At 43.4% G+C, this 288,358-nt stretch overlaps 1 long non-coding RNA gene across 1 annotated transcript; it reads right to left on the bottom strand.

The window, feature by feature from the left end:
- Positions 1-1,350: 1,350 nt before the first annotated feature.
- LOC146776272 (uncharacterized) lies at positions 1,351-209,244 on the bottom strand. Its single transcript, XR_014972164.1, has 4 exons — positions 209,041-209,244; positions 208,896-208,949; positions 152,431-152,513; positions 1,351-1,909 (listed from the first exon to the last, which is right to left on the bottom strand). It is a non-coding gene; the product is annotated as an uncharacterized LOC146776272 (long non-coding RNA).
- Between the last annotated feature and the right edge of the window lie 79,114 nt (positions 209,245-288,358).

Consider the following 288,358-nt stretch of genomic DNA (forward strand, 5'->3'; position numbering starts at 1 on the left):
AATGGGGTTAGAGACCCAGTATTTGTACTGCCTTTGATGTGGGGGTGACTTTAAAGCAGCTCTCTGAAATGTACAGGTTCCCCTTTCAGCCCAATCCTGTCTGCCAGGCTATCTATGGGGGGTAAATCAGCCCTTTATGTGGGGAAACAACACTACCTATGCAAGTGAAATGTTAGCCCTTCCCTTCCATCCTGTCCAGGCAAGGCCACCAGAATGCAGATGTATGTAGAGGGGTACTCAGACATACCTATCCCTCCTGTGTTATGGCTTTTTAGAGGGGATGCGTAATGTGTAGCTTTCACGCACCCCAGAAGTGTATTGGAGACAGGCTGTCAGGCACACAGAGCAGTAAGTGCTGAGAAATGTCCACTTTCTAATAGTGACATTTCTAAAACTGGAATCTTAAATCCAACTGCACCAGTAAGGAGGATTTATCATTATCAGTCGAAACCTCTGAAACATGAAAAAGCAACCACTCTCTGATCAGGAATTAGAGCTTAAAATTATATTTAAGGAATTCCCCATACTAACCTATGAGAGGAGCAGGCCACACAGTAGTGAAGAGCAAAATAGTCAGTCACTATCAGGACAAACAAAATATATAAGTATATGTCCTATCTTTTACTTACATAGCACCCTGCCCTTGGGGCAACCTAGGGCCTACCTTTTTTAATTTACAGGCCATGGGTTATGGTATACCACCTTACAAAGGACTTACAAGTACATTAAATATGTCAACATATATATGCCAATTACAAACGTCTAAGGAATAAGCACATGCACTTTAGGATGGATTACGAGTGGTAAGGTGCTCAGAGTCGGAAGACCAACAAAAATATTCTGCAAAACGGGAAGGCAAAAAGATTAGGTGAACACCACTGTAAGTCTGGAAGGTCTAACAACTATCTTCCAGAATGTCATTCTGTTTTTTGCAATTAAAGTGGATGTCTGAAGGTGCAGCATCATTGTGCAGTTAAATTTTCTTGATATTTGGAAGTGAGTGCTCCAAAGTGTATCAGGCCAGAATTTTTAAGATTGTCTGGGAACCCTGAAGAAGCTGCAACATGCCTCGAAACATCTTGGCTTCTCCTTAGATTTCTTTTTTCTATACAGTAATGTTTTTCCAGTTGAAGATCTATTTCGAATCTCCCTTGTCTACATAAAATCTTCATCCTTAAGAGTGGATTTTCAACCTTATCTGACACTTGAACTGTTTAAACCGGTTATACAACAAAGTGGACTGTAAGGACTGTTATACAGAACATCTGAAATATGAATGGTTATGGGATGTTACATTTTCATACAAGGACTGAAAGTTAAATCTTCATGAAAGAAATAGATACATATTTTATGCTCAAAGATGTTTTTAATGTGTTGCCTTGTTTCAATAGGAATACAATTTTTTTAGTAAATAACATTTGATATTAGGCAGCAATGATTTTCATGTTGCTTTCTCCAATTAGTGTATTAGGGACAGTGACCCATGTTAATGTTGTGGCCGTTCTAATTGAGACGATTCCCCCCACAATCCATTGGGAGTCACCTGCCATCTACATTTTAGATGATGCACCATCTAAGAAACTTAGTAACACTGCCGCGTCATAACCGTTAAATGTAACCGCCATCTTCTCTGCAGGGGATGTCCAGTTAATGATGATACGTAGAGCTGGCCAAGCTGCTGCTAGTCCAGGAAGCATAAAACACTGTTTTAATGAGGCTGTGACAGCAATGCGATAGCAATGTTTAATGTTAAACACACGCTGTTTCTTTTAAGGAAGTCAGAGGAAAATACATATGTCAGTCCAGTTCCATTGCAGTACTTGGACAATTTACAGGCCATGATGGGGTTTTCACCTTTCTTAGAAAAAATAAATATCGCCCATTTATTTACTTTCTGCTATTCTGGAACCTGGAGAAGGAAGAGGAAAAATAATTCTTGTAAAAATGCCAGAAATGTTTTGTTACATACAGTTATCTTTCCATTTGCTTTAATAATCACACTGAAACGATTTCGAAAACCCTCAAATACTTTTTACTTAATATATTTTACTTGATTTCTTTGTCTTTGCTGTTTATAGGTTTTTTTCAGACGGGAAAAACACCTATTTTACTGCTTTTCCTAATATTTCTTCCGACCTGAATTTATACATAGAGGCCAGGCATGTGATTACTTGAGGTGTGGCAGTTAGCTAAAGTCTTCTCTAACCACATTCATTCAACCAACTATATACTAAACATAACATTATGACTGTACACAATGTAAACCAGACCTCTTGACCCCTCCTGAACTATAGATCTGTTTAAGTAGGTCTCTCAGAGTTTAACAATGTAAAGGCTCTTCTTTTTTTTTATAACCTATTTTATTAAATGTTCAGTTTCCAACCCATCAATTATGGTATGTGACAGATACACAATATCATAGTACATCGCAATCATCGTACAGTATTTTGGCATTATCATGTACAGTGCGTGTATGACATATAGATACAACTATCCCAACCCCCATCTCCCTCCCCCCAACTTCATCTGGCAATGTAAAAGCTCTTCTTATGGTGTTATCATATATCATATAATGTATACCTGAGAGTCCACTATGTAAAAGCCCTTCCTGTTACACTTATTACAAGTTTACATATTGAAAACCAGCACTACTGTATTTGTCATGAGGTCTGTATATGCAATCTCTGTATTTCAAGCAATGGAGCTGCTTCCTAGAAGGGCTAACACAACTACTGCCTAATCAAAGCCATGAAGAAGAGGATCAAGCAAGAGGTGACATTAAATCCCTGCGGTGCTCTTCCTATTGGTCCCACATTGAGCACAAAGTCCACCCCTTTATGTACATAACAGTGTTCAAAAGGGATGTACAGGATAGTGAAGCAAAACAGTTCTAGGTTGACTCAGAAAGGTGAAGTGAGTTACAAACACAGTTCTCTCCAAATCACGAGAGCACTTGATAAATCGACCCCCCCACACGTGATTTCACTTTTAAAAAGAAAAATGCACTTTATTCTCACACAGCTAAATACTATGCAAATAATACCCAATGAAAACCTATCCTTCCTAGCATCTCATGAGCTTGAGATGTTTGAACGAAGGTCTCACACTCTTAGGGTGTTTATCATAGATGTCACAATGTAAAACCAGTTTCTCAATTAAATGCCTGCAACAAAGCAACAAAGCAACAGCTCTGCCCCACCTCATATTAAGACCCAAATTCCATACCAATTACACCTTTTTAGGACTCAACTCTCAGAATAGCAAAGTAGAGCAGTCACAAGCTTTTTCAGTAAGATGCCAGGGTTTAGAAATTCAGATCTCTGTAAAGCACAAACACTTAATAAACCTATGCCCAGTGCTTTCACTTTCAAACGAAACATTACTTTTCTTCACGTACAACTAAATACTAAAATACAATTCTTACTGTACTCAATGGAAATCAGACCTCTCCAGCCGCATTTAAACAAGAAATTTGTGTAAGACGTCCTCTCAATGTTTAAATTTAGTAAAGACTTTTACTAGGGCATTTGCCATAGATTTCACACGAAGTAAAATTCCTTCTGTTGGAGCAACAACCAGGTAAATTAAGTTTCTGGTTTGCAATAAATTTCCTATTAATCCCCACTTGCTCAGGCCAACAGACCTTAGCCGCTGTTGCAAGGGGAGAGGCTCTAATCATCAATCAATACAATAATTTATTAGAAATAATCAATATTAGGTGTAAGTCGATGCAGAGAGTCAATAGAGTTTTAAAGGGTTTTATTAAAGAAAATCCTTAGTAAGTTCTTGATATGGCAATTAATCATTTATATCAAATAAGATTAGTAATAATTATTTTAAGCATAAATTAATTTCAAGCATGTTCCATAAAACAAAGAGTCCCTATTCTAAAATAAATTAGCAAAGAGACTATCTGATAGAGACATCTAGCTGCAAATTCCGTACCTTTGTATGCTCTCCAGGCGCTAGACTGAATACAGTTTTTTTTTTTACAGCTGTTCTTCTGCGCATATGTAGAGGACATCGAGCGACTCTGTAGCGATTTCGTCCACAGGATGTGACATCTGCAGAGTCCATATAAGTCCTCCCCTGACGTTCTGATATCATTTTCTTTTTTTTCCCTCTTCCAATGCGGATCTGGAGAGCTGTTCCTCAAGCCATTTTTTGGCCTGTCTTGACATTTTTGTAGTCTAAAGAGTGTGCCTTTTTCTCACTTCATCAGAGTTTAAACTCTGTGGGTCGTGTGGATGGCAGATGTCGGCCACTGACCATCATCCTCAAATGGTAAGTTGAGACACAAGCGGTCTACGTCGTGGCATTCTCTGACTTCGCCACATAAGCTCTCAGTCTCTAACGCCCCTTCCCAACCTCTGGTTCAGGAGTCTGGGTAATAGTCTACCCCAATCCTCCATCCCTTCCGGCTGGGGTGACTCTGGACCAGATGCAGGAGTAGTATGTCACCCTAGATGCCATCTTTAGGTCTCCATATCCCTCTGGTGCGCTTTTCAGCCCCAAGGAGGTCAGGGGAGCCTTGACGGAATCCAGGCCAGTTGGACCACCCTCAGTTTCAGCTAGGTCCTCTGTATTTGGATGGATTTATGTTGGCTCTGGTGCACATCCCTTTGCGATTTCCACCTGCGTTGCCCGTGTTCAATCAGCCTACTCCAACTACGGTGGTGCCTATCCACGCTATGCCATCTCTCCTCTCCAACACTGATGTGTTGAGGGTGGTGCAGGAGGTGTAGTTTGCCTCGGACACCTTTACTTCTTCTTCCGTGGACCACCTTACTGATTTTCTTTTTTTTTTCTTTTTTTTTTTAATTTCAAAACCTTTATTGAAACATTTCAAAACCAACACGTTACATGCCATGTCAGAACAAACCAATTTACACAGTAAGGTCCAAATCATAACAGGAGATCAAAAGGGCAGATCCTCACCCGCCAAAGACAAATACTGTGGATGACAACTAGAACAACAGAGTTACCCGATCCGCCCCCCCCCTCAAAAAGGGTTATGATTTTGCTGCATCAACAAAGGGCAGCACAGCTCACTGAGGAGGCAAGGAGAGAGAGGAAAGTAATCACTGACCAACACCGGCGGCTGCCGCTTGCGGAACGCCGGCGGGGAGCACGGGAGAGGCAGCATCACCTGAGGGAGCTCGAGAGTGGAGGTATGTCACCACGGGACCCCATATATCTATAGGACGAGACCTTGCCGGCAGCAAATCCCAAAACTCCGATAGCAAAGACTGACATCTCGAGGCATCCTCCAGCCAATGCTCAAACCTAGGCGCCGGTCTGCGACCCCAGCACATGGCTACCCTACGCCTGGGAAGGACCAGCAGCATTGCAATTAAGCGACGGGAAGTATCTGGACAGAATTTTACAAAACCCAGGGTGGGGTCCGGCTGCACAGTCGCGGAGGTTATGTCTGAGATGGCAACACATACTGCCTGCCAGAATTCTGACACCTTGGGGCATAACCATGCCAGGTGAGCAAAGTCCACGGCAGGGGCAGAGCAGCGCATGCAACTGTCACTGGATCGGAGCCCAAGTCTGTGGAGCTGAACAGGAGTGCCGTATAGCCTGTGCAGATACTTGAAGTGTATTAAAAGAAGCCAGTAGTTGGTTGACAGCCTCTTCAGCTGATTGCAACAATAGAGTCAGTCAGCCTGCACAATATCCTAACCCAGGTCCGCCCCCCACGCCGCCCGCGCCCGATCTGTGGAGATGAATGTAGACGACAAAGTAATCGCATATAGTTTAGTGACAATTTTGTGTGGAGACAGGGATGTGTATATATAGTCGAGAACGGGCATCGTAGGCGGGGGCCGGGGGAATGTAGGATGCAGCACCCGGCAGATAGCACGCAACTGATAGAACAGGAGAGTGTCCATTGGGCCAGAAGAATCGGGAGGAGAATAAAACATGTTCCCCGGGTACAGGTCCACCATCGTCAGCAGGCCCAGGCGTGATGAGTGTTTCGACATGCCAGATGACTGAAAAGGGTGAAAAGCAGGATGACGCACAATCGGCATGGCATTAGCAGAGAGGAGCGAGAGATTATTTACGCAGGCCGGTCCAGGCCCAGCGCAGTGTCTCGACTGTGTCCACCACTGCATGCGGACGCCGCGCCGGAGCAAATAATGCTGTTGCCAACGGCCAGGGGGATGCGATGTCCGTCTCCACTGCCACATGAGGCTGGAAAGGAGAGGGATGGATCCAAAAATGCAGGAAGCTGGCCTGAGCGCATAAGGCGTAGAGCTGGAAATCAGGACCCCCCAGCCCCCCAACTGACATAGGGAGAGTGAGGACATCATACGTTACTCGCGGTTGTTTACCGGCCCAGGCGAGTGAGATGATTAGAGACCGTAATTATGAAAGAAGTGGGACGTGAGGGGGATAGGAACGTTCAAGAACAAATAAAGGAATTTCGGCAGGACCACCATCTTAGCAATAGCAATCCGGCCAGCAAGAGACAACGGAAGCTGACTCCAGCTAGGGATCTTGGATTTCAACTTATCCACAGCACGTCCAAAATTCGATCTCCAAAGTTCGTCTAGGTCCCTACTAAGCCAGATGCCTAGGTAGCGGGTGGGACCGGAAGCCCAAACGAAGGGATAGTCCGGCGTAAACTGCCTGGTGGAGTCGGTGAGAGGAAACAGCACGGACTTGCTCCAATTTACCTGTATGCCGGACAGGCCTCCAAATCGTATGATCTCACGTACCGGCAGGCTAAGATTGTCTTGGGGATGGCGAACATACAAGGTTATGTCGTGGGGAGGCTAGGGTTAATCTGATGCAAGACCGAGAAAATCGTTCGGAGGTTATGCGAGGTAGCCCTGCCTGGGATAAAGCCAGATTGGTCCGGAAGGGCAATGCGGGGCATAAGTAGTATAAGATGAGCGGAAAGTAATTCAGCAAATATTTTGTTGTCAGTATTAATAAGGGAGAGAGGGCGATAGGAATCGCGGCGGTCGACTGGCTTATCAGGTTTGAGTAACAGCGTTATCATTGCCTCCCGGAGGGACTGAGAGAAAAGGCCGTTATCAAAGGATCATTGTACATAGCTGCCAGATGAGGTTCTAAAAGCGTGGCGTATGTCTTGTAAAAAGAGGCTGGGAGACCGTCCAAGCCGGGTGTCCTGTCGTCAGACAAGCTACTAATGGCAGCAAGGATCTCCTCCTTAGTTAAAGCCACATCTAAGAATTCTCGATGATAGTCTTCCAGCCAGACCAGTGCGATAGTCTCGTAATACTGTTCGAAGGCCTCACGAGGGGGGGGGGGGAGGGGGCAGCGTAAAGCTGCAAATAAAACTCCATGAAACGAGTCTTAATTTCATCCGGTGAGGTGGTTCTGGTTGGACCCCCGTCACTGAGAGCCGTAATGAAAGACTCGGCGCGGGGTGGACGTAGGAGATTAGCCAAAGTCTTACCGGGCCGGTCCCCCTCACCAAAACGGCGAGCACGGCCCTCTCTGCCAAGAAAGGCGAGTTCTCTGTCAGCCTCTGTGGAAAAATCCATGTGCTTTTGGCGTAAAAGCGCAAGGGTCTCAGGCCCGGGGTGTGCAGCCAGGGCGGCGTCCAGAGTTTTAATTTCAGCCTCCAACTTCGACAGAGTGGTGCGGATGGAATGAAGAACCCCGGCTTGCTTAGAGATACACTCACCCCATATGACAGTTTTAAAGCCTTCCCAGAGGACAGAAGCAGAGTCCACAGAATCCACATTTAGTTCAAAGTAGTTGGTGATGGCAGTTTGGATCTCTGCATGGAAGACTGTGTCACGAACCGCGTTTGGAGGGAGCCGCCACGTGAATGCTCGTTGCGGGGAGTGAGGGAGGCGGAGACCTATCTGCACCGGCGCATGGTCTGAGAATGTACACGCCATGTGAGTTGCGTCAGTAAGCCAAGTAAGAACATCTTGGGAGGTGAGCCAGAAATCAATGCGCGACCAGCAGCCCCTGGCACCGGTGACACAAGTGCCCTCTCGGGCCTCAGGCCAGATATGGCGCCAGGAATTATAGAGCGACTTGTCAATAAGGATGGACTTAAGAGATGTAGTAGCGCGCGGGTGAGAAGAGCGCGGACCGGAACTGTCAAGTGCCGTCGAAAGGGTAACATTAAAATCCCCCCCCAGACAATAGCCACTGGGCCAAAAGAAGAAATAAGATGCCATACATGAGTAAAAAAGTCCGGATCGTCAGAGTTCGGGCCTGACACCGCAGAAATTGTCACAGGTAGAGAAAATAAGGAGCCCTGTAGAATTACGTACCTCCCGATAGGATCAGTAAGAACCCGATCGGTGTGCCAGGGAAGGCCCCTGCGAACCAATATGGAGACCCCCCTAGTTTATGAGGAGTAGACCGAGGAGTGATATTCTCCCCAGTAACGTGACTTGAGTCTAGAAAGGGACCCGGACACGAGGTGCGTCTCCTGCAAGAGACAAATGTCCACCCTATGGCGCTGCAGGTGGGAATGAATGAGCCTGGCCTTTCGATAGTCATTAAGACCACAGACATTCCAGTCCCAACAGAGGATGTCAGTCATGTGGTGGTGTATCGAAATGTGGTGCTGCGCTGCACCGGCGGAATACACCACAGGCAAACAGAGGTAGCATGCAGTGACATGGAAGTGCCAGACAGCGGAGATCCCTGGGGGACACCCCAGACAATAGCATGCCAACAAGGGAGTGAATCAAGTGGACAGGCGACCCCTGTAGGGGGGACCCACAATGAGTAGAAACTAATGACACTAAGTGGACCAGACAAGGGGGGGGACGGCCAATGTAATCGGCGCAAAGAAAAATGCCATTAACAAACCAGGCGTAGCGAAAAGCAAGGGGCACAGTGCACTGAGGCAGTCAGAATTAACCAAACCATGGCCAACCGAGCCCCCAATACAATGAGGAGTACAGAAAATCCACAGAACCCCAAACCCCACCCAGGCTCACCACCTGCAAAAAATACATTGGGACACAACAGTTCTGACAAAGCGAGGAATGGCAAATTGTAATCAAAAACCATACCCAAACCCCACAAGCCCACCCTGAACCTTTACAGACCAAGAGCAACAAAAAACACCCCCACCCCGCACCCACTCCAACCCCCCAATCAGGCTGAGCTACCAACCCACCCCACCCCGGAGACCCACAACTGGGAAAGGGGAACAGCACATTAGCATAGGGAATTATCCCGTGAGGGCATGGCAGGGCACGGCATACGCCCCTGCAGCGAAGCAGGGTGGCCAAGCTATAGTAAATAGATAGACATCCTACAGGAAAAAAGAGCCACATTAGTTCAGCACTTCAATCATTGTCACTAAGACTATCAACGGCGTCATGCCGGGATTTTGACGGCGAGGAGCGTGATGATTTCTCAAGCTTGCTGGCATACGCCATGGCTTCACTTGGGTCTGGAAAGACAAGTGTTTTTGCACCCTGTCGGACTCTCAGTTTCGCCGGGTATGCCAGGGAATAGGAAACAGCGTGTTTTTGTAGAATCCGCTTGGCAGGTAGAAATTCACGGCGGGCCGCCTGGACAGCCGAGGTGTAGTCCGGTTAAAAAGAAATAGAGTTGCCTTGATGGGTAATGGCACCCCTGTCGCGTGCCGCACTTAGAATGGCATCCCGGTCCCTGTAATTTAAGAGCTTAGCAATAATGGGCCTCGGGGGCAGTCCAGGACCAGGACGCGGGCCAAGAGAGCGATTGGCCCGCTCTACAACGAACACTGAGGAGAGGACATCGCCAAAGAGTTCCCTGACCAACTGCTCCACAAAGTCTTCCATACAGGAGATATTTGTGGACTCCGGAAGCCCCGTAATTCGGAGATTGCTCCGACGGGCGCGCGCCTCCAAGTCCTCGTTCTTCTCCCTGATCACAGCCAGGATTTATCCATCTGGAGCAGCTTCTGACGATCCTGTGTGGCGGCATCCTCAACGTCAGACACCCTAGACTCTACTTGAAGAACACGGCTGTCGTGAGAGTCAACACGAGCTTTGACAGAGTCCAGGCGGGCGGAGAGTTGATCTAACTGAGTCACGATCCCCGTCACCGTAGACTTGACATCCAGCATGATCGCTTTGAGGTCATCCTCACGCGTGGGGGCCAGTTTTTTCATGCAGATAATTTGTAATTGTATCTTATAAGGTACCATGTTGCTGGTAATTCAGCTCAGTCCTAATACATATGTCTACAATTTTGACTCTGGTGTGTCACTGCTTCGGTCTATGGTGATGTATGTATGTATATGTATATGGGTATATATATATATATATATATATATATATATATATATATATATATATATATATATATATATATATATATATATATATATATTCACTGAAAAAACCATAGGTTTCACACATGTTATAGTTAGCTGGGCATTTCACTCGTACAAAACCATTGAAATTCCCCCGTTATAGTTAGTTCAGCTAACTATAACTCGCGCGCCCGCAATCCACTGCTGATGACGTCACATATTACATCACTCATGACGTGGTCAGTGACATCACTCATGACATCACTGATGACATCTCAAATGACATCACTGATGACATCACTGATGACATCATCCAGTGAGTATGTCTTTCTGAAAAATAAATATTTTTTATATATGTGTATCTAAAGGTTAATGGAAGAAAAAATGTGTAAATAAGTGTCTAAATTAATGGGTTGTTTTTGTAAAATTAATTGTATAACTGACTTATTAACAGTATCTTAGTGAATACAAGTATTAGTGAGTAATGTTTAAATATTTAAATATCTGTATCAGTGTCTCACTTTGTGGAAAAGTGGCTGCATGGGTTGGTGAGTAGCTACATGAGTGTGTATATGGGTTATTAGTTTGTTTTTAGAGTATCATTATGAGTGTCTGTATGGTTCAGTAGGGGATGTTACTAAGCGTATGGACGCATGAATGAGTGACTCACTGTTTGTATGTATTTTGAAGACAGTATGTGAGCAGGACAGTATGGGTGGATGAGTGTGTGTATGGGTGAGTAAGAGAGTGAATGACTGTCTCAATAGTGTCTTTATGAGTAAGTCCATATGTTTTGAACTAGTATATGTGAGTACTGATGTATATAAGTGAGGATATATGAGAGTGAGAGATTGGAAGAGTTCCTGTATAAATAAGTATGTGTTTCTATAAGTGATTGTTTTAGAGAATAAGTATGTGTACGTTTCTGTAGAAGTAAGTGTACTGGTGTGTGTATAGCTGTACATGCAAGTAAATGGATGTTTATTTGCATGTATGAGTATGTGTGTGAGTAACTCTATGTATGAGTGTAGGTGTGTAACAGGATGTATAGGTGTATGTGTACATATGATGACTGAGTACATGTATGAGTGACTATATAGAAGTGTTGATAAATGAGTGGATGCGTATGTAGATTTTGGAATTACTGAATAGGTTGTTCTAACTGGTATTGGTATCTCTATAGTTTTCAAAACCTTAGTTTGTATTTTTCAATGTGAGTATCAAAGTTTATATTAGGATAAGAGGAGGTCTGCCACTCTTACACAAGGATGATGTCATCAGTGATGTCATCAGTGATGTCATTTGAGATGTCATCAGTGATGTCATGAGTGATGTCACTGACCATGTCATGAGTGATGTAATATGTGACGTCATCAGCAGTGGATTGCGGGCGCGCGAGTTATAGTTAGCTGAACTAACTATAACGGGGGAATTTCAATGGTTTTGTACGAGTGAAATGTTCAGCTAACTATAACATGTGTGAAACCTATGGTTTTTTCAGTGAATTTGCAAGGTTTTTTAAATGCTAATTCCTAACTATAACGTGTGTGAAACCTATGGTTTTTTCAGTGAATTTGCAAGGTTTTTTAAATGCTAATTCCTAACTATAACGTGTGTGAAACCTATGGTTTTTTTCAGTGAATTTCAAAGGTTTTTTAAATGCTAATTTATGAAAGTATTATTATATTTTTTAAATATTTATTTTACAATAAGCTACCTATGTATTTAGTTATAGATTGACTGTATCCTGTAATATGGAATGGCTCAGCTCTTCTTTTTTTTGAATTTGGATAAAGGTGAACAGCATAGTTAATATCTTCTATAAACTTCTAAACAGTTTAATTTTTTTTGTTTTTTTTTTAGGGTTTTTGACGGTGCGCGCACGGTGCGCGCACGGTGTGGGCATGCCTACATGCTCCGTGTGCGCATGTGTACGTCGTGCGTGCTCCGTGCGCGCGTGCTCCGTAAGTGCATGCGCATGTGCTCCGTGCGCGCGTGCTGTGTACGCGCATGCGCGCATGCTCCGTACGCGCATGCACGTGTGTCCGTGCATGCACGGCAAGTCATGTGATTACAAAACAACACTTTTCATTGGTTAATAGTAGTTTCAGTTCCAGAATCTTCCAACACCACTCCCACTCCCCTCATTATTTCTTCTGATTTCCTGGGAGAAGGAGCGGAGCAGCTTTTCTAGTACTCTAGTACTTGAAAATGGCAGAGCAGCAGTCATCTTCTGGGAGTGAGGAGGAGATCCTTGGGCCACCTAGGCAGAGGAAACAGAAGGACTCCTTTATATGGATTTTTTTTACTTTTCCAGAGGGCCAGAAGAAGGTGAATGCTCCTAAAGTTACCTGCAATGTTTGTGGAGTGGTCTTATCAAGAGGAGATCCTAAAAAAAATACTCTTTTAGTATTTTCTCAATGATAAGGCATGTTAAAGGTGTACATCCTGTGGCTTATGCTCGAGAGTTTGCTCGAGCTGCTAGAGACAACCCTCCAGCAGCTCAGCTGAGCACATCCGCAGCAGCTCAGCCGAGCACATCATTGGCAGCTCAGCCGAGCACTTCATCTGCTGCCGCAGCTTCACCTTCTTCTGGACCTCTGGATGTGCACCCTCTCTTCAAGAGGGTTCATATACGGTGCAATCTGTGCAATGCTCTTATCTCTTATGCTGACACCAGCATTAACCTGATAGAGAGGAAGATACAGCAGCATGCATGCTCCACCCCATGATTTTTTTCATTTTTTTGTTCCTCTGTTCCTCAATTAACACAACGGCTCTTTTTAGAGCCACCTAACATCCAAACACTTACACTTGATTTTTAATTCTATTTTTTTAATGATTTTTTTCTGCTGTGCGCGCTTTGAAAAAAAATAAAACATTTTTTTCACCCTTCGCGGTCCTTCAGGGACCCCCTGACAAAGGCTAGGGGGTCAGGAACTCTGTACCCTGCCCCCTTTTCACGTTCTCCACCTTTCTTTTAAATGGAAACACACATTTCTATTGGTTGCAAATTTCAACCCTTTCCAAATGATTCCTACCCCCAACATGACTTCTGCCTGCTAGCATAGCAACAGATCGTGGAACACTGGTGTGAGCAGAGAGGTCAGAAGTTCAGCACACAATGTTTCTAATCCAAACAGCAAGATTGCTTGACTTTTCAAACCTAACAGCAAATCCAAAGTAATGTTCTGTGGAAACACATTTTTCTGAACCAATACAAAACATGTTTTCAAAAATGTAAACATACAGCCTAGTTTTTAGTGTAAAATGGTTTTAAACAGCCAAGGAGTTCTTTTTATTTAAAAAAAGTATATAAGCCTCCATTTTACAACTATCTTTCATTTCATATTGTCATTCTACTGAAAGACACCTTCTGAGTGCATCCAGGTCTCCTCCTCACTCCCTGAAGAAGACTGCTGTTCTGCCATTTTCAAGTAAAATTGATAGCTGTTCAGCTCCTTGTCCCAGGAAATAAGAAGAAATAGTGAGGGGAGTGGCTGTGGTGTTTGAAGATTCTGGAAGAGAAACTACTATGAACCAATGCTTCTGAGTGCATCCAGATCTCCTCCTCACTCCCTGAAGTAGAGTACTGTTCTGCCATTCTCAACTGAAATTGATACCTGTTCTGCTCCTTGTCCCACGAAATAAGAAGAAATAGTGAGGGGATTGGCAAGGCATTTATAGAGTAGACGGTGTACATTTCACAGATGAAGGGAACAGAGTCTTCCTCTTGAACTTTAGACTCTGCATCGATACTTACTTATAGGTACCAAAAAGCACTCAATTAACACAATGGCTCTTTTTAGAGCCAACCAACATCCAAACACTTAACTTGATTTTTAATTCTATTATTTTTACGATTTTTTTGTCGCATCTCTATGCTTCCCCTGCGCTGGCGCACAAACTGCAGCCATGCGCCGGCACAGGCTCCCTTGCACCATGGTGCAAGGATGCCTGCGTGGTGGGGAGATTGTTTTTCTGCAGGAAGGTGTTCCTTCCTGCACAAGAACAATCACAAGAGGCTTTTTCCTCTTTCAATGCGTGCTGTAGAATGGAGCACGCACTAAAAGAGGAAAAAACTAGGAGAAATAAAAACATTTCTCCTCGTTGTGCCTCGCTACGCCACCTCTAGGGTGGCGTAGCATTCACACGCATCTCCAGAGTTACGATTTCTCGTAAATCTGGAGATGTGTCTAGTTCTATGGGTGTTGCGTGGGAACAATGAAAAGTGACGTAGTGATGGCGCAGGGGGCTTATAAATCTGCCCCAGAGATGTTAAGGAAATTAAGGGTAAGACAGACAAAGGGAGAGAGACAGAAACAGAGACAGAGAGCAATGAACTGAGAAGGAGTAAGGCAGTTAGAATGACTGAGACATATGGAGAAAGGGAGAGAAACATGGTTGAAAAAATAGTGATGGAGGCAGTAAACCTAGGGGAGTAGTAGAGAAAGAGTTACGAAAGAGCAGTAAAAGAAGAAGAGAGAGGGAAGGGGAATGAGAAAAGCAGAGTGAGGAGAAGTGAAGAAAAGGGAGCATGAAAGTGAAGGGGTGAGAAATACAGATATTTTAAACTTACCTGACCAACAAAATAACTTAATTAGAAATTAATGGGTTTTTTTAATTGCAAGAAAAATGGATTCAATTTCCTAAATTTTCTTTCTAGATCTGAAAAAAAAGAAAAAAAGTATTAATATTCAACAATACATTTTAGAAAACAGTACATATATTTTCATTTTTTACAAAGTAATTTTGCTGTTTTCAGAATATATTGAATTTCACTGAAAATAGTGATATCAATTGTATTCATCACTTAACAGCAGGCAAAAAAATAAACAATCTGAAAGATTATTTAAAAAAGCCCTGAATGTATCCTCAGTAAAACATACCTTGATAGAAATGTAACATATATATTAAAAATATATTCTAAGAACAATAACTATTTGCAATAAATAACGTCTGTAAATCTTGTTGCTTAAGCACATACACCAAAATAATATCTGTCAAACAAGTCCACAATAAAAATTTTTACCTTTCCATGAGGCCAAATGGTAATTTTTAAATCCTTTTTAAGTGAAATATCCAATGTTAATCCTATAACATTGAAATAATGGTTTCTTCAGATGCTGCAATTTGTATCTAAAATTTTGGTTTTAGAAAAATTAAGTAAAAATTGGGTAATTCTGCAGGCAAACGTTGCTTGAAAATCAATTTAGAATCATTACACAGTGTCCAGCCTTTTTCACATTTTAGATAAACTGTGTAATGACCAGAAATTATAGAAGGTCCATCATGGAAAATGATTGCAACTGCAACAAAAGTTTTTCCTGATATTGATATTTGATTTCCTACAAACTTCTTTATTAAAGTGTCCAATTTTGTTCCATCAGCTCTACAACGTTGTATCATTAAAATCACATACTGTCCATATTTCTTTAAAAATAACGTTGATAACATTTCTGATTTACATTGACAACATTCCATGTTGTGATTTGCATCTTTAACTAATTTACTAAAAGTCACTGATTTACTCTCTGGTAATGTTAAATGTATGAACCTTTCAGAATCAACATTAGTGCTGCATGTGTTCATACAGTTTTCACAACAATGTTCCTATTTATAAGAGAGACCAAATATATTTTCGTTTTCTACCCCTTCATCTTCCAGTACCATAAGCAGATACATTAGGAATTCCTGTGCATCTTGCTGGACATTTTGTGTAAACTGTGTACATCAGAACATACATCTAAAAGATTTCTAACATCAGAAGCACTTTCTATTTTAGTTTTATCATTACTTAGCTTCTCATAAAGGAAACTCAGCAGAGAACAGAATCTTTCTTCATGATTTAGTATTATCTTCTCTTGCAAACTTTCTAGATAAAATACAACATTCAGCACTACATTAGCGTAGCAGTTGACACCAGAGCTATTTTCAAAATGACAACCAACAACCTCTTCAACATTGTCCTTTTTCTTTTTGCTTGCAATCACATCACTCTGTTTTTGTTTTCTCTTCTGTACATCCTCATTACAGATATTCTCAATTCTCCTTTTCCGACAAACACGTTTTTCAAACACAGGATACTGACCTAAATGAGGAGCATAGCTTCTTCTTAATCTATTATACTCCTTTACACAATTTGCATCAGCACTAACTTTTGAGTCATCAAAGTCTATCATGAATAAACCAGATATTTTTTTCACTCGTGACAAAGCAACATATGCCATACCTTCTTTAAACACTCTAGATCCAATGTTTACAAAAGCACTATCTACAGTTAATCCTTGAGATTTGTGAATAGTTACAGCATATGCTAGAGAAAACGGAAACTGCTTCCTACGTACATATAAGTCTTTCACAAGCAAAAAACGAACTGAGCAACGACTAATGTCTTTAACCTCTTCAATCTGATCAAATTTTATTTTTAAAAATTCCCTTCCATCTTTTTTCTGGTAATTAACAAAACCCATAACTTTACCCATAGCTCCATTCACTACACCCTTTTCTACATTCAAATTACGTCTTAAAATTACTCGACAGTTCATACATACATAAAGATTTTTTTCTAAACCAGCTGTTTTCGATATGTTTTTCTCTAGAGAATCCAATTTAGTTGTCAATTTGCTTGTCAATATAATAGTTATTCCTTCATGCTGTATTTTATCCACAGCTTCCATTTTTATAATCTCTTCATTTTCCAATTTCAAAAGTTCTTCATTGAATATAGAGCATTCATGTAGTGTTGGCATTAAGCAGATTACAGTATTTTTTTCTGCTATTTTCTTGTATATTTTCTCTGGAGCTATTTGTTCTGTTGGAAACAAATTCCATAGCAATCGATTCTGTAAAGCTTTTCTGCCATGTTCTGTGAGTAGTCCAATTCTGATATCTTTGAGAATACTTGCATAATCATCATCATTTGCTTGCCGCATATTGGTAATGAGTTCTTTGTACTCAAAGTATGACCAAATATTCACATTACCTATACCTCCTAATGACTTTTTCGTGTCTTCATGTGCGAGAGTATTAAATACTGGTTGTCCTTTAACTGGAGTGAGCTGCAGTAGATCCCCAAAAACTATAACATGTTTTCCTCCAAATAACACGTCATAGTCTGTCTTTAGAATTTGCTGCATTCTTAAATGCACAAAGGCAAGCATTAAGTTTGATACCATGCTTACCTCATCAATAATGAGAACTTTCATTTTCTTCAATACTCTTGAAACTTCAAAACATGCTTCTCCTGTTAGCTTGTGGTATTGTATTTTGTTCTCATGCTCTACTGGTAACATCAGCAAACGATGTAAGGTAATTCCTTTTATGTTATATGCTGATAACCCAGTTGGAGCAGTAACAACACAAGACAAAGTTGAATCCGTTTTTTTCTGTGGGTAGCTTCTAATTACTTTAATTAAGAAACTTTTTCCAGTTCCAGCTTGTCCACTGACATACATTCTGATTGGTTCAAATGATGTGCATGAGCACTCTTTATTTTCATGTAGTAATCCATGATCAATTTGTTTTGAGACTTCCTCATAAATTTGTTGTTGTTCATTATTCAGTTGTTGTTCCAAATTTGGTAAGTTTATTAAATCTTCCTGAGCTTGATTCATAGCTGTTTCCACTTCAGTCATGGCTATTGCAGCTTCATTTTCAATGATTGGTTGTCCTAGAGGATCTTGACTGAGCGTCCCAGAACTTTGACTGTCTTGAGAACTGTCTCTAGCTACTTCAGCTGCAATTGTAGCTTCTTGCTCAATTTCTTCATTTAACATTTGTACATAAGTTGTGAAAGTACTGCATTCTATGCTACCTTTGCATGCATTAAAGGAATGTTCATAGCTCTGAGAATATTCAAGTAATTCATCCTCTGAACGCCATGGTTTAAACAACTGTAAAAGTGCTAAGTAGTAAAATTCCTTTTTGTCAGTAGTGTCACAACTCAGCTTTCTGTGATTAATCAAACTTCCTTTTGTTTGTTTCACCAAACATCCTTCCTCACCAATGACTTTATATTTTCCATTGTTGATGTCTTCTGTGGCATTCCGTTTAAAAATGTAGTTCTGCAGCACTTCATAGAGACACATGTTCTCAAGATGATGACTTCTGTTTGGGTAATATGTGTCCAACATGTTTGTTTTCAAAATGTCTGTACTTTCTGGTTCGTTCTCCGCTAAACATTCAATTTCTCGAATAGATTTCAGTACCCGATTTCGCATTCCTGCAAGGCCTAAACTTACCCAAATTATTCTTCTGGATTTGGAGTACAGACTTGCAGATGATAACCTATCTGAGCATTCATATGACCCAATTTCTCGATGCGATAACATCTTTAAACTGAAACTGTATAGCTTTTTACTGACAGTCTTCTTGTGAGAAATCTCTTCCCACATTTCTTTCAATTCTGTTTTCTCAGATTTAGTGATGTAAGATGTGACATACCGAGCAACAGCAATAGAATTGTCAGCTACATACTGAATATCCATGTTAGCATACCACATGGATAAAATGACTGGGTTGTAGTCATTTATATATTTTGACTCTTCTTTTCTTCTTAGGTTGTAGGTATTTTTCAGAGATTTTCTTGTAATAGTATGTCGCACAGCTGACATAAAACTGTTTACTCTTCCTTTTGAAAGAACAGGTCGTGGAAATCCAAATCGACATTTTGTGTAGATATTATCTTTACTCTTGTACTTTCGTCGACAGTATTTTCCACACCGATGACTTTGGAAACGTAAAACTTGCTCTTTTAAGTTTTTTTTTCTTCAGTGCTTTTAGGTATAGCACATGTTGCATATTCTTCAATGAAAGATAAAACTGCATCATCAGAATCTAATCCAAATTTTGGGGCATCCTTGATTCACAACAGCATATGAATATGAGGAGCACCTCTTGCTTGGTACTCTTTTCTCCAAAAGAAATCCACAACTTCTCCAAGAGGTGGATTTTTTTTTATTGCAAATGAAGGACATCATAGCCTCAAATCTATGATTGAAATATCTGCAAACATTAACCGGATCCAATGAGCACAATTATCCTGCTGTCTTGTATTGGATGTTTTCAATATTTGAATTCGCCTCTCGAAGAAAATCCAGTAAATCATCCCAAGCGTACTCAGTACAGCTTAGGGTAAGAGCCATGTAGGAGTTCCTAAATTCCGTAACATACATTTAAATTCTCCATGGCGTTGGTACCAATATTCATTAGTCCCACGCTGACAAGCCATCAGATTAATCAATTGAGATTCCAAATGATCATCTCGCTGTTGCACTTTGTTCATAAAATCCTTTGCAGACACATTATGTAGATGTACTCCAGTTTTTAAAATGTGATTTACTGCATAAGATAGTACAGACAAGTCACTTTCAAATAAAAGATGGAACAAATAAGGAATACTTTGATGAAATCTTGGATCTTCTGCATATAATCTTGTAGTCCGATACTCAGAAGCAGGAATCTGTACTGGACGTTCATCATATCGTCCACCTTTTCCTGTAGGAAACAGCTGGGGAAAACAACGAGCTTCCAAGCTCTCCTACCATACACTCACGGGAGTTCCTTTTGCTTTTTTAATCTGAAACAGATCAATAGTGTTTCCCATAACTTCTTTAGAATGAAGAGGATGTGTGCTGAAATGTTCATAAATTTCTTCTTCTTTTGACTTATCCACTTTTTCAATTTGCCCAGTTGGTATTCCTGTGTCTGCTAGTAAAACTTCTTCATCTTCATCCATATAAATGGCTTCATACCATTTATTATTTCTTTTCAAATATAAATTTGCTCTTTGTACTTTTCGTACATCTACTAGCTCCTGCCAAAGTTTCTTATTCTTTGTAGGTACACCATTAACCAGAATAACTAATGGTTCAGTTTCCAAACCATCTGCATCAATTGTTTCAATATTTTTTTTCAAATATAATGGCAAATAGACAACTCTTCCTTTTAAACCTCTTTGTAAATCTGAAGGAGGTAATTTACCTGTTTTGGGCTCCATACGAACTATAGTCTGAAACGGATGGACACATTGAATGAGTATAGACTCATACGTATTTAAATCAGAAAGTTCTGCAGGAATATCAACCAATTCTAAATTATTATGTACAGCTCTAGCTGGCATTTTATTTTCTTCTAACATGTTATAACAGTATTTACAAATACGCTGATCTTCACCCAAATCAAAACAATTTTCCAGAAATAAATATGTAGCAAAACCCTTCCACTCATAATTATTTTCTTTTTCACTTTTTTTAATAGAGATCAACATTCCTTGTTTGAGTTTTATAATGGCTTCTCCGGCAACAAATACAAGTAATATTTGGTCTTTCATTAGAGATGATAGTACATTTTGACATTTGATCTTCAAAATTTTTACTAACAGTGAGTTCTACATTCTCTTCCACATTTTCCTCAATAACTGTGTCAATTCCTGCACTTTCTTGTTCTGGACCAAAGTAACAAAACTGAATTTCATCAGTAACCTTCTCTACATCTGATACAGATCCACGGAACAGAGCATTATTCAACTCATTTAACTTTAGTGCTGGACTTTTAGCAAAATACAATCTTCTCACAAACTTTCTCATTTCAGTATGATGTACTGCCAGCATCCTAAAATGGTGAAAAACACTTTGACAAACTTTCCTAGAAAGACAAGCCAGAGAATGTCCTTGCAAACCAGTATTCTTTCTCACTCTGCATGGATCTAGTCTTTGAAGCACCTTAATTTTCTGTTTCACACTTTTTTTACTATATTCTCTTAGAAAGTCACGTAATTGATCAATAGATTCCTGTCGTACAGTACAAATACTACTATAATTCCAGGTGTACACTGGGGCTTTAGGACGTTTCCCCATAACCTCATCAGCTAACACTTCTTCCTCATTTCTTGGAACCATTTTCTCCTTTTCCATTACACAACCATCTTTAACTTCATAAGCTTGACCACTGGTGTCAACTGCATGCAGCAAACTATTACTTTGAAGATAACTCTCTTCATTAAAAAATGGTTCAGTACTTGAACTATGCTTCCATTCTCCTAAGAACACTTTACAAAAGTAATTTTTTTTCACTACTCTTTTCCTTTTTGACTTCATTACATTGACTAATTTATCTAATGTACGGGTCCTGTTCAAAATTAAAATGAATAGTTTTCTTTTTAATTCCAAAGCCTTTGCAACAATTTATTGAATATGTTTCTTTTTCTTATAAAATTTGGCTTTCTTCCTATATTTTTTCACATCCTTTAGCAAATTGAACATCACTCTTCTCTGAAACATTTTTCTACGAATGTTTTGAAAATCTGTTTTTCTTTTTAAGTCATTCTATCTTACTTCTGATTGTACATTAGCATTTAGTATTTTCTTTCTATTGTCTTGTTGTTTTCTACTTGAAACACTATTTGCAGTAGATATATTTTTTAAATTGTTTCTTTGAGAATATTTTTAAAAAAAATCCTTAGTCTACTTACCAGAAGACTTTTTCTTTTTTCCAACATGAGGTTCTTCAACTAATTTTTGTTGTCCAGTTGTCTTCAAATATAGATGTTTTTGCTGTTCTTTTCTCTTTCTTGATTTTATAGGCATGTTTAATTTATTTCAGTGTTGTTCAGCAATACCTGAAAGAAACTAAAAAAAAAAATACATTTATGTAATTTAAATATATTACTATATTTTTTTCGAGCTTTTCAAATCCTATCATATGAGCTGTCCCTTTCCTACGACTGCAAGTCTTACACAATAAAAGCTACACAAATTAAATCTCTGACAACAATTCCTGTGTGCAGACAGACTCATGGTGTGATTCTAGGCAGAAAACGATATTTCATTGGCAATTTCAAAACACATTTACTACTGTGGTAGAGCAAGTGATAATTACTGTAACAGCCTGACACATTTTCCTTATAGTTTAGAGAGGCAGAAAAGAGCACATGTCCTAACAGCTACTTGAGACCATGAGCATGTGGAACCTGGGTGAGTGATTACACTAGAGCAAAGGAAATGAGCCTTGGTGACATTGAATGTGTTAGCGTTACACACTGCTATCTGAAATACCACACAGTGCTGAATACTTAGCATGGGAGTGCAGGAGAAGCAACTGCCTGTGTGCTAAAAGTGTGTTTCTGGAGACTGTGTATTGTCAGGTGCAAGAGAGATCTGCATGGACGCTTCCACAACTGCATGAAGACTGCAGAGATGTATATAAGATACATGTGTGGTAAGGGTTAATTGGAGTTTTGAACATGTAGGAACTACCTCACCCATTGCAGGAGTGGAAGGAAAATCTACCATGTTGATTTCAAATGTGTTAGCATTTGCCTTTCATTTGTGAGATAGTGATTTGTGCTGAATGCTAACCATCACAGTTCAAGAAAACAAGCTGCCCCTTTCCTACGAGTGCAAGTCTTACAGAACAACAGCAACACAAATGAAATCTCTGACAACAATTCCTGTGTGCAGACAGACTCATGGTGTGATTCTAGGCAGAAAACGATATTTCATTGGCAATTTCAAAACACATTTACTACTGTGGTAGAGCAAGTGATAATTACTGTAACAGCCTGACACATTTTCCTTATAGTTTAGAGAGGCAGAAAAGAGCACATGTCCTAACAGCTACTTGAGACCATGAGCAGGTGGAACCTGGGTGAGTGATTACACTAGAGCAAAGGAAATGAGCCTTGGTGACATTGAATGTGTTAGCGTTACACACTGCTATCTGAAATACCACACAGTGCTGAATACTTAGCATGGGAGTGCAGGAGAAGCAACTGCCTGTGTGCTAAAAGTGTGTTTCTGGAGACTGTGTATTGTCAGGTGCAAGAGAGATCTGCATGGACGCTTCCACAACTGCATGAAGACTGCAGAGATGTATATAAGAGTACATGTGTGGTAAGGGTTAATTGGAGTTTTGAACATGTAGGAACTACCTCACCCATTGCAGGAGTGGAAGGAAAATCTACCATGTTGATTTCAAATGTGTTAGCATTTGCCTTTCATTTGTGAGATAGTGATTTGTGCTGAATGGTAACCATCACAGTTCAAGAAAACAAGCTGCCCCTTTCCTACGAGTGCAAGTCTTACAGAACAACAGCAACACAAATGAAATCTCTGACAACAATTCCTGTGTGCAGACAGACTCATGGTGTGATTCTAGGCAGAAAAAGATATTTCATTGGCAATTTCAAAGCACATTTACTACTGTGGTAGAGCAAGTGATAATTACTGTAACAGCCTGACACATTTTCCTTATAGTTTAGAGAGGCAGAAAAGAGCACATGTCCTAACAGCTACTTGAGACCATAAGCATGTGGAACCTGGGTTAGTGATTAGACTAGAGCAAAGGAAATGAGCCTTGGTGACATTGAATGTGTTAGCGTTACACACTGCTATCTGAAATGCCACACAGTGCTGAATACTTAGCATGGGAGTGCAGGAGAAGCAACTGCCTGTGTGCTAAAAGTGTCTTTCTGGACACTGTGGATTGTCAGGTGAAAGAGAGATCTGCATGGACTCTTCCACAACTGCATGAAGACTGCAGAGATGTATATAAGAGTACATGTGTGGTAAGGGTTAATTGGAGTTTTGAACATGTAGGAACTACCTCAACCATTGCAAGAGTGGAAGGAAAATCTACCATGTTGATTTCAAATGTGTTAGCATTTGCCTTTTGTTTGTGAGATAGGGATTTCTGCTGAATGCTAACCATCACAGTTCAAGAAAACAAGCTGCCCCTTTCCTACGAGTGCAAGTCTTACAGAACAAGAGCAACACAAATTAAATCTCTGACAACAATTCCTGTGTGCACCCAGACTCATGGTGTGATTCTAGGCACAAAACAGTATTCCTGGGTGATACCAGTACACCTTAACTGATGCTGAAGACATACTCCATAATATCTTACAAGTTCAAGGCAGTTAAATATCTTCCAAAACATAACATGTAAAACACAATTTTAAAAGAAGAAACAAATTTCTATAATTTATATTAAAATACACCACATACATCCCCTCTCAAATTCATAACTCACCTTTAAAAGTAGTTAGTTGAGAAAGAAATGTGGTACTCACACAGCAGATTATCAGAGCCAGAATCTCTGAGCTGTACACCTCTCACCAGAACCAGTAAATGGCAAACTTTCCCTCTCTTTTTTCACACAAATACATGTTAACTTCAAATCACATTGCTTCCCACATTTTTTTCAAATGGAAACACACATTTCTATTGGTTGCAAATTTCAAACCTTTTCCAAATCATTCCTACCCCCAACATGACTTCTGCCTGCTACCATAGCAACAGGTCATGGAACACTGGTGTGAGCAGAGAGGTCAGAAGTTCAGCACACAATGTTTCTAATCCAAAGAGCAGGAGTGCTTGACTTTTCAAACCTAACAGCAAATCCAAACTAATGTTCTATGGGAACACATTTTTCTGAACCAATACAAAACATGCTTATAAAAATTTAAACACACAGCCTAGTTTTTAGTGTTGAATGGTCTGAAACAGCCAATGAGCTCTTTTTATTAAAAGAAAAGTATGTAAGCCTCCATTTTACAGCTATCTTTATTTTTATATTGCCATTCTACTGAAAGACACCTTCTGAGTGCATCCAGATCTCCTTGAAAGATGTTCACAGTGTGGATTGTAGGTCATAGCTATGTCTTCTGGAGTGAAAAGTATGCAGAAAAAAGAGGTATTGTGAAAGACCTTGCTTTGCCAAATGTAGACATTAAATGGATTAGTCTGAGAGGGTTAAAGTGGCACCAATTAATGCCTTTGGTGAAATCCTTTCTAAATCTCCCACAGCCTAACCTTATAATTGTGCACTGTGGTGGAAATTACCTAGGCACTTTAACTGGGGTAGGTCTGGAAATGCTTGTTAAGGACACCTTTGTGCAATTGATATCACTTTTTCCACAAACTACCTTTGTATATTCTAATATATGCCAAAGGCAAAAGTGGAACTGGTCCAACCAATATTGTCCACAGATTGACAAAGCAAGAAAGCACGTCAATAAGTCTGTTTCTGCTTTTCTCAGAGACTATGGTATGGGTTCTATATACCACAACAACTTGCGTTACAACATCCAAGGCATTTATAGAGGAGACGGTGTACATTTCAATGATGAAGGGAACAAAGTTTTCCTCTTGAACTTTAGACTCTGCATCGGTACTTACTTGTAGGTACCAAAAAACACTCAATGAACACAACGGCTCTTTTTAGAGCCACCTAACATCCAAACACTTACACTTGATTTTCAATTCTATTTTTTTAATGATTTTTTTCTGCCGTGCATGCACCCCGCGATTTTTTGAAAAAAAAATAAAAATGTTTTTTTCACCTTTCGGGGTCCTTCAGGGACCCCCTGACAAAGGCTAGGGGGTCAGGAACTCTGTACCCTGCCCCCTTTTCACGTTCTCCACCTGTCTTTTTCACTGTCACACACCAAACACACAAAATGGCGGCCGACACTTCCTGATTTCGACCGATTCAAATGTTGCCTGACATGAAACCACCAATCGGAATTACGCTCGTGCACGTTAGGGTGCGCGCACGGTGCACGCATATAGATATATATGTACTTTTAACTGCAATTTTCTCAGGAACTACTGAACAGATTGACACCATATATGCAAAAGGCACATGCCTGACCTGAGGACTACCTCTTTACCAAATTTCAAGTAATTCTGTTCAGCCGTTCGGGCTGTACCTTCGACTAAAGGTCCTATGGGAAATTGTATGGGGAAAACGCGTTTTGGGACCCCCCTTTTTTCTCAGCACCCGCTTGACGAATCACCCCGAGACTTTCAGGGTAGGAGCTGAGCGGAGCGCCCCATTAGTTTTGAAAATTTTGCGAGGATTCGTCAACCGGTGCCAAAGTTATTCAAAATAGAATTTTCAGATTTCCTATGGAAACTCGGTCCTAACTATAACTATCTACTGGCGACCGCCAGTAGATTATATATATATATATATATATATATATATATATATATATATATATATATATATATATGTTTATATATATATATGTTTATATTTACAAGACATTGTTGTGCCGAGTTTCCTCAAAGAGCGTACATATCTGCTTATGTCACTGTGCCTTTCTTTGAGCTCCACTGGGACCTCTACGTTAGATGTAAAACCCCTTCCTACTGTATTAGTCAGAGAGTTACACTATGCAAAGTGCAATCTATATTTTACTCAACATAGGCTCTCTGTTAATAATGTGTCTATCAGTTCTGATCAATAAATATATTTTATTGATGGGCTCAATTCCCCTGAAGAAAACGTGCAACAGAGAGGCAGAGCCAGAGTCATGGACCACTTTAATATTTTACCCAAATGTGCACCAAAAACAGGCCTTAACACTTGAGTTCAAGATAGTGAGGGAGAACAGCCAAAGACTTACTCAGGGAGATGATGTGGGGTAGGAACTCTGATCCCTCCAAGCACACAATAGCACACCAAGACTCAATGTCTGCTAGAGCTTCCCTGCCATTTCTCATAGAGTTAAAAAATGCAAAAACCATCCTAAGAATTTTGTCATGGGGTTACACCATGCAAATCTCCTTCCTTCAGTATTTGTCATAGGATCTGCATTAAACATTACTCTTTTTGTTTAGCACAATGGAACTACTTAATAGGAGGAAGCACTAAAATGCTGACCAATAAAATGCATTTAAAAAAGATTAACACAGGGGAGGAGCAATAGCCCTTGTCTCAATACTGCTTTTAAAGCTATTTTTGGTAATTACTTGAGTTCTGGCCGAAAGAAACAGATAAATGAACTCTATCTAGAACTAAATACCATTTCCTCCTTTGTCTTGGATTCCTCAGGTCATTATTTTACTACTTCTACAAGTTCATGTAGTCCATTTGTCAGTATTTGGCCATATGAGCCAAGATACACTAACTAGCATTGATGTATACATTAGTAGGAGTGAGTTGTCTAGCTTTGAAAGAATGGATTACTTTGTGTAGAATATTTACAATGTTAGGCATTAGTTGTATTAATTTTTCAAGCTGCTCCTTTGCATATATGTTTAAAAGAAGATCAGACAAGACTGTTTAGATCATAACGACAACATTTTACTGCATCAGCTTGACATTTGATTCAAACCTTAACTGTCCCGATATATTTAAAGGGGAGCAATTTAGCTAAATACTGTCTAATAAGGTTTTACACGAGTATTTGCACATTTTTACTTTATTTTATCCCCAGTTATTCAGTTCAAAGCCTATAGTCAAGTTTGCACTGTGTATTTCAATATAAATAAAAATATGAAAGAGGTGGTGAATCTTGATCTTTGCCCCTTTGGAAACTGAGCAAAATGAATTAATAATCCAACTAATCTGCAATGGTCTTCAAGATTACCTCCATAAATATATTGGTTTACACATGTGTTATGATATTGACCATGCTCAATTGACGGTCTACTATTTTGCCTTTCTAATAGGGGTGATCATTTGTAGGCACTGTGCATTTTAAATGCAGAAATAACATTTTGTTAGGATCTTCACCCACCAATCTAGCAGGAATTTGGTGTTTAAATGTTTCAGCCCTGGTTGAGTGGGGGTTATTGCAGATGCCTCTTCCTCCCTTTCTATCTAGTTTCAAGGTTATTACAGTTTCTAATTCTAGAAGTCGTCCAATTCATAACATCACCTGATCAACCAGAACTTTTAGTTTTTTATATGAGTGTATATATATATATATTCACTGAAAAAACCATAGGTTTCATGCACATTATAGTTAGGAATTGGCATTTAAAAAACCTTAGAAATTCACTGAAAAAAACATAGGTTTCAGGGGTGTTATAGTTAGCTCGACATTTCCCTCGTACAAAACCCTAGAAAATCCCCCGTTATAGTTTGTTCAGCTAACTATAACTCGTGCGCCCGTTATGCACTGCTGATGACGTCACATATTACATCACTCATGACATGGTCAGTGACATCACTGATGACATCACTGATGACATCTCAAATGACATCACTGATGACGTCATCCATGTAATAAATTAGTGCATCTTCTCACACCCTAATATAACCTTTGATACCACATGGATAAAATAACTGGATTGTAGTCATTTATGTATTTTGATTCTTTGCTTCTTCTCAAGTTGTAGGTATTTTTCGGAGACTATCTTGTGATGGTATGTCGCATAGCTGACATAAAACTGTTCGCTCTTCCTGTGGATAATACAGGACGTGGAAATCCAAAATGACATTTGGTATAGAACTTGTCCTTTGACTTGTACTTTCGTCGACAGTATTTTCCACATCGATGGCTTTGGAATCGTACGACTTGTTCTTTAAGTTTTTATGTTCTCTGCTATTGGGTACAGCACATGTGGCATAATCTTCAATGAAAGACAAAACAGTTTCATCTGAATCTGTTCCAAATTTGGGGGCGTCCTTGATCCATAACAACATATGTATATGAGGAGCACCTCTTGCTTGATACTCCTTTCTCCAAAAGAAATCCACAACTTCTCAAAGAGGAGGATTCTTTTTGTTGCAGATGAAAGACATCATAGCTTCAAATCTATGATTGAAATATCTGCATACATTAACAGGATCCAAAGAGCACAATTCTCCAGGTGTCTTGTATTCAATATTTTTTATATTGGAATTTGCCTCTCGAAGAAATTCAAGTAAATCATCCCAAGCATACTCAGCACAGCTTAGTGCAACAAACCATGTAGGAGTTCCCAAGTTCCGTAGCATACATTTCAGTTCTCCATGACGACGGTACCAATATTCATTAGTTCCACGCTGACATGCCAACAGATTAATCAACTGAGATTCTAAATGATCATCTCTCTGATGCACTTTTCCATAAAATCCTTTGCAGTTACATTTTTCAGATGCATTCCAGTTTTTAAAATGTGATTTACTGCATATGAAAGTCCAGACAAGTCACTTTCAAACAGAAGATGAAACATATAAGGGATACATTGTCGAAATCTTGGATCTTCTGAATATAATCATGTTGTCCGATATTCAGATGCAGGAATCTGCACAGGATGTTCATCATATCGTCCACTTTTTCCTGTTGGAAACAACTGCGGGAAACAACGAGCTTCCAAGCTCTCTTCCCATACACTCATGGGACTTCCTGTTGCTTTTTTCATTTGGAACAACTCAATCGTATTCCCCATCACCTCTTTGGAATAAGTGGATGTACACTGTAATGTTCATAGATTTCTTCACATCTGGACATGTCCACTTTTTCTATTTGTCCACTTAATGTTTCAGTATCTTCTGCTAAATCTATTTCTTTTTCTCCTACAAACACATTTCTATTGTACTCATTATTTTTTAACAGATACAATGATGCCTTTTGCACTTTTCTAACATCCACTATCTCTTGCCAGATTTTCTTATTCTTAGTAGGAACACCATTAACTAGAATGACTAGTGGCTCATTTTATGCATGGTCTACACCAATAGTTTCAATATTTTTCCTTAAATCTAACGGTAAATACACAACTGTTCCTTTCAATCCTCTTTGCAACTCTGATGGAGGTAAGTTACCTGTTTTAGGCTCCATACGAACAATAGCCTGAAACGGGTGAACACATTGAATGAGAATAGACTCATACGTATTTAAATCTATCAGCTCTGGAGGAATAGCAACCAATTCTAGAATATTATGAACAGCTCTAGCAGGCATTTTATTCTCATCTAATTTGTTATAACAATATTTGCAAATACGCTGCTCAGATCCCAAATCAAAACAATCCTCTACCAACAAATAAGTTGCAAATTCCATCCACTTATCATTATCTTCTATTTCACTTTTTAAATACAGTTTGACACCCCTAGTCTGATTTTTATAGTGAGTTCGCCGACAACAAATACAAGAAACATTTGGTCTTTCACTTGAAATTACCTTAAACTTTGTGATTTCATCCTCAAACTTTTTGTAATTACGGGTTCTACATTGTCTTCAACATTTTGTTCTACTAATGTGTCAGTTTCTGCACTCTTGCTGAGGACCAAAGTAACAAAACTCAATATCATCATAAACCTTCTTCACATCTGATACTGAGCCACGCAAAAGAGCACTGTTCAACTCAATTAACTATAGTGCTGGACTTTTCGCATAATACAATCTTCTCACTAACTTCCACATTTGAGTATGATGTACTGCAAGCATCCTGAAATGGTGAAAAACACTTTGACAAACTTTCCTAGAAAGACAAGCCAGAGAATGACCTTGCAAACCAGTATTTTTTCTCACTCTGCAAGGGTCTAGTTTTTGCAACACCTTAATCTTTTATTTAACACTTTTTTTACTATATGCTCGTAAAAAACTACATAATTGATCAATCGATTCCTGTCGTACACTACAAATACTACTGCAATCCCAAGTGTACACAGGGTGTTTAGGACGTCTCCCTAGAACTTCATCAGCTATCACTTCTTCTGCATTTCTTTCAACCATTTTCTCTTTCTCAATTGGACATCCATCTCTAACCTCATAACCTCTACCACTGGTGTCAACTGCATACAGTAATTTTTTGCTTTGTAAATAACTCTCTTCATTAAAGAAAGGCTCTGAACTGGAACTGTGTTTCCATTCTCCCAAAAAAAATCACAATTTCTTTTCTATTAATTACTCTTTTCCTCCTACTTTTGGCCTACATTAAATGGATTGGTTTATCTAGTGATCGAATTCTGTTTAATACTAAAATGAATAGTTTCCTTTTTACTTCAAAAGCCTTTTCAACAATGTTTTCAATATGCTTCTTCTTTTTATAAAATAGAGCTCTCTTTTTCTATTTCTTCACATCTTTCAGCAAATTATGTACTACTCTCTTGTAAAATATTTTTTTGCGTAATTCCTTGTACTGATTTTGCCTTCCTTTAGCATACTTTGTCTCCTTTGACTGAACATTTGCTTTTTTGCTTTTCGTCTTATTTTGATTTTTTTTTCTAGTTGAAGCATTCTTAGTGGTTTCAGCATTCTCTACATTCTGTTTGCTCCTACAAACATTTTTAAAATAAATTGCTTTGTGCTCTTACCAGAAGATTTTTTCTTTTTAGCCACATTATCTTGTACATTCAATATTTGTGGTTCATGTTTCTTCAAGTAATTCTCCTGTCTCTGTTCTTGTTCCTTTTTTTTTCTGGCATGATTTCTCTATTTTAACGTTGAAAAACAGTATCTGTAAAAAAGAATCACAAATAAAAGTATATTAATAACTTTCAAATTTATACTATTCAATTACTGTAGAAACACATTTTATATAAAAATTATAGCCCTGAAGCACAAGTGTAACGATGGTTAAAACACTACATGCATAGTATCATAGTAATCATTACAGTACTATAACCAGACACACTGGGTGAGTGACAGGGTGTTTGCTAGAAGTGTATGAATACTGACATGGATATCGATGGTGTGAAAGACAAGTGCGTAGGTGATTAGAGACCTACATTCATAGTGGACACGTGTTTGAATCCATCCATATGATAAGGCCTGTCTCAGTCCAATAGTACTTGCATATTGACTGAATGTTTTGAGTATTGCAAGGACACTGCCAGGATGAATTTATAAGTATTTGTATTTTGGTTCAGTAAATACATTAGTACATGGTGCTGAATAAGTCACTGTAGAAGTATAAGGGGAGTGCCAGAGTGTTTGCGGGAACTGTATGAATACTGTCTGGGATATTGAAGGTGTGAAAGACAAGTGTGTAGGTGGCTTGAGACCTACATGCATACTGGATAGGCGTTTGAAACAGTCCATAGAGTAACACTTGGAGCACTGCAAAACTACCTGGAAGTGTATGAATACTGACTGGGGAATTGAAGGTGTGAAAGACAAGTGTGTAGGTGGTTAGAGGACTGCATACATAGCGGATAAGTGTTTGAAGATGTCCATGTGCTAAGGCCTTGCTCACTGCATGAGTACTTGGGTACAGACTGAATGATTAGAGTACTGCAAGGAGAGTGCCTGGGTAAATTTATAAGTGTTTGGGTTTTGGCACAGTGAATGGATTAGTCCATGATGCTGAATGGGTCACTAGAGGACTGCAAGGGGAGTGACAGGGTGTTTGCTAGAAGTGTATGAATACTGACTAGGGAATTGAAGGTGTGAAAGACAAGTGTGTAGGTGGTTGGAGGACTGCATGCATAGTGGGTAGGCATTTGAAGCAAATCATGTGCTAAGGCCTGGCTCACTGCATGAGTACTTGGGAACTGATTGAATGATTAGAATACTGCAAGGAGAGAGCCTGGGTGAATTTATAAGTGGTTGGATTTCAGCGCAGTGAATGCATTAGTACATGGTGCTGAGTGGGTCACTGGAGTAGTGCAAGGGGAGTGATAGGGTGTTTGCTGGAGTGTATGTATACTGACTGGGGAATTGAAGGTGTGAAAGACAAGTGTGTAGGTGGTTAGAGGACTGCATGGATACTGGATAGGCGTTTGAAGCAATTCATGTGCTGAGGGCTGGCTCACTGCATGAGTACTTGAGTACTGACTGAATGATTAGAGTACTGCAAGGAGAGTGCCTGGGTGAATTTATAAGTGCTTGGCTTTCGGCGCAGTGAATGGATTAGTACATGCTGCTGAATGGGTCACTGGAGAAGTATAAGGAGAGTGACAGAGTGTTTGCGGGAACTGTATGAACAATGTCTGAGATATTGAAGGTGTGAAAGACAAGTATGTAGGTGGCTAGAGACCTACATGCATAGTGAATAGACGTTTGAAACAGTCCATAGAGTAACACTTGGATCACTTTAAAACTACCTGAGTACTGACTGAATCATTAGAGTACTACAAAAAGAGTGACTCAGTGAATCCTTTGAAGATTTTGGATTCTAGTGCAGTGAATAGATTAGTACTTACTGCCAAATGAGTCAGTGGAGGTGTGCAATTAAAGTGACAGAGTGTTTATTGGCGTTTATAGATACTGACAGAGAAATTGAAGGTCTGAAAGGCAATTGTGTTGGTAGTTAGAGGCCTCCATGCATAGTGGAAACACATTTGAATCAATCCATGTGCTAAGGCCTGCCTCACTCCATTAGTACTTAGGTACTGACTGAATGATTAGACTATTGCAAAAAGCGTACCTGGGTGAATTTACAAGTGTTTCAGTTTTGGCGCAGTGAATGCATTACTACATGGTGCTGAATAAGTCACTGGAACACTGCAAGGGGAGTGACAGGATGTTTGCTGAAAGTACATGGATACTGACTGAGGAATTGAAGCTGTTAGAGACAAGTATATAGTATGTTAGAAGACTGCATGCATACTGCATAGACATTTGACGCACTCTATGTGGTAATGCATGGTTCACTACATGAGTACCTGGAAACTGACTGAATCATTAGACTACTGCTAGGAGAGTGCCTGGGTAAAACTTTTAAGTTTTTCAGTTTTGGCGCAGTGAAAAGATTAGTACATGGTACTGGATCAGTCACTGGATGATTGCAAGATGAGTGACAGGATGTTTATTGAAGTATATAGATACTGACTAGTTAATTAAAGAAGTGAAAGACAAGTGTGTAGGTGACTAGAGGCCTGTATGCATACTGGATAGGGGTTTGAAGCAGTCCATGTTGTAAGGCCTGGCTCGCTGCATGAGTACTTGGATGCTGACTGAATGATTAGAGTACTGCAAAGAGAGTGCCTGAGTGAATTTATAAGTGTTTGGGTTTTGGCGCAGTGAATGGTTTAGTATATGCTGCTGAATGGGTCACTAGAGGAGTACATGGAGAGTGACAGGGTGTTTGCTTGAAGTGTATGGATACTGACTGTGGAATTAAACGTGTGAAAGAGAACTGTGTAGATGGTTAGAGAACTGCATGTATAGTGGATAAGCATTTGAATCAATGCATGTGCTAAGGCCTGCCTCACTCCGTTACTACTTGAATATTAACTGAATGTTTACAGTTATTGCAAGGACAGTTCCTGGGTGAATACATAAGCAATGACTGCCTTCTAATTCTACCAAAACTTGAGAACAGGAAAGTTTTTAAGCAGTTATGCGTATTCAAAGATATGAAGTACCCAAATGCTTCTCTCACAGTGGTTCCCAAATGCACACAGACTCACAGTGTGATTCTAGACAAGCAACACTATCCCTAGGAGTTTACCAAAACTCATTCACTACTGTGGAAGGGGTAAGGGGACTGCACACAATCTACATATTTAAGTACTGCACTTTAGTATCAAAGCCTAACTCTTTTAATCTAAGCCTAAGTAAAGACTGGCTTCTAATGCTACTAAAACTTGACAACAAGACAGGTTTTAAAACAGTTATCTGTCAGCAAATACACGATGTTACCAAATGCTTCTCTCACAATCCTTACCCAAATGCACACAGACTCACAGTGTGATTCTAGACAAGCAACACTATCCCTAGGAGTTTACCAAAACTCATTCACTAGTCTGGAAGGGGTAAGGCTACTGCACACAATCTACATATTTCAGTACTGCACTTTAGTGTCAAAGCCTGACTCATTTTATCAATGCATAAGCAAAGACTGGCTTCTAATGCTACTAAAATTTGACATGACCGGTTTTAAAACAGTTATCTGTCAGCAAATACATGATGTTACCAAATGCTTCTCTCATAATCCTTACCCGAAAGAAACACAAACTCACAGTGTGATTTTAGATAAGCAACACTATCCTAGGAGTTTACCAAAACTCATTCACTAGTCTGGAAGGGGTAAAGGTACTGCACACAATCTACATATTTAGGTACTGCACTTTAGTGTCAAAGCCTGACTCATTTGATCAATGCATAAGCAAAGACTGGCTTCTAATGCTACTAAAACTTGACAACATGACAGGTTTTAAAACAATTGTCTGTCAGCAAATACATAATTTTACCAAATGCTTCTCTCACAATGCTTACCCAAATACACACAGACTCGCAGTGTGATTCTAGACAAGCAACACTATCACTAGGAGTTTACCAAAACTCATTCACTACTATGGAAGGGGTAAGGGGACTGCACACAATCTACATATTTAAGTACTGCACTTTAGTGTCAAAGCCTGACTCATTTTATCAATGCACAAGCAAAGACTGGCTTTTATTGCTACTAAAACTTGACAACATGACAGGTTTTAAAACAATTGTCTGTCAGCAAATACATAATTTTACCAAATGCTTCTCTCACAATGCTTACCCAAATACACACAGACTCACAGTGGGATTGTAGACAGACAACTATCCCTTGTACAAAACACATTTACTAGTCTACAAAATCTAAGGTGACTACACACATTGCAGAAAATCTACTACTACAGATTAGTACCAAAATGTTTCTCTCAAAATGATTCCTAAATGCACACAGACTCACTGTGTGATCCTAGACAACCAACACTATCCCTTGCACTATACCAAAACACATTTCTTAATCTATGAATACTACATTTTAGTGTAGAAACATGACTCATTTTGCAAATTTATAAACAATGACTGATTTCTAATTGTACCAAAATATAAAAACAGCACAGTTTTCTGTCTGCAAACACATGAAAAACACAAGTGCTTATCACAGAATGATTTCTACATGCACACACACTGTCAATAAGATTGTAGACAAAAAAAGTACTCCCTGCACTTTACCAGGAGAAATACATTAGTCTGATTAAAATCAAAATACACCACATACATCCCCTCACAATTAAATAACTCACCTTTCAAGTTGTTTTGTAGATTAAGAAGAATATCAGTCACACACCAGATTTTCTTATACAGAATCTCTGCACTGTGCACCTGTCAGCAAAACCAAAGAATGGCAAAGTTTCCCTCTCATTTTCCACACATATACATGTAAACATCAAATCACATTCCTTCCCACATAAATTCAAAAGCAAACATACATTTCTATTGGTTAAACATTTCAACCCTTTCCAAATGACATAAATTTTAACCCTACCCCCAATCTGCCTTCTGCCTGTTACCATAGAAACAGGTCATGGAACACTGAACTGAGCACACAGGTCACAAGTTCAGCACACAATGTTGCTAATCAAAACAGCAAGTGTGCTTGACTTTTCAACATATCAGCTTATTATATATAATGTTGCTTTCAATCAGTTTTTGTTAACCAATAAGAATCATGCGTTTGAGAAACAGAAACATGCACCCTACCTTTCAGTGTAGAAGGTAGTCAAACAACCAAGGATTTCTTGTCTTTTTTCAAAACTGCATCTTAGCCACCATTTTAGTAAAATCTTACTTTTCAAACTGCTATTACATTTACAGAGACCATCTGAGTGCATCCAGACCTCCCTTCAAGATGCTTAGAGTGTGGATTGTGGGACACAGCTATATTTTCTGGAGCCAAAGGTATGCAGAAAACAAAGGCATTCACAAAGACCTAGGTTTGCCAAATGTAGACATTAAATGGATTGGACAGAGAGGGTTAAAGTGGCACCAATTGATGCCATTGGTAAAATCCTTTATGCATATTCAACCCCCTGACCTCATAATAGTGCACTGTGATTGCAATGACCTAGGCACTTTGTCTGGGGTAGGTCTGGAAATGCTTATGAAGGACACCTTTGCAGGATTGATTTCACTTTTTCCCAAAACTGCCTTTGTGTATTCTAACACATGCCAAAGGCAGAAATTGAACTGATCCAAACATTTTTGTCCACAAATTGAGAAAGCTAGGAAACATGTGAATAAATCTGTTTCTGCTTTTCTCTGAGACTTTAGAATGGGGTCCATTTTCAATAACAATCTGCGCTTTCATATGCAAGAGATGTATAGGAGAGATGGAGTACACTTTACTGATGAAGGAAACAGAGTCTTCCTGAACAACTTTAGACTCTGTATAGGTACTTACTTATAAGTACCAAAAACTCTCAATGAACACAACGGCTCTTTTTAGAGCAACTCGATATCGAAACACATAAGCTTGGTGTTTATCTCCCAAAAATCTTAGTTTTTTTTCCTTGGATCCGCGCACCCAACGCGTTAGGAACCGTGCACCCTGCACGCATTTCGCCGTTTAAAAAAAAGAAAAAAAAAGGGGGCCCCAGGGGGTCCTTCTGGGACCCCCTAAGCAACACTAGAGGGTCAGAGTATTTCTACCCTGCCCCCTATATATGTTTTAAACACTTATTCCCCTTACTTCTTCAGCCTCGCTTCTACCGAGGCACAAAATGGCTGCCAACAGTTCCTGGTTTCGAATGTAGACTGACACTTGACAGCTAATTAGCATTCAGCGCGTGATCGGGAGGGTGCGCGCTCGGTTCGGGGAGGGTGCGCTTAGGGTGCGCTTAGGGTGCGTGGATCCTCCGAGGCCATAGATATATCTATCTGTTTTAGTCTCATTTTCTCAGGAACTACTGAACAGATTTACACCATTCATGCAAAAGGCACGAGTCTGAACTGAGGACTACCTCTTTGCAAAATTTGGTGTAATTCCGTTCAGCAGTTCGGGCTGTAGCTGCGCCAACAGGTCCTATGGGAAATTGCATGGGGAAAACATGTTTTGGGACCCCCCTTTTTTCTCGGCCCCCGCTTGATGAATCCCCACGAAACTTTCAGGATAGGAGCGAACCGGAGCTGGCCAAACGTTTGGAAAATTTCGCAAAGATTCGTCAACCAGCGCCAGACTTATTGGGAATAGAATGTTGCGGATTTCCTATGGAAAATAGGTCCTAACTATAACTACCTACTGGCGACCGCCAGTAGGTATTATATATGAGTATAGGTATGTATATATATATATATGCGTGTGTGTGTGTGTGTGTGTGTGTGTGTGTGTGTGTGTGTGTATATATATATATATATATGTATGTTTTCTCCCCTCACTCAGGGCATCATTCTTTCATTACTTTTTCCAGACACGAGTGGGTGGAGCAGTTCTTAGACACTACAGTCCTTGGTATGCATGCGTGGTTTCCATGCCTGATTTTTTTACCTCATGATTTCCTCTAGGATCCGGTAGCGATGGGTGGTTGAGACACATCATCGCAGGACGTGCCACATTCTCGGTTGCATACTTGCTTCTGTTGGTCACTTGACCACTATTTACCCCCCCCCAAATCGCTCCCTTCCTTTACCCTCTCACTTTTCTGAGACAAGGTTAGGTCAGGCTTTTACCACCGGCATGTATGCATAATGTGGTCACTTGACCTGTATCTAGGACTCACATGACTGTCTCTAGGGCACCTCATGAAATGTAGAATAACACATTTTGTTTTTCAGAGAAATTTCATTAAATTTTGTTAACACACCTTATGATGTATTTCAACAGTACACAATGTTTATTTTGACGTTTTGAGTCTTTTTTTCTTAGACTGAAAAGCATGCTTTACTTGTTTTTGCTAAAGTCTTTCTTCTGTGTTCATGTAATGCACCAGTGTCTCTCTAGCTCTCTAGAGTAGATAGGGCATACTGATACATTGTACTCTATGCTTTGACAAAGACCGTTTGGTTGAAACGCGTCAGCATAAATAATTTTTTTTTTATGTACCTGGAGTGCGGGCAAGCTCAGCACTGCGGCGGATATATATATATATATATATATATATATATATATGTATATATGTATATATATATATATATATATATATATATATATATATATATATATATATATATATATATATATATATATTCCTCTGCGCTTGCCCTCCGGATAAGAAGCACTCGAACACGAGCTCCAAGCATCATGCTTTATTCCCAGTATGCGCACATAACAAATGTCAATTGCAATACAGCTCTGCCGCGATGAGTGCCTGACGCGTTTCAAGGTGAGTTCCACCCCTTCCTCAGAGGCTCCGGCAGTTTCCTGGATGTGGTGGGACACTCCCTTATATTCAAATGCCTAATTGCACGTCCTGATTGGACTTCTCAGTCACTTCTTCACACTGAGAATTGTGGGTGTTGTAGTGTCACCATTTTTCCCCAGGGTTTTAAATTACGCTGGCAAAAATCTAAGCCCTCAATGGGCCTTGACAAGAGGATGTGCGCTCATCCCCCGCTCATGTTCCACTTAGCGAGACCCCATTGCATATCAGATCTCCGTGGCCCCCTGCTTCATGGGGTGGTGCTCCTCGGCGGCTGGGCGGCCGCCTGAACATAGTCCTCTGCGCTTGCCCTCCAAATAAGAAGCACTCGAACACGAGCTCCAAGCATCATGCTTTATTCCCAGTATGCGCACATAACAAATGTCAATTGCAATACAGCTCTGCCGCGATGAGTGCCTGACGCGTTTCAAGGTGAGTTCCACCCCTTCCTCAGAGGCTTCTTATCCGGAGGGCAAGCGCAGAGGACTATGTTCAGGCGGCCGCCCAGCCGCCGAGGAGCACCACCCCATGAAGCAGGGGGCCACGGAGATCTGATATGCAATGGGGTCTCGCTAAGTGGAACATGAGCGGGGGATGAGCGCACATCCTCTTTTCAAGGCCCATTGAGGGCTTAGATTTTTGCCAGCGTAATTTAAAAACCTGGGGAAAAATGGTGACACTACAACACCCACAATTCTCAGTGTGAAGAAGTAACTGAGAAGTCCAATCAGGATGTGCAATTAGGCATTTGAATATAAGGGAGTGTCACACCACATCCAGGAAACTGCCGGAGCCTCTGAGGAAGGGGTGGAACTCACCTTGAAACGCGTCAGGCACTCATCGCGGCAGAGCTGTATTGCAATTGACATTTGTTATGTGCGCATACTGGGAATAAAGCATGATGCTTGGAGCTCGTGTTCGAGTGCTTCTTATCCGGAGGGCAAGCGCAGAGGACTATGTTCAGGCGGCCGCCCAGCCGCCGAGGAGTACCACCCCATGAAGCAGGGGGCCACGGAGATCTGATATGCAATGGGGTCTCGCTAAGTGGAACATGAGCGGGGGATGAGCGCACATCCTCTTGTCAAGGCCCATTGAGGGCTTAGATTTTTGCCAGCGTAATTTAAAAACCTGGGGAAAAATGGTGACACTACAACACCCACAATTCTCAGTGTGAAGAAGTAACTGAGAAGTCCAATCAGGACGTGCAATTAGGCATTTGAATATAAGGGAGTGTCACACCACATCCAGGAAACTGCCGGAGCCTCTGAGGAAGGGGTGGAACTCACCTTGAAACGCGTCAGGCACTCATCGCGGCAGAGCTGTATTGCAATTGACATTTGTTATGTGCGCATACTGGGAATAAAGCATGATGCTTGGAGCTCGTGTTCGAGTGCTTCTTATCCGGAGGGCAAACGCAGAGGACTATGTTCAGGCGGCCGCCCAGCCGCCGAGGAGCACCACCCCATGAAGCAGGGGGCCACGGAGATCTGATATGCAATGGGGTCTCGCTAAGTGGAACATGAGCGGGGGATGAGCGCACATCCTCTTGTCAAGGCCCATTGAGGGCTTAGATTTTTGCCAGCGTAATGTAAAAACCTGGGGAAAAATGGTGACACTACAACACCCACAATTCTCAGTGTGAAGAAGTAACTGAGAAGTCCAATCAGGACGTGCAATTAGGCATTTGAATATAAGGGAGTGTCACACCACATCCAGGAAACTGCCGGAGCCTCTGAGGAAGGGGTGGAACTCACCTTGAAACGCGTCAGGCACTCATCGCGGCAGAGCTGTATTGCAATTGACATTTGTTATGTGCGTTTACTGGGAATAAAGCATGATGCTTGGAGCTCGTGTTCGAGTGCTTCTTATCCGGAGGGCAAGCGCAGAGGACTATGTTCAGGCGGCCGCCCAGCCGCCGAGGAGCACCACCCCATGAAGCAGGGGGCCACGGAGATCTGATATGCAATGGGGTCTCGCTAAGTGGAACATGAGCGGGGGATGAGCGCACATCCTCTTGTCAAGGCCCATTGAGGGCTTAGATTTTTGCCAGCGTAATTTAAAAACCTGGGGAAAAATGGTGACACTACAACACCCACAATTCTCAGTGTGAAGAAGTAACTGAGAAGTCCAATCAGGACGTGCAATTAGGCATTTGAATATAAGGGAGTGTCACACCACATCCAGGAAACTGCCGGAGCCTCTGAGGAAGGGGTGGAACTCACCTTGAAACGCGTCAGGCACTCATCGCGGCAGAGCTGTATTGCAATTGACATTTGTTATGTGCGCATACTGGGAATAAAGCATGATGCTTGGAGCTCGTGTTCGAGTGCTTCTTATCCGGAGGGCAAGCGCAGAGGACTATGTTCAGGCGGCCGCCCAGCCGCCCAGGAGCACCACCCCATGAAGCAGGGGGCCACGGAGATCTGATATGCAATGGGGTCTCGCTAAGTGGAACATGAGCGGGGGATGAGCGCACATCCTCTTGTCAAGGCCCATTGAGGGCTTAGATTTTTGCCAGCGTAATTTAAAAACCTGGGGAAAAATGGTGACACTACAACACCCACAATTCTCAGTGTGAAGAAGTAACTGAGAAGTCCAATCAGGACGTGCAATTAGGCATTTGAATATAAGGGAGTGTCACACCACATCCAGGAAACTGCCGGAGCCTCTGAGGAAGGGGTGGAACTCACCTTGAAACGCGTCAGGCACTCATCGCGGCAGAGCTGTATTGCAATTGACATATGTTATGTGCGCATACTGGGAATAAAGCATGATGCTTGGAGCTCGTGTTCGAGTGCTTCTTATCCGGAGGGCAAGCGCAGAGGACTATGTTCAGGCGGCCGCCCAGCCGCCGAGGAGCACCACCCCATGAAGCAGGGGGCCACGGAGATCTGATATGCAATGGGGTCTCGCTAAGTGGAACATGAGCGGGGGATGAGCGCACATCCTCTTGTCAAGGCCCATTGAGGGCTTAGATTTTTGCCAGCGTAATTTAAAAACCTGGGGAAAAATGGTGACACTACAACACCCACAATTCTCAGTGTGAAGAAGTAACTGAGAAGTCCAATCAGGACGTGCAATTAGGCATTTGAATATAAGGGAGTGTCACACCACATCCAGGAAACTGCCGGAGCCTCTGAGGAAGGGGTGGAACTCACCTTGAAACGCGTCAGGCACTCATCGCGGCAGAGCTGTATTGCAATTGACATTTGTTATGTGCGCATACTGGGAATAAAGCATGATGCTTGGAGCTCGTGTTCGAGTGCTTCTTATCCGGAGGGCAAGCGCAGAGGACTATGTTCAGGCGGCCGCCCAGCCGCCGAGGAGCACCACCCCATGAAGCAGGGGGCCACGGAGATCTGATATGCAATGGGGTCTCGCTAAGTGGAACATGAGCGGGGGATGAGCGCACATCCTCTTGTCAAGGCCCATTGAGGGCTTAGATTTTTGCCAGCGTAATTTAAAAACCTGGGGAAAAATGGTGACACTACAACACCCACAATTCTCAGTGTGAAGAAGTAACTGAGAAGTCCAATCAGGACGTGCAATTAGGCATTTGAATATAAGGGAGTGTCACACCACATCCAGGAAACTGCCGGAGCCTCTGAGGAAGGGGTGGAACTCACCTTGAAACGCGTCAGGCACTCATCGCGGCAGAGCTGTATTGCAATTGACATATGTTATGTGCGCATACTGGGAATAAAGCATGATGCTTGGAGCTCGTGTTCGAGTGCTTCTTATCCGGAGGGCAAGCGCAGAGGACTATGTTCAGGCGGCCGCCCAGCCGCCGAGGAGCACCACCCCATGAAGCAGGGGGCCACGGAGATCTGATATGCAATGGGGTCTCGCTAAGTGGAACATGAGCGGGGGATGAGCGCACATCCTCTTGTCAAGGCCCATTGAGGGCTTAGATTTTTGCCAGCGTAATTTAAAAACCTGGGGAAAAATGGTGACACTACAACACCCACAATTCTCAGTGTGAAGAAGTAACTGAGAAGTCCAATCAGGACGTGCAATTAGGCATTTGAATATAAGGGAGTGTCACACCACATCCAGGAAACTGCCGGAGCCTCTGAGGAAGGGGTGGAACTCACCTTGAAACGCGTCAGGCACTCATCGCGGCAGAGCTGTATTGCAATTGACATTTGTTATGTGCGCATACTGGGAATAAAGCATGATGCTTGGAGCTCGTGTTCGAGTGCTTCTTATCCGGAGGGCAAGCGCAGAGGACTATGTTCAGGCGGCCGCCCAGCCGCCGAGGAGCACCACCCCATGAAGCAGGGGGCCACGGAGATCTGATATGCAATGGGGTCTCGCTAAGTGGAACATGAGCGGGGGATGAGCGCACATCCTCTTGTCAAGGCCCATTGAGGGCTTAGATTTTTGCCAGCGTAATTTAAAAACCTGGGGAAAAATGGTGACACTACAACACACACAATTCTCAGTGTGAAGAAGTAACTGAGAAGTCCAATCAGGACGTGCAATTAGGCATTTGAATATAAGGGAGTGTCACACCACATCCAGGAAACTGCCGGAGCCTCTGAGGAAGGGGTGGAACTCACCTTGAAACGCGTCAGGCACTCATCGCGGCAGAGCTGTATTGCAATTGACATTTGTTATGTGCGCATACTGGGAATAAAGCATGATGCTTGGAGCTCGTGTTCGAGTGCTTCTTATCCGGAGGGCAAGCGCAGAGGACTATGTTCAGGCGGCCGCCCAGCCGCCGAGGAGCACCACCCCATGAAGCAGGGGGCCACGGAGATCTGATATGCAATGGGGTCTCGCTAAGTGGAACATGAGCGGGGGATGAGCGCACATCCTCTTGTCAAGGCCCATTGAGGGCTTAGATTTTTGCCAGCGTAATTTAAAAACCTGGGGAAAAATGGTGACACTACAACACCCACAATTCTCAGTGTGAAGAAGTAACTGAGAAGTCCAATCAGGACGTGCAATTAGGCATTTGAATATAAGGGAGTGTCACACCACATCCAGGAAACTGCCGGAGCCTCTGAGGAAGGGGTGGAACTCACCTTGAAACGCGTCAGGCACTCATCGCGGCAGAGCTGTATTGCAATTGACATATGTTATGTGCGCATACTGGGAATAAAGCATGATGCTTGGAGCTCGTGTTCGAGTGCTTCTTATCCGGAGGGCAAGCGCAGAGGACTATGTTCAGGCGGCCGCCCAGCCGCCGAGGAGCACCACCCCATGAAGCAGGGGGCCACGGAGATCTGATATGCAATGGGGTCTCGCTAAGTGGAACATGAGCGGGGGATGAGCGCACATCCTCTTGTCAAGGCCCATTGAGGGCTTAGATTTTTGCCAGCGTAATTTAAAAACCTGGGGAAAAATGGTGACACTACAACACCCACAATTCTCAGTGTGAAGAAGTAACTGAGAAGTCCAATCAGGACGTGCAATTAGGCATTTGAATATAAGGGAGTGTCACACCACATCCAGGAAACTGCCGGAGCCTCTGAGGAAGGGGTGGAACTCACCTTGAAACGCGTCAGGCACTCATCGCGGCAGAGCTGTATTGCAATTGACATATGTTATGTGCGCATACTGGGAATAAAGCATGATGCTTGGAGCTCGTGTTCGAGTGCTTCTTATCCGGAGGGCAAGCGCAGAGGACTATGTTCAGGCGGCCGCCCAGCCGCCGAGGAGCACCACCCCATGAAGCAGGGGGCCACGGAGATCTGATATGCAATGGGGTCTCGCTAAGTGGAACATGAGCGGGGGATGAGCGCACATCCTCTTGTCAAGGCCCATTGAGGGCTTAGATTTTTGCCAGCGTAATTTAAAAACCTGGGGAAAAATGGTGACACTACAACACCCACAATTCTCAGTGTGAAGAAGTAACTGAGAAGTCCAATCAGGACGTGCAATTAGGCATTTGAATATAAGGGAGTGTCACACCACATCCAGGAAACTGCCGGAGCCTCTGAGGAAGGGGTGGAACTCACCTTGAAACGCGTCAGGCACTCATCGCGGCAGAGCTGTATTGCAATTGACATTTGTTATGTGCGCATACTGGGAATAAAGCATGATGCTTGGAGCTCGTGTTCGAGTGCTTCTTATCCGGAGGGCAAGCGCAGAGGACTATGTTCAGGCGGCCGCCCAGCCGCCGAGGAGCACCACCCCATGAAGCAGGGGGCCACGGAGATCTGATATGCAATGGGGTCTCGCTAAGTGGAACATGAGCGGGGGATGAGCGCACATCCTCTTGTCAAGGCCCATTGAGGGCTTAGATTTTTGCCAGCGTAATTTAAAAACCTGGGGAAAAATGGTGACACTACAACACCCACAATTCTCAGTGTGAAGAAGTAACTGAGAAGTCCAATCAGGACGTGCAATTAGGCATTTGAATATAAGGGAGTGTCACACCACATCCAGGAAACTGCCGGAGCCTCTGAGGAAGGGGTGGAACTCACCTTGAAACGCGTCAGGCACTCATCGCGGCAGAGCTGTATTGCAATTGACATTTGTTATGTGCGCATACTGGGAATAAAGCATGATGCTTGGAGCTCGTGTTCGAGTGCTTCTTATCCGGAGGGCAAGCGCAGAGGACTATGTTCAGGCGGCCGCCCAGCCGCGGAGGAGCACCACCCCATGAAGCAGGGGGCCACGGAGATCTGATATGCAATGGGGTCTCGCTAAGTGGAACATGAGCGGGGGATGAGCGCACATCCTCTTGTCAAGGCCCATTGAGGGCTTAGATTTTTGCCAGCGTAATTTAAAAACCTGGGGAAAAATGGTGACACTACAACACCCACAATTCTCAGTGTGAAGAAGTAACTGAGAAGTCCAATCAGGACGTGCAATTAGGCATTTGAATATAAGGGAGTGTCACACCACATCCAGGAAACTGCCGGAGCTTCTGAGGAAGGGGTGGAACTCACCTTGAAACGCGTCAGGCACTCATCGCGGCAGAGCTGTATTGCAATTGACATTTGTTATGTGCGCATACTGGGAATAAAGCATGATGCTTGGAGCTCGTGTTCGAGTGCTTCTTATTAGGGGTGGGCGGAATTTGCGGAATTAACCTTCGCAAATTATCGCGAGAATGTTTAAAATTATCGCAAACAAGCAGAAATATCGCGAAGATGCGGAAGTTTTTTTCCGGCATGTTCGCGAGATTTTCTGCATGGTTGCGGGTCGCCAACTTACCCATGTGGTTGCTTGCGGGCGCGGCCATCTTGTTTTGAGTTGTTCTCGCGGTGCATGATCGCGAGAAGAAAGACGTGATCGCGCGACGCATGACGTCACTGCGGGCGCGAACTGTCGCGAGACAGCGCAAATGGCTAAAAACAATACAACATCTCATGGAGAACGCGACCGGATCAAGAAAACTTGTCGGCGAACGCAGGGATTCAGGTAAGGCGATCGCGCGCGCGCGAGAATGTATTATTTTACAGCGCGAGCAAGAAACAAATTATCGCCAAGCTGCGGAAACCGGAATTTTTGACATTTTCGCGCTCTCCGCGGAACGCAAAAATGTCAAATTATCGCAATTTCCGCGAACGGAACGAAATTTTTGCCCAGGCCTACTTCTTATCCGGAGGGCAAGCGCAGAGGACTATGTTCAGGCGGCCGCCCAGCCGCCGAGGAGCACCACCCCATGAAGCAGGGGGCCACGGAGATCTGATATGCAATGGGGTCTCGCTAAGTGGAACATGAGCGGGGGATGAGCGCACATCCTCTTGTCAAGGCCCATTGAGGGCTTAGATTTTTGCCAGCGTAATTTAAAAACCTGGGGAAAAATGGTGACACTACAACACCCACAATTCTCAGTGTGAAGAAGTAACTGAGAAGTCCAATCAGGACATGCAATTAGGCATTTGAATATAAGGGAGTGTCACACCACATCCAGGAAACTGCCGGAGCCTCTGAGGAAGGGGTGGAACTCACCTTGAAACACGTCAGGCACTCATCGCGGCAGAGCTGTATTGCAATTGACATTTGTTATGTGCGCATACTGGGAATAAAGCATGATGCTTGGAGCTCGTGTTCGAGTGCTTCTTATCCGGAGGGCAAGCGCAGAGGACTATGTTCAGGCGGCCGCCCAGCCGCCGAGGAGCACCACCCCATGAAGCAGGGGGCCACGGAGATCTGATATGCAATGGGGTCTCGCTAAGTGGAACATGAGCGGGGGATGAGCGCACATCCTCTTGTCAAGGCCCATTGAGGGCTTAGATTTTTGCCAGCGTAATTTAAAAACCTGGGGAAAAATGGTGACACTACAACACCCACAATTCTCAGTGTGAAGAAGTAACTGAGAAGTCCAATCAGGACGTGCAATTAGGCATTTGAATATAAGGGAGTGTCACACCACATCCAGGAAACTGCCGGAGCCTCTGAGGAAGGGGTGGAACTCACCTTGAAACGCGTCAGGCACTCATCGCGGCAGAGCTGTATTGCAATTGACATTTGTTATGTGCGCATACTGGGAATAAAGCATGATGCTTGGAGCTCGTGTTCGAGTGCCGGAGGGCAAGCGCAGAGGAATATATATATATATATATTCACAGAAAAAAACATAGGTTTCAGGCACGTTATAGTTAGGAATTAGCATTTAAAAAACCTCAGAAATTCACTGAAAAAACCATAGGTTTCAGGGGTGTTATAGTTAGCTGGACTTTTCACTTGTACAAAACCATTGAAATTCCCCCGTTATAGTTACTTCAGCTAACTATAACTCGCGCGCCCGCAATGCACTGCTGATGGCGTCACATATTACATCACTCATGACATGGTCAGTGACATCACTGATGACATCACTGATGACATCTCAAACTAAATCACTGATGACATCATCCAGTGAATGTGTGTTTTTCTGAAAATTAAATATGTTTTATATATGTATATCTCAAGGTCGATGGAAGAATAAATGGGTATATAAGTGTCTAAATGGATGATTTGTTTTTGAAAAATTGATTGTGTAACTGACTGATTAAGTGTATCATAGTGAATACATGGCTTAGTGAGTAATGTTTAAATATGTAAATATCTGTATCAGTCTCTCACTTTGTGTATAAGTGGCTGCATGGGTTGGTGAGTAGCTACATGGGTGTCTATATAGGTTATTAGTTGTTTTTTTGAGTATCAGTCTGAGTGTCTGCATGGTTCGGTGGGGGTATTACGTAGTGCATAGGTGCATGAATGAGTGACTCACTCTTTGTATGTGTTGAAGACAGCATGTGTGCAGGACTGTATGGGTGGATGAGTGTGTGTATGGGTGTGTTAGTGAGTGAATGACTGTCTCAATAGTGTCTTTATGAGTAACTACATATGTTTTAAACTAGTATATGTGACTATTGGTGTATATAAGTGAGTATATGTGAGAGTGAGAGATTGAAAGAGTTCCTGTATGAATAAGTATGTGTTTCTATAAGTGATTGTTTAAAAGACTAAGTATGTGTAAGTTTCTGTAGAAGTAAGTGTGGTGGTGTGTGTATAACTGTATATGCAAATAAATGTATGTTTGATTCTTTATTAGCATGAGTGACTGTGTGTGAGTAACTCTATGGATGAGTGGCATTGTGTAACAGGATGTGTAGGTGTATGAGTACATATGATGAGTGAATACATGTATGAGTGACTGTATAGGACTGTTGGTGAATGAGTGGATGTGTATGTGGATCTTAGAATTACTGAAGAGGTTGTTGTAACTGGTATTGGAATGTCCATTGTTTTGAAAAGTTTAGTCTCTATTTTTGAATGTGTGTATCAATGGTTATATTAGGGTGAGAGGAGGTCTGCCACTCTATCACAAGGATGATGTCATCAGTGATGTCATTTGAGATGTCATCAGTGATGTCATGAGTGATGTCACTGACCATGTCATGAGTGATATAATATATGACGTCATCAGCAGTGCATTGCGGGCGCGCGAGTTATAGTTAGCTGAACTAACTATAACGGGGGAATTTCAATGGTTTTGTACAAGTGAAAAGTCCAGCTAACTATAACACCCCTGAAACCTATGGTTTTTTCAGTGAATTTCTGAGGTTTTTTAAATGCTAATTCCTAACTATAACGTGCCTGAAACCTATGGTTTTTTCTGTGAATTTCAAAGGTTTTTTAAATGCTAATTTCTAACTATGCCTACAGCGATAGGACATGTGAAGAAAGAAGAAAAAATGCACAGAAAGAAAAAAAAGAAATGCAGAAAGAAGCAACAGAAGTCCTCAAAGACGAAGAAAAGTGCAGGAAGAAGGATAACGTGCAGAAAGAACAAAAAGAAGAGCAGAAAGAAGCCGTGTTGCAAAATCATCCTGTACCCTCAACTTTTTCAGACGGATACTGGTGGTAACTGAGTCTGACTAACCAGTCCTAGAGCCAGTGCTATGTTAAAAGACACTTAGAATACAGTGAAAACACCTACATACACTAGGGAACATTATGCGTTGGGGTCCCCCTGTGATTAGCATGACCTCCTCTGTAAGCCCCTAGTATATAATAGGGCAGGGGGATTAAAACTACCTCTTAAAACAGGCCACAGGGCGTTTTTGCACACGTTAACTCAGACCCCGTCCCCTCCCTTCACCACTGTGTAAACACGCCCTGTGTCCGTTTTTAGTTGGGAGATTAAGTTCATTTGAATCCTGAGGGTCCCTAGGGTCCAACTAGCCCACTAGGTACCTCCAGTAAGTGCCACAGAGCTGCGTTGCAGAGAGGTGTAAAAAGTGGCATAGCCTGGACCACCTCTCTGCAATGCAGCTCAGTGGCGCTTACTGGAAGCACTTGGTGGGCTAGTTAGCCCCCAGGGGCCCTCAGTATTGAAGGAAAATTATATCCCCAATTTAAAACGTGCCATAGTGCGTGTTTGCACACGTCACCTCAGGCCCCGTCCCCTCCCTTCACCACTGTGTAAACGCGCCCTGTGGCTGTTCTAAGTTGAGAGATTAAGTCCCCTTGAATCCTAAGGGTCCCTAGCGTCAAACTAGACCACTAGGTACCTCCAGTAAGCGCCACAGAGCTACGTTGCAGAGAGGTGTAAAAAGGGTCTTGGCCTCAGGACAACTGTCTGCAGCGCAGCTCCCTGGTGCATACTGGAGATGCCTGTTGGGCTAGTTGGCCCTCAGGGACCCTCAGTATTGAAGAGGAATTCATTCCCCAACTTACAACTCGCCAGGGGGCGCGTTTGCAGAGTGCTGCAAGGAGGGGGCGTGGCCTCCGGCACGATACCAGTCTTTTATTTATTTTAATTTTTTAAGAAGGGGGGCTGTGTGGTTACCCTTCTTATTCTAATTTATTGGCCCTGATGACCCCATCCCCCAGGGCCTGTCTCCTAATTATATTTTTTTGACCCCAATCCCCAGGGCCGGCCACTGTTTTTTATTATTTTTAAAAAATATATATTTAGAGACACACCTAGGACATGCTGGACAAACCGTACGTACCTATCACCATGACGATTTGCGTGATATTCATTAAAAGGCGACTATGCATACAATGAATCCACGTGGAATGTATTTACACCACTAGTGAAGCTCTGACATGTCTGATGCCCTACCGTGCCTAATCCCGGTAGACACCCTTGTCGTTTATTTATACAAACATGGGTAGCTATTGACGGGCACATTTAATACACATGCACACCAAGCCATTCAAAGGGGATTCGACAAAAATTCGACCAAAACTATGCAAGAAACGCCCCTCACGGTTAATAAAACACACATCCACTGCCGGATGTGTAATACTTTTTATTTTACTCTCTGGAAAGGGGACGAACATCACTTGAGAGTCACAGCGCGCTCCTGACAGAGCCCAATGCTGTGTTACACCCACCATTGCCTGCTGAGTGCCACACACCTCTGTGTTGTATTCCACTAGCTAGTGCACATGCTATGACACTCTCTAGCCCATGTGCACTGTAACACCACCCCGTGAATATGTCATGCCACACTTGTCTTCGCATGGGTTATATTGCCCCATCTAACGTGCCTTCCTCGATGCCTATGTTATAACGCACAGTGCTATGCCATACATATTACAATCTGGGATCCATATCTTTGTCACAGTGCATATGCAACGTTACACTCCCCAGCACATATTTTATATTACAACTTTAGAGACTAGTTAGGTTACACAACACTGTCCTGTGCATATTACACTCCAAGGCGCATATCGCATAGCACGCGCTAGCGCCTGTGCTATCTCGCGCTCTCCAATGAATCTGTCATTGCGCACAATGTATTGCATATTATATTTCATGCCCGGTTCATCTTATATCACACTTTTTGGTGCATAGTTTATACCATACACTATATCTAGTTTTCATTTTCAATCGTGCTCTCAGGACTATGTTCTATATAACACTGTGTTCACCTACCCTTTTCACGGGCATTACATTTTGCGATAGGGGGTGGAGGGTCAGGGGGTGTTTCTGCCCAGTGAGCCCGGAGTCACAGTCACAAATGTCCTCTTCTTCCTGAATAAAAGTGAGATTTTGCTGCATACTTGTTCATATTTTAAGTAGTTCGCACAGACACACGTTTTAAAAACAATAAAGTTCCTAATACCCGCCTTCTCTGAACAGTTAGCTTGCTGCCCCATCCCCCTCCTCCCTATCCTCTGTTGTGTGAATCCATGGACTAGCCTCCTCCCTCCTGCCATGCATGGTCTGATGTGCTGCCACTGCCCTCAATTTAGTATGATGTACCTTATCCGGAGGGCAAGCGCAGAGGACTATGTTCAGGCGGCCGCCCAGCCGCCGAGGAGCACCACCCCATGAAGCAGGGGGCCACGGAGATCTGATATGCAATGGGGTCTCGCTAAGTGGAACATGAGCGGGGGATGAGCGCACATCCTCTTGTCAAGGCCCATTGAGGGCTTAGATTTTTGCCAGCGTAATTTAAAAACCTGGGGAAAAATGGTGACACTACAACACCCACAATTCTCAGTGTGAAGAAGTAACTGAGAAGTCCAATCAGGACGTGCAATTAGGCATTTGAATATAAGGGAGTGTCACACCACATCCAGGAAACTGCCGGAGCCTCTGAGGAAGGGGTGGAACTCACCTTGAAACGCGTCAGGCACTCATCGCGGCAGAGCTGTATTGCAATTGACATTTGTTATGTGCGCATACTGGGAATAAAGCATGATGCTTGGAGCTCGTGTTCGAGTGCTTCTTATCCGGAGGGCAAGCGCAGAGGACTATGTTCAGGCGGCCGCCCAGCCGCCGAGGAGCACCACCCCATGAAGCAGGGGGCCACGGAGATCTGATATGCAATGGGGTCTCGCTAAGTGGAACATGAGCGGGGGATGAGCGCACATCCTCTTGTCAAGGCCCATTGAGGGCTTAGATTTTTGCCAGCGTAATTTAAAAACCTGGGGAAAAATGGTGACACTACAACACCCACAATTCTCAGTGTGAAGAAGTAACTGAGAAGTCCAATCAGGACGTGCAATTAGGCATTTGAATATAAGGGAGTGTCACACCACATCCAGGAAACTGCCGGAGCCTCTGAGGAAGGGGTGGAACTCACCTTGAAACGCGTCAGGCACTCATCGCGGCAGAGCTGTATTGCAATTGACATTTGTTATGTGCGCATACTGGGAATAAAGCATGATGCTTGGAGCTCGTGTTCGAGTGCCGGAGGGCAAGCGCAGAGGAATATATATATATATATATTCACAGAAAAAAACATAGGTTTCAGGCACGTTATAGTTAGGAATTAGCATTTAAAAAACCTCAGAAATTCACTGAAAAAACCATAGGTTTCAGGGGTGTTATAGTTAGCTGGACTTTTCACTTGTACAAAACCATTGAAATTCCCCCGTTATAGTTACTTCAGCTAACTATAACTCGCGCGCCCGCAATGCACTGCTGATGGCGTCACATATTACATCACTCATGACATGGTCAGTGACATCACTGATGACATCACTGATGACATCTCAAACTAAATCACTGATGACATCATCCAGTGAATGTGTGTTTTTCTGAAAATTAAATATGTTTTATATATGTATATCTCAAGGTCGATGGAAGAATAAATGGGTATATAAGTGTCTAAATGGATGATTTGTTTTTGAAAAATTGATTGTGTAACTGACTGATTAAGTGTATCATAGTGAATACATGGCTTAGTGAGTAATGTTTAAATATGTAAATATCTGTATCAGTCTCTCACTTTGTGTATAAGTGGCTGCATGGGTTGGTGAGTAGCTACATGGGTGTCTATATAGGTTATTAGTTGTTTTTTTGAGTATCAGTCTGAGTGTCTGCATGGTTCGGTGGGGGTATTACGTAGTGCATAGGTGCATGAATGAGTGACTCACTCTTTGTATGTGTTGAAGACAGCATGTGTGCAGGACTGTATGGGTGGATGAGTGTGTGTATGGGTGTGTTAGTGAGTGAATGACTGTCTCAATAGTGTCTTTATGAGTAACTACATATGTTTTAAACTAGTATATGTGACTATTGGTGTATATAAGTGAGTATATGTGAGAGTGAGAGATTGAAAGAGTTCCTGTATGAATAAGTATGTGTTTCTATAAGTGATTGTTTAAAAGACTAAGTATGTGTAAGTTTCTGTAGAAGTAAGTGTGGTGGTGTGTGTATAACTGTATATGCAAATAAATGTATGTTTGATTCTTTATTAGCATGAGTGACTGTGTGTGAGTAACTCTATGGATGAGTGGCATTGTGTAACAGGATGTGTAGGTGTATGAGTACATATGATGAGTGAATACATGTATGAGTGACTGTATAGGACTGTTGGTGAATGAGTGGATGTGTATGTGGATCTTAGAATTACTGAAGAGGTTGTTGTAACTGGTATTGGAATGTCCATTGTTTTGAAAAGTTTAGTCTCTATTTTTGAATGTGTGTATCAATGGTTATATTAGGGTGAGAGGAGGTCTGCCACTCTATCACAAGGATGATGTCATCAGTGATGTCATTTGAGATGTCATCAGTGATGTCATGAGTGATGTCACTGACCATGTCATGAGTGATATAATATATGACGTCATCAGCAGTGCATTGCGGGCGCGCGAGTTATAGTTAGCTGAACTAACTATAACGGGGGAATTTCAATGGTTTTGTACAAGTGAAAAGTCCAGCTAACTATAACACCCCTGAAACCTATGGTTTTTTCAGTGAATTTCTGAGGTTTTTTAAATGCTAATTCCTAACTATAACGTGCCTGAAACCTATGGTTTTTTCTGTGAATTTCAAAGGTTTTTTAAATGCTAATTTCTAACTATGCCTACAGCGATAGGACATGTGAAGAAAGAAGAAAAAATGCACAGAAAGAAAAAAAAGAAATGCAGAAAGAAGCAACAGAAGTCCTCAAAGACGAAGAAAAGTGCAGGAAGAAGGATAACGTGCAGAAAGAACAAAAAGAAGAGCAGAAAGAAGCCGTGTTGCAAAATCATCCTGTACCCTCAACTTTTTCAGACGGATACTGGTGGTAACTGAGTCTGACTAACCAGTCCTAGAGCCAGTGCTATGTTAAAAGACACTTAGAATACAGTGAAAACACCTACATACACTAGGGAACATTATGCGTTGGGGTCCCCCTGTGATTAGCATGACCTCCTCTGTAAGCCCCTAGTATATAATAGGGCAGGGGGATTAAAACTACCTCTTAAAACAGGCCACAGGGCGTTTTTGCACACGTTAACTCAGACCCCGTCCCCTCCCTTCACCACTGTGTAAACACGCCCTGTGTCCGTTTTTAGTTGGGAGATTAAGTTCATTTGAATCCTGAGGGTCCCTAGGGTCCAACTAGCCCACTAGGTACCTCCAGTAAGTGCCACAGAGCTGCGTTGCAGAGAGGTGTAAAAAGTGGCATAGCCTGGACCACCTCTCTGCAATGCAGCTCAGTGGCGCTTACTGGAAGCACTTGGTGGGCTAGTTAGCCCCCAGGGGCCCTCAGTATTGAAGGAAAATTATATCCCCAATTTAAAACGTGCCATAGTGCGTGTTTGCACACGTCACCTCAGGCCCCGTCCCCTCCCTTCACCACTGTGTAAACGCGCCCTGTGGCTGTTCTAAGTTGAGAGATTAAGTCCCCTTGAATCCTAAGGGTCCCTAGCGTCAAACTAGACCACTAGGTACCTCCAGTAAGCGCCACAGAGCTACGTTGCAGAGAGGTGTAAAAAGGGTCTTGGCCTCAGGACAACTGTCTGCAGCGCAGCTCCCTGGTGCATACTGGAGATGCCTGTTGGGCTAGTTGGCCCTCAGGGACCCTCAGTATTGAAGAGGAATTCATTCCCCAACTTACAACTCGCCAGGGGGCGCGTTTGCAGAGTGCTGCAAGGAGGGGGCGTGGCCTCCGGCACGATACCAGTCTTTTATTTATTTTAATTTTTTAAGAAGGGGGGCTGTGTGGTTACCCTTCTTATTCTAATTTATTGGCCCTGATGACCCCATCCCCCAGGGCCTGTCTCCTAATTATATTTTTTTGACCCCAATCCCCAGGGCCGGCCACTGTTTTTTATTATTTTTAAAAAATATATATTTAGAGACACACCTAGGACATGCTGGACAAACCGTACGTACCTATCACCATGACGATTTGCGTGATATTCATTAAAAGGCGACTATGCATACAATGAATCCACGTGGAATGTATTTACACCACTAGTGAAGCTCTGACATGTCTGATGCCCTACCGTGCCTAATCCCGGTAGACACCCTTGTCGTTTATTTATACAAACATGGGTAGCTATTGACGGGCACATTTAATACACATGCACACCAAGCCATTCAAAGGGGATTCGACAAAAATTCGACCAAAACTATGCAAGAAACGCCCCTCACGGTTAATAAAACACACATCCACTGCCGGATGTGTAATACTTTTTATTTTACTCTCTGGAAAGGGGACGAACATCACTTGAGAGTCACAGCGCGCTCCTGACAGAGCCCAATGCTGTGTTACACCCACCATTGCCTGCTGAGTGCCACACACCTCTGTGTTGTATTCCACTAGCTAGTGCACATGCTATGACACTCTCTAGCCCATGTGCACTGTAACACCACCCCGTGAATATGTCATGCCACACTTGTCTTCGCATGGGTTATATTGCCCCATCTAACGTGCCTTCCTCGATGCCTATGTTATAACGCACAGTGCTATGCCATACATATTACAATCTGGGATCCATATCTTTGTCACAGTGCATATGCAACGTTACACTCCCCAGCACATATTTTATATTACAACTTTAGAGACTAGTTAGGTTACACAACACTGTCCTGTGCATATTACACTCCAAGGCGCATATCGCATAGCACGCGCTAGCGCCTGTGCTATCTCGCGCTCTCCAATGAATCTGTCATTGCGCACAATGTATTGCATATTATATTTCATGCCCGGTTCATCTTATATCACACTTTTTGGTGCATAGTTTATACCATACACTATATCTAGTTTTCATTTTCAATCGTGCTCTCAGGACTATGTTCTATATAACACTGTGTTCACCTACCCTTTTCACGGGCATTACATTTTGCGATAGGGGGTGGAGGGTCAGGGGGTGTTTCTGCCCAGTGAGCCCGGAGTCACAGTCACAAATGTCCTCTTCTTCCTGAATAAAAGTGAGATTTTGCTGCATACTTGTTCATATTTTAAGTAGTTCGCACAGACACACGTTTTAAAAACAATAAAGTTCCTAATACCCGCCTTCTCTGAACAGTTAGCTTGCTGCCCCATCCCCCTCCTCCCTATCCTCTGTTGTGTGAATCCATGGACTAGCCTCCTCCCTCCTGCCATGCATGGTCTGATGTGCTGCCACTGCCCTCAATTTAGTATGATGTACCTTATCCGGAGGGCAAGCGCAGAGGACTATGTTCAGGCGGCCGCCCAGCCGCCGAGGAGCACCACCCCATGAAGCAGGGGGCCACGGAGATCTGATATGCAATGGGGTCTCGCTAAGTGGAACATGAGCGGGGGATGAGCGCACATCCTCTTGTCAAGGCCCATTGAGGGCTTAGATTTTTGCCAGCGTAATTTAAAAACCTGGGGAAAAATGGTGACACTACAACACCCACAATTCTCAGTGTGAAGAAGTAACTGAGAAGTCCAATCAGGACGTGCAATTAGGCATTTGAATATAAGGGAGTGTCACACCACATCCAGGAAACTGCCGGAGCCTCTGAGGAAGGGGTGGAACTCACCTTGAAACGCGTCAGGCACTCATCGCGGCAGAGCTGTATTGCAATTGACATTTGTTATGTGCGCATACTGGGAATAAAGCATGATGCTTGGAGCTCGTGTTCGAGTGCTTCTTATCCGGAGGGCAAGCGCAGAGGACTATGTTCAGGCGGCCGCCCAGCCGCCGAGGAGCACCACCCCATGAAGCAGGGGGCCACGGAGATCTGATATGCAATGGGGTCTCGCTAAGTGGAACATGAGCGGGGGATGAGCGCACATCCTCTTGTCAAGGCCCATTGAGGGCTTAGATTTTTGCCAGCGTAATTTAAAAACCTGGGGAAAAATGGTGACACTACAACACCCACAATTCTCAGTGTGAAGAAGTAACTGAGAAGTCCAATCAGGACGTGCAATTAGGCATTTGAATATAAGGGAGTGTCACACCACATCCAGGAAACTGCCGGAGCCTCTGAGGAAGGGGTGGAACTCACCTTGAAACGCGTCAGGCACTCATCGCGGCAGAGCTGTATTGCAATTGACATTTGTTATGTGCGCATACTGGGAATAAAGCATGATGCTTGGAGCTCGTGTTCGAGTGCTTCTTATCCGGAGGGCAAGCGCAGAGGACTATGTTCAGGCGGCCGCCCAGCCGCCGAGGAGCACCACCCCATGAAGCAGGGGGCCACGGAGATCTGATATGCAATGGGGTCTCGCTAAGTGGAACATGAGCGGGGGATGAGCGCACATCCTCTTGTCAAGGCCCATTGAGGGCTTAGATTTTTGCCAGCGTAATTTAAAAACCTGGGGAAAAATGGTGACACTACAACACCCACAATTCTCAGTGTGAAGAAGTAACTGAGAAGTCCAATCAGGACGTGCAATTAGGCATTTGAATATAAGGGAGTGTCACACCACATCCAGGAAACTGCCGGAGCCTCTGAGGAAGGGGTGGAACTCACCTTGAAACGCGTCAGGCACTCATCGCGGCAGAGCTGTATTGCAATTGACATTTGTTATGTGCGCATACTGGGAATAAAGCATGATGCTTGGAGCTCGTGTTCGAGTGCTTCTTATCTGGAGGGCAAGCGCAGAGGACTATGTTCAGGCGGCCGCCCAGCCGCCGAGGAGCACCACCCCATGAAGCAGGGGGCCACGGAGATCTGATATGCAATGGGGTCTCGCTAAGTGGAACATGAGCAGGGGATGAGCGCACATCCTCTTGTCAAGGCCCATTGAGGGCTTAGATTTTTGCCAGCGTAATTTAAAAACCTGGGGAAAAATGGTGACACTACAACACCCACAATTCTCAGTGTGAAGAAGTAACTGAGAAGTCCAATCAGGACGTGCAATTAGGCATTTGAATATAAGGGAGTGTCACACCACATCCAGGAAACTGCCGGAGCCTCTGAGGAAGGGGTGGAACTCACCTTGAAACGCGTCAGGCACTCATCGCGGCAGAGCTGTATTGCAATTGACATTTGTTATGTGCGCATACTGGGAATAAAGCATGATGCTTGGAGCTCGTGTTCGAGTGCATCTTATCCGGAGGGCAAGCGCAGAGGACTATGTTCAGGCGGCCGCCCAGCCGCCGAGGAGCACCACCCCATGAAGCAGGGGGCCACGGAGATCTGATATGCAATGGGGTCTCGCTAAGTGGAACATGAGCGGGGGATGAGCGCACATCCTCTTGTCAAGGCCCATTGAGGGCTTAGATTTTTGCCAGCGTAATTTAAAAACCTGGGGAAAAATGGTGACACTACAACACCCACAATTCTCAGTGTGAAGAAGTAACTGAGAAGTCCAATCAGGACGTGCAATTAGGCATTTGAATATAAGGGAGTGTCACACCACATCCAGGAAACTGCCGGAGCCTCTGAGGAAGGGGTGGAACTCACCTTGAAACGCGTCAGGCACTCATCGCGGCAGAGCTGTATTGCAATTGACATATGTTATGTGCGCATACTGGGAATAAAGCATGATGCTTGGAGCTCGTGTTCGAGTGCTTCTTATCCGGAGGGCAAGCGCAGAGGACTATGTTCAGGCGGCCGCCCAGCCGCCGAGGAGCACCACCCCATGAAGCAGGGGGCCACGGAGATCTGATATGCAATGGGGTCTCGCTAAGTGGAACATGAGCGGAGGATGAGCGCACATCCTCTTGTCAAGGCCCATTGAGGGCTTAGATTTTTGCCAGCGTAATTTAAAAACCTGGGGAAAAATGGTGACACTACAACACCCACAATTCTCAGTGTGAAGAAGTAACTGAGAAGTCCAATCAGGACGTGCAATTAGGCATTTGAATATAAGGGAGTGTCACACCACATCCAGGAAACTGCCGGAGCCTCTGAGGAAGGGGTGGAACTCACCTTGAAACGCGTCAGGCACTCATCGCGGCAGAGCTGTATTGCAATTGACATTTGTTATGTGCGCATACTGGGAATAAAGCATGATGCTTGGAGCTCGTGTTCGAGTGCTTCTTATCCGGAGGGCAAGCGCAGAGGACTATGTTCAGGCGGCCGCCCAGCCGCCGAGGAGCACCACCCCATGAAGCAGGGGGCCACGGAGATCTGATATGCAATGGGGTCTCGCTAAGTGGAACATGAGCGGGGGATGAGCGCACATCCTCTTGTCAAGGCCCATTGAGGGCTTAGATTTTTGCCAGCGTAATTTAAAAACCTGGGGAAAAATGGTGACACTACAACACCCACAATTCTCAGTGTGAAGAAGTAACTGAGAAGTCCAATCAGGACGTGCAATTAGGCATTTGAATATAAGGGAGTGTCACACCACATCCAGGAAACTGCCGGAGCCTCTGAGGAAGGGTTGGAACTCACCTTGAAACGCGTCAGGCACTCATCGCGGCAGAGCTGTATTGCAATTGACATTTGTTATGTGCGCATACTGGGAATAAAGCATGATGCTTGGAGCTCGTGTTCGAGTGCTTCTTATCCGGAGGGCAAGCGCAGAGGACTATGTTCAGGCGGCCGCCCAGCCGCCGAGGAGCACCACCCCATGAAGGAGGGGGCCACGGAGATCTGATTTGCAATGGGGTCTCGCTAAGTGGAACATGAGCGGGGGATGAGCGCACATCCTCTTGTCAAGGCCCATTGAGGGCTTAGATTTTTGCCAGCGTAATTTAAAAACCTGGGGAAAAATGGTGACACTACAACACCCACAATTCTCAGTGTGAAGAAGTAACTGAGAAGTCCAATCAGGACGTGCAATTAGGCATTTGAATATAAGGGAGTGTCACACCACATCCAGGAAACTGCCGGAGCCTCTGAGGAAGGGGTGGAACTCACCTTGAAACGCGTCAGGCACTCATCGCGGAAGAGCTGTATTGCAATTGACATTTGTTATGTGCGCATACTGGGAATAAAGCATGATGCTTGGAGCTCGTGTTCGAGTGCTTCTTATCCGGAGGGCAAGCGCAGAGGACTATGTTCAGGCGGCCGCCCAGCCGCCGAGGAGCACCACCCCATGAAGCAGGGGGCCACGGAGATCTGATATGCAATGGGGTCTCGCTAAGTGGAACATGAGCGGGGGATGAGCGCACATCCTCTTGTCAAGGCCCATTGAGGGCTTAGATTTTTGCCAGCGTAATTTAAAAACCTGGGGAAAAATGGTGACACTACAACACCCACAATTCTCAGTGTGAAGAAGTAACTGAGAAGTCCAATCAGGACGTGCAATTAGGCATTTGAATATAAGGGAGTGTCACACCACATCCAGGAAACTGCCGGAGCCTCTGAGGAAGGGGTGGAACTCACCTTGAAACGCGTCAGGCACTCATCGCGGCAGAGCTGTATTGCAATTGACATATGTTATGTGCGCATATTGGGAATAAAGCATGATGCTTGGAGCTCGTGTTCGAGTGCTTCTTATCCGGAGGAAAAGCGCAGAGGACTATGTTCAGGCGGCCGCCCAGCCACCGAGGAGCACCACCCCATGAAGCAGGGGGCCACGGAGATCTGATATGCAATGGGGTCTCGCTAAGTGGAACATGAGCGGGGGATGAGCGCACATCCTCTTGTCAAGGCCCATTGAGGGCTTAGATTTTTGCCAGCGTAATTTAAAAACCTGGGGAAAAATGGTGACACTACAACACCCACAATTCTCAGTGTGAAGAAGTAACTGAGAAGTCCAATCAGGACATGCAATTAGGCATTTGAATATAAGGGAGTGTCACACCACATCCAGGAAACTGCCGGAGCCTCTGAGGAAGGGGTGGAACTCACCTTGAAACACGTCAGGCACTCATCGCGGCAGAGCTGTATTGCAATTGACATTTGTTATGTGCGCATACTGGGAATAAAGCATGATGCTTGGAGCTCGTGTTCGAGTGCTTCTTATCCGGAGGGCAAGCGCAGAGGACTATGTTCAGGCGGCCGCCCAGCCGCCGAGGAGCACCACCCCATGAAGCAGGGGGCCACGGAGATCTGATATGCAATGGGGTCTCGCTAAGTGGAACATGAGCGGGGGATGAGCGCACATCCTCTTGTCAAGGCCCATTGAGGGCTTAGATTTTTGCCAGCGTAATTTAAAAACCTGGGGAAAAATGGTGACACTACAACACCCACAATTCTCAGTGTGAAGAAGTAACTGAGAAGTCCAATCAGGACGTGCAATTAGGCATTTGAATATAAGGGAGTGTCACACCACATCCAGGAAACTGCCGGAGCCTCTGAGGAAGGGGTGGAACTCACCTTGAAACGCGTCAGGCACTCATCGCGGCAGAGCTGTATTGCAATTGACATTTGTTATGTGCGCATACTGGGAATAAAGCATGATGCTTGGAGCTCGTGTTCGAGTGCTTCTTATCCGGAGGGCAAGCGCAGAGGAATATATATATATATATATACACAGAAAAAAACATAGGTTTCAGGCACGTTATAGTTAGGAATTAGCATTTAAAAAACCTCAGAAATTCACTGAAAAAACCATAGGTTTCAGGGGTGTTATAGTTAGCTGGACTTTTCACTTGTACAAAACCATTGAAATTCCCCCGTTATAGTTACTTCAGCTAACTATAACTCGCGCGCCCGCAATGCACTGCTGATGACGTCACATATTACATCACTCATGACATGGTCAGTGACATCACTGATGACATCACTGATGACATCTCAAACTAAATCACTGATGACATCATCCAGTGAATGTGTGTTTTTCTGAAAATTAAATATGTTTTATATATGTATATCTCAAGGTCGATGGAAGAATAAATGGGTATATAAGTGTCTAAATGGATGATTTGTTTTTGAAAAATTGATTGTGTAACTGACTGATTAAGTGTATCATAGTGAATACATGGCTTAGTGAGTAATGTTTAAATATGTAAATATCTGTATCAGTCTCTCACTTTGTGTATAAGTGGCTGCATGGGTTGGTGAGTAGCTACATGGGTGTCTATATAGGTTATTAGTTGTTTTTTTGAGTATCAGTCTGAGTGTCTGCATGGTTCGGTGGGGGTATTACGTAGTGCATAGGTGCATGAATGAGTGACTCACTCTTTGTATGTGTTGAAGACAGCATGTGTGCAGGACTGTATGGGTGGATGAGTGTGTGTATGGGTGTGTTAGTGAGTGAATGACTGTCTCAATAGTGTCTTTATGAGTAACTACATATGTTTTAAACTAGTATATGTGACTATTGGTGTATATAAGTGAGTATATGTGAGAGTGAGAGATTGAAAGAGTTCCTGTATGAATAAGTATGTGTTTCTATAAGTGATTGTTTAAAAGACTAAGTATGTGTAAGTTTCTGTAGAAGTAAGTGTGGTGGTGTGTGTATAACTGTATATGCAAATAAATGTATGTTTGATTCTTTATTAACATGAGTGACTGTGTGTGAGTAACTCTATGGATGAGTGGCATTGTGTAACAGGATGTGTAGGTGTATGAGTACATATGATGAGTGAATACATGTATGAGTGACTGTATAGGACTGTTGGTGAATGAGTGGATGTGTATGTGGATCTTAGAATTACTGAAGAGGTTGTTGTAACTGGTATTGGTATGTCCATTGTTTTGAAAAGTTTAGTCTCTATTTTTGAATGTGTGTATCAATGGTTATATTAGGGTGAGAGGAGGTCTGCCACTCTATCACAAGGATGATGTCATCAGTGATGTCATTTGAGATGTCATCAGTGATGTCATGAGTGATGTCACTGACCATGTCATGAGTGATATAATATATGACGTCATCAGCAGTGCATTGCGGGCGCGCGAGTTATAGTTAGCTGAACTAACTATAACGGGGGAATTTCAATGGTTTTGTACAAGTGAAAAGTCCAGCTAACTATAACACCCCTGAAACCTATGGTTTTTTCAGTGAATTTCTGAGGTTTTTTAAATGCTAATTTCTAACTATGCCTACAGAGATAGGACATGTGAAGAAAGAAGAAAAAATGCACAGAAAGAAAAAAAAGAAATGCAGAAAGAAGCAACAGAAGTCCTCAAAGACGAAGAAAAGTGCAGGAAGAAGGATAACGTGCAGAAAGAACAAAAAGAAGAGCAGAAAGAAGCCTTGTTGCAAAATCATCCTGTACCCTCAACTTTTTCAGACGGATACTGGTGGTAACTGAGTCTGACTAACCAGTCCTAGAGCCAGTGCTATGTTAAAAGACACTTAGAATACAGTGAAAACACCTACATACACTAGGGAACATTATGCGTTGGGGTCCCCCTGTGATTAGCATGACCTCCTCTGTAAGCCCCTAGTATATAATAGGGCAGGGGGATTAAAACTACCTCTTAAAACAGGCCACAGGGCGTTTTTGCACACGTTAACTCAGACCCCGTCCCCTCCCTTCACCACTGTGTAAACACGCCCTGTGTCCGTTTTTAGTTGGGAGATTAAGTTCATTTGAATCCTGAGGGTCCCTAGGGTCCAACTAGCCCACTAGGTACCTCCAGTAAGTGCCACAGAGCTGCGTTGCAGAGAGGTGTAAAAAGTGGCACAGCCTGGACCACCTCTCTGCAATGCAGCTCAGTGGCGCTTACTGGAAGCACTTGGTGGGCTAGTTAGCCCCCAGGGGCCCTCAGTATTGAAGGAAAATTATATCCCCAATTTAAAACGTGCCATAGTGCGTGTTTGCACACGTCACCTCAGGCCCCGTCCCCTCCCTTCACCACTGTGTAAACGCGCCCTGTGGCTGTTCTAAGTTGAGAGATTAAGTCCCCTTGAATCCTAAGGGTCCCTAGCGTCAAACTAGACCACTAGGTACCTCCAGTAAGCGCCACAGAGCTACGTTGCAGAGAGGTGTAAAAAGGGTCTTGGCCTCAGGACAACTGTCTGCAGCGCAGCTCCCTGGTGCATACTGGAGATGCCTGTTGGGCTAGTTGGCCCTCAGGGACCCTCAGTATTGAAGAGGAATTCATTCCCCAACTTACAACTCGCCAGGGGGCGCGTTTGCAGAGTGCTGCAAGGAGGGGGCGTGGCCTCCGGCACGATGCCAGTCTTTTATTTATTTTAATTTTTTAAGAAGGGGGGCTGTGTGGTTACCCTTCTTATTCTAATTTATTGGCCCTGATGACCCCATCCCCCAGGGCCTGTCTCCTAATTATATTTTTTTGACCCCAATCCCCAGGGCCGGCCACTGTTTTTTATTATTTTTAAAAAATATATATTTAGAGACACACCTAGGACATGCTGGACAAACCGTACGTACCTATCACCATGACGATTTGCGTGATATTCATTAAAAGGCGACTATGCATACAATGAATCCACGTGGAATGTATTTACACCACTAGTGAAGCTCTGACATGTCTGATGCCCTACCGTGCCTAATCCCGGTAGACACCCTTGTCGTTTATTTATACAAACATGGGTAGCTATTGACGGGCACATTTAATACACATGCACACCAAGCCATTCAAAGGGGATTCGACAAAAATTCGACCAAAACTATGCAAGAAACGCCCCTCACGGTTAATAAAACACACATCCACTGCCGGATGTGTAATACTTTTTATTTTACTCTCTGGAAAGGGGACGAACATCACTTGAGAGTCACAGCGCGCTCCTGACAGAGCCCAATGCTGTGTTACACCCACCATTGCCTGCTGAGTGCCACACACCTCTGTGTTGTATTCCACTAGCTAGTGCACATGCTATGACACTCTCTAGCCCATGTGCACTGTAACACCACCCCGTGAATATGTCATGCCACACTTGTCTTCGCACGGGTTATATTGCCCCATCTAACGTGCCTTCCTCGATGCCTATGTTATAACGCACAGTGCTATGCCATACATATTACAATCTGGGATCCATATCTTTGTCACAGTGCATATGCAACGTTACACTCCCCAGCACATATTTTATATTACAACTTTAGAGACTAGTTAGGTTACACAACACTGTCCTGTGCATATTACACTCCAAGGCGCATATCGCATATCACGCGCTAGCGCCTGTGCTATCTCGCGCTCTCCAATGAATCTGTCATTGCGCACAATGTATTGCATATTATATTTCATGCCCGGTTCATCTTATATCACACTTTTTGGTGCATAGTTTATACCATACACTATATCTAGTTTTCATTTTCAATCGTGCTCTCAGGACTATGTTCTATATAACACTGTGTTCACCTACCCTTTTCACGGGCATTACATTTTGCGATAGGGGGTGGAGGGTCAGGGGGTGTTTCTGCCCAGTGAGCCCGGAGTCACAGTCACAAATGTCCTCTTCTTCCTGAATAAAAGTGAGATTTTGCTGCATACTTGTTCATATTTTAAGTAGTTCGCACAGACACACGTTTTAAAAACAATAAAGTTCCTAATACCCGCCTTCTCTGAACAGTTAGCTTGCTGCCCCATCCCCCTCCTCCCTATCCTCTGTTGTGTGAATCCATGGACTAGCCTCCTCCCTCCTGCCATGCATGGTCTGATGTGCTGCCACTGCCCTCAATTTAGTATGATGTACCTTATCCGGAGGGCAAGCGCAGAGGACTATGTTCAGGCGGCCGCCCAGCCGCCGAGGAGCACCACCCCATGAAGCAGGGGGCCACGGAGATCTGATATGCAATGGGGTCTCGCTAAGTGGAACATGAGCGGGGGATGAGCGCACATCCTCTTGTCAAGGCCCATTGAGGGCTTAGATTTTTGCCAGCGTAATTTAAAAACCTGGGGAAAAATGGTGACACTACAACACCCACAATTCTCAGTGTGAAGAAGTAACTGAGAAGTCCAATCAGGACGTGCAATTAGGCATTTGAATGTAAGGGAGTGTCACACCACATCCAGGAAACTGCCGGAGCCTCTGAGGAAGGGGTGGAACTCACCTTGAAACGCGTCAGGCACTCATCGCGGCAGAGCTGTATTGCAATTGACATTTGTTATGTGCGCATACTGGGAATAAAGCATGATGCTTGGAGCTCGTGTTCGAGTGCTTCTTATCCGGAGGGCAAGCGCAGAGGACTATGTTCAGGCGGCCGCCCAGCCGCCGAGGAGCACCACCCCATGAAGCAGGGGGCCACAGAGATCTGATATGCAATGGGGTCTCGCTAAGTGGAACATGAGCGGGGGATGAGCGCACATCCTCTTGTCAAGGCCCATTGAGGGCTTAGATTTTTGCCAGCGTAATTTAAAAACCTGGGGAAAAATGGTGACACTACAACACCCACAATTCTCAGTGTGAAGAAGTAACTGAGAAGTCCAATCAAGACGTGCAATTAGGCATTTGAATATAAGGGAGTGTCACACCACATCCAGGAAACTGCCGGAGCCTCTGAGGAAGGGGTGGAACTCACCTTGAAACGCGTCAGGCACTCATCGCGGCAGAGCTGTATTGCAATTGACATTTGTTATGTGCGCATACTGGGAATAAAGCATGATGCTTGGAGCTCGTGTTCGAGTGCTTCTTATCCGGAGGGCAAGCGCAGAGGACTATGTTCGGGCGGCCGCCCAGCCGCCGAGGAGCACCACCCCATGAAGCAGGGGGCCACGGAGATCTGATATGCAATGGGGTCTCGCTAAGTGGAACATGAGCGGGGGATGAGCGCACATCCTTGTAACGCCCTGAACGTCTCAGGATCGTTTAACAGACACGATAATGAGAACGCAACCACTTGTGAAGGTTTAGTTATTTTAATGAAGGCAAAAATAATACAAGGAATAAACAAAGGTTATAGTCACTGGAATCCTCCAGGCTAAGTACGTTACCAGCCCACAGCACGGATGGTCCTAACCGTCCTCTGCATATACGCCGATCCCGGCGTATGCCAACAGAGGGCAGAAATGAAATGGCCGACAATGCCAATCGGTAGGCTGTGAGGGGCACGAAGAGTGTTGGGGAGAATCGAGGAGTCAGGGAAACACCCAGCCGGGGTCTCTACCTGAAGGGAGCAGCCGCTCAACCTCTTCCTCAGACTGCACCGGGACGCGGAGTCACCTCCTGGTGATGCGTCACCGATACCCCAATCACAAGCAAAGAAGACTGAACCGAGAGCAGCCGCTCGATCGATCCGGTGGACTTCCGAGTCTGTAACGCGGCAAACACCTCCTGGTGTGCGTTACAGCTGGCAGTCCCTGTATCTCTGGTCGGGCTGGGAGTTACGACTCCAACCAGCAAAAGCGCCACTGCGCTTTGACTCAGCCGAGTCAAAAAGCGAAGCTCAATGGTTATCCGGTAGAGCTTCCGGGTCCTTCACAGGTGACGATGGGGCAAGACACGGCCCAGGGAGTAACGACTCGACCTACCTCCGTTCTTGCCTTACTGGAGCACCACTCCGGAACACTGCTCTTCACTAAGCAGGTACGTCGATGTAAACACAATATCCGACAGCGTTGTACCTCCCGGTTCCTCCCTTTATAGGGCGTGTTTTCCTTGAGTTATGTAACAGCTCTCCTGTTTACATAAGGGCGTGTTTTCCTTGAGTTATGTAACAGCTCTCCTGTTTACATAAGGGCGTGTTTTCCTTGAGTTATGTAATAGCTCTCCTGTTTACATAACCTCTCAACCGCTAAGCATCCTGGGAGATGTAGTCCATTTTCGCTGGTTACCGTTTTCCTCCCCTCGCATGACAGGAATTCTTGACAGTACATCCTCCCTCTCAGCGGCTCCCCACGGGTCCAGCGCTGGCAGGAAAACGCCGATGGAACAAGGAGACCAAGCGCGGAGCATGAACCCCTTCAGCCGGTTCCCATGACTGCTCCTCCGGGCCATAGCCTTTCCACGCAACCAGGTACCACAGCTTCCCCCTGCGCCATTTTGACGCCCGTATGCCCGACACTTCATACTCCACCTCCGACTCCACGCATACCGGCCTAGGTGTCCCAGACGGCTTGGAGGGTGCTGGTTTGAGCAATGATACATATAAGACAGGGTGTATCCGCAATGACTGGGGCAAGCACACCTTCACGTTCACGGGACCCATACACTTGGTAATTCGATAGGGCCCATGAACTTGGGATGGAACACACTGTTCTTTCGAAACCTCATGTTTCTTGTGGATATCCAGACGTAGTCTCCAGTGCGGTACAGTGGCCCGGGCCTTCTCTTCCTGTCTGCCGCAGCCTTGTATCTGCTCTTGGCCTCTATTAGGACAGCCCTTGAGCGCATCAACGTGTCTTTTATGTGTGCCACCCTGTCCGCTGTGGCGGGAATCCTGTCCTCTCTGAACGGATGTAGAAATGGCAAGAACCTGGGATGTTGGCCATAGTTGCTATAGAACGGAGATGACTGTGTGGAGCTGTGAGTGGCGTTGTTATAGGCTATCTCTGCAACCCATAGCAAGTCGACCCATTCTTCCCTGCCCTGGTCCACAAAACATCGCAGATACAGTTTGAGTGTTTGGTTCAGGCGCTCGGTTTGGCCGTCCGTTTGAGGGTGGTAGCTGGTGGACAGGGCGGTCTTAACATGCAGCGCAGTGCACCAAGTCTTCCAGAATTGCTCAGTAAACTGCGACCCCCGGTCCGACACGATCACCCCAGGTAATCCATGCAGTCGTACCACATTCTTTAGGAGTAGTGACGCCAATTCCCCGGCCGTAGGGACTCTCTTGCAGGGGATGAAGTGCCCCATTTTCGTCAAGTAATCCACCACCACCAGTATTGCCGTCATCCCCTGGTCTACCGGTAGGCCCACCATGAAGTCCAGTGATATGCTATCCCATGGTCTATCCGGGGTCGGAAGTGGATGTAAGAGCCCTTGGGTTCGGCCATGGTCGGCCTTCATGGTAGCACACGTAGGACACTCCTGTCCCCACCTCCTGACATCCACTCTCATGGTTGGCCACCAGAAATGCCGTCCCATGCTAGCCACCGTTTTTTCAAAGCCCAAATGACCTGCGCATGGAGAGTCATGGCACCAGATGAATGCTTGTTTCCGTAGCCTAGGCGTGGGTATCAATAGGCACCTGCCTTTCAGGGGTATCCCGTCCTTCAGCTGCCATTCTCTGTGACTGAGGAGCCACCTCCGCCATGCGAATGACCTGATCCCTCTCTTTATTCCCCTCAGGAAAGTATCCGGTTGGATAACCCCCAATACCATCCTCGGGGAAATGATGGAATGCTCGGTCGCAGGCAATGGTTCCTTAACTGCAGATTGACGGGACAGGGCGTCCGCCTTCCGGTTTTCCGTCCCCGGCCGATATGTGATGCGGAAGTTGAACCCCGCAAAGAAGATCATCCACCGCAGCTGTCTGGGAGAAAGGTGTCTTGTGGCCGTCATGAACTGTAGGTTCCGATGGTCCGTGTATACCGATACCACATGTCTTGCCCCCATCAACCAATGCCTCCATTCGGTGAAGGCGTCCTTGATTGCGAGAAGCTCCTTCTCCGCAATATGGTAGTTGCATTCGGCGTCGTTGAGTTTGCGGGACATGTACGCAACGGGATGAAGCACCCCTGTGTTGTGGTTGCGTTGGGACAAGATAGCCCCCAGCGCCACATCCGATGCGTCCGCTTCCACCACATAGGGGAGATCCGGATCGGGGTGAGCCAACACCGGCGCCTTACCAAAGGCGCTTTTCAGGGCCTCAAAGGCTTTGTTCGCTTCAGGGGACCAGACAAACTCCTTGGACTTCCTCAGTAGCTGTGTGATTGGGGCCACCAATCCTGAAAATCCATCTATAAACCGCCTGTAAAAGTTGGCGAAGCCAATGAAACTTTGGACGTCCTTCACGCTTTGGGGCACCGGCCATTCTTTCACCGCCTTGATCTTTCGTTGTGCCATCTCCTGTCCCTCTGGACTCAGCATCACTCTGAGGAATTCCACGGATGTGACGTGGAAGTCACACTTGCTGGGTTTACAAAACAGCAGGTTTTCCCTCAGCTTTTGGAGCACAGCTTTGACGTGGTGTACGTGCTCCTCCACACTGGACGAATAGATGAGGATGTCATCGATATATACGACCACGTAGATATCCAACTCTTCTCTGAATACCTCATTCAAAAAGTACTGAAAGGCTGCCGGGGCATTGCACAGACCGAACGGCATGACGAGGTACTCAAAAAGGCCGAACCTGGTCTTAAAGGCGGTCTTCCACTCGTCTCCGTCCCTCATGCGCACCAGATGGTATGCCCCTTTCAAATCCAACTTGGTGTAGATACGAGCTTTCTTGACCTGTTCCAGAAGTACACTGATGAGAGGCAAGGGGTACCGATTCTTTACGGTTATCGCATTCAATGCCCTAAAGTCCACACAGGCTCTCAGCTCCCCATTAGCCTTCGGGATGAAGAAGAGTGGCGAGGCGGCCGGAGACTTGGACGGGCGGATGAATCCTAGCTTGAGGAGTTTATCCAGGTACCCCCGCAGATACACGTTTTCAGGCTCCGTCAGGGCATACAGCCTGCCGCTGGGAACGCTGGCCCCTGGCACCAGGTCGATCTGGCAGTCAAACTGTCTATGTGGTGGTAGCACTTCCGCCTTCACCTCATCAAATACATCCTCAAAACTGTGATAAGCCTGGGGGAGAGCCACATCTTTTTCTGCCGCTGTAGCCACCGTCTGACTCCCGCTCTCATCTGCGTCAAGGGATTCCGTTCTTATTCCACAATGCAGGATGCAATACGGTGACGTCAGTTCGATGCGATGTGTTGGCCAATCCACAGAGGGGTTGTGTTTCTGTAGCCACGGCAATCCCAATATGACACCATATTGGGGCGCTCGGATGATGTTAAAATCGATTTGTTCCAAATGGTTCCTCCCACATCTCATCGGAAGGACCCCCGTGTGCTGCCCGATGGGCCCCGTCACCAATCGCCTTCCGTCTACAGCATAGACGTCTTCGGGTACAGCTTTGGGAAGAAGCACTAGCCCTAGCCTGCATGCCTCGTTGTGGTCCATAAACATGCCAGTGGCCCCTGAATCCACCATGGCCACAACGGGTATCCACTGGTCATGCACTCCCACGTGCACCGTGAGAAACAGGTGTCGTTGTCCCTTAGTGACCGAGTTGGAAAGTGAAGGGATGGATGAGTGACTCCGAGATGCCCCTTCTTTGGTCTGGGAGTCCTCTAGTTTTCCGCCGGTACGTCCACCACGGCTGTTACCGACCGGTTGGCCCGATAACGTGACGTCTTCGGTTTGGCAGGGCATTCACGTACGTAGTGGCCTTTTTTGCCACAATATAGGCACAATCCTTGTTTACGGCGTGACTCTTTCTCCGTGGCTGTGAGGCTCGCTCGTATTGCGCCGATGTCCATGGGTTCTCCCTTGGATGCGGTGGAAGTTTCAGGACTTCCCACTGTCACATAGGATGGAAGGGAGTTTCCTTTTCTCCCATGATCCCCCTTTCTTTCACTTAGCCTATGTTCCAGCCGTAATACCAGGTTGATAAGGCCCTCACATGTCTTGGGTTGTGGGTCAATATGAGCCACGGCGTCCTTGAGCTCATCGCACAGCCCGTGATGGAAGAGCGCCGTCTGTTTAGCAACAGGCCACTTGGTTTCCGCAACCAGCCTTCGGAACGCGTTGAGATACTGCACCAGGTCGTTGGATCCCTGTCTCAACTCAAGCATTTCACGGTCCGCCGTGTACGAGTCAGCCCTTCTGTCGAAGACTTTCAGGAATTCCTCGCGAAAAGCACCCCAATCACATAAGATGGGGTCGTCCCTGCTCACCAGAGGTACGGCCCATTGTGCCGCGTTTCCAGCCAAATAGGATATAAGGAAAGCCACACGAGCCTGACTCGTGGGGAACGCCCTTGGTTTGCACGATAAATGTAGCGCCACTTGTGTGAGGAATACCTGCACTGTGTTAGGATCCCCACTGTACCTCTCTGGTGTTGCCAAGGGGACGGCTACCGGCATTTCCACTACTACCGCAGGGGTCTGGTTCGTGAGGGAGGTGCTGGGCGTGAGCGGGTCCAATTGGATAGCATCCAGTCTGGCTTTTACATCGGCTGTTTCTTGCCTGGAGGCAGCCAATTCAATTTGCACGGTCGCTAAAGCAGCCAGCACATCATCAAGTGTTGCCATGTCTGTTATCGACCGGGAGACAGTTAGTGTTATTAAGGTCGGATATTTTGTAACGCCCTGAACGTCTCAGGATCGTTTAACAGACACGATAATGAGAACGCAACCACTTGTGAAGGTTTAGTTATTTTAATGAAGGCAAAAATAATACAAGGAATAAACAAAGGTTATAGTCACTGGAATCCTCCAGGCTAAGTACGTTACCAGCCCACAGCACGGATGGTCCTAACCGTCCTCTGCATATACGCCGATCCCGGCGTATGCCAACAGAGGGCAGAAATGAAATGGCCGACAATGCCAATCGGTAGGCTGTGAGGGGCACGAAGAGTGTTGGGGAGAATCGAGGAGTCAGGGAAACACCCAGCCGGGGTCTCTACCTGAAGGGAGCAGCCGCTCAACCTCTTCCTCAGACTGCACCGGGACGCGGAGTCACCTCCTGGTGATGCGTCACCGATACCCCAATCACAAGCAAAGAAGACTGAACCGAGAGCAGCCGCTCGATCGATCCGGTGGACTTCCGAGTCTGTAACGCGGCAAACACCTCCTGGTGTGCGTTACAGCTGGCAGTCCCTGTATCTCTGGTCGGGCTGGGAGTTACGACTCCAACCAGCAAAAGCGCCACTGCGCTTTGACTCAGCCGAGTCAAAAAGCGAAGCTCAATGGTTATCCGGTAGAGCTTCCAGGTCCTTCACAGGTGACGATGGGGCAAGACACGGCCCAGGGAGTAACGACTCGACCTACCTCCGTTCTTGCCTTACTGGAGCACCACTCCGGAACACTGCTCTTCACTAAGCAGGTACGTCGGTGTAAACACAATATCCGACAGCGTTGTACCTCCCGGTTCCTCCCTTTATAGGGCGTGTTTTCCTTGAGTTATGTAACAGCTCTCCTGTTTACATAAGGGCGTGTTTTCCTTGAGTTATGTAACAGCTCTCCTGTTTACATAAGGGTGTGTTTTCCTTGAGTTATGTAACAGCTCTCCTGTTTACATAACCTCTCAACCGCTAAGCATCCTGGGAGATGTAGTCCGTTTTCGCTGGTTACCGTTTTCCTCCCCTCGCATGACAGGAATTCTTGACAATCCTCTTGTCAAGGCCCATTGAGGGCTTAGATTTTTGCCAGCGTAATTTAAAAACCTGGGGAAAAATGGTGACACTACAACACCCACAATTCTCAGTGTGAAGAAGTAACTGAGAAGTCCAATCAGGACGTGCAATTAGGCATTTGAATATAAGGGAGTGTCACACCACATCCAGGAAACTGCCGGAGCCTCTGAGGAAGGGGTGGAACTCACCTTGAAACGCATCAGGCACTCATCGCGGCAGAGCTGTATTGCAATTGACATTTGTTATGTGCGCATACTGGGAATAAAGCATGATGCTTGGAGCTCGTGTGCGAGTGCTTCTTATCCGGAGGGCAAGCGCAGAGGACTATGTTCAGGCGGCCGCCCAGCCGCCGAGGAGCACCACCCCATGAAGCAGGGGGCCACGGAGATCTGATATGCAATGGGGTCTCGCTAAGTGGAACATGAGCGGGGGATGAGCGCACATCCTCTTGTCAAGGCCCATTGAGGGCTTAGATTTTTGCCAGCGTAATTTAAAAACCTGGGGAAAAATGGTGACACTACAACACCCACAATTCTCAGTGTGAAGAAGTAACTGAGAAGTCCAATCAGGACATGCAATTAGGCATTTGAATATAAGGGAGTGTCACACCACATCCAGGAAACTGCCGGAGCCTCTGAGGAAGGGGTGGAACTCACCTTGAAACACGTCAGGCACTCATCGCGGCAGAGCTGTATTGCAATTGACATTTGTTATGTGCGCATACTGGGAATAAAGCATGATGCTTGGAGCTCGTGTTCGAGTGCTTCTTATCCGGAGGGCAAGCGCAGAGGACTATGTTCAGGCGGCCGCCCAGCCGCCGAGGAGCACCACCCCATGAAGCAGGGGGCCACGGAGATCTGATATGCAATGGGGTCTCGCTAAGTGGAACATGAGCGGGGGATGAGCGCACATCCTCTTGTCAAGGCCCATTGAGGGCTTAGATTTTTGCCAGCGTAATTTAAAAACCTGGGGAAAAATGGTGACACTACAACACCCACAATTCTCAGTGTGAAGAAGTAACTGAGAAGTCCAATCAGGACGTGCAATTAGGCATTTGAATATAAGGGAGTGTCACACCACATCCAGGAAACTGCCGGAGCCTCTTAGGAAGGGGTGGAACTCACCTTGAAACGCGTCAGGCACTCATCGCGGCAGAGCTGTATTGCAATTGACATTTGTTATGTGCGCATACTGGGAATAAAGCATGATGCTTGGAGCTCGTGTTCGAGTGCTTCTTATCCGGAGGGCAAGCGCAGAGGAATATATATATATATATATATATATATATATATTCACAGAAAAAAACATAGGTTTCAGGCACGTTATAGTTAGGAATTAGCATTTAAAAAACCTCAGAAATTCACTGAAAAAACCATAGGTTTCAGGGGTGTTATAGTTAGCTGGACTTTTCACTTGTACAAAACCATTGAAATTCCCCCGTTATAGTTACTTCAGCTAACTATAACTTGCGCGCCCGCAATGCACTGCTGATGACGTCACATATTACATCACTCATGACATGGTCAGTGACATCACTGATGACATCACTGATGACATCTCAAACGAAATCACTGATGACATCATCCAGTGAATGTGTGTTTTTCTGAAAATTAAATATGTTTTATATATGTATATCTCAAGGTCGATGGAAGAATAAATGGGTATATAAGTGTCTAAATGGATGATTTGTTTTTGAAAAATTGATTGTGTAACTGACTGATTAAGTGTATCATAGTGAATACATGGCTTAGTGAGTAATGTTTAAATATGTAAATATCTGTATCAGTCTCTCACTTTGTATATAAGTGGCTGCATGGGTTGGTGAGTAGCTACATGGGTGTCTATATAGGTTATTAGTTGGTTTTTTGAGTATCAGTCTGAGTGTCTGCATGGTTCGGTGGGGGGTATTACGTAGTGCATAAGTGCATGAATGAGTGACTCACTCTTTGTATGTGTTGAAGACAGCATGTGTGCAGGACTGTATGGGTGGATGAGTGTGTGTATGGGTGTGTTAGTGAGTGAATGACTGTCTCAATAGTGTCTTTATGAGTAACTACATATGTTTTAAACTAGTATATGTGACTATTGGTGTATATAAGTGAGTATATGTGAGAGTGAGAGATTGAAAGAGTTCCTGTATGAATAAGTATGTGTTTCTATAAGTGATTGTTTAAAAGACTAAGTATGTGTAAGTTTCTGTAGAAGTAAGTGTGGTGGTGTGTGTATAACTGTATATGCAAATAAATGTATGTTTGATTCTTTATTAGCATGAGTGACTGTGTGTGAGTAACTCTATGGATGAGTGGCATTGTGTAACAGGATGTGTAGGTGTATGAGTACATATGATGAGTGAATACATGTATGAGTGACTGTATAGGACTCTTGGTGAATGAGTGGATGTGTATGTGGATCTTAGAATTACTGAAGAGGTTGTTGTAACTGGTATTGGTATGTCCATTGTTTTGAAAAGTTTAGTCTCTATTTTTGAATGTGTGTATCAATGGTTATATTAGGGTGAGAGGAGGTCTGCCACTCTATCACAAGGATGATGTCATTAGTGATGTCATTTGAGATGTCATCAGTGATGTCATGAGTGATGTCACTGACCATGTCATGAGTGATATAATATATGACGTCATCAGCAGTGCATTGCGGGCGCGCGAGTTATAGTTAGCTGAACTAACTATAACGGGGGAATTTCAATGGTTTTGTACAAGTGAAAAGTCCAGCTAACAATAACACCCCTGAAACCTATGGTTTTTTCAGTGAATTTCTGAGGTTTTTTAAATGCTAATTCTTAACTATAACGTGCCTGAAACCTATGGTTTTTTCTGTGAATTTCAAAGGTTTTTTAAATGCTAATTTCTAACTATGCCTACAGAGATAGGACATGTGAAGAAAGAAGAAAAACTGCACAGAAAGAAAAAAAAGAAGTGCAGAAAGAAGCAACAGAAGTCCTCAAAGACGAAGAAAAGTGCAGGAAGAAGGATAACGTGCAGAAAGAACAAAAAGAAGAGCAGAAAGAAGCCTTGTTGCAAAATCATCCTGTACCCTCAACTTTTTCAGACGGATACTGGTGGTAACTGAGTCTGACTAACCAGTCCTAGAGCCAGTGCTATGTTAAAAGACACTTAGAATACAGTGAAAACACCTACATACACTAGGGAACATTATGCGTTGGGGTCCCCCTGTGATTAGCATGACCTCCTCTGTAAGCCCCTAGTATATAATAGGGCAGGGGGATTAAAACTACCTCTTAAAACAGGCCACAGGGCGTTTTTGCACACGTTAACTCAGACCCCGTCCCCTCCCTTCACCACTGTGTAAACACGCCCTGTGTCCGTTTTTAGTTGGGAGATTAAGTTCATTTGAATCCTGAGGGTCCCTAGGGTCCAACTAGCCCACTAGGTACCTCCAGTAAGTGCCACAGAGCTGCGTTGCAGAGAGGTGTAAAAAGTGGCACAGCCTGGACCACCTCTCTGCAATGCAGCTCAGTGGCGCTTACTGGAAGCACTTGGTGGGCTAGTTAGCCCCCAGGGGCCCTCAGTATTGAAGGAAAATTATATCCCCAATTTAAAACGTGCCATAGTGCGTGTTTGCACACGTCACCTCAGGCCCCGTCCCCTCCCTTCACCACTGTGTAAACGCGCCCTGTGGCTGTTCTAAGTTGAGAGATTAAGTCCCCTTGAATCCTAAGGGTCCCTAGCGTCAAACTAGACCACTAGGTACCTCCAGTAAGCGCCACAGAGCTACGTTGCAGAGAGGTGTAAAAAGGGTCTTGGCCTCAGAACAACTGTCTGCAGCGCAGCTCACTGGTGCATACTGGAGATGCCTGTTGGGCTAGTTGGCCCTCAGGGACCCTCAGTATTGAAGAGGAATTAATTCCCCAACTTACAACTCGCCAGGGGGCGCGTTTGCAGAGTGCTGCAAGGAGGGGGCGTGGCCTCCGGCACGATGCCAGTCTTTTATTTATTCTAATTTTTTAAGAAGGGGGGCTGTGTGGTTACCCTTCTTATTCTAATTTATTGGCCCCGATGACCCCATCCCCCAGGGCCTGTCTCCTAATTATATTTTTTTGACCCCAATCCCCAGGGCCGGCCACTGTTTTTTATTATTTTTAAAAAATATATATTTAGAGACACACCTAGGACATGCTGGACAAACCGTACATACCTATCACCATGACGATTTGCGTGATATTCATTAAAAGGCGACTATGCATACAATGAATCCACGTGGAATGTATTTACACCACTAGTGAAGCTCTGACATGTCTGATGCCCTACCGTGCCTAATCCCGGTAGACACCCTTGTCGTTTATTTATACAAACATGGGTAGCTATTGACGGGCACATTTAATACACATGCACACCAAGCCATTCAAAGGGGATTCGACAAAAATTCGACCAAAACTATGCAAGAAACGCCCCTCACGGTTAATAAAACACACATCCACTGCCGGATGTGTAATACTTTTTATTTTACTCTCTGGAAAGGGGACGAACATCACTTGAGAGTCACAGCGCGCTCCTGACAGAGCCCAATGCTGTGTTACACCCACCATTGCCTGCTGAGTGCCACACACCTCTGTGTTGTATTCCACTAGCTAGTGTACATGCTATGACACTCTCTAGCCCATGTGCACTGTAACACCACCCCGTGAATATGTCATGCCACACTTGTCTTCGCACGGGTTATATTGCCCCATCTAACGTGCCTTCCTCGATGCCTATGTTATAACGCACAGTGCTATGCCATACATATTACAATCTGGGATCCATATCTTTGTCACAGTGCATATGCAACGTTACACTCCCCAGCACATATTTTATATTACAACTTTAGAGACTAGTTAGGTTACACAACACTGTCCTGTGCATATTACACTCCAAGGCGCATATCGCATAGCACGCGCTAGTGCCTGTGCTATCTCGCGCTCTCCAATGAATCTGTCATTGCACACAATGTATTGCATATTATATTTCATGCCCGGTTCATCTTATATCACACTTTTTGGTGCATAGTTTATACCATACACTATATCTAGTTTTCATTTTCAATCGTGCTCTCAGGACTATGTTCTATATAACACTGTGTTCACCTACCCTTTTCACGGGCATTACATTTTGCGATAGGGGGTGGAGGGTCAGGGGGTGTTTCTGCCAAGTGAGCCCGGAGTCACAGTCACAAATGTCCTCTTCTTCCTGAATAAAAGTGAGATTATGCTGCATACTTGTTCATATTTTAAGTAGTTCGCACAGACACACGTTTTAAAAACAATAAAGTTCCTAATACCCGCCTTCTCTGAACAGTTAGCTTGCTGCCCCATCCCCCTCCTCCCTATCCTCTGTTGTGTGAATCCATGGACTAGCCTCCTCCCTCCTGCCATGCATGGTCTGATGTGCTGCCACTGCCCTCAATTTAGTATGATGTACCAGTCCACTCCTCCTGCCCTCCATTGCCCAATTCTATGCCCCATCACTGACCTCCTGCTTAAACTCTGTGCTTAGCTTGCTGCCCCTATTCTCCTTCCCCCTGCCCTCCGATGTCTTTGTGCATGCCCCTGCTCCATACTTTTTGCCCACCATGTTCCATGGACCTGCCACTCCTATCTACTCTGAGTGTTCTGTTGAGCTGCCACTCCTCTCCCACCTGCCTAGCATTGTCAGATGACTGTAACCTGTCCCTGCCATCTCCACCCTGCCTGTCCACATGCCATGCCCCTATCCTCTTCCTCCTGTCCTACATGGTCCATTGTACTGCCACACCCTTCTGCCCTCCCTGGTCTGTTGTGCTGCAACTGCTCCTCCTGCCTGCCCCGTGCGGTCTGTTGTGAGGCCCCTTCCCCTGAACTTTCTTGTCTGTGCACAGGTCCTGACCCTCCCTTCTATCCTCCATCGTCCTTTGTGCCTGCCCCTGCACCCTCCTTCTTGCCCATCATAGCCATTGTGCTACCACTAACCCTCCCACTTGCCATGCATGGTCTTCTGTGCTGCCATGACCCCTCCCACCTTCCCTGTGTGGTCATTTAGCTGCCCCTGAACCCCTCCCACCTTCCCTCCATGGTCTGTGTGTATGCCATCACAGTCTCACTGTTGCTCTTCATGGTGTGTCTTGCTTCTAGTGCCCATCCTGCCTGACCTCCATGGCTATCTTGCTGCTCCTGCCCTTCCCCCTTGCCCCCAGCCCTCTGTTTACATGTGCAGACCCCTACTCCCTCCCTCCTGGCTTGTCTGTTCCATTGTAATGCCCCTGATCCGTCCCTCCTGCCCTTTATGGTCTGTTATGCTGCAGCTTTCTCTCCTGTCTGTCCATTATGGTCCTGCCTCTTGCCCCTCTGTTCTCTGTTGTCCATGTGCATGGTCCTGTCCCCTCCCTCTTGCTTTCTATGGATTGTTGTGCTGCACTCCCGTCCCGCATGCCCTGTGTGGTGTATTGTGCTGCTGCAAACCCTGATGCCTGCCCTGCAGGGTCAGTTTGGTGCACCTCTCCATGTCCCTCCTGTCCTCTGTTATCCAAGTCCATGTCCCTACCCCATTTCCTTCCATGATCCAATGTACCATACTTGCGAACATTTTGAACTTGGTAAGAGGGAGATTTTGAAAAAAAACTGGGGTATTGATTTTCCCCTTTGAGTTACATTGAAAAAGAGGAGATTGTAGACAGGAGACAGATAATATAAAGCCCATTTGAGCTTAAAAACATTGGACGTTTCCTGGCTGAATTGGGTCTGTTGGCATGTATGGATGTACTACCATTGCCTCTTCCTTCTGCCCACAATGGTCTATTACATTGCCACAGCCTCTCTTGCAAGTCCTGTATTGTTGGTTTGTTGCCCCTGTCCCCCTTTCCACTGCCCTCCATAGTCTGTTGTGCTGCCACGGCCCTTCCTGCCTGCTCAGTGTGGTTAAATTGTTGCCTTTGCACCCTCCTACCTGCCTTCAATTTTCAGAGTCCGTACCCCTGGCCTCTGCCTCTCAACAGTATCCTAATGAACAACTAGATTGCTAACATTCTATATTTATTACAAAAGTGTGGAACGCCTGACGTCATCTTGATGTAATCAAAACGGTAATACCTAGAGCATTTCCTTTAGAAATTACATATATGAGAGCGTCTTATTGGCATCAAAATTATGGTTAGTGATCTAAAAGACTAAAATAAGGACATATTTTCTGAGTTTTCAAATAGCGAGAAAGCCCTTTTAAATTATTTGTTACCTTTATGTTTTTTTATCCAGTTGACCACTTGATTAAATGTTGCACTTAGGGGAGAGGATGTGGTGTTACTTCCAGAACTGCAGACTTTGCAACTGGGGAACCAGGTTGGAGTTTCTGCTTCAGCTCGACATTCTGTGATTCTGGTCAAATCACTTAGTCTCCCCATGTCTACAACCAAAATGAATTTGTTCTTGTGTGATGTAACCAATGCTCATGTAAAGCACTCCAATACCTGACAAGTCTGCACTATATAACACTGCAAAAACACACAATAATAAGTGTTTTGCACACTTCTGTCATTGGGCTATATTTGGGCTACATCTGGGTGATTTTGGGCTACATTTGGGCTCTTTTGTCTCCGGTGGCCACCTTGGGAGATTTATTTGTTATGAAGTTTCCTAATTTCCTCATGTACTGCAGTCTCCTCAGTAGGAAATGCTTTCAGTTTTTTTACTTTGATTCCATCATGAAGGTATTCAGATATGTCACACATTTGCCATAAATTCTGAATGTTAGCACTCTAGTTGCTCATTAGATCACTGTAGTAAAACTACTGTTCACCATGGAAGTCTGCTCCTGGTATTAAAAGTGCATGTTTCAGTCTGCATGTCAGAATTTTTAATGAAATAGAAGAGGATTTGAGAAGTCACTCAAAATGTGCCCTCATTTTCTTTCTTCAGCATTAATCATAATTTCTATGGCAAAATGAACCCCCTCATTTTGTTCCTTTTTAAATTAAATGTTTTAAGAGTTACCACTTTAATCCAAGCAAGATGGCTTCAGGTGTGCCATACGTTTATCATAAGTAGGACTGTTAGCGCTCTAGTTGTTCTTTGGAACACTCTGGGAAGCTGCAGTAGAACACAAAGGAATCAACTGACAGTCTCTGCCCTTGTTGGATGTACATGTTTTACTGAGAATGTCAAGACTTCATTCTCACATGACTGAGAAAGATAATGTGAATTTACAGAAAATAAGCTCTCAGTTTAGCTTATAGATCACCTTCCAAACCTCTGTGGGAAAAGCATAAGAAAATATTTTTCTCTCAATCATGATATCCCAGCAGACACCGTGGGAAATCCATCAAGAAAATATTTATTCACACCAAAGCCAAACGCGTTTCGACGGACTTGCCGCCTTGGTCACTGAACACAGGTGGGACATGATTACTGCGTTTAAATACACCCTTAGCTTGTTAACCTATGGCGGTTATTCATAAACATAGAAAGAGTCACGTTATATAACGAGTATTTTTTGAAAAAACAAGTGTTTGTACATAGAAATAATGATTTCATAAATGTTAACTTTTCATTGTTAAACGTAAAACATCATCATTGCATACATGTGCTTAAATGTTATCAAATTAACTCGCTAACAAAACAATTAAACCCAAGTGGGTAGTGACTGCATGTAACTCCAATGTGAGGGTTCAAAACGCCTAAAGGAAAAGCAAGCTAGTATTAATCTTGGCTGAACCAAAAGTCTAAACCTGTGCTTAAGAAGAGTGAGCAAAAAACACAAAAAGAAGTCTTTCAAATAAATGAATAAACACACAGTGCGTGTTGCTTCAATGCTACATGTACTGTGTTGCATTGTTTAGCTTTATTATTGCAGATGCACACTGAGGGCCTCATCCGCGTTAAGTCCATTCGGAATCCTGCTATTGAGTAACAATATGTATCTTGATTCGAGTTTGCGCAGAGATAGTAATCTGTTCCCTCCTCGAATGTTTTTGGGGACACTATCTATCACAAAATATGTGAGATCCTCACTTCTACCCCTGTGTATGGTGTTTATGTGACGTGCCACAGGGTAAGATGGATCATCACTATTTATTGCACGTAGGTGCTGCAGAATTCGTACGTGTACCTGATGGATGGTGCTACCCACATACAATTTATTACAGGTACACTTGAGAACATACACTGCAAATTCTGTTTTGCAAGTGAAATTACTGCGGATTTCAAAAGGAGTCTGTTTAAATGGCAAACTTAGGCTGCGGGTGTTAACCCCAAACTTGCACGCCTTGCATTTCGCACATTTATAAAATCCATTCCTTGCTTTGAGCCAATCTGTTTTAGTGTCTAGTCTGGGTGAATTGCAAACTAGCTCCTGCCTCATTGATTTTGCTCGTCTGAATGTGATTTGCGGTGGTTTGCTACATATCTCTCCTATTGTTGGATCACTTCTTACCGCTTGCCAATGTTTCGTCAGTATTCTGCGTATATTGTTGTGATAGATATTGTAGCCAGTGATGAGTCGTGGTGGTGTGCTAGCTGGAGGGTCGCATGGTGGTATGGAAATAGTTTTATCTCTTTTAAGTAGCTTCGATCTCTCCACTGTGGCACATTTGTTTTCTGCCTTATAGAGGATCTCTGGTTTGTATCCCCTATTGTTAAGCCTGTCAAAGAGTTCTTCTTTCGCTTGATTAAAACTGGTTGAAGAACTGCAGTTTCGTTTCATCCGCAGACATTCCCCATAGGGGATACTTTCAATCAGTTTACTGGGATGGAAACTGCTGGCATGTAGGATAGAATTCCCTGAGGTGCTCTTTCTATAGGATCTTGTTTCTATATTGCCATCTTGTATATACAGTTCTAAGTCTAAAAAATGAATTGACTCTTTGCTGGCAGTGCAGGTAAATTTTAAATTCAACTCGTTGTTATTTAGATCTTCAGAAAACTTTAAGGCAGTTTCTTCTGTGCCTTCCCACAAGATAAAGATATCGTCTATATATCTTGTGTACAATTTTACATTCTGTTGTATTTGTAATGAGTACTCGACCATGAGTACTTGCTCCTCCCACCAGCCCATATGCAAATTAGCATAGCTGGGGGCAAAGCAAGTACCCATGGCCGTACCTTGAATTTGTTGGTAGTGTAGCCTGTCATACAAAAAAACATTATTATGTAAACACCATTTCGCCATGTCTAGTAACATGGTTGTGTGTTGGTACAACTCCAATGGCCTTTTGTTAAGAAAGAATTTCATGGCATTTAGACCATCATCATGCTTAATGCTCGTATACAGACTCTGTACATCAAGTGTCAAAAATATAGAACTGTCATTCCATTGATGATTTACTATTTTTGTCAAAAAATCCCCAGTATCTCCAATGTAGGAAGGTAAGCTCCGAACGAAGGGTTGGAGAAAATAATCGATATATCTACTGGTATTTTCGAAGAGACCCCCTATAGCTGAAATAATAGGTCTTCCAGGGGGGCACACAGGGTTTTTATGAATCTTCGGAATAAGATATAATTGTGGTGTCACTGGATAATCATTTTTGAGAAAATCCATCATGATATCCCAGCAGAAGGCTTTTTCACATGGTGAAATCACCTTAGAACATACCACAATTCCTAAAATGGGTATGGTACCATCAACAAATGATTTATAATGTAACTAAAGTCTTAAAACCTTCTATTAACTGCAATGCTTTTTAATGAGGTGCTATCATGTATTTTGGTCCCAAGATGGTTGCCAACACTTCTTGGATGAAGTGCTGACAGCCAATCAGATCTCAGGATGAGATGTGTGGTTAGGCTCCGCCCACATATATATATGATTTTACTTTTGATTTTCTCAGGAACTACTGAACAGATTGACACCAGACCTGCAAAAGGCACATCCCTGACCTGAGGACTACCTCTCTGCCAAATTTCAAGTAATTCTGTTCAGCCGTTCGGGCTGTACCTTGGACTAAAGGTCCCTATGGAAAATTGCATGGGGAAAACGCATTTTGGGACCCCCCTTTTCTCTCAGCCCCCGCTTGACGAATCCCCCCGAGACTTTCAGGGTAGGAGCGGAGCAGAGCGCCCCACCTATTTTGAAAATTTCGCAAGGATTCGTCAACCGGCGCCAAAGTTATTCCAAATAGAATGTTGCGGATTTCCTATGGAAACACGGTCCTAACTATAACTATCTACTGGCGACCGCCAGTAGATAATATATATATATATATATATATATATATATATATATATATATATATATATATATATATATATATATAAAGTTTTCAGCTCCAGTAAGCAAAACACGCACTCAGAAAGGTACAGCTCGTTGGCGATTTATTCACAAGGTAACGCTACGCGTTTCAGCACAGAAGTGCCTTGATCACATGTTAAACCTTCTACCAATCAGAAACATCTTATGTACAAACACCAGGACTGGTCAATTGAAAACAACATAGTGGAAGGACACTCGCAAGAAAAATAATGATTCGGCCATATTGAAATGGTTCCTTTCCATTGAATCCCTATTGCATCATAGAGATATGTAATGCAAAACAATGAGTCCGATTAATTCAAGTGAAAGATCCGGACTACATCAATTATGAAAAATACAAAAATAACAAAATATGCGCATACTAAGTAATATCGCATATATGCATCAGAAACAACATTGTACTCAGTCTAGTGCCCGAAAAGGAATCAGTATCTGTAATTCAAAAATTGATCAAGCCCAATGGCGAGTAACTAACGTGTCCAATATCAATAAGGTGATCCCAATGGATGTGACTAGGGATGTTCCAACATGGTAATTAGAGTGCATCTAGATCCGAGGATCAAGAAAAATTCCAACAAAAAAAGGGGGGGAAAAAAGGGGGGGTAAAAATAACAAAAGTGACAAAGTGTATCTTAGCTTTATCGTGGTGAGGTGATAGTCTTCTATTCAGTTCAGAATGTGAAGATCAGTGCAGTGCTCAGGTTTTCTAAGGAGTGACGTGCCCCCGGCTGACTCCTAGAAAGAAGTGACAAAAACATTGATTAAAATGGATTAAAAACAATATCATCAGTTAATAATTAGCAAGAACAATCAGAAAACAATCAAGCATCAGGACATGAAGGTTTACCCTGGACTCATATGGACAATAACTGGATGAATTAATCAGTATGTAAATGGGTTGCAAGTTCCTCGTCCAAGTTATGCCCCCCAGGGAATTTGGTCTCTAATTCCAATATCCATTTAGATTCTCTAGTCCTGAGGGCAAGTTCTCGATTCCCTCCACGTCTACCCACATTGACCTGTTCAATCGCATAGTATCTCAATAGATCGCTGTTTGATTGGTGTACATTTTGGAAATGTCTGGCAATGGGATATTTGGGGTCTTTGTTATAGATGGCTCTCAAGTGTTCCTGGACTCTCTTTTTGGCCATGCACGACGTGCTGCCCACATACTTTTTTTGACAAGGACATTCCAAAATGTAGATTACATAGGTGGAGCTACAAGTAAGAAATTGTCTGATCTGTTTTTTTGTTTGGGTCCCTGGTATTGCAAACTCTTTAACCATCACACTAGACCGGCAGGCCCTACAATGTCCACATGGATAAAATCCACTTAGTCCTTGGATATGTTGGCCACTTTTATCAGTGATGTCACTTTTCACCAACATGTCCCTAAGGTTGCGACCTCTTCTGTATGTTATGAGTGGTCTATTGGTCAATTTTGGGCCTAAGATGGAATCTGATTTTAAAATTTTCCAATTATCGGCCACTATTTTTTGGACTTGTTTAGATTTTTGGTTGTAGGTAGTTATTATTCTAGGTGGTTGTGATGAGACAATGGGTTTAGGTGTAGGGTTCAAGGTCTCTGATCTCTGGATGATCGATGCTTTGGAAAGGGCTTTAGTCAGTACCCACTCAGGGTATCCCCTGTCCCGAAACCGTTGGAGTATGTTGCTACTCTCGTGTATGTAATCTGTCTCTTTAGTGCAATTTCTTTTAGCTCTTAAGAGCTCCCCATAAGGGATGCTCCATTTGAGTGATTCAGGATGGGAGCTTAAGGCATGGAGAAGGCTGTTGCCAGCCGTGTCCTTTCTATGGAGTTTGGAAGTAAGTCTACCCTCTTGGATCGTGATGCTGGTGTCTAAGAAATCCACATGATGTTCACTAATGTTGTATGTCAGAAGTATATTGTAGCTGTTTTGGTTGAGCTTTGCAATGAAGCTAACAGCCTCTTCCATGGTGCCCTGCCAGATGACAAAAAGGTCATCAATGTATCTTGACCAAAATTGTACCTTTGTAAAATGCTCTTTGAGATCTTCATTAGACCTAATTTCTTCTTCCCACTTTCCCAAAAATAAATTCGCGAAGTTAGGAGAAAACGCCGAACCCATGGCAGCGCCACGGATTTGCTTAAAAAAGGTTCCGTCAAACATAAATATATTATCACGTAGACAGAGTTTCATCATCTCTATAAGCATAGCAGTATGGTCTCTAAATCCTATTTCACGATTTTTTAAAAAATAGTAACAAGCCTCCATACCCTGGGTATGATCAATAACAGTATAGAGGGCACTGACATCCATTGTGATAAGCATGGAACCTTCAGACAATGTAATGGTCTCAATTTTTTTCAGAAAGTCAGTAGTGTCCTTGATGAAGGAAGGGAGTTGGAAAACATATTCTTTCAGGAAATGATCTACGTACACTGACAGATTTTCGTTGACACTTCCTATGGAAGATATGATGGGTCTGCCTGGGGGTTCTAAGAGGTTTTTATGAACTTTAGGCAGTAAATAGAAAATAGGGAGTTTAGGAAAATCACGTTTAAGGAAGCAGAATTCATGCCAAGAAAGGAGCCCTTCAATTTGCCAATCATGAAGTCTATTCCATGTTTCCTCTATGCTAATATTGTATTCGTTGGAGTTGGATTTGATGTAAAAGACATCACCTTCAAGTTGTCTGAGGGCTTCTTTGACATAAAGATCTCTGCCCCAGAGAACAATATTGCCTCCCTTATCAGAGGGTCTGAGTATAACAGAGTTATCGTTAGCCAGTGATAGGATGAAGTCACGGTCATGTTTAGACAAATTTCTATTCCTGTTCTCTCTGTTGTATTTTTTATGTTTAAGCTTGGCAAGTTCTTTGCTCACTACTTCTTGGAAGGTATCTATAGGGTCATGTGGCATGATGGGGTAAAAGACTGATTTCGGTCTAAAGCTAGTACATGCAGCCCTATTCATATTTGTTTCCCTCACACCCACAATAGAATCATCAGGTTGACTATCAGATGATATACCCCCTAATACATACATATCTAGAAGAAGGTTTTGGTCATGAATATTAAGTTCAGGTGTATCTACTATTGCCATGGATTGAGGAGTATCTTTTATAGATCTTAATGAATGCCATTTCTGGAGTTTTAGTTTCCTGCCGAATTTGTACAAGTCTATTCGGGTATCAGGATAACTGAACAGCTCACTGGGGCAAAAAGTCAATCCCAAACAGAGAGTACGTTTTTCTTTTATAGTCAAAGTTCTAGACGATAAGTTTATGATTGTTTTATTTACCATGTCGTCATCCATGGTTAACGTCTTTTTTTTTTTTTTTTTTTTTTTGTTGGAATTTTTCTTGATCCTCGGATCTAGATACACTCTAATTACCATGTTGGAACATCCCTAGTCACATCCATTGGGATCACCTTATTGATATTGGACACGTTAGTTACTCGCCATTGGGCTTGATCAATTTTTGAATTACAGATACTGATTCCTTTTCGGGCACTAGACCGAGTACAATGTTGTTTCTGATGCATATATGCGATATTACTTAGTATGCGCATATTTTGTTATTTTTGTATTTTTCATAATTGATGTAGTCCGGATCTTTCACTTGAATTAATCGGACTCATTGTTTTGCATTACATATCTCTATGATGCAATAGGGATTCAATGGAAAGGAACCATTTCAATATGGCCGAATCATTATTTTTCTTGCGAGTGTCCTTCCACTATGTTGTTTTCAATTGACCAGTCCTGGTGTTTGTACATAAGATGTTTCTGATTGGTAGAAGGTTTAACGTGTGATCAAGGCACTTCTGTGCTGAAACGCGTAGCGTTACCTTGTGAATAAATCGCCAACGAGCTGTACCTTTCTGAGTGCGTGTTTTGCTTACTGGAGCTGAAAACTTTATTGAATCTAAACTCGGCGGTGGGATTGGCCGAGTATAACACGCCACCTGACTATGGGAGATGGATCCCGGAAACAAATCCTGTTGTGAAATGATGAAATATATATATATATATGTGAAATCCTCGTTCTCTGCAATTTCTCTCCACTGGAACAAAAACGAGAGTGGACCCAGATTCAGTGCTGATTTGAAGTTTTATTCACACCAAAACATCTCCTTCATGATGCGTTTCGACAGTTTTCTGCCTTGATCACATGACAATATATATATATATATTTTTTTTTTTACAGCAAACAAAGAGTACAAAAGTACATTGCTGCACTCCCAGGGCTCTTCAAACTCACAGCTTTTATTCGGCAACTCTAACTAGCAAATCATCTATGTGTTTGAACCATTCCAGTCTAGTTCACGGTAGCTGGCTATGACATTCATTAACATCCTGTGCTCAAATGCCTTATATTGGTTTCAGGCATTGTGGTATTTGTAGTCCACTAGTTGTTTCCTGTTTTTTAATAATTACTGTCTGCACACTATTATTGATATAATTACAGTCTTAAGTTGTTCGTTGTCAATTTATCGCCAGTCTCTCTGTGGGAAGTTGATATATTAGCTTTTAGCTTAGTGCAATTATCGTCTCGTTGAAACCATCCACTTTATTTTCATTTTCTTAGGCTCTCTTAAGCGCGTGTTTATTTTCCACCAGCATTGCTGAATAATAAAAAAGGAAAGAATTTGCTTACAAGTCTCCTTTTCTTCAGTTGGGCACTGTCATTTATAAAAACCTGCCAAAGTGAATTTTGAAACCCCCGGACCTCAAACACTAATGAGGTTGCATTGAAAGGAAAGCCATTCAGCTGCAGACACTCAGGCTGTGCTTGGATGGTTCATCACTGGCAGGATGGGATGGCTGACCTGGACCCAGCCCTACTTACAATTGAGTAGGCTATGTCCTACCTCCACTCAAAGGACTGCATACCCCTTATAGTTAGTCTGGAGCCAGGGCAGGATGCCTGGGGATTTCAAAGGGAAACCTCTAGAAGATTCTACCACGCTTTAGAAGCACAACTGGCTATACACACTGAATCTCGGAAACAACTTTTAAGTACACTTTTGGACCTGTGGATACTCTACCAGGAAGAAGGACTGCAACTCTGCTGCACTGCTGCTCTTAAGAAATGTTACCCTGCTGTGCTGGCCTGCCGCCTGCTGCCCTCTAGACTGGGTGAGAAGGACTGAACCTGCTTCTCTTGAAGTCAGAAACCCAGAGTAACTCCAAGGACTAGTTGGCTTGCCTTCTGATCTGAAGCATCAGGTAAGTAATAGACTTCCAACAACCTTGCACCTGGACTCTGACATCTGTGAGCCTGCACTTCCAAGTGGTGCCACCCCAGTACTGACCTTTGAATGTGGGCCTAAGGTGCTCTGCCAGCCTCTGTGGATCCAGTGTAACTGATTCATCTCCTCTGCTGTGCGGCATAACCCAGAGTAGAACTTGCACATCACTGCAGCTAAGTGGATCGGAACCAATATAAAGACCTAGTTCGCAGCCTGTTGCTGCATCAGAACTGCCACAACCAGAAGCATTCACCAAGCAGGCCCTCGCAACTCTTGTCAATGGTAGCCTCAACAATGGCTAAAGACCTCACACCACAGCCTCGTCATATCTCTGAACCAATGCAGTGCTTCGGCTGAGCAATACATCCTCGTAGATCCTCGCAATGCTTTGCAAACAGTATTCAAGTTGCTATGTTCTGAAGGCCTAACTGGGTCTCTGTAGCCGGCCCACCACACTCCATCGCGTTCGACCTGAACTTATGGCTGGGGCCTGGTCTGGCGAAACCAGATATCCGCAGTTCGCCCTTAATGCCTTTTGCCACTATTTATACTATTATCTTGAAAATTTGATATCTCCGGATCTATTGATTGGATCTTTGTAATTTTACTCTTGTTTTATTTATTTAAGTTGACTCTATTTCTCTAAATCTGTTGTGGGATCTTTCTGTGGTGTGTTAATGTTTAAAGTTTTGAACAAATACTCTACACATTACCTCTGAGTTAAGCCTAACTGCTCTGTCCCAAGCTACCCCAGGGTGGAGCACAGTTTGATCTAGGGTTTGCTTGTGACTTCACCCTGAGAAGAATTGTGGTTGCTGCCTGAACAGTTTCCCCCTCCCCCCAAACCAGTAACCCAATTTCTTCCTGTGTGTGCTCTGTAGAAATTACACACATTTATAAAGAAATTTCAAAAACGCTTCAGAATCAGGCACATTAACCTGCAAAGCTATTTTATCTAACCAACTCACAAAGGAATAGAGCTCACCACACATGGATTTACAGCAGTGTCTGATCTTCAACAGGTCCCATCACATTACTGCCAAGCTGCAAAATCAGGCATCAAACTGTGTAAGCAGTCAAAGTAACTCACTGCACATGTTAACCTAATGCACATGACAGCCACTGCAATTCGACCCAGGCTGCCCTATAACCTGAGGCTATGTGGATGCGATGGACTAGGCAGGTCTTAAATACAGGCAGGCAGGGACATTTTCATGCTTAGGTTGATCAGATCGGGACTGCTACACTTGTGAGTGGCAAGAAGAGAGCTTGTCCCCAAAATGTAATGCCAGTGGGGGGTCCACTGAAAAAGAAATCAATATGTGAGTCAGTCTTCTATTGCGTCTGTGGATTACAAAGTTTGAGAAATCTTTTCAAACATGTTTGCTTAAGCTTTTAACACCCATGCAAAGATGGGCCTACTTATTTTTTATATTGCTTTTGGTATATAGCTATTCTGCTGTTTGAAATATTGTTGGTGGAATGGGTGAATACCATGTCAATGAATGTCATGATATGTGCAGGACCAACAATGGCAATATCAGTAAAAGCAATGTGAATGTATGCCATAACCTGTGCCCACATAACCACAACAATGTCCGTTAATGCAATATCAATGTATGCTGTAACCTGTGCCCACACAACAATGATACCAATGTATGTCAAAATCCTTGCTTGTACAATATTTATTGTTGCTGATTCCAATGTACGTTCAGATCGAAGCAAGCATAACTTTGTCCATACCAGTAAGAAGATTATCAATGTACAAGATGTTTACTGTATGCACAATGTTGATAATGTCGATAAAAATACCAGTGGCTGCCATATTGTTCTAATAAACTCACATCATTGCTGTCGATTTCACCCAAAGTGACCTCCTCATCCACCCAGAGTCAGAGATATGTGGTCAGGCAGGTTTTGTGACCCGTGCCTGCGCCCATCGAGTAACAGGTCACAGATGGGGTCCACAATAATCTAAAGGCAAACACGCACCCAGAGAAAACCCTGATCAATTCCAAAGCTACATAGTTGCAGCAGTAACAAGTCCGAGGTAATTGGCCCCAATAAACGTTTGGCCAAAGGTTGCATTTCCCAGAAATATCACAAAGCTAGACACCACATGCAGATAGGTACACTCAATCAATCAGGACATGACATTCACACCACACATAGTGATAACACGCTCCTCATGCTAGACATCTGGCCACACAAACATTGGCCCACATTGGCTCTACCGAGGTCAAGAGCCATCTGTGTCCTTATCAGATGCACACATTTGATTTATGGCTAAGATACTATTTAGGAATGTAGAGATTATTTTATTGTACATAATGAACTGTATTAAGGATGGCCAAAACTTTGGCATTCAGAGATTGTGAGCAGAAACACTCTGTTCAGGCTCTCCCGGTCGAAGCGTTTAAGTAAACCAACTTGTACCTGTTTTGCCAAATGCCTCTTGTCTTTTAATTTATTTAAGGTAAATTCGAATCCGAGCAACATTGTTTACTCATTTACCACCATTCTTAAAGTGCTTCAAAGCTTTCTCTTTGATGCAACAATTTAAAGTCGGAAATTCTTTGACTAAAATATAATCCTTGACACAAAACTGTCTATTCTCTGAATATGTTGCCATTCAAGGTGCCTCACTGTGATCTCTTGCTTTCCAAATACCTCTGTTTTCACTTGTGAGCTCCTAACGCATTTTCTGGTCTTTCAAGGCCATGGCAGGTACACTCTGGCATTCAAACCAATGCAATTACTGATTAATTTGAAACCATCATTTTCTCAGTGGTGGTAAGTCCTTGAAAAATTGCTCTTTATATGTACTTATGACAGAAATAGATAGCAAAGGGGAGAGGGGGTTATTAGAATTTTCTTAGTACTTAAGGTGTCTAGAATGGCTGTCAGTTTCCTAAATTTGAACTTTGCCTTTCTTCTCTGCATAATTATAATTTTTGACATTTTATGCTGGACAGCAATAGAGAGAGAGAAACATTAAAACCATACGTTTCTATATAACATTCCAAATGTGTGCTAACTTAATAACGTTTTTCTTACTTCTTCATAAGGATCAATATTGTTCTGCTAATCTTAAATCTTCAGTAATCAGAGCTTAACATTTTGCTTTCAAAAAGTTGTCAGCGTGCACCATCTCTGTTCCCAATCATTTGAAACTTCAAAACTTTCAGTGATGACCCCTGCCTAATCAAAGATTTTAATTGGTCGAAGGAATGAAAATGCTTGAAATTAGTTATTTGGAGAGATCCCAGTCTAAACTATTTCAGTTTTTACCGGAAACATATTCTAACTATGGCAGCGTGACTCACAGCTTTTGATATATAGCACACCTTTGTATACCGAAGTAACATTACAGAAATACAGTGTCCTACATAAAGTCTCGTATTAGGTATAGCTGTTTTATTTATAACATCAATGGGGCATGTTATTTATGTCAGGCTATTTTCTCTCCATAATATCCTGGTAGGACTCAATTCTGTGCATGGTAACTCAAAATAAATACAAAGTGGTGATCTGAGGGGATTTATTCTTGGGGTCACTGTACTTCATACACTTCTGATATAGCGAATAAGGAGATAACCCAGAGAAAGGTGAACACTATTTTGAATTCTAGAAATTATGGCTCACCTGAAGTTTTGTTGCATAGTATAGCAACGTTGAGAACCTGTTTGGGAAGTAATAGGTACTGCCTTTGACGTTCCCATTGTGATGAATATTTCATAGGCACCGCCCTGGGAATGCCCAAGAACTGCCGGTCAGATATGGGAAAAACTCCTGATCTGGCAGGTGGTTCCTACACAGGTTTGGTGGTGCGGGAGTGGGGCGCTCCTGTACCACCAAACTCATAATAAGGCCCTAAAAAATTACTGTGTTTTGATGATAAAAATTCACAAGACGTGTTCCACGCAGCATCTAACAGTGACCAAATTCTATGGGAGAAGGATGCCAACAAATGTTTGACCTTCATGGTGGTACTCAATATGACTTCATATGTAGTAACAGCAAAATTTGTGTTTTGTAAATTGGCATCTTCGCCTTAAAGTAATGCAAAATTTGTATTTATTCTTTGAGAAAGGAAATAATGGCCTTATGTATCATCATTTCAAGTAGCGATTACCTAATTGAGATTTTCTCCGAATTGCAATTTGGTTATCGCTACTACTAATGTATGAAACTCCTTTGAGTTTCATTAGCGATTCCTAATGGGTCCCAAATAGGCTTACCTCATGCATATTAATGAGGTAGGTCGCAATTTGTAATTCCTTAGGAATCTATGCCATCACATGAATGGTGGCCTACTGAGGTCAACAGACCCCCATGTCTGTGATTGCTTTTAGATAAAGCTGTCTTTTTTAAATGCAGCCCGTTTTCCTTATAGGAAAACAGGAACAGGATGCATTTAAAAAGAAAAAATGAAACTTTGCAGTTTCATTTTTTATGAGCAGGCAGTGGTCCTTAAAAATATTTTTTTTCCTTTCTCAAAGGGGGAGGGGTTTTCTGGGGACTCCTCCCCAGTTGCGCATGGATTACCACCACCTTCAAGGAGTCAGTAAAATATGAATGTTTTGTGACCATAATTCAGTAAATTCCTAAACACTCTCCTTCCAAATACCGAATTGCAAACACAAATTGTGATTCGGTAATGTGTTACCGAATCACAATTTGTGTTTCAAACATATGTAAAAGCATTTTTGCGGTTGGCAACAGACCGATTAGCCATTTCCGACCGCAAAACTTCTTAATACATGTGGCCCTTAGTGACTTATCTTGCAAATTAGACCTCTGTGTGTCTTGGCAATTAAAGAAAAGGGAATGGGTGAGCCCTGTGTAAGTGGACTTTCATTGGCATATACATCGTAGCTACTAGCATCCAATGAGTGATTTGTATGCCTTGGCATACCATGTTTCGCTAAACTCGTGTTTCACTGACAGAAATGTTATTCTTTGCTGAGTCAGTTGGACTCCACAAACTATATGTTTATGTGAACTCTTGTAACATTAGTGTGTTACTATTATCAGTCAAATATATTTATCCGTTCAATTTAACTGTCAGTGTTTGAGCTATGTAGAAACAAGATGGCCTGTGATGGAGAGGTCAACAATATCTAGAATGATAAACTGTACTTCACATTTTAATTTTGAGATGTCATGAAATTGCATGACTTTTTAAATACAATATATGTCCTTAAGAAGGCAAGGGTGTTGGTTGGTAGATATAATGTTCTAACTTTGTGCCAAAGAGAGACCCTGGTCACTATTTAAAAGATAGAATTGAAAAATGGGGTTTTACAATTTGCAGGGGCTTCCTCATCTGAATACTTTGTGACAATTGATGTTATGGGCATTTGGGCAATTTCCATTGCAGGCAGTACCTTTTCACAGAGTCCGTTTTTACAACATTCCATATAGAGAATAATAATTATTTTTATTATCTCAATATGAATGATTGACTTAAACCTACTGAGCAAGAAACATGATACTTCACAACATTGATTTTAAATGTGTGTGAGTGTGTGCATGCTCCACAGCCTAAATATGAATTATGAACTCCTCCATTGACAGGAACCTGGTGGACTATTTACTCCATAGTTTTACTCATAGTTTTTATCCCTCATCTAAAATAATGCTTAAGGATGCTATCAGCTAAGAGGTGGTCAAGAAAACATGGAAATACTGTAAAAATAGTTTCTTAATATTATTAAAGGGAGCTTTTCCTCAATTCTACATTGAAATCCAAAATTCAGTGATAATACATCAAGGTAACATTATTACCACATTAGAATACCAACCCTAGATTTTGCACTGCCACTAACATAAGGTAAGCTCAAGAGAAGACCAAACCTTCAGATATTTCAAAGTCGTCTCCATAGACAACCTAATACTTGAACTGATCCTTCACTCTATCTACACTATGTGTGATGCCAACGATCTCTAAACCACTTCAATACATTTTTGGAAAAGTGTGTGAACATCCGCAACACACAAGTACAAGCCAAAGCATTTAGCACCCTAAGGAGCCTGCTGATGATCGACAACCCATCCCCAGACAGGAAAGCATACAGAAGAAAAACAGAATTCCTAATGATCTTCTGATACTGTCCACAAAACACATAGATAGCTCGTGAAAATAAAGTAATATACCAACATGATCAAATAATTCACCATTTCCCTGCCAGACTCATGTATTCCTCACTCCATAGGAAAGTGCAATGCCATCAATTCTTCTGTGGAAAAATATAATAGATCAGACAGCACATCAACAACATCTCTTGCCCCCTTCCCATAGAATCCTCCAATGGTCATCCTTCATAGCACTATAATTTGCAGATCTCACCAACACACACCACTTTCTCAAAGCCACTTCTTATGAAGATTAGGGCTTACTAGCTTACCAGCTTAATTTGAGCCAGTGGTTTCTGGTGCTCGGCACCGAGACTTAATTGGCAACACCAGTGGTTGTGACAGTCTGCCACAAGATGGTGTTGTCTGGCTAATTTAGAGATGACACAACAACAAGTAATTATTAATCCAATATACATTAAAAATGACTATCACCTGCAGCCCAAGCCATTCTTAAATTTTTGTGGACCTGAAATAGTCTGAATTGTCACACTTGTAGGAGAGTGATGGTTAGTAGTTGTGTTGTTACTGTCTTTATCAGCATGGCAGGGGAAATGTGTGGTGCAAGCTGCAGTGGCCTCCTGACGACAGCGATGGCACTTATTTGTTTTATGAATTAAGCATGGAGTCTTAATATCTGCCTTCATCAAAGCTCTCTCTTGGGATGCTCTCTCGTCTCTACTCACCATTGTCAATGCCTCACTCAAGGCATCTTCCTAGAAACATTTAAGGCAAGTCAGATCTCCTTACTCCTAAATAAACATACACTAGTACCTGATGGCCTCACTAACAACTAGCCCCTCACTCACCTAACATTCATTAGCAAGATCAGTTCCAAGATCATTTTAATGCTATCTAGCTCCTATATGACTACCAATCTGAATTCAAATCACACTGCAGCACCAAGACTGCTACCTTACATAAAGACGTACCCTCCAGACCACATATGAAGATTACTCCTTTCCTCCTGGTATTGCTAGGTCAATCAGCTGCTTGTGGCACCATCGACCATCCAACCCTCATACACACCCTGGTATATGTAATTGGATTCACCTGCAAGTTCCTTCTATGTTTCTCCTACTACCTTTCCAACTGACACCAGTTTGTTCACATGGGCACATCCAGATCTTAAAATATCCTAATCCCCTACAGAGTTCCCTAGGGTTCCCATCTTTTACCTGGTCCTCCTCAACCTCTACATGGAGCTACGTTGTGCTCTACTCACAACAACAGCATCAAGAATCACAAATATGCCAATGATACATAACTCTATGTGAAAGTCTTCTCTGCTTCAGCAAATGAATGCCTCAAAAACTGCCTGCACATAATACACCCCTGGATGTCCAATGCTTACCCTAAGCTCAACCCAACCAAGACCTAATGCCTGTTATTATGCCGCAGGAAACAAACAAGAAACAGTATAAATTGACTCAATGAACTGAGCCTTGACATTGTCAAACCCTCACTTTCACTGAAGGCCAAGTACCTTGGTTTCACCATGGACACCAAACTTACTCTCAAGAGATACATTGCTAAAATAACAGGATGGCCAGAAAGTGACTTTAGAACTAGTGTACTCTTGCATCTGGCTGATGGCAAACACTGCACCATGGCCTCTAAGACGCTACTCAGACACCACTTAAGGGGATCCTACACACTTCAGCAAGCTTCATCCAGGGTTTAAAGACATATAGCCAAATCACCCCCATCCTGATGGACTTCAATTGGCTCCTCTTGCCCGCCCGCCCCATCTCCAACAGCAGCTGTATCATTTACAAAGGAATCCCAGCAAGCACTCCTGCATATCTTGCAGAGCAACTCACCATCTCTTGTGGTTCTCAGCACACTAGCAGCCAGGACACCAATAGAGTGCAGACTAATAAATATAAAAAGAAACACCAAATCAGCAGGCCTGTACCATCTATGCACCCATGATGCTATCCACTGCAATGCTACACTGAAATGCATGTCTCCAGGCCCACCATTGTAGCTTGGCTATGCAGCCTTAAGCCTAAGCCTTCCTTTTAAATATTAACTAGCCACCACTAATTAGGCCTTACTGCCTATGGGGCAGGGCATATGGCATTTAAAAGTAGAACTTGTAAAAGGTAAATGTCAAACATATCCTTACAATGGCTAGCACCATGACGCTGGAAGCAAGTTATCAGTCAAGTATAGCTTCATTCCAGTGACAAAGTGTGCATGGCATACGCGTCACATGTAGTCAGAATACAAGCAACCTAGGAAGTTTTTTTTGTATACTTTAATGTGTCCCCCCTAATTGGGATTTGGCCCGGTCTTGTGGCTCAGTGGAGCCTGGTCTTGTGGCTCAGTGGACTAATGTGTTCATTGCAGGGACCTGTGTTCGACCTCATGGTCACAGGTTCAAATCCCGGTGGGTCCACTCAACCTTTCATCCATCTGAGGTCGATAAAATGAGTACCAGTGAGTTGGGTAACAATGAACATCTGTTATTCAGCGCCAAGAGATCTCTGGGTGAACGTGTGCTTTACAAATACACATGTTATGTTATGTTATGGATCTGTCAAGATGTTGGTCCTGTGCAGGGTCTGTCAAGATCTTGGTCCAGTGCACACTGTGTCACTGGAACCAAGCTATGCCTGGCGGATGAGCCCTAACTAGAGCAAACCAGGCCTGATTTGCTTGTGTCATGGTTCAGGTAGGACCTGGCCTGGCAGTTTGGACTGGACTGCTCCCACTGGAGCAGGGTCAAGACTGATTTGCATGTGGCTGGGTGTAAACTGAGGTGGCATGGTGTGCAAAATAACAATGGACTGGAATGCCACTCTGAGTAATAACCGGTGGCTGAGATTCATTCTAGCATTCTATTTGTCACCTTTTTGTATACTTTGGGGTTTTTCCCATGACCATTGGGGCTCACTTCAAAGAGGCCTGCACTATCACAGGTAAACGTTAGCTGACAGTTTGGACAGCGCCCTTATTTTGCAGCCCCAGCTATACAGGCCCCAATTATAGAGGGCCTCCTATTGACAATATAGTGTGCCTCAGTGGTCCTCTTATTGACATTACAGTGTCAAAGCCTATTTGACAGATCTTCTGGACCTAAATATAACATTTGGGGCGTATTTCGGAGGTGGGAAACAGAATGTCAAAACAATTTGTATCCACTGTCTGCTTGTTGAAAAACTAGCTTTGTACTACCAGACTTGGGCCTCTAAGTTTGTTAGGGGTACAGAGGTTGCCTGAAACTAGACTATAGTGTTAGATTTGGGAGTACACTAAGATTGCCATACTAAACTCCCCACACACTACCAGACCTTCGCTCCTAAGTTTAGTGTGGCCAAAGACTTCAGCCTTCTTAAAAATGTCCAAAGTGGGTAGGGTTAGCCTGGGAACATTTACTCCTTTGGTTAGGGCATTCCCATGGTTATTCCCACTAATTTCATCATGCCTGGCATAAATGTGGAATCTCCAGACACCCAATTCAGAAAACTATTGCACTTGAGGAAGATCAGAAGAGGACTGAACCTACTGCCTGCAACCTGAGAAGAACTCTGTCTTTTGTACCCAGGACAAAGATGTGCACTCTAAGAGTCATAAGGCTGACCTCCTGTCCAATCTACAGGGATACAAAGAGCTCTAAGAGGCCTGTCCTGCAACTGCCCATTTTATCAGCGGCACCTAGACTGGACTCTGCCTGCCACCTTGTGAGTCTCTAAATTCACCCTTGATGTCCTTCTGGACTTTGGAAGTGTACTCCTGTGGGGGATTAGGTCTTCTAGTACTGAATTTAAAAGGTAAAATCTTTGACCTGGATGAATCTGGGCAATGTATCTGACCCATGCTCCATCGCGGTCAGTGTCAAATTGACATTTATAGCCACTTTGTGCTTCTTAGTGCTATTTCTACATACAATAAATAAAACATCATCTCCCATTCATCCATTGTATAATTCTTTTAAAATCACTGAATCTTGTCTTTTTATCTCGCACTCACCTCCACTTCCTGATTCACAAGGATAGTGTGCAGGCACCCCTCTGCCTCCAAGCGAGCGCCAGAAACAGACAAACCGCCGATTCACCTCTCCCGCCAGCCTCCTCGTTACGACAGGACACGCCCACTTCGAGGCCACGCCCCCTCACCCTATATATGTATATCCACAGGAAGCGCAGCGGACGAGCGCAGCGGGCGCGCCGATTGCGCGCCGAAGGCGCGCTTAAGGCAAGCTCGTCTGCGCTCGTCCGCGACCGCACGGGACCAGGGACCACCCCCCCTGTTGTACCCGCTTCCCCGGTCAGGACCTATAGCCCCTCGGCTTTACGTCTTATAAGAAGCAGAGTCACTGCCCTATGTACCCGCACTTTTACAGCCACCTCCCTCCCTCCCTGCTGCTATGAATGCAAACACTCCTTCCGAAACCCCCTGGCAAGCCCCTTGGTTCAGAAATATTGCATGTTGACATTAAATTGTCGTTCACTGCCAAAGCACAGCACTCAAATGCTCTTGCTGCTAGAGGAGCGCAAGCCAGATGCTATCTTTTTAACAGAGACCTGGCTCTCCGCCCAATCTGACCCAGACATAATCGCAGCTCTACCCAGTGGTTACCACATAGTTAGATCCGACAGACCAGCAGGAAGAGGCGGCGGTCTGGCCATCATTCTTAAAACCCAGTACCGTTGCCGCACCTCAGCAGATAGTATCCCCGAGTGCGAAAGCATGGAATTCTGCATAGAGTTCAACGCCAACACTTCTTTCTCAGGCACGCTGATCTACCGTCCCCCTGATCCAACAAAACTGTTCCACAGGTCGCTCCCGGAGATAATAGCAAAAAGAACTTTATCTGCGGCTAATTACACAGTCCTAGGAGACCTGAATCTTCACTTCAACTCCTCCACAGATTCGATTGCCAAAGAGCTAATAGACGACCTTGGAGCTCTCCAGCTGCACCAGCTGGTCACAGCTCCAACCCATGAGAAGGGCAATCTGCTCGATCCAATTTTCAGCAGCTGCAGCGAGCTAACTGTTGACACTCCCATCCCCCTCCCATGGTCAGATCACTTTCTGATTCCGTTTGCTTGGGCCATCCACAAGGTTCCCCAGCCACCCCCCCGGACAACTATTAGGAGGAACTGGTCAAAACTCCAACTGGAACCCTGGAGGCACAATCTGGCCTCTACCCGCCCGCCCCCTTGCTCAAACCCCAATGTAGCAAACGAAAATTATGCCAGCTGGATCCTTAACTCACTAGATACGATCCTTCCCCTCCGGAAATCCTCTTCTAAGAGAATGCATAAATCCGCGCCCTGGTTCTCTGACTCCTTAAGAGAACTAAAACGCTGCTGCAGGCAGCGAGAGAGAGCCTGGCGTTTGGATTTCCTCCCGGAAAAAAAGGCAGCCTACAAAGAGGCGATAAAAGCATATAGAGAGGGGATTAGGACGGCAAAAGTGACCTTTTACTCTGATAAAATCCTAGAGGCTAAATCTAAGCCCAGGGAAATATTTCAGATAGTAAAGCACTGCTCAAGTGTCATGACCGCCCCCCCTCCGAGCAAAACCCAAGATCAATGCAACAAGCTCGCGGAATTTTTCCACAACAAAGTCCTGAAAATTTATTCCACCTTCCAAACGGGAGCTGCAGCCTTGGAGACAGCCAACCCACCCTCTCCTAGAAACCTCCCCCCCCAGGTCAGCCAACCCTAGAGCGCTTCCCTCCCATGGACCTCGACACCCTCGGCAAAATGGCACGCCAAGTTAAATCGGGCTCCCCACGCGACCCAGCCCCACCAGAAGTCCTGATGCAGGCACACGAAGCCACCTTGCCTGCTATCTTGGAACTCCTAAACGCATCCATAGCCTCATGTGCCGTTCCTACAGCATGGAAGCAAGCCATGGTACGGGCGTTACTGAAAAAACCGAACCTGGATCCCGATGATCATTCCAACTATCGTCCCATCTCACTCCTCCCTTGGGCTGGCAAGGTACTGGAAAAATACATCAACGCCCACCTGGTCCAGTTCATTGAAAACCACTCCCTATTGGATGTATCCCAGACAGGTTTTAGGCCTAAACATGGCACCGAAACTGCCCTACTTGCGGTCGCCGAGGAATCCCGAATGGTTCTGGACCAGGGAGGATCAGTGGCTGTGATCCTCCTTGATCTAAGCGCCGCCTTCGATACGGTCAGCTATGCCACCTTGCTGAACCGTCTCCGGGTCATTGGAGTCTCAGGCGACGCACTTAGGTGGTTCGACTCCTTCCTGTCCGACAGATCCTTCCAGATCTTTGACGGCGATATAACATCAACCAGCAAGCCTCTCAGTTGCGGAGTACCACAGGGCTCCTCTCTGAGCCCTGTGCTATTCAATATCTACATGAAACCATTGGCTGGGATTGTCAAACCGTACGGCATTAAAATTGTGTCGTACGCCGACGACACTCAGCTAGTGGTATCATTGGCTCAAGAGACCAGTAGCCTACCCCATGGAGGCCTGCTGAGCTGCCTAGAAGAGGTTAAGGAATGGATGACCAACTCCTCCCTTAAACTAAACGGAGACAAAACTGAGCTCTTGCTTCTTGGCCCAGCCTCGCCAATTCCTTTCGCCTCCTTGTGGCCCCAAGCTCTGGGCACTCCCCCTACCCCCAAGGAAAACGTCAAGAGCCTGGAAGTATGGCTGGACAGGAAGCTCTCCTTTTCCACCCAGGCTACTAAGTTGTCCGCCACCTGTTTTGGCATCCTCAAGACTCTGAGGAAAGTCCTCCCTCTTCTGCCCCTAGAAGCCAAGAAGGTGGCAGTACAAGGCCTCATCCAGTCCCGCCTGGACTCAAATAATGCCCTGTATGTTGGGGCCCCCGAGATGACTCTCCGGAAACTCCAGGTGGTGCAAAACTGCGCAGCACGCACCCTGTTACAGATCCCACGAGCCCAGTCAGCCAGACCTGCGCTAAAAAGTCTTCACTGGCTACCAGTCAAATACAGAGTGGCATTTAAGGCACTGTGCATTGCGCACCAGGCCTTTTGGAATACGGGGCCTGCAATTAACAGCAACCTTGTCATCCCCTACCACCCTAACAGGAACCTCCGTTCCACTGAGGCTTTCCTGGCAAAGGTCCCTAGAGTGAAAAGAGCCAGATCCGGGGGCAGGTTGTTCTCATTGAACACAGCTAAACTCTGGAATACTCTCCCCCTCCCACTCCGCTCCAACCCGCACCTACTATCATTTAGAAAAAAATTGAAAACCTGGTTATTCACCAAAGCCTCCGAGTTCTAATCTGCCACTCAGCATGTCTCCCCAATTATCTCAGCGCTTGGACGCCCTTGGGCAGCAACCGCGCTCAATAAATCTATTTCAATTCAATTCAATTCATTCCCTGTGTTGAATTTTTGTCATTTTAGTGTAATTTTGTGTTTTTAATTTACTCTATTTTTGGGATTTGTTTTGGCTTTTTATTGTTTTGCATTTTGACTTTAGTACAGTCTCAGTTCTGCAAAAATACTTTACACAGTGCCTCTAAGTTAACCTCTGTGCGATATATTTCATTGGTATGAGATCAGGTAATTTAGTGACTTTAATGCCTTCCCCTGATAAAGACTATGACTATTACTTGAGGTGGGCTCTTAACCCCTCAACTATTAACCCAATTTTTTACAACAATTTAAAGAACACTACCTCACACTGCATTAACAGTTCACAAACCAACTACCTCTACTATTACTATTTATCTTCCTGCTTGTAAAATGTTCCACTACCTTTTTGGTTATGTTCAGCTAGAAAGAACACATACATACACACAATACTACATAAGACCCAAAATCATTATGGAAAACAAATGAATAACCTGAAGCTATCTTTATTCATGGCAGTGACATTGCATCCACAGAGATCACAGCCACACCCAGTGGAATTGTCAAGTACCTGGTGGCCCCATTTAGGGTAAACTCAAGCACTCTTTACCATGGTCAAAGTCCATAAAGCCCTCAATAGCACTAATTCATCATAGAAGAAGAGCTTTATTTGGTCAACTTTCTCAAAAAACTAATGCAAATCATAAAAATGAGGAGAAATTCAGAAGCGTGTATTTACACAGCAACAACAAACCCCTCTTCATTGGGTCCACCTCGCCCTTATTAACCAATAACAGCAGGAAAAAAAATATTCAGCCAACTCATGTGCACAATCAATAACCAAACGTGTCTACTCTATCATGTCTCCTAATGTAGCCTGCCTGAGCTACATTTACCATTGGTTGAAGACACGTTAAGTCTGATTAGACAGGTTGTTGGCTGACGTTTTGGTGAATGGGGGGTGAGCAGAACCACCTTAGCATTTTTATGACATTGTGTTAAGCAAATGCTCCAAATTTGCTGCTTTAATCTAGCAATTAAAGCTTTAACTCAAGGATACACTACAGCTAAGTGAAGTTTGCTAAATGGGTCCCTTCCATACAATGAATCACCAGATCGTCATACCGTAAAAATCTAAATGAGCAGTAGGTAACAAATTTGTACAGTGCGTTAAAGTTTAATTCTTTTACAAGCCAAGGAGGCTCCTATTATGCTATCTCTTCTTGCCTTTATTAAAACAGCAGCCAAGAAAACCTACAACTCCCAGCATGCTTAAAGGAAAAACTAGAGAATGTTGTCATAAAAGAAGAAATAACCAATCAACAACAGGCAAACCTATGAGTATCTTGACTGGGAGAAACAAGCCCTCTTTTCTTTCTAAAGCAGTTAAGAGAGTTGAAACATAGGAACTGTAAATCATATAATAAACACAGCCAAAATCAGAGCAAAAAAGTTCTTTATATAGTCCAATACAAGCTGAAAACTCGGAAACTCAATAATGTAATCTTGAAAATCCATATGTCTTTGCCTGTCGAGAAGATTGGACATAGATGAAATGATAAGATCCAAAAAGGTAAAGTTGAGATTGCTTCTCAAGACGTCTGTTTTGGAGTCGCATATGATGCTACAGAAAAATCAAATGGAGGGTTAGAAAAAACAGAGGTGGCTGGGTAATACTCACCCCGTGTCTCTCATAAAATCAAGACTTTCTTTCACTAAAGCTAAGAAAATCTCCATTTTATTACAAGACCCGGAGGCCCCTATTATGCTAGTTCAAAGCAATGTGAAAATAGTATTAGCAACATGAGAAACAGGTTTGCAATAAAACGTTCTAAAAGTAGTAACATTCCTCCAATCAGCCGATTTGAGGATGTCATCCAAACCAGCTCCAGCCCAAAAGGCATTAGATGCCCTAGCACCTCTGGTAGAATGGGCTCTAAAAACTGATATATCAATACCAGCCATGCTCATAATCCATTTAACCCAATGGGCTCGAGTGGGAGAAAATACCAGATTATAAGGTGCTCTAAAGGAAATAAGAAGCTGGGGCGCGGATGCCTTCCTTAAATCCTTGTTTTTTAAAATATATTCTCTCACACAACTTCCTACACACAATCTTGGAGGATTAGGAAAGTAGGGATAATATACAGACTTCAGGTTTGTCTTTTTTTACGAATCTGGAGAAAAACTACTGAAGGGGTATATTGCACAGAAAAGACATCTAGGGCTTTGACATCAGAAAGATGTTTTAAAAAAAACAGACACAAAAGAACAGTTAACTTTGTAGATACAAACTTGAGGGATAAAAAAGCATTATCAGGTTGTCTGAGAGAAAACTGTAAAATTACATTTACCATCCACATTAAATTGTATTTTGGTGAAGGAGGTTTAGATAATCTTACTCCCTTCAACAGGCGAGATATTAACGGATGCTCCCCCCACAGGCCTTCCATCCACTCTAATGTGTTCAAACGATATAGCTGCCCTATAAGTGTTAATCGTCCTATAAGCTTTCCCTTGGGAGGCTAGAGATGCTAGAAAATGTATAACCCTTATTGCATCTACTGAAAAGGGCTCTGCACCCCTGTCCATGCACCAGCTATTACATACGCCCCATGCTGATTTGTATGCTTTGGTAGTCCCTGGGGCCCAAGATTGCTGAATGAATTGAGCAGCTTATTACAAAATTCCTGGGGTTCTCCAGGAAGACCCGAAACCAGCCATGCCACTAGAGTGAGGGACGGGTTGAGAATGAGATGAAGATAATCTGCTAGTAGGTTTGAGCCTGGGGCAGGTGTGTTTTCGTGACGAATCAGGGCCAGCCAATGGTTGTCTTCTTCTGTTTCAAGGTTTCCTGGTGCTCTGACTATGGCTGAGCAAGGTTAATATTTTGCAAGAGTAATCTCACATAGTTTCTGATTATTGTCCTGCTTCTATTTCAATGAATTTCCCAGTTTTTCATGTGCCTATGCACTTACATTGCCCCCCACCACAAACGAGCAGTTTTTCTTTGTGAGTACCAATTTTTCCTCTCCAATGATTCTGAAAATATCAACATAAAAGGGATGCACAAGTTCCATTTTTGGGTGAAAACCGAGGTGCAAAAAGCTAGGAGAACTATAGGTAGTAATCGTAGAATTTGTAAGAATAAAGTTTACAAGAGAAAAACTTGTCACACCCCTATCAGTGACATCGTGTGCAACTAGATATAAATTATTTTCTAACTATAGGTAGGATGCTTTATGTAAATGCATTTCTTTGGTTTTGAATATTTGATTAACTAGCATTTGTAAAATGCATCATTTGTAACTCACTCTACTTCTGGTGCCCTTCGGGATCATAAGTATACTAGGTGACAAAGTCTATAGTTTGCCCTGGATCCTGGGCCTCTTTGGCTGGTTGATCCTTCCTCTGAAGTATGTCACCAGGGCTTAGGGTTTGCTGATTGTTGCAGGTTGAGTGCACCAGCCCTGGTTTGAGGGAAACCGACATTTACCTTTCAGCATGAGGCTTTGACTCAGGGCAAGAGCGAGAGAAAGGCAGAACATGGAGAGGTCATTAAGAGTAGACTGCAGGAGCGGGATAAAGTCGCAGGAGGCGTAGGGTGGTGAAAGAAAGGGGCATGAGGTGGAATTAAGAATAGGCAGCATTGGCATTTGTAGGCTTCAATTATCGGCTGCGCTGGTGGCAGGATTCTAAGCAAATTGGGTATTTCTGCATCACATTACAACTTAAACATCCTATGTCACGTAGATTCGGCTTTCTTCTGCCACCTCATAAACCAAAGTTAGAAGGGAAAAACCTTTTGTATACAGACTACACCATTAAACTTACTTCTGTCACATCAGTCACTTCACCTCTACTTTATGTGCCCAAATCACTAAGGGGCACATGCATCAAGTTAATAATTTGCGATTAACAAATAGCGAATTTTAAGGATTCGCTATTTGGTAATCGCAAATGCCTATACATTAAGGATTTGCAATTGATCTTGCAAATTCTTCTCATTTCCTTGCGATTTGCAAATTGTGCATCGCTATTAGGGAATGCATTCCCATTCATTCATATGAGCCTACAGGTCCATAGGAATGAATGGGAATGCATTTGCAATTTGCGATTATCAAATTGGTAATCGCAATTTGCGGATACAAATCTAAGGGTGCCTGGGGACTTAAGGGCCCCCTGAGTCACCCTGCAAAAAAAGGCAAGTATGCACATGATAGCACACACATGCCTTAAGGGCATGTGTGCGCTACATAGCGAATTGAAAACATTGATTTCTTTTGCATTTTCCAATGCATACACAAATTACCATCAACTTGAAGTTGATGGTAATTGGCGTTTCCTAAATGCACAGTTGCATTTAGGAAATGCTACGTGCATCTCAAAGAAGAAATCGCAACTTGCGATTCCCTAAATGCTTTTGCAATTTAGGTAATTGCCAAACATTGTGATTACCTATTTAGCGAATGCAAAAAAGTATATGCATTGGAAAAGGCATTTTCCAGTCGCAAATGGCCCATTTGCGACCGGTAAAATGCTTGATGCATGTGCCCCTATATCCTAGTCAAAGAGTTTAAATTGCTACATATCCTGACAACAGATGTAAATTCGGATCTGCCTTTGGTTGTTTTGTATGCAGCATCTCCCATCCCCTCGCAGCCATGATTAATGAATGTGTGAAGAAAACAGCAGTATTTACATACAACTCAACTTCCCAAGAGCAGATGGAAGGAAACCTTGCTGTCTTTAATCTTGCCAAATTCCCGCATTTCTGCTGTTTTTCAAATTCATTCTAATTAGCAGAATTTTGTTTTCTGTGATATTCAAGCAAAAATATTCAGTCACGTTAAATATTTGTACAGCTACTTCATTAGAGCCAATATTATCTGTGTGAAGATTATCAGACTGCACTAAGTTTAAGAGGAAAATATTTTCGTAAATTGAACAAACATACTCATCACTCCCATGAAGACTTTTTCTTTCAAGAAGCTAATGTTTACAAATTGGGGAAAGCTTTACAACCCTTGCTATGGCAAGTTAAGGGTAATAAAGCCCCTTCCCAATTATTGTTTTGAGGTCTTTACAAGAGGGGCAAAGCAAAAGCTAGATTTTTTCTTGTGAGTTTGGAAAACAAAGAAATAAGCCAAGGTCTCCAAAAATCTGTGACCCATTAACAGTTGTGTCAGTTGGGTGCAGTTATGGTGGACCTGGAGAGTGTAATTGGAGGTAATTGGTGCTGTTGCTATGGCCTCCTATCAAATTATTATCTTTGGAGATTTTAATTTTTATGTTAGATTCAATGACAATTCTGATTGCTCAATGTCAGACTTCTCCAAAGAGTAGCTTGTGAGCTATCAATAGCTTTCCATATTCCTGTAAGTAGTTCTCCTGTGTTCAGTCCAGCCATCTAAATTAGAAGCTGAATACAGATATACCAAAAGGTAAACATCCATTTGTACGCGGTCATTACACCGCGTACCATTACTACACAAGCGTTACAACGCATGCACTGTAATAACGCGTAGCCATTTCTACACATGTTATTATAACGCATGCGTTGTAATGCGAACCACATCGTTGTGAGGAAACTGAGGTGTTTCCTCACAACGATGTGCAACGATCACAGCCCTTCTGACACAGGAAGGAGAACAGAGGACACGAGGAGAGAGAGGTAAGAGGGTCTGTTTTCAAGGGTTTAGGGTAGGGGAGGGTCGTGCAGGGGGTAGCCTTTTAGGATTAAGGGTAGTGTTGTGTTTGAGGAGTAGTGTTTTGGGGTTTAGGGTAGTGTTGTGGTGTTAGTGTAGGGTAGTGTTTTGGGGTTTAGGGTAGTGTCGGGGGTCGTACAGAGGAGTGTTTGGGTGTAGTGACAGGACGGGGGTAGGGGGAGTGTCATGGTGGGGGTAGTGTTTTAGGGTGTAGTGTTGTGGTGTTTGTGTAGTGTAGGGTAGTGTATTAGGGTTTAGGGTAGTGTTGGGGTGTCATGCAGAGTAGTGTTGTAGTGTAGGGAGGGGACTGGGGGAAGAGTGAGGATCGTGCAGGGGGTAGTGTTTTAGGGTTTAGTGTAGTGTTGTGGTGTAGTGTAGGGTAGTGTTTTAGGGTAGTGTTGGGGTGTCGTGCAGGGTAGTGTTGTAGTGTAGGGAGTGGACTGGTGGTCGGGGGAGTGTTGTACAGGGGGTAGTGTTTTAGTGTTTAGGGTAGTGTTGTGGTGTTAGTGCAGTGTAGGGTAGTGTTTTAGGGTTTAGTGTAGTGTCGGGGTGTCATGCAGGGTGGTGTTTCGGTGTAAGGCCAGGAGTGGGGGTTGGGGGAGGGTTGTGCAGGTTTTAGGGTAGTGTTGTGGTGTTGTGTAGTGTAGGGAAGTGGCTTAGGGTTTAGGGTAGTGTTTGGGAGTAAGGACAGGACTGGGGGAAGGGGCAGGGGCAGGGTCGTGCTGGGGGAAGTGATTTAGGGTTTAGGGTAGTGTAGTGGAATTTGAGTAGGGTAGTGTAGTGTTTGGGTAGTGCTTTAGAGTTTGTTATGTGTAGGGTAGTGCATTTGTATTTAGTATTTAGTGTAGTGTTGGGGTAAGTGTCTGTTTTTTTTTACTAGGCAAGTTTTTAGTTCGCATACATTAACACTTGCAATGTAAAGGTATGCAAACTAAAAACTTACGTAGTAAGGGTTATTGCTAAGTAATAACTGCGTAGTAATGGTATACGAAGTAATGGCATGCAAAATAATGTGTCATATTCATACCAAAATTGAAACGTGTGTATTTTCTGAAAGGATAAGCTGATGCTTGAATTTCCAAAATCTATTTAAAACTGATATTTGAGTGATAAATCATGTGGCATTGGGGAGGTTTTTTACTAATTTTCTTACCTTGTTGCCAGGGGCATATATGGTATTGCTTTTATGTATCACTACGTAAAGTCATTACAAATTGATAGTCTTTTCTCTTTTAATGTGACAGCTGCCCACCCTTCCTGATGCACAGAGGCAATCACTGCGGGTAATCTTACAAAGTGTGGCTACTAAAATAATCTTGACTGATGTGGTCAGTTACAACACTAATTATATTAGTAGCTCAGGGTGATTTGGTGATTTTTATTGATCACAATTAGCTCTTTTTACAGAAATGCTTGGAGACCCCTGCTCAGGTTGGAGACCCTTCTGTTGGGGATCAAAGTACCTTTTAGCTCTGGGACTAGGACATACTGTCCTAGGTGGTACACATTCTTCAGGCCATAGCCTTGATCCAATCTTCTTTGAATATGATGTGATTCAGAACATGGTTTTCTATCCAGCGGAATGGTCCCCTCACCACCTGATTATATTTGAGGGGCACATGTCATTAAGCCAAAAAATGCAGAAAGGGGATGCACCAGAGAAAGCTTTTCTCAGGAAATGGAAGCAATTTCTGACCACAGAGGTAGTCGAGGGCCTCTCAAACGTCTCCCTGAACACTAGTAATGACAATCTGCCATTCTTGCGGCTTAACAACAAACTGGCCCAGACAGTAGAATGTTTTACCTCACCTATGTCTAGGCCAGTGTCTAGGCCAGTGACTTCCTAATCTCGATTCTACGCTAACATGTGTTATACCCTTGAGTTGATCCAGCTGCGACAGCAGGAAATGCAAGTTAATAGGTGCTGATGCAGCACTATTCACCAGAAAAAAATTAAGCTTTTAAACGACAAATGTGGCATAGTTAAAATGCACCTTCATGTGATCAAGTCTGCTTTCTGTGGTTCCATTCTGTCTTCTTCCACAAACTCAGCCAGGGATATCTTTACTCTAGTCAACCTTTTTGTGAACCCAACTGCTTAAAAGCAACTCCGGGACACAAAAAGATCCTTTGTCATGACCTGGCCTATTTCTTTTATGATGAAGTTGAAAAGATCTATGATAACAACAGTGTTACTCAATAGGCACTATTTGATCAACATTTTGCTAAATTAAAAGTGCCCAGCACAAAAGTCCAGCTCCCCATAGAGTCTGAAGAAGCAGTCTTAGCTGCCGTGGTTAAACTTAAATTTGGCTCACCAGTGATCCCTGCTTTCCTGCTGTTTTGGAAACACCTAGCCAAAACCCTTGCTGTCATTCTCTGCGATCTCTGTAATAGGTGCTTTTAAAGGAGTCATTTTATACATTAATTTAGGAACACAAACATTTGTAGCACTGGTTTTATAAACAATACATGAATTTACAAAAATACTAATATATAGAGAGAGTCTAGAGTCAGATATCTATGAGCATTGCTTGTTTTGTTTTTGTACATTGGTGGTTGTTTTTTTCACTATTTAAATGAGGGCAATATGGCAGCGTGTCATGTTATCAAGACCACGCTCTGACGGTCGAAACGCGTTATGGCAGGCATTAGCCTGGATTAGACTATGTGCCGAGAAAGAAATTAAAGCACTTCTTTGAACTTCAGCATTTCTGGTGTCTGGTGGCTTGTACCTAATTTGTCTCATCAAAAAAGCGGTGAGCCAGGATATATATATATATATATATATATATATATATATATATATATATATATATCTTTTATAGGTCCATTGTCGACATTTGCTAAATTGTCATGAGCTTCGCTGCCATGAGGCTGCTTTTGCGCCCGACACTGCAGGCATATATTTCACAAGACCCTGTTTGTGCCCCTTTTCACATCAGAACTGTCTACCTTGCACGTTCTCTGTGGTGCTCTGAGGTTTAGTCTGTACATGCTGTTCAAGGTTAAACAACAATGCCCCTTGTTAATCCGTTCTGGTCAGTCCCTCGCACCTAGACATAACATGCTACACACAGCTGCACTACTGGAAATAGTGTGCTTTAATATTGCAAGCGCAACATGTTTTGACACACTTGGAGAGACACCTTTCCGAAGAGAAGAGCTGTGCTTGTCCTGAGATGTGAACACTGCATCTAGGCCTTGAGGTATGAGGGTCTGCTTACAAAGCCCAGAGGTCTTCTTTTTTATAATAAACTATCTCTTACCACGGGGAGGGTGGTTAGCTCGTTTAGCCCTTTTCCACTGTTGTTTCTAAAATGATATTCCTGTTTGTATTCTATGGTATTGTAACAATGCTGACTATATTGTGTGTATGCATTTTGCTGCTAGTATTGGCACGTGTACTGCACCATAGAGAGCATTCGTTGAAACAAACATTTTAAACTATACCTCGTCTCAGATTACAATCATTGTGAACAAGTACGAGTGAGTGAGTGAAAGTGTGTCTGGCTCCAGTGATTCCCAAGATAAAGTGATGTGTTCTGGGTTGTCTAATCATTGGTACCTTCGTTGTAGGCGGAGAACGAATGAGACACTATAGCTAGTCGGTTTGGGATTTTGGGTACTAATGTGGTAGGTTGGTACACCCCTATTCACTGAGGTCCTGAGGAGGAATTGTACAGCGGCGAAACTACTATAGACAAAATCAACCAAACTGCAAAACCCAGAGTGCACTAATGCACACGCCCACGAGGGCGGGACTATAAAATTACTCGCAGGTGCGAGAGACTCTGTGTAGCCGTTATTTCACCAGAAGCCAGCCAGAGAACAAGGGGAAACCTGAAACGCGTATGGCAGAGGGCAGATTTGACGCTGTGAAGTCATACCTGTAGATGTTGCAGCCTACTAAGCAATAAATGGTGAAGTACAAACATCGCGTGTGGTGTCTTCAACTGTGGGAGCAATGTCGATTGGAATATTTAGTGGCCTGCCCTGGCCACGAAGATACCCCACTGCTTCAGGGCGGGTCCTCGCGCTGTGAAGTTCGCAGCGCATCCAGGAGCGATGTTACCAGCTTAGCAAGGCAGAAGAAATGCCACACTCAGATACCATCTAATCAGCGACCCAACGGGATTGTATTAAGGAGGAATTGTACAGCGGCGAAACTACTATAGACAAAATCAACCAAACTGCAAAACCCAGAGTGCACTAATGCACACGCCCACGAGGGCGGGACTATAAAATTACTCGCAGGTGCGAGAGACTCTGTGTAGCCGTTATTTCACCAGAAGCCAGCCAGAGAACAAGGGAAACCTGAAACGCGTATGGCAGAGGGCAGATTTGACGCTGTGAAGTCGTACCTGTAGATGTTGCAGCCTACTAAGCAATAAATGGTGAAGTACAAACATCGCGTGTGGTGTCTTCAACTGTGGGAGCAATGTCGATTGGAATATATATATATATATCCAAATACCACTCTGAGGTGCTTTCCGGCACCGGAAAAAAAAGACTGACACCTTTTTCTTTAGTTGAAACTGCAGCCGCAGTAACGTTTTATTTAATTCATCTGTTTGGTGCAAAGATCGGGAAGAAGCGTTTCGGCCAACTGGGTGGCCTTGCTCACACGAGCGCATCGCAAGAGAGTGACGTATTTATTTACAAATGGTGACTCAACATTCATCGTCATTGGCTGGTATCTCGTGGCTTAATAGTAGACATAGTGAAAATACCTGAGAAAATTGATTAATCATCCAGATATAAACATTTCATTGATGTCTTTAGCAAGTTTAAAAAGATGTACAAATACAATTGTTTTATCCTTCTTTTTAGCGAGCATTGGATTAATACCACTTCAATTCCGTTATTTGTTGGTACACACTGGATCGTCAAATAATCACTAAATTGAGCAGTGGAAAATTCCTCTATATTGATGCCCTTTGTAATTACAAGCCTTTAAATAGTAAAGCATGAGACATTATATATTTGGATTTGACTTACAATGCTCACAATGTGTTGAAAACAATGTAATTCATAGTGCAAATACTCCACCTGCAACTTATTATACCCTTGACTACTTGTTAGAACTCGATATGAAAAATCATATAAACATTACACAGTCTATTGGAATCTATCAAACCTACTCTATAGACAATAGATTATGTTGAGAAACCCTAAAGTGCTAAAAGTGTTTTGTGCGCAATATTTAATTACATAATAAACAAGAAAAAATATATACAAGAAGTTTCTTTTATCGAAACGAAGGCAGCGGACATATCTTCAGCACAATTTACCCAAGAGAATAAATTACATTACATATACACCTATGATCAAGACACAGTTGAAAAACAGGAAAGATAGGGTGTTACTCCAACCGGTGGGTTCTGTTACTATTGGGAACATTTACAGAAAATGATATAGATCTTCACATAGATTAAGCCCCCTCGGGGCCTTGGAATCTAATTCTATTATATATTTAGTTTCCAAATATATATATATATATATTCCACCGAACATGTCATTGCTTTTCCAATAACAACGCCAAAACCCTTGCTTCATTCAGATGTGTTTTGTTTTTAAGGCAACAGCACCCTGCGCTTTTCGGTGTGTCCGCTCCTTGCTCACGAAAAGCGTAGGGTGCTGTTGCCTAAATAAAAAAACACATTGGAGAGAAGCAAGGGCTTTGGCATTGTTGTTTTTGGAACAGTGACAACACGTTCAGTGGAATAATAGGGGTTCGCGACCCCGCCACGGGACGCCATCATCAAAGAGGCTTGGGTCCTTCGTGAAACTGACTGTGCTGGATATATATATATGTATATTTATGTATGTGTATATATATATATATATATATATATATATATATATATGTTTATATATATATATTATCTACTGGCGGTCGCCAGTAGATAGTTATAGTTACAACCTAGTTTTCATAGGAAATCTCAAAATTCTATTTTGAATAACTTTGGCGCCGGTTGACGAATCCTCGCGAAATTTTCAAAACAAATGGGGCGCTCCATTCAGCTCCTACCCTGAAAGTCTCGGAGTGATTCGTCAAGCGGGGGCCGAGAAAAAGGGGGGGTCCCAAAACGCGTTTTCCCCATGCATTTTCCCATAGGACCTTTAGTCGCAGCTACAGCCCGAACGGCTGAACAGAATTACGTGAAATTTGGCAGAGAGGTAGCCATAAGGTCAAGGAAGTGCCTTTTGCAGGTCTGGTGTAAATCTGTTCAGTATTTCCTGAGAAAATAGCATTTAAAAGCATATCAATATCTATACGCGCGCACCGTGCGCGTACTGTGCGCGCACCCTGCCGTGCGCGAGCGCAATTCTGATTGGTTGTTAGATGTCGGTAAACATTCGAATCGGTTGAAACCAGGAAGTGTCGGCCGCCATTTTGTCTCTCGCAGTCTGAGGGGGTGAAAAACAAAGGTGGAGAACGTGAAAAGGGGGCAGAGTGGACAGTTCCTGACCCCCTAGCCTTGGTCAGGGGGTCACAGAAGGACCCCCCAAGGGAGAAAATATATATTTTTTTTTTTAAATCGCGAGATGCGCGCACCGTGCGCGCCTGGCACGCACAGCGAACCGTGGGCGGTTGGTGCGTGAAGCGCACCGAGTGCCCACAGAGCGCACACGGTGCGCGCACGGTGAAAAACCTGGAAAAAAAAATAATAAATACATAACTTAGCATTTAAAAAACCGTAAAAATTCACTGAAAAAACCATAGGTTTCACACACGTTATAGTTACGAATTAGCATTTAAAAAACCTTGCAAATTCACTTAAAAAACTATAGGTTTCACACATGTTATAATTAGCTGGACATTTCACTCGTAAAAAACCAATGAAATTCCCCCGTTATAGTTAGTGCAGGTAACTATAACTCACGCGACCGCAATCCTCTGCTGATGACATCAGATATTACATCACTGATGACATATGTGTCTTTCTGAAAAATAAATATTTGTAATATATGTATAGCTAAAGATTAATGGAAGAAGACATGGGTAAATAGGTGTCTAAATACAGTGATGTAATATCTGACGTCATCAGCAGAGGATTGCGGTCACGTGAGTTATAGTTGCCTGCACTAACTATAACGGGGGAATTTCATTGTTTTTTTATGAGTGAAATGTCCAGCTAACTATAACATGTGTTTTTTATGAGTGAAATGTCCAGCTAACTATAACATGTGTGAAACCTATGGTTTTTTAGGTGAATATATATATATATATATATATATATATATATATATATCTCAAGAACAGCTTCAAACGCTTCAAACGCCCTTCCACCGAAGGTAATAAAGCAGGAGAACGGCACACCAGGAGAATGCACAATATTTATTGTACACAGAAAGCAAGACAACGCGTTTCGGCGTTAAGCCTTTTTCGAGTGAGTGCTATCAGGCAAATTCCCTTAGAAATAGATGCCAGCGTTTTCAAACCTAACAAACATAGAAGACATACTGATACAGTGATGTCCGTACATAGGGTATTTTACCAATGATTATTGCGGCCAATCATTAGTTGTCTGATTTAAAATTTAAAATTAAATTTTAAATGCAATTATTTATATTCAACTATTTTAGTTGACAGTCTTAAGCATAAGCACCTTCACTTACCTTTAAACTTTGATAAATGCATAGAATCGGAGCGTTTTTGAAATGAAATAACTTTATTGATTTGAATGAAGCACAGACGAATGCATAATGTATACTGTTTTCTCATTTTCATAAGTGTGGCAAAATGGGTAATATAGAAATGAATTGAATTTATTACCCAGACACAATCACACCATTCATCGGGTGGTTGTATCAACAAAGCTCCGTTTGTTATTTTAGTATGTCTTCTATGTTTGTTAGGTTTGAAAACACTGGTATCTATTTCTAAGGGAATTTGCCTGATAGCACTCACTCGAAAAAGGCTTAACGCCGAAACGCGTCGTCTTGCTTTCTGTGTACAATAAATATTGTGCATTCTCCTGGTGTGCCGTTCTCCTGCTTTATTACCTTCGGTGGAAGGGCGTTTGAAGCGTTTGAAGCTGTTCTTGAAGTGTTGCGGTTGCTGTAGCTGCTGAACCGGCAACGACATCGTGGGACTGGTGAACCGCTAAATATAGCAGCTTGGGACAATATATATATATGTATATATATATTCACTGAAAAAAACATAGGTTTCAGGCCTGATATAGTTAGGAATTACCATTTAAAAAACCTTAGAAATTCACTGAAAAAACCATAGGTTTTAGGGGTGTTATAGTTAGCTGGACATTTCACTCGTACAAAACCATTGAAATTCCTCCGATATAGTTAGTTGTACTAACTACATCTCGCGCGCCCGCAATCCACTGCTGATGATGTCACATATTACATCATTCATGACCTGGTCAGTGACATCACTGATGACATCTCAAATGACATCACTGATGACATCACTGATGACATCATCCAGTGAATGTGTTTTGGTTCGTTATTTAAATATGTATTATATATATATAGCAATTTGCATTGAAGAATGAGTGGATATACAAATATAAATATTTGGATGGAGGATTTAGACGCAGTGTGATTGACTGTTTACTTGACTAATTTATAATGTCTCACTAAATATATTGGATAGTGACTACACTGTGTCTGTATCACTTTGTCAGTTGTTGTGTAAACTGCTGCACCAGTTGGTTGCTAGCTACGTGAAAGTCTATATTAGTTATTGATTAGTTAACTGAGTATTTGTATGGGAGAGTGAATGTGTGTGTGGTTCGGTGGGGGTGTGTGACAGCCCAAAGATGTGTGAATAGTTGATTCAGTAGGTATATGAAGTTATAACTACGTGTTATAACAGTTGTTTGGGTGAGTGAATATCTTTATGGGTGTGGTGATGAGCAAATATATGTCTCAATGGTACATATCCAACAAACTAGAAAAATAAAAGCCAGTGTATATAAATAAGTATACATAAGACTCAGTGATTGTATGAGTGACTATATGGATAACTGTATACTTGTAATAGTGATTTTATAACACACTAAGTATGAGTTACTATCTATATGAATAGATGAAGTGGTGTTTGTATAAGTGTGTAGCTAAGTATAAGTAAGTATGATCCATTGTTTGCATAAGTGAGTAGGATGACTTCATACGTGATTAGGATGTGTGCTGCTGTGTAATGGCGATATAGGTGTATAAGTATATTTGATAGTGTTCTATTGATCATTGACAGCATGTATGAGTGAATCTATAGGTAAGTGATTAGATGTGTGTATAGATCTAGGAATCCCTGAGTGGGTGTTTAGAAACTTGTATTGGTGTGTCAATGGTTTCAAATATGGCACTCTGTATTTCACAGTGAGTGATGAAAGGTTATACTAGTGCATGATGAGGTGTATCTGATTGTCACATGGATGATGTCATCAGTGATGTCATTTGAGATGTCATCAGTGATGTCACTGACCATGTCATGAATGATGTTATATCTGACATCATCAGCAGTGGATTGCGGGCGCGCGAGATGTAGTTAGTACAACTAACTATATCGTAGGAATTTCAATGGTTTTGTACGAGAGAAATGTCCGGCTAACTATAACACCCCTAAAACCTGTTTTTTTCTGCGAATATAGATATATATATATATATATATTTTTTTTTTTTTATTGATGTATATGATCACAACAAATTCAAAAGGTAAAAAGTAGCTAACAAACATAACAATAGAAAATAACAAAAGTTATGCATGGAAGACTCCATAAAGTACCTAAACCAATAATGTATGATAGCGGTCTAATTTCTATTATTTAGAATAATAGATGGGTAACCATGAATTACAGGGATGTTTTCACCAAGGGTTGTGAGTGAAGTGAAATAGACAAGGAGAGCAAACCTCTAGTTGTCTATAATGTCTCTCAGAACCCCAAAATTCCCCATCTATAATTTTGCTATGTATGTCCCCAAAATCATCTGCCCCTGCTTTCAACTGCTGTGCAGGCACAGAGGAGCAATGGGGGAGCCATACACATTACCTCTCCTCCCTAGCCCAATTGTGAAAACATACTGTATCTGCCATCCTTAACTAACCCCCACCATCTTTCCTGCCACCTTTCCCCCTTTTACAGCTGTGCTTCCTGCTTGCAGTTAAAGAAGAGAAGCAGCGCTGCACTGACAGGCTCTCAGAGAACCCATCAGCCTGACCCGGTAAGCCTTTATGATGTAGCATCAGTGGTTAAAGAGTTTTGTTGTCAAGTGTTTCTACCTCATAGCAGTGAATTACCAGATTACCACAGTTGCATCCTTATCCATCTAAACAATGTGTTCTAGTATGAGAGATACATTGCTTTTAATGACTGATAGCAGAACCAGAGTAGAAGTTTCAGTAAGTGTCAAAAGTACATAACACTCTGCTCATTCCAGAATGGCATTCTTTAATAATTCAAGTGCCGAAAGGAAAAAAAGACGGAAGAGTCCCATCAAGTCCAAATAAGTAAGGTGAGGTTGGATACTGTAATTGGAGAGGTTAATGATTTCTCATTGCCCCTTAATAAATGTCTGGCAAGCCTCCAAAGTAAGATGGCAGCAAACTTCTGTAAGCTTAGAGGAGACAAAACAGAGATCCTAATATGTGGAGGCAAAGGCTTAACATTGCCAGACGCAATGTGGTTGTCATCCTTAGGCTACATCCTCTCCCCATTCAATTCTGGGAAGAATCTTGGATTTTGGCTGGATCCAGATCTATCTTTGGACACCCAAACTGTTAAAACATGGACTACTTGCCTCGTCCTGGTGAGGACTTTGAATAAATCGTTCCCATTTCTCCCAAATGACAATTGGGCCATGTTCCTCAGGAACACCATTTTCCCTCACTTAGATTATGAGCACACCCGCTAAGTAGGCCAGCCAGAGTACCACATTGCTATATTGCAGCACATTCAAACATAATTGTTCAGCTCACATCATGATGACATAAATGTAATCATCTATCAGAAGATAGCACTCCCTCCACTGGTTGCTGGTGGAACAAAGAACTTAGTTCAAGGTACTCTGAGATATCAATGCACTACAATACCAACACAAAATAGAGATCTCTGGTCACTCAGGGGTCAATTCACAAAGGGACTCTGCACTTGTGGCGGAGGCACCACACTTGTGGTCCAGCAACGAGCGCGGGGCCCCTGCCATGAGTATGGACCCGTCCACCACGACTTTGTGATTCAGCCCCAATGTGGGTAGCTACCAGAATCCAGAGGTCTAGATATTTGATGCTCCTCAAGGCGCCTCTTTACCAGCAGGAGCGTGTGAGAGGCAGACCCGTCAGAGTACTGGGCCCATCGTCTTGGAATAACATGCCTTTGAAACCGTGCAAATCAATTTTTATTTTAGGTTGAATAAACTACTGAAAACACTTCTGTTCTGCTAACTTGCTGTTTCTCTCCTTCTCCAGTTAGTCCTTGGCTGTCCTAGCCTAAGAATGCTCACACTACAGTAGAAATAAATACATGAATAAATAACTAAACATTCATAAGCACTGTTCCAGAAGTAGTATAAAGTACAATTCAGGGTTGCAGCAGTGTGCTTTTAACCTTAAACCAGCAATGTAAAATTGGTTACACCCAATTGGCCTCTTTAACTTGCCAGTAAGGCCATATATATTGGCCAGGGCCTCTCTAATTATGCGATTGTGTGGTCGCAGCGATTTTCGCATCATTATAGATTTGCTGCATTTGCCACATAATCCATCATCTGCCTCATAATCTACAGACTTTAACAAAAAAAGTATTTCTAGCTCAATGCATGCTGCAGGGTGTTGGAAGACCCTTTTCTAAACTTGACTGCTCAGCTTTCTGTTGCTTATTACTATATTTGGATGTTAAACTGGTAATAAAGAGGCGCAACCAATGCTCAGACAGTGTTACCTAGTTAACAAATGACAAAAAATGAAGTAATACCATTACAAAATGCTCTGCGTAAATCTGCATAATTTGTCATTTCTTGCCGCATAATTTACTCAACCCTGACCCATAATTTGGCCCTCTCTTACAGCATAATTCCAGTGGCCATGAAATTGGCACACAAAATGCACTGGTGGCGTAGAATTAAATGTCCTGCTGTGTCAAACTACTACATGAAGTAAATATTACATATATAACTTTAATGTATGGCTTGGGTACTTCTAAAGTGTGGATGACTGTTATAATTTAATTACTAAGAACGTAGCTAACATGAGCCATCTGGTAGGAACAGGAATACATGGTATCTCTAAAGGACTTTTCAACTGTTTCTGTTTCACATGAAAATCTCAAAAGAGGAACCAAGTGACAGAAACCTTTTTACCCTAAGCGTTCTCTCATAGCAGAAGAGGGCAATGATCCCAGACCAGGGAGGACGGATGCCTTATTACAATAGTGGTGGATCTGGGATGGGATTTAGATCTTCTGAGATGGGAGTCAAACTTGAGCCATCATGAATGAGGGATTCTTTAAAGGTTTATTTTAGGTGAAAATGCTGAAAAGGGAAATTAGTTTTAATGGGGATTCTGCTAGGATTGGGCCCTTGGATTTCTCCATTTACCTACTAGTGTACAGGATAGGTATCAAACTTCTCCATCAACTCAATAGAACTTTACAAGACCTGCAAGAACAATCTGAAGAAAGGGAGAACTCTAAACCTGCTAAGGAAAGAAGATGAAGGACTCCTGATCACTGCTGGCCCACAGGGGCTTGGAATGCTCTCTAGTGGCCAGTTAGCTGGCCTCCTGTTCACAGTGACAGGGATACGAAAGGTGGAAAAGGGCTCCATCCTTTTCAGATTCAGCTGGCAAATCGAGAGCTGATTACCCTGTAACCTGAGTGAGACCAGGAGTTAGGCAGAGGGGGTATGCTGTCACAGATTTGGTGTATGGCCGGTCAACCCATATCACAAGTGCATTACAGCCATTGTTACTTCTAATATGGTGCAGGGGCGTATCACAGGCCCCCACAGCCCCCGCGGTGCAGGGTGGCCACAAGCTCCAGGGGGCCACCCTCAGCACGGCACTCTTGCCGGAGAGCTCTTGATTGAGCCCGGAGGGGGCCTCTTCACGTTCCTTGCAGGGAGGCCCCCTCAATTTTCGTTACGCCAGTGATATGGTGGAAGGATGGCCGTCATGTTGTTTTGGAGAAACCCGTCTGCCTATCTCTATGTACTGTGATACTTTCCCTCTTGTAGCTTCATAAGTATTAGTCGTGTTAACCGTTGTTTGTATAGTGAGATTGGAAAAGGAATCTTGATAGGTTCTTTCTGAAGGAAAGTAGAGAAGAGGCTACTTGAATCACAGTCTGGATGCAATGTTAGGGCCAGAGGACAATAGAATGTCCAGAGCTACAAGTGCAGGAGTCATGCTTTCAAAGATACTGATGGCAAGTGAGAGCTTGGGACCTGATTTTGAGTTTGTCAGAGGAGTACATTGAAATCATCTATTCCCAGGTATTTGTTATTAAATTCTGAAAACACTCGTTACAATTATTTATGTAGCGCAAGAGGACATTGGGAATATTCCCTAATGTTTCGTTTTTGGGCTGACACAATAAAATATTTATTATGCTTCCCACTAGGCTTCCAGAACAATGTAGAATCATGTGTATGCCCCTGTGATGACACCTCAAGACAGACCACGCTACATTTTACTTTTGTGTGTGTTTTTTATCAAAAATCTACAAAACTGTTTTTAATTCCTCTCATTAAATCTTGACGTTTGATGCACTGCTCTAAAGCTTTTCATTTTTTAAAAGAGCTAAACAAACTCCAACTGTCTCTTTGCTCTAATACTATATTTTACCTGTTCCTGTATTTTAGAATTGTGCTCCTAATTTTGGCACCTAGTGATGTTGCCTCCACCACGCCTGCGTTTATCGATCTTTCATGTGTTTACACATGATCCCATTTTGCAACTAATATTTTTATGGGACTAATTCCCAATTGCTTTAAAACATTTTTGAAGTAAATGTTTGGTATATTCGGCACAGCGGTATTTCCATTGCCAATTAAAGGAATTGTTCAGGTTTTTTTTTTTTTTTTTTTAATAGGACTTTGTGCTTCTTCTGGTTCAATGATGCTGACCTGAACCTGTTTGCGCGAGGGAAATCAACAAACAAAGGTTGCTTACTTATGTATTATTGATTAAAAATCACACTCTTTAAATTTATGGAAATGAAAGTATATTATCAAAATGAGCCTTTCATAACCTAATCTTCTTGAATAAGCAGTGTTGGCATGCATGTGATGAGCTGTAATGGCACCTTCTAATGTTCTGGGATTTGGGCTGTGAGTTCTGTAAGACTGGAAGCTATAATCGTCATTTAGAATAATTCTTCCAGATGTTAGAGCGATGTGTTTGCTTTAGGCTAATATTATGCAAGCCATTCATGGTACGATATTTTTGTTCGAGGATATTAGATCAAGCATTATTAAAAAAACAATTCTATGCATACAGTTTAAGACAGGTGTTATTTATATTCATTTAGGAGTTGTGGGTAAAGTCAATTAGGAAACAGGTTTTCACCATTCACCTGATCGGAAAATGTGTAAAATAGTTTTAATACTGCGCTGATCTTTCTTATTTTATAAGTTTGTATTACACTCGCCACAGAGTGTTCTTTTGAAAAATGCACCTGAATTTTATTATTTGAGTAAAGATAAATTATGCCTTATATATTCAATGTAAAATTCGAGATTAGCGTCACTATACCGACATTATGCTGCAAATTAGCGTCACTCCGATGAAGAAATGGTGAAAGGATTATCAAACTGAGGTTGCAGCAAATTAAAACACATCTCTTTGATGCTTGCAAAACTTTATTTCATGCAGTGAGTACATCACGAATAAACTTAAAATCATTTGCGTCATTTGAATGAGTTATCGATAGTAATTTGATGAAATTTGATGAAATTCTAGAGGTAGAATCCATTCAGGGGTGTTTGCAGACAGCGCCTTTTTTCTTGACCCGGACAGCGCGCGACGCTCACCCATTTAACTGTTTGCTTTTGTAAGGAAAGTGCTTGGAAGACCGCGCCTACTGATCTAGCCGAGTTCGAATATCCACCCTGAGAAGAGAGCGCTGTTTAGTTTAATAGTGACAGATGCAAGACGGCCCAGAAGCAGCTATTTAGAGTTTGTTTAAACTTTCTTGTCCAGACAATGACGAGGCCTAAATATAGTTTTAAATGTAGATTGTGAAGTATCGTGTGAAGCAGATTGCAGAAAGTAAAATGGCATTCTGGTGAGTGCCTGCCTCAGCATTAGGCAATGTATCTGATCTTTAAACCTCTATCCCCAGTTTCTGGGGTTCTCATGTATTTTTGTCGTTTTCCATAATCCTCGTCACCCAGGAGCCTGTGTTTGTCTTGTGTATGACTAACTTTGTATCATTTGTTCGTTGGTCAGGCCCTATTTCCCAGTTTTGACACAAGGGTATACTTCTGTTATTTTATTTTGTGGTTATGTTGATCTCTACGTTGCTCTTTGTTCTTGTATAGCTCTTTTGTTCACTTTGTGGGTCAATACGAAGCCTTTTTTGAGTGTTCCTTAACTTTTATTTTTTTCAATCATCATCATCATAATCTTTATTCGATTTTATGAATAAAATCACAAAAGACAAGTCCATAAAAACAACATACAGAATATCAGTATCATGATCATTCATATTTTAAACTCCCACCAGAAAAAGTACAAGAAAAAAACAGATAATAGGTGAGTTCAGCTGCTGCAAAAAGAGTAAGGCTGGCCTAACTTGATTAAAATTGAGCGGTGAGAAAATTGCACTATAAAATTGTGACGCAGGTAATTATACTTTGGGCAGAACATAAACACATGTAGTGTGTCATTGATCGAGGTATTATCACAATTGCATGGGGGCAGATCTGAGTCGGTGAAATAAATGTAACCTAAAATGGGTCAACAATCGGCGATGATGGCGAGGTATATCCCAGGTCAGATAAGGTTCGATATTACTAACTGTTTTCACCAACAGGGCGTGCCACATAGAATGTTTTGTTAGGGCAACATCCTCACGTTCTGACCTGAGCTTGTCCATGAATGCAGATTCAACCCGTTTTCCATCTGTGCGAGATATGCTTAAGGTGTTAACAAACATATGTGGCCTCCCTATCGCCCGCAAGCTTGTTTTCAATCACTTTGTGCCTTTGTTAACAACAGCCAGTGAATAAGCCTAGATGGAATTTAAATTATGCCAGAGTAATTGGAGTATTTTTGGTAATTCTGCATTTCCCTTTGATGCTGAATCACCAATAACTATGTGATTACTCCTCCTTGCATAGTTAAGAGTAATTTAGAGGAAAAAAATACTAATTCAAGAGCACATTTCTATTTGTGTTCCACTGCATTTAGCATTGTTTCTTAGCACAAGATGTATCCTTGCATCCATTTTGGACGCAAGGGTGCATTTTGCCCAAAGAAAATAGCACTCAATGTTGGTGGTAAATTGCGGGAAAATTCCACTCCAAAAGCACATTATACGACTGTGAGTGGCCACTCGCACTCATTATGTATGTTTTGCTATATTTAGTACTATATCTGAGTACTAAGTGCATCCTTGCGTCCATTTTGGACACAAGGGGGCATTTTTGTGCTAAGAAATAGCTCCAAATGCAGAATTAATCTTCTCAATTAGTTCAAGCGTAATCTCGCAGGATATTAAGATAATGCAGCTTGACTATGCTACACTGAATTATGCTAGCTATGCCTACCCCTACAAGTGACATTGGACATAATCTTTACCTCATCTTTAACTCTTGTGTAGCACAGCTTTTTTCAATGAACAGCACTATGATTCACTGTGAAGGGGTTTGGGTCAGCTCCCTTCAGCTGAAAAAAGTGTCACTCACATTTTGAATCTGCACGGAGAATATTTCTTTGCACCATGAATCGTTTGGTTATGACGTGTATTAGTCCACCTAAGAAGTGTAGTACCCATCCACAACAATGGAAGTGCATTATTTTCAAGACCCGCAGGAGCCAGTTGTCCTGAAAGATGGCAAGCTTGCTGTGCACTCTTCAAACTTGCAGCACTCGGGGGTGGTGATGTTGACCACCCTGCCCACCCAGGCTGGATGTATAACAAACAGCACCTGCCACAGCGCAGACTTTAAGTGAAATCATTCATCTTTTAATTACATAGTGATAGTAGTGCCGTAGGCACAGCACACACCACATCCTACCTCACTCACAGATGGCCTTAACAACTGTTCGCAAATTAATCCATCTCACTATTTCTTCCCAGAATTAAGCTGCCTGTGCAGCAAAGACGGACCGTGTCAGACTCGAATCATAACTCTTCTCATACCACTGATAAGGGCACATAACTCCACTCAGTGCTATCATAGTGTGGGAACTGTCCAGATTCAGTTTACAGCAGTTACTCTAGTGTAGGAACAGATTCCAGGCCAGCCCCAGAGAATCATTCAGGTTTTTTCCCTGTGCTCTTTAATGGCACCTGGACACATATTCAGAGAATGCTGAGATGAGATGCCAGCATGGAAAATCTGGTAATACTATTCCTCCCTGGTGCAGCACAGCCGTAAATGTCTAATCTTATAGATAGGTAACACTCTTCGCAAGCAGGAGATTGCATTTGATAACTTAGAGGTTAGACAGAACTCCTATGATGAACAAAAAGATGTATAGAGAGGATTCAGAGGTCAATCCTTTCAGTATTTTAGTCAGTCAGTGTTTGACGAAAGTGCCATTCACATTTCAGTTCAGACTACAGGAATATCTCATTTGCACCATGTAACAAATTGGATTCTTGGTTGAGTGAGGTTTGAGCCCTGGTCAAGCAGCAACCACAATCTTTGTCATGGTGAGACACAAGCCAACCATAGATTAACCTGTGCTCAACCCTCTGGTAGCTTGCCACAGAGCTGTCAGGCTTAACTTAGAGACAATGTGTAGAGAATTTGTGCAATACTTTAAACAGTAATAAAGTGAAAACACCACACAAAGGATCTCACACCAGGTTAGAAAAATAGAGTAATTTTTAAAAAAACAAGCAAGACCAAAAAAACAAAATCCAATTGGTAGAACCAGAGATATGCAAGTTTAAAGATTTCAGTAACAATAGCACCAAAAGTCCCAAAGCACAAACTTTGGCTATCTAGTCACGCCGGACAGGGACACATTCAGACTGACTCCAATGGAGCATGGTCTGACTACTGGGATTCAGTTAGGACTGCTGAACAAAGTACCTTAAATCCTGGTTTTCGGGGCTTTGCGAGGGTCCGCATCGAAGATGTGTCTTGCAACTGAAGCAATGCATCGCTTCGGAGATGTGGCGAGGCTGCAATGTGATGTCTTTTTATCGCTGATGAGTATCTCATTGGTGATGGATTGCGATGTGAAGTTGAAGTAATGGGGCACAGACACGATTGTAGAGTAGATTAACAGGAGGATTTATTGGGAGATGGAGAGAGCCGTGCCAGGCACCTCCAAGGCATAGATGATAACTGTCACTTCTTCACATTCAAAGAATCTTAACATAATGTTCCAAATGACATCACAGAATGTTAACAGTTCTCTTGGTTGAGTCACATCACCACAGAAGTCCATCGTCCAGGATGCGTCACACAGTCGGGACTATGCATCGGTTCTGAGGAGCTGTGAGACCGCTATGTGGAGTTCGGCATCATCGTAGAAAATACAGTGAGGTGGCAGGCTGCAATTCAATGCAAGTCTTTGCGACGGGGACGATCCACACAGCAGAGAGGTCTCACAGATGGCAGTGCCCAGGTGCTGGGGTCGAGGTCATTGGAGTTTTCTGTCCCTGAGGCTCAAGTCAGAAGGCCATATATTTTAGAAAACAGTGGTTCGGAATTGGCCAGCACGCTCCAAGGTAAGTAGTCACTGTTAAGGTGACAAAGTACCACAGTTGTACTTGATAATCAATATCTCAGGGAGTGATAAGTAATGTGCACAGGGACATGAAGATCAGAATAACGTGAGTTATTTATTTTTAGACAGATTATTCAAAAAATCAGGTGATCACAAACGTAAGTGACAAAAAGCGTGACGTGAAAAAGTGGCGGTTACTTTAAAACATAAACATCACATTGATAACATATAGGAGAACTCCTCAAGAATTATATACAAAGTGTAAGGAGTTCTTGTTGTAGGGGGTCGACGGCGTTCCAATCTCAGTTTATCGAGACCATCTTCAGGACATAGAAGTAGTGATCAAACTGAATATGAAAAAGCTGGGCAAGTAAATTAAGGAGAGACGTGCGAGTGGGGGCCACTTGGTCTTAGCGCGGTGTTAGCAGTGCAGTGAGTAGTATCCGGTCAGGGATCAGCCTGATGCAGCCATTGTATGTTCAAGGGGCTTATTTTAATGTGCCACAGAACGAAGGGCTGCTTGTCCAGTTAATGGAGAGGAAGCGCTGGGCCGGTAATTTGTGAGTAAGGCTACATGAATGAGCCTGATTTGGGAGAACGGAGCTGCGTGTCCTGCTGCTTCCGAAACCCTCTCACTGTAGCCGTACTCACTAATTGCTGGCCTAGCGCTTCCTCTCCATGTGTCTGGGGTCCAATATTTATACCTAGGCCTTCCTTTGAAGTGGGAAAAGCTCTAGAGATTTCACTTTGACGTCCCTGTGCACCCTGCCATCCCTTGCCTGCCTCTAGACTATCTACAGGGGATATGCAGCTCTTTGTGTGGAGGCAGGACACAGCCTATTCAAGTTTAAGTAGGGCTGAGCCCAGCTCTGCCCTTCCAACCTACCAATGATGGCCCATAAAGGCACTGCTAAGCTCCCTGTTGCATGCATCAGTCTAGGATGAATACACCGAGCTCATCTGTCAGCTACACTCAGTCATGTGACTCAGAGACAAGCTTCAGGCACCAAATGGCTAAGACATGAAAATGGCAACTTTCTGAAAGTAGCAAACACAACAAGATGATGGACGGAGTGCTGAAACTGTGTGTCACTTGTTGTTTTTTTCTTATTCCTGCACCTTCTGTCATTGTTCTGCCCTGTGTTGAGTTGAACTCCATGCTTGCCTCACGTGCTAACACAGCACAGGTGCTCCTCCTGTCCTCTGCACCTTTCCTGTCTATAGTCTTACTGACTTCACTTTCCTGAAGACTAGATGTTCCATGCTCTGGTAACCCCAACCACCACATCCCGTTTGCCCCTCTCTCAGCCTGTCTCCTCTAGTGCCTCTTTCCCATCCCACTCTTTTTATTCTCTTTTACATTTTGGGCGATGCTGAACCATTTAAATGCTGCTATTCTGTATCAACTGATAGTGGTCAGCGACAAGGAGGAGGTCAAAAGAAGTGCCATATCCCTAAGAACCTTTAAATATCAGGATTAAAGCAGTCATCAGCAAGAGAAGCATTGGCAAAACTGATATTGCTGAAAATTGGTAATTGATGGGTCCATTTGGATATGTGTTTATGTGAGGATGCAAGGGTGGACAAGGCATTGTATGCAGGCTTATGTGAGCAGATGAATTGTGGGTGAATGTGCGTGGATCAATTGGTGAGTGACTGGGACCTTGGATGGATGACTGGGTGAGTGAGCATCAGTAAACAAAAGCCATCTGCCAGCATGACTCTGGCCATCCACACACTCACTCAACATCTCATCCTTTTATTCATCCATGTACTCACTCACTCACTCATCCATTCATTCATCCATATACTCCTTTACTTATCCTGCCATCATTCTATCTATGTACTCTCTGTTCATCAATCAGTAGACTCACTTATACATTTAGCAATCTCTTCATCCATGCACAAACGTAGTCACCTATTCATACATTCACTTCTCTTTCAGTTAATCTCATGTTTGACTCACTTTACTGTAAATTCATGCACTCAACTACAGACGCCCCCCACACACACTCAACGAAAAAGCACTTTCCTTTTTAAAAAAATAGACAAACCTGGGTTCACCAATATTTGTTGCAGTTTCTGATTCATCACGTTCATTGATACAATGCTTTTCTGTGTTTGTGGTAATCTTAGTTTAACAACTGAATAGAGGTAACTGTTTCATTAGAGGAAAGTTCAAGTCAATGTGGAAAAATATTTTCTGGTATTCAAGCTAAGTTTCAACATTGAAATACTTTTCAGAACCCTTTGAAAATTAAATCCGTTTACCACAAAAGCTGAGAGGATAATTCATAAATATTAAATATATTCATTTTCAATGTATTATTAGTTAGTAAGATTACAAATACTGCGGTGCATAATCAATTCCGTAGCCCTCAATAGAGGTGAAAAGACAGTAGCCCTCAAAAGAGGTGAAAAGACAATCAGCACACTACACAAAAGGCACACAATCGCTTAGGGTTATATTTTTTAACCTGGTTAAGATTTTGGAATCCAAAAAAAAAAAGGAATCCCAAGATACATTTTTATCTACCATTTAAAGAAATCGTTTAACAAGACCTTTGAGGCAACATAAGTGGGAAAATGCAGTAATGTTTGGAGTGGAAGCGAACCAACCCACCAACTTTAACTAGATGGGAAAATCATTGAGGGAGCATTTTTATGATCATCTCAACTTTCATTTTCCTGAGAATGGAAATTGTGATGATCTGCCTGAGAAAAGCATTTAACCACGAAAAATCCGGCACTGGCACTGTTACAATAAAATATGAGGTCTGGTGTGCTACAAATGAAGCTAGATAGCATCCTATTGACAAAGGTGTAGTGTATTTGTGACTTGTGAGAACCTAGGGCCTTATTTAGAGTTTAGTGGATGGGATACTGTGCCAAAATGTGATGAATATCCTGTCTGCTGTATTACATGCCATAGGCTATAATGCATGTGTTATATACCCCAGAGAGGACACCTGCCACGTTTTTGTTTTGAATCCCAAACTCCCTAGTCTTTAAGCATCCTTTCAATGTATCCACATAAACACCTACTGTTCCTCAGACCTTTAACTAGGAATTATGGAAATTGCCAGTTAACATTTCTTTAAAGCTACTTAAGTTTAGGGCAGGATTATGGTTTAACATTTAAGATATGCCTTCCATGAGGCTACAGTGGATGAAATTTAAACATCAGAAGCTATATTACATAAATCGCTCTAGGAGAGCAACATGCATTTGTGCCTGTTTTTGCAATTACAGGGCAAAGCAGATTTTACAGAAGGGGAAGCAGATGCATGTAGGCTGTTTCTCTAACATGGCTCACATGGGTGCAAATCCTAAGTGAGGATCCCCCATTTGAATGGGGGTGTTGCACGCATGGATGGACGGGCCAACAAGCGTTCTGGAGGTGCGAATTTGTCCAGCTCCTGAAAGGTGCCCTTGGGAGATGGGAGGGGATTCCAAGGTATCCTTCAGGGACAGTCTTGCAGCCCATCTATGGGCAACCTTTGCCCTAGTCCTCAACATGCTGCTGGTCTCTCTATTCAAGGGTTTCCAGCTGCTGCATCTCCTCTCAATGATGCATTATCCTCAGTGCAGGCTTGTCTTCACTCATTCAGTGTGGACAGCTCATTTTACATTTAATAAGTTCCACTGCCCCCCCCACCCCTTCAAATTAGGGTCTGCCTGGTGTAGAAAAAGACTGTGCAACATTTTGCATTAAATGACCCCAGAGATACACAGCTATAACGTGCCTTCACCTTTGTCACTGGAACCACACCAAAATACATTCAAAGCTCTCTACTGGCCTCCAATAGATGCCTGGATTAATTTTAAGACCTATGTATCGTCTACAAGGCATACAGGGGAAAAGACCCTGCACACTGGTAGAAGCTGACATCTCCCTACATCTCATCCAGATGCCCCTGCTCAACATCTGCACACGTGATTCAGAAACCATCCTATAAACGGAAGAAACATGGAGGTGGATCTCTGTGGGGTGAGGTAACTCCTGAAATCTGAACAAACAATCGATCGAAGAATAATGGGAATGATTATTTGGTTTACTAAATTACACTCAATTAAAACTGGCTTTCCCTCAGGAGACTGTAGCGCTTGTGGCACCCAGTGCAACAATCATTTTTGGCAGCCCCCCATGATCTCCTACTCAGATTCCCTCACTACCACCAGACAAAGATGCTCCTCATATCTCCATAGCCCCTCTCTCAGATATAGTTAATTTATTTTAAAGAGCTGATAAAGGCTGGCTTTACCAATCCACTGAGCTATCCACAAAGAAAATAGAGATATGTTCTTTGCAGCAGGCATATTAACCCTCTGCTCTACTGTATGGCAAGTCAAAACCTTCACCAGTCTCTCTTTGTAGGAGAGACAAAAATCACAAGAGTTATCTTGACATTTGTATTGCTGCCTGACAGCTGGACCCATGACAACTCTGCAGCAGGTGCTTTTAAATAGAAGTTATTGCTAAACACAGTGCCGCCCACTGAGGTCAGTGCCCGTGTTCCAGGACAGCGCCCAGTGCGGCCGCACCTGTCACACTGCCCTAAAGCAGGCCCTGCTGTCCCTGATCATCTTTAAGTTGTATTTCTTTTCTCTGGTGCTATCCCAGCTGCCATCAAGACAAAGGAAATCTAATGGTCATTTGCTAAAGTGAATTGTGGCACAATCCCTTTTCATTTACAAAAATAAGTTAACCCACTAATATGTGGGGAATAAGTGAAACACAAAAGCACTGTAACTGTTTGTGACAATGCGCCTTCCATCAGCCACCTGGAGGGGCAGACATTCACAGTATGGGAAAATACGTGAACACATTTAAGAATTGAGTTTTTAAAATGTAGATTTATGATTTTAGTTCCTTTATATTATTCACAGTCTCCAAACGTGTGGGAGCTAACAGAAATCTCAGAATGTAATTTGTCTAAGTTGGCTATAAACAATGCAACGAGGACTGTTGTATCAATCAGGTGGTGACTGGGCTGTGAAAGAAAAATACCAGGAAAAGGTTAAGACTCCCACAATGTGTACCTTTATACTTTAGCTTGTCCTTCTCCCTATTTCTATAAATATGGATGGAAGAATAAGCATCCAAACATTATTAGTTTGATCGCAAAGTATGTAACTACTGCAGCGAACTATTTCTATAAATGTAAGCACTCTGCATACCTGTATTAAGCAACCATGAATGGGTCAGTCAGCTGATCCTCTCCCTCAACGATGGTACTAAATAGGATATTGCTCTCTGCCTATGAGAATACAGCCTTTATGCCATGCATTATTTCATGACCATTAGTTTTAAACATAAATATTTAAGAAGACAAACAAAATTGCAATGTGTGCTGTTAAGTACTGATGATCTAAGGTATGACCTACGTCTACTGGGTTCGGAATACACCAAAGATGTAATCCTACTATGACAAAAATATATGATGTAGCCTTGCACTTAAGAAATACATGTCTAAATCCATATTCATCATCACCGTTTTTCTTTAGATTTGTTTTAATTACCATCTTTATTTTCACTGGCATGGCATATCTATCTATCTATCTATCTATCTATCTATCTATCTATCTATCTATATTACATGGGTTGCAATAGCAATGGTGAAGGTATGGTTAGGTCAGAGTTTCCACTGAAAAGGCATTTTTGTTATTTTGTTAATAACTTTGATGCCATTTGATCACTGTGCATGTATAAAAGGGGGAGGGGGGTTAAAAAGTTGATATTGCACATATTAATCCCACTAGGAATCTTTGTTCCTTCACTAAGAAAAAAACAGCAGAACAAAATTACACCAAATTTGTCATGAAGACTCCTGGAATTGCCTTTGCTTGAGTTGGTTCAAATTAAGTATGTTTTGAGAAATCAGCATTAATACAGGTGCTCGGGTTGGACATAAAGAGGTTACATTTTAGAAACATTTGGACTGTTAAATCGCAGGTCTTCCATTAATTGTTTTGTAACAAATAAAAGTAAAGGCACACTATTAGACTGTATTCACAAATTCATAGCAATCTGATTGGTTGGTCAACACAGAATAATTTCTGTTGCGGTCAACATTATCCAACTTGGTGCACTAAGCTCAATGCTGGAAAAAGAAAAAGCACATATGGGGGTATGGTGAATCTTCCACTGACCCCCAATCTAGAACCCAGTCAGCAAAAAAATAAACATTGAAAAATTAAAATAACAATTTTCCACAAGTATTTGCTAATCCCATGCTGAATCTGCATATCCAGCTCACCCACTGAGTGTCCAGACTTCAACATAGGAATTGCAAATACTATGGATAAAAATGGAAAACAATATTCAGTGCACTATTGCACTGCTTGACCAATGTCAGCACAAGGAGGGTTGGGAGCAGAGCCTGACCACATTCTAGTCTCTGCTACCAACAGCTAGTGTGCACAGTCATTGGCTATGCAAAGCTCGGGTTGGCTAGTGGTGGTGCAAAGTGGCCCTGCTGCCAACCACTTCTGAGCATATCCATATGCCTTGATCAATGAAAGTTTATTGAACGCTTCAAGTTGAACAAAATGACCGGCAGCCTGTGGTCAACCCCCACTTCATATGGCTGGAGTCATCATACAGAATTCAGAAGCCTTCTGTGTGTGTTTGTGCACCAGTTCCAGCCAAGTATTGTGGTCACACTTCCTCTATGCATGGCCAAAGGCTGGAGGGGTTAAATGACAACACAAGGTTGGGCATAGGTCCTGGCCCCAGACCTACCTAACCCCCACTCTGGAAGTTGACAGCCAGGCCCAGTGAGGCTGGCTTTCGATGGTTGTCTGGGCTGAGAAAACTATTGCATATGGAATAAGATCCAAAGTATCAAAATGTACTGAAAAAATAAAACTTAGAGTGAAGTTATGTTTTAGCTTTGGTTGTAGTACATTGACAAATGTTTAAACTTAGTAATTCACTTGAAACATAGTTAAAGTGTACACATGGTTACAAATAAAAACCTAAAAAATCACTGAAATCCACACGGTATGACTAGGAGCACAATCTATAACTCACACTATTGTCATGCAAAAAATAACTTGCATACCATATGCAATACTTATGACCTCTTATGACCTATGCTGGACTAAACATTTGCCAAATTTCATGTGGATTCTGGCAAATGTCTGCAAAATTGAACATGGGCCCATCAAATGATGCCACCGTTATTACCAAAAAACACTTTTTGATCAGCCCCTTTACCTGTGCCCCCATGATGTGCACCTGCCAGGTTTTTTGCAAATTCGACAACAAGTGCTAATGTGTGATGAGTATTAATAGTATTTTTTCCAAGATTATAAATCTTTTACATATTTAAATATATTCTAAAAACAATGACTTGTAAGTTTGATATCATAAATTGAAAACCGTACAGCAGATGTATGTGGGCCAGAATGGTGGGGGCAGATTTTCAAGCTGTGGGCTCAGTTTTGTTACTGGGGCCAGTTTTGCAGCACTGCTGCAATATCGGCCCCCTGTAACAAAAGCGGGAACTGTGATGAAGCGGAAGCAGTGCTGCTTCTTGCTAGCATCGGCCCCCACTGGGCTGGTCCGGCAGAATTCCCATGGCAGGATGATGTTCTCAGTCTGGCCCTGACTAGAACAATTGATTCCAACCCAACACATCCTCCTAGCATTTCCCAGGTTAATCGACAAGCCCTAAGAAACTTCTTCTAATGTAGGAAATGTCTTCTTCCTTATAACTTTAAGATAACTTGTGATAGAAATGACTACTTCAAAATCTTTAATTGAAAATAAAGTGGCAATTGCATCAATCCAAGCTAGGACTTGATTTCTTCTAATAACTGGACAAATAATTTGTATACCTTCCTCCATAAAAAGTAAACAATCTAAAAACAAAGGAGTTATACTACATTTGACTCTAAGGTTGCCTATCCAATAACTATTGCTTTGACAAATTCTCCGCATAAGCTTCAATATTCTTCAGTTTGGATAAAGCAAATTTGGATCAATAAAATTTGATTCCATGTACTTTCGTCTGGGATTTGAGATACAGTATGGAAAATTCCTTCGTCTCCCACAATTGTCATTGAGTGCATGATAGTTGTTTTTTTTTACAGCTATTGCCTATTACTCAATTGGATGGCTTCTCTGACCAATTCTTTGAGTAGACCTTTTACCTTTACCACTGGGAGCTGTTTATCTACATTGAGAATATCAATTCTTAAGACCGAATGTTATTTTTATTTATACCGCGCACAGCTGCCCCAGCAAAGGGGCGTCCTGGCGCTTTGAGAAGGTGAACACAACACAGCACTAAAAGCGGACAAAAGGAGACGAGACACAACAGATGAGCTAAACAAATAAAAAGGTCTTGATAGCCCGTCTAAACTGAAGGAGCTCATCGATGGCCCGAATTTGTGGAGGAAGAGAATTCCACCAACTCGCTGCCAGGACTCGAAAGGAGCGGCCACCAATTCTGCTCAACTTAAAATGCGGGACCACTGCTAAGTTCTGGCCTAGCGATCTAAGAGTGCGAGAGGGGACATAGGGGATCAGCAATTTCTCCAAGATTTGTGGGGGAGTACCCTTTAGGATTTTAAATGCAAAGCAGAGAACCTTAAATCTAATCCTCTGCTGCACAGGGAGCCAATGGAGAGAGTGCAGAGTATTGGACACCGAGCATCGCCTAGGCAGACCTGTCACCAATCGGGCCGCAGCGTTTTGAACCCGCTGGAGCTGCAGAGATTCTGACTGGTTTATCCCCGCCAGTAGGGAGCTGGCATAGTCCAGCCTGGACAGCACTGATGCTTGGACCACCAGCTGTCTTGTGGGTGCATCAAAGAACTTGAGGATGGGTCGAAGTCCTCTGATGATGCCATAACAAGAAGCCGCCACCTTCTTGGTATGACAGATGAAACTCAGAGAAGGATCAAGCCACACCCCCAAGTTTTTTATCTCTGCCGCTGGGAGGGGAGTCACACCCAACTCCGAAGGCCACCATTTGTCATCCCACAAAGCCACCTGTTTACCAACCACCATAATCTCCGTCTTCTTGGTGTTTAACTGGAGACAGTTGGAATTCATCCAGTTAGCCACTTCCCGCAGACCATCACAGAACCTGGGAGCCTCCAGGTCTGGGTCCCCATTCAGTGTGACCGCCAGCTGCGTGTCATCTGCGTAAGAGACCATGGTCAGGCCCCACCGCTTGATGACCGCAGCCAACGGTCTCACATACAGATTGAAAAGGGTGGGACTCAGTGAAGACCCCTGTGGGACTCCCTGGTCTAGCGGGTAGGATGACGACTTACCGGGTGGGATCGCCACCTGGAATGACCTATCCGTAAGGAAGGAACAAAACCAGTGCAAGGCGGAGCCAGAAACGCCCACCTCCTCAAGACGCCGAAACAGAATCCCGTGCGAGACCGTGTCGAAGGCGGCACTAAGATCTAATAACAGTAGTGCCGCCGTCCGACCGGAATCCAGCACAGAACGCAGGTGCTCGACCATCGAGAGAAGGGCCGTCTCCGTGCTGTGACCCGCACGGAACCCGTTCTGGGTAGGGTCGAGAATGCTAAGCCTACCAAGATGGTCTGTAAGAGTGGCATTCACATGGGCCTCCGCTATTTTCGTGGCCCAAGGGAGAAGGGAGATGGGGCGGTAGCTTTCAGGTTTAAGGGGGTTAAGGGTCGCCTTCTTCAGAATTGGCGTGACTACTGCCTGCTTCCATCTAACGGTAACCACTCCAGAAGAGAGAGACAGGTTGATCAAGGACAGCACCGGGGTACGGCAAACCGGTGCCAGGGTCTTGAGTTGGGCCGGTTTCAGCGGGTCTGCCGGAGATCCAGGCTTGATTTTGTCGCTGAGAAAGTCAAACACCTCCAGAGATAAGGGGGGTAAGATGGAAAGACATTCCCCCTCACCTAAGGTGCGACCAACCTGCTCTAGTCCGAGCATATTTCCACTGCAGTTGCTCTCTTCGCCATCAAGTCCTTTAATACTTGAAAAATAAGTTTCGATGGATTGGCAGAGTTCTGAAACTGTTCAGCATAAAAGGAAGCGCGAGTTTGACACACTGCCCTGTGATAAATCTTGACCTTGGCCAGATAACATATTTTCAGATCTGGGTCGTACGACTTCCTCCATAATCTTTCGGCCGGTCTACAGGCCCTCTTAAGAGATGCCAAGGAAGTGTCATACCAAGGGCTCGGCTCCTTCCGGTGACACTTGGACCAACACATAGGAATCAGAGAGTCGAGGGCACCAGATATCCACTCACAGAAGGAGTCGTATCCACAATCAACCTCGGTGAGCGGACCTAAAGGAACCTTCTCGAGCTGATGGTAAAAGTCCTCCAGTCTTAATTTGTTCCAGAGTCGTTTAAGAACAAGTCTATCCTGAGATAGAAAAGGAGAGTCAGACAAAGAGCATGACGTTTTCACCAGCATGTGGTCTGTCCAAACCAACTGGGAGGAACCAAGAACTCTGAATCCTTCTAGATTTGTGAAGAACGGGTCAAGAATATGACCACCTTTATGTGTGGGGAAAGTAATCATCTGCGAGAGCTGTAGAGCCTCAAGATCCGCCAGAAAGCTCCTAATAGAGGGTAAAGAAGGGCAGTCCAAATGGAGATTAAGATCTCCCACAACATTAAAATTTGCACATCCTAGTGCCTCTATGCTAATATACTCAGGAAGAGCAGCCCTAAAAACAGAGTCACAGCCCGGAGGCCGGTAAATTAATAGCCCAGAGAAGGTAAACTGGTGATTAAACGCTATTTTAAATAGGGCACCCTCACACCCCAAAAGTTCAGCGGCATTCCACTCGCAGGGATAACACCGTTTGGTGGCCATCGCAATACCTCCACCTCTAGTCGTCCGATTTAAAGTGAAAATAGCATACTCTGGGGGAAAGGCTTTGTTAATTATCGAGGAGTCAGAGTCCTGGAGCCACGTTTCCGTCGGAAAGAGCACATCCGGCGAACCATCAATAAGAAGGTCGTAAACCTCCTGATGGTGCTTTACCACAGATCTGACGTTTAAGCTCCAGATACTCAGGTCCCGTTGTCCTACCCTCTTTATAACAGGCCCCAAGGGGCGTATAAGAGAGGGGGATTCCAATGACCAAGCACCACACCTACAATGATATGGGCCACACAGCGGGACTACAGGCGAAAACTCGCAGGGTGTACATCGGTCCCGAAGGGCCAATAGATCGGCCCTACTATAAGTTCTCAAAGGTATAGTCATGATGGCCAGGTCCAGAGTTCTGCCGCGAGCCGCGCTTCCTTAGCGCAGACGGGCGCAGACGGGCAGGACTCTGGCACGACTCAGGCACAGCGAAGGCACGCCCACTGCACGTACCCGCTGCGCGTTGGAGGGAGCTTTAAATAGGCGTCTCTCCACTCAGCCGGAGCGCTAGACCGCTCGTCAGCAACACCCACCCAGAGTGACCACCACTCCAAGATGGCGCCCAAAGCCAATCCCACCCCAGAGACCGGACCCGCCAAAACAGTGGTGAAGGAACCGATTAGAGTGCAGGTGAGGGGGTTACAATAAATCCTATTAAAAGCAGGGCAAAATACAACTAAGAAGAACACAAATAGTTATAAGGGTAGCTTTAAAAATGATAGCGCGGTATTGAGGCGCATAGCGCGATGCAAAGCGCGAATACCTTCTCAAGGCAGTCCACAGGGCAGGTCGCCTTAAATAGGCGTCCCTCCACTCAGCCGGAGCGCTAGACCGCTCGTCAGCAACACCCACCCAGAGTGACCACCACTCCAAGATGGCGCCCAAAGCCAACCCCAGAGAATTGGTGGCAAAGTTTATAATTTGGCAAAAACATTAACTCAAATGGTTCTATGCGTGCTTCAAAACTTTACCAGAAAATATATCACTGCCTTGATTATGAAAGATAATGGAAATCTTAATGCACAAGATTTAGCTAATAAATCTAAAGTAGGCAGACCCAGCCCAAACCTTAATGCTTGTATCAATGAGTTTGATAGCCTATCAAGAAACCTATTTAAAAACCAACCTTCCAATTTATCCCCACTTACTCTTCAATCAAGAGAGAATAATTCTGCTTCATAAACAGCATGCGGAATAAGTTTACCCAGGATTGCCATCTTTAAAATAACTGCGGATAGATCACCATAGTCTGCATCAGACCTTTTAAGAGCATTGACTGTAGTGATTAAGAAAGTTTATAAAAAGTGCTTATCCCATTTCAGATTGTTTGCAAAAGTGAGATGCAAAATATGCTTATAAAAGTTTAAGAGACATTATTAAGAAACCATACAAAGTTCTTAAGTCTCCTTAGAGAAAATTAGGGCCTTCATCTTTTGTACATTTACTGTAACTCTATTGGCTTCACAATAGGTTTAAGAACATTTAATCTATGTTGTAACCCAACTGTAGTGTAGTCCATTAGGACAAGGTCATCGGTATGCATGACAAATGGAACATGAGATCTTCCGGATGTCGGAGAAAATTAGTTTATCTCGGGTAGCTTACCTAGAAAGTCTGAGATGGAGACTGAAAAGTCGGGGCGCTATAGCACACACTGACAAAGACCATTTTGCATTGAAATTTTCCCTGAAAGGGTTCCGTCTTCATTCAGATCTAACTGACCCCAATTTTTACAATGAAACTGCTGGATCTTGTGAAATACTTCTTGTGGGATATAAAAGCTCTTTAATTTATTCCATAGTATACCACGGTCGACGAGCTGACATAATTGACATCCTTGCTACAATCCTAAGGATCAGAGAGTAATCTATTGTGGAATTGTTTTACCTGAAGCCACCCTGTTCTCTTAAGATGAAACCTGATGTCAATTCCCAGTTCTCTCAATGAATTAAGAGGATTTTCACATAAATATTAAAAGTTGAGTCAAGTAGAGAGATCAACCTATAGCCCGCAGGCTCAGGCATACTGCCTTTCTCACGAATGAACTTTATGATAGCACTTCGCCATTAGTTTTGGTATAGTACTGTAAAACCAGTAAATTACTCCCACTTAAAGAATGGACTAAGTAAACTTGCCCACCCAAAGTGGGACTGCTGCAAGTATTGCAGCTGGAAGACAATACAGACCTGCTACACTGGAACATTTCATTTTACTGATTACCTTTGAAATATGCCTTGCATCCTAAGATGTCATTAAAGATACAGACAGACAATTCTGCATAGGAATTAGTCATCTCTAGATGGGAATAACATTTATATAATTCAGTGACATAACATTCAAGCTTCGCTGACTTCACTGACTTCCAGGTGCTCAGGATACAGCTCAGTGTTAACCAACCTCCAAATTTTTGTTTGTGGAGTTACCCTGTAATATAGCTTCTTGCATTTAATCACAATGGAATTCAATCATCTCTTGTTTCTTTCCCATTATTATGGAGTAGTTTTTCCGTTTCAGTGCATTAAAATCTTGTCTCACTGCCTTGCTGCTTTTATAAGTTAAGCTGTGATACATCCTGTTAAGAACCTTACTTTGTATGTAGCACAGCGGATCAAACTATCCCTGTGAAACAAATGTCAATTAGTACTTTCCAAAGGATTGGGGTTATATTGTGCTTTCAGATTAGACAAAACCTTTTTTTATAAATTCACTGTACCATTCTTGTGCAAAAGTTTGGTTGGGGGTGAATACTCTTCTCAAGCAACAACCACAATCCAAGTCCGTGTGAACAACAAATGTTACTAAATTAACCTGTGCTTAACCCCCTAGGAGCGTGGCAAAAAACAGTTTGGCTAAACTTATAGGCAATGTGTAAAGTATTTATGTTGCACACAAGCAGAAATAAAGTCAAAACAAAACACATAAAAATTCCAACACCAATCTAGAAACATAGAGTAACATCTAATATTTTTTTTACACCAAAACAACACAAATTAAATCAGTAGGACTGGAGATATGCAATTTCAAAGATTTAAGCTAAGCATACATCCTAACAGCAGAAATCGCCATTCGTGTTTTCCTGGTTTATTGAGACTGGGTGAAAGTCACGAGTTCAGGCCGACCACTATAAAGCTCTAGCGGGATATAGGGACCAAATTAGTCCCGCAGAAAAAATAACTTCTCAAAGTTTGGCATGAAGGGTCCAGTTTGCAATGGAGGAGGCCGCGAGGAGCAGGGAGAGTGATATGGATGGTCATTGCAGAAGTGCAAAGTTCAGGCTGGGTGTCACGGATGGCCATCTCTGTAGCACAAAGATCCTGTCAGGCGTTGCAGAGGCTTGTTGCTGGAGCTTCACGTTGGCAGTCACTGTGGACTGTCAATGCTGTAGCCCAAAGTGCAGATCGCACGTTGAAGGTCATCATTGGTGGTCCCTTTAATATGAAGATTTGGGTCCACTAGAGCTTTGGACTGGCAGTTGTCAAGGGGTGCCAACAATCCAACGTGAAACGAATTAATGGAGGTCAAAACATCAGGATTCCTCCTTCTACTTCAGTGGAGTGCACTCCGCTGCCTACCAAGGGCACAGGACCTGGGGAGGAACCTCTTGGGAATCAGGGAATAACTCTTGCAGAGTCAAGCAGGGCTCTGGAAGGTCCGGGTAAAAGTCCAGTTGCAGCAGGCAAGTTTGGGAGTTGCAGGGAAGCCTCTGAAACTTGCTCTGTTCCTATATCTCTGAACAGGGGGCCAGCCAGCTGACCCTTGAAGTCACTTCAGGTAGCCTTTGATGAAGAGAGCAGGTCCATTCTTTCTTCTCAGACAGAAGTGCAGGGCTTAAACGCCAGGGCAGTTATCTGGCAGCAGGATAGGTCTTCTTCTGTAGTGTGCACAGGTCCAGGGGAGCACTAAAGAATTGGACTGAGGGCCCAATTTCTATACCTGGTGCCAGCTTTGAAGTGGGAGAAACTTCTAGACTTCCACCCAAATCTGGTTCTGTAATGTCCTCCTCCCTGCTCAGGCTAGTATGAAGTTTGTTGTGTGTGTGTTGAAGCAGCTCCTCAGTTCAAGTGTGGTAGGTGACAGCCCCGCCCCTTCCATCAGGTAAGGATTGCCAATCCTGCCAACAACCAGTCCCCCTTTCTGATAATCTCCAGGAGGAATACTCAAAGGTCAACTACACCTAGTCATGTGACCCAGGTGGCATGCACCAAATGGTTATGACAAGGGAATGCCAACTTTCTAAAAATAAACACAAGGAGATGATGGACTGAGTGCTGAAAATGTACAGACACTCACCCCCAGTCACAGATCTGGGTTGAATCCATCATCGTTCTTCAGCTCACTTTGCCACCCCAGTTCAGACCCAGCCATGTGCAAATCAGTATTGACGCTGTTCCTCATGGTAACAGTCTAGCCTGAACTTTCAAGCCAGGTCTTCCCTGGACCGGAACATGCATTTGCCCTAAGTTGGAAGGAAATGCACAGACGTGGGTCCCTTGCTCACTTTGCCACTTTGCATAGATTCTTATCTGTTCCCAATCAAATCTTATCACTTTTTAAATGTATGAAGGCAACCCAATTTTATCCTGTGGGACATATAGGCCTCACAGAAGTGAAAGATCAATGTAGGGGTTTTCACTACTAAGACATGTAAAACATAAATATATAGATCCAATCTTTCAATTACAATGCACCCTGCTACCAAGGGCCTACTTTAGGGTTTACTTGTATATAATAAAAAGGAAGTTAAATGCTTGTAAAGGGGGTGGTTATAGTGGCACTGTGAATTGGCAGTTGAAAACTGCACCCAAGCTGCAATGGCTAACCTGGAACATGCTTTAAAGGGCTACTTCAGTGGGTAGCACAATACGTGCCTCAGGCCCACCAAAAGCATTACATTTTCAGGCCTTTGGTACATACAGTACCACTTTACTAGGAATTTAAAAGTAAATTGAATGTGCCAGTTGGGTTTAAGCCAATTGTAGCATATGTAAAGAAGAGAGCAAAGGCACTTTATCACTGGTGAGCAGAGTCCTAAAAGCCAACACAAAAATGGGTTCAGAAAACAGGAGGGGAGAAGGCAAAACGTTTGACACTGCAGAGAAGTCCAAGTTCAATAATTCTGTATTACAAATACCACCAGGGCTATTAAAATGAGCAACTCTAATAGTGAATAGATCTTGCAAATTGTAATCTAAAATTGTAACCCTGATTCTATTATTGTAAACAATGTTTAATTCAATGGTCGACTTCCTATTGATTTGATATTGCCTATTAAGGGTTATCTCCATTCCTAAATGGTCAATAGTACCCAACTCAACTACCTTAAAATCTTCAATTTGTTTGAAGTGCTCCACAGGCACAACAGAGTAGTCTGTTGGGACTAAGCGCTTGCCATTCCTAAAAGTGGCCAAAGCTGGCATATCACTATGAAAGCAGCCATGGCGATTAGTTAAGTTATGCTGAACTAGTAAACCCAGCACCGGTTGGGATCTACCCATAATGTTTTGCTCAGCTAGTTGCACCAAAGATATTACATACATATTCAAAGAGTCTACCTGAAAATCATCACATTTTATGCAGTGGCATTTTCAGGTTAAAGTCCTCAATCAGGACAAACCATGCGGTTGGAAAAAGAGAGCAAAATTTAGTCAAATCTTTGTCAAGATTGTTTAATATGATCTCAAAGGTTTTCCCATTAAGGGAAATGTATATATTAATGCAGACAATGACAAGAGGCACTGTTGGGGACAGACAGCTCTATAAAACAGTCCAAGGAACAAATACAGGTGGTTTCTGTTCTAGAACTGTTTTCCTGTCGAGAACAAACTCCAAAAATCAGCTGAGCACCTGAGGGACAACCTTGGTTTGTGCATTAATATATGACATTACAACATACACCATTACAACGCATGCTTTTTCAAAGCAGTTTTTACAACGCGACAACCATTACAACGCTTGTAGATAGGGATACATTGAAACTACCATTATAATGCAGACTAGTACAACGCATGTATTTATAACGCATAATGGAAAGTAATTTACAATATTAATATAGTTGTTTCTTTTGTCACCGACCCTCTGGGACGGGATGCAAAGGAAACCGGGGTTTTGGGTGGGGGAGTGTATTAATACCCGGGCATTAACATTAATACTCAGGTATTAATTTAAATACTCATGCAATAATTTTAAAACTGGTATATTAAATAATACATATTTTTTTTTAACTAAAAACAGTAACCCAAAAATAAAATTACACATTGATGTAGATATAGAACACTTTTTCAGAGAATAAAAACACTAGAGTCAATTTTAAAAACAGCATACACATACAAGGCATTGACAGGATACAAAGCAAGATGACATTTTTGTCCTTTAACTATTTCTACAACATTAGGCAAGCCATCCTCTACTCAAAAAGGATGCCATTCTAAGAGGGAACAGGAACAAGCTTCAAGAATAAGTCCAAATGTACCCCTACTGCTGCCATGACACCTAACGAAGTGTTAACATTTGAGCAGGCTATCCTCAAAGAAGTGAACCACACCAGCACGAACCATCATTTTGACAATTTCTCGCGTACTAAGGAACATCGCTGATGACATTACCATCATTCTCAAACCAGCAGACAAAGGTGGCGCCATCGTCATACAAGACAAAGGGACCTATGACACGGAATGCCTACGCCAACTTGCTGACAACAGATACTATCAACCCATACAAGAAGATCCCACGAGACGCTTGACAAACAGAATACAAAGCCTGACCGTTGATGCGGAATCAGAGGATTGGATCACACACGATGAAACGGTTTTCCTCAACAAAAGAGATCCCGCATCCCGTATTTCTACTGTCTCCCCAAGATCAACAAGGACACTACCCCGCCCCCTGGGCGTCCTATCGTATCAGGGATTGACTCCTTACTCGATCCTTTGAGTCAATTTTGAGATTTTTTTCTACGACCCTTGGTGACCAGCACCCCCACCTACCTGAGAGACACTACAGAGATTCTGAACCTGATACAACAGTTCGAATCACCGGAGTCAATTGACCTGCTCGTCACTTTAGACGTAGAAGCCCTGTACACTAATATACCTCAGGACGCAACTCTTACAGTCCTGGAACATGCTCTGCAGGACCTTGATCCCTGGCCTTACATCACCCCCATATCTTTCATCTGCGATTGTGCCACCATTGCCCTGAAAGAGAACTTCTTTGCCTTTGACAACAAACTATACCACCAGATACAAGGTACTAGTATGGGGAGTACCTTCGCGCCGAGTCTGGCCAGTCTTTATATGGCCAGCTTTGAAGAGGAACACATCAGAAAACCAACCAATTCTTTTGCGAACAATATCCTGCTATGGCGACGTTATATTGATGACATCATAATTTTTTGGAAAGGGGGCGAAGAAGACTGCTCTTCCTTTTTCAACTGGATGAATACCATCAATCCTTTCCTAAAATTCACAGGCACCATGTCACGACAATCAATCCCTTTTCTAGACCTTCTCATCTCCCTCAAAGAAGGTACTTTGATGACAACTAACTATAAACAACCAACGGATAGGAATAGTCTCCTTCTCTACCAGAGTCATCATCCAAAAGCACTAAGGGACAACCTTCCTGTTGGACAATTTTTACGTTTGAGAAGGAATTGTAACACACTTAGTGAGTTCGAAACTCAAGCGGTTGCCCTCAAAAAGAACCTGTCCGAGAGACAATATCCCAACAAGATCATCAAACTGGCTCATAAAAGGGCTAGGAATAATCATCGAGATGCACTGCTAGAAACAAAAACAAAATCCGACATCAACACTCTCACATGTGTAACTTCCTTTACTCCCAATTCAAACAGAATTCAGAAAATAGTGAAAAAACACTGGCAAATACTGAAGACAGGCTCCTTTGACCCAGGCCCTCCTCCCTTGTTTGCGTTTAAACGTACACAAAATTTCAAAAATATATTTGGTACACACCCGTCCCAAAAACATCACCAGACCACAACAGACATTATGGACACTACCCCCAGTAACGGGTCATTTCCCATGTGGCTCATGCACAGCCTGTCCACAAACCAAAGTATCCAAGGAGCAAGATTTAGGACTCATTAGACCCTGGCAGCAAAGACGCCATAACAACTGCAACTCTAAAAACTGTATATACCTGATCACACGCCCCTGCAGATACAAATATATAGGAATGACAGCAAGATCAGTGAAAATTCGCATTGGAGAACACAAGAGCACGATTCGTTGCAAAAGAACGACGACCCGCTTACAAACCCACTTCTTGGAGAATAATCACCCACCAGAGAGCCTTAAATGGACTGTTATAGAACAGAACCCACTATGGACACCAACAGCCCTGTTCAAGACTGAACAACGCTGGGTGTTTAGACTAAAAAGTAACATCCACGGTCTAAACGACAATATACCATGGAATGACCTTCCATCTTAAACGCAGCATCTCTTCTGTCGTAAGAATATCAGTCTGAGTACCCTCACTCTAGACACCTCACGGTCCATGTATTACCTGATTTTGAATCATTCAGTGCACAAGCCCCAGTCAGTCCTGTTATACACCACTGCCCAGCTGTTGACTATGAATCGTGCACAGTTATTCTACCCTACCCATACACTGACATAGTACAGAACACGCACTCCTTTGGTGTCTCTCCAGTTATCCAAACGTGCGCACGGCGATATATGCCCACACAAGGGGTCCTTACATCATCTGTAGTATGAGGAGAAAACTGCCCTGAAAACACTGTCCTCTATTGACTAAAGTAAGTGTATGTCAAACATGAAGCACAATTTGTTAGAAAACAATGAATTAGCACAAGTGAAATTAAATCATTTTTTATTTTTTTTCCCCAGAATTTGGAAAATCATCCAGCGATATTTCCCACCTTAAATAACTAGAGTAAGTGTATATTTCAAATAATAAATGGTTGTTAATTATATAGAAAAAAATATAAGTCTAATTCAAAGTTTGTAATTTCCTTAATCAATTTTAATATAGTATATTTATAATGATATTACAATCCAAGAAAACATAGAGAGGCAGCTGGTCAGTGATGGCGGGCAATAATACTATTCCAACTCCGCAGGGTGCTTGCCTCAGGGAAGGTACTGGTCAGTGGTGGGGGGCAAAAATACTATTCAAACTCCACAGGGTGCTTGCCTCAGGGAAGGTGCTGGTCAGTGGTTGGGGGGCAAAAATATTATTCTAATTCCATGATGTGCTTGCCTCAGGGAAGGTGCTGGTCAGTGGTGGAGGGCAAAAATATTATTCTAACTCCATGGTGTGCTTGCCTCAGGGAAGGTGCTGGTTACTGGTGGGGGTCAAAATTACTATTCTAACACCACAGGCTGCATGCCGCAGGGAAGGTACTGGTCAGTTGTGGGGGGCAAAAATACTATTCTAACTCCACAGGGTACTTGCTTCTGGGAAGGTGCTGGTTAGTGGTGGGGGTCAAAAATACTATTCTAACTTCACGGTGTGCTTGCCTCAGGGAAGGTGCTGGTCAGTGGTGGGGAGCAAAATTACTTTTCTAACACCATAGGGTGCTTGCCTGAGAGAAGGTGCTGGACACGGGTGGGGGCACAATTACTATTCTAACACCACAGGGTGCTTGCCTCAGGGAAGGTGCTGGACACTGGTGGGGGCAAAATTACTATTCTAACTCCACGGTGTACTTGCCTCAGGGAATGTGCTGGTCAGTGGTGAGAGGCAAAATACTATTATAGCTCCACAGTGTGCTTGCCTCAGTGAAGGTGCTGGTCACCGGTGGGGGGCAGGAAACCATCTTCCAAACAGAGGTTAAGCAAACAGAAGGCCTATCACAGGTATATTTGTTAAAAATCCTTATGTTGTAACCAAAACTGAGCAAAACATCTCTTCTAACCAAGCAGAAACTCAAATAAACAACAATCTGTTACAGAAATCCGATTATGATTTGTCAAACTGAAGTAAAAGTGAGAATGTTTTTTAAAACATCTGTTTAAAAATGCACTTTACATTTTAGATCAACCCAAACTCACACATAAGGAAAAGAATTAAAACAGCTGAATCAGTTGTAGAAAAAAATCACTATATCAGCAAAAAAACAGACAGGCAAACCAAGCAAGTTTACTAAAGTGAGGCAAACTACATTTGCCATTAAAAATGACTATTTTTCATTTCAAAGGACCCAACTACAAACCATAGCAGACAATCAAACAAAATATAATCTGCATGTTCGTAGTGCACTCAATAGACAACCTAAACAGTAAATAACCATTTTTTTTACAGGTTGTAATCAATAAACAATGCCAAACTAGATAAGCTTTTAACAGCTATAGAAATTAAAACTTGATGGCAGAAATGTCAACAAACAAACTTGTAAAAATATTAACATTTTCTTTGCAGGCAAAACATTATTTTAAAAGGCAATACACAAAAATTCATTTTTTAATCCTCTTTTACAGAAAACACCACAATGGCATCAAGAAGACAAGCCAGCTATTTAATGTCGCAAAGAGGAAATCGTCTCCTACAATATGGTGGCTATCTTTATTGTAAGGTGAGAGTAACTGAGCCCAGGAGTCATTGGAAGTGTGTGCAATATTACTCATCCCATTGCACAGGCAGATCGATGACTCTTAGAGATACTGTTGAAAAGACCACAGAGCATAAGCACTCTGCCTCTGCAATGTAGATAGAGGTAAGAGAAAACATTAATCAAATGAAATACCTTGCATGCACCTCCAATGAACCCTGTGGCTTAATGTTGAGGGAGGTATTCCAAAACATTCCTATGCATGTAGCTAGTTCTATGCCAACAGTCACTAACTTAAGAAGAATCATTGAAAGGAAAAAACAGGCAAGTAACCCCGACGTGTAACACCCTAAACATTCTCTGATATTAACATTCCTTCTGAACTATCTGTCACTGTTTCTAATGAAACCTTTCTATTGCACAACATCAAAAACCCTCAAAAAAGAATACTAATCTTTAGCACACTCCGTAACCTTTTGAAATTGGAGAGTAGTGATAATTGGATGATGGATGGGATGTTTAAATCCACACCCCATCCATTCACCCAAATATACACTATTTATGCCTACATTAGTAACACTGTAGTTCTCTTAGTGTACTGTTTGCTCCCTGAAAAACAATCCTCAATATACACTGAACGTTTAACAGTGGTAAAATCTAAAACTCAAAACAAATGTCCTAGAGAAGTGATAATTGACTTTGAATTATCAATGATTAACACCATTACTAAAACCTTTCTGTAAACCGAAATTCAAGGATGTCTTTTTCAATTTTCACAGGCATATCGGCGAAAAATAAAAAAACATCCTTAGTTGAAAATTACATATCGGACAGTAAATTGAAATTTGAATTAAAAAACACTAACAGCATTGCGCTTTGTTCCACCTGACAGTGTGGATGAACACTACACGTCAATTACTGAATCAGAGTATTTGACTGCAAATGAAGAAAAATTGGGCACCCTACTATGGGGTCGATTAGGATGTAGGGTGGATGCCAACGCCCGCATGGTGGTGGTGATCCACCCTACATCCTTCCCCGCCCGCCACCCATTTCCCCCCCACCGTAATAGTATGGCTGGGGGACCCCGGCGGACGGAAAGACCGTCCGCTGGTTTTCCGCCGGTCACACAGGTGACCAGGCAGAAAAGGGGCCTGATATGGTGATGGTGTCTGCTTGACAGCGCCATCCATATTAGGAAGGCAGCAGGGAGCAGCCTTTCTGTGGCGGCAACGCCGTCATGGAAAGGCATGCGGAATGGGCTTACGGGGGCCCGTTGTGGGCCCCCAGTGTATTGGGAGGGTGCACATGGGGGGTACCTATGGTACCCCCGTACCCCTACATTGTCATGGACAAGGTGGCAGGCACCACGCGGTGCCTGTCACCTTGTGCATGACAATGCACACAGTGCATTCCCAGCATTGTGGCGGGCGGTGCTGTGAGCACCGCCCACCACAATGCTGGGAATGGAGGATGCCACCACCATAGTGGCGGTGGCATCCTAATTGCAGGTGCGGGACCGTCGCACCACTGGCGGCCGGTCTCAGCACTGCTAGGGTGGCGGGCGGACTAAAGTCTGCCTGCCATCCCGATCGGCCCCTAAATTACTTTGAGGACACATGGATTGGCCATCTAAGCATGTTCGGTCGCAGAAGGAATCCAAGGTTTCCTGTCATATGGTGGAACTGTTACACGACCTGTTTAGAAGGAGAAGCAAACACCAATAATGCCATTGAGGGGTGGCACAACTCCTGCAATAAATCGATTGGCAAACCTCACCCTAACTGTTATCATTTTTGGGAAATTTTGAAGAAGGAGCAAAGTTTCCAAGAAATGAGAATAGTGCAATCATTAAATGGTAGTCTGGACCCACAAAGTAAAAAAAGAACAAAATAAATGTCAGAGAGACTATTGGGACAAATTCAACAGTTTTCGTTGATTGTGGCTTCAGACTACCTAGACAATATTGCACACATACTACATTTCTAACTATGACTAACACCTATTCTATTTGACTTGCCTGTTTTGCATTTTTTTAAATTAATTTTATTTGGATTTCTTTTTTTAAAACATTTTATTTTATTTGGAAAAATGGGATCCTACCTTCAGTCGTCTTCCTCTCTAATAATCCACTTTCCTGCAAGAGTGTACAGCTCTCCAAATGTCCAAAGTGTGTAACCATAATCCACAATTCGATTCAAAGCCCGGGTTTACGTTTAAAACAAATATGCAGGTTGGCATAGCCATTTTTGTATGCAAATCATATGCTGTAAATTATTCTGTGATCGCTAAAATAAACGCATCCCCCCAAAAATCCTGAAAATCTAAACAAAACTGGCAAAAAACGATCCAGCGTAGCAATCCTCTTTCCATCAATTTTCATTCCAATGTGCCTCAAAAACCAAACGATAAGATGATTGGAATTCAATCATTTATTAAAAAAAAAGAGTTTCAAAAATACTCCAGAATACCTAATAGTTTTGTAATGGCGAACAATCCCATCGGCGTAGTTCAAAAATCCACGTGGTTGAAGATCCATGAAAATGCATCTCTTACATATCGAAAAAAAATTACTTCTATTACACTTTCGTTTTTAAATAATTTGAATTTCTTCCCAACAGAGTCCCCTTTTTTTAAACAACTGTTTGATATTTACAAAAATAAACCCCGCCGTGAGCGTACAACTGCTACCTCTAAAGGAATGAAATTGGTGTAAACATTAAAACACACAAATTCATACATACATCAACTCCTTACAATAAAGTATGACTGCCACTATGTCTATTAACTTACCTGACCGCAGCTCTTCCTTGCATTTGATCCTTACTGCGACGCTCCACCAACTGTAGAAACACACGCTCAACCGCGTAAGTCATCTGAAAAAGTTAAAATAAAAATAGGACAACTTCACCCGTTGAATACCATTGGAAACCATGGGAAAAATGTTTAATTTTTTTTTTTTTAAATGTGAATGTACATCTTTTAATTTAAAAAATATATATATATTTTACTAATATATGTATGTGTAATAAAAAATGGAATGTTCATTTTATATTTTTTTAAATAATACATTATTAAGAATCAATTCTCATAAAATTGTTTAAATTGTTGAAATTGTCATGCATTTTAAATTTAATATTTTACTAAAATTACTGTCCCTTGTATTAAAAAATTATTAAACTATTTTTAAAACTACTACATTATCTTTTATTAAAATTTTACATTTACATTTTGGAATTAAAGTTTTACATAGTATAGCATTTTTTTAAATAATAAAGGGCCGATTCCGATAGCCGGTCGGACAGCTGTCTGTAGCCTTACCGTGCGACCGACACGTACCCGGAGCCGGTCCGTCCTGTAGAGTAAGTACGATGGGCATAACTGCCAAAAACATGACCGACACGTAGGCTGTGAATCAAGCCCCATTCTCTGTCTAAGCCGTAACTCCCAAAGAGGAACCGTGTCGCCCGGAAGCAGTATCTATAGCAGTTTCCGGCATGAGAAGTACGATGCGTACTTCCTACACGCCGTACGGGTCGTCACGTACGGCACATCAGAGCATCTGGAAAACAAGCATATCAGCTACGATTCGCGCCACAAATCAATACACGGCTACGAGACGGACCAGCTTGCAGCGGGTATGAGACGGAGCAACAAGCAGCGTGTACGACATGAACACATCATGAATCCCATTGCGCAGGTCATACCAGTACTCTACATCTATGACCGGCTCAGGGACCGACGCCGACGGCGCAGGTGGTAAGTCAGACATCTACCACATAAACAAACGACACATACCCGCAAAATGGCACACACACACAGGGGATCCATACCCTGGCCACTAACAACAGCCCACCATAGGGGTTGCATGGCCAGCAACACTAACACCCCACCCATAGGGGGCCTGTTGCCCATCACTACTGCCACCCCCACCCATAGGGAATATGTTGCCCATCACCCCTGCCACCCCCACTCACAGGGCTTATGTTGCCCATCACCCCTGCCACCCCCACCCATACGGACTATGTTGCCCATCACCCCTGCCACCCCCACTCACAGGGGACCTGTTGCACATCACCCCTGCCACCCCCACTAACAGGGGACCTGTTGCCCATCACCCCTGCCACCCCCATTCTCAGGGGACCTGTTGCCCATCACCCCTGCCACCCCCACCCATAGGGACTATGTTGCCCATCACCCCTGCCACCCCCCTCACAGGGGACCTGTTGCTCATCACCCCTGCCACCCCCACCCCTAGTGCTTATGTTGCCCATCACCCCTGCCACCCACACTCACAGGGCTTATGTTGCCCATCACCCCTGCCACACCCACTCACAGGGCTTATGTTGCCCATCACCCCTGCCACCCCCACCCATTGGGACTATGTTGCCCATCACCCCTGCCACCCCCACTCACAGGGGACCTGTTGCACATCACCCTTGCCACCCCCACTCACAGGGGACCTGTTGCTCATCTCCCCTGCCACCCCCACCCATAGGGACTATATTGCCCATCACCCCTGCCACCCACACCCCTAGTGCTTATGTTGCCCATCACCCTTGCCACCCCCACTCACAGAGGACCTGTTGCACATCACCCCTGCCACCCCCACTCACAGGGGACCTGTTGCTTATCACCCCTGCCACCCCCAACCATAGGGACTATGTTGCCCATCACCCCTGCCACCCACACCCCTAGTGCTTATGTTGCCCATCACCCCTGACACCCCCACTCACAGGGCTTATGTTGCCCATCACCCCTGCCACACCCACTCACAGGGCTTATGTTGCCCATCACCCCTGACACCAACACCCCTAGTGCTTATGTTGCCCATCACCCCTGCCACCCCCACTAAAAGGGCTTATGTTGCCCATCACCCCTGCCACACCCACTCACAGGGCTTATGTTTCCCATCACCCCTGCCACCCCCACCCATAGGGACTATGTTGCCCATCACCCCTGCCACCCACACCCCTAGTACTTATGTTGCCCATCACCCCTGCCACCCCCACTCACAGGGTTTATGTTGCCCATCACCCCTGCCACACCCACTCACAGGGCTTATGTTGCCGATCACCCCTGCCACCCCCACCCATAGGGACTATGTTGCCCATCACCCCTGCCACCCCCACTCACAGGGGACCTGTTGCCCATCACCCCTGCCACCCCCACCCATAGGGACTATATTGCCCATCACCCCTGCCACCCACACCCCTAGTGCTTATGTTGCCCATCACCCCTGCCACCCCCACTCACAGGGCTTATGTTGCCCATCACCCCTGCCACACCCACTCACAGGGCTTATGTTGCCGATCACCCCTGCCACCCCCACCCATAGGGACTATGTTGCCCTTCACCCCTGCCACCCACACCCCTAGTGCTTATGTAGCCCATCACCCCTGCCACCCCCACTCACAGGGGACCTGTTGCCCATCAGCCCTGCCACCCACACCCATAATATGGGTGATGTGCAACACATCCAGCATACGCAAACATCAGGTATGTCTGCAAAATACATCCCCCATGACATCATGACAACAGTGTGTAGTCTGTGACAAATGCCCACAACCGTGATTATGGCTACGAGCATACAATGTAAGTAACAGCACATGTGTGACCAACACATGAGTGTGACATACACAAGGCAAACATCACCATAGCACTGCGCCAATGAAAAAAGAACACCCCCTCACTGTGTAGAACAAAAGTTAAGTGTGGGCCTCCAAACTGCAGCAGATGTTGAGCATTGTGGTGATGTGGTCTAAACCCCCCCCCCCCCCTCATCACAGTGACCAAAAGGTAAGTGTCATCATGGTCAAAGCTGCAAATAACAAACAGCATGTATGAACCCTGCTCCGAACACATTAAACACTTCTGGGGTGAAGTAGTGTTTGTGTCCCATTCCCACAGAGATGTGGTGAGGCTAACAGTGCTGTGAAAACATAACACACCCTCGGCCATGTGCAGACAGGCACCACACATGGGGGCTGACAATGCATACAGTGTACAATGACACAAGAGCAGAAGTGACCATCACAAAGCATACACATATCTCGAAAATAGACACACTAACCAAAACAACCTGTGTAGACTGTAGGTGTCAGCTCACAAACTCCCATTCCGTGCCAGCAATGGCACCTAACAACCAGGATGAATGTGGCACAATGATGTGATATGACTCACAGGGACAGCAGGCAAAATCACAGAAACGGCATCCAGACAATGGCCCACGACAGCAATACCAATGCACTGATGCAGATGCACAATCACAAACAGGCACCCTCACACTGCACATCTGCCACAACATGTGTGTGTGTGTGTCTCAGTATCCCCAGGCAACTACACAACACATGAGGGGGGTTGAACCACAGTGACACAGATGTGGACACAGTGCCATACAAAAGTAAACCATCATTGGGACACCCTCAGTGGCCAATCAGGCGTTGGGAGATGAGAGGAAGCACAACAGACACATGTGACACAAGCTGGAATGAACACCAACTAACACAGCAAGAGACTGACACACAACACCACTACCCCCAGGGAACAGACAGTGGGGTGACACAAGCATGCATGACACCTCCACTGTGATGACAAAGACAGATGTCATACAAACTGGGAAACCCAGACATGTGTCCTGTGCCACAAACGTACATCACACATACACAAATCACTCAGCATGGCCCCTCATCCATGGACAAACGGGACTAGGGGACCATCCTTGCAAACATTCACATCAGTCCACCATCAACACCACACACCTGAACTGCAACAATGTGTATCTGTGAAGTCCACTTGGACAGGTGACATTGCACATGCACCCATGACAAACAGAGGAATGTTGCCAGGAACTAAGGTGCACACACACATTACACAAGGACTGTTTACAACCCTGGGGAATGACAGACACACTGCACAGTATGCGGTACATGGCCATGACCTCACAGGTCATGTAACCTTCAGAATCCCTGCCACAGTCCCAGGACTATGCAGATGCCAAGGAGGAACACAAGGCACCCATGCTGACACCTGCCAGCCTCGCTGCCGTGAACCCGACAAGTGGGAGCAGTCACACACACATACACATGTCTCAATCACTGAAAACTACCACCTAGGGACAACTACGTGATATTGCGAAAAAACAAGTGCCTTGAGGAACCCTGACTGTGTCCCATCTGTGTCTGACAACATCGTCAACACTCAGAACTGACAAATCACAATGATACAACAATTAACAGTAGTGTGTCATGCACCCACACATCTTGTAGCCCATTGGAAAAGTAGTGGGATGAACCCAGTACCACTCATGGGGGCAGGCCAGGCACCGCAGGGACAGGATCAGGGTGCAGCAGAAGGAGGCAGTGAAGAGGTGGGGGATGCAGGCGAGACACTTGCAACTGCAGTGGAGCTGACTGAAGTGGTAGGTGCTGTCACAACTGTGGTGCACAAGTCAGATGGGGTGGGTGCCGGCACAACTCCAGTGGGCAGGTCAGATGGAGTGGATTGGCTCACCACTGTAGTGCCCAAGTCAGACGGGGTGGTCGTTGACTCCAAAGCAGTGCCTACATACATGGGAGCGGAATGGGGGACAGGGGAGGTCGGCAGGGCAGGGGGGGACACGGTCCCCACATCAGTGGTACCAACTGTCTGACCAGGTGTGGAGGAGCAAGTGTTAGGGGGGATTGCCTTAGCATTTTGGGGATGGTGTATCTGTGTGTGGGGGAACCCGGGGCAGGGAGTGGCGGGGGAACCTCTGGAGTGGTGGCCTGGGGGATGGAGGACGGAGACTTTGCCTTGGAGCTGCGTGGTGGTGGGGGGGTCTTGCTCTTCTTGCGCTGGGGGGACTTGCGGGTGGGCGTCTCGGTCTGACTGTGCCTGGGGGAGGGTGTCCGGGTGTGAGGGGCACTCCCTTCTGTGTGTGGGGACTTCCTCTTTCCCTTGTAATCAGGATCTGCAGGGTCGGTGGGGAAGAGGCCAAGGTCACAGAGGAAGAGCTTCTGGGGGGATGGGGTTGCAGGTGAGGCAAGGGAAGGGGGCTGGGAGGGAGAGGTCTCAGAGGACTGTGGAGTGGTTGTGGATGTCTGTGTGTGTGTCAGCAAACAAGCCCCTGTGAGTGTGGAATCAGTCCCCTGCGCTAGCTTGTGTGCACGTCTAGCCCTTGGTTTGGGGGTTTCTGTGGGGCAGACATGAAATGCCCTCCATGAATGACACCAGTTGTGTCAACAGACCTGTGTGTGCATGGAGGACCTTCAGCATTGACGTCTGCCCTACATGGATCTGTCAAAGTAAGTCCACAGACTCCTCACTCAGGGCAGCAGGGGACACAGGGGCAGGGGGTGTGCTGCCTGGCACAAAGGAGACAGGCTCACGAACACGGGAGCCCACAGGGACCTCTGGGATGGGAGCCGATGGGAGGGGGGTGGTGGTGCTGGTGGTGGTGGTGGTGGCAGAGACAGCCTCAGTAGCTGGTGTTTGGTGGCTGCTGACACCCGCCTCCACAGGGGAGTCATCCTCAGAGCTGCTGTGGCCTTCAGCTGGGGGGGATGGTGCTGACGACTCCTCTGTGTGGCTCAACTCGCCCTCCGTGCCCCTGGGTCCACCTGACTCCTCCCCTTCTGTCCCTCTAAGGCTCTGTGGCTCCTCCTGGTCCGTGGAGCTGTCTCCTCCTGTGGCCGTGGATGTATCTGGATAGGAATAGGAAGTAACAGAACAACATCAGTCACCTGCACCGACTGCACATACTCCAGTGAGTACATCACATCACAGGGCAAGCCCTGGCATCATCAGCTGAACACAGCTCAAAATGCCAACACTGTTTAGGATGAGATAAATGTCATTCTCAACATCAACCATGGCACACATATCCCTCCTTGACTTTCACACATATGTCCGTTGCATGTTGGATGCTAACACACCAATGTGCCAACATGCACCACCCACACATTAGTTGTACATGCAATTGAACATGTAGGAGTATGTCACTAGACACACAGCACATCTCTTGCGACTGACTCAGTACAGGTGTCCGGATGAAGGGATGGGCAGAGACTCATTTCACATGCTTGGGATGCATGCCAGCAACACACACTATGATGTACTCATGTCCTTATGAGCAAGGCCACAATGGGGTGCATGGTGCACTCTTGAACACAACGCAGGCTCACTCATAGCAAGTTTAATGCCATGGCACTGGGATGCCCTGAAAGTCAGTCAACACTGTCTCCTGTCACAGGGGCAGGGCATCCAGACAACAACAATATGCACTGACTCTCAATCCTAGCTGAGGGGTAAAGCTGACTCTGCAGATGACCGGCGCACTTGCCTATCCCATGCAAACAACATATCCAGGACCCAGAAGACCCCACATCATGCAAATCATTCATATGAGTCTCAGCAAACACAAATCCATGTACATTAACACATCACAGTCTGCCATGCATGTAACCCAGCTGCATGAGGGACACAGTTGCATACACCATTGTGCGTCAGATGATCACACACCTATATGTCACACAGGTTTTGTCTCCCACAGTCACATTGCAGATGTCATTCTGACCCTCTGAATCATGGACACCCCAGTTGTACGTAGCAACAAGCCACACCCTAATGACACAGAGGCAGACACCTGAGGGCACATGTCACTAAGCACAACCTGTAATTTCATACACAGGAGTGGGATTACAGAGTGTTTCTGAATGCCCTTGAGGGGGCATGACTGGGCAGGACTAAGTGAAACAGTGTTTTGCCCCGGACAGTAGCCAGGTGGCTAAGCAATTGTGACATACTTGATATACATACTCCTGATGCCCAAAAATTGGAGTCCCCTGCTGCATGGTTTTGTTTTGAATACCCCAGAAACATGTTGCGAGTCAGACCAGCAATTGGTACACATCTCAAGGGCACACCCAGTTCACATGTCAGATCTCAGGCATTGTGTAAACAATTGACCCACCCATGAAACACACAACAGAGTCACGGGAAGTGATGCTGACTGGTACCTGAAACATAGCTGACTGCAGGGACACAGTGCCCTAGTGACACAAGCAACAGACTGTAGGGGCCACACCTGTGGAACAGATGAGGAGGGTGCATCACACAGATGAGGGACCTGATTTTGGGACTACAAGACCTATGTAATGTGGAAGTGTGACCTGGACAAAAGACTGCTATTTGCATGTCAGGCATAGTACACAGATCAGGCATGGACTTACCCCCTTCCTGCTGCTGTCTGGCCTTCAGCTGCCTATCCAGGTCCGGGAAGACCACCACCAGTATCTGGAGCATGTGGGGAGTCAGGGTCCGGTGTCCGCCCCTCCTGCGTGGAGGTGACTGCTTCAGCTGGACTCTAGCTATCCTCCGGGTCCAGCCCCGAAGGTCCTGCCACCTCTTCTGGCAGTTGCGGATGCACCACTTGTAGACCCCCACAGAACAAACAGCCCGGGCGATGGTCAGCCAGATCTCCTGCTTCTGGTGGGCATCAACCTGTGAGGATGACAAAGTGAAAAGTACATTAACACACATGCCTCACATTTGTGCAGCACACAATTGGATATACATGTCATGATCACAAAGGGAAATAAATTACACAGGTAGTGCAACCATGGGGAATGACAACTCACATGCATGTCTGACATGTTAACAATGCCTGGATAGTTTAAGCTTGCAACAATGCACTTTAGCAGCAGGAAAACTATTCATTACATGTACCTACACACTTTGGTGGATGAAAGTAGTCAGTGAGAATGCTTGCCACTGGTGTACACACTGCTAGTACTGCTAGTCAGACAACATGCATAATTAGGACCCTTCCTGCAAAGAAGCGCTGTTCCTGTGCTGTTGCTGTCTGGCCACTTCGCCACGCCTCGCGGCCCCCGCTTCGCGGGAGCCGCTCGTAGGCTTAGACTCTCTCTGGGGAACATCCTTTCTGCCTCCCTTCACGTGCTTTGAGCACCAACGCGCCCCTTGCAAGCTGTCATCTGGTCAACAGGGGTAGAGGCGGGACTGCGAGGACCAGCATTCCTAGCGGCGTGGATCGGCCGCAGCTGGTCCTCTTCCCGCCCCCTCCTCCTCCTCTTTAAAATCTGTGTGGAGTGAGTGAGCCTTGGGACCCTTCCTGCAAAGAAGCGCTGTTCCTGTGCTGTTGCTGTCTGGCCACTTCGCCACGCCTCGCGGCCCCCGCTTCGCGGGAGCCGCTCGTAGGCTTAGACTCTCTCTGGGGAACATCCTTTCTGCCTCCCTTCACGTGCTTTGAGCACCAACGCGCCCCTTGCAAGCTGTCATCTGGTCAACAGGGGTAGAGGCGGGACTGCGAGGACCAGCATTCCTAGCGGCGTGGATCGGCCGCAGCTGGTCCTCTTCCCGCCCCCTCCTCCTCCTCTTTAAAATCTGTGTGGAGTGAGTGAGCCTTGGGACCCTTCCTGCAAAGAAGCGCTGTTCCTGTGCTGTTGCTGTCTGGCCACTTCGCCACGCCTCGCGGCCCCCGCTTCGCGGGAGCCGCTCGTAGGCTTAGACTCTCTCTGGGGAACATCCTTTCTGCCTCCCTTCACGTGCTTTGAGCACCAACGCGCCCCTTGCAAGCTGTCATCTGGTCAACAGGGGTAGAGGCGGGACTGCGAGGACCAGCATTCCTAGCGGCGTGGATCGGCCGCAGCTGGTCCTCTTCCCGCCCCCTCCTCCTCCTCTTTAAAATCTGTGTGGAGTGAGTGAGCCTTGGGACCCTTCCTGCAAAGAAGCGCTGTTCCTGTGCTGTTGCTGTCTGGCCACTTCGCCACGCCTCGCGGCCCCGCTTCGCGGGTGCCGCTCGTAGGCTTAGACTCTCTCTGGGGAACATCCTTTCTGCCTCCCTTCACGTGCTTTAAGCACCAACGCGCCCCTTGCAAGCTGTCATCTGGTCAACAGGGGTAGAGGCGGGACTGCGAGGACCAGCATTCCTAGCGGCGTGGATCGGCCGCAGCTGGTCCTCTTCCCGCCCCCTCCTCCTCCTCTTTAAAATCTGTGTGGAGTGAGTGAGCCTTGGGACCCTTCCTGCAAAGAAGCGCTGTTCCTGTGCTGTTGCTGTCTGGCCACTTCGCCACGCCTCGCGGCCCCCGCTTCGCGGGAGCCGCTCGTAGGCTTAGACTCTCTCTGGGGAACATCCTTTCTGCCTCCCTTCACGTGCTTTGAGCACCAACGCGCCCCTTGCAAGCTGTCATCTGGTCAACAGGGGTAGAGGCGGGACTGCGAGGACCAGCATTCCTAGCGGCGTGGATCGGCCGCAGCTGGTCCTCTTCCCGCCCCCTGCTCCTCCTCTTTAAAATCTGTGTGGAGTGAGTGAGCCTTGGGACCCTTCCTGCAAAGAAGCGCTGTTCCTGTGCTGTTGCTGTCTGGCCACTTCGCCACGCCTCGCGGCCCCCGCTTCGCGGGAGCCGCTCGTAGGCTTAGACTCTCTCTGGGGAACATCCTTTCTGCCTCCCTTCACGTGCTTTGAGCACCAACGCGCCCCTTGCAAGCTGTCATCTGGTCAACAGGGGTAGAGGCGGGACTGCGAGGACCAGCATTCCTAGCGGCGTGGATCGGCCGCAGCTGGTCCTCTTCCCGCCCCCTCCTCCTCCTCTTTAAAATCTGTGTGGAGTGAGTGAGCCTTGGGACCCTTCCTGCAAAGAAGCGCTGTTCCTGTGCTGTTGCTGTCTGGCCACTTCGCCACGCCTCGCGGCCCCCGCTTCGCGGGAGCCGCTCGTAGGCTTAGACTCTCTCTGGGGAACATCCTTTCTGCCTCCCTTCACGTGCTTTGAGCACCAACGCGCCCCTTGCAAGCTGTCATCTGGTCAACAGGGGTAGAGGCGGGACTGCGAGGACCAGCATTCCTAGCGGCGTGGATCGGCCGCAGCTGGTCCTCTTCCCGCCCCCTCCTCCTCCTCTTTAAAATCTGTGTGGAGTGAGTGAGCCTTGGGACCCTTCCTGCAAAGAAGCGCTGTTCCTGTGCTGTTGCTGTCTGGCCACTTCGCCACGCCTCGCGGCCCCCGCTTCGCGGGAGCCGCTCGTAGGCTTAGACTCTCTCTGGGGAACATCCTTTCTGCCTCCCTTCACGTGCTTTGAGCACCAACGCGCCCCTTGCAAGCTGTCATCTGGTCAACAGGGGTAGAGGCGGGACTGCGAGGACCAGCATTCCTAGCGGCGTGGATCGGCCGCAGCTGGTCCTCTTCCCGCCCCCTGCTCCTCCTCTTTAAAATCTGTGTGGAGTGAGTGAGCCTTGGGACCCTTCCTGCAAAGAAGCGCTGTTCCTGTGCTGTTGCTGTCTGGCCACTTCGCCACGCCTCGCGGCCCCCGCTTCGCGGGAGCCGCTCGTAGGCTTAGACTCTCTCTGGGGAACATCCTTTCTGCCTCCCTTCACGTGCTTTGAGCACCAACGCGCCCCTTGCAAGCTGTCATCTGGTCAACAGGGGTAGAGGCGGGACTGCGAGGACCAGCATTCCTAGCGGCGTGGATCGGCCGCAGCTGGTCCTCTTCCCGCCCCCTCCTCCTCCTCTTTAAAATCTGTGTGGAGTGAGTGAGCCTTGGGACCCTTCCTGCAAAGAAGCGCTGTTCCTGTGCTGTTGCTGTCTGGCCACTTCGCCACGCCTCGCGGCCCCCGCTTCGCGGGAGCCGCTCGTAGGCTTAGACTCTCTCTGGGGAACATCCTTTCTGCCTCCCTTCACGTGCTTTGAGCACCAACGCGCCCCTTGCAAGCTGTCATCTGGTCAACAGGGGTAGAGGCGGGACTGCGAGGACCAGCATTCCTAGCGGCGTGGATCGGCCGCAGCTGGTCCTCTTCCCGCCCCCTCCTCCTCCTCTTTAAAATCTGTGTGGAGTGAGTGAGCCTTGGGACCCTTCCTGCAAAGAAGCGCTGTTCCTGTGCTGTTGCTGTCTGGCCACTTCGCCACGCCTCGCGGCCCCCGCTTCGCGGGAGCCGCTCGTAGGCTTAGACTCTCTCTGGGGAACATCCTTTCTGCCTCCCTTCACGTGCTTTGAGCACCAACGCGCCCCTTGCAAGCTGTCATCTGGTCAACAGGGGTAGAGGCGGGACTGCGAGGACCAGCATTCCTAGCGGCGTGGATCGGCCGCAGCTGGTCCTCTTCCCGCCCCTTCCTCTTGTTTTTTCCTTCATAGCTTGTGTGGACAACGCGCACGCGGGACGCGCGCGGGGCAACGGCCGGGGCGAAGACCGGGCTAAGAGCGGGCCGTTTGAGGCCGTTCGAGGACGGTAGAGGACGGCCCTGGCCCACCCCCCTTATTGCTCCTAACCTGCTTGTTATTGTATCATCGTGCTGAGACAGGTTAGCTTAAACTGAAGCCCCCTAGTTAGTAAGTCGAGTGACGACCCTGATCTTATCGCAAGCACCATGAGTACTAGGATGACACGTAGCAAAGCCTCCAAAGGTGGTTCACAAATCTGTGGCCCTATGGACGACTTCATCACCCGCACAAATATAGCCATCGATGAAGAAATATCTAAACTTCAAACCCGGGTATCCCTAGAATTGGTAGCTGCACGTAGGCTGTCCGAGGTAATTGCCCTCTCGAAAAAATCATCCCTAGGACATATAGCCTCTGCTGTCACTCCAGCACGCCCTGCCCGCCCAAATAGTATTACCACCCAGGTTGATTTACACCAGCCCCGGATTACTTCCACCCTCACTCCGCCCTTAGAACAATCTCGCATTACAGAAGAGCTAAGTTTCGCTGCACCTTCTCACGCCCAGACCCCCACCCTTAATCCCCTTTCCCAAGTATTCCCAACTACTTCCCGTGTTAGTGGTGCACAACCCAAAAGAAAACGCCAATCACGCTCAGCCTACTCTCGTATAAAGGCAAAGGTCGCAGTCTCCCGCCAGCTCACAATGACCAACACTCAGGCATGTAATGCTTTACCTGAGGGTTCCTCGAGCACACAGTCAGTATGCCAAAGTATGGGAGAGGGTCCAGCCAACACCACCCCAGTAGACGAGGGGGCGCAGGTACAAGACCAGGGAAGGAATGATAAGGAATTTATAGATCAAGTCTGGGAAACATTAAAAAAACTTCTCTCACCACTCGACTTAAGATTGTCTAGGATAGAAAACAATCTACTCGAGATGGAGAAGAGCATTATTGCTCTGGCCACTCTTGGCCTGAGAAGTCTCGAAAACCAGGGCGTGTCCTTATCTGACCCACTTTCGCCAGCCCCTGTTTTGCAAGCTGAGCAGCACCCCCCACCAGTACCTGTTGCTGTAAGGCCTGTTCCTAAGCCGAGGACTGTGGCTGTGGATCAAGTTTCCATAACCGCTAAACCTCAGGCTACCAAACCGCAGATTCCCACACGGAACTCTAAGCCTGGAATAGTAAATCCAAACCTGGTAGCATCCGCCAGACCCCAGCCTGCCGAAACCCAGGGTCCTCGTCCAAAAGAAAATTTTGGAGGAGGCTATATAGACCTTCCACCAGAGGCCAATGACTATGTGGTCGTGTTGACAGGCGTCCCTGTGATTGGCACTGACCAACACGAAAACCACTGGTCATTGAAAAATAAAACTATGCACTGGCTTAACGTCAACAGACCGATTCCCAATGGCAAAAGAAGCCGAGTAATGATGGTCCGTAGAATACCCTGGGTGGGCCCAACCAAGAAATCTAAGCAAGGGGACTGTGTAGTTGTAACTTTTGAAGACCCACATACGGCGCACCATATCTGTTCCTGGCCAACTAGTGAAGATTCTTTAGTCATACCAAGGCCGCTATCCTATTTTTACCCCCCACGCCAATTGCATACCCAAGCGGATAACTGGTCCTTGGTGCAGCACCACCCATGGAACACCCATCCCATGAGGCAAAAGAATACTCTTTTACACTGGAATGGCCTTTCAACCTACAATAGATTTGGAGGCCTGGAGGAGGTCGATTGACTTTCTATGTTCCCAGCATGCCCACAACTAGAAAAAGCATTGTCTCCACATGTTATAGACATAATTGGAAATCCAACCAACGGCCCTCCAACTAGCCAAGCCGGGCTTCTGACTCTCTTGCCCCGGGCCATGGAACCGATCAAAATGGCCATTTTAGATTGCAAAAGAGTGGAAACGAGGCCAGACAGCCCCTGTTCGATCCCCCCTCCTCCAGTACAATCTAATCCAATGGAGCTCGACCTGCCTGTTAGAGTTGCCTCCCCAGGCGATTCTTCACTGAGGGTCTTAAGCTGGAATGTGGCTGGCCTTGCACGTAACTTTGATAACCCGGAATGGAACACCTTCCTGGCACCCTATGACATTTGCTTGCTACAGGAAACATGGTGCCAGGAACCTAGACATAGAGTGGGGTTTTCGACCTTCTATGTTCCGGCTGTATGTCACCAAGGTTCTAAAGGACGCCCATCCGGTGGTCTTCTCATCTGGATCAACATAGCACTAGACCTCAGTGTTTCTCAAAGGACCACCGAAACACCTGACCTTCAATGGCTAACAGTGCACTACAAAGGGGGAAGTAAACTAGAACTATTTAATCTCTACTTAAGGGGCATTAGGAACGGAGGATCTCTAAACTCTTTAGGCTTAAGCAACTACCTGTCTGCCTGTGACGCCGACTCTCTCGTCCTGCTGGCAGGCGATTTTAATTGCTGTTTTGAGCCTTTAGCCAAAGAAGATATTCTGGATACCAACGAGGAGGATAACAGGAGGGGCATCCCTATTTTGAACCTCGAACCGATCCCTAAATGGACACAAAAGGCGATCGATATAAATGCTCTTTGCATGGAGCATAACTTGAGAGCAACGAATGGGCGTTCTAAATCAGATCCCATGGGTGCCCATACATACAATAGGACGGGCCACTCATCCAGAATTGACTTTGTTATGCTCAACTATAACCTCTGGCCATATCATCAAGACATGGAGGTTATAGAGACCTGTGACAGCGACCACAACCCTCTCGCTTTAACCATTTCTGTCCCCTGGCAAACTGGGTCTCAAGAAACCACTAATCAGTTATGGAAAGCTTCACATGAGATTCTTCCCTCAAACTGTGGCAGACGTCTTAAATGGGCAAGAGTCTCAGCGGATGAGGCTAGGATGTCACAAGCTGAAACCATCTTACTAGAGGCTGAATCTAGGCTTGATAGCACGAATAGCGATAGCAAGATGTTTTTATCGTTATTTACGGAGACTGTAACGGCACTAAGTGGGCTGTTCACCATTCCCAAACCCAGCTCCAGAACTGCTTCAAAGGGGGCCCTGAGAACAAGTGAAAAGTGGTTCACAGCCAAGTGTCGACTTGCTAAGGGTGATCTTGTTGCTGCAGTAAAAGGAAAAGACAAAGCTACCATCAGGTCTGCAAGGAAACTTTATAGGAAAACTGTGACTGAGGCCAAGCGGACATATGATTTCAACTTTTGGTGTGACCTAACGGAGGCGAGCACAAGGAAAGATGCTAAGGGGTTCTGGGACTTGCTAAGATCAAGAGTCAAGCCCATTGATCAACAACTGACTTGTAATATCCCTGGCGTTGCCTGGTTTGCCCACTTTTCGAAATTGTATTCGGCTCAGACAGGGCCTCCGCAACCAGACCCGCTCCCAAGGCTCAGTTCCACAGATCTCCCACCAAATGAAGTCCTATTTACCACCTTGGAAGTAGAGAAGGCAATCAGGTGTATTGTTTCTAACAAAGCGGCAGGACCTGATGGGATCCCGGGCGACTTGATAAAAAATAATCCCCCATTTTGGAGCAGACTAATTGCTGCTCTTCTTAATGAGGTTATGTTGGGGGGGTCTTTCCCTGACTCTTGGAGGGGCGCTGAAGTAGTCCCCATTTTCAAGAAGGGTAGCAGGGAAGACCCAGCCAATTACCGCCCCATCAGTTTGCTGGATTCGACGCAAAAGGTAGCGGGGAAAGTGGTATTGGGCAGGATTCTGGAGTGGGTGGATGAAAATCAGATATTGTCTGATTTCCAAGCGGGTTTTAGATCAGGGACAGGCACCGTCGAGCAGACATTCCGCTTTTTAATGCTCTATTGGAAGGTAGTGGTGCTAGGAGGGGGCAGCTTATACTTAGTCTTCATAGACTTAAAAACAGCCTTCGACCTGGTTCCAAGAGCATTATTGTGGAAGGTCCTTGACGAGTTAGGTCTACCTCCCTATTTGTTGGCCTTGCTGATAAAATTCCATGAAAACACCTTTGCCCAAATCAGATGGGGTGCCCAGGGAGAAAAAACCCCGTGTATTCCAGTAGACAGGGGCGTCCGCCAGGGGTGTGTGCTTGCCCCCACTCTGTTTTCGCTTTACGTCAATGGAGTGGTGGAGCACCTTCTTCAACATCCTGCAGATGCACCATCCCTGGCTGGAAGGAAAATCCCGACGCTCCTGTTTGCGGACGACACCCTCCTGATTTCGAAATCACCTGCAGGCATACAGTTATTACTTTCCAGCTTCAAGGCCTTCTGTGACACCAAGGGACTGGCCATAAATATTGGCAAGACTAAATTTCTTGTCCTCAACCCCCCTAAGAAATCTGTTAAGCCCCCCACTCTAGACTCTGTCACATTAGAACGGGTCAAAGAATTTGACTATCTAGGCATACGTCTTTGTGATAGTATGAGCTGGAAGGCCCATCACCAAAAAGTGTTTCTAACCCATAAGAGGGTTGTTGGTGCTTTACTTAAAGAGCAGCGTGCTTCCTCCATAAAACCTATTGGGGCACTTCTTGATATTTATAGGGGTAGGGTTGTGAGTGCAGCACTGTATGGCGCAGAACTTTGGGGTACCCAGAGAGTGGATACTTTGGCCCACCTAGAAAATAAATTTCACAAAGATCTGATGAGGCTACCCCAGAGCACCCCCACAATCCCCCTCTTGCTGGACGCAGGTACTCGTCCAATCTGCGAGCAAGCTAAATTACGCCCCTTACTATTATGGTCTAGAATTTGGAACGTCCCCGAACTCCACAGCTATGCAGACGCCCTAAAAGATGTACTGTCCTTACCTGGCTGGCATAAGATCGCCTGGCTCAGAGAGGTCAAGAGGGCATTATACAAGCTCGGTCTGGGAGCTGCGTGGGAAAATAAAACAGCACCTCCTAAACAAGAACTGAAGAAGGCTTACTGGTCTTGGGTGGATAACGAGAGACTTGGTAAATCAAATCACCCAAGATCTGTTGCCAACTTCTTGATGGTTAAAGATATCCCCTCCAGAGAACCATATTTGGACTTGATTCACAGTTCACATGATAGGGCTTTATATTTTAAATTCAGGGTTGGGGTCTTACCTTTATGTCAGTTTACCTCTACCTGGAAACCACCACTGCAAACTGTACCCTATTGCCCATTCTGCGAGCTAAAAATCGAATCTGTCGCACACTTTCTATTTGAGTGTCGAGTCTATATGGCCCCTAGACGGAGGTGGTTGAAGCCTCTTTGTAGGAGCCTGGGAACTCGCTCACATCTGGAAGCTATAAGAATACTGCTCTCAGATACAAGACCCTTTTTTGCCATTTGTTTGGCCAAATTCCTAGGCTGGGCTTGGCGCATAAGATCTGCTAAACAACTGATGATACAGTAAAGTGTCCCTTTTTCATTTCTCATAAATTTTAAGATTATCTCGTGTAAATATGAAATGTTTTTAATGGTAATACGAATTGTAAATTGCTTTGTTTCGACCATTGTTTTTATGCTGTCATGTTTTGCTTTTATGATATGTTTCTATATCGAAATAAAGCTTTACTACTACTACTACTGCATAATTAGGAAGGCAGTGGACAGCACACTCACCTGCTCCCCTGGTGTCCCATAGAGCTTTCTGTACTCTGGAAGGAGCCCGCCCAGCAGGGCCTGGTTCTTCTCCTCAGTGAAGGCTGGGGCCCTCTCCAGTGTGCGTGCCATAGCAGGAGCCAGAGGATGCATAGACAGCATCAGTGGTAGCAGGGATGTGGTCCAGTAGCATGTAGTGCAGGCAAGTGAGCTCCCTGGGGGCCAGCCAGCCTTATATCTGTGCTGCAGAGGCAGACTCTGTGCCATGTGTCCCAAGTGATAGGTCCAACACGGTTCCATCCTATGAATCTGGCCAATCCATTCAAAAGTACGACTCGTACACGCCTTCCGCAGCGTTCAAATCTTCACCTTCATGGAACACTTGAAATTGCAACATTGTTGTAGGCATCCAACTGAATTTCCAGTGCACAACTCGTACAAATTTTAAATCCGCATCTGTCTCCATGACAGTCCTGAGCCAATGGGTGCGCCCGGCTCGTTCAACTAACTGTACAACGCGTATTTTGAATATGCACATGCACCCGCCTCCATATGATTCAATGGCCAAGGCGTATGCCTGTCTCGGACCATGCCTGTCCGACGCGTATGCATGATAGTCACCCACTTCGGACCTCATTGCATTCAATGACAAGGCGTACGCACGGCTCGGTCATGACCCGTGCAATGCGTACGCATTGTCACCCACTTCAGACCTCATTGCATTCAATGACAAGGCGTACGCACGGCTCGGTCATGACCCGTGCAATGCGTACGCATTGTCACCCGCGTCGGACCCCATTGCATTCAATGACAAGGCGTACGCACGGCTCGGTCATGACCCGTGCAATGTGTACGCATGGTCACCCGCGTCGGACCCCATTGCATTCAATGACAAGGCGTATGCACGGCTCGGTCATGACCCGTGCAATGCGTACGCATTGTCACCCGCGTCGGACCCCATTGCATTCAATGACAAGACGTACGCACGGCTCGGTCATGACCCGTGCAATGCGCACGCATTGTCACCCATGTCGGACCTCATTAGTGTGACTATTATACGGATGCAACACACATATACTGGCAATGGACACCTGCACATACCTGCCACACTATAGCATTGGCCACAGTGTCCCATGGCATGTGAGGCTGCATTCCCTGGATGTGTGAGGGGGCCACAGCTGTTTTTTTGTCTTGCACTTTGTGCAGCCACTCCCAGGCTGTTATCTTGTGCATGGGGGCAGAGTCCTTTGTGTGTTGTGCACATTAGCACTGTGATGTGCAATTGGACAGTAATGGGCATGAGTGAAGGCCACAGTGTCAGGTTGGATATGTTTAAGACATGTCACATACACCCTGAGTCCTGGGGGTGATGGCATGTACATCACAGTGAGACCTGTAGCCCCAATACTGATGTGCACCCACAGTCTGTGTGCATGTTGTGTCTCAGATGTGTCTGATCACGTGTTACCAATGGGTGACAGTCTCCACATCCATGTGGTATATGCATCAACCTTGATGGGGTGTGTGTCTAAGAGACGTACATGTAGGGCCGGTAGGAACAACAGTGGCCACTACCTGTGGGACTTAAGCTTGCCTTGTGTTGTGTACGTGCTACGCCATGTCCATTGCTGTGGTGATTTAGCAATACAGGGACCCTGGGTTTCTGCATGGCAATGATCTGTGATACCTGGGAGATATGAGTCCTCATTTGTCACTGGGGTGGGTTTTTTGAACATTGCAGCAGCACATAGGTTGGGTGACACAGCCAGATGATTAGCCCATTGCACTACATGGCACTTATGTGGACATGTGGAATTGAGATGTGAGGTGGTGGTCTTGTAGTTGACATATGTGTCTATGCCCAACAGCACACACCTCAGTACATTGTTTAATGTCATGAACTAGCATGTGATAGTGATCGTGGTCATGGCCACATGGGTGGATGTACTGACAATCTTCCTTTGTGCATCTCTGTACTGCAGGGCACCAGCTGTCCATCGGCCGTTCCCAGACCTTGCAACCATGCAGGAACGCGACGGCATCAGATGGTACCGCTTCACCAGGCCACTGTTTGAGGAGTTAGCGGAGCAGTTGGCGCCACATCTGCTACCTGGCCGGACTTACCCTACAGCACTGACCCCAGAGGTGAAGGTGATGGCAGCCCTGCACTTCTTTGCTACCGGTACCTTCCAGTACACTGACTACTGCTGGTGGTATGTCGCAAACGATGTTTAGTCGGGTGCTACACGATGTCTTGGAGGGAATGTTGCAATTCCTCGACCTGTATATCAAGTTCCCAAGCCAAGATGAACTCCCTGAAATTAAGGATGCCTTTTATACACTGGGGAGGATGCCAAACGTCATTGGATCCATTGACGGGACACATGTTGCCCTGATACCACCACAGGCACATGAGCAGGCATACCGCAACAGGAAGCACTACCTTTCGATCAATGCTCTGGTGGTCTGTCTTGCTGACATGTTGATCACACATGTGTGTGCACGGTTCCCTGGTTCGGCGCACGATGCCTACATTATGAGGAGTAGTCACATTGCAACGCTGATGTCACAGATGCCAGCTCAGCGTGCCTGGCTTATCAGTGTGTACTGACTGATTCTCATTGTGTGTGTTAGTCAGTGTTGTATTCTGCACTCCTACAAAACTCAGCTACTTGTTCATTTTTGTGTGTGTAGTAGGTGACTCTGGATACCCCAACATGCCGTGGTTGCTGACACCCCTCAGGAACCCTGTGACACCAGCCAAGCTGCGCTACAATGAGGCACATGGTCAGATCAGGAGGGTGATTGAGAGGACATTCAGCCTCCTGAAAAGCCGCTTTTGTTGCCTGGACAAGACCGGAGGGGCCCTCCCATATGAGCCTGCAAAGGTGTGCAAACTAATACTGGTCTGCTGCATGCTACACAACATGGCGGTGCGGAAGGAGGTGCCTCTCATCCAGGATGACGATGATGATGACCAACGTCTGGCACCTGTGGGGGATCCCGGCCTGGGCCAAGATGCCAGTGATGATGAAGATGATGGTGACGTCTGCTCCCAGCTCATCAACAACTTCTTCACCTGAATGTGAGTTTCCAGTGTTGTTATGTGAATGTATGGAGGTAGTCTGGAATGTGTTGAGCCAGCTCTGTTGCTGTCTGAGTGTGTCTGTGTGCCACTTGACTGGATGTGTGCTGTGATGTGTTCATTCAGGTAGTGTGTACTCCACAATAAGGTAGTACTGCTAACTAGTGTTTGTGTAGGTGTTTTGCAACATGTTTTGTGCATGTGTATTGCATTTCTCTCCTGTTCGTCTGTGCTTTTGACTGTATCTTGTCTGTCCTTCCCAGCGTCCTTTGCCTGTTGTGTGTTCAACACTGACCCCCAACACCCAGAAGCCAACACCAGTGTGGAAGTTGACAATTCCCATCAACTGATGTACCACACATCCCTGGACTTCAATTCTCCAACACATTGTGAGCGTGTGTCCACTGTTACGTAGAATTACCGTGCAACTAGTGTGGAATAAACGTGTTGCTGATGTGTAATGAACCTGTGCTATGCTTTGTCATGTGCGTTGTCTGTCTTCCCACATCTGAGTGACATCTGCTTACCTCACCTGTGGGCTTGTTACCACTGACTGGGGTTGGTGTTGTGTCTGTGCATGCCAATGTGTTTCAGATCAACATCATTGTGTGTGATGAGTAACATGGCCATGGGGAGTATGTTTTGTGTTGCCATAGTGGTGTGTCTCCCTCACATGTGTTGAGAGAAAACTAACCCATGAGGTTGTTTACACTGTGCACAATGCTGTGGGTATCTAAAACCCTTTGTTTATACAATCCTTTTTAGATACAATACAATAATCGAATCCAACAGATCTGATATTCAATAACATATGTATTTGGTATAAATTTTTCCCAAAATATGCATTGTTGTACAAAAATAATCAAGACAAATGAGATACTCATGTCATTACACAATTCTTATGGCATATTTAGTATGTAAATGCGTCATATACATTGCAAATAAACAATACATGAAAGTAATCCCGATGGATTTCGGGACTGGCGTGTCCCTTTGTCAGGGGCACTCTGTAAATAAAATAAATGACATTACTGATATGTTAACGCTTAGATGCCTAAGTGACACCCAAATTAGTTGAGACCAATCCGTAACCGTAATAAGTCTATGATTCAATGATCAACTGGTGAGTATGCAGGTTAGTTAGAGTTTTGTGTGGTCACGCAAGCCCAAACAATGCTGTGAAAGAAAATGGGGGTAAGTATTGTTTTAATTCTTGGGAAATGCGTCTATATGGTTTTTTCAGGCTATGTCGTTTCCTTATCATGCTTCAAGATGGCCCCTCTATTTGTTATCCGCTTTCCTGTTTCAAGATGGTACCCATAGTCGCTACACGCAATACAGGCCGTTTTTCATTTCTAGTCCCTTAATATCCAATCATGCAACAAACAGACTCGCGCTACAGCTACCTCGGTAACTTTACAGCAACTGATCCGTATTACGCGTTTTGATACATTCATCTTATTCGGTAAGTGCTGCATTCACGTACCAGATAACTTTACATTTGTCCTATTTGACTCGTTCTGTACATTCATTCCCCCAAGACTACCATTTCTTCTCTGAAACGTGATCTACGAGGGGTGAGTTCCTCGCCTTATTGTATTCACTTGGACGCATTTCCCAAGAATTAAAACAATACTTACCCACATTTTCTTTCACAGCATTGTTTGGGCTTGCGTCAGCTACATTATCTTTTCAGTCTTGTTTTACGTTATTTCAGGAGGAGGTGAGTTCTTCTCTACTTCCTCACTTCACTCTTTACCAATTCATCTTTGTTCTGCATTCACTTTTTCTAGGGTACTCGTTTCTTCCTTCTTGATTTTTTTAATAAAACTCACACGGTTCCAAGTACCCTTAAATCACAACTTATCTGGTGGCGTTTTGCTTTTATGTGTTGCACATTATTACTTGCCTATCTATTTTCTTGACGACTATAGTATGGTGACCACACAAAACTCTAACTAACCTGCATACTCACCAGTTGATCATTGAATCATAGACTTATTACGGTTACGGATTGGTCTCAACTAATTTGGGTGTCACTTAGGCATCTAAGCGTTAACATATCAGTAATGTCATTTATTTTATTTACAGATTGCCCCTGACGAAGGGACACACCAGTCCCGAAATGCATCGGGCTTACTTACATGTATTGTTTATTTGCAATGTATATGACGCATTTACATACTAAATATGCCATAAGAATTGTGTAATGACATGAGTATCTCATTTGTCTTGATTTTTTTTTGTACAACAATGCATATTTATTTAAAAAATTGATACCAAATACATATGTTATTGAATATATCAGATCTGTTGGATTTGATTATTGTATTGTATCTAAAAAGAGTTGTATAAACAAAGGGTTTTAGATACCCACAGCATTGTGCACAGTGTAAACAACCTCATGGGTTAGTTTTCTCTCATCATTTTCTCACATATGCTTGAACTGACAGCAAGCATAACACTGTAGCACCTAGGTTAAAAGTTTCTCACGTTAACTAGTTTATTTTGAAAAATAAGGTGTGCGCTGCCCCACTCCCACTTGATTCCCTCACATGTGTCACATCCCCATGACTCACCTTACGTTGGTCACATTGTTGCAGTATTTGGCATGCACTGTGTTGTGTAGCAGATCGACTTCGCCCTGAACATGACAAGTTGGAATCACAACAGAGGCAGGTATGGTGTACTGGTGAGTTTATTTACAAACGTGTGAGTGAAGTGCACAGGATGGTGGGTGCTGTACAGTGATTTGGGAATCCAAAGTTCACATTGGAGTTGGAAGTGCTGGTAGATGAAATGTCCAGAGTAAAGTCCACAGTCGTCTGCTACATTGGCCCAACATGACCCCTCCATGTAATGTGGGCGAGTTGTGTGCGATTGGACCAGGTGAACAGGTTGCGCACAAAGAACATTGTCCAGAACAGGTTTGGAGGCCCTGGGGGATGTGCTGGGACATCTGCCTCTCACATGTCCTTCTTCGGACGACCCCTCTTCTTCCCGGGGGGGGGGATCCTCATGTGCAGGCCTCTGCGGTGCAGGGGACTCTCCGCCAGAGTCCTCCTCCCTCCCTGTGGCACTGGCAGATGGTGTTGCAACAGATGTTGTGGGCACACAGGGGGTGGGGACAGATTGGTGTTGATCTGGCGGAGGCATTGTAGTATATCCCGATGCACTGCAGTTAGGGCATCCCACTTTGCCACCATGCGGGCATGGTGGGCGACCTGCTCGTGTTGCATGTCCTTGAGGATCCCCACTACCTGGCCAAATCCTCCGGTGCTATCCTGGTACGCATCTAAGATGCGTGCCAGTTGGGGGTCATCATGCAGTACAGACCCCTCTGCAAGGCGTGCCCTGTGCCTCCTACCCCTCCCAGCACCCCTCTCCACACGGGCAGGACCAGCGGCAGTACACACAGGTGACACTGGGACCCCTTGTGTGGTGTTGCTGATGGTGTTGGCTGTAGCTTCTGGGTGGTCCTGTGTCCCTGTGCTGTGGGTGTTGATTGTCCTTGGTCTGTCCGTGTTGGCGGGGGTGCCCTGTCGGTGTCCAGATGCTGGAGGCATGGGTACAGGGGGGCAGATGTTGCTGCTGCTGGTGCTGCAAGCTGGCTCACACCGGAGGGGCCAGGTTGGTCATCATCATCCAAAGAGGACAGTGAGAGAGTCAGACCAGAGAGCTCAGTGTCCACCAGAGACTGGGACTGGGTATCCTCGTCATTTGGCGCTGGGTGCCCAGCACGACCTGTGTTTGGAAGAGACACACAATGTGATTTATGTTTCTACATGCATCGTTGGTTCACAAACATGACATTTTCTACTTTTCATACAGATGCCTGCGTGTACACTGCTTTTTCCCAGCTTGTCACAGACAGAGTTTGATCTTGTTGTTGGCCATTTGCCAGCATGGCCTTATGCTCCCCACAGCAGAGCCCAGTGTCAGCCATCTTGTCAGTCCCTTCCCACTCCCTGTGAGGCGAGTATGGTTCAGGTTGATCTTGCATGGCCATGTGGGTGGGTGTAGGTTGTCTGTGACTGCGAGTCCCATCATACTCTTGGCTATACCCCCCTTCCCAGCATGCCCATGCTTCCTCCCTCTTTACTCTGCTTCCCTGTGAGGGGGTGTGACATCAATGGCAAGATGGCTGACTGTGAAATCCTGTTGTTTGTTTGGCTACCAGTCCCAGCATGGCCTTGTGCTCCCCACAACAGAGCCCAGTGTCAGACATCTTGTCAGTCCCTTCCCACTCCCTGTGAGGCGAGTATGGTTCAGGTTGATCTTGCAGGGCCATGTGGGTGGGTGTAGGTTGTATGTGACTGCGAGTCCCATCATACTCTTGGCTACACCCCCCTTCCCAGCATGCACATGCTTCCTTCCTCTTGACTCTGCTTCCCTGTGAGGGGGTGTGACATCAATGGGAAGATGGCTGAATGTGAAATCCTGGTGTTTGTTTGGCTACAAGTCCCAAGTGAGTCTCTGTGCTTCACACAGCAGCACCTACTACGGGGTATCTTTTGCTGATATTTCAATGAGGTGTGTGTCAATGCATTGTACCCGGTGAGTTGTGTAAAGTTTGTGTTGGGGGGTGTCTCCCCATGCTGATCAGTATGGTCAGGGATGTCAGTCCTCCTTCCCATCATGAAACGTGCTTCCATTGTAGGGTGTGCAAGTTGTCTTTCAGGATGTCCTGCTTCTGATTTGCAGGGCCTTGTGCTCCCACAGCAGAAGCCAGTGTCAGCCATCTTGTCTGTCATTTTCCACTCCCTGTGATGTGGGCATGCTTCAGAGGGGTCTTGATGGGCCAATCAGGAGGGGGAGCATTATCTGTGACTACAGGCCCCATCATGCTTTTATCTACACTCACTTCACCTGCATCCCCACTATTCCTTCCTGACAGTCAGCTGCACTGTGAGGTGGTGTGTTTGTGGTGGCTAACTGTCTGGCTGGGTGTATTTGGCTTAGTGCCACTGGCTTGCTCTATTTGTTTGTAGGTTGGTGCATGTCATGACACAGTCCCCAGTCACTATGAGATGGCAGGTATTGTGTTTGTGTCACTGGCATACACATCTTGGGTTGATTATCTATTGGTTGGTGTAGCTTTGCTTGGGGTGCATGGTTTCACTGTCTCCTTGCCACACAATCTTGGGTATGTTGTTTGTGTACTCACCAGTCTCTGGGATGTCTGTTAGGCCATGGACGCTCTCTGGTGGTAGGATGTCCCGCACCTTCTCCTCCCAGGTCCTGAAGTAGACTGGTTTGGCAGGAGGGCCACCGCCGGTACGCTGACTCAAGGCGTGATCTTTCTCGATGAGTTTCTTGACCCTCCTGCGCACGTCATACCATCGGTTCTGGATAACATCCTTTGTGCGCAACGTTGGTGCTTGTGCGTTCACCTTGTCCACAATCCTCGCCCACATCTTGGTTTTCTGTGAGATGGGGGTCCTTTGAACCAATGTACCAAACAAATGTGGCTCTCCTCTGATGATCTCATCTACCAGCACTTCTAACTCACTATCTGTGAACTTTGGATTCTTCTTTGGAGGCATGGTGATGAGTGGTGGTGGTGGGGGATGTGTGTGTGAGGGTGCAAGTGATGTTGGGTTGGTGTTGGTTTTGCTGTGTGTATGTGTGTGTGCTTTTGTATGAGGTTCTGATGGTGTGTGAGTTGTGTGATGGGTGAGTTGTGAGTGTGCCTGTGGTTGCTGTGTACTGGTGTTTGCTGCTGGCTGTGTCTCCTGTTTGCAAGGGATGATGGTAGTGATTGTAGTCCTTTATATAGTTGGAGTTGTGGGTGTGTCTTTGTCCAATTAATTTTTTTAGGGTATTTATTGGCTTCGTCATTGCTTGTTTGGTCCTTTTTTTGTGTTTTTTCCTTTGTGTTTTGTAGGCATGAAGGAGACGTTCATGTGACGGAAATGACGCTGCTGTTGTCTCGTGCGGGCTTCTCTGCCTCGTTCACGCTGCCTGTCTTCTGTGTTTGGTACGTGTCATTCGCGGTGGTCTCTATTGCTTGTGTGCCGGGTTGTCTGTGCGTGTCGGTCATGCGGCTTGGTCTCCGTGCGAGTCGGTCTAGTTTTACACGCATTGCATCGTACTGCGCTAATCGTACATCGCGGGTACGGGTTGGTTGGGTTGATTCCGGCTTCGTGTTGGTCGGTGAAAATCGCGTCGGTTTTCCGGCCGGATCACTATTTTCCCTCTGGCTCAGTCGTACGGCTTGTATTCTTACGTGTCGGTTGTAATTCACTCGCGTTTCATCGTACTGCACGGGTCGCACGGCGCTGGTCGTGTCGGTCGGTATTCGGTCCGGGTCCGTGTCGGTCGGTACGTTTTGCGGCCGGAATCGGAATCGACCCCTTTATGTTAAAAAATGAATACCTGAGTATTAAAATAAATACCCATGTAATAATACACTTCCCCACCCAAAACCCCTTTTTCCCTAGCATCCCGTTCCAGAAAAAAAGGTGTCAACACCCCTTTAAAATATTAATAATTATATTTTAAATTTATTTTAGAAAGTAAGAAATGTTAAACAATTAATACCTTGGTATTAAAATAAATACCAACACATTAATACACTTCTCCACCCAAAAACCTTTCCCCTGGCATCCTGTGCTAGAGAAAAGGTGTTGAAACCCTTTCAACTAATAAATAATTATATTTTAAACCTTTTTCTAAAATTAGGAAATGTTAAAAATGTAATACCTGGGTATTAAAATAACTGCCCAAGTATTAATGCACGTCCCCACCCAAATACCCTATTTCCCTGGTATCCCGTGCCAGACAAAAGGTGTCTAAAACCCTTTTATAATCTCAATATTTAAAATTTGAACTTATTTTTAAAAGTCATAAATGTTAAAAAATATTTATAAACTTCCCCACCCATAACCCCTATTTTCCTGGCATCCCATATCCTAGAAAACTTTAGTTATACAAGTTACTTTTTAAATAACTAAAGTATTAATTCAAATTAATACATAAATATTAAAATTAATATCTGAGTATTCATACACTCCTCCACCCATAAGCCCTGATACCCAAGCAATCCATCCTAGGGGATGGGTGTCACTCCCAATTATATTACATTTTTTATTTTAGATTATTTGAATAATTTATAAAAAAAATATTTAAAAATCTTCTAATATTAATAAAAATAATTATAATATTAATGAATATTATAATACATATAAAAAAATATTACCTTAAAAATGCATTGCAAAGGCATGTAATGTAAATGCATATGAGTTGTAATGGCATGCGTTGTAATGGCACTACCGATGTAATGCCAGCGTTGTAAAGGCATTACGATGTAATGCCTGAGTTTGTAAGGATGTTTCCCTTGTGTGACTATTCCTTTATTGCACAGTGGAGTCTCCCGTAACCAGATTTCTTGACAAATAACCATGGAATATGTCGGTACAGTTGATTTAATACAAGCAATAAAAAAGTTCTTTTAACCATGAAAATTCCATATAAGAATCTTGACTGGTTTGTGGTGCCAATTAACCTACACGCAATCGCTCACACATACTGGGCCTCTCCGATAACAAGTGGGTCTTTTGTGTGGACGAGGCGAGCATGTCATTCAAATCAGTACAAACTGAGATTAAGATGTTTCCCATATGATCTGATGCTTCCAGTAGATCTCTAACTTTAAAGGCAAATAAAAAAAAATTGACAGTCAAGATATGTCAATCTTTCATTTGGTTCACTGATAGAATATCAATTCTATAAATATCAATGTTCAAAATATCAAAAAAAATATGGACTACAAAAATATCGACTCCCATACCTACACAGGTAAGTACAAAAATAGTGAATCAAAAATTTCAATGTAAAAAATATAGTTGTAAAAAATATCGATTTTACTATATATATAAATAAAATAGTATATATTAAATATTATTAATTTTAACAAAATTAATTAAATGTAGTATACATTTTTATGAAGAATTACAAATGAACTTAATTAAGAAAAAATGAACACACAAACATAATAATTCATACATATATATTTACTTCAAAACAAATAATAAGCTATTCTCTTTAATATATTTTAAAACTTTAAAATTATATAAAAATAATATATATATATATATATATAAATAATGTAAAATAGAACAAAAACATTCTAGAATAAATTAAAACATTAAACTATGAAAAAATATTTAACCTTAAATTGCCCAATACAATCAGTGCAACTGTAGTAAAAGTGTGGAATAGCAAAATAATTACAATTAATATTCCAACTCCAGTGAGTGCAACAGTAGGGAAAATATTCGATAGCGAAGGGGTAAAAATTATTATTCCCACTCCAAACAGTACAATAGGAAAGTGTTGGATTGCGGAGGGGTAAAAATTACTATTTCCACTCCATTGAGAGCAACAGTAGGGAAAGTATTGGATAGCGGAGGGGTAGAAATTAGTATTCCCACTCCACTGAATGCAACAGTAGGATACGTTTTGGATAAAGGAGATGTAAAAAATGTATTCCCACTCCAGTGAATGCAACAGTAGGGAAAGTGTTGGACAGGGGAGGGGTTAAAATTACTATTCCCACTCCAGTGAGAGCAACAGTAGGGAAAGTGTTGGATAGCGGAGAGGCAACAATTACTATTCCCATTCCACAGAGTGCAACAATAAGGAAAATGTTGGATAGCGGAGGGGTAAAAATTAGTATTCCCACCACACTGAATGCAACAGTAGGGAAAGTGTTGGATAGCGGAGGGTTAAATTTACTATTCCCACTCCAGTGAATGCAACAGTAGGGAAAGTGTTGGATAGCGGAGAAGAAAATATTACTATTCACACTCAAACACTTAGCAAAACAATATATATATATTATAAATTAAAAAATTCAAATTATTAAACATTAAAAAAAACATTAAACATATAAAAAGGACACCTATTATAATACTAATTACATATAACAAAAAGCTACAAATATTATATAAATACAACAATAAATACATTTACAAAAAAAAAATCTTTTAAACTAGAAAATATTTACAAACACATTAATGAAAACATAAATGTATTTATTTTATTTCCTATGTATTTACATCCTTAACATAAATAATAATTAATAAAAACATAGGTGCCGATTAGGATCCTGGAAAAAATTTCCCCAACCAAATTGAATCTGGACTTTTTTCCGTACAAATGGTAAAAGCGCCGTACAAACTGCCAAGTACGATTCGTATGGGAAAAAGTCCATACAAATCGCATTGGGAAAATTCCCCCACACGTCCTCGGGTCGGGAAAAGTCTCCGAAACGTCCCCGGACATTTTTACGTACAAATGGGAAAACTGAAGTCCAAATGCGCAAGTACGATCTGTCCTATCCGTCCGATTGTACAACTGTATGGAAAAAAGACCATCCGGAGCGAACTCCCATAGCAACCATGGAGATGTCCAAATAAGTGCCCGGTACGCGCCGTACCCCCCCGCCCCGTATGTTTGCGCCGTACCCCCAGCCCCCCTGCGATGGGCGCGCCGTACCCCCCAGCCCCCCGTATGTACGGAGCGTACCCCCCAGTCCCCCCAGCCCCCGTATGTACGGAGTGTACCCCCGTACCCCCCAGCCCCCCGTATGTATGGAGAGTACCCCCGTACCCCCCAGCCCCCCGTATGTACGGAGCGTACCCCCCAGTCCCCCGCATGTATGGAGCATACCCCCCAGCCCCCCGTATGTACGGAGCGTACCCCCGTACCCCCCAGCCCCCCGTATGTACGGAGGGTACCCCCACCCCCGTATGTACGGTGCTGACCCCCAGCTGGGGGGTACGGGGGTACGCTCTGTACATACAGGGGGCTGGGGGGTACGCTCCGTACATACGGGGGGCTGGGGGGGACTGGGGGGTACGCTCCGTACATACGGGGGTGGGGGTACGCTCCGTACATACGGGGGGCTGGGGGGTATGGGGGTATGCTCCGTACATACGGGGGGCTGGGGGGTACGCTCCGTACATACAGGGGGCTGGGGGGACTGGGGGGTACGCTCCGTACATACGGGGTGGGGGTACGCTCCGTACATACGGGGGACTGGGGGTACGGGGGTACGCTCCGTACATACGGGGGGCTGGGTGTACGGCGCGAATATACGGGGGGTGGGGGGGGTACGGCGCATACCGGGCCCCCTAATCAGCTCGTATCGCTGCGTACTTAGCTTTTCCGGCACTTTTTAGGTGCCGTAAAAATATTCCCATCCGGACTGCAGTCGGTGCGAATCGTAATTGCTGGTACGTAAAAACATGCCTAACTCCGTCCGGACGTCACGTCCGCGGTGTCCCGGATCACATTTGTATGTATTTTTCTGTCGGTTGGTCTGTTTTCCGATTCGTACGGAAATGGTGTTTCCGTACGAATCGTAATTGCATGTTTGTAAAGTTTTGCAACCCGGTACGAGTCGGACGGAGAAAACGCTCCGACCCACGGTTTGTACCGGGTTTTTTCAGGATCGTAATCGGCCCCATAATATTAATAACAAAAGAATAAACATTAATTGACTACACACACTTTAACACTATATTATCTACAACACACACCTAACTTAAACTATAAAATAATAAAACACAATTAAAACTTAAAATTACAAACTATTACTATTAAAATGTATTTAATACCCACCCTTTACCCCTTTAAAAGTAAAAACAACACACAAAAATAAACAATTACCCAAAATAAATATCAAATAGTTAACTATATATAATCAATTAAACACAAACTACTTCCCACCCTTTACTCCTATAAACACCACAGCACACACCTAAAACTAATCACACAATTGCCATAATTAACTACCAAGAAATGTATTAAAATTAACAACCAATTATAAAATTCATCAATTAAAAATAAATTACTTCCCACCCTTCCTCCCCCTTACACCTATAAATACCAGAACACACACCTAAAATTAATTACACAATAACCAACATAAATTACAAATTAATGAACATTATTTAACAACCACTTATTAATTCATAAATTAAAAATAAACTACATCCCACCCTTTACACCTATAAACACCACAACACAAACGTAACATTAATTACAAAATTACCTAAATTAATAGCCAATTAATTAAAATTAACAACCAATTATTAATTCATAAATTAAACATAAATTACTTCCCACAATTTACACCTATAAACATCACAACAAACACCTAAAATTAACAATTACCATAATAAATTACCAATTAAATAATAAAAATTAATTAACAACCAATTATTGATTAATTAATAATAAATTACAAATGTACCACTATAACATCTGAAACAAATATTAATGAATAAAAATGACTCAATAAATGTAATATAATTTAAATACTTCCCACCCTATTCCCCTATAAACCCACAACCCACTACGGAACTAAAAGCGCAAAATTCAAATAATTTTTTTTAACAACTACTAAACATTTAACACATATATTAAAAATATATACAATTCTTGGACATCACATATATAAAATATATACTAAAATACATGATAATAAATAACAATATTTTTAACTATATTTTTAAAAACGATATTAGACACTTCAATATTATATAAAATCGATATTACTTACCTTAAGTCAATATTCTTGACCACGATATTCTTGCTGTCGATATTTTTTACCCACCATATTAATGTCTCGATATTTGTGCAACTCGATATTTTGTGCTCGATATTCTGTCTCTGCACCCTTTCGTTTGAGTGACAAGTCAACTCAATCTTAAGAGTACAAAAACCCTTATTTTTGGAAAACTATGAAACAGATTTTCACCAAATCAAGCGAAGGCATACCCTTGAGTAAAGTTCAACTTTTATGACTGAACTGGCTCAATCAGAGCTGCCTGTGTGATATATTACATGCCTGTGTGTAATTCTTTTACGCAAAATACAGAGGTGTGAAAAACCATATTTGAAAGGAACCCATGAAATACAGAAAACACTTCACTGCTCAGTGTGAAGCAGGGGTTCTATCTTCATGAGAGCCTGCATACCTCTCTTCAGAGGCTTATCATTGTCAGGACCAGTGGGAACAACATTTGTTTGTTAGAATTTACACATTATGGGGCCGATTCCGATGTCGGACCGACCTGAGTCCATCCGACATCGGTCAGGAACCGTAACCGAACGACCTACTGTCGTCGGTTACAGCCCTGCAAGTACAATGTAAGTGAACCCTGTTAAAACATACGAGTGCGCCAAGCACTCGTATGTTTCACAATGGGAGCATGCATTCCGAGCGAAATGCAGGCCCGCATTGTGAAATGGAGGGGTGCAGTTCATCCCTGCGCCCTGTGGCTGGGCCCGCAAGGTGCCTGCCAACAAGTGCAGGGATCAACATAGGGGCACCATAGGTGCTCCCAGGCCGCCTCGCACTCATGGGTACCCTACTGGGGCCCCCCAAAGACAGTTTCTGACGGCCTTTTTGTGCCGGAAACACCGGCACGAAAACGCAGTGAAAAACTGCCATTGTACTCCCTCGGTCGTAAAGAGGTGGCCCGGGGGAGTACTGAAGGAATTCCGGACTGCGGACGGGCTAGGGTCCGATAGGGGTGGAAGGGCTCCGACCATCGTTCAGAGTCCTTCCATCCGAAATCGGAATCGGGCCCTAAGTGACAAGGTTGCAAACTCCATAATTATGTGATAAACCTCACACCTACAGAAACTCACTGCTCAATGTCATATTAATAATCCACCCAGGAATGATAAACACAACCTGAATAGTGTATTTCCAATCAGGGCACATCATTATCTACACCTTGGTGAGAACAGCTTCACCATAGTCTCCATTCTAGAGACAATGGGCCTGATTACGATGGAGGTGAACCAGCCAACAGCAGCCTGCCTGTGGCGGGTTTACCGCCATCGTAAGGCCATTCTCCGCCCTCCAGATAAGGATGGCGGGCAGTGTGCTGCTGGACAAAAAGCCTGCCTGCCACTGGTCCAACACAGGCAATCATTACGATTGCCTGTCAGACCTGGCCAGCATACCGAGAATGGTGGCGGTGCCTAGCAGACACTGTCCGCCACATTAGAATGCTGCATACCCTCCAGCCTGTGTTTGGCGGTTCAACCACACTTCAAAGGCTGGCAGAGACTGACTTTGGGGGCTTGTTGCGAGTCCCACTTGTGCAGGGGCACTTTGGATTTGTACTTGGGGGCATGGATGGTGCCCCCTACATTTCCCTGCACCAAATGGCAGGCACCGGATGGTGCCTGCCTCGTAGTGCAGGTAAATGCACAACATGGCTTTTTATCATTGCGGCCAGCAGCACCTGCCACAATGGCAAACATGCACAATGCGACCGCCACAGTGGTAGTAGCATTAGAATTACATGTGCCAGACAGCCGCCACATAGGCGGCCGGTCACAATACCCAAGACGATAGTGGACGGTCCGCCATCATAACCACCCCCAATGTTGTTTTCCTGACATTTTACTCCTAATTAGTCAAGTTTAAAAAAAAATAAATTGGAAAAATAAATCCTAATCCTAGCTTGCCGCAGACCACATTGTGTGATCTTGGGTAAATTACTTCATAGTCCCAAATCTGAGAGCCCTTTTCTGCTAAAACCTAACATAAGTTAAATACTACTGTTGACCACAGCATAAAAAACGAGATATTCACATTTCCATTGGCTTCGTTCTGACACTGCTCCATGAAAGAAACCCCTGCTAGGGAAAGCTGCTACTTTTGTAAATGTGTTTCTTACATTACATTCCACTGATTTACCAGCAATAATCTGTGTCAGTTTCAATATATGCTTCATCTCAGCACCAACCATTGGGGGGTATCCAACAAGATGAAATTACTTAACATTTATTGCATTTCCTCTGACTCTGACTATACTATTTTCGGAATTCTGTGTCTAAATTATGCAGGGCTTTGTGACAGATGTACTGCAGATCTGTCATCTTAGAGAACAGCTAAGATTAACACTCTTGCATTTTATAGAATGTTTTTCAGACTGATCAAAACTGCTCTCTTTACTTAACTCCTACTGCAGAATCCAGTGAGCAACAATTCGATCAACTGAAATTTCGCTGATTATATTGCATCACTATGGGCCAGATGTACAACCATTAAGTTCAGCGAGTTGCAAATTGCACAAAATTGCGACTCGCAATTTGCTACTCGTTAAACTTAACGTACAACAGTGTCTCAGACACTGTCTACGATTCCCAATGGGGTTCCAAATTGCATGCCTCATTAATATTAATGAGACTGTCGCAATTTGAGACCCCATTGGAAATGGCTAGCACTCCCAGGGATGGCGGCCTGCTGGGGTCAGCAGACTAGGGGTGGGCGGAATTTGCGAAATCCACTTTCGCAAATTATCGCGAAAATGTTAAAAATTATCGCAAACACGCGAAAATATCGCGAAGATGCAGAAGTTTTTTTCCCGCATGTTAGGCGAGATTTTCTGCATGGTTGCGGCTCGCCAACTTACCCATGTGGTTGCTCGCGGGCGCGGCCATCTTGTTTTCAGTTGTCTCGCGGTGCATGATCGCGAGAAGAAAGACGTGACCGCGCGACGCATGACGTCACTGCGGGCGCGAACTGTCGCGAGACAGCGCAAATGGCTAAAAACAATACAACATCTCATGGAGAACGCGACCGGATCAAGAAAACTTGTCGGCGAATGCAGGGATTCAGGTAAGGCGATCGCGCGAGAATGTATTATTTTACAACTCGAGCAAGAACCAAATTATCGCTAAGCTGCGGAATGCGGAAATGTTGACATTTTCGCGTTTTCCGCGGAACGCGAAAATGTCAAATTATCGCAATTTCCGCGAACGGAACGAAATTTTAGCCCAGGCCTACAGCAGACCACCTCGTCTGCTGGGACTGTTTTTAAATAAAGCAGTTATTTTTTTTTTTAAAATGCAGCTCGTTTTCCTTAAAGGAAAACGGAATGCATTTAAAAATGAAACTTTTCAATTAAATTTTTTAAGGGCAGGCAGTGGTCCCTGGGACCACTGCCTGCTCCTAAAAAATATGCACGCAGCCATTCACAAAGGGGAAGGGGTCCCTCCTTCCCGTTTGCGAGTGGTTTACCACCTACTTGAAGTAGGTGGTAAACTGCGAGTGTTTTGCGCCCGCAAATGTTGTTGCAAAATGACAGTACATGGCAAGGGGGCTCGCTATTAGGAAGGGATGCCTCTTTCTAATAGCAAATTTGCAAATGCTATTTTGCGAGTCAGTGACTATCAAACTAGCATTTGTACATGCCTGAAACCTTTTTTCCGGTCGCAAACAGGCCAGTCTCCCGTTTGCAGCTGCAAAAAAGGGTTGTACATGTGGCCCAACATTTCTAAAGCATGTTTAATATTATGGTCATACAGCTATGGCAATGAATCTCGTATATTGTTGATAGCATAAGCAAAATATTGAGATTGAAGTGGAGTTAGGTTTGGTTTATTGATCAAGCACCAAATCTTTGAGAGAATCTCCTTTTGAACCATCCCAAATTTCATACGCTCGTGTCCCACTGCCACATTTCCTGTACTGAAGACACCAGTGGCAACCCATTATGGAACACTGTGGCATCCATCATGTAAATAATGATACTGTAAAATTCAGTTCTTTTCTATTCTGAAGTTTTTATATAGCACATGGCTGCCAGAAGGCCTCCCAGCAGTGACACAGATACCGTAATACATCCGGGGACTGAAAAGTTATTCCCTGAACAGCCAGGTCTTCAATGCTTTGCGGAAAGAAAGTTCTTGCTGTAGAAGGCATCGTTTGAGAGGCAGGGAATTCCAGAGTTTGGATGCCAGAAAGGATGCGCAACGCGATCTCCGAATCCTGGTGACCTTGAGTAGATTGGCGAAGGCTGATCTGAGAAGTCTTCTGGGCACGTAGGGGAAGGCTAACGATGATAGCAAAAGGTGGCCTCCACTGTTTATAGCCCTATGCATAATTCAGAGATTTAAACTAAATCTGGCACTTCACTGGGAGCTAGTGGAGATCCTTGAGAGCCTTAGTAACAGTTGATATTTAGGTGTATCTGTAAGAAATCAAGCGGCTGCGTTCTGCACAATTTTATAACCTTTTGACCACTTAGGGAGACGAGCTTAAGGTATAGGGCATTCCCATTATCCAGATGTGACAGTGCCAGGGACTGTACAATTACTCTTGCAGCTGTAAGAGGGAGGAACTTGAGAACTTTCATTCAGTAATCTCAGAATACCTTAGCAGCTCATGGTAACTCTTTTGGCTTGGTATTCCCTTGTGAGATTGGGATCAAGCAACATCCCCAGACTCTTTATTGGGCCTTTCGGGGTCGGCAGCAGGCTCAAACATTATTTAAACAAAGAGGGTCCAGGTGGGCTTTTTTAAAAGAGGTCTGACTATTGCATGCTTCCAGTGGTTTGGGGACAGTCCACTAGAGAGAAAGAGATGTTTAACAACTATGTCAACACTGGAGCAATGCAGTTAGTCCCTTGACACAGAACATGAAAAGGGGCTGGAACCAAAAAAGTGAGCCAAATTTTACCACTTTTAAGAGCTCTTTAACAAGACTCTCAGTAACATTGGGAAACGTTGACAGATGGCCATCTTTTACATCAGATTTGGATTAACTATAGAGACAGCCAACCAAATCAGTCATATCTGTGAAGGAGGAATACATATTGTTAAAACGAAGTAAGGTGCGCAAGCATGTCTTGTGAGTAAAGGTAGTAGATTTATTCCTTAAGTGACATCACAGGTTCTAGGTTACAGGAAGATGTTCTGATCCATAAAAGTGCCCCACAGGAGCAGCCTCCTCGCTGCTCAGCCCTTCCACACCAACTGACTCTCACTTCAATCCAAACTCACTGAACATTCTATATGACCTCATCATAGGCTGAGCAGCAAGGCAGCGAACCACTGTAGGGAGAGTGCATTGGGTAATTAGTACATCACAACACATCTCCCCTTTATAATTCAAAATGTGTTAAGGTGATAAAACACACATCTCAGCAAAGGAGGATGCATTAACAACAAAATAATTATACATCAGCCCCCCTGCTATAATGATGATAGACAACAAAGAATGCAAGATAAAGAGATACATTCCTAAAAACAGAGGATGCTATCCTCCATAACTCACACAACAAACAGCGGGTACAATACCACCACACCACATGGAGTACCTATTGCGCCACAAACTAAAGCACAAGACTGCAGCAGAACAAGGATCTACAACCTTCAACTGCACAAACCAACGGCAGGACAGGTCTACCTCAAAGAAGAGGAATAAGACACCACCCACACCAAAACAGGGAAATTGAGATATCAAGACACTCTAAAAACAAATATAGGTATCTATAAACCCAAAGTAAATCCAGGGTATCTTTAAACCCAAAGTAAATACAGGGTAACTTTAAACCCAAAACACACTCAAGACACTCTATGAGTATTTTTTTAGACCCAAGACAAATACAGGGTATCTATAACCCAAACAAATCCAGGGTTTCTTTTAAACCCAAGCAAATCCAGAGTTTCTTAAACCAGAAGCAAATCCAGGGTTTCTTAAACCCAAACAAATCCAGGGTATCTTTAAATCCAAAGTAAATCCAGGGTATCTTTAACCCAAACAAATCCAGGGTTTCTTTTAAACCCAAGCAAATCCAGAGATTCTGAAACCCAAAGCAAATCCAGGGTTTCTTAAACCCAAACAAATCCAGGGCATTCTTAACCCAAAAACACTCTCGAACACTCTATGAGTATTTTTAAACCCAAAACGAAACAAAATCCAGGGTAACCAAAAAACAGTGAATTACAGCCAACACGCACAGGCCACAGCCTCCACACAACAGAGAACACACCTCCTAACAAACCCAAAATTGGGGTACTCAATGCCCCACACCCTGCACTCACCACCCCACACATAGAAATGACACAAGAACTCCCTAAAAACAAATGTCACTACTCTGCAACCACCCCCACAAAACAGTATTACAGTATTAAAATGAACCCAAAAAGAAAGTCTCTTACTCCGGTGAGCGATCACTCACCCGAAATTTCCCAGTCATGAAGTCCTTGTTAATGGCACACCATCTGCTAGCAAAGTCCAGTGTCCAGGTTTTGCAGCAACGAAGACACGAACTCCCCACCATACGTTGAAACAGACCACTGCTGTGCTTATATGTAAAGTGTTGCAGCAAAAATCACGAGAGGAACAATAATGATGAGGCGTCGTTCGTCATCCACCAGAACTTGAAATAACTTTGAGAACTGCAGTGCGAGACTTCCCTGACGTTCTGGCACACCATATGGCTGCATCCTCCAACCAAAAGATGGCGGTACGGCAGTGACGCCGAGCCGGATGGCTCACAGCATCAGCGTGCTTCCAAACGTGCCAGGCAACAATACACTTCAAGGATGAGAAAACGTCACAGTGGAGGAGGCATCGCCGGACAACTGAATGTAGGTAAGTCAGTGCGCGTTCTGTGTGTCCACTATGCAGAGCTCGTCCCCATTTCAAATTGACGGGTAGCGGTTCAACTGTCAAGCTATAGAGGCACACAGTGGTGAAACGTAAAATGAAAAAAAAAGAAAAAAAAATGCATCAGTAGCGGTTTTCCTTGCGATGAAGTCGCCCTCAGTAATTCCTCCGTGAAATTGAAAAGCACCAAACCCAGACCCCTAAGCTGAATGAAACGAATATTCCAGCGGGGCTTTACAGAAGCTGAAAAATAACATGAACTCCAGGTTGCTTCAATTAGCACAGACACAGGAAACAAGCGAGGCTTCTCATTATGGCACGAATAAAGGGACTGCACTGCTGGTTATCTCCATGTGATAAGCAGACCACAACTCAATCCAAAACGTGCCTCCTTTCAGTATTTCCGGATGACTTCAGGTAGTTGTAAGATAGGTTAAACACGTAAAACTCAATAGTCTGTCAGTAGGAAGATTTCCACATCAGGTGATACTCTATATCTTTTGCTCTACAAGCATGTGGGCTCACCATAATCAAGCAGATTTCAAACAAATAAAGTCCAACAAGAACAGATTATCCCAGGCAGGGTGACAGCAGGCTCCACAGAAATAAGGGCTGACGGTTCACAGGTGGTGAGGAATATCAGGAACTTATTTTAGTCTAGTTACTCTGATGGGGAACACTCACCTAAGTTCAGCAAGCACTGGCACATCCACAATGGGGCTGACTGATCTTTTGGTCACTGGTGGGGCTTCTGGACTACCAGCTTGCTTCTTTTAACTGCGCTACTTCAGTTTCTTAGGTATACAAGTCCATTAAAGTTAGCTCACGTAGGTTCTTTAAAATCGTCGCCAGTGTTAAAACGAAGTAAGGTGCGCAAGCATGTCTTGTAAGTAAAGGTAGTAGATTTATTCCTTAAGTTACATCACAGGTTCTAGGTTACAGGAAGATGTTCTGATCCATAAAAGTGCCCCACCAGGAGCAGCCTCCTCGCTGCTCAGCCCTTCCACACCAACTGACTCTCACTTCAATCCAAACCCACTGAACATTCTATATGACCTCATCATAGGCTGAGCAGCAAGGCAAAGAACCACTGTAGGGAGAGTGCATTGGGTAATTAGTACATCACAACAAATATCTAAAAAAAAACAATTCTGTGCCAAATCATTGCTGTGCTCCACAGAAGCATCCATGGTGGGGCTAACTATAGGTGGCACAGTAATATCATAAATAATCTTAAAGATTTCTTTGGGAGAGTTGGAGGAGTTTTAGTGGCGAAAAAAGTGGCATGAGCCAATTTGATTCCTGCATAATACAGCCTGACAGATTTCCTATAATCAGATTTGCTAAACTCATCAAATATCTTTCTTCATCTTCTCTCGATACGTTTAAATTCTTACTTCAAAGACAATAAATTGGCAATGTACCAGGGGGGTTTGTGTGTCCGATTGCTATCTTTCCTCCAATTGACTGGAAAGACTCTATCAAGTGATTCAGTATTCCATTAATTGTACTGATGTGCTGCCAATACCGCACAATCTTTGAAAGCATGTGTTAGGGATCCCAAGGCTTGTTGCCAGTCATCTATATTAAGTTTGGGCTAGGTGCCATCTAATCGCCTGACCGGAATGAGAGGTATGGACGATGGAGATGTTAGGAAAGTAAAAGGAATCATGAAATGGTCAGACCAAATTAGTGGCGAAGAGGTCTGAACCTAAAGTGTGCCAATACTACTGAAAAAAGGTCAATAGTATGGCCCTTCTCATGCATAGGACCCTCCACCAGCTGTAATAACTCTAATGAAGCAGGTCATGTAAGAGGGTTTTAGAAGCAAGATCTCTCGTTTCTTTTATATGCAAATTAAAATACCCCAATACAGTGAAGTCTGCTTTATTTATGGCTAGCTCTGCAACTACTTCTGGCAAGGCTTGAAGAAAATGGGCATATGGGCCTGGAGGTCTATAGACCTCTCTGACAATGTCTGAGAGAAACTTGATTCAATCTTGTTCATGACCATGGGACTATTTGGCAGGTAATGCATGTTTAATTTGTTTCATCATGCCAGAAATTGAGACTAAGTGGCTAAGTGTTTTACTTTAGTTAAAGGATGAGGATAGAGCATTTTCAGAAACTCACTTGAGGTGCAAAATCTCTAAACACCACTTTTTCACTGGCTTTTATGGAACGATTCACTCGTTTTAGTATTTGAGGAAAAAGGGATTAAAAAATACTGTAGACATATACTAATGATAATTTTCAGATGATCAATATTTGTCTACTATGCCATATACGCAAGAAGAAACACTTGTTTTTCCCAAATCCTACAGACTTTCAGAACACGGCAGTCCAGAACCCAAGAAAACAAAGTGATAGGACAATTGTGCTCAAACATGCATTACTGGGCAAAAAATGGCTATGTGCAAGCAGTCAAGAGGGCCTATTACAAATGAATTTCTCTTAGAGAATGGGTGCATAAATATGGCACATGTGTAATAAGTGGCTGATGAGAAAAAGACCACTTAAGACAAACATAGAAGCAATTAAGAAATATGTAAGTTCATTTGATAAAGTAGGAGAAAAGAAACACTCAAACCTGTTCAACGATACAGGGCAAGAACATTGGGTCTTTATCCTACATGCTTACGAACAATTGTTCCAAATATAGATTTAGTTCAAGAATAAAAATGCCAATTACTGAATTAATATTGTTTGTGTTCATATCAGAAAAGCTGTTAACTCTTGCCATGTGCATAAATTTGTATCAAGAAACAATATTTATTTGACATTTACAAATGGGACTCACTGAGCCACAATTGCTTGACACTGGTCATGGATGATTTTGTGAAATTTATATCTAATAAAGGCTAACAATACAAAAAATAAATGTTTTTCTTTTTTCCCCTAGTGTTTTGAAGGCAAGTCTCCGGAGCGAGACTCCTATAGAAATGGAGGGTGAATTTAACTTGTGACAAAAAAGGCCAACACATTTTGCAAGCACGATTTACGCATGCTTCACAAAGATATGAGCCCCTGACAGCAAAAAAGAATGTCCTCCTTACAGGGTTTGGGCAAAATATGAAAACTACGTACATAAATACATTAAGCATCAAAGTAGTGGTGGTTTTATGATCAGCATCCATACACTTGAACAATTGTCCGAACTCTTATTGTGTTTAAGTTGGGAATATGACATGACATAGAGCAGATGTGGAGATATCCCCTAGAAAGGGGAAAGAGTGCATCTAGGGGCAGATTACAATGTCAGTCAGAAAGCCTCAGACGCTGGTCATAAGCTTTCCGACCACAGTCGGAGGCTTTCTGGTTGACACAGTCTGATTGCAGTGCGACCGCTGAATTAAGATGTTGGCGATCGAAGTGTAAACTACCCGGTGTTTCTGATGCGGTTCCGGCCAGCTCTCCGAGTCTTCACACCAATCGGATCTGCACTTTAATTCTATATGGATGGCGTTTTCGCTCTCGGGATTACGATGTCTGTTTCCGACAGCTTTTCTGACACTGAAAGGCTGTCGGAAAGTAACTTTGGGGCCCCTAGCAGGGCCCCCTTGCCTCCACGGCCTACAGTTGGTGGCCGAGGGGGTTTCTAGGGTGTCGCTCTGTAAATCCTTAGCACAATGGGGGGCCTGCCACAGGGTGCATGGTTTTACACACACCCATTTCTTTATTGGTGGCTGTCTTAAAGCCAGTTTACAGCCGTACCATAAGCTCACATAGAGAAACTGGAGTATGCAACCAAACAATGTCCAGCCGCATCATAATCAGGCAGTCGGAACCGCTGACCAGAGGTTGGTAAGTCCCATTTAATTCACATTGTCAGTCAGAGGAAACTCCGATTTACATCGTAATCTGCCTCATAGTTTGTGCTGTAAGAACAGATTACTTTTATTCCATGAGGTTTCTTTCTGTGATACTCCACTGTTCAAGGAGTATGGTGCATTTTACCCTTAGTTGGGTTAGGGAGCCAAATCTAAGTACTTTCTGGAGGAAATCTCCCAGCACTACTCAAAATCATCTATGCATCACTCACTCAAGGCATCTTCCCTGAGGCTCTCTTGACAGGCCAGGTTCTACCACTCCTGAAGTACTCCATGCTAGACACCGATGACCTCACAAACTACTAACTGATCACTCATTTACAAGTGTAAAGTTACTCAAAAGTGTAGACTTGTATGACTCCACCCCCTCTAACAGGGGGTGGAACCACATTTACAAGTATAATTTACTAAAGGCATTAAGTAGCCATAGCGAGCCAAGCACCTCACTTGCAACCCCCTCCCATAAGCAATAATGGAGACAGGAACTTAATACAAAATTCTGAAGGAAATTATTTTAAATTGAAATCATTTACTTTTACTTTTTTAAATTGTAGACATTATAGGGGCCGATTCCGATCCTGTATTTTTTTTTCCTGTCCGACTCGTATCGGTAAATTTTTCCATACAAATCGTACAAGTCCCTTCCGACCCGTGAAGTACGATTCGTACGGGAAAAATACAACTTTTCCCGATCCATACGGATCGGCCCGATCCTTACAAATCGGATCGGGAAAAGTTGTACCAGACGGACCCGGACACTTTTCCGTACAAATTGTGAAAATGCAGTCCAACCGTACTAGTACGATCCGGACCGGCTTTCCGATTTACGATTTGTACGGAAAACGTCCCGTACACGGGGAATGGCATTACCCACTACGAAGCGAACTTTGTACGACTCGTATCCCGGGAAAAGTTGTTCCCGGGGTGCGAGTCGTACAGGGGTACGAGTCGTACAGGCATACACCCCTGTGCGTTGTGTATGTACGGTGCGTACCCCAACATTGCGTATGTACTGTGCGTACCCCCAACATCGCATATGTACTGTGCGTACCCCCACCATCGCGTTTAGGCGGTGGCCCGCTAATAATGGTATTTTTTTTATTAGACTGCAGTTCAAGAGTTAACCGCAGTTTCTCAGCATACTGTCTGATTCACCTCTGCTTACCTGAATTAGGAGGGGCTTGACAGTATGTTTTCTGCTGCCAGTGGCGGCTGGTGACTTTTGAAAGTGGTAGGGCGTAAAAAGTTAAGGAAGAGTGTTACATCACAAGCAAGCGAAGCGAGCCCTACTGACAAAATCGGGAATCGAGGGTGGTCTCCAGAGTGAAAATCTTGAAAAAAGAGGCATTTCATTACAAAACTATTATACATGCAATTGGACCTGGGGTCGACAATTTTAAAAAGTTCTTGCAATTCCTTCCTTAAATGAACATAATTGTGTTCACAATGATACCTTTTATAGTTTGGGCTAGCATACATTTAATTTTATGAGAAGCATCACAAAAAAGGCATTCAATATCATTAAGTACAGTTGGGGGTCACGTGATAGGCGCAAAAATGCAGGGAATAGATTTGATAGGAAAAATGCGAAACATCGGTTAGTTTCTCGCTACGACACAGTGAGATTGGCCTTTTATAAAATCAAATAATATTTGCAATCGAACGGCTGCGTACACCCCCAGTGTAAGGGGAGCTACAGGTGCTGTCACCATCTGTTTATCAGACCCTTGCAAATGATGCACTACCAGCGCATCTGAGACGGTTATGAACGTGGGGTGGGGTGGGGCTGCACACAAGATCCACCCCAGTGCATCTGAACATGTTCTAGACAAGAGGCTACTGAGGTCAATGGTCTACTCCAAGTTCATCTGAGCCTGTCATGGACTTCAGTACAGGAAGCAAATGGGATTCAGCCAGCGGCCTCACGGGCCAATGTACACCAATCACAGCTCTCGAGACATCTCTAAAGTCGCACAGCTTGGTCAATGGGCCAGTACGAGTCACAGTGCTATCAGCGCCAGTGAGCCCAACCTAAATGTACTTACTGCCAATCTGGGGAGTGTGCTCTGTAAGCGATTTTGGACAGAAGTAAGGAGTTCATATTTTAAAGAAATACATTCTAATAATGGTATTTTAGCAAAAATGTAGTATCTTACTCTCTGGTATGCATAACTAAAACGTGTGCATTTGAAAGCGCTAAGAGTCACTCTGGCCTGAATAAACACACAACATTCGTGGCTTATTCCATGCGTCACCATTTCTTTTCATTGCAGTTTTATGTAGCTAACGTATTGGAGCGCTTTACATGGACACCAGTTACATTACACAAGGTCACATTCATATTTTTTAGGCACAGGGAGATTAAGTAATTTTGGCAGAATTACAGGATATTGAGCTGACGCTAAGACTTGAACATGGTTCCCCCGTTTCAAAGTCGACAGCTTTGCCCGACATAACACACCCCAATTTCACCCCTACATATGAATATGAATGACTATAAAAATTCATGAGACTGAAACAAATTGTTGGGCAATTGATCTAAACAAATGGGTTGCGTTGTACTAGCCCAATGTTTCTTTTTTAATTGTGGGTCGGGTCTAGAGGGGTTTGGCTCTTGCTGCTACAACTGGCATATATTATTGATGACGTACCTCTGAAATGCTTGCACCAGTCCAGTTATGATCCGTAGACGCTTGCACATGGGAGATCATTGTGTTTATAATAAAATGCCGCCTCAAGGCTCACTTTGCGCAAGCATGGTAAATGAAATGTGACGCTCTAGTGGTAATGCCTCAGATATATTCGATGTTATAGCAGAGGTTCGCGCTTGGGTGCTGCAGGGTACTACCTCTCTGATGTCCAACACAAGGCCAAACAGGACCAATGGGCCAGACTTAGGTTATTGCCTGTGACCTGCCCCATTTTATTCTCCATTATTTATTTACTGATCCTTGCCTTTTGGCGGCCTGTCAGGAAGGAATCCACACAATGACGGGGTTTACCGTTAAGGAGCTTTCTGGAAACAAACCACATTTAAGTCTTGTGATGATTAATAACGTAACAATTTAAATTACCTCTCTTTAGTCTTTGGAATCTGATCGGATTCACCGAAGCCTAGCCACAACTATCCTTAGCAGGCCGGGACTAGTCGGGACGCGACCTTAACCACCACCTGGCCTGGGTGCGCATGCTCAAAGTGTGAGCCTAGGGCGCATGCTATGGCAATTGCTCCCAACTTGTCACGGAGGGAGGCGGGAGGGTTTTGTTTAATAATTCTTTTTAATTACATACAACTTAACTTACGTCCTGCTTCCGGTCCCGGCTCCCGCTCCTGCCGTCCTGCCTTTTCACTGCCTGCAGCTCTCGTCAGATGTCACATGAGCAAAGGCAGTTTCCCTCCCCTCCAGGCTCCACCAATCACAAGTAGTGAGGCGCATTGGAGCGCGCCCCACCAGGGTCATTTTCTCTATGTAGGCTGCTGCACAGCAGCCTACATAGAGATAAAGGGAAAGTGGGCGGTCCTGCTCCAGGGCAGGGGGGGAGTGGCTTGCCCACTGTTGTGCATACTGACTGTTTGATCGGCCCTGGAGCCGACCAAACAGTCAGTATTCACAACAGTGGGCAAGCCACTCCCCCCCCCTGCCCTGGAGCAGGACCGCCCACCCCCAACCAGGAACTTCTGCTTTCTCGTATTGCGAGAAGGCAGAAACATAAAATGGTAGTTATTACCATTTATGTTTCTGCCTTCTCGCACTGCGAGAAATCAGTGAAGCGACACCCCCACGCCCCAATGGAGGAGCCGCCACTGTCTGCCGCCATTTTCCGTGTCTTCTTCCCATGATTCTTCTGTCCAGTTCCTAGAGTACCTTGGGGATGGGTGTTTCTACACCATTCCAAGATGGGGATTTTCTTTTTCCTTTCACCTTTCTTCTCACAGTCCAAGATGGTGGTTGTCCTTCCTGTTGCATATCTTCCTATTCTTGGGTATTTAAGGGGGCTGGAATTCTCATTTTCCTTGCGTTGCATCACTCTTCACTCCTGTTAATGTCTCTTCACTCCTGTTGGTGATATTAGTTCCTGTTGGTATTTCTTATTGACTTGTCCTGTTTCCTGGAGTCACCATTTCCATCAGAGGTTTTTCCCTATGGGTTTCTTTCCTCTCAGGGTTTTCTTCAGGAAGGCACTGTCTGCCCTGACGTCGAATTGTCAGCTGCACCGTGGCTACCGGAAAGGGTTGCCCCTACCTCGGACATACCGGAACCCTCAAGATCCGGAACCAGGAAACATCCTTTCACAAGGTCAGAAAAAAAAGTTCTGAACCTGACAAAGTGTGGTGCATCCTAGACTTTTCCCCCTTGAATCCTCCTTCACCCCCAACTCTCATAACCATCATTAACTTTCAATGAAGCTAGAGACAAAGTTACAAAAGAACTCAAAATGTGACAAAAAAGGGAAATATATGGACAGTAAATGGATGTATGAAAGTACACTGCATATGGAGTGCTAGTGGAGTGACTGGATGGTACAGAATACTGGAGCTGACCCAATCTTAGGCGGCACATTTTGTATCAAAACTAAAAAAGGGGGAATGCCCTTGTTCAGGTGGGGAAAGCCACCAGTGGCAGACATGTGGAGAGATATGTGCTACAAGGGGGTCCCATGTGTATTCAAACTTTTTTAAACTGTCGCAAAAGACGTCCGCCATCTTTCCATTGTGAGGGCTTGCCACAAAAGAGCATGCAATTTAATCAGTGCTGGGGTCTCCTTTTTCTTCCTGGCTGTAGCTAGTACGAAATTCGCCGTGCCTAGACAGAGTCACATAATCGCTTTGTCACCCTTGGTTTGGTGTTTCAACTTGTCTTCCCTCAGGCCTAGTAGAGCAAAGCTAGGAGTTCACGATAGTGGATAATCCAGAATGCCTTTAATTTGTACAAGGATCTCTGCCCAGAATGGGTGAATTATCAGGCAATACCACCGGATGTGGCAGAAGTCACCCAGTAGACCACATCCTCTCCAACATAAGTCAGATGTGTCTGGGAAAAACTTTTTCAGTTTATTAGGGTATAAGTACCAATCATACATGACTTTATAGTGTGCCTCCCTCATGCCGATTAAGTGGTTACATTTTAAAATGTCTTTCCATAGGGTTCACAACTTTGTTTCTAGCATGTCGGCCTCTAGTGTCTGCTGCCAGAATGCAATATGTTGTGCTGTAGTGTGAGGAGTGTGTCTAGAAAGAGTAAAGAAAGGATATATTCCCTGTAGCATTCCCAGCTCCCTTGACAAACTGTTCAATTGGAGTCAGGTCTCTTGTGGCTGCTGATCTAACGTCCGGGCATAATGTCCGGTGTTTTAATTGGGTACAGCAATAGCTTTCAGAATTGGCTAGGTGGAAATTACGTTTGCAATTTTCAAATGTCAAAATATCCCAGTTTTGGAAGAGATCTACAAGCTTTGGGCAACCACTCTTCCTCCATGCGTCAAAGGCTAGGAGCTCTAACGCAGGTGGAAAGGCTTGGCTTATAGTGGATGGGTGTAGACAATGTGGGTAAAACAGTTCATTCTCAAGTCCTTTTGACCTCATCCCCCATTTTCAAAGTCGTTTTTGTGGGGGTGCTCAAGTAATTGTTCGAAGACCATTCTGCTCTAGGTTTCCATAATATATCACAGATAACCCGCCCTATAATAGCTCTATCCTAATGTAACCAATGCATGTTCAGTTCCCGGAGGGACCAGTCGGTTAAGACCTATAGTTGGACCACTTTATAATAGAGGTGGAAATCAAGAAAAGCCAGTCCACCCAAATCCTTCTGCAGTTTAAGAAGTCTAAACTGCAACCGGGCTCGGTGATGATGCCAAATGAAACGTGTAATGAGTGTACACAAAGTCAGGAGGAAGTCTTGTTCCAGAGTGATAGGGAGACCTTGAAAAAGAAAAAGGACCTTAGGCAAAACTGTCATCTTGATAGAATTGATGCAACCCAGCCGTGAGTTGTAATAGGGACCTAGCGCCTGAGATCAGCCTTCAATTGACGTAGGAGCAGGGGATAGTTGGCCCTATGTAGGCTTGATAAGCAGAGTATGATTTTTTTTTTGCCTAAATAAGTAATATCTTTTTTTGTCCATTGGAATGGAGTCAAGGCCACTAGTGCCTCTATGGCATTCTTGGGCAACGTCAAATTGAGGAGAAAGGATTTGGTCAGAATGATACAGAAGAGTGCGATTCATTCGAACATTTGCAGTTCTTCCTGTGGAGCTCGTAGAGCAGAATTAGGTGAGGTCAGAGTTAAAAGCACATCTTCCACAAATAGGGACATTTTGTTCCCTATCACACAAAACATTAGCCCTGGATCAACAGGGAAGAACAGACCTGGCTTCCAAAGCTTCAATGCTAAGAGCAAATAACAGTGGGGAAAAAGGACAACCTTGTTTTGTCCCTCTCCCAAGGTGAAAGGGCCCAGAGATGACCCTATTGATTAAGACTCTAGATCTTGGGGTGGCATAATTCGCTCAAATCATTGCAATTAACGAATCACAGAAACCAAAGCATTTTAGCGCTAGAAATAAAAAGGGTTAATTAGGATAGGATAGGATAGGATGGTCATTTATAGAGCGCATACGTATGCCGGAGCGTCTTGGCGCTGGTAGAGAGAGAGAGAGAAAGGATGCCTTCATCCGCGAGTCTCGTCAAAAAGCCATGTTTTTAACTGTTTCCTGAAGGCCAAATGATTGCCTAATGATTTCATAGAATGAGGAAGCCTGTTCCAAAGACTAGCAGCCCGGAAAGAAAAGGCTCTGCCACCCCATCTGACTTTACGTATCCGATTTATCTTGATGAGGCTTTGTGTGGTAGACCTTAAAACCCGGCTGGGCACATATGGAACGAAAAGCTTCTGAACGTCCTTGGCTCCTCCTCCAAATATAGCCTTGTGCACTAAACATATTGCCTTAAATTCTATGCGCTGCTGGATCGGGAGCCAGTGTAATGTTTTGATGCCGCCAGAGATAGAGTGGTCTCTGGGTACAGCAATCAGGAGTCTGGCAGCAGCATTTTGCAGAGTCTGCAACCTCTTCATCTGGGTCTTATCTATGCCTAGCAGCAAGGCGTTGCAGTAGTCAAGTCTCGATAGTACAAGCGCCACCACCACCATCTTGCGAAGGTCAAATTCGATGAGAGGAAGAGTCATCCGCAACGTCCTTATTAAAAAGGAACACGCTGAAGCAAGATTGCTGACATGTGCTGAGAAATTGAGTTGATTGTCAAAGAGCATACCCAGATTCCTGACTTTATAGACGGGACTAGGACATTCCCCCGACTCCATCGGCCACCAAGATCCATTCCACACCGGGCTGCCCTGGCCAAACTCAATGATCTCGGTCTTCTCTGTGTTAATTTTCAGGAAACTCTCCCGCATCCAGCTCATAATCTCAGACAGGCAGCTATGGAATTTAAGAGCCACCTGTTCAGAATGATCCATGGTCGAGACTATGAGCTGGGAATCGTCAGCATAGGAGATAATGGTAAAACCATATTTCCTGATGAGCTTGGCCAAGGGGGCTACGTAGATGTTGAAAAGTGTTGGTGATAAGGCAGAACCCTGCGGTACCCCACAGGGTAGCTGGAATGTGCTAGACTGTAGACCATCCCATAGCAGACTCTGTTCCCTACCTTCGAGAAAAGAAGAGAGGAGCGACAGAGCGGTTCCCTGCACACCGATGTTCTGAAGTCTGCGCTTCAACACCGTGTGGTTAACAGTGTCGAAGGCCGCAGACAGATCTAACATCACCAGCACTGCCCTACCTCCCCCATCCACGACGCTACTAATTTTCTCCGCTGCCACCAGGAGTGCTGATTCCGTGGAATGCTGAGCACGAAAACCGTGCTGAGAAGGGTCGAGCAGCTCATGGGAAACCAGATATTCTGTTAAGGCCCGGTTTAACTCCCTCTCCATGACCTTAGCCGCCAAAGGGAGTGCAGCAATCGGACGGTAGTTCTTCAAGATGTGCGGATCCAAAGTAGTTTTTTTTAGCAATGGTCTAATTATTGCCCTCTTCCAACTTGAAGGATAACTACCAGACGCGATTACTTGATTAATCAGCGGGGACAGCTCTCCAGCGATAACCTCAGCCGCACGATGAAATACTGCTGGGGGGCACGGGTCGAGAGGTGATCCTGATTTCGTTATGGTAATCAACCTACACGTTTCCTCCACAGAAATGGGAGCGAAATTGCTAAAGTCCGTGTCGTCCTTGAGATTAGCTACCTGCTGCTGGTCGCCACAGTCCACATTGGTAGAAGAGCTCATAAAGTCGCTATGGATGAACTTTCTCCTGAAAGTACAGAGCTAATTTTTGGCATGTTGCTAGGTCAGGCCGATATGTGCTGTCTTGAGGAGGCTTAGAAATAACCGATATGGTCTTAAAAAGCTCCTTTGCTGAATTACCGGCTTCCCTGATCTTAGTGGCAAGAAAAGCGCTTTTAGCTGCAATTTTTGCTGCCCTGTAGGCTGTGAGAGCGCAATTATACTGTTCTTTGCCCTCCACACTATAGTCCCTTCTCCACCTGCGCTCTGTCCTTCTGCAAATGCTCTTCTGTGCCTTAAGCTCCTTGTTATACCATGGCGCAGATGGTTGAGTTCTTCTGGAACCCAGCAGCTTCTCAGGTGCTACTTTGTTCACCGCCGCCGCCAGCCAACCCTTAAAGAGCAAAGCAGCCTCCGAAGAGTCTGAGCTATGAGTAAGATGCAAACCTCCGAGAGCAGAGCAGAGATTGTCAGTGGTCACCTGAGACCATGGTCTAATCTTCTGCTTACCTGGCCTAGGGCCCTGGGCGCACACTGGTGCTCCGGTTGCAATGTTGAATAAAACAGCCCTATGGTCAGACCAGGGGAGAATCATAGTATTCACTATTTCCAGATTCATATTGTTAGTGAAGATACCGTCTAAGGTATGGCCCAAACTATGCGTCGGGCTCTTGACTACCTGATTAAAATCTAATGCTGCTAGATTTTCAATTAGCACGGCCACATCTGGCTGATCCGTAAGCTCTAGATGATAGTTAAAATCACCTAGAATCATAAACGGATGGTAGTCTATCCGAGATTCTAAGAGTTGCATGAGCTTTTCTGGAAAAATAGTCTTGGGCCCAGGTGTACGATAGACTAATACTCCTTGACACTTATAAGAGTTGCCAACATAGATAGTGAAGAAGAAAGCTTCTGCGGGAAGATCTAGGTGTGTCTCCGTACGAATTTTTAGATGTGTTGCATATGCAATAGCTATCCCTCCCCCTCTTTTGCCTATTCTATCCTGGGAGGTAACCACATATCCTGTAGGCAAGGCAGAGTTCCAGTCTGGACCTGATGAACTATCCGTCCAGGTTTCGGTTAAAAAGAGTATGTCAGGCGCACTGCGTTCGATCAGGTCGTAGATTTGATAGCTGTGTTTATGCACAGAGCGTACGTTTACCAAGATGCAGCTAAGTGTTTGCGATGTTCTAGCTCTTGTTGTAATGTGCTCGTCCTCTGGGTGCTTACTCACTGCCACTGCTATATGCTGGCTGTTCCTCGCACACTTCATTCCCACCCCTATATGCTGCCCCTCCTTCTGGAAGTCACATCTAGTGCAGGGTCCAGGCTCTAAGGATTCCCCACATGGGTCCCAATCATGGGACCTGCATGGTACAGTATCCAGCGCCAACAGCTCGCCTCTACTGTAAAGGTGAATATGAGCGGGGGCAGGGGTTTCGGCGCTGGGCGCTGAGCGGGCGCGGACAGGCGCAGGCGCGCCACCGGCGCGCCCGCTGCGCGGTCGTCTCAGCGCCACTTTTGAATGTATTGGCCCCGCCCACCCTAACTGACGCGTCAAGCCCAGGTGCGATGCGGACCCGCCTAGCTGGGTCCGCTTGGGTCGAGCGTCAAGATAGCAGAAGGAACAATCGGCGGCCACAATACAGTCAGTGAATGGTATACAGTGTGCAAAGTTATGTTATGTGCAAAAATGCGTTCGGCGGCAGTTCACCACCTATAGTTCTGCTTTTAGGAACAACACAAACAAGCACGCTTATAAGAAAAGCGCAGTCACTGAATTAAAAACCCAACTGTGATTCCAGTATTTAAAACAATACAAAAGCAATTTAAAAAAGCATGCAGTCGCAATTTAAAAGTCGCCGCTATAAAAACAACACTTTCAGGCAATATTTCAACAAGGATGGGGGAGCGAACTAATATTGCAACGCAGCCCTCTCTACTACCGCTGCGCGGTCATCTCAGCGCCACTTTTGAATGTATTGGCCCCGCCCACCCTAACTGACGCGTCAAGCCCAGGTGCGATGCGGACCCGCCTAGCCGGGTCCGCTTGGGTCGAGCGTCAAGATAGCAGAAGGAACAATCGGCGGCCACAATACAGTCAGTGAATGGTATACAGTGTGCAAAGTTATGTTATGTGCAAAAATGCGTTCGGCGGCAGTTCACCACCTATAGTTCTGCTTTTAGGAACAACACAAACAAGCACGCTTATAAGAAAAGTGCAGTCACTGAATTAAAAACCCAACTGTGATTCCAGTATTTAAAACAATACAAAAGCAATTTAAAAAAGCATGCAGTCGCAATTTAAAAGTCGCCGCTATAAAAACAACACTTTCAGGCAATATTTCAACAAGGATGGGGGAGCGAACTAATATTGCAACGCAGCCCTCTCTACTACCGCTGCGCGGTCGTCTCAGCGCCACTTTTGAATGTATTGGCCCCGCCCACCCTAACTGACGCGTCAAGCCCAGGTGCGATGCGGACCCGCCTAGCCGGGTCCGCTTGGGTCGAGTGTCAAGATAGCAGAAGTAACAATCGGCGGCCACAATACAGTCAGTGAAAGGTATACAGTGTGCAAAGTTATGTTATGTGCAAAAATGCGTTCGGCGGCAGTTCACCACCTATAGTTCTGCTTTTAGGAACAACACAAACAAGCACGCTTATAAGAAAAGTGCAGTCACTGAATTAAAAACCCAACTGTGATTCCAGTATTTAAAACAATACAAAAGCAATTTAAAAAAGCATGCAGTCGCAATTTAAAAGTCGCCGCTATAAAAACAACACTTTCAGGCAATATTTCAACAAGGATGGGGGAGCGAACTAATATTGCAACGCAGCCCTCTCTCTAATTCACCCTGTCTAAAACCTTTTCAGCCTCAAGGACAAGTAGCACTGCCGGTATCTGCTTATTTGTGGCTTTCTCAATTAGGTGAAGTAATCGCCTCAGATTATCATGAGTCTGTCTGCCCTTAATGAGGCCAGATTGATCTGGATGGATCAAGTCTGGCATCATGTCATCAACTCACGAGGATAGTATTTTTGAATGGAGCTTGGCATCCAGATTGAGTAACAAAATGGGTTTGTAGGAGCCACAGACTCAGCAATCTTCCCTGGATTTGGAATAACAGTCACCAATGCCTCATAGAGGGTGTGACTGACCCTGTCTCAGCAAAGTGAATAAAGAGAGAGGTCAACTGTGGGACCAAGTCAGAACTAAAAGTCTTCTAGAAATGAGCAGTGAGACCATCTGGCCGTGGTACTTTGTGGAGTTTAAGGGATTTGATCCCCCTGTGAACCTCTTCCTCATTATTTGGTTCACCCAGTATTCCATTTTGGGCCTCCGTCAGCCATGTAAATTTCACCCCTGCCCGATAATCAGATTGAGACTGAGTGTTGACCTGGTCCCCTGTATAAAGCTTGTTATAGGAATCCCCAAATATGCAGGCTTTTTCCAAATCTAATGTCGCCAAGAGTCCCTATTTGTGAAGAATGTCACATATATATTCCTTTTCTCCTTGACGAGCTTGATGTGTGCCCATTTTATTACCTTGTATGTAAGATGTCTGTTTGAGGCATAGAAGTGTAAATTCTGCACTATTATTATAAATAGCATTGTTTCCCCCCTCACCAAAGTGACTTTCTACTGAGGTGTCGAGTTGGGTGTGGTTTTATGAACCTGTTCACATTGCTGTAGTTCTGTTTCAAGTGCCACTCGTTCTGAGGTTCTCTGTTTATTAAGGGCAGCATTTAGCGCGAATCATCCGTATTTCACACTTTAAACGTGTCCCAATTGTTACAAGGTGTGGTATCTTGGGAGGCTTTAAGTTTGAAAAGCTCCCCAGTAGCCTACTGGAGATCATCATGAAGAAAGTGGTCTCTTGCAGAGAGTTAGGGAAAAACCAGTGGCGATAATGTGTCGGTGAAGTACCCCAATCCAATGTTCTGGAGACTGTTGCATGGTCTGAAATAGGGGTGGGCGGAATTTGCGAAAGTGACTTTCTCAAATTATCGTGAAAATGTTAAAAATCTCCGCAAACACGCGGAAATATTGCGAAGATGCGGAAGTTTTTTTCCCGCCCGTTCGCGGTATTTTCTGCGTGGTCGCGGCTTGCCAACTTACCCATGCGGTTGCTCGCAGGCGCGGCCATCTTGTTTTCACTCTTCTCGCGGTGAATGATCGCGAGAAGAAACACGTGATCGCGCGACCAATGACATTACTGCGGGCGCGAACTGTCGCGAGACAGCGCAAATGGCTACCAACAATCAACATCTCGTGGAGAACGCGACCGGATCGGGAAAACTTGTCAGCAAAAGCTGGAATTCAGGTAAGGCGATCGCGCGCGCGCAAGAATGTATTATTTTACAGCGGGAGCAAGAAACAAATTATCGCTCAGCTGCGGAATGCGGAAATTTTGACATTTTCGCGCTCTCCGCGGAACACGAAAATGTCAAATCATCGCAATTTCCGTGAGCGGAACGGAAATTTAGCCCAGGCCTAGTCTGAAATAGTGATGCATCTAGTAAATCTTGCCCGAGAACTTGGCTAAGAAAAACACAGTCTAACCTAGAATAGGTACAATGTTTGTGAGAGAAAAATGTATAGTTGTGTGAGATGGAATGGTGTATTCTTAAGTGTATATAATACCCATGGATTGAAATGCATGTTTAAGAGTTTTGGGGAAACTGCCCGTGGGCGATCTATGGGGGCGAGTGTTATCTGCGCTTTAGTGACAGGTCAGGTTAAAGTCACCCATCATGAGAATGTCCCTCTCTGTGAAAACTCCCACAAAGTTCAAGAGTGAGTGTAGAAAGGGGACCTGATAAGAGTTAGGAGCAGAAATGGAAGCAAAAGTACACAAACTATCCCTAAGATAGCCCTTCATAATGATGATTCTACACTCCTTACCTGTTTTATGACCTTCTGGTGTGAATTGCAATGAGGAGCGGAATAGCAATGCAATGCCATTATGTTTAGAGAAGCAGAATACTTAAATACATAGGGTACGGTTTACGCTTTAGTCTGTGCTCCTCATCTCTTTTGAGATGTCTCTTGCAGTGCCACTACGTCATGGTGTGGAACCAAAGGTCATTTCCACAATTTGTGGTGCTTGGCTGGCGAATTATGGCCCTTGTTCACTAAATGTCAAACAGAACCTGTCTGAACCTGAGGACGCACTTTACACAAGCCCAATGTGGTGCTTACAAATTCACAAAGTTTGTTGTGACAAATAAACAAAATTGCATCCAAGTATTCAAGTAAACAAATTCTCCTCACAATGTATTCAATGGTGAAATGCAAACAGTATTTTTCAAAGAAAATTCATAGCCCAAATGTTCATGGTGCAGAAAGACAATGTGGCTACATGAATCAAAATTATAAATGCACAAGCACAATAATGAACAGTTCAAAGCACTGTATCCTTGTCTATTTTCCTTTTCGTCTTTTCATTTCTTGATAGCATAGAGCGACATCAAAACAGTTCCCAATGCATTTCGGTGTAAACACCTTCGTCAGGGGAATGCTGTAAAAATATGTACAATACGAATGTTTATAATGTTCAAAGTGGCTGAAAATAGTGAAACAAATGAACAATTACTGTGACAAATCGCAGCGATGATGCAAGGAATTATCAGGCCAAGCCAATAGTCAAAATTATGAAAATGGTGAAAACCAGTAGATCAAAAAGAAACAATCGCTGACCAAGCTTGTGCTGTTTTCCTTTATACAAATCTCAAGTGTTTAAAATTGCGCAGAATGAGCAGTGTACCAACACCCCGTGCACAAAAGAGACCATGTCTGTGACAGAGAGCGGCTAGTGAAACAAAAGGAACCACAAATACACATGTTCCTTCATCTCCCCTAATCAAGTCCAGAGAGACTCACCTAGACGGATGCCATGAAGAACTGCAAAAATGAAAGAAGTGCGCGAGTTCAACGCTAAAAAAGTGATAAACAAAAAAATGTGTAAGTGACCATGTGAGTCAGATGTGAAGAAAACCGTGCCAGACAATCATAAAATGCAACCTACTTCACAACTCTGAATGGTTGTACTCTGTTTACCCCCACGGATTCTAAACCTTAATGGACGCGTTGTACTGTTGAATACAAAAACCTGGTTACTGAGGCTGTCCGAGTTTATGAAACAGTCTTACAGACTAATGAATTCCTATGTTCCTATCTTAAAAGTAGACGTTCCCGGTGTGAAAAAAGCTCCTCTCGCACGCTTTGCCCCGAAGTGTATCTTATGCTTATGTTTTAAACTTCGGCGTGTGACGTCATGAATTACTAAACACCAATGACAGACTGCTGCTATCGTCGTCTATCACCAAGTACCAGGGTGAAAAAGGAAAACAGATTCCACAAATAACTGTGTCAGAAACATGAAAAAATGGTGACGCGCAGATATCTTAAAATAAATGCACAGAATGAGAGATCCAAACTCTGCTAATAACGGGTGTGATAGTACTCACACGTGTACGAATAAACAGCCCTGCCGTAAAAGTCAATCAATAACGTGAGTGGTTGGTTACATATCATGTAAAGACGAATTGTAAAAGTAATCCCAACCAAAGAAATAATGAATAAAAAATTATGAATAAAAAAGAAGAGAAAGATAGCCTCAAGTGATTTGAAATGGAAACATTATATACGTATAAAGAATCAGAATGCCCTCCATAGTCCTGTATGTGTACATTTGAACATTCTGCGTGATTCCAAACAAAAAATGAATCCTATGTAAATTGGTCAGTCACAAATTAAAATCAACAACAGGGAATGACATAGTTTATGAGTACCTTTTGCTGAAAACAAACAATTACATGTTTGGACAATAAAGTTGTGGTCATAAAAAACATGTAAATTCAATTTTATCATTCAACCCACAAGGACTCATGGTATTTAAAAACCGAATCCAGAACGTTTCTCTTTGTACCAGATGTCTGACAACATCAACATGTGGTAAAACTGACACCTGCTCAAGTACAATGAAACGCAACTGGGGTATGGTGTGTTTTTTTTCGGCCCAATGTACTGCTAAACATGATTTGACATTGGCCGTGCGAATCATACTTTTATGTTCGGTTAATCTAATTTTAACTTTCCTAGTTGTACGGCCAACGTATACAAGCCCGCATGGGCCCGCAAAGATTGAAGACTCTTCCAATCCTCTTTTCAGCATTTATACCATGCCCCTGCATTGCCAGCACAGGGTCAGGCACACAGCTCTGGTAGACTCTGATACATGTTTGGGGCCTTACAGTCTATTTGCATCCCAACAGAAATCAGCTGTGCCTCCACAATACCCTCTCCGCAAGCTTGGGGTCCTTTATTGTGAGGCGAGTGGCACCCGCGAGTGGCAGAGGCTTCAGAGCGGAATTGCGGACATTCTGGCTCAGGGGACACCCTCACCAAATGACATTGGCCCACTAAGGGCTCCCTCTCCCATCTGCCTTGGGGTTTCACCTTGGTGCCTTGCATGAGCTCTAGTGGATGATTGAGGGGCCCTTCGGGAGGGTAGAGCATTGGACTCTCTGCAGCTTTGTTCCATCGCCTTCTTGGCCCCAGAGGCTTCAATCAAATCTGGTTAGAATCCTCAGATTACCAGTCATCAAGGCTTTACAGGGGACCCCCAACACCACCTGCCCACAACCTCCTGTAGTCGTATGGTACAGGTCAGTGCGCTGCAGATTGCCTTAACTCTGCATTATTCGGTAGCAGAGCTGCTGTGGATCACATGCAACTGGCCAAGCCCCCCGTAGTCAAAATATTTGAATATAAAAAAGTTTCCCATGGCAAATTAAAATATAGGGACTCATTCACAGATAGCTGATCGGCAAGATAACTGAGGCACTGCACTCATCAGATAATACATTCTGTACGCTACGGGGATTCCCAACGGTTATACTTCAATGGAGAAGGATTACTCAATTGATTTTGCAATACCTTATATTCCAACTGGAGATTTAGGGATTTATTCCTTGTGACTGACAAGACAATACGGGGGACTCCCAGTGCTTTTGATTGATATGCTCCATCAGGAGGTTCACTCCATTGGTATTGGAACTACTTCCCGAAGATATCCATTTTTATATGAGTTACCTGCCCTGCTTTGCCCTGCCTGCATCCAGAGGGGGACATTGACTACCTGTCCTAGCCTGCTATACAGGAGCTGCTATGTCAATTTTCAGTGCCCGGAGGCGCTTTAAAAACCAGCACGGGCTTCCGCAGCGCAGGAAGCCCATTTCTACTGCCCTGCTTTCCTCTGCCTGCATCCAGAGAGGGACATTGACTACCTGTCCCAGTCTGCTATACCGGAGCTGGCACGTCAATTTTCAGTGCCTGGAGGCACTTTAAAAATCAGCGCGGGCTCCCGCAGCGCGGGCTGCGCCTGGGTCAAGGGTGGGCCCGTCTGCGCTTGTCCGCGACTGAACGAGGCCGGTCCGGGCCTAAGCTCTTGGTTTGTGGACATCTTGTTGCGGGTGACTTTCCCAAATGAGGTAAGGGAGGTCCTGGGCTTCTGTGATATTTATTGTGGCCAGCCTACTAGTGGAAAATTTGTTAAAGCGTCTATTCAAACACCGGATTGTATGTGACTATAGCCCACAGCCTACAAACTCCTGACTCACATACAAACAGAGGTTCAACGAACTGTCATAAAATCTTGCATACTGGGTAGTAAATAATCAATCTGCCAGTTTTATGTGCCTGTTTATGTGCATGTATAAGAACAATTAACCAGCAGTTTTGGCCACTTATTTGTACCATCCTACTCTGGCTAAAATTCATGCTTGGAAAAAATGGGGAAGAGAAAGGCTACTATTGTTTCGTCTCAACAACCAAAAAGGCAGCAACAAAAACACATCATACACTGATGAGCTATCTTACAGGGACCATGGGGGCTATCAAGAAACAGATATCTATGGTTGAGGAGTCAATGAACTCAGGTACACTAGGTGCAAAAGGTATGACGAACGATGAGATACCCACAATGGCTGGTCCTTCCACTGAGCTCCCACAAGTCTTCGCCCCTCAGAATGGCTGTATCATAAATATGTCAGATCATATCACACTGAGTGATCAAGATTCTCCTGTACAGCATCCATGTAAGGGTCATAAAACACTGGTAGCCAAAAGCAAGACTAGTAAAGCTGTAGAGAAGGATGGGAAAAACAGTTTGGTATGCCGATCTACACCACTCAACTCGCTTAAAAAGATGTCTAAGGCCAATAAAAAATGTTTCCCGTCAGAAACAGGGAACAGGACCAAATCTAAATCACAGGCTAACGAAATGGGTAATCTAACTTCATTAGTGGAAAAACTAGATTCCTTCATTAGAACCTCATTATCATCATTGGAGGAAAGAGTCGCCCTGATAGAAGTAAGCTTGGCTAATTTTACAGTCAAGCAGGGGGCAGCCAGTCATTCTGTTCATCATAGTAGTTCCGACTGTTCGGAGGAACAACGTCACAATCAAAGATTAAAAACTATAATGAACCTCATACCGTAGCACAGATTGAACAAGCGACAGGGCTCTGTACTGCTAATCCAAAAGCCATATCATACAGGGATAACACAGCCCCCGACTAACGAGCCAGTAAACCCAGGCAGACATTGCATAATTACAATCCCATGCCCCTATCTACTAATATAGAGACAACTGACCAAATCCGTCTGGACCTACCGCCAGCTGTTACTCCGTACACAGTCATTTTAGAAAACGTACCTAGTTTGGGGGCACAAGATACAGAAGCGCGGGATACCCTAAGAAATAAATCCCTGCATTAGCTGAGTACAAATACATTTTGTCCCTTTTGACGAAGAGCACACCCTCTCGCTACTGCTTCACTTTTGTAAATAGTGTCATTTTTGTATCAATCTTCAATGTCTTTTTTTTAATTTCAAAAGAATTTTATTATTTTAAGGAAGCAAATAGGGACATAAGATACAAGCAAAGGTGATACAATTAATATCAGATAAAGACAAAAAATATGTTTGATTAAAATTAAATAGTAAGCAAACACAACATTGTCCTCCATTAAACTGCAGATATCAGATAATTAGAATTAAATAATGAGAGAAGAAACAAGTTGATATCTTGCAGAAGTAATTATGAAGAGTATCACCATCAGATAACAAATTAGGGGTGAGAGGAAAAAAGAAAGGAAAGAAGAAAAGATGGAAAAAGAGGAAAAGAGATGAAAAAAGAGAAAGAAAGACAGGGAGGAGTGAAGGAAGAGAAGAGGATTTCCAAAGGAGTCACCCAACATACAAGACAACATTAACCAGACAAATCAAAAGGATATTGATCCACCAACCCGTCAGAGACCAGGTCCATGTACATATCTAACGCTTTCCAAACGCCAGTAGATATAAAGGGAGAAAGATGCGCGTGACCAACTGACGTATGAGCACTACGTAGAAAGGAAACCCAAGCCCACCAAGTGTGGTAAGAAACTGAAGAGAAGGATTTCCACTCCATGAGAATTACTTTGACTGCAATAGTCAATAAGAGATCCAACAATTGTAATTCCATGAAGTCTAAAGGCAGAGGGACTGAGGCCGCCAACGGACCTAAAAGGATTAATGGAAAAGAAAGTTGGAATTCAATATTAAAGATTAGCATGAGATGTTTGTGAATTAAATTCTAAAAGGGTTGGAGAAGGGAGCAATCAAAGAACATATGTTGAAAATCGCCTGGTAAAAGGCCACAACTCCAACACAGGTTGTCTTCTTTGAGATTTAGTGAATACAAACGAATGGGAGTCCAGTGAAGAAGATTAATAGAGAAAAACTTAGACTGCATTTAGGAGGGGGCGATTTTGTTACGAAGAGAGAACTTACCAATATCCTGCCATGTGTCTGAAGAGATATGATCGGTAACACTATGATCAAAATGATGTAACCATTTTTGCTGTGCAACAGTTTGGGAAGGAAGTGTAGAGGACGACAAGAATTTATAAATCCTAGACGCTACATGACCAGTCCTAATCCATAATTGAAAAAGCGTAATCGTAGAGGAGGAAGGATGAAGGTGCACTTTAGCAAGTGCTACCTTTATCTTAAGAAAGGTATAGAAGTCTAAGTTAGATAAAGAAAATTGTTGAGCTAGGGATGAGAAAGGGAAAGGATCATTGTTAGAGTCATAGAGATGTTTAACAAGTGAGATACCTTTCGCAGCCCAGTCAGACATTAACTCTGGATCAATATTGATTTTGATTTTAGAATTCCGCCAAATAGACGACCATCTAGTTTTATGCAGTGGAATTGCCACCTTCTTATCCACTTTGCGGACCGCAGTAATAGTATCTAAAATAATAGATTGAGAGAATGGAATAGAAAGGGTATTCGTGGTTAAAAGAGAGGTAGTCGGCAACGGGGAGGCCAGTGCTTGTTCTATTAGTAACCAGGATGGAACATGAATCGAGGGAGAAGAAAACCAAAGAGCACCCTGAGACGCCAGAAAGGCAGTTTGATACTTCCCCCAATCAGGAAAATTACATCCTCCCATATCATAAGATTTCCGTAAGAATTTATAGGCAATTCTAGCCCTTCTGTTATTCCATAAGAATTTGGAAGTAAGTAAATCAAGTTCATGAAAGAAGGAATCAGAAAGCCTTACTGGAAGCATAGAAGAAACAAAATTAACAATAGGTGTTCTCATCATTTTAAGGGTCTGCAAACGACCCCACCAGGAAATATGTTTCGGAGACCAAGCTTCTAAAAGGCGTCGCACCTTAATAATAGTTTGAGATTCATTATAAGTAACCGTAGCATAAAGAGTGGAACAAAAGTAGATACCCAAATATTTTAGTTGCTTGGATTGCCACTTAAAACCCGCCGAACCCATATGGGAAGAGAAACAATATGCATTTAAGGGAAACATCTCTGTCTTATCTTTGTTCAGGGTATATCCTGAAACCTTGGAGAAAAGAGCAATCGTATCAGAAATAGCAGGGATGGCCAATGCAATATCATCAGAAAAAATAAGAACATCATCCGCATAAGCAGCTAATTTTAGCTGATGAGACCCAAAAGAGAATCCCTTAATGTCTGGATGAAGGTCAATCATTCTAAGAAGAGGATCAATGGATAACAAAAATAAAAGAGGAGACAAGGGACATCCTTGCCTAGTACCCTGGCGAAGATTAAAAAAGGACGACGTAGCTCCATTTACTCTGATGTTAGCTCTAGGTCGGGAGTAAAGAGACATAACCATACGGATAAAGGAGTCACCAAGATTGTGTGCACATAAAACAGCTCGTAGAAAAGGCCAAGAGACCTTATCAAAGGCTTTTTCAGCATCAAGGGCCAAGGCCGCCGCCGGAAGATTGGAACGCTTAGCAGAGCCAAGAATGTGACAAAAAGTACGGATATTATCACGTGCAAGACGCCCCTTTACAAACCTGTTTGAGAAGGATGAACCAATTGAGGGATAAGAGATTCTAGACGTTTAGCTAAAATCTTAGCTTCCATGTTAAGAAGAGAAATAGGACGAATATTTTTGGGATCCGAATGATCTTTTCCTTCTTTGGGAATTACTACAATAGTAGCATCAGCAGCAGAACCAGACACGGAACCATCTTTAATAAACGCATCAAAGACGGATTGAAGTTGCGGCACGATCACAGATAGAAAGGTTTTATAAAACAAAATATGATATCCATCAGGACCCGGAGCTTTACCGGAGCGAGTAGCTTTAATCGCAGAAATAATTTCATCGAAAGTAATCGGGCCATTCAAAGAATGATTGTCTTCCTCCGATACAGTTTTCACAGGAACTGTCTTTAAGAACTCTTGACATTGTTCAAAAGAAGATTGATTAGAGGGGGTATATCATTTATTATAAAAATCTCGAAAGACCTCAAGAATTTCTTCATTCTGAAATTTTTTCTTACCAAGATGATCAACAATAGAAGGGATTTGGGAAGATTTATAAGAAGATTCCTGGAACTTTAATGTAGCCGCAAGCATCTTGCCAGCACGGTTTTTCAACAACAACTTCTTCGATTTCTGAGCCTGAAAACCTATATGAGCTCTCTTAGTGACTATAGTATTGTATGTATATTTTAAATTCTTAATAGATTGTAGGCAAGATTTATCTTTAGATTGTCGAAAAAGAGATTCCTGAGTTTTAATCTCAGCTGCTAAGTCCGTGAGCTCCTTTTTAATGGCAGCATTTCTCCTTGCCATACATTTGATGACCTGACCACGGAAAGTACATTTAAAAGAGTCCCAAAGAACAACATGGGAATCAACTGAACCAACATTCTCACGGAAAAACGTCTCAGTAGCATTGGAGAACTCCCGAACTTGGGAATCATCATGTAAGATTTCCGTGTTTAGCCTCCAAGATCGAGGCCTTACTCTAGGGGTAAAAGACAAGAGTGTGAACGTCACCGCGGCATGGTCAGAAATCAAAATAGGATGAATAAGCGGAGATGAGGAAGATTGAACAAGAGAGGAGTGAACCAAAAGATAATCAATACGTGAAAAAGAAGAATGGGGGGATGAAAAGAAGGAGAAATCACAGCCCGTGGGATTATGAAGACGCCAGACATCCTGAAGATGGATGAGAGAGCACATATTAATCATTTGTTTATGTGATTTAGGGGGACGAAAATTAAAGGCAGAGTTCCTATCTAGGATAGGATCCATTGGTAAATTAAAATCTCCACCTACAATAAGATTACAAGAATGAGGTGTGTCATTTAGTTTTTTGGTGATTACTCTCCAAAAAGACGGGTCATCCTTTTGGGGGCATAGATATTCATGACAAAGAGATCAGCATTACCATCAGTCAACTTAGATAATAACCAACGTCCCTCTGTATCCTGTTCAGAGGAAACAATAGATAAACCCGAATGTTTGGAGACCAAAGTAATTACCCCATTTCTTTTGCCAAAAGCATCTGAACAAGCAACATCAGAGACCCATCCTTTCTTCAAAAATAGCGCCTCTCTGGCAGAGACCTTTGTCTCTTGTAAAAGAACTAGATCCGAAGAAAGGGATTTACAGTAATCTAATATTTTTGACCTTTTAACTGGGTGATTTAATCCTTTCACATTAAAGGAAAGTATATTCAGTCCAGACATAGAACCAATAATAGGGAAAAATGATATTCTATAATTCATAGAGGATATACAACAACCAACCAAATTCGAGCACAGACACCATACAACAACACAGAACAGGAAGAATCCAAGGAGGAAATCCGAAGAGAAAAGGAGAGAGAAGAGGAAAAAGAAAGCAGGAAAGGAACCAGAAGAAGAGAGAGAAGAATCAACAAGGAAGGTCTGAAAAAGACCAAATTCATACTAGGGCGAACATGGGAAGATGAGCAAGGGGAACATCACGAGGAAAAAAATACAATCAGCATAAACAGCCCCAATACAGATCATAACTGAATGACCTTAACTAAGAAAAAGAAATATCTGAAATATGAACTAGAATTCATTAGAGTATTCCAAAAACAATTCATCATGTAAGTCTAACCGGCGAAATGTATATACCAACTTGATAAATAGGAACCAATACAATATGTCAAAAAGAAAGGAGAAAGCAGAAGAGAGAAGGAGAGCAATGTTAGAAATGAGGACATGATGAAAAATAAGCTAAGAACTATCTCTAATATGAGGTAGCATCAAAACCGACACATACCTCGTGAAAAGCAGGAAAGAATAAAGAAAAAGAGAAAGAAATAACTTTCCACAGAAGACTATAAGGTATAGTATGAAGAGAATAAATGAAACATAATAAAGTAAAGGCTGAAATAGCTGATCAGGTAAAACAATCCATGAAGCCCTATGGAGGATAAATAAAAGAAGCAAGTATATACTAAAAAAATGTAACAATTAAAGAGAGGCATCTAGTTAACTATCCACAAATATATAACACTTGTTATACTTAATATTAATTTAAAGAGGCAAGCATATTTAAATATATAACTATAGAAGTAAAAAGAACATGAGACACTAAAATGCAATATAAATATGGTAAATTGGACCTAATAGAAATAGGCAGATAGTAATACGAAAGAAACATACCAATCATTGAAAAAGCAATGAAATAACATATAAAAATTGGCTATACAGAACTTAAATCTAACTCTATATACAGCAATTAATATGTATCCATGAAGCAATTAATACACATCAAACCATAAAACAGTACAGATAATAATCAATAACATATTCTATAGAGACAAAAACAACAAAAGGAGGAACACACGAGAAGACCAAATTAACAATACGACAATGGAGATAACATTAATGGAAGTCAGGGAGAGAGGAAGAACAAAAATGAACCGGACCCTGACACGGATAAAAATCAGGCAAAGAGGAAAAAGATTGAACTATCAGGAAACAATACTACGAAATATTAGAAAATACATAGAGTAGACACACCGGAGATAATGGTCACATCATCATAGAGATACAAAGGTGTCCAAGAAAACGGAGAGCAAACACAGCCCACACTAAGCTGCACCGTCACTCACAAGAAAAACAACACCAGCACACCAACAACAATGGGCATTAAGACCACCACACAATTAATGCACACCAAACCATAAAACAGTACAGATAATATTCAATAGCATATTCTATAGAGATAAAGACAACAAAAGGAAGAACAATACGCGATAAGACCAAATTAACAATACGACAATGGAGATAACATTAATGGAAGTCAGGGAGAAAGGAAGACCAAGAATGAACCGGACCCTGACACGGATAAAAGCAAACAAAGAGAAAAAAAAAGATTGACCTATCAGGAAACAATACTACGAAATATTAGAAGATATATAGAGTAGGCACCTCAGACACAATGGTCCCTTCATCATAGAGATACGAAGGGATCCCAGAAAAACGGAGAGAAAACACAGCCCACACTGAGCTACACCGTCACAGACAAGAAAAACAGCAACAGCACACCAACAATAATGGTCATTAAGACCACCACACAGACCTAAAAAAGATAAAACTTAATAGGTCTGAATAAGAGAAAACTCATTGCAGTTATATGTAACCCCATCAGGTGCCAGAGGCACCAGGGGCAGGCGACGCTTCCACTTGTAGATCCATCTGCAACTCCATCTGATTATCCAGAAGCAAGGCCAAATCAGCAGGTTCATCAAAGATTCTGGAGCGACCTTTGAAGGTAATTCGGAATTTTGAGGGACCAGAAAAAGAGAAGGGAATGTTCATCTCAGAGAGACGCTTCCGAAGATTAAGAAAGCCCTTTCTCCTTATTACCGTGGCCCTGGCAAAGTCCTGAGAAATTGAAATGCGATGGCCATTCCATGAGACACCCTTAACCTTCCGCATATGAGCCAGAATCTGTTCCGTATGTTGATGACGCAGTGGCTTAAAAATTATCGCTCTTGGTTGCGTGGCAGATTTAGAGCGAAATGCGGGAACACGGTGTGCCCGTTCCAACTCAAAGTCTCTTTGGAAAGAAATTTGTAGCATAGAAGGAAGCCACTGATATAGGAACTCAATCATAGAAGGTGCATCCTTCTCAATCTCCTCTGGAAGACCAAAAATGTGCAGATTGGATCTGCGGTTACGATCCTCTTGTTCAGTGAGATCTCTCCGCAATGCCGCCATTGAGCGTTCCAACTGACCAAGAGACCTAGATTGTTTTTGCATAGTATCCTCAGCACCACTAATACGAGTTTCTGTAGCTGAAACAAGAAGGGAAAGAGCCTTAAAATCATTCCTAATGGCTGCCACCTCCACTTGCAGCAAATCTGTGTTTGTCTTAGTAGACTGCGCAATGTCATGAACCTCATTAAGGAGCGTCAGAATAGACTCAAGCGTGGAATTAGTGTCTTTGTGACCAGTGTCAGGTGTAGGAGACACTTGTTTGGACCTCTTAAGAGAAGCTTTAGAGTCCTTTGCGTCTTTAGCATTTGGTGACAAGCCCATATTTGCAGCCATAGAGCACACTGCCACAGCGAGGGCAAAATACAGCACCGTAGAGAAATGACGGGAAGGAAAAAACCAAAGGATACTAGTATATTAGTATACAAAAAAGAAATGAATAAAAAAAAGTGGAAAGCGCACTTTCAGCAACCAATACAGGATAATACCACCAGCGGGCTTACACGAGCAAGGAAAGGAGTCTCATGACAAAAATACCATGTCCTGCAGGTAACAAAGAAACGCCTTCCGAAATGAGAAAAAACCAAGAAGCAGGGTGTCATAGAGCAAGAAAACACCAAATAGAGGCATTGGAGGCCCTCTGAAAAGAGGTATGGTAAAATAAAATCCAAAAATAGTCTCACCATAGGTATCTTTGTAACATGAGTAAGGAGAGAAAACCAATATAGACTTCCAGCAATACGGAAATAGTCACCAGCACCTGTTTAACAGCATTCCTGGCAAAACCGTGGAAATATCGCCGTCGTGTTGTGGAGAAAAACGCACCTTCGTCAGTTAGGAAAACAAAATGGCGGCCGCTCGTGAAAACACCGAGCGCCACCTCAGAATAGCAAAAATACAGGCACCGGGAGCTTCAGAAGCAGGAAGCCCTCTCAGGTCGCACACGGCAGCAGTAGGGATATGAAGGACATCTTTTCCGCAGTTAAGGGGCAATATGAAGCAGTAAAAAATCCTCCGACGTCCTTGCTCAGCACGGAGCTCAAGCGCAACCCGCCATCTCGTAGCGGCGCACAAGCCACGCCCCATCCATCTTCAATGTCTTTGTGCAAACTAAAAAATGTTCTCCAATGAAGAAACAATGTTGATTTCAAGAATTACATTATTGGTATGTGGATTTTGAACATGGTACCTCAATTGCAGAAATGCTCCAGTTACCCTTTAAAGATGGATCTGGGTCAATGTCCAAACAACTGTTTTGTTAGCATTTGAGGCATTTAGGGCCAGATGTATGCCCATTGGAAACTGTGACTCGCAAATTGCACCAAATTTGTGCGATTTCCAATGGGGTCGGAAATTGCATGCCTCATGCATATTAATGAGACTTTCGTAATTTGCGACCCCATTGGGAATGGCTGGCACTCCGAGCGATGGTGGCCTGCTGGGTTCAGCAGACCTCTATGTCTGGGACTGCTTTTTTAAATAAAGCAGTTTTTTTAAAAATGCAGCCCATTTTCCTTAAAGGAAAATGGGATGCATTTAATAAAAAATAATGAAACGGGGGTGCACATCTCTCGCATACCAAAGCAGCGGGACTTACCAGGCAAGACCACTAGACCACCAGGCTGTAACGGGACGCTGACGCTGTGTGTTCCCCTCACCGCCACTCTCCAATGCTGGCCGCTGTGGGGGGGAACTACAGCTCCCGGCATCCTTTGCTTCCTCCCGGACCTCCTTCCGGCCAGTTCCGCGCCCGGAGGCGCTACATAACCAGAGGCTCCCTCGGTGGAGCGGGGGGCACATCTCTCGCATACCAAAGCAGCGGGACTTACCAGGCAAGACCACTAGACCACCAGGCTGTAACGGTACGCTGACGCTGTGTGTTCCCCTCGCCGCCACTCTCCAAAGCTGGCCGCTGTGGGGGGGAACTACAGCTCCCGGCATCCTTTGCTTCCTCCCGGACCTCCTTCTGGCCAGTTCCGCGCCCGGAGGCGCTACATAACCAGAGGCTCCCTCGGTGGAGTGGGGAGCACATCTCTCGCATACCAAAGCAGCGGGACTTACCAGGCAAGACCACTAGACCACCAGGCTGTAACGGGACGCTGACGCTGTGTGTTCCCCTCGCCGCCACTCTCCAACGCTGGCCGCTGTGGGGGGGAACTACAGCTCCCGGCATCCTTTGCTTCCTCCCGGACCTCCTTCCGGCCAGTTCCGCGCCTGGAGGCGCTACATAACCAGAGGCTCCCTCGGTGGAGCGGGGGGCACATCTCTCGCATACCAAAGCAGCGGGACTTACCAGGCAAGACCACTAGACCACCAGGCTGTAACGGTACGCTGACGCTGTGTGTTCCCCTCGCCGCCACTCTCCAAAGCTGGCCGCTGTGGGGGGGAACTACAGCTCCCGGCATCCTTTGCTTCCTCCCGGACCTCCTTCTGGCCAGTTCCGCGCCCGGAGGCGCTACATAACCAGAGGCTCCCTCGGTGGAGTGGGGGGCACATCTCTCGCATACCAAAGCAGCGGGACTTACCAGGCAAGACCACTAGACCACCAGGCTGTAACGGGACGCTGACGCTGTGTGTTCCCCTCGCCGCCACTCTCCAACGCTGGCCGCTGTGGGGGGGAACTACAGCTCCCGGCATCCTTTGCTTCCTCCCGGACCTCCTTCCGGCCAGTTCCGCGCCCGGAGGCGCTACATAACCAGAAGCTCACTCCGCGTCGCGGGACGCGCGCGGGCGCCGCCGGGCTGAGCCCGGGCAGAGGGCGGGCCGTCTGTGGCTGTCCAGGGTCGACCAGGGTCGGGTCGGCCTGGCCCCTGACAACACGTGCCCGGTTTACCAAGGTCCATTTGTTACTCATTAACTTCCATAGCTATGGGTAAAAGGAAAAACCCTGAGGGGGAATCTGACTCTTCCAGTTCCTTGCCTGTGAAATCCAAGATAAGGAAGACCAAACCAAAGAAAGCTCGCCAACATGCGGCCAGTAACTGTGTAATGGACCGCATTGATGTTATTGTTGATGAATGCGGGGAATTACTTAAAGCCACCCCCTTGTCTGCTATTGGTGGGAGAAGTGAGACTACTAAAGGTGTTGTCACAGTTCCGGACATGTTTCTGTTGAAAAAGGGTGGGGAGGAACAAACAAATGGGGTAAGGGGCAAAGTTTCGGTTCCTACTACCCCTATAGTATCAATGGCTGTGTGTCAAGATCATTCTGGTAAACCCTTTCCCGTCTCTAATCATTCTCCGGGCATTGTTTGTAGCAATAGGTTTTCAATACTGAGTGAAATTGATACTGACGCCAGTTGTTCCGCTCTGCCTTCTTCTGCACGTTTGGACGTAAACCTAGGTCATTCCTTATCTGAGGACAGCTCTACCATTAACCTGCGTGAGGGATTTTCAGGGATTGAATCTAGCAATCATGACATGAAATCTCTGTTGGTGCTAGTGAAAAATCTGTGCTTCTTGATTGAAACTATGCAAACTAAGATTGAAACACTAACAGCCACTGTCAGGAAATTGGATGAATCTAAGTTGGCTACTGATATCCATCCTAAGCCTAATTCTGCCACCTCGGAGGGGGCTTTGGCTAAGGCCCCTTCAGAGGTGCCAGACGGGCCATTTGTGCCATCTAATGTTTGTGCTAAGCCTCTGCCCCATGTTTCTCACCCCCTGAGTATTCAGTCTCGTCTTTTAGCTTCATCAAAAAGGGCCGACCATCCCTCTGCTTGCACCCCCTCTCTCGTTAGACATTCCACTAGAGCCTTCCCTGGTACGTGTCAGGTTTCGACACGCGCCGGAGGACCTCCCCTTATAGATGAGAGATTTGGAACTAATCCTAGAGGTAATCTTTACCACCAAACACAAATACGTGGGTCATACAGTCGTATCTCTCATCCACGAAAAGTTTATATGATAAATGTCCCTAGATTGTCCTCTGGGTCTGACTATGAAACCAGTGAATCTTTGATTAATAAGGTTATACACTGGATTAGGCATGTAAGGGGTTGCTGCTCTGTAATTAGAGCTGCTATAGCAGGAGCAAGGAGGATTTCTCAGCATGGTAAAGGGATGGACCATATAGAGGTCATTTTTCATGATCCCACTATAGCAGATAACCTAATTAATCTGGAGTTCAGAAGTTGTTCTCCGGACTCTTCCGCAATCCAAATCAAGTCTACTCCTATCCGATCTTCTAGCTCAGGTGGTGTTTCTAATCAGTCTTTGGGAGAGTCTTGCCTAGAACTAAATGATTGACTGTGCAAAGAAGATAGCCTAGTGGTTTCCTCCGTTTCCTCTTTTTTGCCCAATAAAGTCCTTAACATTGGTACCCCGGCTAGTATGGAAAAGCAATGCCTCTCCGTAGACCCGGTAAGGATTATCCCACTGAATAGTATCCCGGAGATTAATAAGGATGACAGTGTAACCTACCGCGAGTTTGGTACACTTCTGTCCTGGAATATTGCAGGATTAAAATCTAAGTTGAATGATCCAAACTGGGTATTATTTATCAATTCCTACGATATCTGCCTATTCCAGGAGACCTGGCTACTTGAGGCCCAGTTCTTAGCGGGTTTTCTGAATTTCAATGTTTCGGCCGTAAAGGGAAAAAAAGGGCGTCCCTCAGGTGGTCTCACCATCTGGATCAGTCAGGACCTTGGTATTGCTGTCAAGGAGCTCCCCACTTCACATCCAGATATCCAGCTACTTAAGCTTAAATTTAGAGATGGCAAATTGCTGGATATTTATAATATCTATGCTAGAAGTACTGGGGGCAAGAAGTCTGACATTATAGCTCGTCTGGATGAACTGTTGCTTCTTTATTCCCAGCACTCTCATGTAATTTTAGGCGGAGATTTTAACGCAACCTTTGAACCCCTTTCTGGTGTTGATAGGAGTATTTCGGAGGTCGAGGATGGTTTATGGGGTGTTCCAAGTTTAGATCTTGAACCTGTCACTCGTTGGTCAGAACTGGCAATCCAGATCAACGCCCTTTGTTTGAACAAGGGGCTTCGTGCCACTAACGGCAGGTCTGAACAAGATAAATCCGGCTCAATCACCTTTAAGAGTGGTTTCCGTACTAGTAGGATTGATTATATCCTATTATCTCTAGATCTATGGGAAACCTTGAAGGGCATGGAGGTTATAGACAGACTGGAGAGTGACCACAATCCTCTCTCTCTAACTTCCTTGTTTTGGGTGACCCCCATTGCCCAAAGTAACTTCTCTCCACAGCACCATCAAGATGTAGTTACTGCTAATGATATGCGCCATGTAAAGTGGGCTAAGGTTGTTCAAAGTCAAGAATGTCTTACTTATATTTTTAACAGACTAGTGCTTGCCACTCAGGATATTGGGGTTGCACATAATCAGTGTCCCTTGGTATCGGATTGTATACCTGGAACCTCGATTCATGAATCTTTCTTTCTAGAACTCAAAGATATTTTTGTAAGACCCCGTAAAAAAACTAAACCCAACTATGATTCCTCACCACGGTGGTATTCTACCGATTGTAGAGATGCTCGTGTTAATCTGGGCATCGCACTGAAATCTGGTGATAACTCCATAGTTCGCCCTGCTAGATATGCTTATAAGCAAGCTATCTTTCAAGCTAAGAGAGCGTGGGATTTCCAAAGATGTCAGGAACTTAGGGAAGCAGGTGCCCAAAAGGATATGAGACGTTTCTGGTCTGTCTTTAAATGGGGGGTTGGAGGTAACCCTGACAAACCCCAAAACTGGGTTTCACAACACGACTGGGTCAAGCATTTTGAATCTCTATATGCCATTGATGAAGACATGTGTCCACCTTCAAATTACCAATGTATTTTCTATAATGAAGACGCTTTTACCGTGGGTGATGTTGTTACTGACCTCAAGTCGTTGGTTCCTGGAAGGGCTCCTGGGATGGATGGAGTCCCTGCTGATATTTTCTTGTGTAACAGCGAGTCATGGGGTAACTATATCTTAATCTTAGCCAACTTGATTGCTAGAGGCGCCCTGGTTCCCACTTCCTGGAAAGGAGCAGAAATCATTCCAGTGTTTAAGAAGGGGGACAAGTCTCTCCCTGTAAACTATCGCCCAATCATCCTGATCGATACCACACAAAAGATCTTAGGTAGGCTGATTTTGAACAAAGTGTTGGATTGGGCCCTAGACAATGCAATCCTTTCCCACCTACAAGCTGGTTTCAGAGCAAGAATAAGCACCATCGACCAGGTGCTGCATTTTGCTATGCTCTATTGGAAGGTGGTTTACCTTGGGGAAGGCAGCTTATATGCTGCCTTTATTGATCTTAGGGCAGCCTTTGACCTAGTCCCTCGGACAACCCTATGGGCTGTCTTAGACAAGTTGGGGATGCCAGCTGTTCTAGTTTCTCTAATTGCTAGACTCCATGTAGACAATTTTGCGCAGATTAGATGGGGTGGTGTTGGCCAAGTGACCAGGCAGTTCCCTATTCAGAAGGGGGTCAGGCAGGGCTGCGTCCTTGCGCCAACCTTATTTTCTTTGTATATTAATGATGTGGCAAAATTATTAATAGATGCGAATGTGGACGCCCCCTCTTTGGCAGGTGCGAAAATTCCTATTTTAATGTTCGCCGACGACTGTCTTATCATTTCTAAAACCCCGAGCGGCCTACAGAGGTCCCTAGGTTTGTTCGAGGAGTTCTGTCTAGCCCGTGGGCTCGAAATTAATGTTTTAAAGTCCAAATTTATGTCTTTTAACCAGCCAAAATCTTTTAAATGTAGGAAATTTATGAATAATTTGATACTGGACCAGGTCCAAGATTTCACTTATCTAGGCATTTGCATTCAGCATGATTTGGGTTGGAAAAAGCAGGTAGACCTGGCATCTCTTAAACACTCCCAACTCTCTGGTGCGTTAAGCAAAGAACATGCTAAATCTTTGACTAAACCCATTGATCCTGCACTTCGGGTGTATGACGCCAAAGTGGTTGGCGCTGCACTTTACGGAGTTGAGCTCTGGGGATTTGAAAATGTACATAAATTATCTTCCTCTGAAAGTAATTTCTTTCGAAATTTAACTAAACTACCTCAGAGTACTCCCCTTTGCCCCCTGTTTTATGACCTTGGTATGAGACCAATAGCATTAATTGCCTTATTTCGCCCCATTCTATACTGGCGGCGCCTATGGGTCACCCCGAACTTAGGCTCTTTGCTCTTGGCCTCATGGATATTATTAAATTGGATACTTTTCGCAAGGTCAAGTGGCTTCGTAGGATCTACGAGTCGCTTCAGGATTTGGGCTTAAAAAACCTGTGGGTGGATCCTCTAAACGCTTGCTTCCCGACTAAACAAGTACTGAAGGCTTTGTACTGGGAAATGGTAGCTTCCCGAGTTTTCAGATCTACAGCACCGCTTTCACTATCTGGCATTTTTTTGGACTTTAAGGACACTATTTCCTTGGCACCTTTTTGGGACGATATTACCAATCCCTTGGACAGGAAGCTTTATTTTCAATTCAGAGTTGGTAGTCTCCCAGTAAGAGAGTTTTCATCTAGATGGTCCACAGCTAATGTGCTTAATTGCCCTGGCTGTACTGCACCTATCAAATCTGTCAACCACTTCCTGTTCCAATGTCCATCCTATGTAATTCCCCGCCAGACCTGGCTAAAACCAATGTGCCGGACCTTGGGTACCAGAAATGCCAAGGTGGCAGTACGTATTTTACGTTCTGCTGAAATTCCACTTATTTATATTTCTGTTGCAAAGTTTCTTGGAAGGGCATGGGTGATTAGGAGTAAATTGTTGTCTTGGTAAATTTTCCTTCCCTTGAATTGCTAAATTATTCTGTAAATATCCTTATTTATTGTTTTAAATTATTTTTAAAATGTTTTGTGCATTTTGTATATATATAAAATTTGTATGCTTTTATGACAATCGTCGAATAAAGCTTTCTTGACTTGAAACGTTTTAATTTCATTTTTTAAGGGCAGGTGGTGGTCCCTGGGACCACTGCCTGATCCGAAAAATGTTTGCGCACCCATTCACAAAGGGGAAGGGGTCCCCTCGGGACCCCTTCCTGTTTGGGAACGGTTTACCACCCTCTTGAAGAGGGTGGTAAACTGCAAGTGTTTTGCGACCGCCATTGCGGCTGAAAAACATTCTTACATATGTGTCGCACTCGCTTTTAGGAAGGGGCGACCTTGGAATGCCCCTTCCTAATAGAAAGTCGCTAATAGTATTTTGCGAGTCGCTATTAAATTAGCGACTCGCAAAATAGGGTTAGTACATGGGCCACAGGTTGTTTGCATGCACCAACGGGTCTAAAACCTATTTGCACACGCAAAAAAGGTCGTACATCTGGCCCCAGACGTTAAAGTATATAACTTTAAATGTCTTGGAGTCAATGCAGAAACTTTTGAGAGAAAAGGTTGAACCAGTGAAAGGCAATCACTGCTCACTGTTTCTGATGTGCTGCCTGCATTTCATGCAATAACTCAGAGAATTACTGAGTTAGGTACATGAAATTTAGACACCACATTCATAAAAAGAGCAAGCAACTCTAAGCTGTCAGCAAAACGGTGTCATGATCCCATTCTTTGCTCTGTGCTGATTCACAAGAGGTCTACACCATTCATTTGGTCATCTTCAGCACTTCCATGAACTAAGAAATTCCTTGAGATAGTACATTGTAAAGCATTGTATTTTAGTGTTTATATAACACTTACTACCCCCATGTGGAGTGGTGAAGCACTGGCCTACATATAGCATGCTACACAGTGTAGGGTGTTTGGTTGGAGGAACTGTATCTTTGTTTTGATTATATGTAGGAAGTGTTTCTATGTTGTGCATGATGACCACTGAGGTGTTGTTACCTAGTAATGGAACTCAGAGCACAGCAGTATAAGGGCTGATGTGTATAAGCCACTCTGTGCTGCATTGTTAACGTGATATCAAGGATAGGTATGAATCCATGGTTAGTCATAGGTTTCTAACTTCTCCATATGTTGGTGGAGGTTCTCTGTGTTCATTATGCTATATGGTGGTAGTCTGGTACTTTTGCCATTGTCCACAGGTCATATTCTCTGTCTTTGCAGCATTGAGCTTTAGATAATTATTCATCATCTATGTGTTTAGGACATGGAGGTAGTCCTCAAGTTGTTAATTGTAGAGATATTCGGGATTATCCGTTTTCAAAAGGATTTTGGTTGTCCTCTGCATAGTTGTAACAGGTGAGGTTAAATGCTTTAATCTGATTTGGTTAGGTAGATATTGAATAATAAAGAGGATATGATCGACACCTTAGGAATGCCACAGTGTTCTGTATGAGGTGATGTGAAAGGGGTAGGGAGACTACACTTTGTCTCGGAGATGGGAAGCAATCCATTTTAGAGCATTTTCACGGAACCCGGGATCGTGGAGTCTTGGTTTTAGTGTGTGGTGTTGGACAAAGTCAAATGCACATGATAAATCCAGAAGCAACAAGGCAGCTGCTCTGTTCTTGTCCATGTGTGAGTTTTGGATCATCACAGATAGATGTGATGGCTGACTCTGTGCCTTTGCCTGGTCTGAAACTGAACTGTTGGTCTGACAGTAAGCCATGAGTGCATGTTGTGAAGACAACAGAGCCCAGAAATAGAAAGAGATCATTCCTGCCTGTTTCCGATCACTGCTGTGTGTAGCCCATACACTAATATGGCGATTTTTCAAGTTAATACATGAGCGGGGGATGCAAACACAATGCTCACAGACCCCTTCTGTACTAGAGCAGGGCAGACAACGAGATCATTACATTGCCACTGTGCTTTTGAGCTCTGCTGAAATCCTCTTAAATCTTTGCATTTTTGATTCACTCTTGCCTTCTCTCTTCCTTAGTTTACAAGATGATGCTTTTGCTTCATTTTACCAGACAGATGATATATATGGTCGCTCCTGTCAAGTCGCTTTATTGATAGCTCACTGAAAAAGGTGCATTCCCCCCATTGGTTCATTGCCTAAACTATCAAACATTTGCTTTCAAACTCATAAATTCCCCGTTTCCCCATCTAGCCTGTGTTCCCTCCATGGCTCCCGTCCCCCTCATTGAATCGTACTAATTCCCTCCAATTACCACTTATTAACTCACTGCCTTCTCCAAAGTGCGCGCTGCAGGGGGCGGGGTGGCTCGTCATCTTTCCGAGTGATGGGTTGTTCAAATGTGTTGATTGTTGTATCCTGATGTTACACATTTTGATAATGACACACTGTGGAGGCAAACGCACTGTGCTTAAGCAAGATTTAAACGCATATTCTATTATTTCTACTGTTTCCATTTCGTCTTTTTTATCCATTTTATAGATTAGTCCGCAATGCCAGAGCTGAGGGGTCAGCGCGGTTGCAGAATAAATCATAGTTTTTATTGCACTTTGTTACAATTAAGTTCCGCATTCAAAGTTATTTCTGAATCAGTTTTCTCAGGACAAGTGATTCTTCGCTTTTGCCTTTTTACATCACTGGATGAAACGTATGTTTTGGCTTTCCTGCTGTCGACATTCCATCGCCCTTTGTGAAGGGATGGTCCAGTTTCAACTAAGATTCTAACAGTCCCCGCGACCTCTGCGTTCAGAATCAAGTATGTCTTACTTCATAGGCTATTGGCCACATGCTAGTTGATGTGAACTAGCGGTTTGAGTGACTTAGAATTCTAGCAGGGCGTTAGGCAAACTGGTCATGTGGCATTTAATATGTCATATATTCACTAATTAGTCAGCATGGCATTAAACGTCAGTCCTTTAACTGCTTCAAGGGAGTGAATCCACTGCTAAAAACCAAATGGCGGAAATATCATAATCCTAGATCTATGTAGGTTTATGCAAATATAATTTTGATGGTGATCTCAATGCAGAAAACCATGTAGAGGCTTTAAGTGTGAACTACATGCCAAGTTTGTTATTCCATCAGTCTGTGCCAGGCAGATCATGTTGTATGATCCCTGTATTAAACATGATCAAGGTATCAAAGAGTTAAGTGCTGTCATGTGAGCCATCACACATACTGTACCGATGCGTGTTGCAAGCTGTACTGCAATTTTTTTTTTTGTGTGGAGCACCTAGGTACTTAATTAATCATCCTGCTATGGACACCTGTCTGTGCCGGGCACCTCTGCACACAGTGAGTCAGGCTCCTGCTCTACCTCACAGAATCAACATAGACCAGGAACCATGAGCTTAACATCATCTCCTACGCCGATGACACCCAGCTCATCCTCTCCCTCACCAAGGAACCTAACAACACCAAGTACAACTTCTAAGAAGGGATGAAAACCATTGCCACCTGGATGAAGAAGAGCTTCCTTCATCTCCGAGAAAACAGAAGTCCTCATCCTCGGCTCCATCCCCTCCGCATGGGACGAAACATGGTGGCCACGCACCCTCAGAAACACCCCACCCCGACAGACCGCGCATGAAACCTCAGCATCATACTGGACTGATCACTCACTATGAACCGCCAGATCAATGCTGCATCCTCGTCCTGCTTCTACACCCTCCACATACTCTGAAAAACGTTCAGATGAATCCCCTCCAAAACCAGAAAAATGGTCAGGCATGCCCTCATCAGTAGCAGACTGGACTACGGCAACTCAGACTATGCTGGGATCAACAAAAAACTCCTCCGCAAGCTTCAGGTCATCCCCCGTCACATCCACATCACCCAACACCTCTGTGATCTCCACTGACTCCCCATCAAAAGAAGAATAACCTTCAAGCTCCTTACGCACACATACAAGGCCCTCCACAACATCGGACCAGCATACCTGAAACAACCGCCTCTCCTTCCATGCACCCAAGCGAAACCTACAATCAGCCAACCTCTCACTGGCCACCATCCCATGCATCTACAAGACCAGAATGGGTCGAAAGTCCTCCTGCCTCGCAGTCAAGACCTGGTATGACCTCCCCCTCCACCTCCGGCAATGCCCTACACTGCTCCACTTCAGAATGGACCTCAAGACCTGGCTCTTCAGAGGACCCCAGCACCCAAAGTAGCCACCCCCCTGCTGCACCTTGAGACCCTCATGGGTGAGTTGCTGCACATTACAAACCCCTGACTGATTGATTATTTTTTTCGTGGACCACCTAGGTATTTAATTAATCATCCTGCTATGGACACCTGTCTATTCCAGGCACCTCTACACCCAAATGGCTGAAGTAATGAGTTAAGGTAATTATCAGAAACTCTTGGTTACTTTCCAGCAATTGATTAAATGTCTTGTACCTAAGATTATATCAAGCCTAAATATAGTCTTATGTCCAGCTGTAGCAAACTATATTGCAATGAAATTAAATGAGTTTATTGTTATTAGTTAATAAAAACCATCACAATGTACATATAAAAGAAATCCTTTTTAAAATAATCACTTATCTTAAAAACATGAATTAATAGTGCTACTACTCAGGAAAATCTCGTTGTCTCATTTAAAACATAACATTGTAAAATTAATTTAGTCATTAACGTGGATACTCTTCACCATTGCTCTAAAGTGGAGTATACATCAGTATAAAATTCCACAACTCAAAATGTCAACATCCTACTACTGTTTTAACAGCATATAAATGTATTGTACTCATAATGCGAGGCAAATTCCTCATGCTATAGTATGCAGCTTACAATTCTGTTTGACTGCTTTATTGTGAAATTGTAAAAGCTTCAGAAGTTTGCAGTTTAGCTGAGGATCTGAAAGGGATAGACTTCTCATGATGGCTGTTCTGCACGTACGTATCCCTCTCTCATTAAATAAGCGCTTTAAAAGTGTACGGCGTGCATTATTCAGTTTGGAACATATGGTGACCAAATGCACAAAATCCTCGTTTGGAGCATCACATAGTCTGCACATTTTTGGTCCTTTATATCACCATGCTGGTTTGTCTGACAAAGACTGCACATCACCTAAGCGCATAGCCAAAAGTTTTTTCTTGAAATACACCGGAAGTTGCCGGTTGCAATGTGACGTATGTTTGAATTGTCATCCAGGCATGGGATCGCCTCAAAAATATGCTTTTGTCCTCAACTAGCGAATTAATTTTTGCAGTTTTGTTCATGGCTTGGCAGAAAGTAGGATGCGATAAATTCAAGCCCCATAAGTCACCCGCATTGATTAGTTGTAAAGATGATGACAAGTATTTGTTGTAACTTGAATTCACATCATTATTCACCGATTCCCATAGAGCACTGATTAAAGGACTGGACTGATTGTTTCGTATTTTATGCATGGATCTGATGAAGTGATATCTTCTTGCAATGTTTTGCTGTGTCAATCCGAATTCCAAACGAATTTGAGCGGGAGAAGCATTACAGGGCAGACAAAAGACCCGTTTATATGTTTTAAAATGTAATCTATCCAACATTTTGGAGTCCTTTCCATGCATCACCGTACTTGCGTAAGTTAGAGATGGAAGCAGTTTTGCTTTGATAACGGAGAGCAATGGTTGATAAGAGGGGCCATCTAGTTTTTTTGCAAGTAAACTGAATGAATGTATTAGAACATTATTTTTCCTAACCATTTACTGTTGGTGTGCATGAAAGTTAAATTTTTTATCAAATGTAAAACCTAAATATTTATAAATACTGACTTCTTCTATGGTAACATTACACAGCTTGATCTGATTATTCCCAAAATGCATGGTTTTTGTCTTGGTTATGTTAATTTCCAATTTATTGAGTTTTGTATATGCTGCAGTTTCTTTTATCAAACTTTGAAGTCCAATTTCTGTGTGACTCAGCAGCACAATATCATCGGCATATAATAGATGGGATATTGTTATTGGGCCTAACCTTGGAGCATGTGAATTGACTTAATCCAGGTGGGTGGATAAATCCGCCGTAAAGAGGTTAAACAGGTGTGGCGCAGGCACACACCCTTGCTTAAGACCCCTTGCGGTTGGTATTTTCCTTGATATTTTGGTCCCATCCCCTACCTTAATTTGAATCCATGTTTTTGTATATAGCAATTCAATTGCTCTTAACACTATTTCTTGAATACCCCACCGTCTTAATTTAACCCATAGAAGTGGTCGATCCACCCAATCAAAAGCTGCTTTCAGATCTATAAAGCAGAGTGGCAGTTTCTTCTTTTGGCGTTTACTCTTTTCCGCAATTGATGCTACTGTTGTCATATTGATCGACGTGCCATACCCTTTCCGAAATCCTGTTTGTTGGGGTGGAATCAAATTCTTAGAATTTGACCACTCTATTAGATCTTCCAATGTTAATGATGCATAATATTTTGCTTTCGAGTCAATAAGGGCTATTAATCTGTAGTTAGATGGCTTTGTTTTATCTCCTCCCTTAAAAATAGGGTTTTATCATTGATCCCCTCCAGCTGTCTGGAGTCATGCCTGTATTTTCCACCTCTTTGAACAAGACCGTAATTGGATTGGCCCAGTATTTTGGGTCCAATTTAAATATTGCCTGTGGGATGCCATTTGGACCTGGGGCACAGTCACTGCTTCCTGATTTGATCACATTTTCAACTCTTGTGAGCATGCACAATGTGATGTCTAAACCGGGTACAAACTCAAATTGCGGCAGTTTTTTGGTCTTGGTTATTAGTTCAGTCTCAATAACTTTTTTTATTTTTTTCTTACTTGAAGCTGGTCTTCATCAATAAAGAGTTTTGTCAGATAAGCTACCCAATCTTGTTCCGTAACATTTGAAGATACTGTTACTGTGATTACCTTATTTAAGCCATGTATTGTTTTCCAAAACGCTTTGGTATTTGATTGTTTACAATTGTAGAGCAGCTTTGCCCAGAACTCGTCTGTCATTTTTCTTTTTTCCTGCCAGACATGTTTCTTAAATTCCTTCTTCAGTTGTTTTAACTTATCCCATGCGACTGCTTGGTAACCTCGCTTTTTTACCTTCCTTATTTCTCTTAGTTCTTTTTTCAAATCTTTTATTCTCTGTAATGATTGATGTATGTAGCTTTAGGTCCGTCCTGATATTAGATCTGGCTAATGGGTCGTCATTTCAGTCACAAATTTGATCCAGGCGTTTAATACTGTAGAGGATGATGCTATACTATTCTCCAAGACTGTTTTAGCTTTGCCTGCGAGTTCTGGAAGTCGATGAGATAACTAATTTTAATCATTTATAGGTAGTTAGTACACTTCCCTCGTCGATTGTTGGAGCAGACTGATATCTGTCTGGATGAATATTTAAGGCTATATGTTGGATTGAGTGATCACTGTCCGTTGTGCACTTAATTTTAAACATACTTAGTTGCTGTATTAGTGGCAGGGAAAGAATAGTATAGTCAATTACGGACCCAGACGTCGGTCCATAATAAGTTACATTTGGAGGATTATCGTCCGGTGTTCTCCCATTAATTACTCTCAAACCGAAATATTCTAGAGAGGTCACCAGTTCCTTGCCTACTTTGTTGGGTTTCCTCCAAGGATGGGCTGTTTGGTGGTTTACCGACCAAGTTTCATTTTCTACTGCTAACTGGTCATTATCCTCCGACGTGTGAATGAGATGGGTATTGAAATCACCTGTAATCACTATTTCCCAATTCGGAATGTTATATCTTACTTCAGATATTTCATGTAATAACTTTTTGAATGTTATTGTTTTTTCTTGGGCATAAATATTGAAAATGATTAGTGAAGTTATCCAATGATCCCTACAGAAGTTGAGTCTAATTATTTGGATACTTGTAGATGTGGTTGTCTTCTGTTCTGATTCAACTTTGAGGTTGTTTGATATATAGACCGATAATCCACCTTTTGGTCTTCCAAAGCAATTAGTTTTCACAGCAACCACCTAATGTATTGTAAAACCTGGCAATTGAAATGAGCCTTTCAACCAGGTTTCTTGCAGAGCTATGATGTCATATTGAGCCCAAGTTTCTATTAGAGTCCTATCTGTAAGCTTTGTTTTTGCACTTGCAATATTCCAAGAGTATATATTTAATTTGGCAGTTTGCAAGGCACGTGTTGGTTCAGAAATTGGTCATTGCGTATTTACGTTTTTTGTTGTTAACGGTGACCAGTGCCTATGAAGATATCTTCTTTCTGTAGGTGTTGTTATTTCTGTACCCGTTGGTCCTCGGGCGTTCTGCAAAATCAAATATACTGCAATGTGGGTCCTATCCTTGTTTTCCCAATGTGCCAATGGTGCTGGGTAACGCTCTGGAATAGGTTTTATTATTGATATGCCCCATGATTCAAATTGATCTTTGGTGTTTAGAATTTGACTCACTATTTTTTCTGATTTCCATGATGTTAAAGTTATTTCTCACTGATGGTTATGTATGTTTGGCAGAAACTTAACCGATAATAAATCAGTTGTTTCGATAAAACGTAATGATCGTATCTCAGTTAGCAGCCTCAAAATATTTCCCCTATTTAAAATGTCTTGCTTGCCTCTTGAACTATATAACGGAATTAGTGTGATTTGCCATGGTCACTGGTATCCTTTACTTCAGACGGTGCTTCAATTAAGTGGTCCTGCATTGGCCTTTTATATTTTATTTGGCCCGCGTGATGAGCAGGATTAGTTCTTGTTATGTTTTTTTCATTATTGGGGTGCTGAGTGATGTTTCTTGTACAGTGAGGTTCATGCTCCGTGTTACTTTCTAATAGGGGACATGTGATCGTAATTTTTTTGTCCACCCTAGAAGTTATTATTCGTTTGTGTGTTTTAATTTTATTGTGGTTGGTAATTGTAGAAACCACTACTGAACCATTATCGATTGATTTAGTCCTTACCAAAGGGTTCTGTTCAGAAAGATTGCCAGATGGTACCTTGAGTCGTCTAGGTAGATCTCATCCTTTTATATCCTCTGATGATGTATCGTGTTCAACGTCTTGATTGTCCGAAATGAATGCCTCAGTTTGCAAGGTGTCTGGAAGGACGTCCTTTTTTTTGGTTTTTATTTGCGTCTGGTTTTTTTGGAGATAGAACTTGTTTGGGTGGAGGTTGGTTGTCTTTATCCTTCTGTCTTGCCTTCCATTGTTTACACTATTTTCGGTGACTTTGTAATCTAATTTATTAATTGGAGGCCGCAATGTTCTGTCCGCTGATTTATCTTGTAATGTAAATTTTTCTTCTGTGACCTTTTTTTCTGGAAGAGGTTTCTTTTTTTGTGTGGCATTGAACACTGGATAGACTTTCTTGCCATCTATGTCTTTTTGCATAAAACCATTTGTATTGGCTCTTCCCTTTCAAACACATTTTGTTTGCCTTTTTGTTAATACTTGGATAAATGAAGTGTTTGTGTTTGTAATGAGAGGTTGAGGGACATTCAATGTTGAATGGGTCAGTGATAAATTGCTTTGAATTTTATTTGTGCTTGCACAATCTGTCACATTTAATTGACCTCCTCGTTGATCATAAGTTTCCTTTTTCGTTGAGTTGTCTACTACCTGCGGGTGTTCTTGTATATATTCGTCTGGGATTTGCATTAAAGATGATTAATCATTTCTCTTATGCCTTATTTCTTTCAGGATGTCTGTTAATATAGACAGTAACGTGCTTAGTTTATCTATTATTTGATCGCATTTGCAATTACCTTGTATAACCATGCTTGTAGGTGTTTGGACTTTCATCAGCTGTTTGGGGAGTATGTCTATTTTGGTGTTAACGCTGGAAACATGTGTTGCTATAATATTCATAAGAGAGACCTGTAGATCTAATTTGTCTGATTGCATGTTTAATACAGAAATCGACGTTTGTAGGATGCTTTATAATGACGAATATAGCGAGGATAGGTTATCTGTATCGATTTGATTGATATATTTTTTAGATTTATAGTTTTCTTATCCTCCTATTTTAGAATTATCCAGGTGCAATGGTGATATACTTGGACTTTTCCTTATTTGCATATCAAATTGATCCTGCCTTGGATTAAATACTGGACCATATATTGAATTATTCTATAAATCCGTTGCAATTTGGGAAGAAGAGGTCCTGATTTATTGCAGTGCCGAGGGATTTTATTGAAAAAACTTGTTTCAGTTTGTATGATTGGTTTATAGTTTCTATTTGTGATATTACTGGGATGGTGCCGAGTTTGTCTGATTTATAGTTTTTGTCTCCAAGGCTTTTAAGAGTTCAGCATTGTCTGTTATCAATGTAGAGTGCAACCATGAAGCTTGCAGTTTATCCTCCTTCGAACCCTTGGTGACGTAGGGGGTTAAAGGGAAATCGTAGCATTGATTATGCTCAACCAGTCTTTCCTTTGTTAGGAGTTGAGTGAAGGTGATCCTGTGTTTTGATTTTGGTGCGATCTCCAGTTCGCCGTGTTGTTGAATTTGTTTCTCCTTGAATTCGGTAGTCAGATCTATGACTATTTGCTTAGTGAGTTCCAAGTCATTCTTATGACCATAGAATGTATGATTGCCTGCACTGTGATTTTTTTTTTATTGCTTTTGACTTGGGGAATTTTTGCTAGATTTTCCCCATTTATTAAATCTGTTGTCCTTTGGTCCGTTTTTGTTGCACTTTCACTGCGTATAGGCTCTATAATTGATACAGCTACGTAAGATGTTGATTGTTGTACCCCTTGCGTTTTTGAAGCCATTGATTTTTGTAGCGCAAGAGAAGTGAGTAGACCATTTAAGTTTCCTGTTTCAGAAAAGATTGCTGTAACCGGGTCTTTCAGAAAGAAAAATAAATATTTTTGTTCTGTTCCTTCTGCTTTTCGAAAGTAAGTTTCTAGTGGTAAGATTATTGGGCTAGAAAGGCTTGTTGTTCCTTGTGATCCTGTAGGAGATTTCCCCCACTGTTATAGCTGACTTCTTTTGTAACTTTTTTTGTTTGTTTGTGTGTTGTAAAGGGAGTACTTGCCTAACCCGTCCTGATCTCATTTCAACTTTTCCACTTTTTAGGTGTAACACCAGTAGCAATTACCGTCCAAGCTGCCTTTTGATTGCCGGGCGGGTCGTCCAATTGCCACAAAACCGGAATGTCTGCTCTCCTGGGTAACTGCAAGTTACGGCAGTCACGGGGCCGATAAGATCAAAGAAATCCACCCCCTGCCTCCACGGGACACCACAAGCTCCCTTGCTCACTCGGCTCGGCGAGTTGAAGATATCAGTGTGGAAGCTGGCGGAGAGAGCAGCTGGCTCCTTCGCTGCAGCTTCAGCTACACTGACTGCAGGCTCTCTGCGGACTCTGGAAGATCCGGACCGGATTGCCCCAAAAAAACAACCTATATTGGCCAATAAAGGATAGCTCCGTTGTTTTAGGTCAAAGCTGAAGGTCAGCTCCTTTAACAGAGGAGTGAGACTTTAATAGTTGGTATAACTCTCTATGGTGGTGATCCAGCGGAAAGGGGGGGGGGTCAAACTTCTTTTTTACAGATCCTCCCTGCATCACAGATCCGTTACCGTACTTATTCACACACACACACACACACATATTCATTGGTGGGTCCCATAACACCAACACTCACACGTCTCACTTTGTATCTACACACAGGAGGACGAATGTATCCGCTGGACATGTGGGGGGGTACTTTATTACCTATAGGGAAGGAAATATGTTACAATATTTTACATATATACATCAATACCCATAGAATCCTAACCTTAACATCAAGACACTCCACCACTTGGTCAATGGACAAATTAGTCGGACTGGTTGATGGTGATTTAGAACCAGCTAAAACACATTAAAGCTTCGGAATTCTTATTCAATGCTCTATTTAAAGAACCACAAACGTATTCTCTGTTGATCAATGTTTAGTTTATCTAATTAATTAATTTTAGATGCATAATTTAGCATTTCAGTCACCCAAAGTTCAAATTTAATTAATCAACACAATCTCATGACATTTATATTTACCTATTCTTGCTATCGGGGTTGTTTCTCTAATTCGGTTAGCTCTGCATAATTCAAATCTCTTTTGATAAATCGTCCCAAATGAATGTAGGTCACAAATTTAAATGTCCGGAAAGTTCTTTTGCTCAGCACGGCACAGTCTCAAAGATATCCAAAGGACCAAGCAATTGTGCAAGCAAGTCAATCACTCACTCTTCCCTCAGGACGCATTAGCTCTCGCAGAGTGTGGCTACCCCTCCCTATTCTACTACCCTTTTTATAATAAAATTCTGGGTAGCAGGAAACATTTATTGAACTGAGCAGTACGGTGATTGGTCCATTTGACAAAATTGTTATATGATCCAGTTTTCACATCAACTTGGGTTCCCAGAGAACTTGCATGGTCATGTCCGTAGTTTGTCATTCATGCAACAATGTTGATTCCTTAGTATAGGTGACTATTGTTTTCTTCAAGCAATTTACACTGACTGAAATCTGGCAGTCCTCCATGTTCCTATCCTTGACCAGGAACACCGTGCTCTGAGTTTGAGGATTCCTGGAGATCTTCGGAGCAATCCGAGTCTGCGCAGTAGACATCGCGCTCACAAGACGGTGGCCTCTTCCGAACTCCATTTTGAATGTTATGGCCTGGTAGGCCTGAATGCCAACTTAAGCAAAACACACACAAAAAATGTTTTAATATGCGGAAATGAAAATTCTAATGTTAAACCCACACTAATCCCTTTATATATTAGTATTTTCCTAGCGTATAGCGACATTTAAAGCAATAATACTCACCATTCGGTCCTAACAGGAACGCAAACGTCACCAAAGCAACATAAATCATGCAATTTTCTATCACCACACCTCCTATTGTTAATATGCATACCACATTTAGTCATTAAGTTATTCTGCCATGCAGATAGCAATTTAATCCCGCGTGTAATTTTTGTTTATCAAAAAATGCAATTTGTTGATTAGTAAATCAAAGCACTCGGTTAATTTTAATATATAAATTGATTAAGTCATTAGTATTTTCATGCAAAAATAGAGAAGGTATACAACGTATTGTTTTACCTGCTCCATCAGTGGCATAGAAGGCTATTGAGTGTGGAGTATTCTAATTAAACACAAAAGCCTCCCGAAAAACACGAGGGGTTAAAACTCCTTGAGACTCTAAAACGTCTCAGGCTTTGTTTCGCAGCACCACTGTGAATGTTTTACAATTCTAGTCCAAGCACAGGGTCAACACAGGACCTCTCAAACATGCAGAGTGGGAGCTGTGGAAGTGAAGTGTAGCCAGTCCCCGATTCTCCTTGGGCTCCACTAAACTACTTTTCTGAGGAGAATTGCACCCCCTTCTTCTGCGGCTGAAGCAACACTGTGAGGTACAGGAAGGGGGAGGCTGTCTGTTTTCCTCTCTTCCACAGCCTCTGCCTCGCTCATTCCCCTGTGTAATTCATAAGTGACTGGACAGGCAGGGAGGGTTAGGGGGTGTGGATTAGAACAGTGAAATGTTGGAAGCAGCAGGCCTATACCAAGATTTATATCCCACTTTTGTTCCATTGTCTTCAATGGATCTCTCTACATTCTAATGTTCTAATATTAGTTAAAGCATAGTCAATATAGCTGTCACATCTGGCATCATAGAAAGCGATTAGAGGAGGTTTTTTTGATTTGCATCTTCCATTTAAAAGCCTTACACACTGTTCATTAAAGGAATTCTTTGCGTGCTGCTTACACAAATCATTTGATAATGTATTACGGATTACATAAACCAGATTTTCAGTAACAAGTTCCTAATTCTGGCCTTATGCTTTCCTATCCAGAGGCAGGGGACTACTATTAGTACCAACAATAAGTAATATGTACTTTCCCGGATAAGTGTCCGAACTAATTTGCACGTTAAGAAAGCTACTTGGTTGACTCAAAACTACATAATTCCCATCACTTAAAGCTTCGGTACGTTATTCTGTAAAAATGTCTAAAGAAACACTAGACTCTTTAGTGAGGCGTTGGCATTAGATATTTGACTTATTAGGTGGAATTTGGTTGTGTTTCATCTTCAGGACGAGAAAATAGAAAATATAATACTTCTTTTCTGGATGATCATGAATATCCTTAGTCACTGCAATATAGTAAATGGGGAAATTCTGAAGGGAAAGAGGGTCTACAGTCCAGGTTACATTGAAACAGCAAACCTTTGATTGTATAATAAAGGCTAACCATTTAGCATTTCCCTTGCCCAATCACCAGGTCAGATACATTCCTAGAAATTGCTGGGAATATAACATCTTCCTATCAATGTCATTAAAAATACTTCTGATTGGGAATGATAGATCAAAGGGAAATCCCAGTCATACCCATATACTCTTCACTGTAGACCCTTTATTTTTCTTTATTACCTACATGTTAAAAAATTCTTATCTCTAGGTATTTCCCAACACAAACTAGCAAAAATAGAGCTAAATATCACCTTCAACTGATTGTTTGCTGCAGTAACTTTGTTGTTATGCTCATGTTAACTTTTTCATTACAAGCAGGACAATGATTCAAAGCAGGACTTCGAGAACCGATAAAAATAGCCATTTGAAATCAATGTTTGAGAAACAACCAGTAGGAAGAAGTTGAAAACAATAAAAAACTTTAGAAACAAAAAAGTACCATAAAAGTGTATCTGGCTTAGTAGAATGTATAGCACCACAAATTGAAAAGAACTGTTAACACTGATATTTTGTACCAAGGCTTGCAAAACGAACTGGATTTCACTAGAGTATAGTAACTGTTTTCAATGGCATCCTACTATGCCTGTCCTGTACAAATGTTCTGAAACATTTTTGAGTGCATCAGTAATTGTTCAGCACAGTGTGTGTGTGTGTTTGTGTGTGTATATATGTGTATGTTTGTGTGTGTGTGTGTGTATATATTTACGACAATCTCAACAAAGTAATTTAGATTCAACATTGCTCTAGGCTTCTCTGTTCTCCCTTGTCTCAAACTATAAATATTTTTATTCACCACTTCATCTCTCACTTCATCTCTTCCCCATCAACAACTGTACACTAATATTTTACACAGTGGACAAAATGGCTTTGTCATTTAGGCCTGGTCAAAAATGTTATCACACCAGTTGGGAATTTCATATTACGCCTGTAATGTGAAATTCCTGAAATTATGCCACAACGTCACTTCACGTTATTGCGTGCCATTCATCTAAGTGCCATTTTCTGTTAACATTTACAGTGAACACACTGGAACAACAGAAAGTGAATGGCTGGTATTTTTCTGTAGGTTTGTTTTTTTTTGCACTATTTGTCCATCACAAAATGTGTCATTGAATCTACAATAGAGGCAAAGATGCATTTGCACTAAAATATTTCGTAAAATGGCAGAATTCAGTTGTTCATAAATTTGTGTAATTTTGCATAATTTTTTCAACATTCCAGATAATTATGTAAAAGCAAATTATGCACAGCCTATTCTTGTCACTTCCCATTAAAGATACAAGATCAAAAAAAATCAATCCACTAAAGAGACTCACACAAGAAATTATCTATGCCAAAAAAATCTTTTGAAGAACATGACGAACACTCTAAAATAATACCTTTAACACTTGTAACTGATATCTACTTCAACTTTTTCCAAAGAAGTAAAAAACCTAAGCCAATTATGTACTTAACCCCTTCGCTGATAGGCCTTTTCCCCCCCTGTGCTAAGCCCTTTTTTGGCTATTTGGGGTAGTTAGCGCTTAGGCCCCTGTAACTTTTTGACCACATAAGGTATATATGCCAAATTTGCGTCCTTTTCTTCCAACATCATGAGAATTCTAAAAGTACCCAGGGTTTGTAGATTCCCCTGGAGGGGGACTCAGAAATTAGCCAAAATACAGGAATTTTGGTTTTTTTGGGGGGGGGAAATGGGAAAAAGGGCTACAGATGAAATCGTCTGGATTTTTCTCTGCAAATGGTATCAAAAAAGGGGTTGTGGTGCTGAAATAACCATCTTCCCAACTTTCAGGGACAAGCAGACTTTTGTCAAAAAACCAAAAATGTTTACACAGTTTTGGCATTTTTCTGGGACATAGCCTATTTTTGCTATTTTTTGTGCTTTCAACCTTCTTCCAGTTAATGGTAGAAATGGGAATGAAAGCAATAATGGATCCTGGAAAGCTATACATTTTTGAAAAGTAGACAACATTCTAAATTCAGCAAGTAGTCATTTGTGTAGATCCCTCAAGGTTTCTTTATAGAAACTAACAGTTGAATATAGGAAAAATTGAAAATTAGTTGAAAAATGCAGCCATTTGTGCCAACGTTTTCACCTGCAACTTCTTCAAATTATGTTTAAAAGCAATATACCGTTACATCTGCTGGACCTTTCTGGTTGTGGGGATATATAGGACTTGTAAGTTCACCAAGACCCCGACGAACCCTGAACCAATAACAGAGCAGCGTCTTGCAATGGTTTTTTATTATGTACCGGGTATAGAGCAATTCATTTTGGGAAAATATATACATGAAAAAATCGGTATGAAAGACACCTATGTATTTATGAAATAGGAACAAAATATAGAGTTTAGAAAAAGTAGATATTTGCACATTTCTGAAATTGTGAGTACCCATACTAGCATGAGAATTATAGGTCATTTTTCAAAATGACTTCTTTTTTACACATTGTCTTTTGTTTCAAAGGCATCAAAAGTCAAAAGTCAAAAGGTAATAACAGTTGCTCTACAATTATGTGTAACCCTAAGTCTCCCGAGAATAATGGTACCTCACTGGTCTAGTGCCCGCGACAGGAAACGGCTCAAAACCTATTGAGGCAACATCAAAATTACCTATCACAAAACAACGTGGACACACTTTTATTTTTACTGTGAAAACTGACCCTTTTTTTGCCAAGTGCCTAGCTGTAGATTTTGAACCCTAGCTCTGCCGGCACCTAGGAAAACCTAGCAAACCTATACATTTTTGAAAACTAGACACCCAGTGCAATCCAGGATGGGGTGACTTGACTGGCTCTCACCAGGTTCTGTTACCCAGAATCCCTTGCAAACCTACCAATTTGTCAATTAAAACAAATGTTCCTCACATTTTTGTGGTGGAAAGTTCTGGAATCTGCGTGGATCCACAAATTTCCACCCACCCCGCATTCTCCAAAGTCTTCCAAGAAAAATGGCACCTCACTTGTGTGGGTAGGCCTAGTACCCGCGACAGGAAACTGCCCAAAACCTATTGAGGCGACATCAAAATTACCTATTACAAAACAACTTGGTTTTGCCAGGGTGGGGCCCATGAGTTTTTGGCCCCGGGCTCGGCGGCCATCTAGGGAAACCTACCAAACCCACACATTTCTGAAAACTAGACACCCGGGGTAGTCCAGTGAGGTATGGCTTGCATGGATCTCCCAACGTTTTCCTACCCAGAATCCCCTGCAAACCTCAAATTTTGATGAACAAAACAATTTTTTTTCAAATTTCTTTGTGGGAAAGTTCTGGAATCTGCGTGAGTCCACAAATTTCCTCCCACCCAGCGTTCCCCCAGATCTCCCGATAAAAATGATACCTCATTCGTGTGGGTGGGACAAGTACCAGCGACAGGCAAGGACCTAAAACCTATTGAAGCGACATCAAAATCACCTATCACAAAACAACCTGGTTTTGCAAGGGGGGTCCCATGAGTTTTTGGCCCCAGGCTCGGCAGCCATCAAGGGAAACCTACCAAACCCACACATTACTGAAAACTAGACACCCAGGGGAATCCAGGGAGGTATGGCTTGCGTGGTCCTCTAACGTTTCCTACCGAGAATCCCCTGCAAACCTCAAATTTAGCTGAAAAAATCACTTTTTTCTTGAATTTCTGTGTGAGAAAGTTCTGGAATCTACATGGATCCACAAATGTCCTCCCACCAAGCGTTCCCCCAGGTCTCCCTAGAAAAATGATACCTCACTCGCGTGGGTGGGTCAAGTACCTTCGACCGACAAGGGCCCAAAACCTATTGAGCTGACATCAAAATTACCTATCACAAAACAACCTGGTTTTGCAAGGGGGTTCCCATGAATTTATGGCCCCGGACTCAGTTGCCATCTAGGGAAACCTACCAAACCCACACATTTCTGAAAACCAAACATCTGGGGGAGTCCAGTGAGGCATTGTTTTTCGTGGATCCCCTAAAGTTTCCCTACCCAGAATCCCCTGCAAACCTGCTGAAAAATATCCGTTTTTTCTCACATTTCTGTGTGGGAAAGTTCTGGAATCTACGTGGATCCACAAATTTCCTCCCACCCAGCATTCCCCCAGGTCTCCCGATAAGAATGATACCTCTCTCGCGTGGGTGGGTCAAGTACCCGCGACAGGCAACGGCCCAAAACCTATTGAGGAGACATCAAAATTACCTATCACAAAACAACCTGGATTTTCAAGGGGGCCACCTGGGTTTTTGCCCCTGGGCTCGACGGCCATCTTGGGAAACTACCAAACCCAAACATTTCTGAAAACTAGACCACCGGATGTCCAGCGAGGTATGGCTTGCGTGGGTCCCCCAACGTTTTCTTACCCAGAATCCCCTGCAAACCTCAAATTTAGCTGAAAAAATCACTTTTCCCATACATTTTTGCGTGGGATCACCGTGCCGGCACAAATGTCCTTCCACCCAGCGTTCCCCTTGTTCTCCCGAGTAAAATGATACCTCACTTGTGTGGGTGAGCCAAAGGCCTGTGACTAGGAAGAGCCCAAAACATAGGGATTTAGAGTATAGCACCGAGAATTCTAAGTGCTACATTTTTAGAATATACTATTTTAGCCAATTTTGCTTTGGACACCCACACAAGTGAGGTATCATTTTAATCGGGAGAACAAGGGGAACGCTGGGTGGTAGGACATTTGTGCCAGCACGGTGATTCCACACAAACATTTGTTGAAAATATGTTTTTTTCAGCTAAATTTGAGGTTTGCAGGGGATTCTAGGTAGGGAAACGTTGGGGGATGGATGCAAGCCATACCTCATTGGACTCTCCATGGTGTCTAGTTTTCAGAAACGTGTGGATTTGGTAGGTTTCCCTAGATGGAGGCGAGCACGGAGCCAAAAACCCAGGTGCACCCCCAAAACCAGTTAGTTTTGTTATAGGTAATTTTGAAGTCTCCACAATACGATTTCCTGTTTCACTGCCACTTTGCCTACCCACACAAGTGAGGTACCATTTTTATCGGGAGACCTGGGGGAACGCTGGATGGGAGGAAATTTGTGGATCCACGCAGATTCCAGATCTTTGCCACACAGAAATGTATTTTTTCAGCTGAATTTGAGGTTTGCAGGGGATTTTGGGTAGGAAAATGTTGGGGGACCCATGCAAGCCATATCTCGCTGGACTCCCCCACGTGTTTACTTTTCAGAAATGTGTGGGTTTGGAAGTTTCCCAAGATGGCCACCGAGCCAGGGGCCAAAAACCCAGGTGACCCCACTTGCAAATCCAGGTTGTTTTGTGATAGGTAAGTTTGATGTCTCCTCAATACGTTTTGGGCCCTTGCCTGTTGCGGGTACTTGACCCACCTACGCGAGTGGGGTACCATTTTTATCAGGAGACCTGGGCAAACATTGGGTGGTAGGAAATTTTTTGATCCATGTAGATTCCAGAACTTTCCCACACAGAAATTTGAGAAAAAAGTGATTTCTTTCTGCTAAATTTGAGGTTTACAGGGGATTTTGGGTAGGAAAACGTTGGAGGACCCATGCAAGCCATACCTGGCAGGACTCCCCCTAGTGTCTAGATTTGTGAAATGTGTGGGTTTGGTAGGTTTCCCAAGATGACCGCCGATCCCGGGGCCAAAAACCCAGGGGCCTCCCCTAGCAAAACCAGGTTGTTTGTGATAGGTCATTTTGATGTCTCCTCAATACATTTTGGGCCCTTTCCTGTCATGGGTACTTGACCCACCCACGCAAGTGATGTACCATTTTTATCGAGAGACCTGGGGAAACACTGGGTGGTGGGAAATTTGTGGATCCACGTAGATTCCAGAACTTTCCCACACAGAAATTTGAGAAAAGTCATTTTTCTTAACTAAATTTGAGGTTTGGAGGGGATTCTGGGTAGGAAAACATTGGGGGACCCATGCAAGCGTGTCTAGTTTTCAGAAATGTGTGGGATTGGTAGGTTTCCTAAGATGGCTGCCGAACCCGGGGCTGGGGGCCATAGCCATAGCCGTAGGGGGTGGGGGCTATGGCGCGCCCATATTGGGCAGCCCCCACCCCTATTTTGCAGTAAAAACTAAATCCCTGGCTTCTAATGGGCTTCCTGCCCCCCCGGGGGGGAAATTGGGGGCTACTGCCCCATCTGCCCCCCAGGGGGGCAGAAAGACTGAATTTGGCCCCAAAAACATGGGGGGAGCAAAGGCCCTTGCCCAAGGGGCCGCTCCCCCCTACCTGGTGCTAGTGGGTGGATCCCTGCTTGGGGATTGCACTCCTGGGGTGATCCCCAAGCAGGGATCCACTAGGGAAGGGTAACATTGAAAAGGGGAGATTCTACCCTTTCCAACGATACCTCTCCCAAGTGTTTCGGTGCTCGGGAGGCTGAGATAGCCCCACGAGCACTGAAACACTGAAACTGAAACTAAGTTTCATTTCATTTTTGTTTCAATGACGATAGCGCGCCATGTGCGCGATCGTCATTGCAACGAAAACTAACAATAGGCCTGGGGAGGTTGGGGGAGCTCTTTCCCACCTCCCCAAACAACAAAAAAAAAGGGAAATCCCTCTGCTGCCTGCAGCAGAGGGATTCTCTGAGCATGTGCTCATGACGGAACCATTCCGTCATGAGCACTGAAAGGGTGAACTATGACAGACCGCAGGACAAAATCCATTCTTAAATTCCCTTAAATGCCAAACCAAAATAATACATGGGCTCAAACTTTCACTATCCCAATTAGACAATCAAACTAAATGGGTAACTATAAGCATTCTTAGCATAGGAAAGGTTATGACTGAAGACAAAGATTCCATAGTACCTACCTTTAAAGTCCTCTTTCACATGCTCCTGACAAACATTCTAACCATCTTGTGCCTTTAAAATACAATTCTGTTGAAGCTAAAACCTGGTCTCTTCTTTCAGGCAACTACCAGAAACTTCTTTGTCCAAACACAACTGCATCTCTAAAAACCCTCACTCACACAGAATGACTCAACAATAACACAAGCCTCCCACTTTCAAATGGAAATAACATGCTATACTATCCTAAGTACTTATACCACCAACTTGATGTCAGCCACCATACCTGATACTGGTGCTTCTATGTCCGAATTTCCAAACAAGTTCAATCTTGGACCATAGGCCCCAAAAACACTTTCTCACAAGTGCCGAAAGAATATGCCATGGCAAGTTCAATTCAAGTCCTATTGCACCCTGCCGCCTCACTGCCTGATGCTCCACCAAACCTTCAGAAAGCCATTTGACTTGAAGAACCACACAAACTAAGGACACTGAAGCAGAGAATTGGAATTTTCAATAAACACTCTTAGACTCAGAAGCTACAGCAGACCTTTCACATGGCAGGTCAGATCCAAAAGGCACAGTCACAGCAACTCATATCACATCAGAGGACAATGGTCCCTTGCTTTGATGGATGATTTCAACCCCTCCATATCAAAATTGCCACTACACAATGCAGCTGCAACCTGACCCCAGTGCATAGATCCAACAAATTGAAAATCAAAACTTAACTTCCTAGCAATTTTAGAAGACATCAAAACACTACTCTGCCAAACCAAATACCTTTCAAACACGCAAACTAACAATGTAACTCCTTGTTCAACACACAAAATAACAATGTGACAACCTACAAAAAATCCTTCCTTAAGCAATCATTATTGAAAACACACACAAAATTGATGCCTAAAAAAGAACCTGCACCACTTCCAGAAGATCCCATCTCTTAGCCAATCTAAAGGTACCCTAAAGGGGCTTTTAATCCATTTCTAGTTTATACATGTTCAACAGCCTTCAAATTTAAACAACCTCTTTCCACAACTCTGGTCAGATGATTCTACAGCACTCCTGTGTGCCCTAAGTGGAAATTAATCGGTGCTCAAAAGCTGGGTAAACCATCATAGAAAGCTTGAGAGTAAGAATAGCAGCAGTGGTAAATAAGAAAGAACAGGAACAAGGCGATCAAATCCTCAAATTTTACCAGATCTGATTCTGTGTTCTCTGTTACTGAGAGGGTAGGAGCCTTAACATCTGATCCTTCTGCAAAGACCTGGAAGGGAAGAAAGGAGAAGCTTCAGACAAAACTCTATCCAATGAAATTACTGAATACCCTCTCCGTCCAACTGTTAGTCTAACTGTTCAGGACTCAGAAGAAAGAAAAATTATCCTATTGGTTACTTCAAAATAATTTTTTGCCATTTCTCTTTAAAAACTTCTCTTCTAGTCTTTGAATAAATAGACTTTTGGGAACTACTTCACTGTTCACAGAACAGAAAGGTTAAGATCTTTGGAACAACCAGGTTTGACATTTTTTATGAAAGGACAACAGATTGGATTCAGTTCTAAAATGCAGTGAGAAAGAATTCCAGAATTTAGCTGATGTCACTGAGAAGGCATGGCCACCTGATCTAGCTATTCTGCAGTGAGGGACTGACAAACGTTTATCAAAATCAGATCTAAGCTACCTCAGGGTTAAATACAGCTAGAACCTTTTTCATAAGACAGTGGACCACGTCTGTGGATGAACATGAAGACCAAACAGAGCCACAAGAAGCTAATTCACTTAGACATATGGAGTCTATGAAATTTGTGTAAGGCCTTGGTTTTGAAATACCGAATTCCCTAAAAAAAGAATTAACGGAGCCACTGCATTTAGTAGAAGCTGTAAATTGTTGATAATGTAGTGAAGACCTCCAGGAAAAAAAGATGTATAATAGTCTAGCCATCTCATTATAACTACCTGAACAACTGCTGGAATGGAGAACAAATTTGAAACTGGCAGTATTTTACATGAATGAATCCTGAAACATGTGGAGGCAAGTTTAGAGACCTATAATCAGACCCTGCTCCAAACTGGGCTTGGGCGGTACTCGTGGAATTTCACACTGCTGAATCATGCGAAGTTACATTAAAAACTCTGCGAGTTTCCATGGAGTTCAGCCAACAGGTAGAAAATGCATGTCATGTTGCTGTTGCTCAGATTTTAGTGGGAATAGAGCGTTCTGTGGTGGAAAATCAGTGCACATAGAACCACACTATTTTTGATTAGATTTTGCTGCTGCTCAAATAGAAAATCTACTCAGGAAGCAGCCCTCTGACCTCGACCGACCGCGTTTGTTAAATCTTGCCGAAAGTCCTCCTAGTGACCGGAAATCGCACTAGGGGATGCAAAATGTCACTCACACTCACCAGCTTGCATTCTGAAGCCTTGCATTGTTCTTGTGGTCATTGTGTTGCCCGTACAGGAAACAAATACCACCACATGGCGATTGGCAGATTTTGACTGCAACTTTGCATTACAAGAGTAACGCGGAGTTGCCAAAATTCGCCAATTGCACTTGTGGAATTAAAATTTCCCCTGGGCCTACCCCCAACCCTTTTAAACATCCAACACAGGTATCAAGGAATCAATACTAATCAGTTTTATGAGTAGAGCACATTTAATTACCCTCTCAAAAATAGTTCATATTCATAATGAGTATATCAAAATCAATTTATAACACACACGGGCAATGGCGCTTATTCAAGGAGAAACAAATGACATATATCACAAAATCTAATACATATCAATAAAAACAAACATAGAACAAATAACAATAACCCTAAGGATATTGTTCACACTAGTGCCCCCCTTGTACTTCCAGGCAAACCACTTAGAGGTAGTCAAACAAGACACACTAAAAGGCTTATATACTAGTTGGCCTAGCTCTAGTGTGACACAACATAATTATAAGAATCACTATCAGTCCAGTGACTCCTCCTTCAAAGTGTCTAATTTATACCTGGCCATATGCATATCCGTCTTGACCCTGTGCCTCATGGGTACAGTCCAGCTAATCTACCTTGTGTGCAGAGGCAAAGGTCTTGAACCTGCTCTGTCAACAGTAGGGGTGCCCTAATCATGCTCTCATAGTGGGAACTGGACTAATGTCCATGCGCTGGATGGATCACATAGAGGGAGCATTCTGTGGTTTATTTTTATTTTTATGTTGTCTGTTAAGGAGAAGTGAGCATACTGGCTCTTCTCAAATGCCATTCTACTGTTATGTGAAACCCAGAACCTTGCTCTGGCATGTCATGAACATATTGTATGTATGTGTATTGAGTTTGTACCACATGAATGGTAGTAGGACTCAGTGTGGTGCATCACTCTGATTACTGGGGCCAATGGGATCCATTTTGGGTGTACCTGGGTTATAGTGTGATACAGGAAGGAGGATGAGGATAGCTTTGCCAGTGTATTGTCTGGATTTCTGGACCTAGAGGGTGGAGGCCAACACACTGAAGAGACAGAGAATGGACACAGGCCTACCTTTACAAATTAAATGTGGGCTTTGAGCCATTTGTAGATGTTAGCGGTGAGCGGGTAGGACTGCAGACACGGTTGTTAATGGTGAGGATGTGTCAAGCCAGGCCCGCCCTTTTGCCTGTCCCTAATTAGTTTGTCAGGAAGGCTGATTAAAGCAGATGTAGAGACCTCACACTTCACTGAGCCACTTTTTGGATATCCTTGCTTGGTGTCAGCAACACAGCTACCTGCTGTAAGAGCCATCACTTTGTACAATGGCTGTGTCTGGGTGGCAGCTTGGGAATATTTGTAAAAGGACTTTGCTTCAATTCCAAGTTGTTCTTGACCAAAGAAGGGAGTGTTCTACATCGTTGTTGACGCACTGCTGCGCAACGAATGTGGATGGCCACTAGACAAACAGGCTTCCACATCTGAAGGCTTCAATTTCTGTAAGTGGAGCTAAGTTTTTCCTTGAAGAACCTGGATGCGTTCTTGCTTGCTGAGGGGAGGAAAGAAGTGTACCTGGACCTGCAGAAGGACAGACTGCCCAGGAAGGGAAGTCCATAGTGTTTCCCAGTGTGAGGAGCACCCACAGAAAGCTGAACAGCCAGAGAATGAAACCAGGAGTGACCTGTGTCATGAAGGGGTTCTCCCATCACTCAGCCTAGTTTCCAGGTGAAATGCTCAGGCTTGTACCAGAAAATATATCCTGTGTTGTTTGCCAGTTTGCCTTGGGCTTAAGAGACTCACACTGCAAATGGAATTTGTATCTTTACCAAAGAGGAAAAGCTTGATCGGTCCAGAGGTCACAAGAAGCACATAGACTCCACTTTGGGGGACTCAGCCTGAAGACCTCATCTGCCATACCAGAACACTAGTCAGATGCTGATCTGAATGGCATAATATCCAAAGATGAGTGCTGCTCTCCAAATCTGTTGGTCCGATACCCCCTGTGAACTTTTTCCAGAGCAGGAGAGAAAACACTGCCATAAGAGTGAGATCCTTGACTGCTTCCACTTCACAGCCTGAATAGATTCTATAAATAGCAGGAAAAGGCAGGGTTCGCCTTTGACTGCTGTACTGCATTGCATGAAAAGTTAAATCTATTATGGATAATTGGTGACCTCAATTGAAGCACTGATATGTACTGACAAAAACAAAGCATGCAATATGAGCAAAAAAGACAGTGACACAACTTTAAAATATCTCTTCATCTTTTGGAAATCAAACCATATTTTCAAAAGCTCCAACCTTGCTGATAAAATTAGTTAGCATTTTTGTATATTTTTTCTTTATTAATTAAATTAAATATTTAATCATTGCATATTAGTTTGATCTATACATGTTTCTGTAATTGTGTGCATTTTTTAAGGTTCAAATCACAGAAATTACTTAGGTCAGGGGCCCCAAGTGATTCAATTTTGGGACTGCATAAGTCAAAATGTTGGGACCTGCTGCATTAGTCTTTTCTAATGTTGCCTGTTACTGTGAAATATGATTAATTTCAAAACATTATAAAACACAATGAAACATATACTGCACAAACCACTATGATTCTGGTCAAAGAGAATCCCAGAACCATACAGGGGGCCCAGATTGCAAAATTGCAAAAGAGTGATAAAATTGTTAAAAAGGTGCTAAAAAACAGACAATAGCATGACATGAAATAATATGGCATTGTGTGCTATGACAAACTCATAGCAATAACGGTGGAATCTCAAAATCTGTGTAGAATGTGCTCTGTCAATGTCGTGCCTCCGGACAACTGTACAGTGGTGGCTCCTCTGCTATGGCGGAGGAGCGTTGCCCACCCCCTGCATGCAGCCGGAAAAATTGAAAAATAATATGATAATAAACCAGGTTTATTATTTTTATTTTTCTCTCCCAGGCGAGTCTTGGGGGCGGGTCCATCACGGGGGCAGTCACAGAGGGGGAGTGGTGGGCACCATTGTCAGTGCGTATGTGGGTTTGGCTGGCCGCCTCAGGAAGGCTAAACTGACATGCGCACTGAAGCTGTCTCTAACCAGTTCTGTGTGCCAGCTTGGAGACAGCAGGCACAGGCTCTCAGTCTCTCTAGCAGCACAAATCAAGGGTGTTAAGGCCAATCCTGACACGGCTCATATGGTGCTAAGAGCAGGATTGGGATTGGCCACATTAGATTCTGGGAGCCTGTGCTGGTGAGAAGCAGAAAAGAAGCGATGCAGCTTATTTTTTATTTGTTTTTTGTTATCATTCAACCCCCCCTACCACCCCGCTCTGACACCAGCTGCTACTGCAATTGTAGATTACATGCAATTGTATGGTTGTTCAATAATAGCTGTTTCCCAATACTTTTATGATGGGGAGAACCACACCTTACCCCAATATCTGCTTTATTTGGTCAGAGATCCTAAGATAAAGCTGTAATCCTACACAAGCATCCAAAGAATGTGCAACTGAAAGCCTGCTTTCTGATCAAGAGTAATTAATTATTGGCACTAAAAGAATTATGCAGTGTGCTCCACATTCAAGATGTTTTCACATATAATAAAACCTGGATTCAGCCTATAACACAATGGGAGGTGGAGTGAATTGAAAGTAAAGCCTGAATTCAGAGCAACACACAGTGAGCGTTGGCAAAGCCAATAGGTTACTTCTTTCTAAAAAAAGACATTCACATTCACATTTACATGCCCCTGGAGCTTTCAAAACATTGATTCTGGCCTGCACTGGTTACTATACAACGAGATTGAGGCAATGGTAACTAATCAGGCAGCTTAATTGTGTGGAAGCTGGTGCCTTGGATAAGATAGTTACAAATGCCTATGTGTACTGCATTACAGAAGTCAAGACGGGTCCGGCCTGAGTGGAAACTGCAACTTAACAGCTGTCAGGTATGTTAAAGGGATGTGTGGGGGTGGTTGGTGTGGTAGGATGACAATGTATTTTTATATTTCGCTGAACAGGTTTCTGAGTTGTTAAAAAGGAAGCAAATTACAATATATATGTGCATGCTTGGTCAGTGACACTACAACGTGTATTGCTATTTGAGTTTGTTGAAGTGTTAGGGTTCCTGGAAAGTGTCAGATCCTCTGGATTCCTTACACTGGGATATCTCTAACTGGAACAAAAGCTGCTGTTTCGGATCCTGGAGTATGGAGAACAGATCCTCTAGGAGAGAAATGCCAGTTTCAAAGTTCTTCTTTCGAAAGGTCTGGCCAGATCCACCTCGAGAGATGCCACTGATTTCAATCAGAAGATTTACCTCGAAAGGGCCACAATACTGAGTCCTTTCACAAGAGCACCTTCTTCCACGTCTTTCATAAATCTCCTCATGTCAGTGAAAATGAAGTGTGTGTGTCTGTGTGTGGGCAGCTCCTATACCCAAATTGTATACGAAGCTAAATTTGTAATATATCCATCTTTGCCCAGATTTATATGTAAAAGAAGTACAAAAAGAGTACTATGTATCATGTAAAGCCCATTGTCAGACAACTTCAGTGCACATATGCAATTGGATGGCAATCCATACACTTATTCCTATAGTTGCAATTTTGTGTACATTGAAAAACTGTGCATGTTGATTTATTTGTATAGCTGTGATGCATATGTGCTGAAGTTGGGTGCTCAATATATGTACAGTGATAATGTGGGCAGAAATTACACACACAGCCAGTTTTTGTGCAGCTGCGATGTTGTATTAGTTATTTGCCTCCACTCATCGTCTGCATATAACCTCAGAAAGCTCAAAGTGAATATATGTGAAATTTACTGGGCTGCAATGCAAATGTACAAATCATACTAGTAGAAGAGTGCTTTAGTGTGCAGACGTGGAACATATATGATCACTGACTATGGACCTGCCATGCAGTGCATGCCTACGTCTATTTAAGGGATGCTCATGTACAGTTTGCTTGGGAGCAAAGGTCCCTTGCGGCCTTCATTCTGCAAATTTATTTTGAGTCAGAGAGTCATCCCTACCGCTACTGGTCTTCGGTTGCTTCTATTCTGCTTCAGGGAGGACCTGGCCTGCCAGTTCGGGCTGGACTGTTTCCAATGAAGTAGGGCCAAGACTAATTTGCATATGGCGGAGTCTAAACTGAGGTGGCATGGTGTGCAAAATAACGATGGATTGGGATGCAGCCTGAGTATTTTCCAGTGGCTGAGAGTAATTCCTGCATTTCATCCATCTCTTTGTATAGACTACCAGATCTGTGTCAGGCAGAATGCACTGGGTCACCCACTGGGTTTGCTTATATGGCAGCATTGCAGGGCAGGGCGGCAGATAGGCAAACATTTTTATATAGGCAGTGGGGCTAAAGCCGGCAGGCAGTAGCACTGCATAACATCAGTGATGTCATGACTGACCTTATTTGAGATGGCATTGGCGATACCATCAATACATGTCATGAGTAATGCAATATGTGAGGTCAAAGCAGTGCATGGCAGGAGTTCAAGTTATAGATAGCTCAGTAAAATTTAACTGGTGGATTTGTTTTTTTGTTGGTTTGTAAATGTTAGTTTTAGGGTTATTTGAGTAATTAACTGTTAGAAATTGGGTCTCTGGTTGGCAGAGGTATGTACCCTGTCCAAGTAGGGACCACAATCCTAGTCATCGTAAGCTAGATAAACACTAAAAGATAACCTGTGCTCACCCTTTTGTAGTTTGACACAGAGCAGGCAGGCTTATCTAGAGAGGTAATGTGTGCAGTATTTGTGCCAAACACACACACAGTAACACAATTAAAATAATACAGAAATACTCCATACAGGTTTAGAAAAATAGAGAATATTTTTATCAGAAAATCAAGACCAAAACGACAAAAATCCAATAAGTAGAACTGGAGTTATGGATTTTTAAAGTATAATCCAAAAATAGTGCTTAGAAGTCAATAAAGCTGGGGGCGTGATTTCCACGCTGAAACAAGACAGCTGAGCTCGGACACGACCACGAAGCTTGTAGCTTTTTTTTTTAGCCCTTCTATTCAATGCTGTGCTTCTCCTGACAAAGTCCTCCACTCCTTTATTTGGCTGGAACTTCGTATAGCAAGGAGAATTGAGAAAGGTATGTTCTGCTGCTCCTGGTGCCGCAGTGGTTTTGTTCCCTTCATATTTGCGAGCGGCTGCCGTTTTATGATGCGTCGCTTGCGAGTAAAGTTTTTTATCATTTTTCTCAAATATTACCTGTTAACCACTTGCCTGCACACTAAAGGAAATATTTTGCAGATATGTTTTTTTTTAAACTCCTGGGGCTGCGGCAGTGTCTCACTTATCGTACATGAGCAGCTGTTATTTTATCTGACATGTCACTTGAGCTTTAGCTCTCCAGCCTCCTCAGGTTTGCATGGCAATCAGCATTTCTCCTCAACATATATTATTGGAAATGTCTGTGTTCTAATGAAACCCAAATTTTCATTTTTCTTTTTTTACTCATTGGTGGATGAAATAAGGGGGCCCTAGTTTACGATGCCAAACAGCTTCTGTTAAATACAATTACTGCAAGGAAAATATGATAGATTGATAACAGTCTCCTCACAGTTATTCATATATATTGTCTTACATTGACTGTTTGCACTGATATACTGACATATTGTATCATTCTTCAGTGCATGAGCAGGATTCGATCTTTCCAAAAGTTTTACGCAATGTTCAATTCATTACTCTAAGATGGTCAGTGACTTATATTCATCATCCAAACCATCTTCTTCACGTACAAAACCCAAAAGAGCAAAAAATGACCCTTCTTCTCCAATTTTGTCATCTCATAATCCTGTCTTGGATAATATTCTTGATGAGGTGCATGGTCTTCAACTATTCATGTGTGCAACTAATGAAAAATTGCAGCAAATTGAGTATCGTTCGATTGTTATGGAGGGTAAGATTTCTGAATTGGAACAGCGTGTTAGAGATCTTCAGGACTTAGTTACCAAAATACCTAAATTGGAATAAGAAATTCTAAACGTCAAACTACACACTGAAGACCTTGAAAAGTGAAATAGAAGGAATAATCTTCGCTTGCATGGTCTTCCTGAGAACCTTGAGGGCCCTGACATTTTGACCTTCCTGAAGAAATTTCTACCTGATCTCCTTGACCTTCAGTTTGTACAACCTTGTAGTATTCAGCATGCACATCGTTTGGGTCATCATCAACCCAACTCCACTATACCTCATGGCATCATAATGCTCTTTCTAGAATTTACTGACTTGATGCGTGTCTTGAAGGCTGCTAAACTAAAACGTCACCTTATTTGATCTGGTCATAACTTATTAATCTCACAAGATATTTCCAATGCAACCAATGCTCGGCATAAAGAATTCTTAGCTCTTCGACCTCGGAGAAAACAATTGAACATTTGTTATGGCACTCTACATCCTTGCCTCTGTAAAATCACCTACGAAGGAGTCTTGCGATGATCCGGCTAAACTTAAGGCTTTTTTACTAAATATTAAAAGTCGGACTACGGAGAATAATGCTTGATATCTCTAAATATTCTTAACTCTATGCATGGTTTTTCTTAACTCATGCTTTATATGTTTCTTCGACCATATGGCTATTCTGTGATATACTCTCTTGTTCTCCTTCTCTGCTGTCATTCTGGCTTTTGGCACTAGTATACCCTTTACATATCCTTCATTCTCTTCCAAACAGATCTGTCTTGTATTTTCCTTTCTATTATTCTCTTTCCTTCTTCTCTTTCTTCCCATTATTTAATCCTCTTTTTCTTTCTTTTATTTCCTCATCCTATTTCTCTTATATTTGTAGAGTGTCTTCTCTGTTCTTTTTTTTTTTTCCTTTTCCAATGACAATTTTTTAATGTTATTTGAATGTTAATAAAAGGTGTCTTTTTGTTTCTCTTATTAGTGCTGGAGTTCGTTGTACCTCTTCCTTTATCCGTGTTCTTACACTACAGCATGTTTAAAGTTGTCTCGCGGAATGTTCATGGTCTGGGTCATCCCGTCAAACGTCAAAAGGTACTTTTCCACCTACCAAAACGCAATGCACACGTTGCTTTTTTGCAGTAAACCCATTGTAATGATGTTGAATTGCTTGAACTTAAACTTCGATGGGTTGGTCAGGTTATTTTTTCTCCAGCTGTCAATCGTAAATGTGGTGTTTCCATGCTATGCTACAAATCATTGAATATTCAGATGGGTTTTGGTTGAAGCTAATATATTTTAACAACAACTTACTTTCTTTAACATATATGGCCCTGTTAAATCTGAGAAAAAAAGACACAGAAGTCCCTACATAGACACTTGGTTCTTATTGAGGCGTCTGCCCCCTTTAATTTGAAAGTTTTCGCTGTATATTTCTCATGCTAGATCAGCTGTATGCTCACACAGACACTTGGTCCTTAGTGAGGAGTCTGCCCTCTTTAATGAGGGGTGTAGGGACTTCTGTGTCTTTTTTCTCCCTGTGTATACCCTGTCCCTCTTCTTAGCATTGGGGTAACTCCCTCCTCTTTCGACCTGTTAAATCTGACCCTGAATTTTGGCAAAATGTTAAACTAAAGTTATCTTATATTTCTAACCCCAAAATTATCGTTGCTGGCGATTTTAATGATTGGTTTGATCCGTTTACAATCAAATTACAAATTTAAACCTGATAAAGCTCACAAAGCATTCCATTCTGCCATTGCCTCTTGCCCACTCTTTGATGTGTGGAAAACCTATAACCTGGATTTACATTAATTCAAATTTTTCTCAAATGTGCATCACACTTTGTCTGAAATTGATTATATTTCAGTTTTGAAATCCTTACTCCCTTCTGTTCAATCACCAGAAATTGGTTCTATTTTTATTTCTGATCATGCCCCTGTTTTATCCTCTTTAATCTATCCTTTCATATTTCTAAACAGGGTAGTTCGTGATTTAATAACTCCTTATTATCTGACCAAACCTTTATTTTGGATGCAACTTCTTTTATTAATGAGTTCTTTCAATGTAATCAGTCTAAAGATACTTCAGTTTATAATAACTGAGACGCTTTCTTTACTATTGCCTTTACTGCTAAAAAGAAAAAAATGTTAAATTTCAAATACCTTTTGACTCACCAACATATTAAAGTCCTTGAAGATACCTATTTCACCTCCAAATCTTCTTCTAACTTACAAGAACTGATTCCAGCTAAGTCTGCCCTTAACAAGATTGCTATGGTTGACTCTTGCAACGTCCTCCTTAAAATTAAATCTAAATACCATGGAAGCCAAAACAGAGCTGGTAAAATGTTGCCCAAATAATCAAAAATCAAATCGGAATAGAAAAATTTTGGTCCTATTCGCGATGATTTTCTCAATGATTTTCAATCTTATTATGAGTTGTTATATATAGAGGATACTAATCCTTCTGAGTGAGAGATTGGTACTTTCTATTATGACCTCCCTAACCATCCCCCCAGTTCTAATACTCTTTTAACTCATGAGTTTACTCTTCAGGAAGTTATTGCTGCTATTAAGTCTTTAAAAAAGGCCAAAGCTTCTGATCCAAATGGTTTTTCAGTTGAGCTTATTTCTTCCTTTTCCTCTATTTTTGCTCCTTAATTACTTGAACGTTTTAACTCTTTTTTGCTTAACTCTAAAGCAAGTGGCTCCTTTTTGGATGTCCTTATGATTGTTATTCCTAAACAAGACAAGGATCCTACCCTCTGTAAAAATTACCATTTAGTTTTGTTAATTAATTATGAATGTAAAATGTTTGCTAAGATTCTGGCATCTCACCGTGAAACTGTTATCCCCCTTCTTTGCTAAACCTGACCAGACTGGTTTTTACAAGGGCAGACTTGCCTCCGATAATGCTAGAATGTTTTCTAACATCATTGCCCTTGGGAAGAAGTACCCAGTGCCCCTTGCTGCTCTTTCACTTGATGCTGAAAAAACTTTTGTCCATATAAATTGACAATTTATGTTTACTACTCTTCACTGGTTTGGTTTTGGTCCAAAGTTTATTACCCTTACCCTTATCAAATTACTGAATGCCGAACCACATGCTTGTGTTTTTATTAATCCCCCTTACTTTAATTTGCATACGGGCACTAGACAAGGTTGACCTCTTTCACCCTTGCTTTTTCTGCTTTGCTTGGAACCCTTTCTTGAGCACATTATATGTAACTCTCTTATATCTGGTTTTAAACAACACTACCTAGAAATTAAACTCTCTGCTAATGCAGGTAAATATTCTGATTTATATGTCTAATCCCATTACTTCCCTGGGACCCTTTGTGCAGGAGATTGATTTATACTCTAATATTTCTGGTTGCAAATTAAACTCTTCTAAAACTGGGATTTTAACATTGAATTCTTCCTGCTATCTTTACATGTTTGATAATACTAATTTGGCATGGTGTCCCTCTAAAATTAAGTACTTAGGTGTCGGTTGTCTTCCACTATTTCCAGTACACTCACTCATAATTGTAATGCCCTAAAACTTAAGCTTCACAAGTTGTTTTCTACCTAGTCTCCTCTTTATATATCTTGGTGGGGTAGATTGGACACCATTAAAATGATGATTGCTCCTCATGTTCTATTTATGCTCTCTATGTTACCCTTCAAAATTCCTAATTATTATTTTTCTCAAATTTCCTCTAATTGTGCTAAATTCCTTTGGAGCAACAAACCTGCCCGTATTGCATTATGCAAATTAATTCGACGAAAGACTGAAGGCGGTGTACGTTTCCCGAATTTTAAGTTATATCATACTGCCTTTTTAATTCAACAATTCTACGCTCTGACCAATGATTACTTTGAGTCACCTTTACCACAATGGATTGATTTTAAAAATTCTTTATTACATGATTGTTCATTTTATGATGCTGTTTTTATGTCTCTCAAAGTTCCATTATACCCTTTGAACAATTACAAGAATGATACAACCTACCTGACTCCTGCTTACAACAATATAACAAGTTATTACCTGTGGTTCAATATTTTTCATCAACCAATAATTTTTCTCCTGGTTTTCCCCCATTCACTCCCTTGACACTGTTATATAATATTTCCTATGATTCCATCCCTAAAGCGTCTTTTGTATATAAACTTCTGTCTTCTCCTATTACTATGAGGAATGAATCCACTATTGTGGGAATCAGACCTCTCTATATCATTATCTGTTCACCATAGGAATCAATTGTGGCGTAAAATCTTCAGCACCTCTAAAGCTTCTAATATTACTCAGTCTTTATTTTTTGTATTTAATAGAACGGTTATTACTCCTTCCCTTCTTCATAAAATTGATCCCTCTATCTCTCCCTTATGTTGGTCATTTCTTTCCTCTGATGGTAATTTGACCCATCTATTATATCACTGTCCTAAAGTAATTAGGAAATCTATTTGGTCAAAATGTTTAATGATTTTTTCATGTAATGTTCCATTATCTATTCAAAATGTTTTTCTTGGGACTTTATCCACTGATTTTAATGACCTTTCCTCAAAACCAGTACTATTTGATCTTTTTATTGCACTTACTTTTAATGTTATATTAACTTGTTGGAAAGATAATTCTAAAATATGTATATTAAGCTGATGAAATCTTATCTGTGATGAACATAGAATATCCACTATTGCATCTTACTTGTTATCGCAAAAAATCTAATCTGATTTACTTTGGCTACCTTTCACTACCTTTTTATCCTCACACATCATTTTCCTAAAACCTTATAAATTCTTCTCTTTCTTCTCTTTTTTTTCTCTGTTTTCCTCTGTCTCTTCCTCTTTTCTCACTTTATTTTTCTAGTAAAGGTATAAAATATAGCTAATACATTAATGGTTCTTGAATCTTCAATAAAAACGTATTTAACAAAATAAAAAATAAGTCAATAATGCTAAGGGGTTACTTGAGGTTGTGCTAAACCGGGGTCGATCCAAAGTTCAAGCCAGCTACAGGACTCATACAGGGCTGGCTGAAGAAGTACCTTGTATGGAGCAAGCATCGACGTCGAAGAATCGATGCGAGCAGTCAAGGAGGCACCACATTGATCCCGTGGATGGAGGCGAAACATCGGCGCCAAGCCACATAGCCAATGAAGGCTTTGGCATTGAACCTCTTTACGATGTAGGTGTTGCATCGAGGTTCCACTGCACAGTGAATCAAGATAATGTTGTCAATCTGCTCCTGAGTTGAAGGGGATTGCACCGGTTCCGATCAGTGCAATGTCGTTGCTGCATCGATTTCGAATAAAAAAAAAAAGCTGCAGAACCTACATTTGAGGCCAAGGAATGGATTGGCATCTCGGGCAAGGGAGGACTCCCTTATGGCAGAGCCCAGCAGCAGCAGTAGGGTTCTAGGAAGTCTTTGATAGCCCTGAGACTTCAGAACAGGGAGCAAGCCAGCAAGCCCTAGGAGTCACTCCAGTGCTAGACTGACTGACTGACTGACTGACTAAAGTATTTGCAAAGCGCTCGATTGCCGAGGCATCTTGGCACTAAGATAGGTTCATACTATTCCAGATGTTTGCTTATTCAAGAACGTTTAGGAAACCGCCAGGTCTTAATCTGTTTCCTAAAGATGTTCCTGTTGGATTGCAGACTCAGCTGTGGGGGGAGGGCATGCCACAGCTTTGCGGCTAGATGAGAGAAGCTCTTGCCACCCCATCTAGTGTTAGTTTATTCTAGGCACGAGTACCAGCCCTGTATTGGCAGATCTCAAGCTACGCAGAGGATTTTACCAAGAAAATAGTTTTTGGATGTCAATAGCACCACCTCCGTATAACGCCTTGTGCACTAGGCAGAGGGCTTTGAATTTTACTCTTCAGGGATGGTAAGCAAGTGGAGCTGTCTGATGCTGGCAGACGTGGGATAGCATTTAGGAAGAGTGAACACACAGGCCGCCACATTCTGTATAGATTGTAATTTTGCAATTTGACCTTTGTTTATACCTAAGTATAACGCGTTCTAGTAGTCAATACGAGAGAGTACCAGGGCTCCAATTACTGTTTTCCTTAACATGAAAGGGATAATCTGCAGAATTTTGCATAGAACTTTCAGGGTGAAAAAGCAAGCAGAGGTTACTTGGTTGATTTGCTTTCCGAGCTTTAGTTCGCCGTCAAATATAAAGCCTAGATTCTTTGCCTTCATCACCGGAGATGGACAACGGCCTGCCTCTGCCGGCCACCAATATTGACACCAGATTGAGGGGCCCTTCCCAAACTGAATAACCTCAGTCTTATCCGTATTAAGTTTAAAGAAGTTGGCATTCATCCAGGCCATGACTGCAGTTAAACAACCACAGAACTGGGCCGCTGTAATGTCCACCCTCTGCGAGACTGACACCACTATCTGCGTGTCATCAGCATATGACACCAAATTGAATCCATGCTGTTTAATTTCGCAAGTGGGGTTACATAGATGTTAAAAAGTGTTGGCGACAGAGCTGACCCCTGTGGGACTCCACAAGGAAGGCACAGGTTTGCAGACTTCAAACCTTCCCAGTGGATCAGTTGTTCCCTGGAAGCCAGAAAGGATGACAGGAGAGCTAGAGCCGTTCCTCTAATACCTGTAGTCTTCAGCAGCTGCACCAACACCGTGTGATTCACGGTGTCGAATGCTGCCGATAGATCTAGCAGGATGAGGACGGCTCTGCCCCCTCATCCACCACTTTGCAAATTTCATCTGTCGACATTATCAAGGCTGACTCGGTGTAATGTCTTGCTCCAAAGCCATTTTGGGATGAATCAAGAAGTAGACTATCATCCAAATAATTCATACGTTTCTAGAATTTTAGATGGTAGTGGGAGACAGAATATCGGGCAATAGTTCTTAACCTCAGCAGGATTTAGGGTGGCTTTCTTAATAATCGGCCTGATACAGGCCCTTTTCCATAGCTGAGGATAAACACCAGTGCTAATTACCTTATTTAGAAGAGGGGTATTGTGTGTGCTAATCAGGTCAGAAACCAGATGCAGAATTGATGGCGGACACGATCCAGATTTAGTGCAGAGTAGTGAGTCGTAGACTTTCTCTGCCGCTAGAACGGAGAATTGTAACAGACTACTCTGGGAATAATTATCCTGCTGGGGATCGTCATTATTATCCCTTGTTATAGGCACAGACTAGAGAAGCAGTTCCTTCAAAACTGTCAGTCAAGCAAAGTGGCAATCCTTGTAGCACCGCAGTCCTTACTTCTGGCAAAGTTCTTCACAGGCCCAGTACTGTACTGTCTTGGTAGGGTCAGAGCCCCAGAACTTAGTCCCAAATGTCCCTTTGAAGTGGCAGGGTGACTTCAAAGCATGCCCTTGAAATGCACAGGTCCCCTTTCAACCTAGCTATAGGTAGACAGAGCTCGCAAAGTTGCACTACGGAGATGCATCAAAACTCAGTGGAGTGCGCGAATGGCTGGAGTTCCTCCACTCGCCCACCCTTTTTTTATGGGGGGCCCCAGATCCCTACTTAGGGTCTTGTTGGACACCTCCTTATTACAGGGCTCCTGGGCTGCCTCCTTCATAGTTGTGGGAGGACTCCAACTCACACCATGCCACCCTTCCAGGCCTGATCTCACCATGGGCACCCTAAGTACCTCATATCACCCCATTGCTGCTCTTTAAGTACTTTCCATGCCTCTCTGCTAGGGCCGCCTGCAGCAAAGTAATTAGAGGTGTTGGGGCCTTCGTCCCAGGGTCAGGCCAGACAGTCCAGCCTCACCCAGGCTGCGCTTAAACTGCCAGTTATCTCACACTCAACCTCCCGGTATACTGCACCCAGCTGTCAGAAGATTGATGAAGGGCATTCTTACCCATTGGGCATCCGGGCTCTGAGGCTTCCCAAACACCATCAGCGCCCTCAAACAATTACTCAGCTGCATGCTCAGTGACTGGTGCCATCATTAGAAGTGAGTGGCCAGGCCCAAATCAGTTTCCACGGGGCCCACTTGTCCCCTGCACTCCTGTCGCATCTGTGTGAGTGCCTCAAAACCATCAATTACCAAAGCTTTCCTGCCACATCAAACTGAAAAAAGGAAGCAAATTCTGTGATATGGCATAAGCATGCCCCACATGCCAACACTAAACACCTAAGATGTTCCCCAAATGAAGTCTGCTCCTTCCCGAGCTAACCGCTACCCTTGCGATCACCTGAACTAGAAGGACAGCCTCAGCCACTTGAGGAGACTGCTCCTTCCCAAGCCAACCACTACGTTAGTGATTACCCAACCTGGAAGGACAGCCCCAGCCACTTGAGTACTGCCAGATTCTGTTGCGGTGTACTCAGCCAGCTTCTTCTCCAACACTGCACACCAGAATAAAGAAACACAACTCAGCAAAAAGAATCTGCAAAGGAGCCACGCTTCCACCTGCCTCTCAAACACACCATCGATTCAAATGATGGTCCCTCTGGCTCTGCCAAGAGGAACAACATGTATCTCATTCGCAACCAAATAAAGCAGGAGGAGGTAGTGAGCGAGGTGTTTTAATTAGTAGTGGGTGCCAGTAAACTACGTTACGCTGAGGTGGCAGAGTTTTTGCCAAACTCTGCCCTCCAAGCAGAGTGGGGAGTAACACAAACTCTGTGAACTATGCTGGAACAGTAGAGTTTACTGCCCACCCCTAATCCTAGCCCTGTCTGCCACACTATGTGTAGTGGGTAATCAGCCCTTGGTGTGGGACACAGGGCACTGCCTGTTCAGGTTTGTCAGCTCCCCCTCCCTCTTCCTACCCCGGAAGAGCTTTCAGAATGTACATGAATACAGATGAGTTCTCTTTCACGCCCATCCTTCCTGGGTTTGTGTCTGCCTAGAGAGAATGCACATAGTGTAGCTATCACCCATCCCAGATGTATATTGGAGACAAGCTGCAAGGCACACAGAGCAGTAAATGCAGAGAAATGTCTGCTTTCTAGAGGTGGCATTTCTAAAACAGTAATGATAAATCCAACTTTACTAGTAAAAAGGATTTATCTTTGCCATTCCAAAGACAAGAAACATGATGCAGCTACTCCTTTCTCATCAGTAATTACAGCTTTAAAGTGTTTTAAGGAATTCCTAATGCTAGCCTACTAGAGGAGTAGGCCTCAAAGTAGCGAAAAACAAATGTAGCTGCTTGCCACCATAAGGACATGTAAAGCTTACATACACTCACCCATACAGCCCCTCACAGACGCAGTGCTTTAAAACATGTTCAAGATGTATTAACCTCGATCCTAGTCCATATAGGTCTCTGCAACGGTACACTGCATTTAGGCCGTACTTAGTGAGGTGTGTGCTTTAAACTGAAAGGTGAAAAGATGCTCTGTAAAGTTTGAATATCTGACTGCTACCATCCCTCTGATATGTCTGCACTTCTACGTGTAGTCTGACATGTGTGGTGCAGCCGATGACTCTAACTTAAAAACTATACAGTCTATTATCCTGTGGGCAACATTATAGGATTGTCATACTTAGCCCAACAAGCAGCAGCCACCACTTTCCCCCACTCTTCGCCTGCTTTATTGGTTATTGTGCAGCTTTCGATGGAGTAGTTCGCATTATCTTTATGCAAAAACTGGCATGGTGGAAGTTACTACGAGCCATTAGATCCCTGTACTCAGGAACCTGGGTAAGGGTCAAACTTTCTAGGGAATCCGCCACAGAAAAAATCGGCACAGATCGAGAGCTAAAGCAGGGATGCATCCTCGCTTCGCTGTTTTAAAATGTATAAACTGCTGACTTGGGCTTAGCACTGTACAGAGCCTCTCGCCACTCCAAAAATTGGGAACACAAAGATCCATTTGATGCAGTATGCCAACTATCTAGTTCTTCTGGATCATACTAAAACAGGCCCCCAAAAAGCTCTCACTACCTTGCCGGATTACAACAAGAACGAAATAGTGGCAAATGTAGGCAAGTCCAAAATTGTGATCTTTGGGCGCTACCCAAATAAAAACTTATTAAATGGTGGCTGGGCCCCCTGACTTTGGGCTCTGTACAAAGGTATTACTACCTGGGCGCCTGGCTCAGTGACACCGGCCGCCTACTGCTCCACCTACAAAAACTGCGAAAGAAAGGGAAGATGATGACAGATGGCCTTTGCACATTATATGCCACTTTAGATAGCCCTACAACTATGGCAATCTAAAGGGTACTGCAGGCCATATTATTACTGTCACTCAATTATGCGCCACAAGCATTTCTGGGAATGTTCGCCCAGGCACTGGAAAAAATTCATTGCTCTGTGTAAAAAAATATTTTTTGCTTGCCCGCTTGTACAAGAAACACCTTGATTCGCCTTGAATTCAGCCTCATCCAGCAAAAAGTAGAGGGGCTGGCCAGTTTGAAAAAATATATATAGCTGGCAACTATGGCTCCCGAGAATTCCATGAAAGGCCTTCATTAAATGCATCTTTTTAAAACCGAGTAATCCCCGGTTGGCTAACCTTTCCATAGCTAAAGATCTGCTACAATTAGTGGTCGAGAAATGGGAATCAAGCTTAATCAACTATGCAACCATCAAATCAGTAATAAAAAGGAACTTACCCTCCTGCTCACCCACTTTGCACATGAAATCATTAGCATCCAGAGACTTTCATGAAACCCTATTCCTCCCTCAAATTTGACATATTCACAAGGCCCACCTCACGCAGGCCGTGGGGAGACAAGTACTAAACCGGATCTTAGCCGCAAGACTACATTCGCTCCCCTTGAAAGAACTATATCCATTTTGGAAAGCTCTGTCGAACATCACAGCATGTCGTCTATGTAACTATAAAAGGGAGTCCCTGGTACATATTTTGTTATGCGGCAAGCCCTTGAAATCTACCTCAGACACATACTATTCCAACTGAGCACCCGCAAGGCAAAGGAGGCCCTTAGCCAGCTCTTCTCTTTGGACATTGTGAAGAACATGGTCAACTTCGGTAAATTTGCACATCACACTTGGACACTTTCGAAGGACATGTTGGCTCAGGTAGAGACTGACCAGCAATCTGTTGAGCCCAGGGAGGGCTCTCTTCATCCCTGATCAGTCAATTGTATTAAGGAGCTGCATCAAGCACAAATGTTATACTAATGATTTCAATCACTATGCTAATACCGACTGTCCACACAACTCCTCGATGGCATGTTTCTAAACATTAAAAGCAAACACAAAGAGATGATGGACGGAGTGCTGAAACTTTTCAAGCACTCGCCCTAGTCACAGATCTGGGTTGAATCCATCATTCTTTAACTCACTTTGCCACCCCAGTTCGGACACAACTATATGCAAATCAGTCTTGACCCTGTGCCTCATGGGAACAGTCCAGCCCGAACTGCCAAGCCATGTCTTCCCTGGACCAGAAACAAGCATCCTGGGACCGGTTTCGGGCTAACAGTCCTCTTCAGCCAGGCTACCTTGAATCCAGTGGCAAAGTGAGCAAGGGACCCATGTCTGGCCATACCCTGCCAAATTAGAGCGAACAAAGCAAACACAAAGAGATGATGGAGAGAGTGCTGAAACTTTTCAAGCACTCTTATTATGAGTTGTTATATATAGAGGATACTAATCCTTCTGAGTGAGAGATTGGTACTTTCTATTATGACCTCCCTAACCATCCCCCCAGTTCTAATACTCTTTTAACTCATGAGTTTACTCTTCAGGAAGTTATTGCTGCTATTAAGTCTTTAAAAAAGGCCAAAGCTTCTGATCCAAATGGTTTTTCAGTTGAGCTTATTTCTTCCTTTTCCTCTATTTTTGCTCCTAAATTACTTGAACGTTTTAACTCTTTTTTGCTTAACTCTAAAGCAAGTGGCTCCTTTTTGGATGTCCTTATGATTGTTATTCCTAAACAAGACAAGGATCCTACCCTCTGTAAAAATTACCATTTAGTTTTGTCAATTAATTATGAATGTAAAATGTTTGCTAAGATTCTGGCATCTCACCGTGAAACTGTTATCCCCCTTCTTTGCTAAACCTGACCAGACTGGTTTTTACAAGGGCAGACTTGCCTCCGATAATGCTAGAATGTTTTCTAACATCATTGCCCTTGGGAAGAAGTACCCAGTGCCCCTTGCTGCTCTTTCACTTGATGCTGAAAAAACTTTTGTCCATATAAATTGACAATTTATGTTTACTACTCTTCACTGGTTTGGTTTTGGTCCAAAGTTTATTACCCTTACCCTTATCAAATTACTGAATGCTGAACCACATGCTTGTGTTTTTATTAATCCCCCTTACTTTCATTTGCATACGGGCACTAGACAAGGTTGACCTCTTTCACCCTTGCTTTTTCTGCTTTGCTTAGAACCCTTTCTTGAGCACATTATATGTAACTCTCTTATATCTGGTTTTAAACAACACTACCTAGAAATTAAACTCTCTGCTAATGCAGGTAAATATTCTGATTTATATGTCTAATCCCATTACTTCCCTGGGACCCTTTGTGCAGGAGATTGATTTATACTCTAATATTTCTGGTTGCAAATTAAACTCTTCTAAAACTGGGATTTTAACATTGAATTCTTCCTGCTATCTTTACATGTTTGATAATACTAATTTGGCATGGTGTCCCTCTAAAATTAAGTACTTAGGTGTCGGTTGTCTTCCACTATTTCCAGTACACTCACTCATAATTGTAATGCCCTAAAACTTAAGCTTCACAAGTTGTTTTCTACCTAGTCTCCTCTTTATATATCTTGGTGGGGTAGATTGGACACCATTAAAATGATGATTGCTCCTCATGTTCTATTTATGCTCTCTATGTTACCCTTCAAAATTCCTAATTATTATTTTTCTCAAATTTCCTCTAATTGTGCTAAATTCCTTTGGAGCAACAAACCTGCCCGTATTGCATTATGCAAATTAATTCGACGAAAGACTGAAGGCGGTGTACGTTTCCCGAATTTTAAGTTATATCATACTGCCTTTTTAATTCAACAATTCTACGCTCTGACCAATGATTACTTTGAGTCACCTTTACCACAATGGATTGATTTTAAAAATTCTTTATTACATGATTGTTCATTTTATGATGTTGTTTTTATGTCTCTCAAAGTTCCATTATACCCTTTGAACAATTACAAGAATGATACAACCTACCTGACTCCTGCTTACAACAATATAACAAGTTATTACCTGTGGTTCAATATTTTTCATCAACCAATAATTTTTCTCCTGGTTTTCCCCCATTCACTCCCTTGACACTGTTATATAATATTTCCTATGATTCCATCCCTAAAGCGTCTTTTGTATATAAACTTCTGTCTTCTCCTATTACTATGAGGAATGAATCCACTATTGTGGGAATCAGACCTCTCTATATCATTATCTGTTCACCATAGGAATCAATTGTGGCGTAAAATCTTCAGCACCTCTAAAGCTTCTAATATTACTCAGTCTTTATTTTTTGTATTTAATAGAACGGTTATTACTCCTTCCCTTCTTCATAAAATTGATCCCTCTATCTCTCCCTTATGTTGGTCATTTCTTTCCTCTGATGGTAATTTGACCCATCTATTATATCACTGTCCTAAAGTAATTAGGAAATCTATTTGGTCAAAATGTTTAATGATTTTTTCATGTAATGTTCCATTATCTATTCAAAATGTTTTTCTTGGGACTTTATCCACTGATTTTAATGACCTTTCCTCAAAACCAGTACTATTTGATCTTTTTATTGCACTTACTTTTAATGTTATATTAACTTGTTGGAAAGATAATTCTAAAATATGTATATTAAGCTGATGAAATCTTATCTGTGATGAACATAGAATATCCACTATTGCATCTTACTTGTTATCGCAAAAAATCTAATCTGATTTACTTTGGCTACCTTTCACTACCTTTTTATCCTCACACATCATTTTCCTAAAACCTTATAAATTCTTCTCTTTCTTCTCTTTTTTTTCTCTGTTTTCCTCTGTCTCTTCCTCTTTTCTCACTTTATTTTTCTAATAAAGGTATAAAATATAGCTAATACATTAATGGTTCTTGAATCTTCAATAAAAACGTATTTAACAAAATAAAAAATAAGTCAATAATGCTAAGGGGTTACTTGAGGTTGTGCTAAACCGGGGTCGATCCAAAGTTCAAGCCAGCTACAGGACTCATACAGGGCTGGCTGAAGAAGTACCTTGTATGGAGCAAGCATCGACGTCGAAGAATCGATGCGAGCAGTCAAGGAGGCACCACATTGATCCCGTGGATGGAGGCGAAACATCGGCGCCAAGCCACATAGCCAATGAAGGCTTTGGCATTGAACCTCTTTACGATGTAGGTGTTGCATCGAGGTTCCACTGCACAGTGAATCAAGATAATGTTGTCAATCTGCTCCTGAGTTGAAGGGGATTGCACCGGTTCCGATCAGTGCAATGTCGTTGCTGCATCGATTTCGAATAAAAAAAAAAAGCTGCAGAACCTACATTTGAGGCCAAGGAATGGATTGGCATCTCGGGCAAGGGAGGACTCCCTTATGGCAGAGCCCAGCAGCAGCAGTAGGGTTCTAGGAAGTCTTTGATAGCCCTGAGACTTCAGAACAGGGAGCAAGCCAGCAAGCCCTAGGAGTCACTCCAGTGCTAGACTGACTGACTGACTGACTGACTAAAGTATTTGCAAAGCGCTCGATTGCCGAGGCATCTTGGCACTAAGATATGTTCATACTATTCCAGATGTTTGCTTATTCAAGAACGTTTAGGAAACCGCCAGGTCTTAACCTGTTTCCTAAAGATGTTCCTGTTGGATTGCAGACTCAGCTGTGGGGGGAGGGCATGCCACAGCTTTGCGGCTAGATGAGAGAAGCTCTTGCCACCCCATCTAGTGTTAGTTTATTCTAGGCACGAGTACCAGCCCTGTATTGGCAGATCTCAAGCTACGCAGAGGATTTTACCAAGAAAATAGTTTTTGGATGTCAATAGCACCACCTCCGTATAACGCCTTGTGCACTAGGCAGAGGGCTTTGAATTTTACTCTTCAGGGATGGTAAGCAAGTGGAGCTGTCTGATGCTGGCAGACGTGGGATAGCATTTAGGAAGAGTGAACACACAGGCCGCCACATTCTGTATAGATTGTAATTTTGCAATTTGACCTTTGTTTATACCTAAGTATAACGCGTTCTAGTAGTCAATACGAGAGAGTACCAGGGCTCCAATTACTCTTTTCCTTAACATGAAAGGGATAATCTGCAGAATTTTGCATAGAACTTTCAGGGTGAAAAAGCAAGCAGAGGTTACTTGGTTGATTTGCTTTCCGAGCTTTAGTTCGCCGTCAAATATAAAGCCTAGATTCTTTGCCTTCATCACCGGAGATGGACAACGGCCTGCCTCTGCCGGCCACCAATATTGACACCAGATTGAGGGGCCCTTCCCAAACTGAATAACCTCAGTCTTATCCGTATTAAGTTTAAAGAAGTTGGCATTCATCCAGGCCATGACTGCAGTTAAACAACCACAGAACTGGGCCGCTGTAATGTCCACCCTCTGCGAGACTGACACCACTATCTGCGTGTCATCAGCATATGACACCAAATTGAATCCATGCTGTTTAATTTCGCAAGTGGGGTTACATAGATGTTAAAAAGTGTTGGCGACAGAGCTGACCCCTGTGGGACTCCACAAGGAAAGCACAGGTTTGCAGACTTCAAACCTTCCCAGTGGATCAGTTGTTCCCTGGAAGCCAGAAAGGATGACAGGAGAGCTAGAGCCGTTCCTCTAATACCTGTAGTCTTCAGCAGCTGCACCAACACCGTGTGATTCACGGTGTCGAATGCTGCCGATAGATCTAGCAGGATGAGGACGGCTCTGCCCCCTCATCCACCACTTTGCAAATTTCATCTGTCGACATTATCAAGGCTGACTCGGTGTAATGTCTTGCTCCAAAGCCATTTTGGGATGAATCAAGAAGTAGACTATCATCCAAATAATTCATACGTTTCTAGAATTTTAGATGGTAGTGGGAGACAGAATATCGGGCAATAGTTCTTAACCTCAGCAGGATTTAGGGTGGCTTTCTTAATAATCGGCCTGATACAGGCCCTTTTCCATAGCTGAGGATAAACACCAGTGCTAATTACCTTATTTAGAAGAGGGGTATTGTGTGTGCTAATCAGGTCAGAAACCAGATGCAGAATTGATGGCGGACACGATCCAGATTTAGTGCAGAGTAGTGAGTCGTAGACTTTCTCTGCCGCTAGAACGGAGAATTGTAACAGACTACTCTGGGAATAATTATCCTGCTGGGGATCGTCATTATTATCCCTTGTTATAGGCACAGACTAGAGAAGCAGTACCTTCAAAACTGTCAGTCAAGCAAAGTGGCAATCCTTGTAGCACCGCAGTCCTTACTTCTGGCAAAGTTCTTCACAGGCCCAGTACTGTACTGTCTTGGTAGGGTCAGAGCCCCAGAACTTAGTCCCAAATGTCCCTTTGAAGTGGCAGGGTGACTTCAAAGCATGCCCTTGAAATGCACAGGTCCCCTTTCAACCTAGCTATAGGTAGACAGAGCTCGCAAAGTTGCACTACGGAGATGCATCAAAACTCAGTGGAGTGCGCGAATGGCTGGAGTTCCTCCACTCGCCCACCCTTTTTTTATGGGGGGCCCCAGATCCCTACTTAGGGTCTTGTTGGACACCTCCTTATTACAGGCCTCCTGGGCTGCCTCCTTCATAGTTGTGGGAGGACTCCAACTCACACCATGCCACCCTTCCAGGCCTGATCTCACCATGGGCACCCTAAGTACCTCATATCACCCCATTGCTGCTTTTTAAGTACTTTCCATGCCTCTCTGCTAGGGCCGCCTGCAGCAAAGTAATTAGAGGTGTTGGGGCCTTCGTCCCAGGGTCAGGCCAGACAGTCCAGCCTCACCCAGGCTGCGCTTAAACTGCCAGTTATCTCACACTCAACCTCCCGGTATACTGCACCCTGCTGTCAGAAGATTGATGAAGGGCATTCTTACCCATTGGGCATCCGGGCTCTGAGGCTTCCCAAACACCATCAGCGCCCTCAAACAATTACTCAGCTGCATGCTCAGTGACTGGTGCCATCATTAGAAGTGAGTGGCCAGGCCCAAATCAGTTTCCACGGGGCCCACTTGTCCCCTGCACTCCTGTCGCATCTGTGTGAGTGCCTCAAAACCACCAATTACCAAAGCTTTCCTGCCACATCAAACTGAAAAAAGGAAGCATATTCTGTGATATGGCATAAGCATGCCCCACATGCCAACACTAAACACCTAAGATGTTCCCCAAATGAAGTCTGCTCCTTCCTGAGCTAACCGCTACCCTTGCGATCACCTGAACTAGAAGGACAGCCTCAGCCACTTGAGGAGACTGCTCCTTCCCAAGCCAACCACTACGTTAGTGATTACCCAACCTGGAAGGACAGCCCCAGCCACTTGAGTACTGCCAGATTCTGTTGCGGTGTACTCAGCCAGCTTCTTCTCCAACACTGCACACCAGAATAAAGAAACACAACTCAGCAAAAAGAATCTGCAAAGGAGCCACGCTTCCACCTGCCTCTCAAACACACCATCGATTCAAATGATGGTCCCTCTGGCTCTGCCAAAAGGAACAACATGTATCTCATTCGCAACCAAATAAAGCAGGAGGAGGTAGTGAGCGAGGTGTTTTAATTAGTAGTGGGTGCCAGTAAACTACGTTACGCTGAGGTGGCAGAGTTTTTGCCAAACTCTGCCCTCCAAGCAGAGTGGGGAGTAACACAAACTCTGTGAACTATGCTGGAACAGTAGAGTTTACTGCCCACCCCTAATCCTAGCCCTGTCTGCCACACTATGTGTAGTGGGTAATCAGCCCTTGGTGTGGGACACAGGGCACTGCCTGTTCAGGTGTGTCAGCTCCCCCTCCCTCTTCCTACCCCGGAAGAGCTTTCAGAATGTACATGAATACAGATGAGTTCTCTTTCACGCCCATCCTTCCTGGGTTTGTGTCTGCCTAGAGAGAATGCACATAGTGTAGCTATCACCCATCCCAGATGTATATTGGAGACAAGCTGCAAGGCACACAGAGCAGTAAATGCAGAGAAATGTCTGCTTTCTAGAGGTGGCATTTCTAAAACAGTAATGATAAATCCAACTTTACTAGTAAAAAGGATTTATCTTTGCCATTCCAAAGACATGAAACATGATGCAGCTACTCCTTTCTCATCAGTAATTACAGCTTTAAAGTGTTTTAAGGAATTCCTAATGCTAGCCTACTAGAGGAGTAGGCCTCAAAGTAGCGAAAACCAAATGTAGCTGCTTGCCACCATAAGGACATGTAAAGCTTACATACACTCACCCATACAGCCCCTCACAGACGCAGTGCTTTAAAACATGTTCAAGATGTATTAACCTCGATCCTAGTCCATATAGGTCTCTGCAACGGTACACTGCATTTAGGCCGTACTTAGTGAGGTGTGTGCTTTAAACTGAAAGGTGAAAAGATGCTCTGTAAAGTTTGAATATCTGACTGCTACCATCCCTCTGATATGTCTGCACTTCTACGTGTAGTCTGACATGTGTGGTGCAGCCGATGACTCTAACTTAAAAACTATACAGTCTATTATCCTGTGGGCAACATTATAGGATTGTCATACTTAGCCCAACAAGCAGCAGCCACCACTTTCCCCCACTCTTCGCCTGCTTTATTGGTTATTGTGCAGCTTTCGATGGAGTAGTTCGCATTATCTTTATGCAAAAACTGGCATGGTGGAAGTTACTACGAGCCATTAGATCCCTGTACTCAGGAACCTGGGTAAGGGTCAAACTTTCTAGGGAATCCGCCACGGAAAAAATCGGCACAGATCGAGAGCTAAAGCAGGGATGCATCCTCGCTTCGCTGTTTTAAAATGTATAAACTGCTGACTTGGGCTTAGCACTGTACAGAGCCTCTCGCCACTCCAAAAATTGGGAACACAAAGATCCATTTGATGCAGTATGCCAACTATCTAGTTCTTCTGGATCATACTAAAACAGGCCCCCAAAAAGCTCTCACTACCTTGCCGGATTACAACAAGAACGAAATAGTGGCAAATGTAGGCAAGTCCAAAATTGTGATCTTTGGGCGCTACCCAAATAAAAACTTATTAAATGGTGGCTGGGCCCCCTGACTTTGGGCTCTGTACAAAGGCATTACTACCTGGGCGCCTGGCTCAGTGACACCGGCCGCCTACTGCTCCACCTACAAAAACTGCGAAAGAAAGGGAAGATGATGACAGATGGCCTTTGCACATTATATGCCACTTTAGATAGCCCTACAACTATGGCAATCTAAAGGGTACTGCAGGCCAAATTATTACTGTCACTCAATTATGCGCCACAAGCATTTCTGGGAATGTTCGCCCAGGCACTGGAAAAAATTCATTGCTCTGTGTAAAAAAATTTTTTTTGCTTGCCCGCTTGTACAAGAAACACCTTGATTCGCCTTGAATTCAGCCTCATCCAGCAAAAAGTAGAGGGGCTGGCCAGTTTGAAAAAATATATATAGCTGGCAACTATGGCTCCCGAGAATTCCATGAAAGGCCTTCATTAAATGCATCTTTTTAAAACCGAGTAATCCCCGGTTGGCTAACCTTTCCATAGCTAAAGATCTGCTACAATTAGTGGTCGAGAAATGGGAATCAAGCTTAATCAACTATGCAACCATCAAATCAGTAATAAAAAGGAACTTACCCTCCTGCTCACCCACTTTGCACATGAAATCATTAGCATCCAGAGACTTTCATGAAACCCTATTCCTCCCTCAAATTTGACATATTCACAAGGCCCACCTCACGCAGGCCGTGGGGAGACAAGTACTAAACCGGATCTTAGCCGCAAGACTACATTCGCTCCCCTTGAAAGAACTATATCCATTTTGGAAAGCTCTGTCGAACATCACAGCATGTCGTCTATGTAACTATAAAAGGGAGTCCCTGGTACATATTTTGTTATGCGGCAAGCCCTTGAAATCTACCTCAGACACATACTATTCCAACTGAGCACCCGCAAGGCAAAGGAGGCCCTTAGCCAGCTCTTCTCTTTGGACATTGTGAAGAACATGGTCAACTTCGGTAAATTTGCACATCACACTTGGACACTTTCGAAGGACATGTTGGCTCAGGTAGAGACTGACCAGCAATCTGTTGAGCCCAGGGAGGGCTCTCTTCATCCCTGATCAGTCAATTGTATTAAGGAGCTGCATCAAGCACAAATGTTATACTAATGATTTCAATCACTATGCTAATACCGACTGTCCACACAACTCCTCGATGGCATGTTTCTAAACATTAAAAGCAAACACAAAGAGATGATGGACGGAGTGCTGAAACTTTTCAAGCACTCGCCCTAGTCACAGATCTGGGTTGAATCCATCATTCTTTAACTCACTTTGCCACCCCAGTTCGGACACAACTATATGCAAATCAGTCTTGACCCTGTGCCTCATGGGAACAGTCCAGCCCGAACTGCCAAGCCATGTCTTCCCTGGACCAGAAACAAGCATCCTGGGACCGGTTTCGGGCTAACAGTCCTCTTCAGCCAGGCTACCTTGAATCCAGTGGCAAAGTGAGCAAGGGACCCATGTCTGGCCATACCCTGCCAAATTAGAGCGAACAAAGCAAACACAAAGAGATGATGGAGAGAGTGCTGAAACTTTTCAAGCACTCGCACCCAGTCACAGATCTGGGTTGCATCCATCATCATTCTTTATTTCAATTTGCCACCCCAGGTCAGACACAGCTATATGCAAATCAGTCTTGACCCTGTGCCTCATGGGAACAGTCCAGCCCGAACTGCCAAGCCATGCTTCCCTGGACAAGCATCCTGGGACCGGTTTCGGGCTAACAGAGACTTTGGCCTTCCCCAAAGTCTCCTGATAAATATTCTACCTCACTTGTGTGAGTAGGCCTAGTGCCCGCGGCAGGAAACGTCCCAAAACACAACTTATACACATCACATTTTTCCACAGAAACGGACCTGTTTTTTCAATGTGCCTAGCTGTGGATTTGGGACCCTAGCTCAGCCAGCATCTAGGGACACCTAGCAAACCTGTGCATTTTTTAAAACTAGACACCCAAAGGAATCCAGGTTCGGGTGACTTGTGTGGCTGTAACCCCGTGCAAACCTCAAACTTTGTCCAAAAAATTAATTTTACTCACATTTCTGTGATAGAAAGTTCTGGAACCTGCATGGACCCACAAACTTCCAAACAACCAGCATTCCCCAAAGTCTCCCGAAAAAAATGGCCCCTCACTTGTCTTGGTAGGCCTAGTGCCCACGACCGGAAACATCCCAAATCGCAACGTGGTCAATGACTGGGTAGTGGAAATATGCATTTTCGGTACATGGTTGCATCATATGACTGCGGATTGTGTGCTAAGTAGATAAAGTGGGTTGAAGGGTATACTCTGAGTAGTTGTGTGTTTTATGTTAAAAACTCCAAACATGAAATAGTGTCATTATACAGTTAATGTTTCAAATATCTTAGGTATAGAATTTAGCATTATATGTTTTTGTGACAATGTAGATATATTAAAAATGTACATTCACTTAATGACTTGAGGTATTGGGTGGAGTAAAATTGAACTAGGTAATCATTTAATATTTGATATGCAGTGTGAGGCATGAGGCCATACATAGAGACAAGGTAAATTGCAGTTAAATATGGTTTGGTGTTCATACATTTAAGTTTAGTGGCATTGGTAGTAAATATGGAGCATTTAAGCAAGTTTAGAAAAAGTTTTATTGATCTTCTGTTGTTCTTTGGGTTTTGTCTTTGTTCATTCAGTCCTGCCAGATAGAGTCCGACACCCATAGCAGGAACATGTTGATTGAGTGGAGTCTGTGGCTGTTTTGGGCAATGTTTGGTTATTTTTGGCCAATTTCTTCCAACATAGGTTGTAGAGGATGAACTGACATTTTTCATTCAACTGAAATTATGCTCCAAAGACAGAAAATGGGGCAGTGGCTTTCCTCGCTCCATCCATTTGTGTTCAGGGTTTAACTCCATAGATGGATGAAGAAAAATGCGGAGGAGGCAGCGCACAGTTGACAGATTGTTGTCAACCTGCCATACCCATAAATCTTACAGATGGACCTCCTGGCAGTTGACAGGAAAAGAGCCTGTTTTTGACAACACGCTTCAGTCCTCTGGAGTCGGAATCAGGCCCTTAGTTACATTATCAATCTTTTTTTTCAAGATTAATATGAATTCCAATACCACTTCTACTTCGTGGACTGCAGTTACCAGCTGGGTACATTCTCCAAGTTGACTTGAACATAACAATGAGTCATATAGATTTCATTTATTGAAACTGAAAGATTTCTGATCTGGAGCAATTCAATTTTAAGAAACTATGTCCCATCCAAGTAACTATAGTATTTATGATGGCCGATAAACCTAAAGATACATATAATAGGCCATCATTAATGTTGATGATATGTTGCGTGTCATCTGCATATAGATGTATTGTTGACTTGAATTTGTTAAATACTTTAGGAAGGGGTTTTACATAAAGATTAAATAGCAGAGAAATAAAGCTGATCCCTGCCAAACTCTTTAATCACGAGAGTAGGCAAGTATGAGAAAGGACATAGTTCCTGGCACAAATAAATGACTCTTGCCATTGATATACCTTCTCTTTAATGTGAGATTGTTTGTCAGTGACATTCTGTGGTCAATGGTGTCCATGTCATGGAGACATCCAGGAGATTCATTACGCCTAAGCCTCTGTTGTCCGGGATCATTCTGAGGTCATCTATGGCTGAGATGATGGCAACTTCAGTTCCAAAACCCTATCTAAAACCGGCCTGAGTGACAGCAAGAATGTTATGTTTTCCTGCATAAGATTGGAGTTGTGTAGTCATTAATCTTTCCAAGAAATTAGCTATGAACAGGAGTAGAAATGTGTCCAAAGTTCACTGGGTCATCAGGATTCAGGCTGTATTTTTTAAGACTGGTCTAATGCCCGCCATTTTAAACACAGTCAGTACATCACTGTTGCTAAGAGAAGGTTTGTTATTAAAAGTTGTCATGGGGGTGAATAACACATGGAACACTAGGCATATATCCAGCAGAGATCCTAAGGGTTTACTAATATAAATTAGTTTCTGGCAGCCTTCCTCTGAAATAGATTCAAATTCAGACTTTAATGTCTCTTAACCTAGAGAGTCAAGAGCACTATCCACCTCAAATTTGGTGTCAGTATGGAATTCATCTCTTGATTTTATCATAAAGTACTTCGAGAGAGTGTGTGCAAGCTCTGGTTCCCTGGTACAAGGTTGCTCTTAGTTGGCAAAGGACTATAGAATGACTTTACAATTTTAAATAGTTCTAGGATATTGCTCTTAGTGCTCAGGATCTTTCGAAAATAGTGCATTTTTGTCTTTAAGTCCTAAGTAGTTTTACTTGAGCATCTGTTTAAGAAAAATGGGTTTATCCTGATGATTATTAGCTTTGCACTAGGCTCGTTCTGGTATTTTTAAGGTTTTCTTCTCCTCTGAAAGGATATCCATGCCTATATACCCTTCTATCCCAGCTACGACACATTACCACCATCACCTACAAACAATACACAAGTCTGTCCTATACCACTAACCAATCCAATCATCACTAACACAACCAAAATCCATACCATACTTAATTACAACCCATCCAGACACACACTCCCCACTCTATTTACTCCTAACAGACCACCTTTTATCATTAACAAACCTATACTCAGCCTTCCATCATTTGTCAAACCAACACCCTCCTCTTCTTTCTACCACAATAAAACTACAACACAACACTTAGACTCCAAAGCCCCACACTTTTTAACTCTTTCAGCAAAGAAGTCTAAGACAAGCAGTCATAACTCTATTTCATCTCCTCCTACAGACAGCATACACTCTACTCACAAACGCCTTACCACCCCCTTTACCTTACAACTTGCACTCGCAAACAATACTATACAAACAAACCCATCTCATGAAACAAATATATCGACATCTTTTTCCACTACTCCTCAAAAACAAAACATATCACGCACACCAGCACGACAAAATCTCTCAAGCGCAACACCTTATATTACTTACAGTCACAAAATACAATCATACACCCACCTTTCAAACTACACATGCCAAGCTTTCTCTATTCCACCACACCGAACACACATACAGCAGCACAGCAACTCTCTTCTGACCCCCTCTCATCCATTGGACAATTTAGAACCTTATTAGATGACCCACATGCTGCACCACAACCCCTAACCCATACACCTTCCACCCTAAACACACAAATATAAACAACATGCCACACATCACAACTTTGCTTCTCCATGTCAACTGCACAACTAGATTACACCACAGAAACAACACAGCACACCAACTCACTCTCAAACACCGTCTCCACCACCTAAGCACAGACCCATCAAAATGCCTTCTTAGCCTGCTGGACTAGGACCACATTACAGAATAGCTACACAATTGCTATCCTAATACAGCTACTACCAGCACTAAAAACGCAGCTGCTACAAACCCACACAATACTGATCACTCTTCTACAAAACAAAGTCTCACTTTCACCAAAGCACATTCTCTAAACTGTCTACTAATAAACAAACATCACATCTACGACCTTCTGACTGACACAAAAACAGACATACTATTCATAACTGAATCATGGTTGGGAGATGATAGGGCTCCAGTCCTGCATGAAGCCATTCCTCTAGGCTATCAAATGATTACCCAAAATAGTATAGTCAAAAAAGAGGTGACCTAGCTGTTGTGTTCAGACAAACATTACATATCACTAAAGTTGACGACATCTCCGTAAAGAATTGTGAGGCTCTTCTTACCAGATGCAATCCTACACCACCTTCCTCCTGTCATTTCCTGCTCCTTTACATACCTCCTCCTAGCAAGACGACATTCCAAGACACACTTCTAGACACAGTTTCAAACCTGATAACAATACACTCCAACCTATTCGTTCTGAGTGACCTCAACATTTGGTTTGACAAACCCAACATGCCCCATCCAAAAACAATTACCACTGGCCTAGACACATTGAACCTGCATCAGATTGTCCATGAACCCAAACTCATCGCTGGACACATCCTAGATGTCATTTTTGCTAATACCGAACTAGTTACCTTTCAAACTATAACTCCAGCCACTTGGTTGCTTTCCAACATAAAACAACACTAAGCGACTCATCTGAAACCACCTTACGTGCATCCACCTATCGACCGTGGAACAAACTCAATTTGGAACACTTAGAAACACAACTAAGATGCAGTACAGATTTGGAAACAAAAAATTCTGTTAAAAAATGATACGAGAGGCTACAGGAAGCTTTTGATATCCTGATACTACTCAAAACCACACAACAGAAAAAACAAAAACAAGCACCTTGAAGAAATACAGAGATAAAAGACCTAAAACAACAAATTAGAAAGCTGCAACGTGCCTGGCTCAAAACAAATTCCAAACAAGACAAACTTCGGCTACAGAAAATTAACAGATTATACAAGTCAGCTATCAAAAAATCAAAGAGAAGGTACTATTCAGACAGAATTCATAAGGCTAAATGTGCAAATAAAAAATTCTATAAACTACTCAATGTATTTTGTGAACCAAATTGCCTAGAAGGAACTCATCCCGTTTCTCAAGATTTCACAGACAAACTGGCAGATCATTACACGGACAAAGCAAACATGTTGGACTCACACTTAAAACAGAGACAAAGTACCATCACTAACCCTTTTACAATACAACAATCCAAGAATACTCTAACCCAGCCTCTCTGTTCCTTCCAACACATTTCATTAGATTAATTCATGGACCTGGTCAAAGAAAGCAGGCCTGCCGGCAGCCCCTCTGACCTATGTCCACTGCAAACATTTAAGAAAATTCTTCTAACAACCTCTGCTGCCACTCCAGTAAGAATAATCATCAACGATTCCTTAACTACCGGAATATTTCCAGAAGAACTCAAAAAGTCATACATGCGCCCTTTACTGAAGAAAACAAACTTGGACCCGCTTAACCCTAACAACTACAGACCTATTACAAATGGACCTTTCCTGGGCAAACTGATAGAAAGAGCAGCGTCGCCCAGATGTCAAAATTCATTGAAGAGAGTGCCATACTTTTAGACTTCCAAACAGGATTACGTTCAGGAAGAGGCACAGAATCTGCCATCCTTGCCATCTGGGATGACCCAAAGAACACAGTTGACCACAATGAGGTTGCTGCGCAACTCCTCTTGGACCTCTCGGCTGCCTTTGTCCCGGTTGACCAAGACACTCTGATACAAAGACTCTACGAAGCCGGTATAGAGGGGACTGCTCTAGACTGGATCACATCCTACCTTCGAAACAGAACTAATGTCATCCATACCCCACCTTTCTCGTCCAACCGTACTCCACAATAGCAGGGGTCCCTCAAGGCTCTATCATCTTGCCAATGCTTTTCAACATCTACATGAAGTCATTACCGGTAATGACCAATTGATTTCACCTCACGTGCTATGACTATGAAGATGACACACAAATACACCTTCAACTGGAATGCCCCAAAGACATTGTAAACTCGCCAATTTTCAGTTTTCTTAGAGCCATGGATCAATGGATGACTTGGAGCCATCTCAAATCGAATACTTCCAAAACAGAAATACTCACGTGTGGCGATTGGAAACATTATGACCCGCATGTCGCCTGGCCTGATGAACTGGGATCGCTGCCTAAAGTATCGAAGGAAGTAGGAAACCTCAGAATAACCATGGACTCCAAGCAATCGATGAATACCCAAGTGGATAAACTAGCAAGATCAAGCTTTGTTACTATAAAAACACTGCAACCAATCTTCCCCCATTTGGGATTTCCACACAAGGTCCAAGCTACCATCTCCCTTGTTCTGTCCAAAATCGATTACACCAATAGCCTCTACCACGGATCAGCTTTAACGACCATGAAAAGATTACAGTGGGTTCAGAACTTGGCTGCCAGACTACTCTTGCATATTAAACCGTGAGACCACGTCTCCCCTGCCGTGAAAGCCCTGCATTGGTTACCAGTTGCCAGAAGATCCACGATCAAGCTGCTTTGTATCACCCACAAAGCGATATATGGAATGGGACCCTACTCTTCATCAGGAATAAAATTACCAAGCACATTGATCAAAGGAACCTCTGCTCTAGAGTGGCACCTTGCCTTAAAATCCCACGATACAAGAAAAAAAAAACATGGGTGGCACATCCTTCTCTGTTTAAGCAGCCAAACTATGGAACTCTTTACACTCAACATAAGATCCACGGAGAACCACCTTATCTTCAGAAACTACTCAAGAATTGGCTCTTCCCCACATGAGCACCATATGCAAACAGAAATATACAGCATATCCCTCTGTATATAAGCATGTATTTGTACTATGGATATGTACCTATATATGTGTATTGCTTTGTATAAACATGTAGAATAAATATGTTTAAAAAAAATAATAGTAATACATTTTTAAGTACAGCAACACTTGAGAACCAGAGTTCATCTAATGCATCTTTAATCTACACATACTTACTTCCTTTATCCATCTATATACCTTTAATGTACTTGGATCTATATATTAATTACTTTTCTCCTAAAAAAGCACATTCAATGCACTACCCTATTTCTCACCCTATATCTCTATCAATATCTTTAATCTACATATACTTACTTCCTTTATGTATTTATTTACTTTCCATGTACTTATGGATATATATATATTTATAACTTTCTTATGATTCAGCATATCCAATTCATTACCCTATTTCTCACCCTATGCCTCTCTCAAAATATCTTCCATCTCAACTCTCTGACTCATCTCAAACCTGTTTCTACTACTCTTTTCAATGCACTCACCCTATACCTCTATCAATATATCCTCTACATCCACTCCTCATTCATCCCAAACCCCATTCCACTACTATGATCACCAAAATAACCCTTTTTAGACTCTCCCCTACTCTACTCCTTTTTGCATCATCTGACACCTCTTTTACTATACCGATCCCCCAAAACAAGCCTTTCTAAACTCTTCCCTTTGACTGTTCCACTCCACATTCCTTTTTACTCATCCCAAGCCTCCTCCTACTGCTATGATCTCTAAAAAAAAGTCTTAATTCTTCACTCTTCTATCCCGCCACTATCCTTTTCAATCAAAATAACAGACTAATATGTCCAGTTCTCAAATTTCATATTTCACTATACTAATTCAACACCAATCCTTTATGGGTTCCGGAGTAACATGCTACTCACCAAAAAAGCGCTTCCACACCCCATCAGGGGTAATAAGCGATATATAAATGCAAACCTTTTACCCTCTTCTGTCTTTCTCCTACCCTTCTCAATCCAAATAACTGACTAACATCTCCACCACTCAGTAGAAAGCGCTATATAAATGCAATTATACAATACAACACAATCTGTGTACCATGGGTTGCAAAAGTATTTAGCTTTAATGAGTTCAGTTTCTGTCAGGGCAATTTTGTCTAAGTTCTCTGTAAGAATGCAATAAATTTCATGTAAGATTCTATTTGAACTATTATTGTTATTGGAAGTCCCCAAGGAGTACAGTTTTTTTTATAGAGTAAATGTTATTGAACCCACATAACAAGATGGCTTTCCAATTAGGCAGTATAGATTTAATCTAACTTGGTTCATTTATTTCCCTTGTTGTCCTTTTATATAAATACTACTGGAGAGTGCTCTGACCATGATAGCTCTATGATGAAAGGGAATTCAATTGCATTAGTAGAGGGGAGCTGGATGTGAAGTATGTGTACTGCTGTGTGCATAAGCAAGCTGATAGGTTTGTCCAGGTCTACGGGAGTGAGAGAAATAAGATATTTTGAGGTAGGGCAATTGTAATTTTTGTCTGACAGATATTAAGATCACCACGTACAAAGAGCTATGGTAGAAAGAGCAGGCACTAACTCCTTCAGCCATGCCAAGCAGTCTATATGAGTCTGTATGGAGCCATAAGATACAGTTTGGTGAGGGTCGGCTAATTTCAATACTACAAAAGAGGATTTTAATGCCTTGGAAGTGAGCACAGGTTTTAGGGATAATAATAAGGGGGTTCTGGTAAATAGGGAAATGCCTGATGATTTTATAATTTTCAGATGCCAGATCATCCAGAATTGTGTTACAATCCGATATAAGCCAGGTTTCGATTAAGAAACCTAGTCTATATATTTATTAATAATAAGCTCATTGATGAAGGTGCAATTTTTCATAGCAGAGTGGACGTTACAAAGCCCTGATTTTACGTTTCCACAGGATGGATTCTTACGCTGAATGAGAGTAAATTATTCCTTTATTTAGAAGAGTATGCTTCACAATATCCTTCATTTCATTTTTAAAAATATTGGACCTACTGTTATTATTGGTCCAAAGATTTCTTGTGTGGTATAGTTCCTCCAGGTGAAGAGGGGCATAGTAACCAGACCCAGGTAAAATTTAAATTGCACCAACATAATTCATGTAATTTCAGGAATTTCATGTTGAACGTGTTATGCCAAATTTCATAATTTTACTTCATTTTCCCACAAATTTTGCAAAATTATGTGAGAGCAAGTTATGAAAATTCTCACTCACCTAATCTAGGGATTTTTGCATTATTACCTAAATCGAAATTATCCACATTTTGCACATTTTGCACATCTGAGGGTGTGTGAAATTTGTGCAATTTACATTCATGTAACTGCGTGAAACTTCAGGAAAATTAAATTACATGAAATTCTGCGTCTTCTGTGGCAATATTTTGGTGCAAACGTTGGCATGATTACATGACATGATGTTGTAATTTTGGGAATTTTGTATAACAAGGGTAATGTGACATTTCTGAACTTACACAAATCACATTGGCGCAAGTTCTTTTTCTCCTAGGCATAATACTAACTGACCAATGATGGGCAGGCATAGACGGGGTTACTTTTGGTTCTCCAGCAGTGCACCCACTAAGCACATTCACTGTGTCACTGCACTGTGGCCATCATTTTATGGCACAAGGTAAGTGCGCCTCTGGGGGAGTAGGCAATGAATTCTGGCTTTGCCTTAAATCAGGTGAAAGTCAGGAAACAAAGGGGGTAAACCAATACTAATGAAAAACAAACGATCTAAAAAATAAGCATAAATATTAAAGGCGTATCTAGGCAACCTCTAAAGGAATACAAGGAACTCAAGATAATGCTATATTAATTTTTTTTTTTTAATATAAAACCTGCATCTGTGAGGATCAGACATCACCGGGCCAAATGGATGAGTTAGAAGGAAAGCAAATTGGGCTGATGAAAAGATTGCTTGCCAAGCAAATGCAGTTTCCAAAAACCATTCACAGGTCAACAAGCTGTAAATGTAGCAGCCTTGTGGTTATTGTTTTATGGCACCAGTTAGGCAATGCCTTTTTTTTATTTTTATTTTTGTTATTTTTTATTGCAACCGGAGTTAAAACATGATATTATATTACAACACAGATGATTAATTAATAGATCACAAAATATTACAAATCCTCAGCCTGTTTAACAATCTAAGACAAAAAGTTATCTTAAAGGCAACTTTAGTAAAATTCATAAAAAAGCTCAAGCCTCCCCTCAATCATGTCTTAATAGCAATTTCGTATATCTCCCAAGGCTAATAATCAAAATCAAACTTGGTACCCC

The sequence above is a fragment of the Triturus cristatus genome, chromosome 12 (genome assembly GCF_964204655.1).
Source record: "Triturus cristatus chromosome 12, aTriCri1.1, whole genome shotgun sequence".
Lineage (NCBI taxonomy): Eukaryota > Metazoa > Chordata > Amphibia > Caudata > Salamandridae > Triturus > Triturus cristatus.